The following is a 288,358-nucleotide window of genomic DNA, read 5'->3' on the forward strand; positions in this document are numbered from 1 at the left end:
TAAAATGGAGGAAGGGATTGGATCAGTCCTAATTTACTAATTTTACTCCTACTCCTGGAGAGCATTTTTTTTTAATGCCAAGATTTTGTGCATCTGTCCCAGACCTATACTCCTCCTTCCCCTCCCCTGCCCTTTCCCCAGACCTTCTTTAGCATTATGAGATGAAACCATTAGCTGAGCTGTGCGAGTCCACACTGTTTGTGATGGACCACCACCTGTCTGGAAAGCACAAGCAAATTCAGTGTACAGCAACCTCACGGCTGGAACATAAGGGGTGGCTAAAGGGTGGCTCAAGACAAATAGAGAATCAGGAAAGAGCAGCTGCCCACAAGATCATAGTTTCCGTTGCTCACACTTGGATGCAGCTTTGCTGAGCTTGCTGAGGTATCTGTGGTCATCAAAACCATGCAGGCCCAGCTGCCTTTTTCTGCTGTGGCTTGACTCTTGTAATCATGCACACATGCAGTATGTTGCTCTTTATTTGCATGTAGTATTTGTCCATACCTTTCCTGGCACCATGAATAGCTCTTTTGGTTATTTGATCTGTACTTCATTTTCAAAAACAACAGTCACTTCCCAGAATCCAAGCACAAAAAGGTCACAATTTCTCCTTTGGATTTAAGCAGTCAAAGGGAGGAAAGCCACCTATTTGTCTAGTGGTGAGGCATCTGACTCCGACAAAGTGACAGAAATGAGTTTGCCACATCAGGCTGTTAGTGAGTTCAGTGCAGAGGGAAGTTCTGCTGCCAGTGAGTCTCCAAAATGTAGTTCTGTGATTTCTGCATTTCATTTTGGTAACAGTTAGCAGGCACCTTCAGCACTGAGTTAGCGGTTTCTGCATTATGGGATGGTGTCTGAGGGGGCTACCTTAGCAAAGATTGATAATGCAGAGAATGTTTAGCTGGTTTAGCTGCCTTTCTAGCTCCCTCTGAAATGTAATAACAAAACCATATCTGCTAATACAATTGGAAAGCTCTCTACTGTTGTATTTTGGGAAAGTGATTGGTGGAAGAAAAATTGGGACCAAATTCAGAAAGGGAGTTAGGAACTCAGCTTGCAGGTTGGAAGTCTCATCCCAAAGGCAGGTGCTTATGTTCCCTAAAACCCGAGGTGTGGGAGGCACCTGAGAAGAGAGCTGAGAGCAGCCAGCTTGCTGGCTAGAGGCACAGAAAGGAAGGATGTGTCTGAAATCCTGCATATGCCCTGAGTCTTGGTACCATCCTGCAGGCTTGAGATGGCCACCTGAGGAACTGATAAGTGAAGTGAAGACTCTCTAATAGACAACTATTTTTCTTTTAAAAGATGCATGGGGACAGGAGACCTCTTGTGCATTGTCCAACCAGTGGGTATTTGAATCTGCAGCTCTGGAGAAGGCTGTAGCCAGGCTGGAGCAGGGCCAGGGCAGCCCCTTCCCTGTGCTGTGAAGTGGAGGTGAGCATCATCACTACGGGAGCGAAGGAAGAGAGTTAAATAAGTACCTCCATCCTTGCAGATTACCTGTGTTCCCTGTTCCCTGAGAGGCGACAGGAGTTGTGCAACCGGCTTGTCAGTACCATTAGTGCAGATGCTTATACCCTGCATGGACACAAAGCACATTTGTTGTGTGCTGCTTCAGTTATACAGCAAAATGTTAGTGTTTTGCTGTTTTGCCAGATGGCATGTGGCTGGTTATGTGTCTTCATCCAGGGAAGATGCCAGATAACTCTTTCTCTTGTTAATTACTAAGCAGATAAACCGTAATTTGAAATGGGCTTTATTTTCTGCACCATTTTTGATGTTGTTCCCCAGTGGAAATGGAAAGGATGGCCTGAAGGAAAATTCCACCTCAGACACCCACCAGATGTTGCCTGAGCTAATTGCTCCCTTCCTGTTCCCAGGGCAATGTTGGTCCAGGGTGTGCGGAGCAGCACAAGCTGCTGCACGCTCCCGCTGGGGAGAGGTGCTGCATTGCCGGCCTCCGATAACGCCTGTGCAGCATGTTGTGCAGTACTGGGGCCAGAGGCTGGGCCTTTGCTTGCTTGTTGAATATTAGAGATAACAGGAACAGTGCAGACCTGCTGTAGCCAGCTTTCCTCTTAGAGTACATCTTCATGAAAGAAAAGCAGGGCAGAGTTTTAAAAACTGACTGCCCGAAGTTACTTTCCCCCAACCTTGTTTAATCATTAAAGCTTTAAGAGACTGGCTGGAAGCAGCCATCCTGTGTGGCATCCCCAAATGACTCTAAAGCTATTTATAGACTTATTTTATAACCACAAGCAGTGGTTTAAAACAAGTGCATAAACACTTCCTGGGGCCTCAGAAAACCCAGCACAGGCTGCAGAACGAGGTGACTCTGGTATGAGCGTACTTAGGTCCACGTCCTGCCAGGGCGCAGCGGGCTCACAGCACCGCCTCATTACGTCTGTGTGTCCTGCTGAGCCTGTGGCGTGTTTGCATATGGGGAAAAGGAGATCTCTCCTCAGGAGAGCATATTCCTGCTTTGAGTACCCTTCCCCAGGGTCGCTGTTACCAAGGAAGAACAGCGTAGCCCTACAACTCCTAACTCTCCAAGAAGATGGCTCTTATTCCCCTAATGACAGGGTTCTGCAGTGAGTTTTGGCTCGTCTACACTTCTTTTTCCCCATCATTGGAAAGGTCTCTAGTGCAGTTTTTCTTCTCCTGCACCGGCTGCAGAGCTGCCTGAGCTCTCACCTGGGGTCGGTTGGCCATTTGACTGGGGCACCCCGTGCCACCTCCAGCTTCTAGAGCCTGGACAGACCCCAGGCGCTCTGGGGCTGGGCACTAAGCAGACCATCTGCCTAGCCCACCACGGATGATAGGACCTCAGTCCAGCTTCCTGTCTCCTGTGCTTACCACTGATGATTTGAGTTCACTGTGGCTAAAACAGCCTTTCCTAAAGTTCACCAGGTAAGCTGTGAATCCATTGGTTTGTAGTTTAGCTCTTTGGGAGCTTGCATAGGTGCAAACACATATATGCACACATATAACATGTCATTAGATTTCTGAAAACACCCTTGTTTTTCACTTTACAACTCAAGAATTGCACAGATCTATAAAAATATAACTAATCCTTCCTGCACTTACTGATGTTAGTTCTCTGACTAACCTGCAGCAGCTTTTCAGTCATGTGTGAGCCCACAGTTTGTCCTTCTTGATTTTGGTGGATGGCCTTGCTAAATAATCCAGCCCCTCTTCACTGTGAAATCACACCCATTTACCCTTCCTTACTCAGTCATAAATCTTTTGTGTAACACTTATCTCCTCTTTCCAATATCTTTGCTGACATCTTTTGCTTTGGCAGTTGGCAACTTTCCAAACTCTGGCCCCAGGCTTCTGTCTGGAAATAAAATAAAATGGGTTCTCTTGAGCAAGAAGTGCCTGTCACTGAAACAGTTTTTTTCCTAGTAGATCACTGTACCATCTACCCATCTCCGGTCTTCTCTAGTCTAGTTCCACGTGTTAAAAGACCTGACATACTCAAAAATACAGCAATTCCCTAATTACAAGGCACCAATCAGAATTCAGTCTGATAGAAGAGCTAGAGAACTTGATCAAAACATAATGGAACAGTGAGGGGGGAACATGAGCTAAAGGAGTTTGCTAGCAGACTCCTGGAAGCTGTAGGCTTGAGAGTAGGAGCTGATGGGACACAGGGGATGGTGTTTGACCTGCTCAACAGGTAAGTGCAAGAACAGGACTTATGTGGAGGGAAGGTAAAAAAAAGAATCATAGTAGGGCTCAGGCAAGTAGAAAGATGCATGTGTGTGTCTAGAAAAAAGCAATTCCTGGACAGTGATATACCACAATGTGCATGAAATACCACCCCCACAATTAAGATGGATCACGTAGCCTAAGCTTATCTGGCCAAATACTAGCAGCTTCCAAGCAGGTGTTGGTTAACAGTTTACATAGTGAAAAGCAAAAAGAAAAGCCTTCACTTCATGCAAAGGGCCAGCATGCAGGCTGTCCCAACGCTGTTGTGCACAGACTCCTCAGCCTGAGCACTGTGTGGACCGGGATGTCGTGCTGTGACAAGCACAGTGCAGTACCGTGAAGGTCCAGATAGTGCAGGTAGCTTTCAGGCAAAAGTACCCAGGCACAGGAGCAAACCTTCTCCTTTTTACCTCTCCAGTTTTACAATTTTGTAAGAGCTTCTGAGGTTACCTTTACAGCGCTGCCGCATAGCAACAAAACCTTTCATCAATTTGCATAGTGAAATGAATTTGCTAAGTTAGCACAGTGTCCCATGGTGGCCTGGTTCTGCACTTTTGGTACGCAAATGCCCAGTTTTCCTCCTACACAATCCTAGAGCAAAATGTCCAACAAATTCTGTAGGATGAAGACAGAACTAATACCTATCAATGGTAGTGAAGTAGAGTCCTGAAATGAACTGTTATAGATGTGGTACTATTGTCCATTATTTTGTCAAAAATGAAGTAATTTTCTCACAGTTTTTTGTTATGAAAAGAAAAAAAAACAGAGGGAGAAGGGTAAGACTGTGTCACAACTGCAAAATTCATGAATATAGTCTCTTGAATATTTATTGTAACCGCAAAAGAAAAAAAAACGCCAACAAAAAATAAACAAACAAAAAGCACTTGGTATACAGAAGTCACATACAAACAGAGTATCGAATGGAATACACAGTCTCTACTTCCACATAGAATTAAAACTCTGCACGTGGATAAAACTTGCACTTCACGTTCAGACAAGAGCTCCCATGGATGTATGCAGAAGATTCACAACATTTGTTACCCAGCAGCATTTTAAACTAACATATTTTTTAGAACTACAGTCACTATATTGCAGGAATAGCTGGGGGAGGAGGGATGGATTGAGACTCACCCCCTCACAAATATATTCTAAGCAAGTACTTCAACTTTTCCTCAAGAAATATTCAGCAAGTAAGTTAGCTTGAGGGAGCCAAAACAGCTACGTATTTTCAAGGTAAGCATTTGTTTTTGTTTATGTAATCACATGTCTATGAAGAATAATAAAAATACCAGGTAAAATAATCTGCCAGCCCTTGAACAATTAGGTCACTTAGCAGTAAAAAATCTAGGTAATGCATCCTCAGTCCTTGGCAGCCTGTATATCTCTATTTAAGTTGTGCCTCATATTATGACTGTTATTTTGTCCACTGCTCAGCTGCAAAGACATCCAGATTTTTCTTTTTTTCATTAAGCAATCCTAAATCTCTCAAAATACATTTTAATTTCACTCTGTTCTATTAAATTTTGCAGATGGTTTCACGGCATCATGATATAGAAAAAAAGAAGCATTTTAAGAGCTGCTCAGGCCATAGCAAGTACTGTTGTATTCTCTTTAATGCAATCTCACTTTTTCGCCTGATCAGAGAAATTATTTGATGATATAGCAAAGGAAACTATGCTACTGGTTTCCAGCCAGGAGGCCTTTAATTAACCTGATCAGATTAATTTAAAAAAAAAAAAAAAAGAAAAAAAGAAAGAAAACCTAAGTCAACCTTGTACACTGTCACAAAAAATGTATCAGATCAAACTCAAAATCTATTATTTAGGCACCTTTTAGCATGGTACTAATGAAAACAATTTGTTACGAAAATTTTTCAGCAAAACCAGTTACTCCCTTGGCCCAGATTCAGTGGCATGTCTCCATTTAGAAAATTCCCAGAGCACATGGCTTGTTCCTTTGAAACCAGAGATGCAGCAAGAATTAGCAGAATTAGCTGCTTCTCTGCAGAGTCCCTAGGCACAGCTGGGAACCACTGGCAGTCCAGAGAGTCAACGTTTAAAGTCACAAATGTAGTTGAGGGTTTTGTTGAACAGAGACAGGCTTACTCACATGCTTGAAGAATTATTAGAAGTACGCAAGGTTAACGGGAAAGGAGAAAGAAATGCTTGCATGCCTCCCTTCATTTCAGGGTTGGATTCTGGGCTGTGTTTTGTTCCCATTTGTACTGCAGCTTCACTGCTAGCAAACAGTGGGGTTACTCAACACTGAGAGCTGGGAAACAACTGAGTCAAGAGTCTGGGTCAGTATTTTTAGGAATATATCTTCCACTTTTAGGATCCAAAGAAAGTTAAGAAACTTATCAGATAGAGGAGATATTGATTAAGGTCACCATCCACTGTGCTGGACCATTTTGACTGTGACCTCCAAACTGTTCCCAAAAATGTGAACTCAAGGCATGCACTGAAGCTTGCCAAGTCATCTGCAAGTATGGCTATTCATATTTAACATTTCAGGTATTATGTCTTAACTATATCAGATTAAGGAAAACATGTTCACATGATATTATGCATTACAGACAGAGAGCATATAACCATTTCTTTTAGGAGTAAATAACTCTGTAAGTGCTGAGTGTCAGGAGGGTTCCTTTAATGCTTCTGGAGAACATGCTTTAAAAATCTATGCAGATAGGACAGAAATGGCTACAAGTATCTTCTGGTTGAAAGCACTGCCCCACTACTGTCGATATACCATTATCATTTTCGAAAAGGACACTCACAATTCTAAAAGTAAAATTGACATGCACTTGCAGTAAACATACAGGTAACTTTTACCATTGTCTCACATATGAAAAATAGTTTAAATGACTTAGGAATAGAGTATTCTTACAATACACTGGTAAAGCATTTACTATATAAATTTTACTACAAGACACATACAGCTACTAGAAAACTTTTAAGCCACACAGGCATCATCAACAGCTTATCACACATACATGACACTTCTCCCTTTCACACAAGTTTATATACACTGAGTAAGTCATTAAATATTGCACTTATTGGCCCATGATCCCTCAGTTTTGAGGTATTCAAAAAATAGAAAACATATCTATTTTTATAACATATTTTCATGCAACATTTAAGACATTTCAGCTCCACAAACACTAGTATATAAGCTACACATTCTCACAGTCCAACTGAACCACGACATATCTGACATTATTGACAAAATATTAAAAGAATTACAACACAAACAGATTTCATTTAACACCAGTTGCAGGTACATGTCAGGATTACTCAAGGAACTTTATTACCAAAATACTAAACAATCCCTAGCTTTTATTTCTACTTGTTACTCATGATCCTGATGTTACGGGAAGATTAGGATTTATGCTTCCCTCCCAAAATCGAGGTACCTTGTACTATAAATGACATGCCAGTTATGCCTGCTGGAACTGTGGATGATAATAATCCTACAGTCTGCAAATTTAACCCAGTTGCTTTCTAGTGCTAATGAGACTTTCTGGTTAAATTCCACTATGGTATTTAGGGAAGGCTTCACTGAGCATGAACAAGTAGCAGTGAGAACTGAATGAATCTCAGACATACTGCTGTATATGCATACTATACAGATGTAGTTGCAATTTCTGCTTAAATGAGCATCCATGTATAAAAAAGGTTTAAAAGGGAAGAAAAAGTGGAAAAAAGCTTAAATAACAAGGATGAAATACATTTCCCAACTCATTTAATAAAAAAAAAAAACTGTCAAAAAAAATTCAAATTTTGAAACTGAGTTGCCTCTTGAATTGAGACCTTACGAATGAAGAGCCTTGGAGAATTTGGAGTCAAACTGCACTGAAGAGACTATGTGTACAGAATAAACAGTGCAAATCAACAAAATTCACGTTGTCTGTTGGCGTAAGTGAAGGTACTTTACACCCCCTGAAGGTATGCCTACGAAGATCTACATCCTCATGGTTTTATGCCACAACATCTGAACGAGTCATGCTAAAGAGGAATTTGGCTTGTCTGCTGTATGTCTGCCTATGAAACAGGCCAAGGAGGAAGCTGTCCTAACAGCAGAACAGTTACTTAGTCGATGCTCTTAAAAATGCCAGCAACAAAACCGATCTCTCACAAATGAATGCAGTAAAGAGTAGTTTGGGGGGAGATTGTTTTTTCTGGAGTTTTTGGGGGTCTCTTTTGAAATGCAAGTGCAGCATCATTTGTCTGCTCTTGAAAAAGCAAAGCTATCATCATCAGATACAGAATTTGTACCATCACTTTTTTCCTAAAAAAAGACAATTGAACTCAAAGCATTCTCAAAGTTAGGATCAAATTCCAGCAGACTTTGTGCACCATAAAATAGCACTTCATTCCTAAAATAAAGAAGGTGCAGGCAGTACAGCTGGATATACAGAGCTGGGAAGACTGGGAAGAAAACCTAATTTTTCAGACTGATGCTCTAGAAAGGCCACATAGATGTAGTTGCTCAGGTAGTTTCTCTATGCATACGTTAAGGATAAGCACAAAGGACAGTCCCAGGTAACAGTCACGTACACAGCAGTTCAGAGAGTATTTTTAGGCTAGCTCGTATGTATTTCAAACATCAAACAAACAGGTCTAAATAATCAAACCAACAATAAAGAACTGGTAGAACAACATGTTAATTGTGCTGTAAGGACCAGGATGTTTGTGTACACGAACTCCTACCAGAATTGCCAGCGTGCACGCGCAGCTTCAGCTCTGCAGGGCTTGCTGCCTGGTGGTGGTGGCCTGGCAGCACTGCCGGCGCCCGCTCGGCCGCGCGCCCCAGCGCTCCCCGGGAATTTACTCTGCACTAGCCGGATCATGCAACAAGCAAGACACTGTCAGAGCACGACAAGGCTGCTGTACTAGCCATGCACCGGATTAGCCTGCCACTATTAGTATTTATTTGTCTAGTCTGTAACTCAGAAAATGGGTTGAACGGTATTAGTTCAGCTGGTGCTATGGAGCTCAGGACCCTCCGCCAAGAGGTGTCTTGTTTCTCAGAAATTTGACATGCTCTATGTCTCACCTGCTGTATGCTGAAGCATTTACCTGTGGCTGGCTCCCATGATACTTGGTCCTATTTCTGTGCTGACAGTGACAATAAATTAGTGCAAAGCGTACTGGGTTTTATGATGCGAGTGCTTTTCCACCAGGAATTGTGATGAGGCTGAAAATAGTTTTGAATATTTCATCTCAGGTAGTCAATTTAATGATCCAGCCCTCTTGTATCACTAAAATATGTCTTTCGCTAGTCTGGAACTTGCTCTTGACAGAACTGTGCCACAGCTGTGGTTAGATCAGAGATCTTGCCAAATCCTGCTTCTGTCTTCTCCAATGACCAGCTTATAGTCACTGGTCATTTGATATGTGTGACTGCATGTTTAAATCTTGACCTTAATGAGGTTGGGATGGGATTTCTGAATCCCATTCAGTTCAGTTCTGTTTCATTTAAGAAAATTGCTGTTCTATCAATCACAGGAGTCAGTAGGAACAGAATTAGACTGACACAGACTGCTTTTGGAAATCTCACCCTATCAAACAGGACAAGACATAATTTAAAGTAGAACTGAACATCCCAATCCTGCTAGTTCCCCCAGAATTTACGCTAAAGTTTTAGAATGTTTGGAGAAGCGACAGTAAATTACTTCCAACAAGACTTTGGGTTTTGCGTTCCTCTACAACAGCCAGGTTCCAGCTGAGAAACGAAAGGAATACTGAGGTCATGATGCTTCTTGTCTACATCTGAACAAAATTTATAGCAAAAAACTCAGGACTGCTGTGAAACATGTGGCTGCAAAAGCCAACCTATTCAACCTATTCAACCTGTCTTCTTCTTCTTTTTTTTTTTTTTTTTTTTTTTTCTTTTTCCTGTTGCAGACAGTTTGAGAAATGTCAACCTAGTCCTAAAGCCAGTCTAATAGGAACAATAACACAGTTAATGCTCTCTCAATTATGCCATTTAGTTAAAAAATGTCACTGTGACCCAAATAAAGCAGTATACCACAGGGCACAGATGTAAGAAACTGCTGCTAATTACTAGAGTGAATACTTCTTAGCATTGTGACATATGACTATTTTTAACATTTTATTAAAGAAAGAGATTGTAGACTTTATTCGGCTGTCTTCACAACATTTTGCTGACTTTAAGATTTTATTCAGTCTAACTCCAGAATTGTTGATAATTATTTATTACTCCTAAAACTTTTTAAAACCTTGTGAATTTCTGATTGTCGTGTCAAAAAAAATTATCCTCAGCAAAGTAAAAATGAGGTCAAATTCTAACTCACTGACATCAGTAGCATCTCTATGATGGGCCTGAGGTGAAATATGGGATCTTTACAGTCAGTATAGTGATGGTTCTCAGTGAATGAATGGAAGATGAAATTCCTGAAAGCTTAAATATGTATATTTGACAGCAACACAACATAGTTTTGGGCTATGAATTACCAAGCATATCGGATTTGGCTTTGTCAGGGGTAATAGCAGAACTTTATATTCATTATCTAATGCTGGTAGAATTGAAAAGAGCTAGGCAGCCCTCTGCTGGGGCAGGTCTTGGGAGGTTCTCTCTTATGATGGATTCAGGAATTAAGTCCCAGTTTATAAGGCATGCAGTTTCCAAGAAAATGTAAATATAGTAGCTATTTAAACAGGACGAAGTACATAATATCTCTGAGGATCTGGACTGAATACCCATACTTTGCTGAAAACTCACAGGAGTACTCTTTGCTATAAATCTAGGGGGTTTGGGTCCAGGAAGGCTGGAGGTTTGTCCTTCCTAACTCCTGCAATTTCCAAGCAGCCATGGTGTGTAACATAAGTGAGCCCAGATTTGCCAACGCATTATGCTCCAGAAAGTGTCCCCTGCACAAATGATCTGGACAGAATGAGTGATTAGCTCACTAAAGTAATATTTCTAAATTGATTTTCAGTCAGGAAAAAATATAAGTGGCTTCAGGAAGCTTATTCTGAAATACCTTGGCCACTACCCTAAGAATTCAAGCACATAATTTGAAACTGATGAAGCATGAATCAATTCTAGGCAAATGTGGTCTGAGGACATGGCACCAGCTGAAGTAAGTGTAATGTAAAACAACAGAAAGAAAAGAAAAACTAATAGCCATCGTGCATGCAAAAGGCAGATGCTAGAAAAGGATCATCCTCACAAACTAATAATAACATCTCCATACACATACTTGGCCAGCTGCTGATGTAAAATAAAAGACTTTTCTCCCAAATAAATTAATAGGACAGTATAAATAAAGGCATATAGACCATTCATAAATACTCTGTTGGCAACAGAACAGACGGGAGCTGCCTTTGCTGAGGGCTGCACTAACAGCCACAGTTGGGTTGCTGTGGAGGCGGGGTGTCCTTTAGCCGTGTGTTCTGCTTGCCCGCAGTGATGGTGGGATCTGTCTCCAAACTTTCCGACATTTTGTCACAGATGATATCCACAAGTCGCTCAAATGTCTGCTTGACGTTAATGTTGTCCTTGGCACTCGTTTCAAAAAATTCAAAACCTAATAAAATAAACAACACATTGGTTTGATACATATTCCAGTATCTCCAATAAATACAGACCTTTCCCGGGTCTGTACTCCTGACACGCAGAAGGTAAACACGTAAGAGCACACAAGATACTACAATCATACTGCAAGAGCAGTTAAATTTGTAAAGCAATCAGAGAAACTACATTAGAGTCATTTGCTTTATACTAAGCCAGCTAAAATCATGATTGGTCCCAAAACATTCTCTTTAGCATATTCTACTGTAAAATGGTTTCATCTTAAAATTGACACCAGTTTGAGAGTACTATTGTGTTTGAAATGCCCTGTATGTCCAGCCACTGTGAAGGGACAATTTACTGTTTTCCATCTCTCTTACATTCCGCTGATCATTATTGTGCTGGAAACAGCCGTTTCCTTAGTGTCATTAGCCTCGTGCCAAAATAGAAAATTGCATCTGGAAATAACCAGGTAAGAAAAGCAAACAAGATAAGGGAAGATTTCTGCAATGTGATATCGACTTAGAATAGAGGAAAATCTGTTGGAACAACGGCACACCCCCAAGCCAAAATAATACCCAAATAAATAAATAAGCAAACGTGTGTGTTTTTTTTCTCTTTAGTTGATTTATACAGAAGGACCTTTGGATTTACCCAAGCCCATTGTACTGCCCCAGAGCCTATCTTCAACCCAGACGGGACACTGGAAGCCTGCAGGCAGCAGAGCCAGCTTTCCTAAGCCCCGATTTGTCCCTTGTGTCTCGCATCTCCCGCAGCTGCCGGAGCCAGGCAGGCGGCCTGCAGCCCACCCGCTCGCTGCCAGGGCTTCCCTGTTCTCGCTTCCTTTGCACCTTCTTCGTCCTTTCCTGTTCGTTTGGTTTTCAAGTCTTATCCCACAGTTACCACATTGCTCTCACCAGGGGGTTCCTGGGTAATTTAAGACCTTCTGGTGATCCTGTCTTTCCAGTGCCTAAGGGTTCAATATTAAGACAGTTTACAAAACATCTAATCCACTGGTAATCCAACAGAAGTGGCTGAGCATTTGCAGAACTATTTTGATTCTCTCTGTATAACAATGTACAACTACCACAGCATTTTGTTATGAGGAAAATCCCAGTCAGAAAATACCAGTCACTTTAAACTCCTGGCAGAAGGACAGGGGTTTTTTGTTTGTTTATTTGTCTGTTTTTTCGCACACAGTGTGTGATTTCTAGTGAATGGGCTAATCTTTTATTTCAAAAGGCCACCTGAAAATTAAATGCAACTTATGTAACACTATGCATTCAGTATGCCCTCTAAACAAGACAAAATACGCACATTTAATCCACTAACTGCTTAGCAAAGAGCTTTTGCATGTTTGAATATTAGTGTAGATTTACAGTAGATAATTGTATTTAGCTTGACATGATATCACAGCATGTGCTAATAACCAGTACAAAAACTTACTTCTCTGTTCTGAATATTCCTAATATTTTTGATTTACATAAAGTGCCTTGTGCTGAAATGTCACAAACTGCTAAAATGCTTAAATGCACAGGAGCAAACTACAAACCAAAGTTAGTATTTCAAGTAGTTTAGATAAACTCTTAGAGATACAAATTTTGTAAAGGGATTTATTCATGAAACTTCCACTAATGTTGGTGCGAGGTTAACCCTCCATATACTGACTTGAAAACTTTTCCTTTCTACATGTGTCTGGAAAGCAGGAAAAACATCTAATAAAAGAGCATACAGAAATCATATATTGAGAGATGGCTTAAATTTGTATTTCAAACCAACTGCTTGTTTTAGTTTAGCAGAATTTACACATTCCCTTCTTCATTTTAAAATAGAAGGAGAAAGTGGAAAGAAGGTGTAGCCCCACTTGCTGGTGGTTTTCGGGGTTCCTGTGGAGCTTCATGCCGGAGATGACTGCTCAGACGTGTTGGGGAGCACCTGGGGGAAAGGAGGGCCTTGGCCTTCGCAGCGCTATGTGCTGGAGCTCGACTGCGGCTCTGCAGCGTAGTGGTGCAGCCAGAGCCTTCCATAGCTGTTGGCATCTGCTCAGCAGGAACTGGAGGAGAGTGGCCACTCCAAAGAGGCTAATTTGGTTAGATTTGACTTCAGGATAAGTCTACACTGCAATCCAAAAGAGTGACTGCAGGTCAATATCTAATTTAGACTTTGGAAGCAGTGTGAGCTGCAGCAGTCAGGCTGTCCTCACCCCTCTGGGAAGGTACTGGGCAGCCGTCTGCTTGCGTAAGCTGAAGCCAGACCATTTGGATTGCAGAGAAGATACAACTTCAGTTAGATGGTGCAAAATCAGGAGTCACTCCCTTGTCTGTTGGGAACATCGCTCTGTATTTACTGTACAAGCAAGTCACAACTGTGACAGAACATCATTACTCTCCAGATAACAGCTTTCTAGCCTGACCATAGTCCAGTAACATCACCACCCATGATCCCATTGGTAATAAGAAGCACTAATTCCTTGTTCCCATTCCATATGTGAGCTCTTTTCCTTCTCAAATAAACAAACAGAGATGAAAGCTGATTATGAAATCAAAGGCCCACTGCCTTGAAATCTGCCTAACAGAACAAGGATGTGTCTCTGGTAAATATTGCCTTCTCTGCCAGCTTTAACACCTTGCAAGCAGAAGTGTCTGAGTAGTAGTGATCTGATGTGTGGAAAAGCAATAGCATAAGCACTACTCCCTCACTGCTTAGGGCAATGGAGACAGAATGAGGAGAAGGAGAAAGATGCAAACAAGACTGGAAGGTAGAAGGGCTAAGGGGCAACAAGGGACTGGAGTGAAGTTCAGGACTGGAACACCAAAGCTTGGAAAAAAATAGAAGGAAGAAGAATAAATCTAAAAGATATTTCTGACAGGAGCAGGTTTTACAGATAGGAAGACAGAATAACTGGCACAGGAACAACATAATGAATGGTAGGGGTAAGAAAGGCAGATAAGATGTCTGAACTGAGAAAAGCAGAAGGTGAAAGGACTCACCAGGAAGACAGCAGGCAGATGTCAGGAAAGAATCTAATACAGATGGGAGCAAGAAAACAGATCCTATGGCACATTAAGGAGGTACTGCATAAGAACATTATGAAAACTAAGAAGCTTGCACTTTACCAGCAAAACAGAGGCTTATAGAATTCAAGCAAAAAAACATATTTATTCAAATAAAATAAAAATAGTACAGCTGTGTCAGAATCTATGGAATTTGTGTGTAATTTTGATATAAGAAGGAAATTGTAATCACAGTAGTGATGTAGCTGCGTATCAAGTTGTGCCTGTGTATATACCACGTCCACCGAGTCATTAATTCCCTGGGTGGTCCAGGAACCCTCCCAGATAGTCCCTGCACAGGTGAAACAACGTGCTGGTTCGAGACAATGGACTGACCAGAGAGAAGACAACTGACTGAACCCCTTGCTGCCTTCCTGGGAAAGCATTTGAGTAATTCTTATAGGAGATCTCCACACTGGATTCTTCTGATAGTCCTGAGGATTCCCCTTGTGTACAGGTCAGCTGATAGGCACTATTTTATTTATATGACCAAATACATTGATTAATATCCTGACTGGAGAAGCTGAGCACTCCAGTATATTCCCCCAGGCCCTTCTGCACAGTTCCTGCTGGAGGACAGACTGAACTGTACTCAGAAAAGGTACTTTTAAATGGTCGGTAGAAACTGGTCCTGTAGATGCAGAAATGGTCCTACAGGACAGTCTCATGTACGTAATTACATCAGTTAAGAGTTGTTTTGTGACTAACTCTATCTGTGAATGCCTGTGCAACAGTTTCAAAGAGATAGGGTCCATACTTCCTAGAAGAGTGTCTGGTATAAGTACTTCAGTAGAAAAAGTAGAAAGATGTGCAGACTCCTGAATTCTGGTTGTTTTTTCACTTTGTTACAAATGTTTTATAGAGCTTTTTGCCAGTGACCTCTCCTCTCCTCCTGACTCATCTGGCAAATATTTTATTAATAGTGCTTAGACCCTGAGCTTCCAAAATGCCTGTGTATGAGGGCCTCAGACCTATGCCTTTTAATGCTTTCTTCAGGTTTTTTTCAGTGCTTGCTATTCACTGAAGGAAGATTTTCAATATGAGTATGAGACTGAAATGAGGTGAATCTCCTGCAGTTATCATGACAGCAGAGCTCAAAGAACACCTTGTTCCTACCATGACCTGTACTGCAGATGTGGACGAGACAGGGCAGAGCAGCTTACTGCACAGATATGACAAAGCCCAAGAGGCAAGTGGATAGATAAGGCAGAACAGAGCTGAAACTGAGAAAACTCAAGTTATCAAAGTATTGACTGAGCATGAACATTGTGTATGGAAGCTGCATCAGCCTGTTCTCATTCCTCTCTCCTTTTCGTGCTTCTTTCACTTTTCTTTCTAGTCTTTTTTTCACCTGTCTCTTTCCATATCTACCTTCACCCCTGTAGTGCTGATTCAAATCACAGCAGCTCTGGCTGGTCCTCCAGCATGGTGGTGCTGCTCACATGGTGAGCTACAGCAACAATCTCATGAGATGCCTTGGGACAGGGACCCCTCTCTCCCCTGTATCATTCACCTGCTGAGCCCATGTTCCACATACACTTTCATTCCTATTCAAGAGAAGAACTTCAGTCGCAGTTAGACTTAATTTTCTTCACAAGAATAAGTCAGATTTGGACATAATTCTTATTCTTTCCCTTACCTGGGGAATGAACTCCCCTTCTATCCCACAGCACCTTGAAGTGTGACATGTGAGGAGAAAAAATGGCCAAGGCCTTTCAGCATGTAGGAGATACAGATCAAGGCTCCAGAGCACAAGATAGTCCAGGCTTATGGAACTGATCCAAATGCTATTTTATCTTCTCTGCAACTCACAAGGAAAAAACAGTTTAGATAGCCACCCTGAAACAAATACCCTGAATTACCAACTTCATTCCCTCTCTGTCTTGCTCTTACGCTGGCTCTGCAGATGCTCCTTCATCAATGCTCATTATTACTTGTTTATGCCTGCTTTCAAAAAATAAGGAAGAAAAAAAGCAGGAGAGAGCGCCACATGCAAAGGGAAGAACATTCTGCACCCTCTCATCTTCCAAGAAAATGTGACATCAAAAGGATACAACTTTAACTAATACATTTTAAGAACAATTCCACAGTCAATACAGACAAGAGCTGATCAGGAACACCTTCTGGTTTCAGAGTGTTTGTCCACAACCAAGACAATTTTATTTATCTCCCCTGACTGTTATGCTGTATTTAACAGATGTCCACAAAGCTGTGTTCTCCCAGTAGCTATCTTTCCTTGAAGACAAGCTTGAACTGTGACTGTTAGTACTGCTCTTAACAGTGACCTGTTCAATCTGGTATTTTGAGGAGTAGAAGGAAACTGCAACATCAGATCAAGAAGCAGCTGCAGGAAGCTGTTCTCTTGCAGTGGTATATGAAAGGCAAAGATTAGGAAGCTGTGGGGATAGAATCATTTAATGATGTACCAGTACAAAAAGCAGTGGAGCAAATGGTGCCTATTTTCTTGTATTTGCATCCTGTGGTCAGCTGTGGAGTAGGCACTGACAGGCTCTTGTCTTCTTGCCTGTGGTGAATTCTCTAACATCTAATATGGTTTGTGTTCACATTGTAGGCTTTCTGTCACTCAAGGCAACCACAGCTCCTCTACTGAGCTGCCCACTTCCTCAGAACTTTTAATGTCTTTGAGACCTCTAGACATCTTGCAAAGAGAGCAAAAGATACAGGGACACATGGCAGGATTGCAAAGATCTTCTTTCCTAGGAAGCCAGACTGAAAATAGCCTGGAACCACTGTTTTTCTTGAGGACCTCCTGCACCTGCAGCCATGCTAGAAGATCTGGTTACAATGTGTTCTACTTTTCAGGCTGGCAGCTGTGCTGTCCAGAAGAGGCCAAGTGCTGGACAGTGTTGAGAAAAGTATTAAAGAACATTATGCCCCACACTAACAGGCAGAACTTTGCTGTTATTCTCTCAGCAGAGTGCAATGCTTTAGCATCATCCTAGGCAGAGCTACTATAATCACTATTAATAGAAATACTAAGATATTTATCCTTCCTTTAGGGTGGCCAAATTGAAAGAAAAGAAAGCTGAAGGGGGACTCTCAGTTACGACAGAGCACACAGATTTGAGGTGCAATTACTGGATACAGTCTAGTAAATGCCTTTTCCTCAGTTCTTCAGGACAGAAGTTGTCCATATAAATTCCAGTTGTACTGACTTTGATTGCAGCTTCCAGATACTTTATGAAATATTATTTCAGGAATACATTACATTTACAGCAAAGAAATCTTTTCTTGTTTATTTACAGGAGACGTTTGGCGAGCAAATAACTTGCTTCCCTTTGTCATTAAGTAACTTTCCTGTAATGCAGCTCAGAGTCCATGGAAGTAATGGACAATTCTCTCTCCTAAAAAACATCCTGCGGACAGGTGTTTTTGAGCTTTTAATCACTCTGCCAATACTCTGTGTCTGTTATGACTAAAGCAAAGATTTTGTGTTTGCCAGTGCTGTCAGTCTGGCTCCTTCCTCTGACAGTAACATTTGCCTTTTTACATAAGCTAAAAAATGGCAAAGGGTGGAAATATGAAAAAGGCCTGCTTCTGCACAATCCAATTATTTTCACTTTTAATGCAAAGTTGAATGTAGCCATATGCCAGCGTTCTTGAAGCTGCTGGTGATCCTGCCTTCCTCATGAAGGCCTTCAGCCAGCACGGAGGCAGTGCAGAACTCTGTGTCCTACTGAGCTGTGAGATGAGGTGCCAAGTCCCACTTAATTCTGGATTTAGATATCAAAATTACAGCCCTAAAAATGCCTCTTTGGTTGCTACCTAAACTCACAGATGTCACTATCGCTAGTGTTTACAGTGCTCGTGCCCCAAGGACCTACAGACAAGTCATCACTGAATCCTGTTTCTCTCTGGTGGGTCCTCGGTACTGTTATTATGTGCATGCCCGAGCCAATAATAAAATGAAAATAAAATAAAATAAGCAAGGCTTCCTGATTTTGGTTTGAAGTGAGAAATTTTCTTATTGCTTTTGGTAGGACTGATTTTCAAAGCACTGAGAATCAGGAGAAGGAAAGAAAGAAAGAAAAAGACAAAAAAAAAAAAAAAAAAAAAAAAGGACTTCCAAGGAAGAAATGGTCCAAAGAAAGTGAGAAGAGACAAGGCAGAGGAGAAGAAACCCTCCTCAAAACAAAACCCATGAAAAATGATATGTGCGTTAAAAACTGAGGGATAAAGTGACCACCTTTGTGAGTGACAAGCTGTGGAGGCACACTGAAGGTCAGGACGTTACTGAGGCCAGAGCACCTACTGCGCCCAGCCCTCCAAGGCACCCAGAACCCAGTGCAGAGGTTGACTTCTGCCTCCCCTTGCTCAGGGGGATGTCAGGGCTCTCCCAGAAAGGGCCCATTTTGGTTTGTTTTCTGACGCCAATTGATGGCTGCTGGGAAAGACAGTGTGTGCCAGGATACATTTACAACGCAAGTGAATGTGACTTCAGGCATGCTCAAAAGCAGTTTTCTGGGTGCTTGCAGAAATTTCCTACTGCATGTATAAGACAGGTCAGCCACGAGGTGACCCAGGGCTGCAGAGTGCATGAAATGTGGAGGCACAGCAAATCTAGGGGGAGGTGCACGGTGCTGCCCTGAAAATTGCTAGACAATAAATAAAGCCAGAGATGGATTTCAGTGGGATGTCACACTAGATGTGACAGCAACATTAGAGGCCTGGGTCTTAAAGTTATAATGTACCTTGTTATGACAGAACTTGCAATTGGAAACTAATAAATATTTACGTTTTTCAGCATATGTGTAGAAAATCTGAGTTGTAAAGAAGCACATGAGCAACCAAAAGCAAAAACACAAATAAAATTATGCACATAGTTTTCAGGCATAATAATAGCAAAATGGCGTAAGTAAATTGGGAAACTGTGTATTAAATTACATACGCAACTGCCCATGCGCCTGTGCAGTTACTCACTGTCTACTCAAAATTTGTGCCCACACCTCTGCCTGCTAAGCCTTTGCCAGAATATAGATTGCAATATAGCATACAGACCACAAATGAAAGGAACCAACAAATTCATGTCATCCGTGAGTCACTCTTTATATTTGTTCTGACAAATGACACGAAACTTTTATGAACGTATGAAGCTTTGAACTCGGCTGACAGCTGTGTGTGTAATGTAGGCAGGTAGGTATATATGCATATTTACTTGCAAGAAATTCCCAACCTTTTTTACTAAAATGCTTTACAGCATGTTAGTGTTGACTATGTTGGAGTTGTACTGTTTTTCTAAGCAACAAATACATGTAGACCTCAGAACAAACATTTATGAAGTGACAGAATGGCACATAAACTATGTTCCATACCATATTCTGTAGTGATTAGTGAAAAAAAATTGTTTAAATATGATGACTTGTGATCCTTGTATCAATATTAACATTACATTAATTGGTTCCCCCTGCTGGCAGATTTGTCACATTTCTGTGATTTCTCAGTACGATATCTCTATGAGATAGTTACATGACTCAGCTGCACTTGTTTGATCCACCTGTTTTCATTTTTATGATGCTAATATGTTAAACAAGCATGAACTAATTTCTCCAGAAGAATGTACTATTTACAAAAGTTACTGAACAGGGAGACAAGGAATGCCTAAGATATGAGGTGGCTTTTGTATCTTAAGCAATTTAATAGTCTGGGAACTTTCAGCCTAGAGAAAAAGAAAGGGTGTAACAGAGGTATCTAAAATCAACAGTGTACAGGGCACTGAACAATTGTTCAGTGTTTCTTAGATTATAAACATTGAGAAACACAAAATGAAACCAGCAGGTAGCAGTTTCAAAGCAAAAGCAGATGATAGAGAAACTGTGCACATTTAAAGTTTGTAGTGGATGATTTCAAAGAAATCAGTGGACAAATCCATGAGGAAAAAAAAAAAAGAAATTAAATTAAAAATTATGTTGAATACAAAGATACTACCTTTGGCTTATGAGACCGCTGAACACAATTTGCTGTAGTCTGGGAAAGTATCACTTTATGTTTGTCCTTTTACACCCTTTCCAAGATTCCTGCCTCTGGCCATTATTACAAGTAAGGTAGTGAGCTGCTTGATCCCAGGATCTGCAGTGCTATTGTTATGCTCATTAACAACAAGCTTTAAAAAAAATGTAAAATGAAAATGAGACAAATTCTGTCTTCATAAACATTCTGTAAAAATATGCTCAAGGTTGGATCTGATCAGAAAATTTCTGACAAATAATTTTTAGAAATCTATTTCGTAAACAGTTTCTTATCTCTTTTCTGAACTCCTGACAAGAAGCGACACTTGACTAATTTAGCCAAACTTTAGCAGGTAAGCAGACCTACTGTCAGTTGATCTAAACCACATTTTGGGGGTTATCCTGGATAATAGACCAATATTAATATTAAAAAAAAATGAATACCTCTTCTTAAAAAAATTGAAGGCCACACTTTTCAAAGAGCTCAGCAGCCACAAAAAAAGTCACATTTTCAGATAACTCCGTTCTCAACAAGACACTAATGTTTTCCAGAGGGCTAAATGCTCAATGTTCTTTTTGACCTTTTGAAAATCTGGCCTAAAATATACATACTAATTTTCCAGGTGACTTCAAATAAACCAGGGCTCAAAATAAAACATCATTTAAGAACACAATGTTTCACAGTGTGTTCTTTGTACAGCACTCACACGTATTGTGCTTGCTTATAACTGTGCCTATAATCAACATTACAGACTGTACCATTCAAAGAGCCCACATAGCCTTAAAATGTCTTGCTGGACACAAAAATCTATATTGTTATTTTAAAAACTTGGCTGCAAGAGATTTTAATCAACTCACTTGCAGACAAAGGAAAGACTATCCTAAATATCTGACACAACTCAGTGCCCTTCAAACTGACCCACATGGTCAGAGCACTTACTAAAATTCAAGGAAATTCATTCTTCTGCTTTTTCTGCCATCATCTCCCATGATCTCTGTATAGAGGCAAGAAATTTTGTAGCTGTACAAAAAGCCATACACACATGTGTGTATGTTCACTCTGAATACAGCAAACAGCTTAGTGGATCAGAGCCAGAATACATCCAACATAGTACTCTGTCCTTGAGATGGCCACAGGAGATATATCAGAGAAAGGAAACCCCCAGAGTAGATAATGATAGGAATACAGGATAATCTACTTCCATAAAGATTCAATTCTATATCCCAGGGGTTAGAGTTTACTTTAAATCCTGAAACATGAGTTTTGATATGTATCTCATTACCCTTCTTTGCTATCATTGGTTATTACAGCTGAGGATTCTTGATTGTTTAACATCAGAAGTTTCTTCTCATCTTGCTGAATTCATGACCTTGGGGATTGCTTGTCAACTCACTGCATTAACCTTTCTATAAACAGCTTGGAGATTAGAAATTCAGATCAGTTATGTTACTTAAAAAAATAATTCTTCAAAATGTACATTGCAGACTTAGAAGTGCCAGACATTTTAGTGCATCTTTAAAATTTGGGGTTAGAATATACGATTACAACAATACTTGGATCCCATTTTCCTTCAATACACCTTCCTAACTGCTCCTAAAATGAAAAAAATATTAGAAGTGCTAATAGAGGGAAGAACAGATTATAGTATTATACAGCATAGTATGTATTTCTGCAAAGAAAAGTATCTCCTGTTAAAGTAGCTGCTATAGCAACTATTTTGTTTTATTACAAGCAATTTTAAAAATCCAGTTCTTCACCAATGTTAGCAATTTATCTGGACATAATCTGCTGTCAAGTGTTCTCTGTCACCATTGCCACATCCTGCCCTGTCCTCTTATTGCCTCTCCCCTTCTTTTTTGTTTTTTGCAAAGCAGCACAGATGGGACTCTTAAGAGGAATTATCTCACTATATTAAAATTAATTCCATTTTGATTCTGATTACATGATGAAAAAATAGTAACTACAACACCTTGCCCCAGGCAAACTAGAGCTAGCTGGCTTTTGTTGGCTTATGACATAGATAAGTTGCAGTCAATGGAAGCCAATGGAAGAATGTTTTTCCCCTCAAAATCTAAGTATCTGTTCCAAAAGGCAAGCTAGACTGAAGCCTCCATTTCCGTATTGGCATTTTTATTCTCTCACTTCTAAAGCTTCCCCCCAGATTTTGAGTGAGAAGAAACAGTGTCACTCACCTTTCCTGGTAACTAATCCTTCTCTTAGTGTTTTTTTTTTCCCTCTTTCCCTGGCTAGAACATATCTACATGTGCCTACACCTACATAAACATATTATTTATATCTGCATACATATGTACAATCTTTTGTTGCTTATCACAAAGTCAGTAATGAACTTCCTATCTAAGGAACAGAATAAAGGAGGTTGTATGAGCTATGCCCTTAGTCTAAGCCAGCTTTGAGCTGGTCTTGGGGGCACTTCTAGATGGCACGCCACAGTCCCGCCTAAGGTCATCACCAGACACATGCCCATCCTAATGATGTTATAGTTTAAGTAACACCAGCAAGTGGAGTTTAGACCTCAGCCTGCAGAAACAAAACAGAGGTGTCGTACGGCTGTATTTCCTTACAATGAGTATCATGAACATTTCATTACAAATACTGTAGCAATATGCTGTGCATTGTTACAAACAATAATAAAGCTTTTGTCACTTATTGTCTTACCAAGTTGCTCTGCTAAATGTTTGCCTCTCTCAGTGAAGATTACCCGCTCATCCTCCATGTCACATTTGTTACCGACCAAAATAACCTGGGCATTATCCCAAGAGTATGTTTTGATTTGAGTTGACCTTAAAAGAGAGACAGAGAGAGAAGTCAAAGCAAAGCAAATTTCCTTTAAATCAATGTCAAACAGAACTGTAACAAGACAAACAAAGACAATACTGATTTTGACGTCCAGGCTAACATGATTCTGTTTGAATCTGGATTTCAAATAAAATAAGGATTACCTGTTAGGAATTACCATTACAGGAATAGTATCAACACAGGCCTTACTTTTGCTTGTTAAAACAAGACAGTATTTCCAAGTTTTCTCCTGCCATCAGCATTTCTTTATTTTTAGAAAGAAGCTGGGACACTTTCTCCCAAATAGTAAAGAAAAAATATTTTTACATTTTTGAGCAAACCCTATAATCTAAAACCAGAGCTTTGAAACAAAATCAACAGCTTGTTCATATCTTATCTTTCACCTTTTAAAATTAGGATCTAAATTTATCAGCAAAACTTCAAAGCCATTCTTTTTTCCTTCTGTTGTTTCTCTCCAGCACAATCCACTATAGCTCTTTTATCTAGCAGGATGACAGCAATATTTACATTGTACATTAAGCCATGGTTGGGGCTGAGTTTGAACTTTAGTTTACCTTTCGTTTAAATTATTCAGGCCCTAACCTTGAATACAGCTGAATAGGAGCATCCCAGGTCTTGAAACACTATGAGGACCTCGAGTGCTGCTGGAGAAACAGCTCACCCTACCAAGCTTTCTCTGCAGTTTAAATGGGACGCAGCTCATGCATGGGCAATTTAGGAGCACACTCCTAGCATCTCAGCAACTGACTGCCACCACTCTGCTGATACTTGGACCTACTTTTAGGAAGGAGGGTTCCATGTCCTGGCTCCAGGCTCACGGGGAGTGATGCTGCTAGCTACCACCTTCCAACTGAGAGTAGAACCTGCACTTCAATGTAAATATAACCCTTATTACCTAAAATACTCTGTGTCTTGCAGAAAATGTTGTCACTATCCTTGGCTTTAGGCTCCTGATTTAAGTGCTTGACATGACGTTAATATCTATTCATACCCCATACAATCAATGAGGAGAGAAAGAGATTTTTCCAGAGGTCAGTGATGAGCAGCTCTATCCCTCCTTGGACAAGGTTAACTACACACTTAGGAGAAGGTGCATCGGAAGGGAATCCTGCTGCATATCAGGGCCTTAGATCTGTGTGAGAGAAGATGAAATCTTCTGAATCAACAGCTTCAAAAATCTATTGCACAAGTATTTTGAAAGCTGATCTGTGTGGGTCTGTGGGCAAAAGCTTCTACAGGCAATTTTTGTACCCATAAGACAGTCTCAGGCTTCCTTGGCATAAATCAAATCAGTGTGCTGAAGCTCTCCTTAAAGCTGCATAGGATATGTCTGCAATACAGGTCAGAGGAATATTAAAGGGCATGGTCAGACTGACTTTAGGGCTGCTTTGCTTCACCAGAATGACTAAAAAGAATCTGAAGCAAGCCCGAGGCATTTTATACTGTGGATTCTTCCCCAGCAGGGTCTGCTCTGATTTTTCCTTCAAGAAATGGACAATTTGCTATTCTAAAGCTATTCAAAAAAAACACAGTAATTTGAATAGACTGTCATAAGGTACTATGACCAAAGCAGAGGTTAGAACTCCCTTTACACTTACATTTCACTAAAGATACAATTGCTCAGAAAAGAGGGCACCATGCATGCATTTTGACGGAAATGCATTTTTGGAACCATGTTGAGATCTTATGGAATTTGTGTTAAAGAAAATAGGATTATTATAACTTTTTAACCGGAGCTACAATCGTCACCATAGCAACTTTGCAAATACTAGTAAGTCAAACATAATAGCACGACAATCCATTAGGGACTCTAAAAGATCTCAGTTTTGATCAGTTATGAGCTGGGCTACAATTGGTACAGCTCATGCCAGCAGTTAACTGAAGATGTTTCAAAAGCAAAATATGTAGTAAAAACTACATAGGTTTCACTGAAGGAATTAATTTTACTTCAGCATTTTCTGCAAAACTTAAATCCTGAAGAAATAAAACTTGAAGAACTGTCATCCCACCACCGTAAAGAGGATTCATTCGGCCTTATTTTGCAGCTGTAGGCTCCACAAACCATACTCGAGTTTCTTTGCTTAAGAATATAAAATCTTTCACTTAAATGGAGCAAGCTGCAATTTTCATTCTATAAATTGTGAACCCGTGCATTCAAATGCTTCTCATTCCCAAAGCCAGTTGTGTTATTCTTAGATTTCTAATCTGGTTTGTTTATGTCTCATCTTCTAAGGAGTTTTTAGGGCATCAGGAAAAGAGTTCTTGTTCTTGATAATGATTTCAAAAGCTCACGGTTTGCAAATGACTCTGTTGTGCAAAAATACCTGACTGTGAAAAAACAGTCAAATATATCCCCACCCAATCCTGCATCAGTAGGAGATTGTATTCAAATAATTTAATAGGCTTACCACTGTTGTGTTTTCTTTTTGATACACACTTGCACTAATGGCTTCTATATATTTTTTCCACAGTTCTCCACAAAAGCCAAAACATAAGTCATTAAAAAAACAAATTTTTCCATCTCTTGCATACAAGACCTTTCAGGTGACCAATCTGACTTCTGACTAATCAAAAACACATAACATTGCCCTCAAAAAGAACGCTAGCCTCAGGAAGACTAAAGATATGAAAAGGCAAAGCTGATGTCTGCAGCAGGCTAAATACACTACTTCTTGTTCAGTCCCACTGACCTGGTGTGTGTCAATAGGAATTTACCTTGTAAATCTTTCACTTTCTACTTGTATTGTGGGCAGGCAATCTACAACATGCTTGAATTTTTATCACATATAGATACCAGAGAGGTAGATAATTGCAGCCGTGCAATGATCCATTCATTACTTCTAGTAATCAGTGCAAGACTTGTTCTTCCTCTCTTGCAATTCTGACATATTCCCTATTTGAAGAAAGCATGCTGAATGCCAACTAAAGCAGTGCTATTTTCTCATCTAAAACCGATACTGTATTCTGCAGTAATGGTTCAAAGTACTGCAAAGTTATATCTATGAATTTAGTTTTGGACTGCCAGAACAGAAAACTCTCAAAGATAATATGTAGGTTTATTTCTTTGTTTAATGGAATGAAATCACCTGTGAAGAATGGCTCAAAAGGCAGTTTTGCAATTCTACTTTGTTTGAAATAAACATCTAAAGGAATGGAAACATTAAGCAGTTCACATTGTCATATGTCCATACACGCACTGCTTCAGTACTCACATTCTACATAGTTCTGCCTCTAGGAAATGCCATGTAATACTTGTTAGTTTACAAAATATTCTTCTGAAAATATTGCTTATTACATCAATAGAGTATGACAAGATTTCATATTGCTACTACTTCTAACACTGACATTTACTGAAAGAGAGAATAATACCAATGTTGCCTAGGCAGAGCTACCCACTGTTATCTCATCTTTTATAAGCACGCAGCTTTCAAAGCGAATATTACAATACATGCCAGGAATGCATCATTATAAAGACCAAAGATACCATTACCATGGACTACTCCTCCAAGCCTGCCAAAGAAAAATTAAACTTCAGTTCTAGTTATAACCAAACATGTGAAAAGGATCTTCATGTAAGAGATGAAATAGCAAGTAAAAGGTCTATATTGCAGAATATTGTGTTTCGGGAGAAGATCAGGTAAGAGCCAAAAGGCCTAAGTCTTTTTTCAGAAAAGATTCTACGTGAGGCCTATAAAAGAATCAGCTGAATAAAGAACTTGGCTCTAGAAAGGAAACTGAAACCAATTATTAAAGAACCAACATTTCAAAAAAAGCAGGAGACCTAGCCTACATGCAGCAGTATACCCCCAACCTCTGCAGATGCAACAATTTAAATAATCCAGGTAACTACGAGGTTTGTGGGCATGTGTAGACAGGTTACAGGGAATATCTGCACAGCATGATGGAGTGTGGTTCAGAAATACCCAGCCTGAGCTGGCTGAGGTAGCTGAGATGCTGGAAGACGAGTGAGCTAGCATGGAACAATATGGTAGCGCTGCTGCAGTGCTTAGCTTTGTCCAAACCCCCTTCCTTGTTCACACGTAACTCGAGTATGTACATGTCAATCTCTCAGGAATGTGAATTTTAGCAGCAGTGGTAATCCATGCACTAAAGGTTGGCCCCAGAGCCCTCCAAAGACTGTTACAGTCTCTAACAGGGCTAGTTTCTATGGGAGTTTTAGATACAATAAGTCACATGAACTCACAGCAGAGAATCACCCTAATGAAAGTGTTCCAGCAGAGACCATGTATAATGCTTATTCCAGAAAGTTTAGGGAACATGTTGTACTTCCGATGTTCTGGTTTCAGAAAGGAGTATGCAATTAACTGGAATGCAGCATCTTGCCAGGAAGAAAAATAAAACCAAGCAAACAATCCCCTCCCAATTTAAAACCAAAGCCTTTTAATTTGTCAGAGCTGCTGTGGTGTTGAGCTCACTGGTTGTTCTGAAAAACGCTCTCATCTCTGTGCCCAGCATGATGCTTCAAAAGCTCCTTCATGGACTGTCAGCAGCTGAGGTGGATTCCAGGATTCCACCTACTCCAAAACTTTTTCAGTTATCTGAGTTTTGGGGGAAAAGGGAGGTTCAGATAAGCATTGATGAGTTTGGAGGTTTGTCTGAAAATACGAAGTTGAACTTCCTTCCTTTACTTGCAGTTGAGAGTGCTGAACAGCTGGCTGCCTTGGAGCAAGAAGGTCTGTCTCCAGCATTTTCAAGAGAAACCTTTCTACTTCTGTAATTGAGGCAATGGAGAGTATCTTTCCCCCTTCTCCAAATTCCCTTCCTATGATGTTGGAAGGTTTGGCACAGTTCCCTACACCACACACAGACTGGGATGGTAAGGGAAAGCTCTACTAGTCCTGCCTTTTCAGGGCATGGGATCATGTTAGGAATGCTTTCCTGCTCTGGTCTGGAAGGCGCTTTAGCATGCTTCCCAATTAATCTGCCTCTTCCATGGGGTGGGTCTGACATCCCCCTATTACCAAACGTCTTCTGTACTTCTATGCATATCATATGCCCCCCTTTTTTTCCCCATGCCCTCCTTTACCCCCTCCTAAACTCTTATTATTCCCAATGAGCCCGATAGGTTATACAGAGCCATGTATCTCTCTCTATCCTGCTTACCCTCCACTTGGGGATATGATGGGGATGGGGCCTGTCTAGGATTATTCTGTACAGCACATTAGATCATTGCAATGTTCAGTGTTGGTGGTCATTTGGAAGCTAGCTGTGTACCAGCTGCTCTGCACTTGGCACTCAGACCCTGCAGCAGGGAGGGATGGGGGAGAGGTGGCCTCAGGCCTCCCATCTGTTCTCCAGAATAATCCACTATTAGTGGGAGATGAATCATCCAAAACACATAAATCTACCAACCCACAACCCCAACTCAACTTGCTGATTGAGATTTTGAAAACAGTGCTAGATTTTAAGAATTTGAATTACTCAGAGCCAAAACAAGGCAGATAGGTCCTGGGACAGCCTAAGGCTTTTGGGTACAGATTTGTGTACTAGACTTCTTATGGACTTGCATATTGGTATAGTAGTAATATAGTAGCAATAATTAGTAATAATATTAGTAATAATAAAAAGAAGACTGTAACATTTTTGAGATTTTATTTGAACTTATTAGCAGCTGGGCAAATTCATAGCCCTAAGAAAGAGAATTAGTTTTGAGAAAAAGCTTAGAGTCTTTCCTTCTTCAATTACTGACAAGAAAAGTTTGGATACCTGCCACTTTTAAACACAGGCTATTGCAACACTGATGTCTGATCTTTCTGGCATGCTCCAGGCAAGGGCCAAATAAGCTCAATGAGTATGACTAACACAAATTCTTTGACACTCTGCCTTTGTGAAGTGCTTTAAAATTATTAATGTAATTAGTGAAAACCATGAAAATCAATCAATAAAGAAAATAATTATCGTAATAGAAAGTTAAGGTAGATGAATCTGTGATAGTAATGGGGAATTGGGCAAAGGTATGCTCTGCACTTAGAGGACTGAAGCTAGTACATCTTTACTCTTATTCTGGATAGATGATTGCATATTGAATTTGCTACTGATTTTCAGTGGTGGTACTAGGCCTCTGTTGACTTAATGTGCTTATTGATATATGATAGAGAATAGGCTAAGGTGTCCCAGTCAAAAAATGAGTAATGGACATGGATGAAGGGGGACAAAAAAAGGAAAAAAAAAAAAGAACAGACCTAGACACATGAATAGTGGCCAGGACAGACAGGATTTGGTCTGTCAGGTATTATTTAAACTTCATTACAGTTTCTTTCTGGATTAAAGAGCAAATGAATTGAAAAATGCCTCATGATTTTGAAGTAAATCCGTATTTAAGAAACCAGAAGAATAGCAATGACTCATCACTTCCTTCTGACAGGCTTTATCTTCCCTGTGCAGAATCTAAGCGTGCACAGCTTGCAGTGAAAGGCTGCACACTTAACCCTCCCTTCAAGGAAGATAAATCGATGCTGCAGAAGCTATGTGATGAGTGGCACTAATGAAGTTTGGATTCATTTTCAGCCAGTGGACTAGTCAAAATGAACACTACACCGAACATTAAGAACATTAAGAAAATTTTTAAGGTTTTCCATCTTCCAGTAGAAACTGGGTCCAGTTTAGAGAAAATAAATTTACTTTTGCCAGGGAACAAAGCAGAAAAGCAGTCTTAACAGAAACTCCACTATAAGTTTCTGAGGCCATAACTTTGCTCAGAAAACCACATGCCACATTTCAGCCTTGATAGGACATAATGAGAGTCAAAACGTATTTCCAGTTCTTTTGCTGGGTCAAACTGAGCTAATCTCTTAACCTGCGTATTAGATTTTTATGCAAGAAAATATCACTTCTCATTTTGCAAAAAGTGTAGTTACCCCTCCTTCAAAAAAAAGGACCGGTAAGTATGTAGGACCTGGCACTGTCTGTGTTTTTATGACACTTATTCTTATGGCTGACTTGTCATTGATTGCTAACTATTTAATTCTGTGTAGTGTCTGTGATGGCAGATAGGTATCACAGACCTTGATCAATCAGGATTTTCTTTCCTTCTAATCAACCATTACTATCTATTCCTACCTTCCCCAAAGAAGTGTCTTCCCATCCAGAATCCACTGTTGCGTACTATATTGAATTACATTTCATTTTTAGTGTAATATACACATAATTTTCTTAATAGCCCACAAATCAGCCTCACTGCCTTGTCTGTACAATGCTGTTTGAAATAACAGTCTATTGTTATCAGAAGAAGATTCATTTTTGACACTAAAATGCAAGTTCATTGGATGGATGGTATATGGTAAAAAATGAGCATAGCGTGGGTAAAAGAGATTCATGTTCGAATTGTAATTCTTAGGTATGTTTCTAGTCAAAGTTAGGATGAAGCACTGGAAGCTTGCAGGGCACACTTAATTTGTATAAATAAATCAGATTGCAGATGTCCTTAATTTTTGCATCTTTGGCACAATCTCTGCATCCTGCTTTCTTCCCAGCTGTCATCTACACCTTGAAACTACTTCTGAAAACCAGTGTAGCAGGAGCTCAATTATGCATTTACTACATGATAAGGAAAAAGGCTGTGCTATAAGATAGCACTATACTCTGTATCCCTCCTCCTGTGGAGGCCTGTGCCTGAGCTCTGATGGCCACCTCTTCAGAAGAAAAGCCCACCACGTCTGGTCTTTCCCTGTACCTTGTACGGACAGCACTCCGCAGCTGGCACTTAAACAGCTAATAGTGAAGCAAAGGAGCAGCCATAGTCAACTGAACTTCTTTCCTTTTCTGATTTGTATTTTATATACATATATACATATATATATATATGTATACATATATATTCTTTCCAGGTCTTTTGCTTGGTTAAAGCTTACGCAGATAGTAGCGAAGAGACAATAAGGATGGTGATAGATGTTAAAGGCAGAGAGATCTTTCAACTTACTTTGCATGTTTTGTGTCATGATAAAACTATATAAAATACACTTCAATATTTATATCTTATTCCCAGAAGTACAAAATCCTCTCCTACCACAAGCTTTACTTATAAGTAGACCAACTAACACAGCACATTTTTCACAGTGGGACACAGTAACGATACATGTTAATGAAGAGTTTTTATGTCATATATAATGCCGCAAGCTGTGTCATACTGTGGAAAGTGATTTAGCAACTCGCCATACAGACAAAAGGCTGTACATTTTAATTTTCTCTCCACTGAGAAACCCACCATTAAATTATCATCCTTCAAAGCTCCTACTAGACATGCACAGTGCACACAATCATCAAAGATTAGGGAATAAAAGGAGACAGAAGAAAGTACTTACAAGGAAAATAATATTCATGGAAACAATAAAAGGTAAAATACAGTCTGCACTCGCAGATCTTTTGATTATCCCCATGGTTTCATGTTCCAGATGCTTCCAAATAAATGATCCTGTTAATCACCAATTTATGTTGATTGCACAGACTGTCTTCGGAAGTCTGAGTAATGACCCTAATCAATACAGCTGATCCTAACTCTTCTTTCATATTTGAAAAACATAGCTGTGAATAATATTGAGAAAGGAATACTGGATACATTTACTGAAAGCAACTACAATGCCTGTTTGAGTATACAGTATTTTTAAATAGATGAGCAATTTGTTGTCATTTTAAAATGTGGTTTTGGTTACTATTTTTTATTCATATATATCAGATACAGACACACATGTATGTCCTCTCAAATTTGCTGTTTTTCTTTTGTGCTGTGATGTGCTTTTAATATAAAATGAAATAAAAAAGATATTTAAGTGAGGAAAGTTGAAGCTGAGCAGATCCTCTTGGTCATAAACACTCGGATCCAGCAATGGTCCCCTTAACCTTGGACTGTCCTGTTCTGCTGAAAAGTCCCTCTTGTGCTTGTGGTGGTTCTTTCAGCCTCCTTTCTTCAGCCCCACACAGCACCAGCACAGCACCAGTATTCTGATGATAACAAAGTTTTTACAGGCACAGTGCAGTAAAGTGTGCACTTAGGCAGGTCTCACAGGGTGACTTATTTTTCGTTTGTGCTTTTTCTTTTAAATATCAAATGTGGATTCATATTTCCTATGTATTTTATTCCTCAGAAAATTTCCTCCAGGTCAAGTACCTGGCAACAAGAAGTCCCTATTTTAGGAAACTTCTCATCAAACAGTTCTCCAGAATTCTGTATTGACACTGACTTTTTACTGTCATATCTCATTATAAAATTTGTTTCATATTTGCAGTCATTAATCACTTCCTTCCCAATCTGCCAAGAATGCCTTCCAAGTTTCTCTCATTTCTCAAATACACTGCTTTGGATTTTATTTCCTCTATTGTTTAAGGTTTCATTTTTCAAGTTTAAATGAATTCTGCTATTGCTTCTATCTGATCTTGCTAGATCATTTCGGGTTATCTGTATCAATACTTTGCACAACCTCTTTCATACATAACTCACGCTCAAATGCACACAGAATGTATTCTAAAATGCCTGTGTCAATGTCTTAATGAAGCAGTTAAAAAATTAGACCTAATCTCAATCATTGAAAAAGCTAACTAGGTCATAAATGCCACATGTGATATATTATCACATACTGCCCTTGTTTCATACTGCCTGATTCATCCAGCTTGCAAGCCATGTTGCAGTGCTATCATATAAGCATTTTACTTTTTGTTGCTGAGAAAGACCTTATTGAGTGTTTTACTAAGACACTGAAGTATGTGACTTCTGTAATTGTACATTTTACAGCAGAGTTGGTGTAAATTCTATCATCATTTTGTTTTTAAAGTTGCATATTTTGTTACCCCCTGGAGGCAGAACAAAGGAATCTTTCAAAACAGTACTTGAACCCTGACGGTATAAAAATGTGATTTCATCACTGTGTCCTTGCACTACTACCTGTATAGCTGCAAGTGCAAAAGATCCGAGGTCTGAAATTCTGAGTTAGAACATTTGTGGCCTAGTTTTCATCTGAACACTTGAGCTTCTGCCTTTTTCCACAGATATTGATAACTAATTGACATGAAGGCAACTACCTTAATCCCATTGTTAAATTATATTGATTAATGAGAGGAATGAGAGTTACATAATTACATATATATATCTTTTCTTTGAGATCCTGAAGGTAAGTTATAAGCTACTGGCCACATTTTGCTATTTGGAACAAAATTTATTTTGGAAGGCTTGTCAGGAGCAAGCAACAACAGTATCAAACATCTCACTGTCTACTTACCGCCTGTCACAGGGTGGCAGGATTGTCCTGCTGACTCACCCTCAGAGCAAGTTTGAATTCTCAGGTAAACTGCAAGTACATTTCTGCTAACTCATGGAGGCTGATGGGAGTCAATGGACGCTAGATTTTATTTTGATGATTTGAAATAAAGCAAGAAAAAATCATAAAAATAAAATCTTGCGTAATCATTCAAAATGTACTAGTGATTCACCAGTCACAAGACTTTGTGTCTGCATATGTGTGTACATATATGCATTTATATGTATGTACATTCTGGAGTTCTTAATCCTTAGCTTTCTTATTTTCCAGTTTTGTTCTGCATCACAATTCTTAAAACAAAAGTGTAGTGTGATACCCTGACTCCAGAAGGCAGAACTAAAAAGAAATCCGGAATATGGTAGAAGCTGTCAGCAACATATACAGGCATGAATACAACCCTTTCGCTATGAATTTGGAGATTAGATTGAAAATATTCTAACACTTCCAAAAACTGAACAAAATAATACTTTAATATGACATAGTCTAAGCCTCTCCTAGAGCTCACATTGAACCGCCATAAATTAAAGTATATCTCAAACTGCCTCCATGAGCACTTTAAAGCATGCCCGTTAAACCATATTTTGCTGACATATTTTTAAGGCCATAGCCTCTTTCTGGTGATAAAACCTAAAAGTTTGACATTGTCTTACTGATACTTCACTTTTGCCTTCAGTGAATAGAGAACCTCTCAGGGGACACAGAATCTGCATCAAATAGGTTTTTGGGTAGACAGGAATCTTCAGATAGCTTAGAAGGGCTAGTGTGACAAAATCAGAAGCTCAAAAGTGAAATTGTTCCATATCCCCAGGGGATAACAAGATGTAAAATTCCTGAAGTAGTGTATTGGAAAATTAAGAGGTTAAAATATTTTCCATGCACTCTTCCAGAAAAAGAAAAAAAAAATGGATAAAGAGAAAGAAAGAGTGAGCCTACAATTGCAAACAATTAAGACTGAATGGGTCAGACAGTAGGTCTTTATAAGGCAGGGAGTACAGGAAATGACTGCACTTTACCAGCAAAGTGTCTCCAGTGTGGACATAGCTGTATCAGCAAAACTGTATTTTGCCCTGGGAATGTAATAAGGTATTATGCACTGCCAACCATGATCCTATAGGTAAACAAAGTAAAGCAGTAAAACTTTTGCCAGTATAACTGGATCTCTATTAGAGATTTCTCTTGTCAGAGCTGCACAGGTCAAGAGTCACAACTCTTCACAACTCTGACTTAGATGGCCTGGTAGAAGTCTTTCTGGGACAATTCATCTGGTCTATTCCAGCCAACTGCCTTAGAATGAAACGACAAGCTGGAAGTGCCTGTTTCTTGCCATTGACTAACAGGTAGCCTCACGAGGATATGGGTGACTGCAAGGTAAGAGCTAAATCTATTCTGAGGAGTCTCGCCTACAACTTTGGAGGTTGTCATGCTCCAAGGTTACAGAATTCACTGACTGACTGTAAGATTTGTTTACTGAACAACAGCATCAGATGAAGTTTCTCCATACACCTCTACTTTACAAACATAAACTAACAAACACTAAGTAGACTTATTTCATACCAGAGAAAGATTTTTCCAGAGCTAGTAACACTCCAGAAATAGCCAACTCATTTAAGCTTTGTTGATATGAAGCTTTTCTAGCCAATGTTGATCCCCTAAGGCATGTTCACTTCCTGTAACTGAAAAAGGAAAAAACACAGGATTTTGCTTGCAGCAGTTTTCAGGAACAGTTAAGTCCACCTGTGTGTGTGCTGTGGAACTACAGAAGGCATAGAATCTAGGATTTGGGATTTTTTTTTCCAACCTGGAAATTAGAATGATAGCACTGTATCCTGCCATCAACTTCAGTGTCCACATTCCTCTTAGAGTCCCCACCATCTGGTAGCTTTTTCAGAAGGAGCAGAGGGCATCTCCTCTTTCCTCTCTGCTTTTGACAGAGTATTATTCTCCTCATACTCCTCCATATGGTCTCAGTCTAAACCCAAGAAGGTAGGTGGAGAAAAGAAGCGATGCATTTAATCTTGTTGCCTACTAGGTGACATAGTGGGACAGAACAAGGCAGGGTGATTGGTGATTCTTCCCCTGGACCAGAGCTTGGAGTGGACCTGAAAAGTTCTGAGAAGATTTGGGCACAACAGGGCAGAAGAGAAATTGTCAATGCAGAAAAGAAATTTTCAGTGTGGAAAACTTATGGACATCCTCCTAACCATGGCCCCAGGTGCAGGCTCGGCTTTGCTTTGTCTCCCCATCACAGCTGTGTGGAAACCCCAATGTGGAGCCACAAGGACAGGGGATGTAGGAATCCATATATTCCACAAACCAGGTGGTGGTAGGGACTCTGACTTAACCAAGGAAAATGTCATTCAGTGGATCACTTACAAGCAGTATGACTACCTTGTAAAGATACTAAGTGCTACAGCAATTATCTTTGTATGACTCATTTAACTATTTATGCCCAGAAAGAGCTCTTATATAAGCACTGAGCAGATGCAATTGTAAGCACATGTACTCAAAGAGAAGACAAGCTTTCTGTCTATTTTGCAAACCCAAGAACTAACCCAACTACCACAGAACAGACCAGGAAAATAATAATAATAAAAAAGAAACAGAACATACTGATTTAAGAGGTTAACAGACCTCTTATTTTTTCCCTTGTGTTTAGTTTAACCGTATCAAGAGACTCTGCTCATTGTTTCTGACTCTTCTGTTTGTTTTGCAGAATCTCAGCATTCATTATTTTCTTTAAAAAGGTAAAACTTCATTCAGTTGTTAAAACTCCTGACAGTAAACGGCAAATGCAATGCTATTACTTGCATACACAGGCAGCCACAAGGCCACAAGGCCAAGTGCTAATATCAGTCTTACTCAACTCTGCTGGATGTAACTCAGAAAGATCTATCAGAATCTGTGACAGAAATGAGGATTTTTCTTCTATCCATTCTTCTGTGACTGGCATCACACTGGATGATGGCGCTTGGGGAATACCCATATGTTTTCCTACTTTGATCAACAGAGCTAAGAAAGGCTAGAATGGAGGAGTGATGTATTTGAAATCACTGTAATACCATCAGGTCCCAGAAGAAAGGGATGACACGGTTGCTATTGTTTTTAAAGTGACTGGATTTCTCTGAAACTGCATTCTTATAAAACAGCATTTGAAAGTGAGGTCTCTGCTTTTCACAGCTGAATGAAAGGTTACAGCAAGTCTGTCCTCATTTATATATGCCTTTGTCAGCATCTGGTGATACTAGAGCAAGAAATCTCTCTGGGCATAAAACCTTTAATCTCAGAAACTTCAGACCTTCAGTGGATTTTCTTCCTAGCAATATGTGTTACTCTGAGCTCATTTAATCCTACAGATACAGCAGCACAGGTCTACAGTAAAAGTGGACCTCATCTTGCCAGGCTCAAAGAAATTAAGTTTTCACAACAGGCCATGGCCTGCAGGCTGCACAAAGTCCTTGATGTCATCTGTTTGCCTGCTGCAGTTGCGAGACTCCGTGGCTTTCCTGGCCCAGATCCAGTGGCCAATTTTATATGCATACTATACACCAAAATATGTGTGAATCAGCTTCAGAATGTGTTGTCTCTTGCCCAACCAGGTAGTCAAACATGGATATATAGGGAGGAGGGGAGGGTCCACAGGGCAGGGTGTAGGCAGGGACATATGTAAGTACAGAAACTGAGAGAGGAAGGAGAAAAGGACATGAAAGAGATGAGATGACAGTACAAGCCACAGCACCAGAAGAAAGGAGGCTTTTTAAAATTTTACTGCTCAAAAAACTATTTACTTATGCATATTTTTAAGCTCTTAGATCCATGGCAATGTGATTTTACACAACCCATTCTGCTGTGGGACCTCACATCTCTCCCTGCATGGAACATAAGAGTTGGATACTTTGGGAAGACCCAAGGCAAAAATCTATGTAGAAAGTCCACAAGCAGGAATGTATCCAATCCAAGGTCAACTTGAAGCACAGTTGTGGGAGGTCTTGGGGGGGGGTGGGTTGCAGAACAAACTGGAACATAACTAAACTGCTGTGCTCTCCTCTCCAGGGCAACAGAGTCCCTCGAGACCACGCAGAAGGGCTCCAGAGAAAATAGTCTTGTCCTGTGGAGCAGGACAAGGACAATGTGGACACTGCTTCCATTGCAATCCCATGGCCTACGGGCAAGCTCCAATCTTCCATGCAGAAGTACAGAAGAGAGTTTGGGCAGCAGCGTTTAAATCTATATTGTTCTTTCTGATTCTTCAAAGCAGTGCTAAACAGATCAATCATTTGGTAAACAAATTTTAACTTCTGCCCTATGGGCAGCTGGCAGGGGAAGGACTTAAGAGGCTGAGAAAGAACTACTGAGTTATCTGAAACCAGTCCAGTAATGTGAAGTGGGGTGTGCATGAACAGATGCTGAAGGGTAATCTAATACCCTTCCTAAAATTTTGGCAGATAATCTCTGAATACTGAACTGCCACATTGTCCTTAATCAGTTTAGAGTAGGAAGGTAAATGAGATAGAACACAGAGATCACAGAAGGTGACACAAAAGGTGCTATTAATCAGTTGTAAACTGCATGTTGCATATCTATACATCATACATGAGTGAAAAAGCAGGTCTGTGTGCAGAAAACATCCCTAATCTTACTAAAACCCACAACAAATACGCTGTATTTTTAAATATAATAGAGAAATTACAAAACTTCTCCTCCCTCTTCTCAGTTCTGCCTTGCAGATTTCCCTAAAATTTTTGAACAACATTAGAAAACCCTCATCAGATTCTAAAAAATGGCTGCTTAAAAAGAGAACGGATGAATACCAGTATTTAAACAAAAGGAATATCTAAAGGCAGAAGACACCTACCAATGATGTAAATCCTCAATATAACCAAAACTCAGTTTGCTGATTTACTTCCCACTTATTCATGCAGATAAAAAATAAATATTGAAAATCAAGACAAATTAAAAGCATGCTCTCAGTAGGTGTGAAAAGAACTTGAATATAAACAACTCACCTGAACAGGAGAGATATATAAGGGGGAGGTAGCTGCTATATTACACACCAAAAAGGAGTTGGGCCTATAGCATATACAAGCAACATGCACAAAGCCATCTTTGGCTGTTTTCAGGAGAGAGGCAGGGGTGCTGCAGGAAGATACCACAGAATCCTTATGTGGAAAGAGGACAGTGTGGAGCAGCATGCAAAGCAGGATGAATTAAGGGTGCTGATTAAATGAACAGCTTGCTTTTTGTACTTCAGTTTAGTTCAAAGCTTCCTGGCCAACCACTTTAAGCATACCTAGCAATCAAAAAAAAAAAAAAAAAAAAAAAACCTCATTCAGAGAAAGAGTAGCTAATGCAAAATTGATCTCTCTATATGCCTCTGTCCTTCACCTTTGTTCTGGGCTCGAAAAAGAATACACAATACTTTTAATGACCCTTGACTATCCAGCTGTAGTAAGAAGCTGAGGACAATCCTCTCTATCCTGAACACTGGAAGAGGAGGCAAACGCGACTCCCCCAAATGACACCGCAGGCTTGCTGCAACTCATCGCCTGTGTGCAGGTCTGAGCTAAGGAACAGGCAGCAAAACAGTGTTGCTTGCTCTGTCAAGTGCATGTATCTAAGCAGCAGGACACCTGGGCTCTAATCCTGGTGATATCAGAGTCTTACTGCGAATCTCTGGCAGGTTGGGGTGGCACGGGTGGCCCTGAGGACTCACTGTGGAGACCAGGAGCTCTCCTTCCCATTAGAAGCAGCAAAGAAAAAGCAAACACCCCAGAACTTAAATCTCAGACTAAGAATGAGGATTAGAGGAAAAGAAATATTTTTACTTGCAGTCTGAAATGTTAATACATGAATCACTGACAGATTTTAACCATTAATAATAATAATTAGTATGGGGTTTTATTTTCTTTTTCTTTTTCTTTTTTCTTTTCTTTTTTCTTTTTTTTTGGGGGGGGGGGGGACAACAGCCCTTTAAAACTGATGACAGGATTTTCAGAGAAAGGACATCTAAAATTTGGAGTAACACTATCCTGAGCATTGAATCTAGATGTTGAATTCTAGTAAATTAGGATGATTGTTGAAGTCCCTTACAATGGATTTAGGAGTCTATTTTTAGACGAGCAGTTTAGAACAGTCCCAGAATGGTTAGGGGTCCCTCTTTCTGCACCCACCCCCAAGCCCTGAGAAGAACTGTAAGCCTCTTATTTTCAGTGCTTTCTAGAGGTCCCCAGCATAGTGTGTGGTGCTTGGATGATGTCGAGAGGTGATCTTGAATTATCTCACTGGTTATTTCACTACCAAACCAAACAAATGGAAGAAAGCTGTCTTTTTTTTTTTTTTTTTTTTTTTCCCCTCTGAAATTCCAGATAATTGTTTCTTACTGGAATGCTTCTTTGCAAAATACCTTATGTTTCTCATACTTCATCACACTACTAAACCTCCGCGCTACTTTGCCTCCAACCTAGATGGCTCATCTCTCACATTTTTCTAACATGCACACATTCTCCCAAGCTGTCCCTTGTAAAAACAGCATGATGTTATCCTCCTGTAAACCTCTTCCTGAAGAACAACCTGTGCAGTGATGGTTTTGTGTAATGAGTAACCAGCTGGAGTGCTGTGAATATAGTTATTATAATAATTCTCACCCTTTCACTGGTATCCTATGCTTCTTTGTGTTGCTTTATATCTTTATTTGTTATGTCTCTGCTCATGTTTTACTCAAACTTTTTTCATTAGAAATTTTTTTATATATTCCTATACAGTAATTACTGCAGCAGTGTGTCACATACTCCCTCAGACTCAGACAATAACAAAGAGCACTGCAAACTCTAAGGAAAAGTCCAAGGACTAGGGCAGACTGCGGGCTAGGGCAAGTGACATGGGCTTGCTATCGATTTGTAGCTACCTTGGTGTTGGGGTCAGAATACAGCCAAGAAGGGAAACCAGAAACAGAAATAGATGAAGGAGGAAGACTTGAGAGCTCTATGGGCTGAGCACACATGAAGACCTCTGGCTTCTGTTTGCTTCTGCTGTGCCGGGGAACAGGACTCTGCATATGCATATGCAAATGAAAAAGATTATATTATACGTGAATAATACAATCAGTTTCTCTGTCTCATAGAAATAACTGTGCTGAAAGCTGAATCTCAGCTAACTGTGTGGGCAAAGGGAACAATGGCAACAATATTAAAAGAGCAATGGATTTATATATAAAACTACTTCTAATTATTCCTGTGACAGAATGATGTAGGGCACTTAACAGGCATCATGAAACACCCCACACTTTATAGCCTTCTGAGGTCTTGGCATTAAAATAAAATAGAATAGGAGCTCTTGATGTTTACTGTACTTTAAAAGATATTATGTGTATTTCTACAAAGTCAAAGAGAATAAAATTTCTTCTGCAATAAATTATAAAGTATAAATTGTACTCAGTTCAAACACTCTTTGAAGGAACATTTTCTCTAAAGCTCAAGAATTGTCTTTCTCATGGTTGTGAACCAGATATTTGACATAATTTATTTGGACTGTTTAGAAGTATTTGAAACTCTTTTTAAGAAGCTCTAAAGAAAAACGACAGTTTTGACACCTGAACTGTGCTGAAACTAGCTGTGGTTGTTGGCTGTTCCTTTGCTCTCTCCCTGCTAGAATTTTAGCATAGCAGACCAAGCATAATGTCCTTCATATATTTACTTCCACAGCAAGGATTTGGGCTGTGAGCTGGCTGTTTTGTTCTGCAGAGCTGCATATCCCAGCAGTGATATACAGAGAAAGAGCCATCGGACAGGTGAGGAAGGGAAGTAACATCTCAAGCCAGAGCAGCTGTTCATCCAGTAAATACAAGTAGAAAGCTGAAGTACATGATGAGCATTTAAATGCTATCACAGTTCAGAAACTGGCTAAGAGACAACACAAAGAGTGAAAAGGATCAATAATTAACTCAGTGAAAAAAAGGAGCAGCATTGCCTCCAATTTTTGTGCAACAGCAATAATAATAACATTCTGAAAAAAAATGATAAAATGAGAGGGTAAAATAGGGTAAAATGTCATATGGGCATATAACTTAGGACAGTCAAGATGAAGGATGACTGAAAAATTTCATCTGGAGTTAAGAAATCTAAGTGAATGGACTGGTAAAATTTAGTGATGCTAAATTTAAGACATGCACATTAGAAGGGATAATCTGAACTATTCATCTTTTCTAATGAAGTCTAAATTAACTACAACCACTCAGGAAAAATTTCAAGTGTCATTGCAAGCTGCTTAATGAAAACTGGAGCTCCACGTGCAGCAACAGTTAAATAATCAAGCAAAATGCTGGCTGCATGCATACCATGGCGGAATAGAATACTGAAAAATGTTATTCTTTTCTGCCCAGAGTGTTTGGCCAAATTTTAGGACTTTGTAGGTGAGGCTTTTTGTTTTATTTTGTTTCTTAGTAGAAGATGGTGCCACTTACATCTTTGATGTAATTCCCTTGCATACAAAAATATGCACAATGCTGAGGTCACCATAGAAATTAAATAGGAATCAATTATTTTGCTCATAATCCCCAAATTTTCTAAACCCAGCATATTGCCCAAAGAATGCCTTGCACCTTCTCTGAGGAGCATGCTTCATGTTTTTTTTTCCGTTTGTTTTTGTCTGCTTTTCTGCCTTTAGACACATGGAATAGGCTCCACCTTATCTAACGTGAGGTGTTTGCAGTATAGGTGTCCATGACTGAATTCCTCAAGGCTGACTCCTTCACTGAAGAGAGAAAGGCACTTTTATGATAGGAGACACATCACCCATTTTAGACATCTTTCTGAGGACAAGATGAATTATGTGCTAGAAGTGCCTGCTTCGCTGCTCAGGCTATAAAGTGAGCCTAGAGTAACTAGCACACATTAGATGCTGGCATCTTGTCAGATGAATGCTGACCTAACAGTTCATCAGCAGCTCAGGACCCAAACTCTACCACAGATTGTTTTTTTGAAAGCTACTGTGTGTAACATATATTTTGGGTAGTGAATTTCAAAATTTCAGCTAGATTATTCCAACACAGGAGTTTTCTGGTTATTCCATTTGTTCTTAATGACATAAGGCCATCATAGCAACAGTATAGTTTCACCTTACCATCATTGTAACAAACTAATACTCCAATATATAAATTGTCTGCAGAAGCTTGCTTAGAACATACTGCTGAGTTCTGGTACAGGAATGTACATAGAAAAAAAAAACCCCAAAAAACAGAGGTATAAACAAGACATGAGAAAAAACATACTATATGGTACAGAAATCAGAATTATTTCCTGTGCACAACCAGTGTCCTATGTGATGACTTCATATATATTTATTTTCAGTTCAGACAAATGAATGCATATAGTTTCACTGAAAGAAACGTGTTATTCATTCTGCAAAATTGTTTTGTGATTCCTGAAATTTTTGAAAAAAAAATACTAAAAAGTATTCTGTCCTCTTTGAGTGGACTGAATAGCTAAGTAAATTAGAGCTGAACAGTACTGGATGGAGGCCCATCCTAGGGTTTCAGGAGTCATACAGTTTAGGCCACATGAACACAAGAAGCTGAAAGTCTTCATTCAATTCATTGTAACTGATGGATGGAAATAATAAAAAAGAATCTTTATTTAATATGTAGCAGATGGAAGCCAAACAATATTTTTTTTTCTGAGAAAAGCATATACGAATTACAAATTTCATCTTTAGAAAAAAAGTATTTAAAAATAGTCTTTCCAGACCTCAGCCTTTTTCACAAAATTAATTCTATTCTTCATGCTCAACATCTAATTTTTTCCCATTAAATCTAATAACGATTGCTATACACAAAGTGGAGACGTCTGCTCGGGTACAGACCTAAGTAAATCAAGGCCTTCTGGTAAATATAGATAATAAGGATGCATTTAACCCTTACTTAGCTAAATAGTTTTTACAGAAAACAAAGCACTGAAAGTGCAAGTCTACAAATAATTGTGAGTTAGTGGAAAAGGCTTTTTAAAAATCTTTGCATCCATACATAGCAGAAACCTGACATTCTCTGAGATGTTAGGAGGGAGAGCCTGGACAACTGGTCGTGATAAAAGAGCTAGAAGGCAGGAAGTTAGTCAGTGCCTTTTTCAGGTGCCTCACGTGATGGTCAGATAGCTATGGGAGTCAGAGAAACACAACCTAAAATAAACCCTGCAAGGACTTTTTCAGGGACAACATACTTTTGGGAAAATTTACAGCAAATAAATGGGACAGTGGAAGAGAGTCTTTCCAATTTGAAGTTTATGTAGGTAGACAAGTTATAATTTTTCTTTTGCAGTTCTCTACCTATTTGCTTTATAAATATTTCTTACAATTTTGCCTATTTTAGACACATTTCTTTGCATCCTACCACACACTGGCTTGAATTCAGAATGATTCATTGTAATCCAAAGCCTTGTCTGCCATTTTCAAATATAGTAACTGGCCTAGTTAAAGGTTAATACCTTTACATGTTGATTTCTTCCTACTTAGGTCATCAGACCATCACTGTTAAAACACCACTTGCACCACTCCATATAAGTATTGGAAATTTTGGTTTGTGATTTGTATGTAAAAGTGAAATGTTTGCTCACACCTCCGTGTTTTTCAGTTTTGACACTGCTAGTGATTCTACTAGGGAACAGACATGTGCATAAATAAAATAGATCTGTGGGAGGACTGAGAAAAATTAAAATTGGTATTTTGATGTAACATATATGGTCTTTTTCCAAATTTATTTCTGTTTAGGTTATGGCATTCCTACACAGAGATATTGGGGGAGGTGGAATGGTTAAGTAGGATGAAGGGGGATATATCATCAGCTTCAAGACTGGGATAATAGATATGCAAAAATCTTCAGGCATTTTGGCTGAGCTAGATATCTGGGTTAAACCGGAAATGGATGGAGAGCTGTGCAAACTTACAGATGACTGCTCGGCAGTGTGAGCAAAGTAGATCTGACCACGCACTGCTGCCTTCCTCATGCACACTGTATATCAATATTAAATGATATCCCTTGGCAATAGGCTTTGGAGTTAGTCACGCCGAAGGTTTACCACTGTGCCAAGAATTTGTGTTCAAAGGCTTGCCATTGTGTGTAGTCTCAGTCAAGAACCCGTAGTTACATGCATCTAACTTATACGCATTTTTCTGTGAAGTATGTCTGCTAAGATAAAACTAAAAGTTCAGTGGATAGGAACATTTTACAATAAAGTATGCATATTGGTTCAAATGGTAGAGGAGGTATCTCTCCATCTTTCACAGTTGTTGATTGACCAACCAAGTGCAGTAGAGAGTCCCTGGCTTGCCCAGCTGGCATCTTTGTTTCTGAAATCATGATTTTTTCCTTAATTTATGTAATGAAACATTAAGACTGTCTTTTGGATAAGTCAGCAGTAAATATATTTTGGAAAGAAAAAATAAATCTGCCTGAATCTCTTGAAGGATTTTAAGAAGCCTTGTTGCAACAGTTAGCGTGCTCCACCAGAAAACGATCATCTCTGAGGAATACAATCTAAGGCAGAGAATACATAAGCTAAAAACATTCCTGAGCATGTGTATTAGGAAAACATCTACAGAATGTCAGCAGCACACAGAAAGACTGTCTAAAGAGGTAATATCTTTTATTTAGCCAAGTGATAGAGTTGGGAAAATAGAAGACTTTCAGTCACAGATATCCTTCTTTAAGTCTTCAGGGAAAAGCCTAAAAGCTTTCCTGTTTATTCCAGCTGTATTTCTTGGTCCAATAGAAGCAGATCTTACTTCCATTTAATTGTAACCTAAACTGAGTGAAGATTGATTTGAAAGTGTCTGGTTGACAAGATATTCCTCAAGGAATCTAAAACCTGGGGTCCTGGTGCAGCTTAATGAGTTCTTAGCTCCCCACGTATTTTCTAAAGTACAAAAAAAGTAATAGAATATATCCAAACAGAAAATGCATGTGAGGAAATATCGCAAGTGATTGGTGATAAGCAGAAAGGTGCTCTTACATGGAACAAAGCTGCAAGTGCCTTCCCTTCTGGAGGAATCTAGTTTTCTTAAGGAACAAGGAGCAAGAGTTATATCTCATACAACAACTAGGAGATAAAAAACAACATCAAAACTTAAATAAAAAGTTCTATACATGCATTAGAATTAAGTGGAAGAAAAAGGAAAATACAGATTTGCTGACTGAGTGGAAAAGAATTATGATGGCTTGACAAAGCCCAGGTGTTCAATATCCTGTATTTGATACTTTATTCAGTTAAGAAAAATGTTTTTTTTGTGTACAATGCAAATGTAATAACTGGAGAGGAATGCATGCTAAAATAGCAAAAGAAAATATTAATGATTTTTTAGGCAATTTACACACATTTAACTCAATGGGCCCTGATGAAATACTGTCTCAAGCATTAAGTAATCTCTAAACAATTAGTGATTATTTTTGAGAATAGAGTGTATTTTTTTAAAAAAGGAAACAGAGCTGAGGAATTACAGATCAGTAAGCCCACTTAATGACTGAAAATATTTAAAACTAGAAAGGTTTACTGGCTCCTTAGGTATAACAAGTTCACAAAAGTAGTCACCACAGATTTGTACAGATTTTTGCTATGTCACTAACAAAGAATTGGAAGCCAATCTAATCTCCTTCATTGACAGGCTCTCTCACCTGGCAGATGCAAGGGAGAAAATGAATGTAATTCCTCTTGATTTTGGTAAGGATAATATATAACAGGAATATTCTCTACTCCAACAAGGGAAATATGTGGAAGTGAAAGAGGAACACTTTCACTTTAGTGTTAATTTAGTTTTAATTAACCAAATTAAAATCTGCACTCAGATCAGTAACGAACAATTCACTGTCAAGCTAGACGGGGACTTTGAATGCAGTCTGTCAAAGTATTTCTATTTACTGCTATATTAATGACTTGGATGACAGAACAAGGAGCTTACTGATCAAATCTGAAGACACTAAGCTAGAAGGAAGTATTTGGAAGCACTTCAGAGAATGGGATCAGAATTCTAAAGATGAAGCAATCTGAAATCAATGAGATGAAATTCAATATAGAAAAGTGTAAAGTGCTACCTTCTGGAAAAAAAAGAGCAAATGCATAAATACGAACTTTGAAATAACTGACTAGATAGTCTTCCTAAAGAAACGGAGTCTGGGGCTACAAGGACCAAAACATCAATATGAGTAACAGAGTGACATGACAAATCTAATTCTTCACAATATTAAGAGATATTGCATGGAATAGGGATAACTCATTCTACTCAGCAGTTGCCGTAACCTTTGATCTTTTTGGGGTGCTACACTTATAAGAAATGCACTGACAAATCAAAGAGGGGATAGAGGAGAGAAACAAGAGAGATCAGAGGTTTAGAAAGTATGATTTGTGAACAAATATTACAGGGTTACGAGTTTAATTTAGATAAATAAGTAGTGGGAGAAGAAGAAGCATGATAACTAACACATAAAAATAGGATTTTTTTTTTAAAAAAAGAAATGCTCAACCTTAACTGGAGACAGATCAAGAAACAATTTGCCTATTTGCAATGAAGTAGCTTTTAGCTATCAGAATAAGATTTCAAATGATAAAGGTAGATAAGTGTTGCAACAGAGAGTCCATTTTGGGGCTACAACGGTAAATTATATAACATTAAGTAACTATGGCAAACAGTTCACTAATGGCTTGCAAAAATCAGTTACTTCAGCATACTTAACAGCTGGATGATACAAGTTGCATAATCATGAGAAATTTGGAGCACACAGTAGCTAGTCCACACTAGTCCATTGAGAACGCCTCGCACAGAGCTATGAACTAGACACTCTTCTGGGGTTCCCACAGTCCCCATTGGCAGGGATTTTTGATTTCATGCCACTTTTTTCTCAGTCATGTAGCTGACAAGCTTGGCTTACTATGATTAGATGGTACTGAATGTCATCTTCAAGGGCAAATCAGTTTGCTGTACTTCTTATTAGTCATCCAGGCATACATCAGCATTTATCTTGGTGCTTTGCAAATGTGCTATGTGCATTTTTTATTCTATTCCAGAGAAAATACTTGTGTGTGCACTGCAGTACAACATTGGAAAACATGACAAGTCTGAGAATCCCCCATGTTGTTCAGGGCCAGGGCCCTTTATTATACCATTCTAACAAAAGATAGAGACAAGGTATTTGTCATGAGTTGAGCATCCATGCTCCAACGATGGAATGATGTGCCAAAATGGATGAAACATCCTTCTGCCTTCAGTTCCACCACAATGTCATTGTCTATGAACAAATATTAAATGAAAACACGTTTGCTAGCTGGTTAAACACTGCGCCATGTCATTTTGGTCCTGAATGTCCGCAATAATTTTTGTATTATTTCTTCATGGAACAGTGAGCACTCCTAAGTCCAACGCAGAATACAAAGGCACAACACTGGATTCAGCACATTTAACTTCAGCCTCTGAAAGCCTATTTATCTACTCTGTTAGTTGCTTTGACTCCTTCTACCTTGAAACAAAGACATAGGGCCTGACAGAGGTCACTTCATTCCACTGTATAATAACCATGGTCAAACTTATGAAAGTTTGGTAAATGAATTTCCCCTCAAAGGTTCTTATTTCTATTCTTTGGCTCTAAAGAGAGCCTTGATGACTTGGTTAGACTACTATATAGTTTAAAGTTAGGAGAAATCAATACTGTTATAACTAACTGACTATATAGTTTAGTCTTCTTTCTTTACACAGATCTGAAAGGTCTAAGATAAATGAACACTGACTAATGCGCAACACATGCAGAAATTAAACAGACTTTGGAACTTTGCATTAGGAGGCTGAAGATAGTAGATATGAAGAGATGAGGAAAATTAACTATGGAATAGAACTAAAAAGAGATATCAAAGGTAAAAAAAATTCAATAGTGACCTGAGCAATCACCAAGACAAACATCTACTGACAAGCTACCAAACTCCCCCAAAGCAGAAATTTACTGAACATGAAGTACATGTTCTACAACTTCTGTACAACCTTGATATCAAAAAGTTTTCAAAATAAAACAATTATTAAATTCTCCTCTTGTGATCAAGATGTCAAAAGTTTTTAAACAAGTCCTAAACAGAATAGTGATATATCAACACCTTTAATCAAGGAATATCATACCTTTTAAAATAAATGTACCCTTGTAAAAAGGCTACACTTTGCTTTCCTGATGTTTTATGCAGAAATTGATGTTTTATGCAGAAATGATCTATGATGTTTTTATACTGATTGTTATCAGACATTTTCCAGAAGAAGCAGTTACATCAACACTCACTCAGAACTTTCATAAAAGAAACATGACACCATTTCAATGCTTCTCCTTGAACTGCACACCATCCGTCTGAGTCTGCAGAACTTCCTGTACAGATAGAAATTCTTCTGAAATTCACCCTCTTTAGTATCTCCAGAGCTATCACAAGCATTGAAGTATACTCATGACTGTAGCTTTTTTTCTTCTAATTCTGTGACAATAGAAGACTAATTACAATGCCATCTCAAACTGATCTTTAGGATGATCTTCTTTTTCTTAAGAACTAAATTGAAGGCACGGACATTTGAACAACATTGTATTCACTTGTATATAGTTTAAAAGACTTTCCTGAATGTTATTTGGTGAATTGTCTGTTCCTTTAATTTGGGACAGTGTCTGTTGTAGGTAGCAACTTTTATCAAGCTGATTTATCTAATCAATATAATTGGCCTATTCAAATTTAATTTTCAGAAATGAAACAGAAAGTGTTAATCAGACTGTAGGAAATTATATTGGGAATTACTTAAGCAAGGCAGCTCAGTGTACTTTGGTTAACAGTAGTAAATGATATGATCAATAGGTTACTAGATTTAGCGTATTTCTACTGGATTATTATATGGATGATCGTATGTTACAGCATTTTTAAGTCCTCTATTAAACTGAGCTATAGATTTGATACATACGCTATCTCCTCGGAACAGGTGCAGTTTCTGTGTTGCAAAAATTGCTTTGTTTTATTTTACTCTGAGAGCCATCTAGGAAATTTTGAATTGTCTGTATTATCAATACTTAAATAAAACAAAAGAAAAAATTATAAATGAAACAAGGTTTCTATAAAATAGCTGTCATGTCCATACTTTTTTCCAGATAAAAGAAAATATTTTTGGAAGACTTTTCATTGCCTTTCTCTATTCTGTACTGTTGTGTACTCTCCTGTCATACATTTTGTGCTCCTACCCTCCCAAAGGGTTATTGTCTGAATGGGAAAAATCATTTTAAGAAACAAAATGAATGATCTGTCAAACCCTTTACAGGAAATATTTAAATGTGTGTAGAAGTGTGTGAAATGTGCAAATAGAACTCTCTAAAATAAGTGTTCTGCCTTTATGTGCTATTATCAGATGCGTGGAGCAACCATCTAATGCATCAGAGAAGATGGCAATTTATGCATTAAATGGTATTATTGAACATCATTTGCCTCTATTGACAGATCCTCATTACTCTTGCTAAAACTCAGTGCCCTTCCTAGCCTGTATAGAAAGCAGAGAACAAAGGAAACTACAGTGACCTGAAGACCAGATACCTAGGAATCCATCCAAAATTAATCTGCTTTTCCTGTAAAAGCAATTTGTTTGAGTGCTGTTTGGCACCACTTACAATACCTCTAAAAATGTGCTACTGAGACACCTGCATTAACAGTTTAAATATTAACCACCTCCTATTTACTTTTGTTGTCTCCTTTCTGATGGTGGAGAGAAAGCAGCATGTGGTGTATGCACATGTATGTGTTAAAGTTCAGACTATATCTCAGGAAATGAAAAAAACATTCAGCTTCTTAAAACAGGTGGAAGCACGGCAGAGATTTATAAAGGATGGGATTGGTTACCTTGGAAACAGGTTTGAATTCTTTCATCAAACAACAAGATGCTCAGGGTTGACCTATTTCCAACTGCTGTATATGGATTTAAGGTGGAACTTTTTGCAAAGTTTGTTTATAAAGTTCTTCATGTCTACCTTGAAAAATTTGTGTATTGCTTAAATGCATGATCTCTACACTTCTAAGCCTTTAAAGTGAGGAAGATTTCTAATTCTTTAAAGTGAGGAAGATATTTGAAAATAGCAAAGCTAAGGTGTAGAAGTATAGGATAATTTCCTGGACAATAATTTGTAAGAGTTAACACTTTACATGACATTTTTGCATGAAGCGTAGTACAGCTAGCACTCGGTTCTGATAAGGCCTTTAATGCAATGCATTAACAATAGAAGGCAACTGTATAAATCAAATTACATTTCTCATCAAATCCTATCAAATGTCATGGCATAGAAAGATTAAAAATAGAAAGGATTGTTAACGTAGGGATGGTATATGCAAACATATATACAGAGGGCATGCATACAGCACATGTCACTAATTTAGGGATCCTCCTGGGAAGTCTGGCTATCTAAGCTGTACAAGGCAACGCAGTATCACACAGAGCCATGACAGCAGATCCCTGAACTGGTCAGTGGAGCACGGGGCATACACCAGTTATTACCAATTATCATCTGGTCCAAACTATTTTGGGGATCTTTACCCTCTGTTTCTTGGCATCAGGGAAAGCCCAAGTCAGGGAATGAACAGGAAGAAAGGAAAGTGAAAAACTTATCAAATGGAATTCAACTGAACTTGATGAAGGAAGAAAATAATTGGGGATTGTATAAGGCAATACTGTGCAAACAGGATTAGGGTGCACTCCTAATGTACAGTTAGTTCACATTGTCATACCTAAGTGATAAAGCGATTTTTAGAGCCAATCTCAAGGCTCTAAAGATATCTTAAGGATATCAGCTCTTTTCTGAAGCTTACTACTTCTTAATGATTTCCAGGTAGAACATAAGGATTTGTTTCTGCCCAGGGTACGTTTCTTTTAAGGAAATATATTAAAAAGTTATATGCTTACATCATTCTCAAAGCCAAGATTGTATTTATCTTCTCATATTTATCTTTTCTTCATCTTATCATTTTCTTTCAAATTGCAGCTCATGGGATTGTGTGATTACATTTAATCTTTATTTAAAACAAAAAAAAGGGGATACTATTGCTTCTCATGGTCGTGGATAAATTTCAGAAAACCAAAAAAATCTAAAAAAAAGGAACTCAAATTTCATGCTTTTCAAATCCTAAACCCAGCTGAGGGACCCTTCTCTAAATTATATGATGCTCCTCAGTAGTTATTTTCTATATACTTGTTTTACATAATGTCAGATGAAAAGATATCTCATAATCTCTATGTATTAGAGATAATACTAACTGTGTTGTGGACAAGAGACTTATCTCCACATGTGGTAGTTCTATCCATTCTTAGCTCTGAAAAGCACTTGTATCTGGGGGACTACTTAGGTTTTAGATTCTGTCTGGAAGACCTTTCTTTGGATGGAGAAGGGGTCCTAACAATTTGGAAGGTGATCCTCTTCCATCCTAGCAGGTACTAAACTGCTACTCCAACACTACTACTACTTCTGGAATTAGAAAACATTGAACTCTTTTCAGGAAAAATGTACAGCCACGGTCCTGTTTGTTTGTGGCATTTAGAATCCTATGGGAAATGTCTATGCACATCCTTCCCATACTGAGCAGGAGAAGTTTATTTGTTTGTTTGCCTAAAACAAACCTGAAATGTTGAGTAGTCTAAGTCAGGTTTGTTGAATAACTTTAATTATAAATATGCTTTTCCAAACTGAAGTCAGAAGCCAACAAGAAAGAACACTCACCCCTTTCCTCAGGTGAACATCTGGGGCTACAAGGCCACCAGGCAATAAGGTTTTATTCTCATTGTTAAATTCTCCTAACCCCAAAATATAGCTTGAATATACCTTATTAAAAAAAGATATCAGCTTCTACAGATGATATGAAAATAACCTGCAGAACAGCCTATAGTATGGCACCGCTGAGAACAGCAATGTAGGCTCAAAACTCCTCAAGTAAAAGAGGGAATTAAATCCAGTTCCTTACATGAAGTGCTCTAAACACTTGCCTTTATGGTAAAAAAAAGGGGGAGGGAGGGGATCCCTGCTACATTGCAATTGTCATTTTTGAAGAGTGCCTGATTCCTTCTTTACGTTCCCATTGCAAATTTACAAGTGAAAGCAAAACATAAAATGGAGACCTCTGCAAGCCACACAGTCACTTTCACCACAAAGTCAATGCAGTTCTGCCTCAGTTTCAACAAAAAAAAAATTTCCACGATGAATTTTTTCCCCTAGTTCTTCCTAAAGTAAAAATTTTCTCTTAGAGATAAAAGAGAAAATTCTCAGACTGACTGAAATATTTTTTTTTTTTTTTTCGTTTGGCCATAGAAACGAGTACCTGTTATTTGTACAGCTCAGCGGTGTAACTACCTGCAAGCCTGATAGGATATTTCATTATCTGTATACAGGGCTCTATTTCTCGGCTTTAAAATGCCAGGCATGCATCTAGCAGAGCATAGCTGAAAATGATTATCAAGGCATTTATTTCTAGCACCTTCTTCAGTGTACAGTGTTCAGATCAGATAATTATAGACACTCTTACAAAACAGTTTAAAAATACATCACAAAAATCATTCATATTGACAAAGTGTCAACAATTAGGCAGTTCATAATGCCCCTGAAGTCCAATTGTCTGCTTTCCTGTTATAACTTATATTGATGAAGGAGTATTAGTAATATATTTTACAGCCCTCATTCTCATGTCCTTTTATTATTCTATTTAACTCTGTCTAGTTGAAGGTTAACACCTTCCTTCCTAGGACCTCTGTTAACTGTGCATCATCACAGATTGTGTTTTTCCTAAAGCAAAAATATTTTAAGTTATTACTTTCATGTTTGTGACTCCTTTCTTCTCTGCAATGTTTTTTTTTCTTATAGTTCTACACAGATCAGCAACATGAAAACCAGGTTGAAATATATATAAGAAGATTGATACTAGAAGGCTGTTCATCTACAACATGCTTGCTTGCTTGTTCAAAAAAGAGTTGAATCCCAACTATTTCTTCATTACTGAATCTTTTTAAAATGGTATGGTGCTGGTAGATACTGTAAACACTCCTTCAGCAGTGATACTTATTTGAAAATGATAGTAGAGCACTCTGAATAAACCATTTGTTCGAGGTGTTGCCAAAATATTTTCATGTTAATAATGGTGATTTATAAATGACTTACTTTGAGTCTTAACTTGCTCAAGGTGGCAAAATCCTTTTAATCACCATCAGAAGCAACATGCTAGCCGAGAACAAATGTCTTTGTCTTCTTTAATGTATATAAGACCCTGAACATTGGATGTGCTATATTCAACAAACACCCCTGTGTTTATTATCTTTCTAGTTTATACTATATTTGCTGTCTCCTCATTAAGTCACAGATAAATGATTACGTAGCATTTTGCTTAAATAAACAGATATTATGAATTAGCTGCTTAAATGAATTTATTTACCTAACAAAGCAATAGATGTCTGGAGCAGGAAACAAGCTTAGTTCCAGTGCATTTGATTTTCACTGTCATCTGCCCACGTTGATATATGTCAGGAAGTATACATTCTGACATACTTTTACTGTGAATGTGACATTTTGGCTTACAATATGTCTGGAATTTGTTTAAAACTTGACAGGGTGATTTTCTTGAATGCCATCCTCCTATGGTCTAAAGCGCTGCTGAAAATGTAAAAGAAGCAAATGCTCTAGGAAGCCTGTTCAGCCCTGGTGCATGACCTGTTCCTGGGTCTTCTAAATGCAATAACATGTTCTTGCTTTAGAATACTCCTGCTCTGGGGGCTAAGCACCACCTTTTTTTGCATCACTGTGAGCTTGCTTAAGGTGTGCACAGCTTGTCATAAAGTCCATAAAGAGATGGAGAGCTTTCCATATCAGAAAATGTCTTAAATGACTGAATGCTGCTGACCTGATGAAGTCCTCTCAAAACCACTTTTTTTTTTTCACTTTCCTCAAAAAATCAAAAATTAGATTCCTACCTTTCTTTCCTATACCTTCATGGTATCTTGTTTTTCATATTTTTAACCCCTCTTTCTAATAGGCATTTAACCTGGGCCTTTAAGTTTGCACTTATACTATTTTCCACAATATTATATACACTGCTAAAATTTAAATAAAAACCATGTGTAATATGGCTGCACTTGTGCATTGTTGCACGTGCATATTCTTTCCAGAAAATCTCTCCCTCCTCTCCCTTATTTTCCTACTTTTTGTTTTTGAATGCTGAATTTAAATGATTTCTTAAAAATCATCACAAAGAAATGGCAATCAAAAGGAATATCGTAAATGCTATTTAACTGCTGAATATTAAATAAACAATATTCGAAGCATTCATATTTCTCAGGCCCTTAATTAGGAAGGACTTGTTGATTTCATCCTTGATACCTTAACTATACTTGAAAACAAGAAAGGAGAAAATATTTAAAACTTTTTAATAATGTTGAGGACTTCATCTCTCTCTGACTGCAGTGGGTTCTTATATGTGTAGGATGTTGGCCATGGCTGTAAAAAAAGAAAATATCAAAAAGGAATGCAACTAATCTAATGAATCAATATTTTTCAATTAAGTATAACTAGGAAAGTACCACAGTGCCCTCAGGAAAAACAAAAAAGCCCCCAAAGCAATACAGTAAAAATAAAGGTAATGAAATCTGCATTGACTGATTGACTTAATAATGTTTAAAAGTGAATCCAAACACTTTGTGTTTATAAGCATTTTTTCCCCTAGGAGTCTCATGTAGACTGTACTGAGTTTGTTTTTTTGTTCAAAGCTTAGCATATAGGAAAGGAGTACTAAATTTTCTGGAGTTTTTAATTGATACTTGTAATAGGGGTCTCTAATAAAAACAACTTACATATATTCAAATATAGAAAAAGCTACATAGTTTATGATGTTATTTATTTCCATGTGACTTCTGCTACTAAAAGATCCTGTTTTCAAGGTCCAGATTAGGATCTCGATTTCAAGTCAGTCCAAGTCAAATAAACAGTAGTGTTGGCTCCATTACAGGATGACACTATCAGGGTTAATACATATAGGAAATAGAGAAATAAATTGGATTTGTACATACCTCATGCAATAACACAGTTAATGATTCAGCTATTCTACTAAATAAGAATGAGCCTGTATCATTATTTCCCTCGGCAGGTTTTGCAGCTTATAAAACTTCATTAGTATTCTTATTTTTCAACGTTATTAATAAAAACGAATGCTAGAACCTGGTTTAAATATACTATATTTTGGCAAGATGGTTGCATATCACTGATTACAGAGATAGAAAGCAAAAACCCAGTGTAAGTAAAATCAGAGGGAGTTTTCCATTTTGCTTTTCGTTCAGTCCAAAACAAAACTTGGATAGGGCCAGGATCTGGCCCTACTTAAAGAACTTCCAGATTTTGCTAACAAGAAAAAAAAAAGGGGGGGGGGGGTACAACAGAAGGAGCCAGTAATGCAGAAAAGGTCTGTGTGTCCCACATGAGCTCAGCTATGTAGGCAATATTCCACCATAAACAGGAAAGCAAATGACAATAAATTCAGAAGCATTACTAGAATCTGATGCAGGTATTACTCAAGGTTACCCAGGGATGCAAGAAGATCACTGCTATGGCACTGAATCCAAGCAGGAAACCATATAAGACACTTTCCATTACAAAGACAAAAACTATTTACATATAATAAATCTGTGAAAAGGACCCATGCAATCTGTAGGATTCTACAATGATATTTTAATCCAACATGCTCATAAAGGACAACTTTACACTTTAAAACTCTACTTTGGTTCTGTCTGACAGGTGAGGCACAGACAGAAGCTAGCAAGATCTGTCCACGGCTGGTGGATAAGCTGGCTGGATATGAGACAGCTTTAGTTTGGAAGCCATAAAGGCAAACGTTAGCATTTCCTCTGCAGAAGGTAATAGGGTAGAGGAGCGCAGAGACAGCGTACAGTTCCTGTCCCTTGGCACATCTCATGGAAATGTGAACTGCCTTAGCCTACCCAGTAATTTAAAGTGAGCCTTTCTTTTCAGTACCTTTCTGTCACTCAGGGGATGAACTTTTGCACTTATATTTCTTCCTTAAGAAAACATTGTGGGTTACTGGTCCCATTCAGGGAGAAGAGCTGACCGTGTGTCCTTACAGGAGGGTGCTGCCCATACGCTTGCCCGGGGGCGGGGGGCTGGGAGGGGGTCACCGCACTTCTCCAAGCCATCTCAGGGTTTCTTCTTGCATAGCGCAGCTCATTGCCATCCTTTAAGTTGACTCGAAAGTGTATTCTAGACCTTACTGCTTAGGAAATGATTTTGCAGAGAAAAAGGCTGCCATTATCAGCGTCAGTTTTGTGTTCTGAATATCTCAGGTCAATATTAAAACACTCTTCTTTGGTCTTTTGCTACACTGTTCTCAAGATAACCTTTGCTGTCAGAAAAAGGCAGCTTCAGCTGTTTTTCTTTTTATAAAAAATCAGACTGAAATAGAGGTGAGTTTTTTCAGGCACTTTCTATCAATGTGTGGCAACCAGCAGACTCTGACAGTCCCTAAGTGAAAACAACCGTCCAAAACTTGTTCACATATTTTTTTTTTTAAAAAAATCCTACTACTTTATGCGGTGTTCTCAGCCTCCAGCCTTTTCCTTCCCCATAGCAAAGGTCTTTGCTCTCTTCCTTTTTCATCCCTTCCAGTGAAGCCTTTGGCTGGATAAATGAAGAGTGGATAAACCCATTTTTGGAAGAAGAGTCTCAAGAAGATGCTGGTGTTCTCGATTCAGTAGGTAAGTGAAGAACACCGGGGAAAATGTAAGATGTCAATAGGCTAGAGAGTATGGAAGAAAGCTTAGACATGCAGAGTTGAAGTGATTTTTAAGAGCTGCAGCAGAAAATAGGGAGAGAGATCAGCATGAGTGGGGGTCTAGGGATTAATAAAGATCAATGACATAAATGTTAAATAAAGACAAGTTTCCAGCAGCACTTCCCCAGTGTTTTCAATGCGTGAGCCCTCCTGCTCTATCGCACTCAGTCTGAGAACAGGGATATCCTTGCTGCCTTCTTCCCCCAGCCCTCACTCACTTCCCTCCTCTTAGTGGCATTTTCCGATTCCAGTGGCTCCCAGCGAACTCCTCTCAGCCCTGCAGCTCCGCAGCGAGAGCTGCTGCCCGGCGCTCCTGCAGAAGCTGACTTGAGGAAAGCTCTGGAGGAGGCCTGCTCACCGGCCGCCTTTCTCTACTGGACACCTCTCCGCTCTCCAGCGTAACTAGCGCTCCGGACAAGCACCTTTACTTCTCCTTGTGTGGACCACCTAGAGAACCATTCCCTCGCTTCAGCTTCCTCATTTAAAAGCCTCCCTTCTGTCCATTTGGTGCATCCAAAATGGACATTTGGGTGTCCAGTCATTTTCTGCCTCTCTCTGCGCTCCCTGCCTGCTGCATGGGATAGGGCTTTCAGCGGGAGAGCTGCAGTTTTGTCCTCCCTCGTACACAATTCCCTTCTAGCTTCTGAGATATTTTAAATTCTGCTGGAGGGACAGCTCCGGTAAGCCCTATGAATTCTGACTGGATTTTTCTGCATGACTTTGTAAGGAAAAAGAAATATTTTGGCTTAGAACTGGAATTAGAACAAATTAAGATGTAGATCAGCTTGCAATTTTGAGATACCAAGAGCCCAAAACATGACCACATTTCTCAAAAATATAAGCCATGGAAGGTCTCTCCTGTGGAATATAAAAATAAGACACCTAAATAACTATTCAGTTTTAAAAATTTTCATTAAATGTAAGGAAAAGATTAGTTTTTACTTCCTGAGTAATACACTGCGTTCCATAGATCCACATGACTGACTGCTTTATTGTGCTAGACAGTAAGAAAACCTCAAATAAACCAGACTTCCCCACTAGCAGTAGTATCTGTGCTTTTATTTATATATCTAAGCTTTGATTGCAGTAACTAACCTAGAGAAGTCTCCATGGAGACTAGAAAGTCATTTTAAACACCTACGACTTTTTCAGAATATAGATCGCTTTTAACATGATATTGTATGTTATTCGAACTAGAAGCAACATTTCTTTATCCTCTTTGGATACTTTTGTATTTTCATTAATCTACACACATAAATACACAAAAAGGTATACGCATATTGACAATAAAACTCTGTGAAGGTTATACAAAATGAGTAAGCTCTTGTAGTTAAGACTAGCTACCAATATTGATTTTCCTGTATCTACAAAGGAAATGTCTTTAAATCTAACTGCTGTGTAAATTGTCAAACATTTATGGTTTAAAAGCTCAGAAAAAAAAAAGGAGATTATAAAGACTAAATAAGAAGAGAGTCTAAGATGGCTCATTTTGATTTGTGCATCTAAAAATACACTAGAAAAGAGATATTCATTATGTCTCTCAACTTTTCTGCAGCTTAAATATATGAAATTTTAATCTATAGCTGAATTTTCTTTAATTACAGACACAGGGGTTTTTGTGAGTGAATTGTCAGTGGGTCTTAACAATGTGTTTCCCGATTCTTGCCTAGAAACCAAAAGGGAAGATACTAAATATTACATCAAAGAAGTTTGGCATCCCCATCCTTTTTGTGCAGTTCATGTCTTGTTCTCTCTTTTTCACCCAGAGGCTGTAATACTCAATTTTCATTATCTAGTTGTTTTTAACAAGGGAACTGTAAAATGCAGGTTCCTCTCAATGACAACAGCTGAAACTGCTAGAGAGCCCTATTCCCTCTTCATATGTATTTTGAAAACAGTTCAGTGTATGAATTATTTGTTTTTGCTTTATTTTTGTTTCCTTTAGTGCACTTTGCCTCTGCTAATACATACATATAGCAAAGTGTGAATTTCATGTGTTTAATTAATATGGATTTCCTACAGAGTTTTGCACTCTAGGAGCAAGAGGGAAAACAATTATTTTCCATGACAGATGCTACTTGTGTTGCTTAGTGTACATTTGAAAGGCATAGTTTAAAATGTAGATATGGAAAAATTTGGAATATCATGCAGACTATTTCTTCATCAAACTGGACCTGAAATCAGTTTTGTCAGTGTTATGGATTTTCCAAGGATATGGATTTTCCAAGGGAGCCATTCTGTATCAGTCATATTTTAATTGATATAATACCTTCTTTTCACTTGCTGTGAACAAAGCACTGTAAATAGAGATTTATAGTGCCTGTGGTGACAGTAGGTAATTCAAGATAATATACATCGATTTATTTCCCCCTTGGAGTATCTTGCTCCTGTGATGTGAACTCCTGGCAGGGAGTGGCTGCTTGCAAGCAGGGGAGGAAAGGGTATGAAAGCTTTCCGTGCTGTGAACACTGGGCAGCTACAGCTCTTCTCTTGATTTCATGTGTGAGTTTTGTTTTAGTTGCATTTTTGAACATTCCTAAGGAAGCAAGAATAGGGAAGAACGGAGAGAGGTCCCTATGTCCCAGGTAGAATCAGAGCTGAAATGTAGCAGTGTCTGTTTCTGTATGTTTTTCTGGGTGTTTCCAGGAGGTGCAGACAGACACCGGCCTTTGAATTCTCTCTCCATATCTTCACTGAAATAATAGTTTACAAGCTGTTGCAGAACGACTAACGTATAGAACAAACACTTTGATTCTGTAATTTCTGATCACTGAGCTGTCACTGCCCAACCCCATCTGCCCATTACTTACAAAGAACATATCTAAATGGTTGAGGATATGTATACCGTGTTTTGTCACCCTGTCTACAACCCTATCCTGACTTTGCAGGAAGAATAGATATTTAAAGTCAGTATCTCATGAACTAAGCATTGCACAGTGATATTAAAACTAGGCTGGAGCATATTAACTTAGGTATTGCAAACAGTGTTAGTCCAGAGTCCTGCAAGGGCATCCTAGCTAGCTTGCATAGGCAACTGCATCATTTTCGGCCACTAAACCAGTACTCAGTTGCTGAGTGGCCAGCACAGGGGAGGACACAAGCAGTAGGACATAGTCTCTCCCCCAGGCCCTCTAGGGAATTTTACGAGAGAGTTCAAGAGCCTTGTGAGTGCCGAGGCTCTGTTTTCACTGCCAGTTCTGCAAAGGTATGACATGATGCTTGGAGAAATTACATGCTGTTGAAGAATGTTTTTGCCTAAAGCCCAGTTTATAAGCATAACAAAACTTGGCCTAAAACAGAAGACAGACCCTTCAGAAAGAGAAGGGCTTTAATGTCACTCTCATTCTGGGAAAGAGGAGTGAGCTGTGGATAGAATTATAACCTCTGTAATTAACAAGGTATTTTCCTTTTCTTCTTCCCTAATTTTAAAATAACTTTATATTCATGAACTTAGAAATTCAGAGACTTTTATTTGTCTTTAACATACTTATGATAAAAATAGATTTCCTAATGGAAACTCCTTCTTAAGGCTGGAGCATTGGATTTTTTGTGACTATTAGAGCTATGCAGTGATGCTTTAATGGGTCTGCTAGATTTGCACAAATCATAACCTATCCAGAAAATATCTGCATCCTGAGCTTCCTTAGAAGCTGAAATATACAGTACTTCCAGTATTGTGTAATCTGCTCTGGACAGCAGCTAGACTCTATCACCATAATAGTTTTAAGGTTTGAGTCACTGTTCATAATTCCCCTGAAGCTGAAAATTTTAAAAGTCACAATTTACTACATGTCACTGTTCATAACATGGTGTTCTTTGTGTGGATTTGGCAGTAGCGCAGACACGAAATGGGACTGATGACACTACATACTTTTTAAAATTAAAAACATTCATTATTAAACATTCTCTGCGAATGCTTTTGTTCAATGTTCAGAGTCTTGCAATGTTGTAATGAGAGGCACTCTGGAGGTTGCTTCATTTGCAGGCCAGACCAAAATAAAATTAAGTTGTGCTTTGAAAATAATCACAACTATTGGGTTACATTGCTACATTACCTTACAGTTTCGGTTTCAATTTAGCTACAGTGATAGCTCTTGCCCTTGTTTTAAAACTGCCAGTACTTGACACTTTAAACAATCTGTGTAGAAATCAGAAGCAGAGGGAAGTAGGAATCAAAAGCAGAGAAGCTAGCAGGAGAAAGGAAGCAACCTGAAGGGGATCAGAGGTGAGAAAGCTAATGGGGAGAGGATATTCTGTTGAATTTCCTTCATACTGCCCTCAGGGCTATACACTGCTTTGCTGTTGACTCACACTTTTTTTAACTTTGTTGGGTTTTTAAAGAGAGAACCTCCAGGTTACATGAATGAAAGTGCAGCACTTAGTGCTGTTGTACATATCCCAGTCCACAGAGGATAACTGCAAACGTGAAATGCCCAATAGGAAAAGCTTCTTCAGCGAAGCTCCAGGTTTCAGTTAGCTACTCTTTAGAAGCTATGTGAGATCACAAAATTCCTCTCAAGTTAAAAATAACAGAGTTAAGAGTATGGAAAAAAGTAAAATTTCTGCAACTTGAGCTGGCAGTGGGAACTGTTACTGATAAGACTCCTATGTTATTTGCTGGGGCAGAGTATTCATTTGGGAATGCTGAGCAACTGTGTTGCTGTGTCAACATGCACAGTTACAAGGAGATAAAAAGAGTATATTAGTTACTGTTCAGCCATAAAAACTGCCATCATTGCCACAAAACATTATGACATTTATTACCCTCAAAAATAAATATTGTGACTGGATGATAAAATGCCAGTTTTTATTTCTTTTGCCACCTGGCTGTGACTGTCTATAATAGAATGAGGCAGTCTAGACTAAATATCTGAATCAACATTTCGTATACTTTATTTAGCATATGATTGTATTACCTTGCTTAATTTTGTTTATCCTTCTGATAAACTGGGCAGCTTACCATTAGCCTTTCAGAGGCATTTTCCATCTAAACTTTGGGGGAAGAAAAGCATATCATTTAGTCTAAAAAAACCCAGGCAAAACTGCAAATCTCTTTAGGAGTATCATAGCATAGTTTAATTGATGAATATCAATTTAGCATGGCAGCATTAAGATGTTAATCTGATCCTCTGGTTTGCTTTCATCTACCCCAGTGTAACTGTCGGTGACTACAGATGAAGAAGAACAAGATGTGGTACAGAATGAAAGACCCTTCATCTTTATTTAACAATAGTTTTGCAGCTGAGTATCTATATTGCCTCATCAGCAATGCAATGAAAATACACTGTGAAAATTCTAGTCCAACAAAGAAAGTTTATTCTCAGGCTGTCACAGCTGCAAGATTATTATCAATTATTGATGCTCAGTTCACTTACCAGCTGAGACACAGCAGGCTACAAAACAGGTATGTTGTGCTTCCTGTTGTGTGATCATAAAGAGCAATGGGCAGAAACTCATGAACTAGAGGAAAATTCTGCTGCATATGCTCTTGAGAATTAAAACTGAAAAATGGGAACAGTTATATCTCAAGCCAGACCTCTCTTCTTGTCAGATAGAATCCGGTCATGATTGCTATTTTGTCATGTTTTCCCAAATCAAAGATTTTGGTGCTTTCATATCAGACAGAACTGCCAAGTTTTTTCTGCATGAGGAAAAAGGGACTAGGAAAGGAGCAATGCAGCCTTCCTTACTAAACAGGTCTGACAAGAAAAGAAGAAATTCATCTCAAAAACTGCAGCCCTTATCTGAAGGGATGGGGGCTGTAGAAGAGGTGCAGCCATGCTCATGACGTAGTTACTGATCTATAGGGGCTACAGACCATTCTCCTCCCGTCTGACCTGCTGCCCTCCACTGAATCATGTCTAGCTATGGCCGGTAACAGCCCTAATGAACTACTGTCTAAAACTGAAAAACTCCCTAACCTCTCATTCAAGGCACTCACGGGGCCAGTTAGGTCCACTGGAATTCAAGACTGACTTAGGTTTCCTGGCAATTTCTTGAAGCGTATCACTGAGATTATCCCCACTGTGGAGCTCCACTCAGTCGCCTGTGACTGAGCGGGATCTGGGTGAACGACCATCAACACCTTCACGACTATCCTGCCCTATCTCAGATTTGGGGGAAAAGGAAGACATGGAGCAGCCTGAGAGAATTTAGTCCAGGCAGTAGTTGCTTCCCCTTCTTAGTCTCCCTGCTGACATTATTAATATGACTTGATGCAGCATGGCACAGAGGGGCAGGCACATTGGTACCAGGAAGTATGGCACCCTGGTACCAAAGAAGATGGCGCATCTGTAGTGAAGGTGACCTTCTGCAGATGATCTTAATTCCACAGCAATACGAATGAAGGGCAAACAAGATAAAGAACCAAGTATGGATAATTTCAGACCCCTAAGTACGTTTTCTCTATGATTTAAGAACATAAAAATAGAAAAGTATGAAAACTTGCATGAAAATTTAACAGCTGTCTTTCTTAACTAACTGCTACAATGCTTGAATCTCTTTTTTTGAGTGTAAATCTATTGAAAACTTTTACTATTATATTCAAACTTTTAAATCAAAGGTTTAATATTTTCAAGACAAAAACAGTTGGATAAGGATTTGCATAAATTCCCATCTGTAATACGCATATTTAAATTCAGAACTTAGCAGAAAGAAAAAGATCATCAAATTACATTCATCAAAGCAACATTGTCCAGGCTATATTGCTACTTAAGCCTAATATCAGATATGTTATCAGGAAGAGCCTTTAAAAATACAACAGGCATATGTTCTTCTTCATCACTGAGAGTTGTTTTCCAGGCAGACCTAAAGCCCTGTATTTGGCAATGTCAGTGATAACAGAAGGCAATACATTACCTTCCGGCACATCAAAAGTTTCAAGCAACAAAGAGTATTGTTGATCCTGAATATTGCTTGTTTGTCTGTCATAAGTGTTAAGAATAATCTGTTGAAAATTACAGAAACTTGTAATTAAAAATGGAAAACCACCTACTCGTGAAATTTTCCTTTCAGCTAACTTTTCTTTTAGAGAGAGTCAGTTGCACTACTCATACACTGCTCCTCAAATCTCTGGGGATGATCCACACAATGACTTTCAAATTTGGGGATACTCCTTTTTTGGATATCATATCAGAAACACTGTGGCAGACTTTGGAGTTGAAGATACACTTTTGAGGGAAAAGGTAATACATCACCCCAAGAACTAAGTTATCCATATTCAACTTACAACATCAGATATTCCATCCCAAATAATGGGTGAAAAGCTGTGAAGCAAACTGACTTGGAATATAAAATTTTGTTTTAATATTTTAAGGCATATTCACTCTACCAAGAATTACTTTGTAAAAATGCCTTGATATTATCTGTAGTCAGAGAAAATATTTTGGTTTTGAGGCATATCTAATTTGCCACTGAACTTAATTCTTACAGAAATAAGAAGCGAAAGAAAAAAGTAAAATGAAGCAAGTATTCACAGCTTATGAAGAAGCAAAGAATTTTAGTGTTATTCTGTGCATAACAAAAGTCCGTTTGAAATAGTGAACATTACAAGTCAAAAGCGGAAGTTTCATGTAATTCCAGCCACTAATATGATTTTAAATTATAAAAGACAAACTTCCTATGTAATACCAATCTCCTTATGTTTAATATCTATTGTGCAAAAGAAAGACACAAATGAAAAAATAAACCAAATTTTGGTTTAAAGTTCACCCTCTTCTTTTTGCAAGATACCACTTAATCACTATTAGTGTTTTATTCTTTTGGTTTAAGTAGGAGAATGACATGGAACTATCTACCAATGTGCAAATTATTAACACCTGCTTGGCTGAAAAACATAACTATGTCAAATAACCAAGGCGTCGGCTTAAATCCTTTTGTCTGTATCAAGGCCCAGTTAATATGCTTGATATCAGAGCGCTCCATCAGAATATTCTTTCAAACGGCTCTGCGGCTGCACTGCTCTTGGGAGGTTGCTGTCAGCTGCAGGGCAGACTCGCAGGTTGCATGTGGATTGCTGGTGGACATGATGCAGCTCGTGTCCGGACAGAGCCCCACAGGACAGAACTGCTCAGGGCACAGACGGGCAATGGGAAGTACGGCTTGCGTCAGCTGCAGGACTGCACAAATTGTGCTGCATGTCGGGTCATACATTTCGGCAAAGGGAGATGGAGGTTAAATTTGCCTAGAAGTGCTTTCCAGATCTGTTTGCTGATACACAACAAATAATGGATTTTTCCTAAATGATAGAACCAAGCTCAATATTGAGAGGTAAAAGAAAAATAGCTTGTCAGTAGTTCAAGTATGGACCAAGCATAAATATTAGACTGAAAATTGAGAGTCAGAAGTGAAAAGAATGTATCCTTTAGAACATATGCCCTTTAAAGTGCATGTAACAGTACAGACATTAACTTAATGGGCTAAATTTGCTTTGAGGACTTTTTACATTCCTCCACTAACATGCTAGTGTATTTTCTAATTTTATTCTTTCTCTTAATGACAATTCAAAAAGTGTCAGTATATATTTTATTAAAACAGAAGCAGGGCAAAACACAAAAAATCCAGAGTGTAGCAGCCTCAGCTTCTTATCTTCTAGTTCACTTGAAGTGTGAAATGGAAAAGAAAAAGCTAATTGTTTAAAGAAATTGAGTATTTTTTTTCCCAGAATGCTGTCCAGAATGACTACTGGTATTGGCATATTCAGTAAATCCAGCTGTCAAATGCCATCTTGCACTGAATGTTCATATTTTTTGAGTTTTAATTCAAAATATTATCTTGTGATGATAGTAGCATAGTCACTCATCTAAAGGGCCGTTTTAAAACTTTCTCCAATGATGCCTTAAAAAATTTAATTCAAGTCATATATACTACAAAAAAAATCAATTTTTAGAAATTGTTTTAGTAGCTACACTCATAATAATAAACTCATTGCACAGCTCAAAATCTACTCTGGTCCCACATGACGACAATGTTCTCATTTCTATTGCCTTTGCCAAGACTCAGTTCCCAATAACCATCTCTCATGAATTATGGGCACAGATGAAACAGAATTTAATTCTGTTGGCATGAATTTGAAATTCAGATAATTTTCGTATTCCACAAATATTGCTTAGTACTAAATTATGCACCAAGTTCCTGTGAAAACACACAAGCAGGTGCAACACAGGAGAGCTCTAACACCAGAATTCACCTGCTTTTGTCCTCAGCTTCTGTTTCCTTCATAAAATAGGAATCTTATCTATCTTCTGCCAGATGACCCCTTCCCAAAACTGATGACCATGAGCAGATAGAAGACGGGGATCCATTTAAATGATGCCAGACAAAAAAAGGAAGAGAGAAAAAAGAAAGAAACATTTTCCATAGAAGACCCTCTGAACTTCTTTCCTTAGGAAGAGATGTAGCCATAGTCCTTTAAAACAGGGGCATTAAAATTGTCCATCTCATCAGTTTTAAGAAAAACTTTATTTTCTAAAGAGTATGGGGGTTCTTCCCAGGGTGCTGTGCTCATCAATCCTTAAACCTCGGACAGAAAGCAGGACAAACCAGTTCTACACACCTTGACAGACTCAAGAAAGCAGAGATCTTCTGACAACTTTAATAATTCTGAGCCTTTCAGGCTCCTTCAACCTTGTGTGTCTCTTGAGGAGGCATCCCTGAATCTCTGACTTCAGCAATGTGGAATTCTTCAATTTTGAATTCCTGCACAACCTAGGAAGCCAGCACCCCACAACAGTGCTTTCAGACGTTATCTGGTCACCATATAGTTATAATGATATTGCCAGACAAGCACGTGAGGTTTGGACAACATTCTCATGTACAGAGAAGCAACTTACAAGTGAGTGTAAAACACACTACACAGTGTGCTCTTGTCCCTGTCTAGATTCTGGACCACAGAATCACAGAAAACGAGAATGGTTGAGGTTGGAAGGGACCTCTGGAGATCATCTAGTCCAACCCCCCTGCTCAAGCAGGGTCACCTAGAGCACATTGCACGGGATAGCTCCAAAGAAGGAGACTCCACAACCTCTCTGGGCAACCTGTTCCTGTGTTCATGTCAAGCCAGCTAGATTTCAACCTTGAACATAAAACTGGAGTCTTTTAGAACATATTTTATTTTTTACTCCTGCTGTTTCTGACTCAGCTGGGGACACTGCATGAAAAATATCATGGGTATGAAAAACTCTCCCTCCTCCAAACCAATCAGTAGAAGTCTAGAAGAGTAGCATTTATAAAAAACAGCTTTAACTTCAACTCAGGAACAGTTATTATCCTGGCACTTCTATAGAAATCAGTAGTCAGATCTGAGAGCATTTGCAAAGACAGAATAAAGCCTTCACCTTCTCCTCTCTGTCATAAGGATCCACTTCCACAAAGCTAACACTTTACGCAGCCTGAACAGTTACAAGGAAGGGAAACATAAAACCCTGAAACTGAAACATAATGACAAAAAAAAAAAAAAAAAAAAAAAAAAGTCTAAAAGAGGGATATGCTATAGGTGGAATGAATGCAACCACTGTGACATTTTAACTGAACTTGTAAAATGTGCATTGAAGTGGCATGGAACCATTCCCAACATTCACGGATTTCCAACTCAGATTTAACAAGAAGGAATGTGTTAAAGGAAACCAAATTCCACTAAACTAATTACTTGACACTTGTGGATGCTGTATAAAGAACTCAGCTAAATGGCATGATTTGGTTATTCCCTGTTTCTAATTCAGGCTCTAGTCCTTGGCCAGGCAGGACTAGATGAACACCAGCAGGTTCCTATTCATAGGAATAAATCCATTCCTAAAAATCTGCATCCTTTCAGGCAGCATGACTACTATGCCCCAAAGCCCTGCGAGTTTGACACCTTGCGCTTGCCCAGTTAGCTGCACTTCTGAAGGGAATAACATCCTGCAAAAGGCAGCTTCAAAATCTGAAGCTCCATCAGATCTGCTGAGTCAAAGTACGTTTGCTTTGCTGTTTCCACTAGCAGCCAGTTTTCAGCACGCACCCACTCTTACTGAATAAAAGCAGAAACTGTTGGTCCCTGAGAATTTCTGAAAATCTGTAACTATAAAGGAGAATATTGTTCAGTGCTGTGACTACTGCCACTGGTATTTTCTTTAAAGGAAATGCATTCTGAGACTGACTTAGCACTGCTTCCTAGCCAGCAGTACTGCTTGCTTAGGCTGTCTGGGGAAAGGGACAGAACACAGGTTGCACATCTAGCCAGCTGCCAGTGGAACAAGTCAAAGCCCAGTGGAAAAAAACACCTTCTCTCTGAATCATATGTTTACTCTTAATAATAATCCTTCCTACCAGAGAAAGACATTTCCTTCCACATTTTGTCAACTTGATATTATTAATCTGATAGTTCAATATTGTAAATAATACACTCAAACTCATTTCCATCATGAAAAAAGGCTATGCAGGAACTGAGTGTTTCTTCCATCTTGGGGCATGAACTACTCTGAATATTTCGCAAAAACCTCAAAAACTATTACTACATAATTCAGATTCAAAATGCTTCTGAAATCTAAAGCAGGAAAATACTTTGCCTCCGTTACTTTATTGTTTTCATTTTAGTTTAGCACTCTCTAAAGAACTGAAAATATATACTTAAAAATACAGTCTGATTAGAGAAGAACGCTAGCAGAATACTAGCAGTGATACAAGTGGGTGACTGATTCATCTTCTTCAGAACTAGTTAGAAGACTAGTAATACTCCCTAAAATTAACACACAGATACATACTGGTCTCTATGTTCTTGGAAAAATACACTTCAATCAGTTTATCAATGTCTTTAACAAAGATTTAGAACAATAGCTGATAAAGTCTATATATGATGCAAAAAGGTCTAAATGATAAAAATTATTAATGATCAATCAGTTATATAGGACAATCTAAACTGGCTGGCAAACTAGGCTCATTTAGCCAGTATCTGTTTTAGAATATGTAAAACTATACAGAGAACGTAGCTACATGGAGAACACAGATAAGGTAAGGGACAGTCCCTAGAAAGCAGCAATTCTGAAATGACCGAGCAGTTATGGTACACTGCCCTGGCAGTTTATTCTTTGCATGATCTTCTGGAAGAGACTGAAGGCAATAAATCAGCAGGCGTACATAATACATAAGAATTATTAGAAGATAGTAACTCCCGATCTCTCACATAAAAAGTTTCTGAATCTCAAAGAAGATCTCTACATAGGTTACAACTTTTGTTATTACTGTTGTTTATAATCTCCAAGTACCTCTGTTTGGTTTTACTTAGAGAAGAAGATGTGATATGAATGTTTCTTGAAGCATCTGTTGTCCAGCTGAAATTTATTGTGCCTCCAAGTCATTTAGGCAAACTCAAACCAAACACTTTCCCAGTCTTTCAGGTTGGAGAATGTGTGGCTACTATATTGTTTCATATACCAGTAGTAATAGCTTTAAATGAAAATACAAATACTGAACTGATTTTTTGTATGTAAAATGTTAACAGTCACATTAGATATAGCATCTCTCACAGCTGAATAGATTCATGCTGACCTAGGCACTGCATATTTGGAAATAAGATTATCCATCTGTTGTCAGAAAAGAGAAGTTTCAGACTTCATTTTAAAATAGCACTTTCATTCAAATGAAAAAATGCCTTTCAGTGTGAGTACCAGAGCTTTGAACAAATTGCTTTTAAAGAATCATCCCAACATACATTTTAAACTGAAATCCCTTATCCAAATCTAAAAGGCACTTGTAGATTCATTACCTTGACTGTACTGTCATTTCTAAATCAAGCCTTGAGATTGATGAGATTTGCATGTGAATTTGGCCCACAGCGCACAGGAACGAAATGGCACTGCTGCCTTCAGAGACATATTTATCAAAATGAAAAGCATTTCAAGCTGGAAAGCCTTAACAGCTCTTGCTCCCCCGTTCCCATCTTGCATATCTTTCACAAACACATAGACAGACAAACACACAGACATACTTAGTCTTCTGTGGCATTTGTTATTGGGAATTTTCTTTAACTTCTCTCATACTCAGAAGTAAACTGTAGTTTTGTGATTACTACCAAAACTGGAACATGGGCTAATCAAAATTAACTATCAGCTGTGACATGTGAGGAATAAAATAGAGATGAAGGGGCAGGGCAGCAACTGGGTTCATGAAAACATAAATGAAAATAAAATCAAATCCCTGTCTCATCTTGACAAGTGAGGCACTCTGCTTATCTGTCACCCCTTTCATCATGCAGATCACTGATCAGTAGCTCTAGGCATATAATCATGCAATCCCCCAAGTCCACCAAATGTCTACAATACTGCCAACTATTTGTACAGCTATTAGTGAAAAATGATGGAAAAATCATATTTCACAAACCTATTTAAAAACCTGTTCCAGAGCTTTAACTATTTTTTGGTTTCATTTTACACCATTTTTTTTCTTATTATGAAGCCTAGTTATTTTTTATCATCGAGAAAGAGTGACAACCACACCAGATTCAGGAAGCTGCAAAGCAAACAAGTGGGGAAATTAATAATAAGCACTCATATTTACACTTGCTATAAAGAGACCTTTGTATCAGGAGAAGCCGGATTATTCATGATATGCTATATATTTTGCCCAGGAGTGGGGCAAAGAGATTATAGCTGTCCCTAGGCAGCCATTATTGCCCATTTAACCCAGTGCTTGAATGGAATCAGCCCATGGGCAAAAGACAGCAGAGCCAAAGCAAAAGAGAGCTTCAGCTGGCAGGCTGGTGCTGCAGACACCATTGCTGGGTCACCTGGGAGGCTGGGGGTGCTGCTTGACTCCCTAGTTATGCTAAACTTTCACACTCTAGCATCCATGAATAACATTTTCCACTATCTGCTGTTAGGCAGGAGATTCTGTCTAATGCTGTTGAACAGAGCTGCACTCTCAACTGTTTAACAGCAATCTTTCAGCACGTTACCTCCTGCTTGTGTAAGATGGGCAGATAATCTCCTTGGTATAACAAGTTACAGTTAGCAAACTTGTCTTCCATTTTGTGTACTAAGCAGAGACTCCTCTCAGATAAATTCAGTTGTCCAAAAGCTAGATGTCTGGTCTACACTAATCATTTAAGCTTATTGATTCTCTAGTAGATGGAAAAAGATGAATGCTTTATAAGAGCAATTCACTGCAGAGTCACACAGGTGTCTCAGATAGGTGTGGAGGAGACACTCTGGAGTTGTCCCTTTCCATTGGTGGAGCATGTATAAGCACATCCCTAACATTTAAGCAGGCAGTGCTAGGCAACCCAAGTTCCAGTCTATTTCTTCTACAACAAAATCAAATTCATGTTCAAAATTCTTATTTTCAGAAGTGCTGAATGACCAGGCTCAGCATATCTAGATCAAAAAAACCCTTTAGATGAAGAGAAGGAAGCTGCTCTGTGGGTTCAGTGGAACACCTACCATAAGAATAAGTAGAAGAGTGTAAAAGAAAGAGAGCTTTTTCTTGGGGAGTCTGAGTTTGGGCAGCAATTACCTTTAGAAACAAAGAACTATCACAACATCACTGTCTTTTACTTCAAGTGTAAACCATGGTTCTGACCTTGCCTGCCCTGAAAAAAGCACACGCTACTGTATAAATTAAAATAAAAAATTGTCCCCTAAAATACCAACTTCCAAACACAATCCTCTTTCAAACACAATTCTTCCATGGGAACGGATTGCAAGAGAGCATACGGAGCACACAAGACAAACGGTATTCACATCACTCAGTGTACTGCTAGGAAATTATCAGATACTAACATAACTCATAAAAGGCAAGATGATAGCACTGAGATTAACTGTAGTTTTCCTTTTGGGTCATCTTTATTTAAAAAAGCTTTGACCTATTTAGGTCCTGATCTCCCATGTCTGATTTGAATGACACACTTATGCAGCTATCTTGACAGTCACAAGATATATTGCAACATAACTACCAGTAATTTTGGGTTCTGCTACTATGATGAAGTCTACTCATCACCTTTACACTTGAGGCACAAGACTGAAACAATAACGCCTAGCCAGATAAGATTAAAAGCAATATGATGAAAAAGTAAATCAAAAGAAACTCCCCCCAAAAGGTATCTCATTTTTTCTGTGAACTTTCAAACTATGGAAAATCCTTCTGTTATCTTTGTAGTCACTCTCCATATTAGGAGATTCCTGGATTGTGGTATAAATAACCCTTATTGACTGAAACCATGGGAAACACAATGCTTGTGATGAATTATATGCAACACATTTTAATGTATTGCCTTTTCTCAGAAAACAAGCAAACTAGCATTTGAGCTAGGCAATTTGCTAGCATTTGCTTAGACAATCTATTTGGAAATAAATTTTCCAAAATAATTTACACTGTCACAGCAAGTGAGTGATATCATATATTCTGTATGGTATTTAAAATGAATTCCAAATCTAACTTACCAGTCCTGCACAGCATTGAAGGATTCTTCATTCGTGATGTCATACATTAAAATGAACCCCATTGCACCTCGGTAATAGGCCGTCGTAATTGTTCTATATCTCTCCTGACCTGCTGTGTCCTGAAACAATAACAAACATTTTTTTCTGGTTACAAATAAATAAAGATTTTTTCTTAAAAGTCAGAAGAAAACTCTGACAGTCATCATTGCACAGCTCGGCAATCCAAGAGGGGGAGGAAAACGACCTGGGAGTGCTGGTGGATGACAAGTTGACCATGAGCCAGCAATGTGCCCTTGTGGCCAAGAAGGCCAATGGTCTCCTGGGGTGCATTAGGAAGAGTGTTGCCAGCAGGTCGAGTGAGGTGATCCTGCCCCTCTACTCAGCCCTGGGGAGGTCTCATCTCAAGTACTGTGTCCAGTTCTGGGCTCCCCAGTACAAGAGAGACACGGAGCTACTGGAGAGAGTCCAGCGTAGGGCTATGAGGATGATCAGAGGGCTGGAGCACCTGCCCTACGAGGAATGGCTGCTGGCTGCAAGAGCTGGGCCTGTTCAGCCTGGGGAAGAGAAGACTGAGGGGGGATCTTATCAATGTGTACAAGTACCTGAAGGGAGGGTGTCAAGGGGACAGGGACAAACTCTTTTCAGTTGTCCCGTGTGACAGGACAAGAGGCAATGGGCAGAAATTGAAGCACAGGCAGTTCCGCCTGAACGTGAGGGGGAATTTCTTCCCTGTGAGAGTGACGGAGCACTGGGGCAGGTTGCCCAGAGAGGTTGTGGAGTCTCCTTCTCTGGAGATACTCAAGGCCCGCCTAGATGCAACCCTGTTTAACATGCTCTAGGTGACCCTGCTGATTGGGGAGGTTGGACTAGATGATCTCCAGAGGTCCCTTCCAACCTTACTGATTCTGTGAGTCTATCAAATCTGCTTTGGCTCGTAATACAAAGGACATGTCCACTGTCATGTGGTGGGAGTGGAGAGAAGCAGGAAGGCATGGCCCTACATCCGGTGATATGACAGGTGTCATGCTTTGAGTCATGTTACACAATGACAACATGAGAATCTTGTCTCCTCTTCCTGCCTTGGACCTTCCCAGTTTGAGAGTGGGGACAGGTAAAATCCCATTTCCAAATTCCAGGTAAAAAGCTAGGATAAAATAGCATCCTTAAGACCTTCACTGTAAGATCAGGACAATTCATGAAGTTCAGGAATATCCTGATCAAAAAAAAGTTATGTCTCATCATCCTGTTCTTGTGACTGTAAACTATTGGTGATTATGTCAACTTTGCTGCCAATAGAGATTTGGGCTGACAAAATAAAAATAGCATTTGGGGTGCAGTGGTCTTTAAAATAAGGATGGTACCTGACACCAAGAGAGTTTGCTAGCTGGCCCTTACCTCAAACCAGTTTTCTCCCTCACATTCTCTGTACCTTTATGCCTTTAACTGAGAAATGTAAGACTTTCTTCTACTGCTTACTTTATTTATTTCCATTATAAAATCTTCAGAGCAGGGACTCTCTATTACTACATTTATATACAATGTCTAGCATAAACCACCACTATCTCTAGTAAGCTTGTGAGACACTAACAATACCTCAAATATAGGAAATACATAACTTATTTTCAGTTTCAGTTTACCTATTTAAGATTTTAAACCATAAAAACATTAATAGATGAAACATAACATCTCAGTGAAATCCGGTAACTATCTAATAGATCATCCATGCAAATTTGATTTTAACAGATATTGAAAGTTACTTTTGTTATTTCAGATTTTTGTGAGTGGATAAAAAATAGCTTACTTTAAAATATGGACAAACTTATTTAATTTGTCTTCCTAGAGAGAAAAAAAATAACCACTAACAGACACTATTTGGATGGTTTTCTCAAATGGTGCCTATGATATTGTCTTGTGAATACAAGAAAAATAGATTAAATGAGATTTCTTCTTTACATATGTTCATCTTGTAAACATAAAGTAAAAAAGGTAGATTTTACATGTATCAGAAAGCATTTATAGACTGAGAAACATAACCAAGATAGTTACCAAAAACAAACAAGTTCTTAGGTAAAATATATGGATTCAGTTTATTGTGGATTACAGCTGCTATTGCCTTAATGTAGTTTCAGAGATCTAAGACTGAAAGCTAATATGAAAGTTAGAGCCTAGTAGGTTTCACAGGATGTTAGTATATGATTGTATGGAAAGGCCAGACAGACCTGCACTTCTGTCTGTACTCTGAGCTGGGTTCAACCATGGTCTGGAGCTTGCATTAACAAAACTTGATGACTGAGCTGACCTAGGCATGTTCTAGTGCTCAGAGGTCAGTTCTTTCTGAGTAGGTCAGTGGAAAGTACCATGGAAATGTCAAGTAAAACCATTTATTAGCAGAAGGAATATCATCTGCTATTATTTAAAACCACTTCTTTGCATTTCTTTTACACAATAAGTTTTACTCTCACATGCTTTGATGGCTTCATCTCTTTCACTTGCTATTAGGAAAAAGAGTTGGAAGAGAGAAGGAAAAAATGGCCTATAGCAAGCACTCAGCCTTACTGTACAGAACAGACATGGCTTTCAAACATATTTTGCCGTTACTTCTCCATTTGTCAACTAGAGACACGTATGGCTGGAATTATGTCAGTATGATAAGCATGAGCTCATTGCTACTGAAGCAAATATTATTTTGCTGCAGGTGATTTCTGCTGAAGCCTGCCTGCAGATAAGAGTGAAAAGCCCTAGCCGCAAACCACTTCCTACCCAAGACACCAATAAATTTCTGTGCAGTGCTTAAGAGAGCTAGTGTAGGCTTAGGCATTTTTGATTACAGAGAACAAAAATGAATTTAAAGGAAAAAGAATCAAGATAGAAGTTCTTAAATATTTTTACATAAAGGGAAACCCAGCTGCAGATGAAAATCCAAATGCTGACAGATTGTGGAGCTAGGAGATGCTCTTCTGGACCTCAGTATTCAGTTTGGGTTAGTCAAAGAAAGAAGGAGGTATTTGAGGTTGTTTTTAATGAAGGTTTATAGTAAGTGCCTGTATCTAATGCTACGTTAATGTCATGTTAAAAAAAAGAGATTTTCTAGAGTGGTATTTCAGCATATGGCATAAATAGATGACCACAAATAAAGTGTAATTTTTTTAGTTTCAAATGTCTGTAATCAGGTTGCTATTGGTATTATTTTCAATTCACTTGCAGTAATGAAGTAATAAAAATTTAAACAGGTGTAATGTAGAGTTCTGCAGTAGAGGGCTTAAGATTGTTTAATAAATGAGCCCAAAAATCAGTAATAAAGACTGTTAAAAATTTTGTATTCTCTGCATTCATAAGCATCTCCTTTGTATACTGCCTATTATTATACTCATAAACACCTCAAAGAGGGCTTCATCTGCAGTACTTTTAAGGATTTCAAATATCTTCATTTGTCAGCAGAATTAGCATACTAGAAACATTAAATTTTTAAATATTAAACATTATATTTTATTATTGTGATTTCGTTTATTTGAACTGATACTTCAACGGTGCAAGTGGCTTTTTTCTCTTTTTATTAGGTTTTATTTTTATGGTAGGATTGAGCAGAAAAGAACTAATTTCTATATTTCATCATATTTATATCTTTAATTCTCTTTGATTTTTTCCTTAGGTACTGGCTTCAACATATACTTGAATAAAAACTTGTCCAATTCAGCTATGATTACTGGCTGCTGCTGTTTTATCATAGGCATTTTAGTGAGATCATGGAATTGATCTGATGATCATCTTTTTAGGTTTAAGTTATGAAACATGATGTCTGTATTATACACTGGTGTCTATTTTTAAGGGAAACTAAATAAAAAAAGTCTGAGGAAGAATAAATTGGACCTAATATTCACTGGCAGTTTGTTTCCATCTCTGAAGGGCAGAAAACAAGATGCATATATTGTCTAGGGGGCTATTCATTCATGTAGGCAATGTCTGATAAGGACAACTGTTCATCAAAGAAGTGGAGTGGAAAAACAGCAGGGAATGAAGGACAGTGAGGGAATTCTTTATGAAAAGCAAAAGTTCAATGTAAGAAAGACAAAAAGGGGTATTTTATATATCTTGAACAAAACAATAGAAGTAATGTATTTTCAGTCATTCTCATGCTCCACACCCTGATATGTACCATTGCCTATTAAAATAATCATTGTTTTTTGCCAGAAATTTTATAGCCAAAAGAACCACTAAAGCATTCCCATCAATAAGGATCTTGAATAGGGCATGCATATGTGTAGGTAGCAGAGAAGAATGGTAGAGACATAGACCGAGTGTGAAATACTTGTTTCTGCAATAGGGTAAAGATTGCAGCCTGGTAAATACTTGTCCAACAGTCCTTCCTCATATACACATCAGATTAACGTTAGCTAGATAATTTTAGATTACCTTGCCTGTTCATTTGAGTTAGTCTGAAAGTTGTGAATCTGATATTACAATAAAGCTTAAAGGAAAGATGCATTAGCTATTTTTACAGTAAGCACATAAACTAGATTTTCATCATGCATCTCTATCTTGAAACCACACTTGAATAATGTTATGGGAAAATTTCTACAGATTTTCATTGTATTATATAACTGTCATACCATTGAAGGCCTCAGTATATGGGGAATGTACTAGTTGCTGACAATAATGCTCCCAGGGAAATGGAGAGTTATTATAAAGTAAAAGCCATCTAGGCAAGCAGAAATATTTAGGAATAGTAGGATAGCTGATGCCTAGAAGAACCTGTATTCCACATGAAGTTTGGAGTTTATGGGACTGGAAAATCTTTAAATACAAAACAGAGAAACCAAAGTACTGACCACATCTTCAAAACATCATTATTTAGAATTACAATGTACATTTGGCTGAGTTAACTAAGCAGAAGTAAATCCCCCTTGCTGCCAAGTCCTACTGAGCTAGACTTCACCTAGAATGCGCTATAGTAGCTCAAATTTCTTAGACTCTACCAACATTTTTGAGCAATGCACTACATTGGGCCCTTGTTAAATTCATTTGCTGAGTGTGTGTGCTCTCCCTCCCACCCTCGCCTAGCACTGCACCATGGACATGAACAATACTTTATGTAAATAACTTCCAAGTAGAGTTGCTCATTATTAATACAGACAGTTTTGAAGGTGAAAGCAACCAGCATTTAGAAGCAAGAACTTTTAATGAGAGTGTCTTTAAGTAATTCAGTCTGCAAAACATAAACTGATTTTGTAGCACACTTGAGTGACTCTGTGCCTCTATATTTCTCCCCTGCAAGCTAAACATAAAAATGTCATTTTAGGTTCATTTCCCACATGATAAGTTTTACTCATATCACAACACAGCTTGTGTTTTGTGCCAGGAAACTGGCAGCAGGGGAGGAGGATTTCTTGGATGCCGTTTATATCTCCGCTGCACATCCACCACATTTTAAGAGAGGCAAACAGAAAGATAAAATTAGAAAACTGAATTGGGTGACTTGTCACTTTACAGGTCAAAATTTTCTGTTAACTTAACCTGAATTGGCACAGCATTCAAGAACTGCATCTCCTTTGTAAGATTTGTATTTCCCTTCTGTTGTTGCTGCTCAAAGGCTATTTATATACTCCATCAAAGAGATAGTATGTTTCTTTAATTTCTCCTACTGATATAGAAAAGAACTTGAGGCAGTAAATGAATGAAAATCTAAACTGGCTTTTTTCAGAGCGGCATGAAAGACACAGATCTGATCATTCCTCAGAGATCTCCAGGATCCCAAGAAAGAAAGGATAAAAAGAAAAGCATGACAAACAAAACCCAGTAAGTTCAGGGAAGGGCAAGGGACAATCACCGCAGAAACTCTTCTGAGGCGGGTAGGTGGACAGTGGCAAATGTATTTGAAGCCTCTGCTAGATACTCAGAACGAGCATCGGCTGGTTTACTGTAGGAGCAACTGAGTGGAACACAAAGAAAGAGGAAAAGGAGGAGAGGTGCCAGGAGCAGAGTACCTGGGAAACACCGTTCCTCAACAAGTAGCCTCGTCAAGCCACAAGGCAACTAGGTGTTAGGCATGTAGAAACACAGATATACGATCTATCAAGCAACTGAAAACACAGTTCAAAACAGTTTCTTAAATAAAAGTACACACAAAAGATGCAACAGAATATATTTTGAGGCACCCGTCTCCTACTGGCAGCTCTTTCCAGACTTCTAATAGCTTTGATTTCCCTAGATTTTGTCCTGTGCGTGTGTGCGTGTGTGCACACACCACACACGTGTGTGAATCTGCATGCATACGTATCTACATGTGTGCTAAAACAACATTTGGAACTTAAAAAGCCAGCTACTCAGCTTGATAGCACATATCTGCTAGAACTGCATACCAGTCCTCAGAACTCACCTCAAAATCACAGCTGACAGTTCATTCATCATACTGGCAGGGCCAACTGGAAATAGTTGGGGCCAGAGCTGAAGGGGGAGGCATTACTCCAAACACAACTAGCAATATGGTCCTGGGAGGGCTGTCCTGGTAGGCAGAACATGGGCAGAGCTTGCCCTACAAGGGCAGTACGGCGCTCAGAAAGACAAAGCTGGGGTTGTAAAAGTACTCCACTGCCAAATTTGCTTCTTCTCATTCCGTTCATGAAGCTCTTGATTCTGCCTGAATTTCATTTCCCTTTAAGTTTTCCATATTTTTCCTTTCTTTCTCTTGAGGATATCTTCTTTATTTTTAAGACTCACATAAAGCTTTCATCTCTGTAAACTACTGCTTCTTCCTAAATCATAAAGCTTAGAAGAGGCATGGTACCACCACCTCCTCGCCAGCTTGATCTCAGGTGCCGTCGATTCCGGATCTGAGTTCTGAGCCCCTCTGACACTCTCCGAGTGTCTCTCCCTTCCCTTGACAGATGCAGCAGCTTTCTCCCCATCCTATATTCACTTTTGGCCTGTCCTGTTCTGGAGGAGATTAGGACCAGTTCTTCCGGTCCATTTTCCCCATTTTTGAACATACTTTGTGAAACATTTGTCAGATCAGTGGGACCTGTCATTCTCCTCAAAAGTAACACTGAATATTTTGATTAAAGTACCACTTTAAATTTAAACAAGGTTCATGTTAGATCTTAAGGATTCCTCTTTCTGAAAAGGTTCAGGTTTTCCTTTCAAGAGATTTTTTTGTTTTATTTAATGAGAAGTATTACAGAATCAAACAGTAAGTACAGCTCCAAGAATAAATAGTGGAAATCATGAATTTATGAAGTATTCTAATTTTTACTTAATGTAATAATGTCAAGTACTTTTTTCTGAGTAAAATTTAAACACAAATTAATATTGCAGACCAGCTTGTAACTGCAGCTAGAGAAAAATCAGTTTTTTGTTTGCATTATTTTTAATTACTTTTAACTTGAACAGACTGTACCAATTTCTTCATACTTTTCTGAAAAAATGAGGCAATGGAGAGTCATCCTGTTAAAAAACTGTTACACACAAAAGAAACCAGTAAAGCTATTTTAAGGAACCATAATCTACAGGCAGATATAACCATATGGGAAGTAGTACTGAAAAAACATGGGATTTTATGTTGTCTTGTCATATTTTATTTTTAAAGCTCTTGCTCCCAGTGTCCTGTAATTGTACAAAAACATCAACTTCTTTTCTCCTTTTTTTAATCATTATGGTTAGAGAACAAACTTTTTTTCTAGTGCATAATGAAAACAACAAAAGGCATTTAATATGGCCCCAAATTGCTCTATTAAGAACAAAACTTCTACTAAAAATAAAATAATATTGGGATAAAGTTTGACTTTAGATTTCAAAATGGTCACATCTGGCATTGGATTCTGGCAAAGTCTGAAAGGATCAGAACAACCTAGGTTTGAGTGAAAGAGATAAAAAGAAATGTTAAATCTACAATAACATTTCATGGAACTCTAATCTTAGAAACTTGACAGTCAAACCCAGTACGAACAATCTTCAAACTTAACAGAAAATCTCCTTATCCTGAGAGTGTACTTGGTTACGCTGAGACTAAACAAACAGTGGTAGTCAAACAGTGGGATTTGGATAAATTGCCACAGAGCCAATCCTAATGATTCATGAGACTTAAGTCTATTAGAAAAATAAGAAGCAGAGCTGCTCCACTGAACAGTCCTTGTCTCACTTGGCTTTGGTGACTGCTAAAGCTATCTGCAACTTGTCAAAGTTTCAAAACTGGTTTTTCCATCCACAAAGCACTTGGTAGCCCCAAAATAGAAGTCTTCTTGCCCTATGATATGTCTTCTTTTGCTATGCTCAAGCTTTTACATCATTTCCTGATCTTCCCTCATTTTTTGTCTTTCATTTAGTAGAGATGTGTGAAAACACAGGCATAAAATAGAAATTCAGAGAGTCAAGCTGGCTATTATCACACGAGAAGAGATCATTCTCCAGGTATATCAGAATACCTCTGTATCTTCTCTCTCTTCACATTTCTGTACTTCGATTACATACTATCATTTTTTTGGGGATGAACTACTTCCCTCTGGAACTTGTTATTCATAAAATATGAGTAATAAGTGTTCAGCTTTATCTCTACCTTGGCATTTTGTCCTCTTCTGCATTTTGAGGACAGCTTTTTTTATTAATATTCATTATTCATATTTAATTAACTTGCCCTTATTATTCAGAATGAGATGAGCTCCTTGGATGGAGAAAAGTTTGACCAGTCGTTTTGATAATAGTTCTATGTTACCTCACTGCACTGCACAAATTTGCATAATGCTGTGTTATCATATCACAATATTATGCAAATCCTTGTCTACTGATTAGCTAACAGTATCTCTCAGCTACTGAGAGCTATGAGCATAACTCTTTCCTCATGACAAAACCAAACTTGGCATATTTGGGGTTTGGGGCTTTTTTAGGAGCAGAGTTCTATAACCCTCCAACTCTAAGAGAAAAGTATGAACTGCTGCTGCAAAAGACCTCTCAGGCCATAGACCAAACAGTCTAGCAAGAAATTAGATCTCCTCACCCCTGTTTTTCCTTGTGATAAATCTGTATGTTTAAATCTACGGTGAAGCTTCTCTCATTTGGAACAAATTGTAGGAATGTTCCTATTAAATATTAATAACCTTCCAAAATTTCCCAAGAGTACGAGAAAGTGTTCTTATGCAGAATATCAAGTTTACAAAATATGTTTAAAAGCTCATCAGAATTACTATCAACTCATGCTGTTTGCATAAAAATATTTTAAAATTCAGATGACCTATAAAAAGGGAAAGAGACATTCTGGAACACAAAACAAGCCACATTTTATCTATTTTAAGCAAGAAGCTATGCATGTAATATTTCTGGAACAGTTCAGCTATGGCTCAAGTTCAATCCCATTCAAAATTTTAATGAGGGCAAATATAGGCCACAGCTTAGTGCTTTAAAAAATCTTATTATAAAAGTAACGGACTACAGTGTGGTCTGTGCTAAAAGAGTTTCCTACCACTTTGCCAACATGACAGTGCTTTCATGCTGGCTTGAAGATTCTTCGTGTGGAAACAGTCTCTTTAACAAAAAAAAAATCCCTTTCTCATCAATAAGATGGTAGCATTATCTATATTAAGGTAGGACTTATCTATTAATTTTCAGAATCTTTAACTTGTATTGAAGTCACTGAGAAAAAAAAATCTCATCAAAACAAGATATAATTCTTAGATAAGTTATAAGCACTGCTATAATCTCTTTGCAAAGAAAAAAAGGTTAAGAGATGCTAAATATAAACAAAACTATAGTCAACTATATGATCTGTTTTATTTTTTTCAGGAAACTGTATTATCTATATTAAATGCCTTGCTTGTCTTAGCTAGTAAAGACCTCTGCAGTACAACTGGTGACATCAAAAGGTTATGGCTCAAACACTCTTCTATGCCCTGTTTTTTAACGAGAGAAATGTAATTTAACAGACTCTTATAGGGAAATATTTATTTATCCCCAAAACACCCCAGCAGCTGACATAGTTTAACACACAGCAATGAAGCATAAACTTCATGTTGTTCCAGTTTAAGACTGTAAATTATTCAAGAGAAAATCGTAAAAAGAAGCTAAAAATACACTAGGTGTGATTAATGTATGAATCTCAAATTTTTTCAAGTATAATGTCTTTATCCTTGCATTCTCTTCTTGGGGAGATCTTGGTTTGAATTTAGTTCTAGGATAAGGTGTCATCAATAAGCCATGTATCGGTTAAATTGCTATATAATTTGGCCCCAATCTCTTTCTTTTTTTAAGCTCAGACTAGTTGAGAGCTATGTATTTAGCATATGTATAATTATATTTAGCAATTCTAATGAACTCTTTGTAATTTTAAATGCAAACTTTCAAGAAGAACGCAGTCTTACCACAAAGCATAATTGCCAGACCTATTAATATTTCTTGTTTTGTTTAACTAATGAAAAATTGAATCTTTCTACATATGCCAGCTGTTTCTGAATCCTCGTCACTGAGCAATAGATTTTGCCACAGTAAACTTGACATGAGCATGATAGCTACTGCAGTTCTTATATGCAGGAGAATTAAAAACACATTATCTCTTATTCTCTAAGAAACAGTCACATTTTGTTCCCATAGGTTTTTCTCCAAGGAAATCCTGAAATAATTAAGAAGTTTTATTTAACAGATAAATTTCCCAATAAAGTAGCCAGTATCATCATGATCTGAATCCTGAACACCCTCACTGGCAATCTGTAAGCATCAATTCACGATCCAGCACGAGAAGAAATTCAGCGATACCTATTTCCTTTATGAGTGAAAAGCTATTTTATGAGTTGGGCCAAATTTTTTACTGTTGCAAGCATTAGCACACCGATATCAGAAAAAGCTATGTAAGTTTTACTACACAAGGATTTGGTTCTGGGTATAAATGCCTCTGATAAAATCAAGAGCCAATATCATGAACACTCTTTTAGAAGATTTCTATTGAAATACAACCATACAAAGCTACTAAATATTTAGAGAAGATTTATTCAATGCACTTTTTATTTTTAAATGCTTGAATATGTGCATACTTAGACCTTAAATTTTGGGACATTTGCTTTTCAACCTCTTGAAGACAATACAACTTCAGCATAATTGACAACTGCCAACTAGGTTGCAGTAGGCTTTCCTGTGCAAACTAATCTTTGTGAGAAAAAAGTAGGTACGTAGGTAGCTGTAAATGTACAAATGCACACGCCTGGACAAATTGGAAAAGAGGCACCATTTAGAGTGTACTTATGTAGAAGTACACCTGTTGAACTTGTCAAGGAAGTCTAGAAATAGCTCTTCAGGACAAACCTTATAACAGCATTGGCAGGCAGATGCACTGGGAAAAAAAAAAAAAAAAAAAAAAAAAAAGGTCTGGATACCAGAAAGTCCCCATGCCCAACCTTCAACAGGAATTCAGAGTGCTGGGTGCTTTGCTGGATGAAGACCAGACTGTCATCACCTTCTGGAATCAAATCTTAAAAGAACAAACATTATGCTAAGGAAATCTGATTTTTTAGACTTAGGTAAAGAAAGAGAGGTGAGAGTTAACATCATTTATAAAACTAATACTTTGACTTTGCAAATTCAGAATAAGGATGTGAAATTGCTGTACTGCTATTTTTAACTGTTATCTTTGAATAACATCTGTAAGTAGTCAGCCAGTTGTTAAGTAATATGACCATATAATTCATAGCAAATTAAAATTTTTATTTACTAAAAATACTCGTGATTTTTGTGTTGAAATAACTGAAGAAATAATAATGCCAATTTGTATTTTTGATGAAAAGTGTATTGCACTAGAAAATGCTGAATTAAACAAAATGAACTTTCGGTGAAGTTCATGTTTCTGTGAAAACGTTCATTGCAGCAGGTACTTGAATCAGTTCAAACCCATGAAGGAATTTCTGGTCAAAACCATAAAATAACTCCCACCACAGGCTGTAGAAATCCATGGAATAACCGCATCTTAAACATTATGTTTTGAAGGGACTGGTGGATCTGACTCCAAAGGGCTCATATTCTCTTCTAGTTCAGGTTTACAAATCTGTAGAGCGCAATACACACAGAAGCATAAGAGGTGCCCCATTGCTATATATCTGAGATTTTCTTCAATTATTTCGAAAATTTCCTTTTACTACCTTATCTAAATACAACAGATCTTTTCATGGTCCAGATAGATAGATTTCTCCACTTTGCTTTCTTCTTAGCAAAGTTTCTGATTTTATAGTATTGAATTTCTTTTGTTTGGCTTTATTTTTAAATCAGCAGGTGAACCAGTGGAACATCGGATTCAATTCCATGGAATTTTCAAGTAGAATATAATTAGAAGAAAAAGATTTCATGCTTCTGTAGCTCTAATATTTACTTCGTATTCAGGCTTGTTTTTCCTTGAAATGCCAAAATATATGTTTTCAAAGGCAGAAATGCTACAAACCAAAACCACATATGCAGATCAAGTAAAATGCTAACACAGCTGAAACCACAATGTCATGACAAGAGTCTAAATCAAGTACCAAAGAAATACAGTATGAAAATAATTTGACCAGGTAAAAGGTCTGACTTAAAAACACTTTTCTTTCCAAGAACACTCTGTAATTCTTATATATATTACCAACCAGAAAGATTGCCATAGGTTATTTTAGAAGAGTTTTGAACGCAAATATTTCAATAAAATAAAGCATACTGGTTATAAATAATTTCTAAAGGTAGGATTTATATCATGTATGATGTACTATAGTGTTATTCTTTAGCTGTGATTTTCAAACTACAGGTATTTTTACAGTAATCAGAGTTATTCTGTCTTAATGCATCATAAAGGAATAGGAGATTACAGTCTGATGGAAGCAGAAAAATGACCAGCTGTGAAATCTGTAGCAAGTATAATTATAATCAGAGCTAGATTAAAACACTAGCTACTACAAAAACAGACATTGGGCTTATGCATAGTCAAAGAACAGTCTAAAAACAAATTGAGTGTAAATGACTTTCAAAGGGCTTCTCTGCCTCCAGTGCAGCACTGTTTTCATTGAAGCAGTAGATGTTTGATGATGATAATACTGTTTTATTTTACATTGTACTGTTTTATCTCTAATTTAAATATTCAGTAAAACTAAGATACTGATTCCTGAAAGTCTCCATGTTCTGCAACAGCATTATCCTCTTTCTTCTCAGGCTTCTAGCTTCCATATAACAATGTTTTTACAGTACTAATAGTGTTCATTAATTTGCAGAAAATATATTTACTCAGCTGCATGTTTTTGTGTGCATACACAAATGTACAATTATAAACATATCTGTAAATATTATGAGTATAAATAAAAAATATAAATCTATACATTCCTATTATGATCAAACAATTTTTTTTAACTTGTCCTAAATACTATGTCTTTATTCCAAGAATAAAGAAAACAAGTTTGTTGCATTGCAGATCTGTGCTTACAGTCCCAGAATTCTTACAGACCTCATCAGAATATCAGGAGAAGAAACTGTTCCCAGTTCTTCCCATATATATTTTATTAAAGATAAACAAAGAAGAAAATTACCTTACAGAAGAGTAAGGAACTCAGGAGTATGAATCAAATATATAATCATACTGGAATATTGTAATTATTTCAGGTACATATAGTATTTATCAAATAAATCAAATATAAAGTTAAATTTAAAGGAAATCCATGCAAACAAATCTTCTGCAATTACACATTAGACTAAATTAATATGTAAAGCCAAATTAAGAAACCCCTTAATAGGGCAGCTACTGAAGTACACAGCAGAGTTAACATAATTCAAGTTCCTTAACTGTCCCTCTCCAGGCCTCATTCCCTGGAGAAGATATCTTTTTGGTGGATGTGTATTTTCTCTGCATTCTGTCTCTTGCTTTGGTTGCTATGCCCTGAACAGGACCCCCAGTAATCTTTTCATTGAATATAACATTGATCAGCATATTAACTGGAAATTGCATTATCTGACACTCAACCAATTTTTTCTTTGATACTAGATAAAATATAAGGATTATTTCTACCCTGATTTGATTAAGCTGTGGGACATGTTCTCTTGTTGTGCAGACATAACCTAATCATCAGCCATCAGCTGACAAAATGCTGTGGTGACTGACAAGAAAGACTGACAATGAAAGAGGAGACTTGAACAAAGAAAGATCAAAATCAGGATACCGTTGCAGAAAGGAGTCTTTTCTAATATATTTTCAGCAGTACCAGAGAAAGAAGAAAAAAAAAAAATCTGATTTCTGGTCATTTCACAGGTAAGCAAACTCAAAGACTGCTGCTCCAGAGTAGTAAGAGGAGGATGTTTATTAGCTAGCTCATAAATTCCCAGGGGTTCATGTTCCAGCCCACAGCACAGAGCTCAAACAGAAGTTGTTGATTTCACTAAATCTACATGCATAACTGGGGGGGAAAAATTGTCCTTTCCAAACATCTGCCAAAACAAACAGCCATTTTAGATGACAGAACTCATAACATGAACCTGGAATTTATATTCAGTCCTAGAAGCACTGAAATGTACTTTGGTTTTCAAAGTGCTCTTTACTGATGATCCAGCGTGGAACATGCAATTTCTCTCCTATTTTTTCCCCTTTAATCTTCTGTAATGACACTCAGTTTTGGCTAAGATAGCGGCACTAAGATGCTTTGTTTTGTACCACTGCTTCTTTTACGCCAAGCACCTGCAGTGTCCCGTAACTTTGGTGGAAGTTACAGATTTTACAAATCTATGAAAACCAAACTTCTCTTCTGTGTCTATACAGGGCACAGAAGTCTAAGAGTACTTCACGTACTCAGACGTGAAAATTGTCAATAAAGACAGCTGCTTTGGCCAGTAACTGTCATCATGTTTAGGAGATCAAGAAGGTTGAGGATGTAATTGACACTAAGCAAATAATAATGACTACTAGGATCTGAAATTAAAAAAGAAAAGGGGGGGGGGAATTCTGCCCTTTGTTACACAACATAATTAAATAAGCACATATAGCTCAATGAAATCCTGGCTGATGCAAACCAAAGTGAAGATCTAACTTCCCAAATGAAAGAATTAAAATTCTGAGTATTCCTACTAACATTGATTGCAACATAACAGTTACCTTTTTATTTAATACACTGTTGTATTCATGTGTTTTTATGTTTTATTTTCAAAGTACTTCCTGAAGAAAGATTATAGTGTAGATTTGTGGCAAATTCCACTCAGTCACATCATATACCTAGGCATGATCTTAATCTCACAATAAAATTTAACTGAAGTTAGAGCAAAATCACTAACCACACAAATGATTCTCTCCTCTCAAATTTTGTATTACTTACCATATGCTTATCTAAAATTGAAAAACTGAATGTCAGAGTGACCCAGTAATTTTTCAGAGCATGCTGTGAATTAAAAAGTCTTTGAAAAGACTGCTGAGAATAGCTTGTTATCCATTCCAGTAATGCTTAGCAGAAAAGTGCATAGCAACAAATTAATTTTTACAACATCATATTTTCATTTGTTCAGAATTATAAATTAAGTCCCTTCATTAAAAAAAATTATAAGTTCAAACTTAAAATTGTCAGTCTCTTTTTACATAGGATAGTTTAGGCTAACTCTTCAAAAACGGAGCAGGAAAGGAATATAGCATCTACAATATGTGGTATACTTTCAATCTATGAGGTCCAAACAAATATCTGTCTTCTCCAGCCATCATCCCAAGGACCTGTGTAGTATGATTAGGGCAACAGAAGTCTGAACTGACATGAGTGATGCATGTGACGCAAGGCATGGACAAGGACATGGTCATGAGGCATCACTGGTAAGAGGTAAAACACAGATCCTGTCTGATGACCTCAGATCATTCGTATTCCATGACAGTGGCTCAGCAAAAATCTCTCTTAATTTAGGAAGTTTATCTCTCTATTTTTTTAATCAGAAAACAGTATAGAAGTTGGAACGCTGAAAACTAAAGCAAGACACATCTTAGCAGAGAGCACGTTCTTTCTTTCTCAATGCTCAACGCGACAGCTCCACTTCTCAGTTTAAAAATGATACACCGTCCTCTCTGTCTTCTCACTACTATTAAAGCACCTTTGTGCAATAATAACCTATTTTCATTACAGTGTGGTGAAACAGATAAGCTGGATAGGTCCCAAGCGAAGTGTTTGAATCATGTGGCACAGAACATTAAATTTCAGACTTATTTTAACCAGGCTAACATTCCTCATCCCTTCCAACTCTATCTCAGCAAGAGAAAAGTAACTGGAGCCCTTGCTGAGAAGAGAGTGACTGAATCCTTAGCACAGAGTTCTTTTGCTTCCAGATCAGGAAAACCTGGGGTATATTATCATCACTTATCTTCCCTGTAATAAAGAGAAGGCAATGGTAACACAATGCTTGACTGCAGAACAAAGATGTCTTCCACTATGACATTATTTACATATACACTTAGAGCTGTGTAATGAGTATTTCTTTGGATTATATTATAGAATTTGTTAGTGATAATTAAAAATAAATAAATAATGTGAAGGATAAGAAATGAATTTTAAGAAAGATACAGTTATAAAATATTTATTTTTGTAGAAACAAGAGTAACCTTTTCCAGTAGGTATCTTGTATTCCTCTGCATTTTATATGTCACTAACCGTACTGAATAATCTCCTAAATTAGTCATATAATTAAATCTATGTCATTAGGAAGCAACACATTATGTATAAAGATAATATACTATGTTATTTGGTATACAAAAACACAGTATATTAATCCAACCTCTTACTTAAAAAGTCTTAGATCAGATGAGATATCTGTGGATTTTCAATTAGTTTGTAAGAATTAATCATGCTGTCCTTGCTTCAGGAAAAATCCATTACACAAATATACATTTTTCTTAAGCAGAGACAGGGATCAGAACTGCTGCACTTTTTTTTGAGAAAAGCCATTACACGGATATACATTTTTCTTAAGCAGAGACAGGGATCAGAACGGATGCATTTTTTTTCCCTGTGGATTCACTACTGGAAATTTAAATGAAAATTCAAAAAATCATCTGCCGAATTTGTAGAAGATGGAAAAGCTCAAAATGAGGATCTTTGCCATCAGAAGATGCATTGGTAACTGCAGTAATGAGGATGTGATGCGAGGTGCACCCTAGTGCGATCAGCAGCAGAGGAATCCGTTATGCCACTTGAGCTGACACTTCGCAGCTAAGCTTCAGAGCGGCATCTCAGGCTTTCAGCGCCGGAGAACTCCCCCCTCCAGTCTCAGTATCTATTGTCCAAGCTGGCAGCCACTACTCAGGCAGGACACACCACCTTTTGCCGTTCGGGTACCGCTGGACGGACACCGCAGCTCCGAGGCGACGCCAGATGCCACTGCACTAAGGGAGGAAGGCTGCGGACTGCACAACACTGGAGCACGACTGGCTTCTGCTTGCCATCATCCACTTGTTCATCCACACTACCATCTTCTCATCTGATTTGCTCCTGTATCTGCTTACCTTGTGCTTGAGGCAGCTCCCTTATCTTGCTCGCCATACCTTTAGCCTTGTTCTACTTAAGCTCCTCCGCTATAGTGCTGTTCTGCTATACTGCTTACAATGATCCATTGATCTCTGCTATCAGCTACTGCAAACTGCCCACTGTTATTCCTCTGCTCAGTATTGAACTCTGAGTTCCTTGGAGCAGGAACTGGGTGAGTGTCAAGAAAACAGGAAACACAGTATGGGCACTGCTGAAAATAAATAGCAATAATATTACTATGATGCAGATGTCTTTTATGCAGAGTTGTGCACAAGTTATCATAAGTAATATGAAGTGGTGTTCTGAAAATTAATTTAATTGTGAATTGTATACCAATCCCAAACCCTGCAGAATGTTCTCAATAGGCAATCCATAGATTACATTAACATAAGTAAGGTCATTTGAACTACACAGCCAATGTATAGTTGAACCCAGAAGAGATGACTTTATTTGAAGAAGATAATTCAGTTTAGATCAAATTTTCCATTCTCCATATTTAATATGGGCTGTGAAAATAGCTAATACCTATTTGGATATCCAAAAACATTTTCCTGTGATTCCTACTAATGTATTTTTTAATACTCAGCATGAATATGATATTGGATATTATCCAGTTTTTGCACAAGCATCACACTCATATATGACTGCAATTTCTCTCTTAAAGCCCAGGAATTGCTAAGCGATCTACTGAATTGTGCCAATCCTGTGTGGTGCTGACCATCTGATCTAGCAAAATACTTAATCTTAAATGCATCCTAAATGCAGTATTTGTAGAATTCTGTGTTAGAAGTTAGCCAGAAGGTTAAAAAAAAATAAATAAAGTCTTAATGTCCTTACTAATGCTTAAAATCATGAATTATGATGGTAAGATTGCAGTTGTCTCATCCATACGGAGTTTTGACTCCTGGAAATGACATGTTTGTGTCAATATTTAGGCATCATTTGACAACTGAAAAAGCGGTAGAAAAGAGTGGTTTAAACTCATTTCTTTTTATCAAGCTAGCACTAATAATTCTTCTTCTGGACTGATTCAAAAGCCCAATGAAGATCAATAACAAACTTTCCCAAAACATACATCATAGATATCAGAAAAATGTTTAAGTGGCTTAGTTTTTTAATAACTGAGATGGGAAAGATTAGAACCTCTCCGAGCCTGAAATAAATTAAAAACTAAAAACTTTGACCAAGGATTCAAACTTTGACCTAGGAATCAAGGGTTTAAATAAGAAAGACTGAACTGCACTCTCAAAGCTTAGTGAACTATTATCGTCTGATGAAGGATCGAGGTGCCAAGTACACAACCCACAGCTTCCCCTCCTGGTTTAGGTCACAAGTGCTAACCTCAACAGTTGTAACCTTCCTGATAACACTGTTACTGTTCACATGTAAAACTTCTCCCATCCCGACTAGGTCAAGGGTCCTCCTGTTATGTCTAAGTATAGCTGGAAACCACGAACTAGGGACCCAGCTACCTAAAGCCTCAAGGCACTTCCCTTGAAGCAGTCCTTGCCACATGCTGACAGTACTGAACTCATCACGAAACACCAGAGCTAGTGCCACTGTTGCTTGTGAATAAAAACATTTCTGGTAGTGGTTATGGTGTCACTGGTCTTTTTTATATAGTAAACTCAGTTATATGGGAAGGAGAAAAAGCCAGGCTCAATGCCCTGCTCACCTCAAGAGTTGAAGGCTATTTCCCATTTCTTAGAAAAGTGTTCCTACCACTTGACTGCCTCACCTAGTGAATGCCCTCTGATGTCTGTGGCCTCAGGAATTTGCATTGCTTCTTCAGGGAGACACAGCTTCAAAGAGACATAGAAAAAGACTTCTCTTCAGCCTGCAGGTTTGAATTACTCTACGAAGATGAGAACAATGCTTTGGTTCTTGGCAGCAATGACACAAATTACTCACATTCTAGGCAAATTCCTTAACCTCCATCAATTCCATCATATTAGGAATAAACTAGTTATTCAATATACAGAGAGAAAATTCTGACCTTAGTGCCAGAGATGATTCCATGCTGACAGTCCTGATACCACAACTAAACCTAATTCAGCATTACAAAATTTCAGACCTGACTCCATTTTCCATGTTTCCTACTCCTGTCTTATAAATCTCAAACCTTCACTCCAGGCACCATTTGGCTGTTTTAAGTTCTTGTCCTAAATGTCCAGCTCTTCTTATGCACTAGGAAATGCAGTCGCCTCACCAAGTATGGGATTTCTACTCTGGGAACTAGGTGTCTAGGAAACGTCTTGTTACACTTAAATTATTTTACACGTTTATGTCTTCATGACTAGGAAAAAGAGAATAAAACCTCAAAACTACAAAGGCTGCTGATCTGTGTTATAAATAAACATTAAAAAATTCAAATATATTCATGTGAAATACATTCATATGAACACAAGCAGTAAACAAAGTAATGATAAACCTCTCTACTGTAAATCCCAATAGCCAATGGCCTGTGACATAATCTATACACTGGATGATAGTCACTGAGCTGTGGGCAGACTTCTTTCATAAACACTATATACAATTAGCAACAACATTTTCCCTACATCCAACTCATAGTGCTGTATCATGGTTATTTAAATTCCGACTAAAAGCAGAATAAGACAATCCCTAATTTAAATCTGCAATAAGGAAAAAAGCAGACGAGAACTTGAATTTTAACAGTGAAGCTGACTTAGACAGAAAAAAAAAAGGTTTAAAAAGAGACCAAGCATTTACTTGTTTGCTAAGACAGAAATTACCAGGCCCCTTGCATTTTTTAACTAGACATTAGAACTGTCAATTCTGTGCAAGCATTTCTTTTTCAAATAGACTGATTTCAGAACTGAACCTCACTGCAAATTAGGGAATATGAGTAGCTCATAAAATACCCATTTGTTTTATATTGCCAGTAAAAGCTTTTTCTCACTGCTCTGCGAAAGGCTGCCCAAACATAAATCTACTAGATGGGAGAGGGCAGGTATGACTTCTGAGAGGTATAAGAAATACAAGGAAGCAGTGTCACGAAGGTGATCAATAGTGGTCTGCAGTTGATCTGAGCACTCCTGCTGCTAAACCTTGCCAAAAGTTATGCCTTTATTTCCTTAGAGAAAAAAAAACATTTCAGCAAATACTCTTTTAAAGCCTTCTTGTCAAGAAACAAAGAAGAAAACGAGGCAGAGATTTAGCAATAAAAAAAATACACACACATTATTTTGTCATGAAAAATATAGCCATAGTTACATGAAATGCAGCTACTATTACTAGGACAGGATTGGTACCAAACTCTTAGCTGACATCCATCTCAATCACCCCTTTTTTTTTGTTTGTTTTTTTTGTTTGTTTTTTTTTGTTTGTTTTTTTTGTTTTGTTTTTCAAATGCCTTTGGCAGATCTGCAGTTTATGCTGCTGCTCTTCCTTCAGGAAATCCTGGCTCTCTGGGCCATTAGCTGCTAAATCATCCCTCTCAGCCTCATTCAAGTATTAGCTTTGTATTACTGGGTGCAAACAAATTAAATATCACGCTGCAAAAAAAACAGAATTTCTCAGACTGATGGACAGTCAAAGAGCAGGCCTCTCCTGTTACTGGAAAAATGAGCTTTGTATAGAGTAGTAGGAAATCCCTCTTTAGTGGAATCCACTGTCTTAACATGATTTGGTTCTCAACAAATGGGAACAGAATGAAGTGCAAATATAGATCTATGAAAATGACTTTGCTTCATACATACTGTTTAAAATAATCAGGGAGCTTGAAAATGTAAAGTTATTATGCAAAATCCACTAGACTCTTCAAGAATAATTTGTAATTTTACTAGGCACTGGACAAAAAAAAGGACTGTGAACTTAAAGGGCAGAGCTAAATATATATATATATTTAATACCGTTAACTGCCTACTGTAGCTGACTTGGTCAATATCAGTGTTTTTAAGGTAAACGCGGATCAGTTAGTTGTATAGTTTAACTCATAATATATTTTTTGTCCTTTGTAGGCCTTTCTATCCTGAGTTATAGTTTTTGGATTTCATCGATTTTGTAATCACAATTGCTATTGGCTAATTTGTCTCATTTAATGTTCTTCTCTCAGAACTTTGAAGTACATAATTTTATAAAACAACATTTTCAAAATTCTCAAAATTCAAAATTTCAAAATTGATTACCTAACCCAGAATTTTCTACCTAGTATGTTCATCTAAAGCAATTTGTACAGAAAGTGGACTTCTAGACTTAAAGTACCTACATGATTTTCTTAGCTACAGCTAATATTTGTTTCACTAACAGGCCAAGTATTATAATGTGAGTTTAGCCTGGGCTAAAGAGGTCTTGAAGTTGTTACTTTACAGAGCCCAATAATCAGCTAAAACAACTTAGTTTTCTTCTTTCCTTAGATATAAAAAACATCTTAAGATAACTAATATGACATATTTATTTGACTTCTTCCTTTCTAAATCATTACAAATATATACTTTTCCAAATTGTGTATTTAGAAAGAGATTTGTCTGAAAAGAAAAAAAAAAAAAAACAAAACTCCACTATTTTATTTATTATGTATTTGTTTCTCTCAATTTGTAATAAGAAATAATTATACATCAAAACTATAATTTAATAATTTTACTATAATTATTAAATGTTTCTGAACTATGTAAACTTGTTTCTTGCTTTGTTCGTGACTCTCCAGGATGCTTTTCTATATTCTAAGTGTGAAGATTTTCACCATTCATATGAAGGTATTTTATTACTTTCCTGTGCAGTTATGAAAGAGACTTGCACATATACTTTAATTTTCCACAGGCTGTAATTCAACTGAGAAGAGGTTTTGCTGATGATGTGAGCTTCTTTCAATCTGAGCTCTACATATCACAGAGCTATCCAAAACAAGCTCTCCTAACATTTACTCAAAGAATTAATTCCCCCATTTAGCCAAAATGTGTAAATATCACAGGTTAAACCATACAACTAACATTTGCCTAAGAAAGCCGGATGCAGACTAGGTCTGCTTCATCTATTAACAATATTTTAAAAAGAACCCTAGCCCTGTCCTTCAAGCTCAGAGTACATTTTTTTCTCTGTGTAGGCCCTTCTATTCTAAGTTAGATTTTTTTTTTGGATTTAGTTGCCTTTGCAAACAAAGCAGTCAGACTAATCTGTCTCACTTACTGTTCATCTCTCACTATATTATTTACTTTTTCTGATGAGATATTGCAATGCTTTATATTTATGCTGATCTCTAAAAAGAATCTCTTCAAGCCTGCTTAAATTGACAGCTCAGTCTCTAAGGGCTGTAAAATTAGGCTCACAGACCTGTGGACTAATGTTAGTTATGACAGATTTAATTAACACCAACTCCTTTGTATTGTTTCATTTTTCTTTTAGGAATTTGGTTTTTTTAGTTCCTTGAAGGCTAGATCAAATGAATGCAAATTCTTGCATAAAGGCACACTCTTCTTTTAATTGGTTTACTTTCCTAATGAAATTTTTTAAAGGAGGAATTTCATGACAGTGATTGTATTACTAAGGTTCAAATATCTATTTTAATTCAACAATAGCAACCTTTATTTACTGCCTGTTGTGTAAATCACTATACAAATCATCTTGACAACAGCCATTTAAAGAAATAGCTTTTCATGTCTTCTATACTAGGATGTCAGAGAAATCAAAGACATTTGTAGCAATATCTCTACTTTATGTATCTTGATAAATGTATCTAGCATAAAAAAAAGAAACCATCTTTACAAGAAAAGATGCATTTTCCTACATTCTGCAACTTGTCCAACCAGAAATAGCACAATCTTTATTGCAACATTTTCTTAATATTAGACTTAAAATTAGGTTAATGTAATCATTTTTTAAGACAGAAGTATTCCTGGCTTTGTTTCAATAATTTTTCAGGGTTAGGAGGGTAAAGGATTGATTTCATGACGCTACAATATTTCTATCCATAGCCTCCTACTACAGGAGGCAAAATGTATTAGTCTTCATTAAACACAAGTGATTTATTCCAATTCAGCAACTTCACAAAAGCTTTCATGTAAAAAATCTAAAAGCTGTTTCAATTTCCACATCAAAATAATTCTCAGTTAAAATATTAATGCTACTCCAGTGAAAAGGTAAGGTTCTTTATTTCTGTGTATATGAAACCTATATCTAAGGAATAATAAGACATGAACATACATCTGCAGCTTCTTTTTTTTAGAAAAAATCCCCAAGGTCATAAGCAATTTGAGTTATACTTCGATATAGAAAGCATCCATCTTCTCTGCATCTATGATTCAAGTCCCAAGGATAGTTACAAATGAATACATTTCTGTTGTTTTCTTCTCTGATCATAAGCCTGCTAAGGTAGTTTTCCACTCTGATATTTATGTAAAGTCTGTTTTACCAAGGTTTGTGGAGTATACACACAGTTATCACAGCAACTGGATTCTGCTACAGTTTTTGGTCATTTCAGACACCATTTAGGAACGTTTGTGTTATTTGCCCACGACATTTATGTCTCCACAGTATGGAAGTTCTATAGCAGTATACTGGAATATATCACACTGTAAATTTGATACAGATCTGAAACAGGCACATTTTTATTGAATTAACCAGATAATATCCTATAGAATTTATTTTGACACTATGCTTGCATGTCATCTACATAATAACAGATATTATCTGTTCAGTCTAAGGTTAGAGTGACTCAAGTAAATATGATATAAAGTTGTCCCATAAAATGGGAACTCAGATATTTATTGAACAAACAAGCATAAGAATTTATACCAGATCACTGCTATGTATATGCAATGCTGAGGCTTCTGTGTTGCAATACAACCAGCTTTAGTTCTTCATCAGTCCACAGTCTATCCTGAGAAAAGAGTCGATTTGGGTAATCTTATCATCTCTTAGCCTAGTGTATTTTCCCACTTCAGCAAAATTAGACTTTACACTACAGTGCTTGTTTTAGACCAACATTCAGTGGACAGACTGTGCCTAAGAGCTCATCCAAATTAAAAGGCTACCATGTTTTCAGGCCCAATAGGGTCTGAAAAATGAGATTATAGAAGAAATATTGAGAACATTTATGGGCATTCATTATGGGCATTGAGAAAGGGTCTGAAGAAGATCTGGACAACACCTAAACAATTCATAGATTTATGCATAGAAAATTTTCTCTCAAATTTGCTCCACTTCCTCCTTATTTTATATTTTAAATACTGATGTATTATTGCATTATTATTATTATTATTATTACATTACTGATGTAAATACTGAGTTCAGTCTTCAGTTACCGTTGGATTTGGGACTTGCTGCCTAAATGAGGACACAAATTAAAACAGGACTTGGGGAGGGAAATCTTCGCATGTCAGTGGGCTACAACTTGGATATAGAAGAAGCAGTAGTCAAGGTGTGGCCAAATCAGAAAGAATAGAAAAGATCAAATGATAAGAGTTTGAGCGAAGGTGCACAAGGAGAGTTGCACATATAATGCAAAGCCAGAATACAGGTTGAAGGCAGGCAAAACATCAGACATACCAAGCAAACAGCAATGCAAGGTCCACAAGAAGCAGACATGACCAGTGAAAGGCTAAGAAAGGTAGTCAGGAAGAAGTATCAGGGTCAATATGACGGAATGAATGTAAGGACGAAGTGGGACTGGGGAATATCGTGCAGAAGCCAAATTACAGATCAGGACTAGAGTAGACAGAAGCCAAGAACAGGAGCAATAAAACTCTGAAGAAAATGTAGTTGAAAAACTGGCTGAACAGCAATGGGAAACCGCTGCTATTCCTTTACACATTAGCAGGGAAAAAAGTCAGGTGTATAAGCCAGTTCGCAGCTGGTAATGGCTTGCTACCAAGCCATTCATTGGTACCTGGAGGTACCAATGGGTGTCTGCTACCAAGAAGGCTAGCTGCAGCTAGCTGCAAGCCTGAATACCTCAGACAGAGCCTGACAGGGATGCTGTTTAAATGGAAGAAAAAATAAAACACAGTTTTCATATTCCACAAAGTGTTGCAGAGTTATTCTTCTGAGAGCTTCCTTTTCATTACTGTAATAAAACAAGGATGATTTAAAAGCAGAACATCCCATTTCATTATTAAATTCACTTCAAAACATAATGCTGTTTCATTTTAAGTCCCATATATTGGCTTCCTTATGGGAAAAAGAATGCCCCACATTAACTACTCATTCAAAAGCAGCGCTGGGTTGCAATATGTAAAAGAGAAAAGGAAACTCCTGTTTTCCTGGGACAGCTGGCAGCAGAAATTCTCTGCTGAGAAATTCTGGCTCCATAGAATCGAGGGCAAAATTTCTGTCTGAAGGGGTACATATATACCTTGGTTATAGATGTTCATTCAGTCTCCGGGAAGAAGTTGCACATGCCATGATGTTATTGTAAAGTGGGTGGGCAGAAAATGTTTAGGTAGTGCTAGCTCTGACTGTTGGATAAAATGATAACTGTGTGCATCTATCCTGCTGTTGATACATATATGAACTGCACCGGGCTCTAAATAATTGCTGTAGTGTGAACTACTTTTCTGCATATTATGTAAATATTTAATGTGAGTAACTTTGCTCCACAGAGCCATGCTAAACATTCCTGAAATTCAAGCAGCACGGCAGACATAATGGATATGCAGTAAATTAGAAGTAATTACCAGACTTTAGCACAGGCAAAAAAATAATATAATCTATAATATGGAAAACAGCCAAGTTGCTGAAGAGTTCATTAAAGAAAGCAAGGAGAAACTGCCACTGCTCGTACGTGATTCCTCCCAGCTAGAAAAGTGCTTCTTGCAGTTAAGCATCAGTTATTAAAAGCAATTGATTGTAATAATTAAGCACTTGTTATTTATGAATCTGTTTTTTCTTGTGCGACCTAAGAGTGAAACACTAAAATTCTCAAATGATAGAAGCATAGAGATGAAAAATGTTTCATGAGAGCTAGGTATTCTCATTGTTCCTATCCTGTAGGACTGTGAGAAGATGAAAATTGTGGTGATACAGGCTGTGGTCAAGTGTTGCAGCCAGGTAATTAATGTAATTTATAGTCAGTTTGATGAATTAACTGGGTTCCATAAGACCTGCAGTTAAACCTCTTGAAACATAATTTAAAGATCATTCTTTTGAAAAATATCTGCTCAGTTCACATGCTGAAGAAATGAGGCAGCTGTTCCTACAAAAATGAATGGATGACCCAAAACATTTTCTTCTAATTAATGCAGCATTGCTAAAACATATTGTTTTTTAGATGGTCTAAGTCAAATTTCTTTATATGCTGGATTAAAAAAAAAGAAAAGAGAGAGAGAGAGAGAAAAAGAGATCAACATAGACATAGAATGAAAGAATCTCTACAGGAAGGTTCTTTAGTAAGGCAAAGCATATCCTTTACTATCTCATGGGCCTCATGGGAACATAGGAGAGTCCAAGACAGAATATATAAATTCTCATAGGAACATGTGGATTGTTAAACCCAGCAGTTCCTGTATGGTGTGAATCAGATTTGCAATCTCTGTAGCAAAGTGAGGGGTTTTTTTCCCCCCAAATATTTTCCTCCTTAATCTACTAGCTGAACCCAGCTGATTCATAATATTCTTATTACTGCATCTTTATTTTTTTTCTTACTGCACAGCGCAGGAAGCTGTTACTGTGAGAGAGAACACTTCCTTCCCTCCACTGTCAAGGAAAGAGGTCTCGGCTCTGAGAACAGCAGAGCCCAAACTGCTCTTCGCTTGAGCAGGAGTAGGACTTCCAGCTCTTGCCCTTCAGGAGTTCTTTCCTTCACATATTTTGCAAAGTACAGCCTTCCCAATACATGATAAGGGAGAGTCACAAGCAGAAATTCATCATCAAGAAAAGGCAAGGGGATGAAAAATGTCAGGGTACACATACCCAGTCAGCGCTAGAAAATCCAAACCACAAACCTGGTAAGTTTTGCTGGTTTGCAAACTAAGGCTAACGAAAAAGCCAGTTGATCCCTGAGACCATTCTCAGGTATCAGAAGCAGTTTCAGGATCTGCTGTTTCCCATTCCTCTTGCCCACACACAGGACATAAATAATTTGTTTTACACCTTCCTCTCTAACAGAACAAGCAACTATTTTCAGTAAGCTCATTGTCCACAGAGACATTTATATTCCTGAGGAGTTATTTTGTATTTTTCCATTGAAACATCCTGGAGATGTCCATGCACAGCCAGTATTCAACCCTGGAATATATACATCTATTAATTAAAAGATAGAGACTTCCTTTGGTTTTTAATTACTTTGGAGAAGATCTGGAACAACAATGAGAACAGTTATTCACAAAAAAGTTTAATTGAAACAAATCGGAACGTAATTGCATCTGTTCTCCTTTTACTGCCACTTTTGCAAATGTCCTCAAACTTTTTTCTTTGGAAAGAAACATCATTAATATGACATTAATTATTAATACTGCTGCAGTAACATATGAATATATGTGAGGTAATCATAGCCAAATAGCACTATGGCAATGCTTGCTCAGCAAGCTGTGTGTCCTCGGGCATGAGGGGCCTCAGTACAAAACAATCATTTGAGAAAGGTAGCACTTTAACCACCACCACTGCCTGGTGATGATGAGCTCATGGAGAGAATATGCACAAAGAATATTGGTTTCAAGCACGAACAGGGGCCAGAACCACAAAGACAGTTATTTAAGAACTCAAATCCATTTTGCCATTATAGACCTGTAAGAGTCAATTTTTCAGTAGTGATGTCTCATGGGATGATGTTTGCCAAATAGAGATTAGAGGTCACCAAGAGAATACCTGAGGTGTTTGAAAAGCAGATAGTATTAGTCACGAGATAAGATTTAGTGAAGTCTACAGCATGTTTCCACTCACAGTGAAATAAGAATATCAGTTCCTCTGTATATTCAGAATGCTTCCCACTTATTTACAATGGGTCCTGCACTGAATATTCTTCTAGCTCAGAAAACCAGATAAGGGTATCACCAGTCTGCATTGCTAGTGTTCCTGGAACAATGGGATGACACCAGAGATCGGTTTTCTGCCCCCAAAATAACGTCTTCTTACGGCAGTTACCAGCAAGAAAGGCTTCTGAATCAACATTAACAATGTTCATCATGTCTCATCCATACTGGTCAATAAAGCCCTATTCAGAATTACTTTTTGTGTTTACTAGCAAGAGGGAAACATTTTAAAAGTTTCCCAAAAATGAAAAACATAAGTTGAAATAATAACAATAATAAATCTAATCTGATAGGAAAAAAAAGAAGAGAGAAACACTGCATATTTTTAATTCAAAAAATTACCTTGTACAGTGGGAAAAAAAAGTAAGAGAAAACCCTTCATTAGTGGCTTTTAAATCAGCTGAAAAGCATCCACGTAGCATCAATACAAAACAGGCCTTTTAATTTTAATGATTATTTTTTCAGGAATTATAATGTCCTTCATTTCTGGGACACTCAAGCAATCAGAGATTTAGAATATAATTTTGTCTGATTACACTGATTGCTGCTTGTGCTACGCATATTGCTGCAGAACAACCTGCTGACACATTGGCATTGGCTTAGGAAACATTTTATACATAAGAACGTTTTTAGCTGTAAAGTTTAAGTAACTGCAACCAGAACAGCAGACAACAGGAATGTCTTTAAAAGTGCCCACCCCTGAAATAAGCCCTCAGATAACCCATGTAAAATGAGGAGGAAAATGCAGATTTTAGCAAAGGAACAGGCCTTCAGCAATTAGAAATATTGGGCAGAAGGGTTAACCTTTACTGTTACTGCCTGCACTCTTATAAAGCTAACACTCCTGATGAATTACAGACTTTTGGAGTGTCTGGGACTTATTTTGTTGCTTTTTTTTTTTTTTGCCCTTTTTTTTCTTTTACACATAAGCAATGGATATACTATAAATAGAGATTAGTGTACACAATAAAACTTGTGATAATCCTTGGTGCACAAGCTCCTTCTCCAAAATGTATCTGGAATTAGTGTAATTCATATAGCCAAGATGGGCAAAGTCCTGATTTAAATGAAGAAAAGAAGATAAAAACTATTACAAGTGTCATGTTAATGTCAGGTGCATCGGCAAGAGTGTCTGGGAGAGCTTGCTGGGGGAAGAGTGTTCCCATATATTCTGCGTTACTGCCAGCGCCTGAACTATTTGCACTATAAATGCTATACACCACATCATTAAATATGCAGGTGTATGCCTACTATGCTAGGAAACTGTTTTGCTTCATATTATGAAACTATTTTATTCAGAAAGCAAGCTACAAAGATCTGGTGAAAAAAACTAACCTTCAAATTTTGAAGAAGGAAGCCAAAATGCCCCCTGGACCAAACACCAAGAGAAATACAAAATCCCATCATTGTTTCACTTTGCCTACAGAATGGACTGTTGATCTCATACGCTTACTGTTTTTCAATGAAATATAAAACTCCAAATCTGATCAGGATTAATTAGAAAAGAAAAAAAAAATGATGCCCTTCTGGAAAGAGGTCTTCTCTACCTGTGTAAGAAGTCAGTTCAAGGTTTGGCTCAAGACCCACTCACTGCAGACTGCACATCAAGCAGAGAACCTAAAGATCCTTCTAAAGGAAAGTGTCCTTAGACTCACGGGAAACGAGCAATAGGGCAGCTACTTGTTTCACAAAACTAGAAACACAACCACATTTCCTGATTGTAACCTTTATTTCACTGCTCTTTATGACTAAACTAACACTTAGTTAATAAGTTCTATTAACTTATTCTGTTATTGCTTACATTAGATACATTTTATTAATATAATGAAATCCTAGTGTTTCAGCTTGAGTAGGGTGGTAGTCTGAGAAGGGACTTAGATAAATCCTTCATTAATTAAATAGATTAATGTTAAATACAGTCAGCTGCTGAGGAGATTAAGTGCCTTTGTGTGACATACGACATCCACGAACATACCTGCTAACTTTACCAATTCTGACAATAACCTCTGACTTCTACTCTGCTCTTCTATGCGGTGGCACATTCCCTTCCTTCTATCTGTTTGCAGCCTGCCACAAGCTGCACCGCTCACCGCTCTTTCTTTCATCCCCTTCAAAACCTGTGCAGGTGCCTCTTGCGTCTGCCTTCTTGTGGTGAGGGTAAGGAAAGGACTCGAACAAGGACTGCTGGTGGAACGCAGCCTGCGCGCTGCAGCACGCGGCAGAGGCTTCCTCAGGACAGCTTGTTTGGAAGCACACTATACCTCTGGATGCCACACTTTACCTTAGGGCAGATGTGCAATGGTTTAGTGGGCAGCTTAGCGCTGGAAGAATAAATCTACCACTTCTGATTTTCATTTATTGGCAAGTAGTTAGAAGGACTCCTGTAATTCTGTATTTCAGAAATGAGTTACAGTTCAAACAGTAGCCATTAAGTCTATACTGTTACAGTCAAGTTCAAGTTCTTCCTCTGCTTGCTATATTTGCTAAATGTTGAGAGCCTGTCTTTTCTGAAAATGTGTTTGTTTGTAAAATGAAGGTGTACACACTTGTTCTTCTAGCACGTTGCCCCACACTAGCACAACAGCCGCAAACACCACATAACGGAGATATTTCTTCCTTTATAATATGCACTTGCTCATCCAGCCAGGCAGCAGAGAGAGTCTCTGTTTTTCATTATGGTGTAAATCAACTTATGAAGTTACATTGGTAATATCGATTTTATTTTATTGTAACAGTTGGCTGGTATTTCTCATTTACACACCCTAAAATGAATCATAAGAATGCATACACTATATTTTCATGGAGCAAAAAACTTCACCCTTACTGTATGTTATGTCAGTGCAAACTACCTTAAATCCATCAGCCATCAAAAGAGAGAGTGCTCACCCTTCCTTACCAATTTCAATCTAACTTGCACACATGTCTACAGCGAGGGATACAGAGCTAAGTTAGTTCCACAGTGCTAAACCTGAGCAAATATATCCTGTCTCTTAACCTCACCACACAGGCATATCCTCAGCCACTTTTCCCCACCATGCTACAGCAACATTACTGCCCTACAGCAGTAAAACACCGTAGCAGAGCACCTTCAAGTGGACTTTGCACAAAACAACCCAAGAGACTTATCTGCCTTATACTCATTTTTTAATCCAAAAGATTCAGACTAACTAGCTAAAAGTACTCTCTATGTAGCATAACTGTAACCAAAATAAGGGTATTGTTATGATATTGATTTTAGCTGAGAGTATGGTAACAATTATTTCCATCTTCGGTCAACAGGAATACATCAGAAAAATTTTATAATTTGTAGTCAAGAAAGAAGTTACTTAGGCATAATACGTACTTCCAGTTTCACTCAAGTTTATTCTAAAAGTCTAAGCTCCACAGGAATTCAAATCCCAGTGTGGCAACTACTTTGCAATAAATCATGACTGCAAAATTATCAGTAGTTTTCTATTGTGGTTAATCATAGGATCAAAGAATATTTGAGGCTGGAATGGACCTTAGGAGCTCATTTATTCCAGCCTCCTGCTCAAATCTCCTATCAGCTATGAGGTCAGACCAGGTTGCTCAGAGCTTTATCCAGCTGGGTCTTGAAAATCCAAAACATTTGTCCTTGTTGAATTGAGCAAGGTTCCTGTTGGTCTGTTCCCTCAACCTGTTTATGTCCCTCTGTCTGGCAGGTAACTTTGACCTACAGAATTTTTTTGCAAGTTTGCCAACAGCACCAAGAGTCTTGTTAGGAAGTTTGTCGCTCTCTCTCTATGCATATATGTTATTTAAGAGTGTACAATGTGTGGGGGTGTACATATATATGCACAAGGGGTACAGATGAATTTGGATTAAGCAGAAGGTAAAACTATGTGAGCTGTTAAAAGGCAAAATAACTTGAAGGTAACCAAGGAACTTGGTTCCACTTGAACCCCCCAAAGCTCTCCTGACCACTGTAAGGCAACCCATACTGGATGAGGTTAATCCAGAATCACACTCAGCAACACCATTCCTTGATTTCTCTCTCTTCACTCTGTGTGCCCTTTATGAGACTGACTCTCTATGAGAAATATCCCCAGCTGTCTTCCTCTTTAGCTGGTAGATTAGTTTGACTTTTCTGCTCACCTCCTCACTAATTTTTCTTGCACTCACTCCTACTTGGTCTTACTGGCAAGGCTGCCTTATAATTAGAAGCTTGGTGTGTCTCAGTTCATGACATTTACTCTTCCTTGTCCTTCTTAGGCAGTTTTACCTGAAAATGTAAGAAATTTCTTTGTTCCATGTATCTTTGAAAGAAGGCTATTCCCAGAAGAATTTTAAGGATCATAAAATTTCTATTTCTAAGATGCAGTGAAGATGCTAGGCTTCAAAAGGCATCAGATGTGCACAACAGCTTATGAATTCTGGCCATTACCAGACAAAAAGATAAAGCAATGATGCAACAGAAATTAGTTTAAGTGTAAGGAATGTATTTTAAATTTGAAATTCCACTAGAAATACATTAGCCAAAGACAAAAAAAAGAAAATATATATATTTCCTGTATAGATTTTAAGTATTTTTTTAATTACTGCATATATTAAGGCTTATTTCAGTCAACAGCATTACACCATTGCTTTTTTTTATGTACATTCTTCTTTTCCAAATTTGTAAATTAATTCAGATACCATTTCAAGTTCTGAAAGATCCCACTGAAAGCACCTGGAAAACTGCAACGTCAGTAGTTCTGAGTTACTTTTAAACAAAAACACAGTAGAAGAAAACTAAGTTGTTAGTTTGATAACTAGTGCTTATGAAATAAATAGTGGTTAGTTTGTTCTTAATGGAGACTCATGCTGGGAAAGACAGGGTTACTATTATTAAGATGTATAATTTGTGGCAAATTAGTCTTGATTCATCTCCTAATACATTTACTAAAACAAAAGAATCTAGAAAAAGAAAATGCCTTCTAACTACTAATTGCTTCAACTGTACCTGTGATGCATGGTGCCAAAGTAATCTCTAATGTAATAATGCAATACATGAAAACATTTGCAAATAAAATACATTCTTTAAAGGTCTTGTTGATGTCCAGCTAGATTCAATGAATTCAGCCAACATAAGCACAAACCAAAACAATCAGACTAGCCCAGCTGTGAGGAAAGCAATTTCCAATTCAACTCCAATTTTGTTCCTTGTGTGAGTTAGCAAAAGTTTGCCAGGAAATTAATAAATTTGAAAGGGAAATCATGAAAAAACTTTTTTTTCTCCTCTCTTCCCATAATCCTCCTCTCTTGCATATACTAATCACTGGAACTAGATCTGATTTTTTTTTCACATTTCATCTAAGAGAAATATCTTAAAAAGCTCCCTGACCACATCAAGATAAAACCAAAACCCTTCAAAGTTTTTAATCAAAAATAGCAGGAGGGAGAAACAGACTCACTTCAGAATAGTCATTGTATCAGTGGTAGCAAGAACACGCATTTAAGATGTGGTAGATCCAACTACCTACTGCCTACTTTGGGTTCTACCTATGCTATGTAGAACTTCAGAGAATTTCCTCAGCAGAGATTTTATCAGAAATTTTCAGTTTCAACAAAACACCACTTTTTAATGGAAACAAACACACTGTCAATAGAATTCCCTTTAAGAAACAAGCCAAGAATGGAAGCAAGAAGAAACATATCAACAGTAATCCCTAGTAATTTGCTATTTTTGAGACATGAAAGGTTGCCTTGAGTTGCATGGGTACACCTCTCATTGACATCAGAAGAATTGCATTCCTTTATCAATGGGAAAAAATGAAGTCTGAATATTTCCCTGCACATTCAACATGGAAACATCATATTTCAGCTTTGAATGGGTCACTAAGACACTGGAAAATGAGAGCTTCCAGAGGTAAGCTGCTGAGATTTGTCTACTGTTCCCTAACAGGGGCAAATTTTAATGAGTCAGATTCTACAAGCAGTGTCAGGATACGGGCAAGGCAATGTCATTCCTTGCTTCCAGTATTAGCCTACTCTTGAGGTAGCACTTGTATCAGCAACTTGTTATCTGTGGCAGTACATACCAGATTACCACAACGGTCAGATACTCTGTTTAGGACCTTCAGCCTTGTGGTTTCAAGGTGGCAGGCGCACAGAATCTGACACTACAGTGTTTTCAGCAGCACTTAACCTGATCAATGAAGGTAGAAGCAAATGCTAAACTGCTCATAAAGCACAGTGCTTTAAATGTATGTAAGAAGTGAGATCTTATTAACATGATAAATTTACCATATCCTTGTTTTCTTAATATTATTTGGACTAACGAGCAACTCAGTTTTTAAGGACAATTTTATGCCTTTTTCTCATGTCTAATAATTATTTCTAAAATAAATTGGCCCTTCAGAAAGTCTATCCAAATCTAAAGCTACCATTTATGTAAATAATACATACTGCTCTATTACAGAGGATTACCAACCTTAGCACTCACAGTTTCTGGGATTATTCAGAGGCAACAAGGAAGAAGGAAGATCATGTTCAAACTCATCAGTTAATTTGTTAATGGGCACTGGACTAGCTCCTATGCTCATGTAGGTCAGGTTAGCTCTATAGAAATCAAAGTAATAACAGACAGAAAGACCTTAAATTCATTTGACAAAACAACGAGTGATGCTCATGCTTCACTGACTGTCCTGAAAGTTTATAAGGTATCTGTGACAGGAACTCTCAGCATGTGTCTTATTTGCTCCATAAAGAAGGGACATTTGTTTATAGCTGCTGGTGGAAATATCTCTTTCCTAGCTGTCAGCAGCTCCACACTGATCTCTGATATTGCTGTCCCAGTCTCACAAACTCCATGTAGATGTCCTGAGGCACAGGTTCCACTGAAGTGCACTATGCTTTCTCTAATTAGCTGCCTCCTTAAAGACAACACACACAAAAATGCACCTGTATTACTTACAGTTCATATGAACCATTGCTCCATTTCCCAGCAATAGATAATGTTTTACAATAAAACAGAACATATGCTTTAAAAGTTTTAGATAAAGCGTTTAGAATTAACAGTTGTAACCTTTTGTCTCTACCAAGTTATTTATTTAAAGGCTAATCAGCATAAGCACAGAGACCAGAAGATCAGAAGAAAAGTGATAGACAAAGGACCCAAGAAGTTAATTAGTGAAAATGGATGAAATCAGCCACTCTCAGAGTCCATTCAAGGGGAATGTCTAGCAATTAGTGCAGTGTCCTTAAAGGAACAGGGAAACTCTCACTGGGTTCCCTTGCAAATAAAGAGGGAGATTGCTTACAGGCACATTTGACTTACTATGGGCTACAGGGGAAGAAGCTTTGAGGACTGAGTAGGGCTTATTACTGAGCAGTTGGCAGCTTGGAGAACCTGACAACCAGCTTTCATGTGTATCCCCCACATCCATCTGCTTCAGCTTTAGATGCACTTTCTCTGTCACACTTCCTGTTACATTAGCTCAAATTTCTTTGGGGATTCAAGCAGTCATTGGACCTCCGGTGATTGCCACTTTCTAGCTATGAACTTTTTGAACGATTCTGGGTCACATATTCCTAATGTGTTGGAACTGTACTGTCAGAGACCTGTAATTCAGCAACATCAAAGGCTGACAGGGTCTGTGAGGAGTAGCGCTTCTTGTCACGTTCATTAGGAAAAAAAAGGGGGGGGGGGAGAATTTTTACAACTAGAGATCTCAGCTATGTTACATTTCTGTAATCTATCTTCAGAGAGTAGTAGAAAAAAAAATATTCCTTCCAATTTTTATGAGATTAAAGGCCAAGTTCAGTCCACAGATAAGTGTGCAGAACTCAAACCAGTAGAACTGCATCTGGTTATAAAACTGCTGAGCTTGGCCTTGTGCATCTGTCCACTACATACTGTTGTCTTCTACTTCACAAATTAATCTGCTCACTATCTCCATAATACAGGCTCCAGAAGACGAAATAAAGGGAAAGCCTCAACACCAGGTATGTCATTGCTTGATCTGCCTATGTCACAAGACAGCAACCCAACATCACTCCAGGTAGATAATTCCAGAACTGAAAATAGAACCAGAAATACCTCTATGTAAAATGTATGTGGTAATGATGTTTAGTAACATTTGGAGATCTTAACATAACATTTGGTTTTAATTTTAAATTTAAGAAGTACATGGAATACTAAAGTAGAAGCATGTAATTGAGTCTCTACTGGATAAAAGACGGCCTTATTCTGCTTGGCAGAGGAGAAATGAAGCTTATGTTTTTATGACAATATTCCTGAACACTAAGTCAAACACATGATCTAGGGACCATTTTACAAGCACTAGTATTGCATACCACTTATATCCTACAAGTAGCATTTATTCTTATACTCTCTATGAGCCACTAAAGTTTACCTGATTCATGCCATTACAGAGTTTGGCCATTAAGAAGAAGAAAAAGAAAACAGGAATAAACATTTTTAGATTACAGTCAGCAACACAAACTAAACTGATTCACTCACCTTAAAGTCTTGAAAGACAAAAGGGAAAGTAACAGAAACACAAAGCAGAACACTTGCACATGGATTGTAGTCTTCTAAAGTAAAAACAGAGTTATTGGGAGAAATCTTCTTGTTTCCTAGTTGTCCTTTTCCTCAAGTATTGGCCAACATGAAAATTTGTCTTTTACTTGAGCACAGTGAAAACAGTTCAGTGACTTTTGACATTCTACATTTAACAAAATCCTCAGGAATTTAGCTAGAAATTCTTTGCTAATTAAATAGCCCCATGTTCTGATATCAGCTGTTATTTTATAATTAAGACTCATATTATAAAGAGCTAATCCAATATCTATGCACTATTTAAGTCTAATTAACATCTATAGTGTCCATTATTTTATCATTAAGATTGTGATAGCTATCATGTTCCCTAAAGCAGCAGCTTAGGGGAAAAAAATTATTTTAAATGAAAATTACCAAACTTCTCTGCTGAAGTATGTACTCCCTGCTCACTAAATTCCCCATTTTCAAATATCATTGGAGAATCTTTCACATTGTAGAGCTATTAAGCTACAGTATTTCACCAAATGCTTGCAGGTAATTAAAAATCAGTAAGGCAAAATCACTTTCAACTGTAATTTTATATTGTAGCTTTTAGTAAGCTCATTAGCAATCGCACAGGAAGTCCATATGCTGATTACTTCACAGATGTTTTGAGAAATTAATGGACATGGGAGGAAACAATGTCAAAGAGCAAAAGGAAAGCTGAGGAATGACAGTTCTACTCGGTAATCCTAGGCAAATGGTGGTAATCTTCTGTGCCTCAGTCTTTCAGTAAATACAGCAAGGAAGATGCCACTGCCTACCTTATTGCTACAGACTTGTTCCCAGCAACTACAAGGATAGTTCAAGAGGCTCGGTGATATTTGGCTGGTCTGTAAGTGCACCCCTCAGCTAGTGTTATTCATCCTACTTCTTTTCTCAAACACTCAGTAGGGAAACCAAAGAACATTAACATACATCACACAGCATATAGAAAAATTTTAGGATAAGTAATAAGAACAAATGAACATGTAAGTTCAGTTAACACATAACATTGAGATTTCAGATATTCTGTCAGTAGATAGGACTTACAAACTAGACACCTCAGAAATATGGGATCTTGGTATAAAAGAGCTTTGCCCATTTCTGAAGTTCCTCGTGCATTCGTTTCCTTCATAGTGCAGAAAGCTTTTTCAAGGTTAATCATTCCTTGTAATTTTTCTCTATGCAAACTCAATTCTGTGCAGAACATGCTAAGCAGGAACTATAACTGATCACAGGTAGCCCTCTATGAAATTAATGAAAGTCTCTAAGTGGTTGTACTGTAATAACATTTCCAGGTCCTCTGCTATAATTAACTACATGTGTTGCAGGCACATGGGTACAGAATGTGATTTGAAAACAGGCAGCTGCCACTAGGAATTAATTATTACTAGGTAGAAATGCATTTAGCCATGACTCAAATGAGACAAGTTGATGGCAAAATTTGAAGCTGAATGATTACAGGTCTTTCAGTGATATATAATGTGGAGCTGGTCTTTTGGTCTTTATTTGCTTGAGTAACCTCTTCACTTGAATAGTCTAATTCATGTGACTGGGGATCACTCATGTAGAGGCTGCAGAACTGAAACCTAAGACTAGAAATTAGGATTTTCTGTTGCGTGTGATGGTACTGCTGAAAGTTCCTGCAGAAGCAAGGAAGGAAGCAGGAGAAAGTAAAAAGACAAAGAACGCAGTTTCTCTTGAACAGATACTTGTGGATGGTAGAAGCAAGTATGTTACTTTCATGCAAGTGAGTAGGTTATTGTCATGCAATGAGTTACAACTTTCCCCTTTGAAAAGCCCCAGCAATTATTTTGAAAAGACACAGAGAAGTGGAGATTTATGCATGGCCTATTAAGGACTGGAAAAGAGAAACTACATGATTAGTCTCACATGCAGCTCATTTACTTAAGACATATGCTGCAAAATCTTGGCTTTCATTCAAGGGAAATGCCTGGCTTTTAGGGAAAAATTCTATTTAAGATTTCTAATGCAGAAGAATATAAGGGACAATTGAATTACAGTCCAGCTAATTAACCGTGAAAAGAATGGCAGCAGGCATTGCATAATGTTCTCTGACAAATATAAACAAATCAGAAAGAAAATGTATTGGTGAGCAGAACTTACTGCTGTGAGAATTAATTACGTATCTTTTTCCTAAGCTGTGGTTATGAAGCACAGATCCCTGCTCACTCACACAGATAACAGCAGAATACTAGGAAACTCTTGCCAGTTCCCTTTAAAGTTCTGTCTTGATCTCAGTTATTGTTCCATGATTCTTCAGGCTGCACGGCTCATGTCCCACTGGAAAACGCTATGTGATCCTTTTCCAAGCATCATAACATATCCATTTGCAGAAGAGGTTGGTAGAAGAAGACAACTATTAGAAGCTATCTTAAAAAATGTCATTTAAAGGGGGGGGAAAAAGGCTCAAGAAACCATATAACCTCCTTAGCAAGTTTTTATGAGGCACTACACCACTGAAGGTAGGAGAAGTAGTTTTTGCTTATGAAAAATTTACTCAGAAATGGTTGATAAAATAGCAAAGTAAGAAAATGCAGGCTCTTTATTCATTAATATTTATTGACGTAGTTGATGGGAAGCATTCATCACAGAGAGCACGAATGGAGATGCTTAGCAGTGTACAGATCTTAAATTTGTCTGCTTGCAACAGGTATTATGAGCAAGCCTCAAAAGACTGTGGAAAATATGATTTCAATCCAAAATGAATTTTATAAGTCCCATTCTCAATTCTCTGCCTTGTTATAAAAATATAGCATCAATAAAATATTCTAGACCATAAATAAAGAGACTTTTTAGAATATTCTGGAATCTGCCACAGCTATTTTTTAAGCTAGACCCACACTTACAAAAAAATTCAGGCGATCATTTTGTCTCTGTCAAGGCATCAGACCAAATTAGAAAGATAACTTTTTTCCATAAAACAGATACCAGCCTCTATCCATACATACTGCGGGAGGAGGAAAAGTTTTGTTGCTTTGCTTAAAAATACTGCCTTGATGGCCACTCTTTTCCCCCCTTCCTCAAAAATTTAGCAAAGCTGAGAAAGTTATCTGTTTGGTCTCTAAGCTTTCCCAGCTAGCAAGTATCAGTACTCATCTCCAGTCCCCTTCTGCAAAATCCTTTTCTTCACCAGAGAGTGAAATTCAGAACAAGGACATAGGCACCTGGTTCTAACAAAAAAAAAAAAAAAAAAAAAAAAAAAAAAAAAAAAAAAAAAGCCTTAATGTTATTAACAGTTGGCATCAGCACACCGTTGGCATTCAAATAAAAAAACTTCTGCATGCATAATACTGTTTCATTGGCTACTATCTGCCTCCTTAATATCATTTAAATTATTCACCACCTGCCCAAAGTGGTCTGGCAGTCATTAATTTACAGCCTACAGATTTTTGCAAAAATTATAAATAACCATGACAAAGACAGGAGTGATCTCTCATGCACTGACTCTTCTTGCTATCCAAGGTTTCCCTTTGTTATCCAGTTCTAAGGGTAGGATTCAGCCATCTAAAATATAAGCATCTAGTTTATGTAACTTAGGCCCACTATATAGTCAGTTTAATAGCACAGACTACTATCCAAAAGGGATATTTTTAAGGGGAATTTTTTTTAGAGATGTATTTTAGCATAGAATGCTATATACTTCTGAAGAATCAGATATCTCTGACCACCATAAGGCCATCACAATCTATTAGCTTAGAGCAGATACCTAGCTCTTACTGACTAAAAGATAAATTAGATGAAGCCCACTTTAAATTTCTGATTCACTTCTTTTCTACATCTTCCCCCTATCACTCTTCAATAGAAAAACTGGTTCTCCATCTTACTTGTAGCTTAGCTCATTTGACTTTAGTGGGACAAAATTGATGTATATTAACTGATGTATATCAACTGACAGTCTGCCTCTAAGTATAAAAGTTACTTAAAATTCCAATGCAGATAAAAAGAGAAGTTGCTGTTGTGTACTTTTCTGAAGCCTTTCTGTCTTGACTGCTGGAGATCAAATATCAGTAGGTTTGGAAGTTCTGTGTGCAAGTTTATTGGATTTAGAAATCAGAGTGGAAATACCATCAGGACCTTTTCTGAAAACATCACTCCATTTAGTTACACAGGAGAGAAGACAATATCTTCTAGCGTAATTGTCAAAGTTTGATCTTGCTACAACAATATACTTGCTGACAGTCACAGCAATTGATGAAACTGAGAGATCTTGAATTTAATAAAGTGTTGCCAAACTCATGTGTTTCATTGCTGTGAAAAATCTAAAATCTTTCCTAAATCCTTATTTTTAGGAAGTTCAGCTATGTTTTTGTGTGGGAGATGCAAATGATGGTGTAACTGCTAAGTTAGATTCACAGGTGATTTAATTCTGGATGGAAGGCTGCTAATGAGATGGATGAAGACCTTCAAGGATGTGACTGGTTGTTAAAATTACTTCTTGCCTCCTTAGCCTATTCAAAACCAGGCTTCAAAATCCCTTCCAGAAACAGAAAGCAGAACCCATTAATCACCAAAAAGTCTGGCAGCCCTGGAGTTATAATTTGGATTACCAAGAGGATGAATCATTCAGCATCAGCTCTTTCATATTTGAAAGAGGTTTGCCATACAGGAGGATCTGTTCTGTTCTGAAAAGTGATATGTGATTAAAAAAAAAAGGCTATGAATCAGTTAGCCAATTTTAAAAGCCTTGTTCAGACACCACTGACCACATCCACAAGGATATCAGAAAAAAAAATCCTACATTAGCTAGGTTTGGAGCTCTATTTAATGAGATAAATCAATGGAAATTATACCTAATGGATTTTTTAGGTGGGTGCTCCTATCCATTTTTTTAAATTGCTAAGATAAAAGGAACTTTCAGCATTTAAATTTATTTCTATATAGGCCATGTTTATAAATATGCTAAACAAGATATCTTTGCGTAGATAGACTATACCTGAGGATTTAACTATATGCTTCCAAAATAAACAGGCCTAGTAAAAGATCAACGTTAATGTTGAAAACCCGAGCTCTTAGAGAAACCAGACACTCATTTTGGTCTGCTGAAAGTTACGCTCGGGCAGAATGTTAACACAGGCATCTTTTTGCATAATCAGAGAGAAACAGCTCTAGGAAGTAAAGTCTTCTGCCCTGCAGAACTGTGCTATTTCCATTCCTAAGAATTTCAGTACATAGGAAAAAAAAAATCAGATTTGTCCTTGCACAAAGCAGAGCTTATCCAGAGTTTGGGTGTAAATTAGGCAAACCTGCTGAGTATTCTTTATGTTCGCACACCACTATACAGAGGTAAATCAGGTTTAAAAAAAAAAAAAAAAAAAAAACTTAAAAGGATTTAGAAGAACATTGACTCTCTTTTTACTATGTGAAAGCTGCCATGCTGTGCTTCTGTGTCATTGCTTTGTGTCTGAAACTCCTTGTGTGGTAACACTGCGTGCTGGAAACTGCGCTTTCTGCAGGGTTTGCACTAAGACGAAAGACGTATTAGATAAGCATATGTCCATCACTGTCAATAGAAACAATCTCTAGTATCTTTCAAGAACATGTGCAAAATGCATCAATTTCCTTACCCAAACCCAGATCAGCCTTCCTTGAAAATCTGTTCCCACTCCTATAAAGAAGGTGTCTGCATTTAATTATTCTTTTATATACAAACATAAGGAAAGCCATACAATTCTATTTCACATCCTAACTGGCCATAAAAAATAGGAAAACACTGAAGAATTAAATCCTAAGGGCTATGCTGTGCTATGACTATTTCATAGCATTCACAAAGAAAGAATATAAAGGTAAATGGGAGCTCAGGGGAATGTCTATTGCAAGCCAAGTAGGAGATAGTAGCGTTCTTATGTTTCCAGATGGAAAACAGGGATTTCTAAATCAAGGTTACCCAATGTCTTTTTCCGAGATGCCTCACAAGAGTTTTTATTTCTAATCAAGTACACATTTTATTTCTAACCAAAAATGTAAACTATTATTCCCCCATTCTCTTTCCTTACTTACATGTGTGAGAATATACTCTATTTGTTAATTTAAAGTGTTTTCACAGACCGCTTCTGGCTGTCCTACAGAACATCATAGGCCCAAAACACAAAAGCTTAAGAATCACTGCGCTGGGAAAAGGCCTAGCATTTCTACAGGAACTCGTAAGGGAATAGACAGATTTCAGGAGCATAAAAATAAGTAAAAAATGAAAACAAACTTAGAAAGCTAGCAAATAACCTATCAAGAACTGCAAGATACCAAATTTAGCTTCTTAATTTAGTCTTCCTTTAAGAATGAGAATCAAAACACCAACATTATTAATGTAATTTTTTTCTGGAATCCACCAAGTTCCCCTGCCTGCATCCTTCTGTCATGCCCAATCTCCAACCTTTTCTGGGATTCTTGTATTTTAATACATGAAGGATCTCATAAAACCCTGTTGTGCAGGTCAGGCAGGTGAAATTCCTATTTTCCTGGATCCTGTTATTTTCTTAGTACTAAGTATTCAAGTATAAGTATTTGAAAGTATTTTTCATCTGTACATGATAGAAGCCTGACTATTAAAATAATTGTGACTAAATTTTCTTGCATTTTTCTAGCTGGGAAATGGAGTTCAGTAAAAGGCAGGGATGATTTTCCACAAAGAAAGGAAGGAAGTGATCTGTTTTAAATGTAAATAAAAGTTTATATAAGATCAGTCCTGCTGAGTTAGACCAAAAATATATCTAGCCAGTATGCTCTATGATAGAGTTGATGAGCAATTGCTCAGGAAAAAATTATAACAGAAAGGTAGACATATGTAATAGTTCTTTTTAATATACTCCTGACTTCCCAACCACCTGCAGCTCAATGATTTCCTGAGCTGGATGTAGCTTCTATGCCTTTAAGTATGAATATCCCTTCCATGGATTTTCCCAAACTTCTTTTAATTCATGCGAATTTTTAACATGTTCAGTGTCCTTTAGCAGGGAGTTCCACAGCTGAACTACATGTATAGGATTGAGAGAATCTTTGGAGAAAGTCCATGTTTAGGCAGACTAGCCCTTATGGGTAGTTTGCCACAGGAAACTTAAGCCTGTTCCTGAGGAAGCAGATTTAGCCTTTCAAATAAAGCAAGAAGAGCTCATGATTTTCGCTCTAAATATACTGGGTTTAATCCCCCGAGCTGATGTCCAGTTAAGGGTGTTACATACAAATGCCATCTTCTGTCGTTGTTTCTTCCATTAACTTTTAAGGCTTCTGTTTCTGTGTGATCATAATGGCACCCATTACCTTCGGCGTAAAGGCATTTCTCCCGGACTGCCTGGCTTTTCTATAATGTCTTTTTATCCTTGAGGCTGTTAATTACTCTCTTGCTTCAGGTCTGACATTCATTTTCACAGGACTCCTCATATGTACTTCAATCACATCACTCTTTTCTCTCTTCCCCTCTAATTAGCGCAATGTTGGGTTTCCCAGCCTTTCCATTTAAAGCAGCTATTACCTCCTTTCCCATTACGCTACCCTTTTAACGTCTCTCTCCCTTTTTAGAAGCTATACTCCCTGCAACATGGCAAACAGACATGTTCACACTCAGCTGCTGGCCACTGACTTTCTTTGTCTGCCAGACTGATCATATCCAATGACCCAACCGATTTCCTGTTGATAGCCCTGGAGTCACACTTCACTTGTGACTCTTTGTATCTGCCACCAGCTCTCTCTTACGGGGTGCAGCCAGCTAATTACACCATTACACCGCCTTATTTCATTAAACTGCCTGAAGTAGACTGCTGTGAATAAAGCATTCTTAGCACCTGCATCGATGGACTTTACAAAAGCAATTTGGCTTAAATTAGTGCAGGAAGAAGGATGGTGGCTTACGAACGTGAAGCAAGACAAATACTTGAATCTCACATACCATAATTAAGACCACTGCCATACTCAAAAACATCATACAAGCATTAGTTTCCACTGTACGTTTGGGGACAGAGCAACTGGAAACATCCAGAACAGCGCATGTGCCATTTATCAGCCCAGCTCCTTGTTTTCTAAGGAAATTCATATTCAGTGTCCACTTCACTAAATGCCTCTGTTTTAAACAGCCTGTCAGTGCATATACTGCTTATTACAGACTTCTTCCTACAGCACATTGATATCATGTAAATAATAGGGTGGCCTACACTTTTTTTTTTCTGTTCAAACTGTTTCTCAGTGGAGAATTAGTTTTTTTTTCCCACAAAATTAAATGTTTTTTTAAAAAAATTACTCGTCAAAAAACTAAGGACTACTCTTTACCTTTGTTTCCTAGAGTAAAAAAGGCTTTTAATGCCTTTCTACTTTCTTCTGTTCCCCTACTCACTACAGTAGTGTTTTTCTGCACCTATTTCGATTAGAGTTCCCCTTTCCAATATGAAGTATCTCTAGTGCACTGGATAATGGTATAGTTCTGTTTCCTCTGGAAGTTATTTACTAGGCACATGCAAGGACCATATTAACTGTTTTTCACCGGACATCAGAAGGATGCCCAATCCTTTTGCTCTGTTGTACACCAATATTGTGCCTTTATTCAGTGGTTGCTAACTGAATAACTTCTAGCTTATAAATTTATCTCTTATTATTGTTCCCAAAGTGCACAATTTGGAACTGTTAAATTAAATACCTTTTTTATTATGCCACCATTGAAAGTCATCATTTTTTTCTGTATGATATTCTGGTCTTCTTCCATACTGTTAATACTTCCTAACTTCCTGTCATTAGCAAATATTATTAGCATGTGCCTACAAACTATTAAAATTGCTAACTTCTTGAGTTCTAAAATATTTCCACAATACAAGTATGATGACCTCTCCTTTCCAGACAGCTTGTCATCTATCAGCCAGCTCCTTATCGAACTTTCTTTCACTACTAAATTCCATCTTGTCCAGGAAATTTCATTGTTTCCTTTTGTTTATACAGTTCAAGAATCTTTCATTTGCATTCAGCCCACTGCGATGCTTCCACATTTCACTCTCTGGCACCTCACAGCTAGTAAAGGAGAAGTCATCTCAGATGTCTCTACATTTCACGTGTGATCATATCCACTAAAATCTAGGAACTCTAATCTCATTCTAGGACTCCATGCCACTAGTCATTGTACAGGGAAGACATGCAGATATTGCTCCGAAGAAAGTAGAGTTCAGATAAATTGCACTTAAAACATCTCTTACAATGACTAGAATTTGAATATCCTTTAGAGAGAGAAGAGGCCAGAAAGAAGGAGTCCCAGAAGGCTCTTCACAAGTCTGCAGGAAATACAACTTGTAATTATAGGCGAATAGAGAATTATAAAACATGACACTTCCAGGGTTATCTAGCTCAGCTCATTCTAGAATGACTCATTAAGCTGAAAAATTATAGGCTTAGCTAGCCAGTTTGACAGACAAGGCCATCTAGGGAAGGAAAAATGGGAATCTCTACAAGGTGTTACTTCATATTCCTTTCTGCAGGGTTGGCTTCATTTCCAAATAAAATAAAACCAAGGCAATAGTATCTAATCTACAAGGGCCAAAAATATCTACCAAATCTTATTCTCACTCTCAGAAAAGAACAACTAATTTCCTATGACAGACCTAAATTCCTATTCTTTTTATAACCACATCTAAATAATAAACATATGGGTATGTAAGTAACAACTCTTCACACTTAAATACCATCCTCATTTAGAGTAAACAAGTTTGCTATATTACACCCTCAACAACTCCCACCTGAGCTGATGACTTAGTTCACTGAGACAGAATTATCTGTATTTCTCAAACTGTGATTAGTGAACAAATAAATCCGTAACAAACTATTCAAAGAATTTGCTTATAGGCAGTGAATAGTAAAATAATCTTACCGGATTAAGTCAGAAAATAGCTAAAATGATTACAGAAAAACAATAGATTTGTTCAGACTGAAGGAAATTAGCCCTCAACTACACTGAAAAGAAAGAAAAGCGAAAAAGCAGTTTCTCTACTGAAAAGAAATGCAACCAACATCCTAACTGATTTTTCTTATCTGACTTTTGGGGAAAATAACAATGTAATACAGATCCATGTCCTCCAGGGATGCCGCTTTGCTTGATGTCTCCATTTCACGTGTAAAAGCTGGCTGCATTGCCCACAATGTGTTAACTGCTACAAGCATTATGCTGAAACAGGACGGAGTCCCTTACAGCTCTGGCTTATTATGACAAGCACTTAAGCTTACTTCCAGAACAGTAATGCAAAGTGGGTAGTGTTAAATAAAAATGAGTTGCTTTTATGCGACCCCCCTCCTCACCTCAGTCACTTGCGTTCCTCTCAACCCAGCATAATTTCAGAATGACTTCAAGCTGTTCTAACATAGCACAGGGAAACAGCTTGCACTGAGCAGCAGGAGAAGGCAAAACTGAGCTTTAAACACTGTTTCTATACTTCCCTCTTTGTGGTATTTACATTATGGCTCCCATCCAAGGCTCTGGTACTCTGATTTCAAAGTGACAACTGCACAGTAAGAGTGCAACACTTTGCTATAATCTACAACCCAAATCTTATTAAAATGCAGTGAATAGCCTGTATGGTCTTGTCTTTTCTCTGCAGATTCACTGCAGCTGTACAGATGTCTTAAATGTGGCATTAAAATGGTTCACAGAAGCTGGCAGCACAGCTAATTTCACTTTAAGGAAAGCTGTCAGCATAAATCTCATTTTAGAAATAGATTTATTCTTGTTTCTTAAAATGATAGCATAAATAAGTCTAAGTTACATCTCACAAATTAGAATATACCGTCAGATATCTTAGCATTTTATTCATCCTGGACAATTAAAATAGCTTCTTTGTTTTTCAATACTAGCCCAAGGTTACTGCTTGTGCTTCAGTAAAATCTTTCCCTCCCCTTTTTTTCCTTCCAATCCTGTTTATTCATTTCAAGCAAAATCAAAGATCTTGCTACTCAGATAGACATATGCTAGTGATAGGCTTTTGTATCTTCTCTTTCTCATCACCAGTTTTTAAGAAGCCTATGCCTGCACATACATATGTGCTGGTTCATGATGGTCCTTTCACTGGTATAAGGTTCCCTTTATAGCAAAAGCTGGGGACTTGTAGATTGTGATAGGGATGGCAAAGGCAGCTGAAAAAATGTTATACCAGAACTGCCCGTTCACAGGTTAGGGAGACCTGCAGTCACTTCAGGTCTGGCAGATTGATGATTTGTTGGCCTATGTGATGGCAGGACACATTTACCAGGAGTCCTATGAATAAATCTGCCTAAGACATGCTATAGCAAAGTGTTCTAGGCAGGGTCTTAAACTAGCTGAGTTTCCCTTGAAGAATCCCTGTGGACATTTCCACTTAAACAGCAAAATGAGCCTTATTTAGAATTCTAATTATGCTAAACGCCACCCTCTCTTTCCAATTAATCTTTGTCTTTGAATACAGATGTATCCTGTTACCAGTAATTGCAGCCTTTGTGAGAGAATATTCAAAGTCCAGCTGTAATATATATATGTATATATAAAGTTATGTAGTTATATATATATATATATATATATATATAAGTTATATATATAATATATAATGGAGATGGTTATGGGGGCCTGTATTGTATGCAGCAAGCACAGTTACACAGCAAAATGGATAAAGCAGGCAATGCTGGGTTTTGCTACAGCACAGAATTGTACTAGATCAAACTACAGGGTGCTCTAGCCTAATACCATGACAGTGACCAAAAGCTGTTGCCTAGGAAGGAATATAAGCGTTCTCGTAACGCTTGTGGCTCAAGAATTTTGACATAGGGAACACTAAGCACATGGTTTAAAAAACAATTTAAAACTAAAAGAACCAGTGGGACAAGACACATTAAGATTGTGCAGAAGTGTTTGCAATATGAGGATTTCAGTTAAATAGAGTAGCTAGAAGAAGCAAGGTGGATACAGGTTAATTAGAAACCAGTCTGAGACTGCTGAACTCATTTCACATACATCAACAAAACATCCATCAGACAAAAACTACTATTGATCAATCCTGACCTGGATTTAAATCACAAGCCTGGAGCTGAGAGGGTCTATGTGTGTTTACCATTTTCAGAAACATATAACTCCTTAGCAGCACAACTTGAATTGGAAAACAGAAAAACAGATGGTTCAGCTGAAAGACAATCAGAAGCCCCAGTATGCATTTACCTAAGTAGAAAGATTCACAAATTAGAAATACAAGTAGCAGGAAGAGAAGGAGCTGAAAAGAAACATGAAAATAACCATACTGTTTACAGATAAGCAGAAATATTAACATTATGTCTTCTTATGGCATTTAGGCAACCAAGTGGCTTTATATGTCTTGAGACTTTACACACCCTATCAGTTCTCTCAGAAATAAGGATATGAATGTATCTTTCAATCCATCAGTGATGCTATGATAGCAAAAATGTTAAGGAAATTTAAAAATCACAGTGAAATGGCAGTTTCAACAGTGAAAGCCAGTATGTCTGATATGCTAGAACATCTCTTCCTTGGAGCTAGGTTTAGAGCAGATGTTTGAAACTCTCAAGATGTGCTTTTTATTCTAATTCCAAAATGTCATGTCACATAGATATTTGAATAGCCAGTGGTACTTTTTAAATACAAACATATCACCTGTCTGTCCTTTGGAAGTGCCATCTCTCACCAGCCTAGTCAGCCGCTCAAAAAACGTACAGCATGTACTGTTTGCACTGAAGTACATGCAAACTGAGCATATCTTTTACTTTGCTGAGGTCTTCTTTGACACTGCAGACTAGGCCCTGGCTCTATATAAGAAATTCATTGCAAGGAGTGGATTGTTTATAATGGATTCGTCTATATTTTACAACCAGAACAAGTCCCAAGGACACACTTCTTGCACAAAGTTCTACGGAGTTCAATTTTGACTTTCCCAGTAAAGAACTGCAGAGTCACATCTGTAATCCCTTTTGCAGTGTGATTTGCAAGGAACCAGGAACCACCACATGTAGAATCTTTAACTGTTCCTGATTTTTTATTTGATTAAGGGTGCGCTCTCTCATAAGCTTTGTCCCATTCTCACTCAGACAGGTGCTTTCTCTCACGTATCTCCATGTCCAAAGAATTCCAGACAAACTTCAAATAGCATCACTCACCCATTATCTGTTCAATCTCTGCTTTCATCTGCTTCTGCTGTGATGCCTATAAACTACCAGGATCTGCTAGAGTTCTAGAGAAATGGCAAGCTGTCTTGTCTGTTTCCCAGGTAAGTGCTTTTCTTTTTCTTATAAATATCTACCTTAGCCATCTCCCTGTCCCACCTGTTCATTCGCATTAGGTTGGCTGACTGTGAGCTATTTGGCCATTTTGGGGATATTTACCTACAACAATTAAACCTGAGTTGACTTGAGTCCATAGCTGCAACTCTAATATAAATAGAAGAACAGGGACAAGAAACAGAGTAAGAAGGGCAAAGAAAATTGAACACCAGGAATCTCTGAATTAATGCAAACACAAGACTTCTGGAAGCAATCGAGGTACCCAAGCTGTACAAGGATGAAGAACTCTCTGGCTGTTTTCTGACTGAGATCTGAACACAATAGGTCTGTCTGTACTATAAGGGGCTTTCCTTCACTGTGTAAATCCTTAGCATCAGATGTTTCAAGTATGTCACAAAAAAATGAAAAAAAGTGATGGAAAAGTATTTCTGAGTAATATTTCTGAGAAATAAAGTATACCAAATACAATTTGCTCATAAATAGGATAGCTCTAGATAAAGACTTAAGAAGTACTGCATGAAAAAGGGATTCTATCCCAAGGTAAGTATCTTCTAGGTAAATATTTTTCATAGATCTTCAAGAATATGTATAGGGTATAAGCAGAGAAATAATGAACTAAGGAGAAGCAGGAGAATATTTTAGGCTAACAGTGTGATAGATCACAGCTCAGATAACACGCTCCTGCTGAAGGGCAGCTTAAACTGTGACAAAAACTGCCCAGAATTACACATTTTTTCAACTGATAGAGGAGGTCCAGAATGAGTTTGTCTTCTGACCATCACAATCATGTTCCTCATTAACAACCTTTGCCCAGAAATGGCTCATTTGAAGCCTTCTGACAGAAAATCAATTGCTAACACTTTGCATTGCTTATCACCACAGACACGGAGCTGACTTGAGCTGTCGCCCTTTCAGGCTAGGGACATTTCTGGGCTATGGAAGTTTCTATACCGTGAAACTGTCAGTATGCTTTCTGACCCAAGCTTACTAGCGCTCTGCCAGACAAGTCCTGGGCAAAGTTCAGGAGTCAGCACAGGCCAGAGACCTCTGTCACCATCCTGTTTCAGAGACTAAAGTTTAGACGCATGGACGCAAGCTATTCTAGGCCAGCTGAACTCAGTGGCAAAGGACAATATGGGTATCTTTAATTTACTAGTACAGATGGATGCAGATTTTAAGAGAAATCTTAAATCCCTGCAGTTTTCAGCCTTCTCTACTGCTATTATCAAATCACTTCCTGCCTGGTGTATTTCTGGACACGTATTTGATTTTCATGCTGAGATGAGGAAATTAAATTTTTAATACTAGATTTACTATTTTCGTCCAAAAAGCCTGCGTATACTAAGCAGCAACATACACGCTGTCACTATTGCCTGAGGAAAAAATCATAAGATAAACTTTGATGGGATTTTCATACCAATTAAAAACATTCAAGTGAGTCAAACGACATAAAATCAGTCCCTAAAATGATAAAACATTTCCAATATATTATTATCTTCTCCCTCACCCTGCTCCCAACTCTGTAACAGAGTTTTTGTTGCTTCAGCTTTCACCACCTTTCGTCTGAACCAGCATATCTAGTCATTACTGTACTGACATCACAGCCTTAGTCACTGTTACAGGATATTTCTGGAATATTGCACTGCCTCCACATTCAAGACTTACTGTAGGATTCCCCTTAAAGACATCAATATCAAGGCAATTTTCATTCACACAACTTCTCCCACAGACCCATCTGAGATAAAAAAAAATTTTGTTCTCAGTTTGAGAAATTTATTCTCATTTTAACTCATTTTCTTACTGCTAGAGCAATGTTAGGGGCCTTGTCAAGCAAAGAACCAGGTGCCTAATGTTTATTGATTTTTTTGAACAAGTACTACAGTTTAAATTATTAAATGATGAAATTGGATTTCCTCATTCAGTTTATTAAACTGAATCCTCACCTGGTCCCTAAGCCAGAGCGTATGATAGCTTATGGAAAGCAGATTATTACAGAAGATGATGACAGCAACATTTTTGGTATCAAAATGAAACTGTCACACACAATTTTGTGAAACAATGGCCAGTGCATCTCAGGTAAAAGCCAACTATGCCACAAAAGGTAACGCAATGTTCTTATTTGTGGTTAGAACATTTTTGTATGACAGACAGATCAGAGTGGGAAAATTTGATGCTTGAGTCCTTAAACAAAATACATACTGAAATCAACCAGAAATCACTGAGCATTCTGAGCAACTAAAATTTAAACCAGGGTTAAAGATGCGACATGGATACACCGTCAATTATATAAAATCTTTGAACTGGTTTTGTAAATTTTCTTCTATTTCACAGGAATCAGTAACTATCCTTGTTTTACTTTTTCCAATTGTAATGACTAATCTTAACAAATGATATCTGATAAATTTTACTGTCCAACTTTTCCTGTATTTTCTCTATAAGCTCCTACTTTCTTTTATTTTCATTGAAGGCTCTACACTGCTTGCAAACATACAGCAAACCTTTATGGTTTCACAGATGCAGATTGTACTGCTTTGTACAGTGAATACAGTAGTAGATTCATAAGGTTAAATTTAATTTTCTTTTCTGATTTGCAGCTCTTTGCACTTTTAAGCTTTTCCTTTAGAGTATATTTTTGTCAGCATTGGTACTTACTAGCCACTTATTTTTTCATTCAAAATAATTTAAATCTAAATGTTGGAAATGGAAAGAATCTGACAGGCTTCCACTGTAGAATGTTCAAAAGCTTTCTCATGGACTTTACCCTATGCGATTATATGCTGCATACAAATAGATTTTTTGCCAAAATTTCTCATAGTTTCTATTGAAAAATCATTTTTTAGATAAAACGTCTTCTTTTTATAGATTTATCTCCTTAAAACGAAAAGAAGAAAACTTCTTAATATTCTATCTTTACACTATCTGTACTATGGCTGCCACATTTATAACTTGCCAAAAGTTTGGAGCCAGCTAGCGGTCCTGTGACAAGGTAATGTGCTACCACTAATGACTACAGCACTTGAACTCTGAACCTCTCTCAGTTCCAGTAAGAAATATTGTAGAAGGAAATTTTTTGGCTCAGAAGGAACAATGTAAACCTTACACTGCTCCCAGCAGGCTCTTTCTAATCATGTGAAAAAGCAATAATGATAAGCAGTAGAGAGAGTCATATCCTAGCTGACTTTAACAAAAGAGCACAGTTCAGTTTGGGTTCTTTGAATGCAAGAATGAAGCACCATTGCCTTACAGGAAAAAACAAAGAAACAAAAAACCTTCAACTCTCAAACAAAGATTAAAAAAAACAGGGCATCCCAGTAAGTAAGACAGCACCTAGAGCAACCTATTACCCTTGCTAGTTCATCTGTAACAATCACACAGTGATTTTTATTAAGAAATAATGATCCTGCTTCCTCAAATGTTCATGTGGGCTTTCAGACAATCTCACACTCTTCACTGGTACCCATCCTAGAATCATATTTGAAGAAAAAAACAATGCTCAAAGCTCCAACATACTTCAAGTTGAACACTAAGTTTCACGCTGAAACAGATGCTAAATATGAAGCTTTTATGTCCATCCTCCTCCTCCCCCCCCCCAAAAAAAAAAAAGAAAAGAAAAAAAAAAGGCAAAAAAAGGCATCGTTACTGAATATATTTTGGATCATCTGTGATGCCAGCTAGGGAATTTGGTGACTCTAACAGCCTCACTATTTACACATTTCTGCGTCTCACTACCATGCTAGGACAGCAGAACAGTGGCTTTCTATGTATTTCTTCAGTACAGTACATGGTAAAGTATTGTAATTTAGATCTCATCATTCACAACACATTTTAAAACTGTATTCAATTTCCAGTTTCTTTTGACCATTCAAACCTATTAGATTTTTCAGAATGCTTTATTTCATATATGTTGAATATCACTTATTATGTGCTGTCACCAAGGACTTAGTCACTGTTTTCAAAGAAAGTGTTACAGGTTCATGGATGTTTCTAGATAGAATTAACATCAAACTCATTCTGATTCACTCAATTTTATATCTTAGGTAATCTAAACTGTCTTTCATATAAACAATTTGAAATGGAAATGCATATTGCACATGTACTGTTCATTTTAGAAAGGCATTTGCATAATAAAAGTCATAAAGTATAATATAGAGAACTGTCACATACACAGATACTGCATATTAAGAATAATACAGCTGTTGATACAGCTTATCTGATGTGGTAATAGTGTCCTATATTTGTTTCAAATTTCACTCACCGTAGTGAGTAGCTTTCTGGGACACTTAACTGACTTTATTTAAGGTCCCAGGGGTGCAACATTCAACAGACTTACTCTAGCAAGCATAACTGTAACACATTATTCCAATGCAGAATACTCCATCCAGAAGTGCAGACAGTAATAGTGAGCTGTGGCAGCTTGAGTTCATTTGGCAATGACAAGGCTTTTTAAGAACTTAAATTAACATTTTAATGGAAACAAATAAGGAGAGGCAGTGCTGGCTGATGCAAAAAGCTTTAACCTAAAAGTAAGAAGACCTGAAGTTCTGTTCTTAACCCTCTCTATGTCCTGGAGGTGACTTTCAGAAGGTCCCTGTCATAATCTGAGTCTCTATTCCCTCTTCCCTGTGGGACACGGAAACCCTGTGTTTCGTTTCACTCACTTTGCAAGCTTTTTCCAGCAGAGACTCTCCTGTGCTATCACGGCAGAGCAAAGGGAGCTCCTTCTCAGAGCAGAGTCTGTATGTCGCTACTGCTGTGCAAGGAGCAACGTGACTGTTTGGACAGAACTGGAAGATTACTCCAGGTGGTGAGGGTACAGCTAACACAATATCCTCTCTGTGCCACAGAGAACACCGGGCACATTTAGATTAATGGACTGCTTTGAGTCAAGCATATATTCATAGTCTGCTATGAAGAAGCATTATTAGAAATATGTTAGTGTCAAACTAATCACATTAATATAATGTTGCAAACAAATGTTGCTGCTTTTTCTAGGAGAGAGATGATGAATTAAATACATTGTAGAAGCCACTTGGTGATTAAAAGAAGAACTGGGTAAATACTATAATGTGAACTAAGTTTTACTGCTCCATTAACAAGAGATAATGAGGTGATGTCAATGTGAATTACCTTGTCATCTCCAACATTACTGTGTTACAGTGAACTACCATGTTAATGCTGTGAAAGCATGCACGACACACAGTTACTTATAATGTAGCACTATCTGTTACACCCATGATGAAAGTAAGACTCTTAAGTTTAAAAAGGTAAGAAGTTGAGAGGGAAGGAGTCTGTGTTCCAGTTCCTAGACGGCACAGAATGACAAATGATTTGAGATCTCAAGGGCTGTATCCTATCTAAAAAGTCAGGAATGAGATATAGCCTGATCTGAGAAATTCACCTTTGGATTTACTTTCCTGATCACAGTCTTCTTGTCAGAAATAGGTTTGCTGGGAAAATGTGCCATATTAAAACCATGCTCAATTTATCTGCTGTTCTAAACATTTCAGATGGTCTGGTCAGGTTTAATCCAAGGTTTCCCCAGATTTAATGGCTGCTCATCATTAAACACATTTTTAAATTTCTTTATGCACATGAAAGGAAAATGCTGGTTACTTGTTAATTTACGTCTGTTTTAATGAAACTTCTTTCCAGGCTAGACAAAGATTCAAAACTTCTTTTAGAGCAGTATGGCTGTTACAAATATCCCGCAAAGGGAATGTGGCTTAAAGTCTTCAAGCACCTCTTGCAAAGTCCTAAAACTTTTACTCTAGGTCCTACGTCGTTAAAATTTATTTTATTATCCATTCTTTAACTGAGTATCACCCAAGAATCAGGAGCTGTGACCATGAGCAACTCCTCATGTTTATGCAGGAGTTATCCTATGAGCATAAGTTTTTGTCTCTCCTTGCTTTCTGAGGAAAGCTTGCAGAAAAGAACTTCTCCCTGGCATCAGGCTTTCCTATGTTTGACATCTCTGAGGTGCAGGTAAGGGTTTTTGTACACTCAAGAAATACAGCTGTTACACTTGCTCTTTCCACTTGTTTGATTCATCAGCAGTGGAAGGAAGAGGCTTCAACTGATCAGGATGACAAGCATAACTGAGAGTACAGAAAATTATCTCTTCTATTATTCCACTATCATAGCTTCTAAATTAATTTATATTTTTTTGTGGGAAAAAGTCAGATCTTACCTGGTATTTCAAGACAGTCCTTAATAATGTAACCTTTTCGACAGACTGTATACAGCACAGTTCATTATACCTGGCTGAACAGATTACCAGTATATGTTATCCTGAAGTATTTCTTAAAGGAAATTAATTTAGAATATACACTTTGCTGAACTTCAATACTTTAAAAAGACTGTCTATTATTCAAGACAGAAGAACGGTGCAGGAAAAAAAATTAACTGCTTTTTCACTGCTATGCCATATATATACAGATTATGATAAAGAATACATACCTACAGTAGCTTAAAACCTACTGTATCAAACTGCTCTACATATCAAACTGCTGTATATATCAAACTGCTATAGCTTGCTTAGTTTACAAAATCATTATTTTTGGCTTACCCAGATCTGTAGCTTAATTCTTTTTTCATTTTTGAAAACTGTTTTTACTTTGAAATCGATCCCAACCGTGCTTACAAACGCAGATGTAAAGGAATCATCAGCATAACGGAACAAAAAGGATGTTTTTCCAACACTGCTGTTGCCAATGATGAGCAGTTTGAACATGTAATCAAAGTTCTGGTCAGATGTATCTTTCTGGCCATATCTGGAATCCTGAGCAGATGCCATCTGTAATAAAAAAATAAAAAGGAATAATTTATTGTCTCTTATACTGCATAAAACTGGAAATATTTATATTTTATTGGAATTTTTGGTAACAGATAAGAATGAATTCAAGAAGTTCATAGAGGTTCACATAGAGGTTCATAGAAGTTCACAAAAAGAATTAACTTTTTGTGATTCTTGTATCCATGCTAATAATTCCCACTGCAAAAGAGAATGGCAAAAGCTACATCCGTAATGAAAGACAGTGTACCAAAGCTAAACTTCCATCCAAAACTCCATGACAATTCTTGAGCATAACATAAAAAAAAAAACTACTTTCAGAAAGTATGGTAGATGAGACAGATCCATACCTTGAAAGTACAGACAGAAACCCTTCTCTTCACATGTATGAGCGGGAAGTAAAAGACTAATGCTGGGTTGTGACGTGTTTAACTTTCAGGGTTGCAGAGAGTAACTTGAAAACCTGGTCAAAATTTTACCTGGGCTCAAAAAGCAGATGGCAAAGATAAAGAATTAGCTCGTGTCTCACCTCATACACTTTTTAAGAAAAATCTCAAGTATCTGGGGAGACTGGCAGGATTTTTTAATTCTTGGAGTTTTGGATTTTTTAATTCTTGGAAGTCCCTAACTTTGTTATGTTCTGCTTCCAAGAACACAAAAACCTTTTCTTTATTTTGACAAAGTTCTTCTCTTTGTGCTCAAATGATTAAGTGGAATATCAATCACACACCACTTTCAGCAAAATAAATGAGGTTTTTTTCTTTGGGATTAAATCTCTCCTTGGCTATTTATTAAAATTAAAGAGAAAATCCACAAGGCTCTTTCCATTAGCATGCTGTATACATTCCTTTTTGCAGAATGAGGCCCGAATCAGATCCTTACACCCAACTGGATTTTAGCACCAAGGGTAGTTTCATGCCACCTCCTAGAGGACACAGGATAGACCTGAGAGCCTGCAGGGAAATCTGAGCTCAAGACAACAATCAAACACTTATTGTCAGGAGCTATCAGACTCCTGCTCTTATCTTAATTAAGTTAGGGAGAAGGTAGGCCCCAACCTTGAATATGGTCAGGAACAAAAAAAATGTCTTTGTATGCTTGCTTACCTTCAGGACATCTTTAAAGTCCTTAAATGAAGATTACTTATGGGCATAGGCAAGTTTAATCACTAAGCAGAGTTTGCTATATTAAGTCCAAACAGTTCTGAAGTCTCACGTTCAGCTGCTCCCTTGCTCCCAAGAGAACAGGGAAAAACAGGACATGGGCTGAAAACAGATGTCTGAAAAAGCATGTGCTTATGTGCCACTCTCATGGCTGTAATGAAGCACTTGACTCTCTTTGGCCTTAGAGGACCTTGTTCTTTGACAGAATTAATTTGAACAGCTTTCTCACTTAAGCAGGGCACAGTGCCATGACCTCCTTGACTGCACATCACTTCAGTTTGCACTTACAAATGCACCCCACTCTGAATGTCTACACAGAATGAATTGCCTCTGATGCAATCAGGTATCAAAGAGGATGCAGAAGGCAAGAAATGATGGCATCAAAAATACTGAGTCTCATTCCTTTGTAATGTTCATAGTTTATTTTCTTCCAAAGATAAAACAATTCTGTTGTAAAGGAGATCAGTAGTAAGCCCAGTAAAAATGTCTTGTTTCTATCTACAGTAAGGATAGACACTTACTGGCTTCTTCAGCTATAGTGATTTACAGTTGTTTCAAAGAGCAAACCACTATTCTATATGTAGTGTAGAAATGCATACATTAACATTGCTTTTTAAGAAGAAACTGATTTTACTCATTATTCTGATAAAAAGACAGTTTCCTGCACAAGTAGCTTTTTGTGAGGTGATCCTTTTGCTTTTTGTCAATTATTATCAGTTAAACTATATTCAGATTAATATAGTTTGACAATGGAAAATAATGGGAAAATTCAATGTCTGTAACTGTTGGACCTGTAGGGAGGATACACTACAGCTGAGTGTCTCTAATGTGCAGATCTAATGTCATCATCTTCAAATTAGTCAAAACATTACCAAGATCCTTAAATATATAAACACCAGTTATTCTACAACAATATGACCCAATCATGATGAAAATAATAATTTTAAGGGTAAAGTACTAGACCAATAATGTAGAGATTGGATTTTATTCCTGACTCTTTCAGGGGTATCCTATGACTTTCCTTCTCCTTTTCCCTATATCTCGGACAAGCTTTCTTACTTTTGGTTCTGCCTGAAAGGATACTTCAGTTGTTCCCCTGCAGACCACAGTCAGTTCTCAAAAATCCTTGTGGATCACCTTTATCAACTATTTTTAACTGACCAATTAGTAAAACTCAACAGAGTTTTGTGGACAATGAACCAACCACTTATTTGGAATTTATGGATCACCAGCAGAGCACAGCTTGTGAACCAATGTATTTGGCAGCATCAGAAGTTTACTTCAAGGTATAATGATATTATAGTCATGAACATGTGTACATACATCAAAACCCAGTCCAAAAGGTATGGTTAGAAATGCAAAGTTTTATTATATAAGCAGCATGCTGAAATGCCAAGCTGTAGAATGCTGAGAAGATGCAGAGAGGTAAGAGTCTCAAATATATTTAAAAACCTCTGCTTGCTTCATATCAGCAGAAATAGCATGAATGTGACCGTAATACTGGCAGATCCTGCTGCCCAGGGGAGCAATTCTGCTGGAGCAAGGTGCAGGAGAGAGTGGTTCTGACATAGTCTGGTGGATGACTTCTGGTGCATCTACTTGTGGAGAATAAGGCATTGCCCCTCTAGCCATCTTTTCTTAACCTAAATTTATCTTCTGCACAGAAAGAACAATTTAAGAAACATATGTCCAGTTCCCACTCTAGGTATTAATGCAAACTCTCCTCCAAATAGCAACAGCAGCAGAGATAACCCAATCATGACTGTGTCTGTTGACAGGGCAGCTGCACCAAGCTGAAAGAAAAAAGTGAGGTACTAATGTTACTGTTCAAGGCATGGGTGAGATGCCATTGGTAACAATTCTGGACAACCATGTTCATGAAAGCTAAATTCCAATTGGAAAGTACAGAGAAAGATTATTAGGAACAGAAGAATGAAAAGCTTATCTCATGAGAGAAATCTAGAAAAGGTCAGTAAAACATAAACTGGTTACTCTAGATTATAATCTGCAGTAGCATTAGAGAATGAGGAGAACTATTTAAACTGATGTATACTGGAGTGAACACTGGACATCAAGAAGAAATGAGCATAAACTAGTCCTGAGTGCCTTTGAGCTGGAGTTTAGATTGTATCTAACCAGCAAAGGAGCGAGCTTCCACAGTACAGTACCCCCTCCCCCCCAAAAAAAGGAGGAGCAGTGACAGAAAGAGGATTACTGACTGCAAATCTGCAAATGCACCTTGGTTAGTGAACAGAGAGAAACTTGTAACTTGCTTTGTGGACTCAGTGGCTTGGCATGCTCATCTGCTCCAGGGCTAAATTGAACCATGAATGAGATATCAAATAATTTTGTTGAGTAACATTGCCATGCTGACTTCTGTGCCTAATAGCTCTGATTTGGCTTTTCTTCATTATAATTTTATAATAAACTCTGGAAAATTTGGAAGAACCCTTTTTCTTTTTTCTATTGCTGCTGCCCTTCTCCATTTTGCTTGGATGCGTCTGTTATAAATGTGTTTGGTTTGGGCATAACTATCACAGTGACAGCGGAATATGGAAAGTTCAGAAGAAAATGTGCTCATTTATTCTCCTGGCAAAGCATCAGAAATGTTCACATTGTCTTTACGGATTCTTTCCCGTTTCCTACTTTTCCCTCACCTTTCTGGCCTCACACACCTTTGAAATGATCTGATACCCTGGTAAATGAAAAGTGCAGTTTGCAGAGGCCTGGCATTTTCTAGACTGACACCATTAATGCCCATAAGTTCTGATAAACCTTAAGACCCAGTTACCAAAACTATACTTTAGCTTTTTGATTTTGCAAGTGCAGGAACATGGAAAATTTGTATGCTGCAATCAGATAAGGAGTGAAACTTGAAGTGAATGAATCAATGTGTGTACCACTGAGAATTTCCCACTGAATTTTTGAGAGTACCACCAAAGCCTAGGGGGAAATTATTAAGAGATACACACAGTATTTTCAACTAATTCAGAAAAGCTCTTAAAAGAACATGCAGAAACCATGTACACTTCTATGTTTCTCAGCAAAAAATATATTTTATTGGAAAATGTGATTAGAAAAGTGAAAAGTAGTCACAGACTCTTACTCAAATGCAATTATTCCCAGCAGATAACCATGGCAAACTTTTGCATCACGTAGTCACTCTCTAAAAGCACTGGTCGGGCTCCCTCTCTGGTAATTTTTGACCCTTCTAATCTACAGAGAAATAGCATAAGCTTGAGATTGGAATAAAGAATTTGCAAACGCAGAAATACAGTAACCTTGGAGAGGCCCTTATTCTCATCCTTCTGTCGCAGTTTAACTTCATAGGTTTTTTTTTCTTAATATTGCTTGGTAGATACGGAAGAATAGTGCTTACACTCTCCTCTGACTTATTTTTGTCGTGATACAAAGATATGTACTTGATCCCTCTTCCTGTTTCTCTACAATTCAGAGAGAGATGTTAGCTCTGTAACAGACTGTTCCATAAATCTGTTGTGTACAAAGAAGCAACTACATTTGTTTCATGTAGGAAATCAGATAACTAAAAGAGATAAATCAAGCAATTACTTCAGCCAGTCTAAACCACATTTGAACAGGGACCAACCGTACTAGCCTAACACTGGAAAAAGTGGACCATTAAGAAGAAGAACCCACAATAGAATATTGTTTTACTTGAAGCTTTAGTAAGATTTAAGTGCACTGGGAGTGGTGTAAGTAGAAGAACGAAAAAAAGCACTCAGAAATTACAAATGAAAATCACATCTAATCTGCCTGACAGCATTTTCGTGTCTTGGAAAAATCGAGTTGCTTGTGATTATAATTTTGGATGAGGTATGCTTAAGAATAGGCATTATTTAACCATTTTGACATCCTTGAAAAAGTGGAATTTATAGATTTTTATAGCTTCTCAGCTGCCCCTTTTTATAGGCTCTGCTTTCTGCTGACTTTTATTCAAGTATGTTTTACGATAATTCCACTATTCTACTAGCAATCACATATAAAAATCAAGAAGCAGTTATTTAACACATCAAGCATACATTTTTCTAGATCTGGACTTTCCTTTCTTTAAATTTTATTTAAATGTTGTATAACCATTTTCTTTCTACAGCTATTTAACAGCCTCAGTGAATTCAACACCTGTCATGTGTCATTAACCCAACAGTAACCAGTCTGTATTTTCCATCTTTTACAAGCAAAATCTGTTTTTTTTTCCAGAAATGCTCTTCAAAGCATTTTCAGCAGCATTCTAATTATTGCTGTTCTCCAATCAGAAAATTGAAACACGTGCTTACTAAAGATTGGTTTATCACACCTCCTTGACAGAAAGTTTTCAGCATGTGACATCAATGCAGTTGGTCTGTGAAAGGTTTATGAGATTATCGTTCTCTGTCCAAAATCAAACAAACCCAACTCCACAGCAGTGTAACTTAGCATTTTAGATTTCTATTAAAGGGAATGTAGATCTTCCCTTTAAGCTGAAACTCTATTACTGCCGGAGCAGACATCCAGCACGGAAAAGATTAGCTAGCAGGACTGTAATTCATAACTTAAGTGACAGCGGACTGCAAAAGTGCTCTTTGCACTGTATAAAATCAACAGGATTGATTGTTTCCAATCCATTGGTAACATGCTCGAGTGTACAGTCTGGGGCCTCCAGAGATCCCGGATGAGATTATAAAACAGGTCCTCATAAATAACTGGTGTACAGTTAGCCATTCAGTGTAAATTGTTCTGAAACCGCTACCTAGAAACTGCTGAAAAGCACGTATAAAAATGGTAGTTGTATCCACACATCATTCAGTTTCCCCAGCGCTAATGAATGTTGTTTTTCCATATAAAGAGGCAGTTGAGAAGGGGCCACCTCTTTGCGACCCCCGGTTCCAGCAATGAGGCACCTTTCCGTGCTGCAGACGGATACCTCCTCCTTGAGCAAACAGGAGCAGGCGTCTCGCCCGCAGCCTGCGGACCCCCATCGGAACTCACTGCAGCTCGCCCCCTAAAAATGCGCGTGGAGCGGAGCGGCAGAGCGCGCTCGGTATCTCCGAAGGACCGCTGGCTCGCCGGTACGAGGCCCCGTGCCTGCCGGGCGGCGCCGCGCCGCGCCGCGCTCCGCCGGCCCGCCGCTCTGCGGGGCCGGGGCGGAGGCACGGGCCGAGCGCTCCCCGCTCTCCCCTACGCGCACACACACACGCACACGCACACGCACACACACTCGTGTGCACGCCGGCCCCCCTCACGCATTCTCACACAGGCACATCGGTCGGCCTCATACACTTGCACGCTCACACGGACACCGGTACTCCTCAGGCGCACGCACACGCGTGTACTGGGCCCCCTCACACACGCACAAACACACGCACACGCGGTGGGCTCCCTCACACACGCACACGCACACACGTACGCATGCACACACGTGCACACACACCGTTCATGCAGGCACACACACGCACACACACGCACGCACTCACGCGCACACTCACCCTCACGCACAGTCACACGCGCGCACACGCACTCGCACCGCGCGGGCCGCTGCCGCGCGCGGCGCTGCGGGCTCTGCCGCCGGCGCGCCCGCCGGCACAGCGCGGAGACGGGCCCCGCCGCGCCGCCCTGCCGCCGCCGCCGCCGCCGGAGCCGGAGCCCGAGCCCGCGCCCGCGCCCGCGCCCGCTCCCGCCGGCGGACACCGACCTGCACCGGCGCCTCGTGCCTCATGGCCAGGCGCGGCCCGCCGCTCGCTCGGTGCCGCCGCCGCCGCCGCCGCCGCCGCCGCCGCCCGGGCTCTGCCGGGCAGCCCGCGCGCGATCAGCACCGGAGCTGTCCGCGCCCCGCCCCCGGCGCCGCCCCGCCGCCCCCCGGGAGCCGTAGTCCGCCCCGCCCCGCGCGCCCCCGCGCGCCGCGGCCGCCCGGCGCCGGCGGACTGCAGCTCCCGGCGTGCTCGGCGGCGGCGGCGGCGGCGCGCGCGGGGCCGCGGGCGGCGGGGCGGCGCGGGCGGCGGTAGTCCGCGCTCCGCCCCGCCCCGCCCCGCGCCGCCGCCGCCGGGGTGCGCGGGCAGCTCCGCGCCGTGTCAAAGGCGGCGGGTCCCGCGGGGCGCCGGCGGCCGGACGGGGCGGGGCGCGCTGCTGCGCCCGCCGCTGCGCCCTCCGCTGCGCCCTCCGCTGCGCCCCGCGCTGCGCCCCGCGCTGCGCCCGCCGCGCTGCGCCCCCCGCTGCGCCCGCCGCGCTGCCCGCGCGGCTCCTGAGCGGCGGCGCTGCTTTCGGACCAGGTCGTCCAGGCCCCGCGCAGGAATACCGGCAGCACAGCGCGCTCCGCGTGCGACCCCGGCGCTGTGCTACTACCCGAGAAAAAGCTCCGGACACCTTTACTGGCGCTTCCCCCCCTCCCCATCGCCGCGCCTCTAGCGCCGAGCCCTTAGTTATCTTCACCCGAACATACAGGTCCTCAGTGGGCAGGGAAACGCACAATTCGTTTCAGAAACTTGCAGATGTTGCACAGCCTGCAGTTCTGCATCCAGATTTAACACCTGATACGCGCTTCTCCCCTGCAAAGCTCAGGACCAAGCGAGCGTGACCAGCGCAGAGAACCAACTCTTGGAGCGTCTGCCTGAGTTTCGAGAGCTGGACGTGGTCTCAGCGGAGAGGGCAGGGAGCGAGAACGCAGGCGCGCTGGCGGAGGCTGCGTGGAAGCAGCGGTTTGTCCGGTGGGCCATCCACTTCTATCGTGCAGCGCTTGTCGAGTAAGATAGATCACCTGCAGGGCTATCACGCAATGCAAATTACTTGTATAAGAGTCATGAATGTGGTAAAGCATAGGTCATAAGAGACTTAATTTTAACATTGGAGCATTCTTTAATTTCATCTACAGCTACTTAATGAGATGAAAATAGGAATTAAGTGTTTCTTTCAAAGACATGAGATATCTCACCATGCATTTTTGCAGTTGATCCTTCCTTCCTAAATGAAACACTTGATGTTCGTCTTTCTGTCGCTGTGAGCATGCAGAAATCATTAATTTGCTCAGTTCTTATATTCTAAACCTTCTCTCTCTCTCTCTCTCTGTGTGTGTGTGTGTGTGTGTGCATGAGCACGTTAAGAGTTAAATTTTTTTATACCTTTTTTATACCTGTGATTTATTTTTCTCTCTCTGTTGATTTTAGGTGAATACAAACCAACAAATCATGACTAACGACACATTTCTCTCTGAAAACAGAGCACATTATATTTATTCTCAATTATGATTAGGGAAAAATAGGGATATTCTTCCTCCTACAAAAATGATGTTTTGCAGAGTTTTGTTTTTAAGAAAAGCCATAAACATATTAAGCTAACTCTACTTTTCCATAAAATAGTTCTCATTTTGGAGTGGTATTTTAAATTTTAGTTGGACAAATGTCTGATAAACTAGATCAGAATATTGAGAGATGTTTTCGATTAGATTAGATTTTTTGAAGCAGATTCTATTAAGCTTTTTTTTAATAGACTTAACAGCAGACACTCTATTGGAAAATTACAAGACTAAAATGATGTTGAGTTTCTAAATTTATTCCAACAAAAAAGATCTTCTGCATCTTATATGATATTTATCTTAGCATTGAAGCCTCCAAGCAATCTCTTACCTAAAACTTCTGTATTGGGAACTATTAAGAGAATATAATGCAAGACTATTTCTTAGATTGTCATATATCCTTATTTAAGGTATTAGGTCATTGATTTTTCTGAATCTGAAAATGTCAAGGTGTACAAAATCTCTGCATAAACAATATTCTTCTGTTTCTTTGTTTAATTAACTTTTCGAAAGATATGAAAATTCAATAAATAGTGCTGAGATTTTGCTTTTGTGTTGGTTGGTAACAGAGAAATATATTTTTTTTTAATTCATCAGATTTTCTTTATTGTTGTCACCTTCTAACTTTGTCCTTTTTTTTCCATCTTCTTCTTCAGGGACTTTTGGAGATGGCATGGGAAAGACATAGTATCAGATTTAAATAATCTAATGATTATTTAATACTAGAATTAAATAATCTAATGCTAGACACAACTAATATTTTGTATTTTGCCTCAGACATCCTGATCCAGTGACATACTGTTCAAAATACTCCTGAATACTCTTGTCCCCAGAGCACTATCATTCTGGAGCTGGAATTTCTGTTGATTATTAATCACTGGTTTACAATATATTAACACTTTTGGAACATGGTGTGCTTGAAGCTCCCTTTTGTACATCATTTTGCATTAACTGCCTGTTTCCACAGGATACTACTATACAAGGCACCCAGTTTAATAAAACATCTGATTTCTTTAACCAGGAGTAGCTCAGCAAAAAAAATACTACAGAAGCAGTTATGAATATCAGTTCAGGTTTGCAGTGGCTGTTTCATTTAATTTTACTACCTCCTTTTCATTTGCTAACACTCAAAAGAGTGGATTTTTGTTCATACTAAATGCTGGGTCCTGGGATTCACAAGGGAAATTTGGTGACTTGGACTACAGGAAAAAAACAGAAATTTTCATATTCCTTGGGTGATAGTGAATAGTCAGCTGAATAGATGGAAGAAGGGAGGAGCTGAGAACACATACCTTGTGAGTTAATGCTGTCAAAATCCTATTTATCTACCTCAGCCTTATTGGCTTGGCACTATTCCTATTCATTGGTGAACAAGAAGTTTACTACCTACCTGCCAAAGAATATATGTCATCAGAAAAGCTTACCTAGAATTAGAATGCCACTACAATATCAACAAAATTTTTTAGTCTTGATAACACAGATTGTTTTTTTCTTTTTCTTTTTTTGTTCAGAACACTAGTTTTACAATACACATAAAATTAAAACAATAACTTTCATGGGTTACATACTAAATATAAGAAATCTCGTGTTAGCAATGACATCATGAGATAGCCAGTTTGTGTGCCACTGAGTTGTTTTGGATGAGCGAATTCTGGAATGATGGACACACTGTTAGACAAAGCCGGTTCTCAATTTCGTGCTTACATAGATGCTTACATCTACGCAAGCATAGGCTTACATAGATGAAAAAAATAAATGTAGTGCTACTTTTATTTCACAGGTTCAATGCATGTGTTAGGAGCAAACATCTTCTGTACTTTTAGAACTTTCCAAGTAAAGGCTATATTACAAAATTAACAAATAAACAATATTCAGAAGTAGAAGAATCCTAGGTTAAAAGAGAGATAAATAAGGGAAAGAAAGTCAGCTAATGATATTATTCCTCTCTGCAATTTATAGATCAAAATACATATCCTTTCAGTTTGTGATTTAAGAAAATAAAGGTTCCTGTTAGGTATAAAATGCCAGCCATTTTGAAGGATCTATGTATCTTGACAATGATTTTGCTCCGGTTCTTTTCCTTAATGTCAAATAGCTTTATTTTTTCCCTTGACCTTTTAGAGCACTGTGTTTCTTTTATTCCTCCTTGCTATTGGATTCATCCTGGGACAGGGTGTGAGAGAAAAGAGAGAGAGGGGAAAAAAAAAAAAAAAAAAGGAGAGAGCGAGTGCTACAGGTCTTTCACTCAGCTATAAAGGTTCTTCACCCTGACTCCGGCTTTCATGTTTGCAAGTGTAGCTTATGCTTGTCAAATGTAAATGACTCTTTTTTTTTTAAGTATGAGATCTTTACATTTGACTAGTTGAACAGGTAATTTAGAGAACAAGAGAACAGTACAACACTACAACAGTAGTTGAAGATCTCAACAATGTTTATTTTTGATGACTGTTTTAATGTTATTTCGATAGGAAAGCAAGCAAAAATTAACCAAACAGTTCTGAAATGATCCTAGAAATTCTGAAGAGAGCAGATAAGGCATTGAAACAAGAAAAAAAATCTGTCTCAAACACAGATCCCCGCAGGCCAGATACACAGCTATTGAGAAGACCTGCAGGGACTTCCAATCTGGGCAAAAGCCAGACAAACTAACCACAGTCTTGTCTTGAGGCAAAAGATGGACGCGGTCCTGTTCGCAACAGGTGAGGGTGCGTCTGTCTCCGCTGCGTAGCGGCTTGGCTTTGCGGCCGCAGCAGGTTCGGCCGGCCCCGAGCCCCGGGCGCCGGGAGTCGCCCGCCAGGCCAGAAGATGTTGTGGGTGTATTCCGCGTTCAGCTGCGCAGACACGGCACGCTGAAACACGGAACGGTGCTTTGCTTCCGTGGGTGAGGCACCGGCGCAGATAGCTGCAGCGGTGCCGCTGATGGCAGCCAGCACTGGGGTAAGCTGTCTTTGCACTGGAGTTGCCATGGCTACTGGGTCACAGCCCTAGAAACGCAGCCACATCTCCTGCATCCTCACATGCCATCTGCAATGGTTTGGCTGGAATCTAGGAAAGGGAAAATTTGCAATGCGTTTTCCGTTCTGTGCTGCCGCCTCGCCCCGGCTCGCGAAGCTCAAACAGGCCTTTCATGCAGGGACCGGCCTCTCCCTCCGATGCACGTCCCGGACAGCAGAGACCAGCCTCCTGCAGCTGACTCCAGCCTCAACCAGACCTGCGCGCTCTCACCACCACGCAGGTGCCCACACGCCCGCTGACGTCGGCAGGCGAGGACATCGGGAAGCAGCGTGCCGCAGGAGCTGCGCGACGAGGTGCTCTAAGTCTTTCAGCATAGTGTTTAGGTCAAAGCGTAACTTGAAAAATGCAATTAACTGAATAGGGAATACTGATATGCTTGTAGCCAAACGTCCGTTTAGCTGTTTCCTGAAGAAGGCTTCAGGCTCTGAGTCTGCGTACCATTCAAGAGGAAGACCAGAGCTGTGTGTCTTACCGTGATGGGCAGACTATTAGGGTTACAAAATTATGGAATTAAGCACCATACTTGGAATTGTGCATATATCTTTAGGGATACTTAGTAGCAGTACATGCTCCAACAAACTAAAAAGTGCGCTTAAATTACAGATTAAGTTTATTGCTTTTGTAACACTTTCAAAATAAGCTATTTATGGCAAAATGGGAGCATCCTAAGCTTTCCATATATCAGAGGAATGGGGTCTTTTACTGTCCATGTATCCTCATACCATTCATCGCACAATCCATCCTAGGGAAGAGGAAGCTCCAACAGGAAAAAAGATGTCTTCATCTCTATTGGTCTTGGAAATTCTAAAACATAGCAAACAAAATGCACTTGTGTTCACCATGACGCACCACGTCACAATTCTGGACAGCCATGAGATGACATTGATGGCTCTCTACTGACAAAAGTTCAGATCAATCAGATGGCCTAGCGAAAGGGGTGCTCAGGCCACTGCTCCGGTAGGAACGTTCACACAGTTCCTCCTGTCAGACCATTTGTGCATCACCAAAATTATTACTAAAGCAGCATCACAGTAAAAGCCATATAATGAATTCAGCTATATTAATTTTTCTGCAGAACAGCCAAGGGAAGCAGCAGCAGTAAATAATGGTTTTAATGCTCTCAGATCAAGCAATGCATTCCTTTTTCTTTTCTTGGTGGAAGGCTGGTTGACTAAAGAATCTTATTGATTTTATCAGATACACACACAGCCAACAGACTCACATAGATGTTGCATTCATTTAGATTTTGCCTCTGACTTAAGTCTATCTTCCCTCAATATTACGTTAGCATAAAGCTTCCAGTAATGAATGGAAGTTACAGTGACAAATATTGCTGCAGTTCGCTTGTTTTTCTGCAGTTCACTAGATTTTTTTATTTTCAACGATCCTTCTACAGCAACGAGACTGAAGTAAGAAGAGGCAGAAAAAAGAAGAAACATTCATTTAGAAGAAGTGCATCTGGTCAGATTGCAGATTTTTCAGCTAAAAATGTAAAAATGATTGAGGAAATAAATGTATTCACATCCAACTCAAATATAATTTAATTTTGCTTGCTTTTTCTCATCTAACAAGCATTTCAAGATAAAAACACAGTTGCTCCTAATGATATCATGGTGATTTTATCAAGTACTTCCCATGAATACTGTGCAGCTGTGTCAGAAGAGGTTGTTGTGGCAGGAAACAACCCAATAGCTATTTTTGAGTCCCTTAGCTATGCATGACTCAGGAAGAAAAAGAATCATTACTCGATTTTCTATTCTGCCAAGGTACTTACAACACCAATCACCAGGCCAATATCAATCCTGTTTCATCAGGGAGATCAAGAATAAGCCCCTGGAGCTCAAAGGCAAGGATGTAATTCTGAGAGATGCTGATCCCCCACAGGTCTTTAGCTTTCAGTGGGAGGTGTCCACCTGTCCTTTTCTCAGGTCTGCGATCTTAGGCTGAAATTCAAACCCATGGGACGAGCTCCAGCTTGGCCTTATATGGCACATCTGCTTCATAAATATAATTTGGAATCTCTGAAAAGAGCCAGTTGTAATTTTTTTTCACACGGTAGAAATGTTGAGTTGTTGGCAGATTCCAAACATGATTAATGATATATCGTTGCCTGTATTTTACTCTATATTTCCAATGTTGGGTCGCCATTATTTTCTATCACAAAAGAGCCTGATAGTCATTTCAGATAAATCATCATTTTGCATCCAGTATTTGCCACTGCTTCTTAAACCTGTGAGGAAAAAGCATTGGGAGTCATGTCCCATGAAAGTCTGTCCATGTTTTGAACGTCTGTTTTCCTCTGTTGTTTGTTTTCATTGTAAAACTGTACATCTTGTCAAAATAAAAACTGAACATGAGCATCTGGACCTAAGGGCAGGTTCAGCCATAGTGACATGATTTAGCACACTTTGCCTGGGAATCCCAGGGGCAGTCTCATCTGGCATGCAGGAAGGAGGCTGCGGAGGAATTAATCAGGAAGTAAATCAGCCTGTTTGTACAGTCTCTGTCCCAGGTGCTCTAGAAGCTAGAAAATATACAGAAAACAAGGCCATAAACACAAGCAGTGAGACATGGGATAAGGTAGATGAATGTTTTGCAGGAAAGATAAGTTCTGCCACCATAACTTTTGCGCAAAGTGGTGAACAAAGTATTGGCAGTCGGCCATGAAGTCCACTACAGGACCACGCGCGCCATTCGAAGACGTCGCGCAGAGCTGGCTGGTTCCCTGCTGGAGCTGGGGACAGGCACTCTCACAAATCACTGCACCGGCTCTCCGTCAGCAGTCGCACCCACTAGCCCGCAGCAGCAATGCGCAATCCACAGACAAGGAGCCCTGAAACTGCCACAGCCAAGTCTGCAGTGAAACTCTGAGCTCAGTCAGCTTCCACGTTCCCCATTTTCAGGGAGCCTAAGCGGTGTCTTATTTGCATAAGCATTTAGTTCTCACAAGCACAATCAAAATGCTAAGCTGCATGTTCTGGAAGAACAAATGCAGTCTGGAAACAACTTTGAAAATAGGTTTTGGTTCTGCCTTTACCACTGATTTCAATGGGAACTTCAAGGAAATCTTTCTCTCTATTTCCTTTTCTGTAAAATGAGATAACAACTCTTTTTTTCGCTTACATCTTAGTTGATGCAGGTTTATGGAGCATTATTACAGTTAGGAGAAAAAAAAACAAAAGAGATCTTGATAAAATTAATAAGAGTATTTTCTTTGAAAATGGTGATTAATATGCTCCACTGAGAGAGATACTTATCAAATAAGGATAAAAATAATAACCAACCAATTCATTCCTGAAGCAGCATCCATCTATATGGTTTGTGAACCTACAGGAATAAATTCTATAATTATTATTCTATACCATGGGAAGCGTATTCCTCAATTATATTTTTAGAACTGTATCAAAAGGCAGAAGAATGAGAATTAATGTTGCACTGGCAACAAATCTTAAACTTACTTTGGATTTCCTAACATTCTGTGGAATAGTTTGGCAGGTAATATGCACACACAGCATTTTACCAGTTTAAATTAGTAATTTCAAGTCAAAATGTTCCTTCATAAAAAAACAAAATTGCAGATAATGTTATGTTGTGTTCTTTAATACTTCTCAAAATATTGCTACTACTTTTGCATAGCAAAAGTCAAAAGTAAAACAAAGGTCTCCACAGTATATACAGATTCAGAATTATGCACTGACATATTCTGGTTTGTTTTCACTTAAATCAGCACTGCCTGATGGTTCGTGTTAAAATTTTCTTCTAGTTTATGAATCGTTCTTTATGTTCTTCGAATAAGAACATTCATAAGAAAGGATTTACTTTAAGCCATATCTGTTTCCTCAGATTTTAGTACATCGTTATTCTCATCTGGATAAAAACACAGAGCAAGGTCATATGGCTCTGGTTTCAAAAATATGAAATGTAGATTTGTAGTTGTTAATCTTATTTGTCACTAGAATTTCCTTCATAATTACTCATCTCTCAGCCTTGTAAAGTAAAAACATATGTGCTGGGGTAATGTCAACCTCTTTGTACTCATCCAGTATCCCAGATCATTCCAGTCCCATCATAGCTACTAAAATATATGATACAAGATTAGTCAACTAAACACTAGTAGTGAACACTAGTTAAGGGGATGTAGGCAAAGCAAGGCATCAGGAGCTCTCCTGTTCAAAGACAGGATGGCTGTAGCTACAGTATCAGGCATCAGCAACGAGGAGAAAATGCAGTTAATGGAGAAATATGTACCGTATCTTTTGTGCATGGATCTTTTTGCTTCAGGCTGCTGAACTTTAATAACTTGCAGGAAGCGAGGACAAAGAGCTTCTTTGAACTGAACTGAAGTCATCTGTTATACCCAGGTGGCCTTTTTTTTTTGGCTACAGGAATATGAGGACAAGCGTGTATGTTTGAATGGTACAGTGTCAAAAAGCCTGCAGTGTGGCTAAGCAGAAAAGTTATACTCCATGTCCTGTGGGAAGTTTTTGATTTCATTTTTTGGGGGGAAAAAGAGAAGGCAGAACCTATTTCTGCCTGAGATGTGCACTCACGCGCATTTGGTCATGGATGCTTCATGAGTTTTACAGCACATCCCCGTCAAATAGGAACAGCTTTACCGCATGAATAATCAGCTTTACATGGGTAGCACAAACATAATGTTGTTTTCTAAAAACAATGCATGAGGAAGTGAAGAAAATAGCCAGCAGGAGCTTTGATTATACAGAGGAACAGCAGATGGGCAGATCAGCACTCTGCGCATGTACCAGCCCCCGAGCGTGCCGTGCCAGGAGGGCACCAGGGAGGCCAGCTTGCCTGGCCTCAGCGTCAGGTTGGCACTCGCTCTTCTTCTTCAGTAGAAACTTGTTGCGTATTCTGTTTGATTTGCAAGAACAGTATTTGCCCAGAGAAAGGCCTGTCATAGGAAGCAATATCAAGAAGCCTGCCTAAGCTGACCTCCCAACACGGGAAAATATACTTGTGCTGTGTCCAGGCTCTGAAAGGAGAGGAGAATGAAAAGCATCACATATTTCAACAACATGAGCGAATGAGGCCCTGGAAAGGCATATGGTTGCGGACACTCAAGGAGACTGATTTTCTCTAATCGCTTTATGCAGAGGTCAAATGTATTTACCTTTGTGTATCATGATGGGGGAAGGAACATCAGTAAAAACATTACTGCCCTGCAGCCAGCGAGTTGTTTGAACTTACAGCCAGATAGCTTACAGACTTTTCATGATCTCAGGATTCTCTTTTAGCAGAGTTTCTGGTGCTTTCTGGAAAACAAGACCATCTGATGCTGAGAATAAACACAGTTTGTAAGTGCCACACATCACAAGGAAAAGCACTCCAGGTTTAACTTGAATATTTACACAAATGTCCTCAATCTCACAATACTTTTCCACAACAGAACAAATCTGGTTACCTGCTATGTACTCTTTTTGCTCCTGTAGGTTTTAGCCATCTGAAGTGGTCTGCTTTTCACAAGTCCTAAGCCCTGCAGTCCAGGGTTTGCTTATATAGTCTACGACGGTATTTCAGGTACTGTAGGTACTCTTGCTGAGTGCGCCTGGTAACTTCCTGGTGCAGCATAACGGGCAAAGGGAAGAAGGAATGAGTACATCCATCCAGTACTTTGATTACTGCTCCAACCAACTGCTCTCTAAGTTTTCCCTCATAATTTTCTCTAGGTCTCCTCTCCCAAATAACCAACTTCCTTTGATTCTTAGTGAATACACAGAGAACAGACAGAATTAAGTTCTGGTGGCATCTTCTGTGCTAATCAGAATTGCATGTAGGTCACACATACATTATTTTGAACGGACACAATGGAGGTTTTCTTTTGCATTCACATTGCGTATTTGTGTATTATCTGCAGATATCAGTTTAAATAAGAGAGGTCAAAGTTGACAGCTCTCTATTATACAATATTAGTAGCTGTGCAGTATTTATTCTGTAATGGATTGTAGCATCCATAATAAAAACAAACATTAAAAACAGCAAATCAAAACATTTAGCTATCATAGTTAATTTTCATGCGTGCAAATAATTTATCTTACACATCCATTACAATCTCAACTACTTGAACAGAAGAAAATCAAACTACTAAGAGTATCAAAACATAGATGTGCACACATAGAAAGTAAGCACTAAAAAAAAGTATTTCAGGAAAATAACTTACATTAATGGTTAGACTGGTTTTAGTAAAATATTAATAAACATTAACATCAAGTTAGCAATATCTGTCAAAGTAAATACATAGGTATCACAAGGTATTTCTTATTTACTGGCTAGTATTTTTGATAAAATGAAGAAATTTTTTTTCTTGATAATATCATTAACTGTATTTTTCTAATTTACATGGATATGAATTTAAGGCAGGCCAGCATTTAATTACTAGGTTTACATGAAAAAGTGTGTCTCCTTTTTAAAATTATTTTGTCTAAGACTATAATAATAGTTATAATAATAATAATATAATTTTAGATCACTAATAAAAGGGCTGTTTATTTTAGGTCAAAATCAAGTCATTACACTGTGACAAATATACAAGTACTATCAATATTATATTTGTATACATGGGTGTTTTGGAACAGGCAGACTGAGAATGATTTAAGCCTCCTGCTGGAAGCAGAAGATGGAATTTCTCTAGGATACTTAAAAATACACTTTATCCACAGCATTCCCTTCTTGTCAGCCGTTTCCCAGAACCTTGCTAAGGGCTGATGTCACATCTAGGCTAACTAATGTCACGATACATCTCTTTAAAGCCATTATACTAGAGCCTGAGACCCTTTCTTCCATATCCTCTTCAATCTCTTTCCATATTTGCTTCCATAAAACATTTGAGTTCCTTTGCTTTCAAATGCATACTGGAAAAGCTAGAAAGCCCCTTCTCAAAGACTTTCTCTGGAAAAACCATGGAAGCAGCAAAGAGCTCCTCACCTACAAAAGAAATTGGAAATGGTCTGGATCACTTGTGCAGCCTCTCTGTAAATGCTGTCACTCGGCAGGAAATGAGGAAGCAGATTAATAGTCACATCCCTGAATCTTTCTTTGCAAAAGTTTGTCTCCTTTACTTAAATCGATCAATGACTTTCTCCTTTTCTTAGTTTAAGCTAACTGGGCCTTTAAAAATAATTTGCACTATCGTCTCACTCCATTTGTTTGCTCTTTAGTCAGCAGCTGGCTCTTCTAGGTACGCAGGCTAGAGACAGCTTTTGGCTGAAATTTGTTAGGATCTTAACAAGGGATGCCAGCTGGCTGTGAAGATGCCTTTACTGTAATTAGTCCCTTGACTTTTGTATGCCACAGGCCCCAGTTCCCTTGATACACTTTTTGTATTGCACAAAGATCACTCCCTTAAAAAGGTGTATTAAAAGCTTATTATGGAATTCTGCAGTTTTCAAGTCAGTGTCTGAACTGGAGGGAGGGTTACTTCAGACAACACAGCTGAAGTATGGGGACCAGCGATGACTTCCAGGTCCATTGAAGTCATGGTTTTCTCTTTGGTTTCCATGAGGCCAGCATTTCTCTGCTACTGAAGAGTATCTCTAGAAATGCACTTGCAGTTTGCTTTTGTTTATTTCTAAACAGCACTGCAAAAGGATTTTACAGAATTAATCAATCTTTTTGCTGTTACGTTATTTGCCCTTAGAAGACACAGGGATCTGTTTCATGAGGGATTCACTCTTCACATCTAACTCCTTCTGTAGCTTCACAGGAGTTAACTACTGCATATAAATCCCTGAGAGCACAGAAAGGGGAGTAACCGCTCCCCATAGCCTCTGATTATTTGGCTCAATCTCATTACCCAACTTGTTTACATTGCTTCAAATTAGGCACCTACTAAACCAAAGCCCAATATCTCCCAAACAATTTAAATGTATTTGCTGCTGTTCATTGTGATTTTAGCCTGAAAGTGTACCCAGAAAATCCTGAGTTCTCGTGACAATGAGGTTATCCCTGCACACTCTGACAATGCGATGAGGAAGGCTAAGGCCCATTCGGAACTGAATCTGGCAAGGGATGTCAAGGACAACAAGAAGGGTTTCTTCAAATACATCAGTAGCATGGGGAAGACTAGGGAAAATGTGGGCCTGCTGCTGTCAGATCCTTTGTAATTTTAAGAGTAAAACTAGTTCTTAGCTTTGTGTGTATTGTCCTGTGACCAAATCTGTAGTACTTCTTAGGTAGCCTTTCTGATCACTACTTTGCTGTAGCTAAAAGGGAACAGAAATCCTAACATTGGCTGTTTCCCAGTCTGTATCAACCTTTTGGATCTGACCTGCCCACAGGACCCATGGGACTCACAAACAGCAATATAGGCTTGAATAGGTCCAAAGTCCGTGGAGGTCTGAGAAAAGAATCTCAGATTACAAAAAAAATCGTTTATGTGAAAAACAACCCAGTCCACTTAACATCACATTAAATTACAAATTGGAAAAATATTTTTGTACATTAGCCAAAACTACACTGGCTGGATTTTCCTTTTTCTTCATTTGCTTTTAACCCCCCCCCCCCCCCCCCGAAACCTAATAGCTAAGTTGCTATCTGCTATCTCTCCTCTTGCAGCCACTCTGGTTCCTAATTTCTGCTTTGTGAGTAATCACTGTCCTCTTGAATCCCTAGTTAGGAGATTGATTTTCACAAATCTATCAGCAAATATTTTCCAAATTTATTAATTTCTTCCTGAAAGTTAAATGTGGGTTAGACTATTACCAATACAGTAATTGCTAAAAATTTACCCCATCTTCTGAATCAATTATGAATAAAGAACTGAAAATCAGCTCAGCAAGACATAGGGTTTTGGAGGAGGGTTGTTTACATGCACCCACGTGCACATACACACTCTCATCCGGGCAGCTCTTCCATCATCAGCATTTCTTTGCAGACATACAGCCAGCTTCTCTTCATCTAACACTATTCTTTTCTGAGTTGTTTTTAATTAAGTTTTCTGTCAATTTTCTTAAAGGCACTGAATTAAGTAACTATTAAAGTCCAGATTGCACTGACCACACTCGTTCCTTCCATTTTTTTAGGACTGATCACATTGATCCAGCATCTCTTCTTTACATACTGATACTGTTTATTATTTTTAGTTCTATTAACTTTGGCAGATCTAATTTTCCCACTATCATGTGTGCCTGATCTCCTGCAGAAGTAATAAATATCCTCTGAATATGAAATAATTTTAGAATTAAACTTGAATATATATTTTATTAATTTTAAAAATCTTTATCTTTCTCCTAACTAGTTGATTAAGTAGCTTCAAAAAATGCACATTCTGCCATCCTACTGAGCCCAAAAGTATGAAATGCAGAAAGAAACTTCTGAATCATTTGACAACAGCTAAGTCCAAGAAATCCATGATATTTAAAGATGGGCAAAAGGGATTAATTCATCCAAACGGACCAAAGAGTAGTATATACACATGGGTATATTAGTTACCTTGAGTGTCCCAGGGAACCTCTCAGATGTGAGGAGGTCTCATATCTACTGAAGAAGGGTTTTCTTTCAGCTCACTGTTCCATTTGGAAAGGTAGTACAGTACTCCTCTTCCTCATTCATGTGCCTTTATTTACTCGAAAACATTCACAATTAATACTCTCTTACTTTAGAGTAGCTTTCCCCCCTTAGACAACTTATTTGAGGGCTGCACTTGGGTTTCAAATCTATCATAACTGGCAGTGTAGACATACGTGCTTATCTTAAACATCCTACTATTGAGCCTTAATCGCCAAGATCTCTCAAGCAGATCAGCAAGAAGTCCAAATCAGGGCTCCAAATAAACTACAAAGTTGTTCTTCTGCTTCTGCCACAAACAGTTTCTCATTTAGCAGTAAAGGCTGCCATTTCTCTGCTGCCTTGCTTTGATAGTTCTCATTTACACCAGTACTTGGAAGCATAACTCATTGCGGTCGGTTTGCACAAGCACGGCCATGTACCGAGATTTTAAAGAAGCACAGACTCTGATCCAGACCCTTGACGGCCTCCCCAAATACCTCTCAATTTATTTAGTTAAATGTAATTATGACAAACATTTTAATTTTGCATATAGCATATTCTCAGAAATACTCAGCAAAAATGGTTCATTACAGCCATCACTTGATAGGACATAAATCATATTTTGACTCAATATAGACTTTGTGGGAAAAGATATGGTTTTCAGCCTAAGAGGTATCTTAAATTTGAGACTTGAGTCTTAAGAATGTCTGTCCCTCCAAAACAATGCTGAGGAAGTCTGCAAACATAAAAAATTTGAAGGGTAACGATGATCAGATCTCCTCCATGTGCCTAATACCATTTTTCCTTATACTGATACAGAAATATTTAATTTAAGACAAGGAATTTGCCCAGAAAACAAAAACACAGACACTTCAGAATGTGTAATTTTAGCAAGCTGAAAAATTTAAACAATTTAAACATGGGCTTCAGAGGTGCTGATATTCATTTTAGCTAAAACAAATTAAAAGCAACCCTTTTCAGGGGTTGCTGAAAACAATCCTGGCAGGATTGTTTTCCAGCATGCATCCTGGCAACAGCAAACACTACTTCATTTACTTAACAGGTATTGTTGATCATTAGGGACTTGGTCCTACTTTTTATTTTTGACTGCTCATTAAATATATTTCTTAAGAGACTGTTCATTTCAACTGATAGTTTTATTGTCAAAGATTAGGTGTAATGTTATTACGACTGAATGCAGAAATAAAGTTGTCTCTTGAGCCATTCTTAGTAATTACTAACTTGTATATGTTCCAGCATTGGGAAAAAGCGTATTAAAGTAATGAAAATTGCTTTTAAAAGAAATATCTTCAAGACAAGACATTCAAAGTTAAAAAGGGTGACATGAGTTACCAGAGTTCAATTTTAGCAGCTGTGGCAATTTCAAGAGATCAAGACTGAAAACTTATAAATAAAACTGTTTCTATTCCTTCTTTCCAGGGAAGCCATAGGTTTCTCAAGTCAAGTCTCAAAACAGAAGGCTAAATCAGTTACCAAGCAAAGTGTCTGGCAGCTTAAGATAAAAGAGGAATCAATTTGTTAAGATCAGACTCCTGAAATTTCTCTTTTTCTTTGCGCTTTTTAAATGGCAAAAGATGAATGAGAGAAGTAAAGATGCTATCCTCACTCTGCATTTATAATAAATGTTCTGCATTTATAATAAAGCAGACTGAAAGCTTTCCCTCAATATTGGCAGATACCCACCACTGTAAGACTGTTGTCAGCAGCTTCTAATTTTTGTGAAATTGTGCTAAAGTTTTCCATCTCTGTAGGCAGAAAAGACTTTAAATAATGTTACACTTTCCTGTTAAAAATGTATTTATGAACTCGGTATGCTCTAGTAACATTTAGATTTTGTCAAAACTGAATGTGACAGGGCTATCCCTTAAAGTAGGGATCCACTTAGCAGTAGCACTGAACCTAGTCAAAACTAAAGTTACAAGAACCAGTCTTTTGCCAGATTTCTTTAAGTCAGATCCAAGAGACCAGAGATTGGCATCAAAAAAGAAAAAAAAAAAAAAGAAAAAAAAATTAGTAAATACCCTCTTATCTAAATCTTTCTCTTATCAACTGTAAATGGGAATGATAAAACCCTATCAGCTGTTTTTTTTTTTTTTTTTTTTGGGGGGGGGGGGAAGTTTATCAGGTGCACATATATCAATGAGAATTATTGAAAACCAAGGAGAAAACTACTAAAGCTGTATTCAGAGCACACTCTGAACGGTAGACAGTAAATATTAAACAGATGCTCATTAACTGAGTGCTGCCTGTCCTATGCAAAGAGAATAGAAAAAATACATTCAAACAGAAATTAAGAAAATTATCATAAATGCAGCTCCACAAGGAGACTGAATTACACTGTACAGACAACCTTAATTTTGGCATTTGGGGGTAACTGCTGTGTTATATCCAGTATCTCTGTAATGGACAACCTGTCTCATCTTAACATATTATGTTGCTAAATGCATATATATTTCCAGGGAAATATTCCCATCTTACATATATATTTCTGAGGAGTACAATAGCTCTTTTCCTAATTCTGCTCAAATAAAAAAGTGGAATCAGGTTTAATCATGATCCTTGATGTTGTTAATATTCCTACTATTATTTATTTTGTACAAACTGATCTGAGAGAGTTACAAAGTCTATGGAAATACTGTATTTCCATATTGGTTTATTGTTCCAGAGAACGGGTCTTAGCCCTGTCCTGTTGGACATGATGATGGTCACATAATGAATATTTCAGGCTCAAGTACTACCCAAGGTACTGGTCACCTCTGTTCTAGGAGGTCTAGTCAGGGCAAAGCCTATGGTCTTCCAGTTCTCCTGCCCAACCCTGACATGCCTTTTTGGTGCTGTCTGTGCAACACCACACTTCTGAGTATTCTGAGTTTGATCTACATGCACTACTTCTGTCCATACCTCAACGTGGGTTGGAAAGCCGTGTCCAAAAGGTAAAGGAGGTTTGACCTTAGACCTCAAACACCCTGTATTCCTTCTTCCCTGGCCTTGACTCACACAGACACATTCAGGACTAGGCCTCAAAAGCCTACACTGAAAAGCATTCAGTTCAAAGAAAAGATTCCCTCAGACTACTTCTGCGTGCTTTCACAGCACAGTAACTGCCACTCAGGATCTACCTGCAGTGGAAAATGCTGTCAGAGAGAAGGCACAGACAAGTTTTGTTATGACACAGGAAGAACGAAATAGTCCACCCCGTCACCTTAGGATCTGAGTTTTCATCAGGCCACATTGATCTGATTTTCTGGAAAAACTCCCCATGGAAGGTCATAACTAGAAAAAGCAAAGAATAAAGGCTGGCTTTGCCTTCATTGTAGTATTAACTCCAGGTCCTCTCTGGGCCTTCCACTGTCTCCTGCCCAGAGGCCAACATTTCTTACCTCGCTTGGCATTTTGCTTGCAGGTCCCGTCTTGTCCAGTAGTTAGAGCCCAGGTGCATCAAATGACCATGTGCTCTGTGCTGACTGCCAGGGCTAAAGCAGACAAGTGCTATTAGTCCTTCATGTTTTTCACACCTTCCCTCCCACTGTGCCCTGTTCACACATGTCTGAGGGTGGGGGGGAAAAAAAAAGAGAGTGGCTCAATCTACTGGAAGTCTCAGGATGTGAAACTTACCTTCCCCCATAAGCCATGATGTGGCTGTGAACTCCTGCTCACTTGCAGGACCATGTAGCGTGCAAAGGGGGATCTGGTTACTGCTGTGCTGGTCTGGTAGGTGCTTGTCCTAGTGCAAGGGACCAAGTTAAGGGCAATAATAACTCACTGTTCACTAATGAATGGCAGAGGAAATGTAGGACCGGAGGGAGCAGATGAATAAAGGTATTTAAGCAGGAGTCTAATCTGAAGCTTTACCTAGGTTAGTCTTCTACTTTTCATTAGATCTTACAAAGATTTTTCCAGTTTTTCTAACCCGAGATTCTTATTCTTACCACTAGAATTGCTGCATGTGGTGGAACACAGGAAAAAAGACTGGATCTAAGGTCCCATCTGAATACAGATAACATTTTTCAAAATACATAGGAACAATTACTCCAGTTTTAAACACCTTTGGTTCCAATGTCATGCCACCCTTCAGTAATGAGGCTTGGCTTTATAACAGTGAAGCCTTTTTTTCAGCTTTTTTGCACAGTTACATCTAGTTACTTGCAGTTTGCTTTCTGTCAAGCCTTTGAGTATTTCTGGACAAGTTATAGTCCATTCTGCTGTTTCTATTTTCTTCCTGCTACAAAAGTAGAAGACATTTTGCCTTCCTTGCAAATCAGCCAGTACCTCCTGTCACATTAACAGGCAAGTAGAAGAAAATGCCCTGGTTAAAATATACTGTTTAAAAAAGTGTAAAGAAGGATTAGAGAACAAATAAAAATGCAAAATGGGCCATTTTCCCCTTACCTCTCCCTTGTGATGATTACTCTGTTCGCAGCTCACTGTCCAACTAGAGCAAACAGAATAGTTTACCAGGTACAACTCTGCAGAGCTCTGTAGAGCATTAGTGAGCAACATTTCTTGTCCTGCTGAGCCTCAATGTCCTTGCTTTGCACTGATTTGCTTTCCTTTGTTGTGTTGCTAGCACACTGAGAAATAACTTCATCCTTGATGTGTTTTACAAAAATTTAACTTCCTTTTGGTCGGCGTGATTAGCTCAAGGACTCCCTCCCAATGTTAGCAGCCTTTCAAAGTTTTGCTGAGCCATTTCAAAGGGTTATTTTGACCCTGCATAACGTATGAGTCATTTGAAAGAACTCTCTCATTGCAGTAACAATACTTGAAATCTAGTTTCCTGTGTGGACCCTTTTTTTAATTGCCATATGAGTGTTTTAACAACACTGATGACCATAACAGTGATAATTAATTGCCCTACGGATAATGCGTAGTAAAAAACAAACAAACAAATAAAAGGCACATGGCAAACATGCAATATGTTTTCCTCATCTGTAAATTTTCTGTGTGTTCTTCACAGTGGGCTGTGACTGCTCAGACAGCCAGGTCTCACTCCTTGTGTTCAGTAACTGGATGTGCAGAATGTACCAGTCTTTTTACAAAGCAAAAGAATCATTTTTCAGTGGCAGCCACTTTTCTCAGTGTATCAGTATATTCCAGCCCCTGCCCTCTAGAGTTGAGAGCTGGACCAGCATCATATGCTCACAATATGTGATTTTGAAAGCACCCAGAACAACAAAATCCTGATTTACTTTGAAGCTTTTGCATAGTAGCAACATTAAGAATAGTAATTCAATGCAAATCCCCTTTCCCAAGAAAATATTAGTTATTGAAAACCTGCCTTCCACTCTGGCAAGTCATCAAATGACTCTCATGCTTCTAGCTAAACACTCACAGTGTTTGGGGGTCTGGGTCCCCATTTTGTGGCAGATCCAACCAAATTTCCTTTGTTCAGGCTATGGAAGGACACACAGCAGTGCTGTGTATGTGCCCTGCTGCTGCTTCTCTCCACACAGATTCCAGGTCCTCCCTGTTCTCTCAGATAAGGTGCCTTGAGCATTGACAGCAGAAATAATGTAAAAGATACCAGATTGCATATTTCAATTTAAACAATTGAGGAAATATGAAAAATGTAGGTATGAGGGAATAACAAGAAAAAAATGTGCCTGATAGAAGGAATTAATATTAAGGATTTTTTTTAATAACATAGCAGCTGAGAAGAGATCAAATCCTGTCAGAGGTACCTGACACAGATACTGTGAATGTTGCTTCTCAGCTCGGTGGTTTATTATTTCAGTATTTCCCCTTTGGGTGCACTAAATCAAATCAGAGGGATAGTCTACAGCCTCTTGGCTCGGCTGGTCTCCTAGACTTGAAGGGCCTCTAGTGGCTGATGGTCTCACTATATTAAAAAATAACTTCTAATTCCTCAGGAATTCAAAGTATTAACATTGGACATTATAAAGTGACACCTTCATTCCATCTCTTCTCATACAGTCTTAAGAAACCTTTAGCAGAAGGATATGAAGATGTAGGATGCTTATATTATTCTACATGTGTTACTGTGATATAGAAGATACAGGAGACTGAGCCACACCATTTCAGGGCTCTGAATGATTTTATAATCACAGGTTCACCCTTGGTACAGTATTCCTGTATACTTAACATCACTCACCTATACTGGAGTTAGAAGGCCTTACTTTTCAGAAATGTCCAAAATATCTTTTTTAGATAGATTACAGATGTCTAACATGTTTAGATTGTGAAAGAGTTATTTGTATTATGTAGAAATGGCTAATGGACAGCTGATACTAGAACATTATTTCAGTATAGCAGAGAAAGCCAAGACATACAAAGTTGGAAGTCGAAGTCAAAAATGCTAAAACTGGAAATAGCATAGAATTAATAGCAACAGTGATTAAGCATTCAGAGGTAACATATATATATATAAAAATCCAAGTGGTGGAAAACACATATCAAAACTAGCTGACTTTCTAAAATAGCTTAAACCTTACAGTTCAACCAAAAACTAGCTGAGCAAAATGAAATATCACTAGGCCAAATTTTCTGATCCATATATCCAGGACAGGATAGATTAAATGACTTTTCCCGGGTTAAAAAATATCTACAGAAATGTTCATGTCATCTCTTCTCTGAGATATAAAGTGAGAATAGTAGTAGGAGGGAAGAAAGAAAATAGGAAAAATGGATTTTAGCAAGACATAAGGGAACTAGGAAAAATACAACAAGCAGATAAGTTTATTTATCCTAGAAAGGCTTCAGTAGGTGAACTGTCTTTGCCAGAGGGTAAATAGTATTATAAGAAGGGACAACAGCATTCACTTCATTTCAAGACAGTCAGTAGGATTCATCATCCCAATATACAGAAGTCAACACATCTGAAGTAAATACCTCGCAAGTTAAACAGTAGAATTAGAGCTCATCCCTAATAATTATGTTTATTAATAGTATAGGAAACAAGTGTAGACTTGAACACATGATGATTCTTAAATGATAACACTATGGGGCAGCATTTGGACAAGTTATCCCAAAAGAGCATGCAAAATAACCACACTCCAAAAGGAAAGAGTAATAGTCTCTGATCTACCAGTCTCTTTCAGGCTAACCTTGTTCTAATTGTGCCCCTAATTGCAAGAGGTCTTTCAGTTAAAAGGTCAAGCTAATTTTAAACATTATTTCCTGTTCCTGACCAAGTGTTTTGGTCAGACTGGGCCAGCCTTGATCTTTTATTTTTGAAGAAAAAAATGCTGTTGAATACACTAATTGTTAATAAAAACCCCAGTATATGCTTAACAGATGAATGAGATATTATGGCAGTTAAGATGTGAAATCCTAAAGATTTCAGTACAATTCTCTTATTCACACGTAGTTCCAAAAACACTACAATCAAAATCTTCCAAAATATATTTATTTGATAAGTCTAAACCTATGGGCACAGACATTTAGGACTCACCTTTCAGTCTGTGCTCACGAAGTGCAAAGTACAAACATGCAGGATAATTTTTCTTGTAATAAATGCTGGTTTTCCACCCAGAAAGTCCTATTTGTCCTGACACTTCTGTCATTTCAGCCCAGATTTTATGTACCATTCTGTGCATGTCTTTGCTGGATTATCAGTGCCCTTTAAGGAAATTAAATTACTATAATGGATCTTAGTGAGAATGACAGTTATTGGCAGAGGATGTGGGATATAATAACCCTCTACCTATTTCTAGGATTTTAAATGGCTAATGGCTGCTAAGTGCACTGTTATAGCAAGTCACTCTGGGCTATTTTAATCACCTGCAAACACAAGGAGAAGTGTGTCCTGTAATAGTCCGCTTGCAGGGGAATTGACGTTGAACCTTCAAATGGCTTTAAGAACAAAGCGGAGAGCTGTCTCCTGCTGTCACGCAGAAGATCACTTTGAGTCCTGGCTAGCGGAAGGTACAAGGTGCCTTTACAAACCAGCCTAAAACGCGTCCTTGCTAAGGAGAAGTTGCCCTGTGGAAGAAGATTCAGTCTTACCTTTCCAAAACCAAGACTTAGGTTACAACTGTTCAGCTTTTCACGGTGGTTAATGGAGAGTCTGAACTGGAGCTGGTGGCTGGTGTAGCGGCACAAAAGCTAGCAAACACCAAAGGGATCTACGGCCACGTCTTTTCTATGGACTAAGGAGGGCCAGGGTACGCCATCACCATCACGCACCTGCTAGCACACCCCGGCACGCACTGGTCCCCAGCATCCTAAGCAGCACCCAGGCACAGCTGGGGCACAGGCAAGGCACCCTGCGCAAAACGCTGTAGGAAGGAGGTCGTGGTGTTCACTGGTGGGGGGATAGAATGGATGAAGGAAAAGTGTTAAGTTCCACACCCTGAAGTAGAAATAATAATGAGCAACAAGTATACAAAATGCAACAACTGACTATGCAGCACTTCTGCAAAATAGTGTCTGTAGCACACAGGGCTTCATATGATTAACATCACCATACAAAAAAGTAATCCTTTGAAAAAGGGGATCAGCTAAAACATGACATCCAGATCACGGCACGTGAGTCATATGACACAGTCCTCCCATTGCGTGCTGCACTTGTGAAGCTTCAGTTGGAATCCCGATGTGGTGACCATGCTTCAGGAAAGATATAGGTAAATTGGAAAGTATCCAGAGGAACTGAGACAACAAACATGGGCAGAGGTCTAGAAACTGTGTGAGAAAGGACAGAAAAAAATTGGATTTATTTTCCCTGGAGAAGACTAACAGGCAATACAACATTCTTCAAGAATCTGAAAAGAAGGAGGAAGTAAGGAATTGTCCTTTGTATCCACCAAAAATGAGATCAAAATGATGGGCTTAATACAGCATCAAAGATGACTTAGGGCACAGGGAAAACTTTCTAACAGAAAGCATAGTTAAGCACTAGCAATATCTATCTCGGGACTGTGAATAGTTTGGACATTAACCTACAGTGAATATTCTTGGTATAACTGATTCATTTTATCATTGCAACTGGTTCAGCTCTACCACAAAGCACAAACTTGAAATAGGCCCCACAGAAGGCAGTATGAATGCATGCACAAGTATGACTGTATTTGCCTCCTTCAACCTTAATTTGACCTTCAGGAGCTATTTACAGCTCTCCATAACTTAAGCCAAGGAAAAGATTTCTCTGTTCCTCAGGCTGATGGGTCATCGGCTGAGGCTGGAAGGGAGGAGAGCGGCGTCAGCACAGTGTCACCACTGTGACAAGGGTACTGTGAAAGGTGGGAGGTAATCGGTCATCCTTTCAGTTCCTGGTCTTCAGGTTAAAATGCCCATTTCAGTGGCATTTCAGTGATTTTTGTGCAACAGATATGTTTGTTAGGAACAGGAAAATGAACCTATGGATGTTTGCTTGATCGGTCTTATTTTGGGATATGAGGCGGAAGGACAATATCATTCTGTGCTTGCTTTTAGTAGTAACAGCTAATTAATTTCCATCACCCTTTTTCTCTTGCTGCTTTATTCCTTAGCATTCTAATCTCTTGCTGAAATAAGTTGTTTTTCTCAGTGCCGTTTGCTTAAGATCTTAGAGCTGAGCTGCTTGGAAAAATAGGCTTATTAAAGTGAGTTTTTATTACTGTCTTTGGAGCTTGAGGAAATTCACTCATTTTTTCCCTTAACTTGAAGAAATGCACACAAAAGGAACAATTGGAGCAGCATAACTGAGATACATGCTCCAAGATGAAGGGAGGTCAAATCATATACTATAATTTGATACAGAATATGAGCAGATCACTCTTGTCATCATTTTGAATCAGAGACACTATTTTGCCTTATTAAAACTGAGCAAAACAAAACACAATTCCAGCAGTCTTCATACGTTCTGTGTCCAGCAGAAGCAAATAAAAGCCCTTTGTCTAATATTTCTTTGTCTTATATTTCCATAAGATGAGGAGATAAAATCTTATTTATGTCTTTCCACAGCACAACAAACGTACCATCTGCGGATGCAAATACAGAGCAGCCTAGGGAATATGCAAACTTCAATTCAGGTTGAATTATCTGAGAGCACATTTTAATGTCACTGCCTGTTTTGTCCATACTGAATAAAACTGAATGGCATACTTGGCAAACTTACCCTGCTCACTATTAGTAAACCTCCTGTAAGGTGTCAAAATCTATTCAAATACCCAGGGTCAGGGCAATGGGCTCATGATCTGCACCAGACGGCTGCAATTATTATTCCAGCTCCCAGGCAACACAGGCAAACCTAAATCTGATGAGGAATCTGGGTCATTGCTGGGCTCAGAGAAAAATCCCTAAAGAAATAACAAAATTGAACACTTCATATTCTCTAATTGTACTTCATCATAGTTGCCAGTGACTTCAAAGTAATCTGAGACTTAGAAACTGCTTTTGAATAAACAGCTGAGCCACTGCAAGCCACAGAGCTCTGCATCTCTACCTTGTAGCTGCAAAGCCATTGATTCTTCAGGGCTCTGAGTTTTCCCCATACAGAGTTTGCCCTTGCAAATAAAGCTCAGACACTGATATTTGAAACAGGAAGCAATATTCTTTAGGAAAATCCTTTTTTATAAGAACTATAGGTTAGCCTGCTAAGGCAGTGTAGCCTGGAGATATAATGTTAGAATGGAGATCTGACTTTTGTACCCTGGGCATTTTAGCAGGAAGGCCAAGAACTGATAATGGCAATCAATTTCCACTGTAAGAAAAGGAACTAGCAGGAGACAGGGCAGTCATGAGAGCACCCAGCTCTCAGGAGGTAACTGAATCACCAGGCACTGCAAAGGACTTAGCTTTCCTTTATAAGCCGATTGGCATTTGTGAAAGCTCTTTGGTGTTATGAAAACGCCTGTGAAAGGTTGATGTTTGGCAAGACCAGGATGTTGAGGAATGTTAGAAATAAGTTAAAAGGGGGGCAGTGAGGCACTAACTTCAACAGAATAACAATATGATAATGAAAGTGAGATTTCCTGTTTTGCTTCTTACTTCCTCCTTCTCTCCCCTGATTTGTTTATTTTGTATGCAGACAGCAAACTTTGCTCTGTACAAATTTAGGTGAGAAAGCCCCCTTTTCTTCCCTCCTGTCTTAGCATGCCACGTCTTTGAAGTAAACATTCGAATGTTCGAGCCAGGTTGACCCTAAAAATCCTGAAGTAATGTTCAACTAAGGTTTAAAGTTTATACTTGCATGACTTTCGCCTACATAGAAAGGTCCAAAACATCATATCTTGATGTAGGCATATATGCAGTCCGAAGCTAGGCATTGGTTATATCTGTTTTTCAGAAGGTGCCCTGGAATTAGGATGTCAGACTGGAGCGCTGCCAGACACGCAAGGTGCTACCCCAGCCATTGCTGCACTGAAGACAAAGATGCTGTTAGAAATGGCATCAAGACCTCCCTCACAATCTGTTCTTGCAGAAGAATTGTAAAATGCAAACAAAAGGCAGACATAAGGCACAGAGCCCTGGCACTGCTGGGCCTGAGAAGACCCAAGGAACAGCACGTAAAGGGTTGCTGCTTCCACTACTCGCTGCCTTTAGGTTCTTGAGTGATCTTTGCACATGTTCAACAGCTCTTCTTGAAGAATAGCCATTACAAACTGAGAATCTTGTCCCTCACATTTGGGCCCCACCAAAGCAGTCCTAAAAGAATTCAGCAACACAATTGTCTTTTTTGTGAAATAGCGCTGAAAACAAACAAAAAAGTCCCACTAACATGAAGTACTACCTCGTAACACTGAGGGAGTGTGAACTCCCATCCATGGGACTTTCAATGTTCATGGATTGTATAAGCCTGCTTGGAGCATGCATCTTATCTGACAACAACAACAAAAAAAGCAAATAATTACTTTTAAATATCCTTTATTGTTAGGCACTCTGACCTTCTTTTGTTCCATATCTTGTAGTTTATGTGCAGCTTCAGAATTCCTCTTTTTCTTAGGTTCTTCTGCTAACTGTTGCCTTGGAGGTTTGCCATTGTTCACAACTCACATAACTACTCCTCTCTGATCTCTGCCTCTTTCATCTGGCAGTATATATATGAAAATCAGTAATCTCCCGGAACAGCTCTGCAAAGAAAAATCACTGTTGCACTCCTCTGTGCCATGAAGAACACAAAACCGGTATCAAATTCTACCTAACTTAGTCCTCCACCCCACAGCTGCTTACCTTTCCTTTCCTATTTCTGTAACAATTTTGAGTGTTTGCAAACAGCTAGTCACAAACAAACAAACAAAAAAAGGTAATTTAATGATCTATATATTCAGGTATCTACTAGGAGGTCTAAAAAAATCTTTCAATGGAATATTCTGTGCTAAAAGTCAAACAAAGTCTAAACCTCTGATCTGAACATTAAGAGGCAAATCTTAATTTTGTAGTCCTTCTAGGAAGCAGTATTTTCTTATATGGACTGCTTAATCTAAGTAACTTGTATCTGGATACAGCATGAGGTATAATTTAGTGCAATTTTGAGTGGTTTTATGATTAAAACCCTGAAGGCTAAATTAGGTTTCATGGGGAGAAAAGTAATTTTGGAGAAGATAATTATCTACTAGATATCTTCTTATAGTCAACTCTGATTTTCAGCTGAAGGACAATATGAGTTGGATCTGATGTTTTTAAGTCTAGTTGCTTAAAAGAGAGGGGGGATCGTTCTGATGATGCCTTTTGGTGAGCAGGAAAAAGAAGAGTTCAAGCCTATCTGAGAAATCTAGGCAAATGGATGCAGATCTCAGACTAGGAGACCATCTTCTGTTGTCAGCTTCTATCAAGTAGAATACAAATGAGCTTATTCAGTTATTTTCATAAATTATATATACATATGCATATAAAGTGTGTGTATATACATACATTTAAAATATATACATGTTACAATACTTTATATAAGTGTGTCTGTATATATAAAAAATATATATAAAAATCTTTGAGCAGATGATCTTTTCAAAATGATTAAAAAACAATCCAGGATATAGAATAACAATATTTGACAACATTTTCCCAATTACCAAACTTCAAATACAAGAAATAAAAACATCCTCCCCACTTCATAATGGTTAACAAGAAAGCTGCACAAAGGGGCTCTCATCACAGTTTGGAGCAAGAGAGTAAGAGAGCCCTGGACGAGGCAAGAGACAGGAAGGGAAGCTGATTCCGGCTGAAACAGATCTCAATATACTACTGTTTCCTCCTGGAAAAGCTGAGCTGATGTAAAGGCTATGAATTGGGGTGTATAGCACAGAGGCACCTTCTGAAGCAGTGAGCAAAACAAGACCGCTTGCTTGAGTGAGTGCTTTCCTGAACAAGACCGGAGCTGGTACTGTGCTCCCTAATATCCTGCTGCAACACATCTTTAACAGAAAGAGGATTGCCCTGGCCGTAGCTTAGGCATCAGCAGCGTTGGATAAGGAACCGTGAACCACCTGAACCATGGCATTGTACAGTGCAGAAGAGGTACAACCTCCACTGCTGTCAGCCGTGCTGAGGAAATGCTCAGAGAGTGTTGCTTGCTGCAAGTAACACGCTGTTTCCCAGGCTGCTGGGTAGGGCTTCTGGCTCTATTTTTTTGGAAACGGTAGTGCATAATCTGATCTTGGGACATGTAACTCTTACTAGGTGCTGCTACTTCTTTCTCTCTGTAGTCATCTTTAGGTTTAAATACTAACAAATGTTTTATCCCTGAAGTCTCTATGAAATGTATTAATTTACTAAAATCTCACTGTGTATTTGAAGCTCTTTTTAGTATCATCAAGTTAATCAAACTACTTCAGTACACTGTAACAAGTTGGTCTTTCTCCATGTGCTTTCCTCGATATGCCTCATCTACACAAGAAATAAAAAGCTTATTTTACCTTGTTTGTTCTCCTGCAGCATGTACCAAGACATCATCCCTCTCTAGAGGCTATGAGTCACCTGTGTTTCAAAAGCAGAAAAAAAAATAGGTGGTGTCAGTCATATATGCTGCGAGAAACACAGTACTTAAAGAGATTATCAGGCAAGAAGATGGATAACACCCTACCTTCAAGATTTCTTTATAACTTCACTTGCTTCTAGGAAGTGATATAATCCTTTTTTCTTCAAAGTTTTCTGCTCAAGTGTAGCTCACCTTATGATGTATTACATGAGACTACATACACAATACACTTTAGGGATATTACCAGAAACTTAGCTGCTGTTACAATTAATCCTCTGTAGGCACCCAGTAAAACCACAACCACCACCCTCAAACTTAGCTGTTGAGCAGCTTCTCTAGCACATAGGCCCACTTTGCAGGTGTAATTAATGTGCTAATGAACATAAATAGCCCTTAATAGTCTAAGTATAGAATTGTTTTGTTGGAGGGGCTGTGGTAGGCTGTTGATAGCTGTGTTTTAATCTTCTCTACAGTTAAATGAGCCTCTATATCTCTTAAAGAGCAAATTTATCATTTTCTTATAGCTTAGAGCTATAATTTTAAATAAGTGTGTCTGTCTCTATTGGTAACTAGCAAAAAATATGGGGAACCTGGGACAGCATCTTCTAGAGCAACATTGTAAAGCCCTTGCTCTGTAGTAACTGAGCAGGTATGCTTGCATGTAGTGTCTTTAACCTGACTGCTCATATTTCCTTTTATTATAAAGGATTGAGTAAAGCTGCTATAGTTGGTTGAGGATTCATTGCTGTAGACAGAGAACTTGGATTAGCTCTGTTGTGTGTACTGTAGTTCTGTGACAATCTAAATTGCTTTTTCTTGCTGCAAGTTACATCAGAAAGGGATTTTTTTTCTTCGTTGGCAAAGCAAGCTGTAATCTTGATTGATAGAAGCTGATGCTGCTTTAATGTGCTTTTTTCCTCACTTCTACGGAATGGAAAAGTGCTGGACATTACAAGCAACTGTGCAATATAGTCGCTGCTACTAATGGGAAGATGGCCCTGCTGCTGCAAAGTGCTCAATGTGCTATTGGGCTTTCATCATTTCCCATTGTAACTAATAGATAAAACTGGGAGGGAAACGGCTGAGTAAACAAGCTGGAGAATGTTATTTTAAATGTGGATATTAAATAATGTAAGGCTCAACAAGGAGCAAACTGCACTGTTCGTATTGTTGTATATATTGCAACAACAGGCTCTTATGTTGGTGTCAGCACCTAAATGATTTTTCTGTCTTAGCTTTCTCACACCGTAAAGGATGACTTCTCTATTTTTCTTTCCTTCTGCCATTGACTTGGCATACGCTATTGCCCTCGCAGGTGTACCTTCGAAAGGGCCCTGTGCTGCCTGGGGTGGGTGTGCGGTGGGAGGGAAGGAGTGGCTGCCCTGGAGACCCTGGTGGGCTCAGCTACCCTGTGCGTGGGCCTCCCCGTGGGAAGTCCTCTCAGCATTACTGCTTGCCAAGGTAATAGCAGCATCTGGGCTGCGAGCTGCAGCTCAGCCCCGCGCTCGCTCTCCTCCCTTCTGCTCAAAGCCTGCTGCTTTTCCCACAGCAATAGTCTGCTGTCATCCCAGCTTAGTAGTGCTGCATATTTCTAAAAAAATCTTCACTCTTCTCTTGCTATAGTCCAGGGGATTTTGGGGGTGTCTTAAGCTAACGCTGATAGTCCTTAATGCTCTCCTTTGAATTGTAGGCAGTGTAAGGAAACAGGCCTGATACTAGCAGGTAGATTGTCTTTTAGAGTCAGTGAAGTATAGAAATATTGCTTTCTGCTTTTAGTGAGCATTTTCTATTTATCAAAAATAGCATGCATTTAAAGAAAAAACTTGAGTACTTTGTGATCTGGAAATGCTGAAAAGAGGAAAGAAACCAATAAATGCACTTATATGTAAAGAAAGCTATATAGCTACTTCTGGACAAAATCACCTCCATAAATCTTGAATGACTGAGTGAATTGAAATCAGAAACTGGTGCAATGTATGCAGTTTGGAACTAATGGTTAGTATACGCATGTAACAGCTTTGTTTTTAAAGCAAGTATATGCATTTAAAACTATGCAACCAGCTGTTTTCTAATAGGGTTATTAGTCTTTTCCATCTCACTTTTGGGATCTGTGTGAATGATTTAAGTGTAAATATTTGGTTTTTGCTAAAAGTACAAAAAACACATTATCATCCACAAATGATGGTTAATGATGCTGCAAGTCAGATATGAGAGTTTAATCAATCCTTTAAGAAAAGTAAGCTTGCATAGAGATACAAAGATTCACTGGTTCCTTATCAGAATGGAAAGGAATAATTGATTAACTGCCAGCTGCTTTGTTTTCTTCCTCTTTAGTTAATATTAGAAGATAACACGATGATATTAGAAGATAACACACTTTTTCAATTCAAAATTAATACTAATCTCTATTAATATTTTAATAAAATTAAAAATTTTAAAACCTACTGGAGCTATAGTTACCTTTACAAAACTGAATGAATGAGTATGGAGATGTAGAAGATGCTGCCCTAAGAAAAACAGAAGAGGGAAAATTAGCTGTTCTATAGCCATCCTTTGTAGTATCTTTTTTTTTTGTTTGTTTGTTTTCCTCTATGAGAAGAGCTATATTTTGGGGATAAGTCATGGGTTGTCAGGGAATGGGATTGAAATCTCTGTCCTACCTACAGGAGGCTGTTGCTTAAAATAAAGGAAAATTACATCCATTAAGGATATCATTACATATAAAGCTAGGAATTGCTGAGGAATTGCTTCATCCTCACAGACTTTCTTACTTAAATATTCTCAGTAACAGGAATATTTTAGACTAAAGCTGATGACCCTTGAAAGCTTGTGTGTCTCCAAATATTGTTTATTTATAAATGTCGGAAAAGCCCAATATATCTGCTACGGGAAGCAGACTGTAGCAGCAGCCGTGTTCCTTGGTAAGGCCGTTTGTAAACAAACGATCACTGATCCAGGGCTGCGTATTCTGACACAAAATCATTATTCTTAATGGGGTTTTATTGCTTAGACCTCTTCCAACAAACATGGGTCTATTTTGAGTGTCATCTGCAGAGAAAAACCTGGTGGTCCTTAGAGTGGGTGATTCCTTTGCCTGAAGGCTTTCTTGCTGAGCACTGTCTGCTCTGAAGATGGCTTAGTATTAACAAACTTTTTCATAAGTAAGTGGAAGTGATAACCTGCAAATACATGGTTTAAAATTGAACTGCAAGTTGCTTTGCTTGTAGTAAAGTATGAGTGTCTCATTAGTCAGGCCTAGGGGACATTTCTGTCCCTTTTTCATAAAGACTATCTCATGAAATAAGCCCATCAGGAAAATTAGCTTACCACCTCTCATAAAAATTATTCTCTAATGTTTGTAGAAGGTGGAATGTGGAAGCATTATTTAGGAGGTGTTATTACTTTGTTTCTAATCTCCAATTGTATTCTCTTCCCTTTTTTGAGCTATGCCAATATCCATCTGTGCAGTGCCTTTTTGTTACCGATGTAGTAGTTTATGCAAATATTATCTGCGGACCTTCAAGTCTCTCATATCTTATTTCCAGAGTATAGCTCAAGCTGTTTGAGAACTATTTGAGCACCGAATATGTTCAGTCAGACAGATATTCAAAATATCTGCACTGAAATTGTTTGTTTTGGAAAGAAAGGTAAGTATGGTTAATTATGAGCTAAAATCATGCATCTAGCAAAGCCAAGATTCTGATTAATACTTATTGTGAAAACTTGCTTTAATATTTCTTCAAGCTTGACACAAACACTACTGGCTAAGAAAAGACAGCAAATCATGGTATAGTGCTTTGGCTTCCATAAGAGTTACAATCCCCATAATTCATGTAATGACAATAAATAACTTCAGGCTGTTTAGAGACATTAAAATAAAGAAATGTCAGACCTATGGGCCCTAGGGCTATTAATTAGCTACATAAGCACAAGCCATTTGTTGAGGATAGGAGTATATCTTCTCACACACCTCCCAGTTAAAAGAAGCAATGTGTTTATTACAGGAACATGCAATGTTCTGCCTCTGAAAACATACTTCTACTTGACTGTAGAGAGGAACAGTCAAAAAAAATGGTAGAGTCCAGGCATTTATTCATGCCTTGAAATGAATTTGAATTCAGTGATTGAGGATGAACAACATGACTGCCACCATAGTGTCTTCCTGAATTTCCAGGGAGACAGAAGTCCCTGCTTCTTTTCCTTAACTGAGTTTTTCATTTGCTTGCATTTCACAAGGAGGAATAACACTGGGGTCTGTTTCAGAGCCGGGAACAAGAAGCTGAAAATATTCAATCCTTTAAGCTGCCTCCCTTCCTTTGCTACTTCCAGGAACTGGAGAGAGAAAGAATGGACTCTGCCTTTCTTGCCTAAAGGAAAATATCAAAAGAAACTCGGCGTTGTTTCCCTGGAAGTGCCTGTACTTTCTGGTAAGCTGGAAAAGGGAAAGGTGGGTTGACATAGATGTGCTTTACAGCTCTTTGGAATAGCTTATGACAAGACAGTTTTTAGGAGAAATTACTAGCAATTCTGTTCTGGCTAGTGATTGCCATAAAGAAGAAAACATGTTCTTCCTACAGATGGGCTTTGGATTACTAAATAAGTTTCTAATATGTTTGCAGTTATGGCATCCATGAAAATACTTAGTTTCTCTAAAACTGAGCACAGCTGAACTTACTGTGCTTGTGTGCATTTGTTCAGGCACAGGGTTTTGTGGGGGAGTTCATAAAAGATTGAGTTGCTAGTTAAGAGTTCACAAGGGTAGTGTTAATGATCACTTTTTTTATAGTGGCAGCTGGATGTATTTACTGAGCTTGTTCAGAATCAGCACTGCCAAACATCATACACCTAGATCTGGAGATGAATCGTCTTATGTTCCTCTTGGAAAATACTTAGAGGACATGGCCACTTAGCTCACTTTAAAGCACTACATCTGCGAAAGGAGACTGATGCTATGAAAGGACCTGCAGAGAAACTGGGAAGCAGTACCCCAAAGGAATGGGGAGGGGTATACATTAGAACTATTCATATCTTTTGATAAGACACATGAAGATTGTCAATCTTGTTTTCTTTCACTTTTAAATCATGCTGTTTCTATGGTTATAGCATTTTCACAATGCTTTAAGAAGGCTCTTGGGAGATGCCTGCTGCAGCCTATTGAACTCTGCCACTGGGTGCATGGGGGATGGAACAGCTGGGAACTGGTCTGACTGGGACAAGCACAGCAATCCCACCGTAGTGTGGTGAAGGCTTCCAGCCATGCTTCTTGAGGATGCAAGGTCTGAGGAAAAGGTCAGAGGTTTAACTCTGGAAATGCAATCCAGTTGCTGGAAAGAACATAGAACTTTAGTCATTCCTCTCTTGTACCATTTAAATTAAGTCCTGTATAATGTTCACAAAAGGTGTTTGAAACACCTAGAAACAAACTCCCTCATGTTCCCTCTGCTGCCCAGTAAATGAATTCAAGAGGCCAATGTTAACTCCAAATAGTCAGAAGAGTTTTGTGGGTAGAGGGTTTTGTTGCCTTGCATCCTCCCTGTCTGGGGAACTGTGTCCCAGTTGGGCATGTTCCCCAGGTCATATGTGTACTTGCTCATTCCGGCCCTGCTGCAACACAACTCAGTTATCCTTGAGAAGAGCCATCTGGCTGCCAGTAGATCCTTGCTGGTGCAAAGCTTCCCTCCAATTTGGGAGGGAAACACTCTGGTTTTAGCCATAAGGCATGCGTAAAACAAAATATAACTATATGCACACCTTATAACTTTCATTCCCAAATCTATCTGCCTCTCCTTTGCAGTCCCTAGGAAAAGAGTTGCTCATCATTTCTCACAAGATTGTAAAGCAGGTGCCAGATTTTACAATCCTCTCTCCTCTGCAACTCTCTGGATATTAATAAATCAAATCTGTTGATACAATTTGCAGATGGATGAGAATCTTCATAACTGCTATCTGGAGTCTCTCGAGTCCTACACGCTCTGCTTGGCTGTTCTGTGAGATGATGTGCATGGGTATCTTGAACAACTGCATAATTAATGTTCAAGCAACAGGGTGGTTTTCCAGTTCCTGAGCATGCTGCTGTCCATTGAAGTGCTCTCTATAATGGACATTCTTTTTTTCTTTCTAAATTGCTTGTTATTTGGTAAATGCTACTTGATGCAGTATCTCAGAAAGACTAATGAATACACTGTTCCGTCCTTCTCAGACAGCAGAGAGGGAGAAAACACTTAGAGATTACTTCAGGCATTACTATCCATTTCCATGAACCTATCTATTTTATTCCAAATGGTTAACCTTGAAGTGTGCCTATTTAGCTCACTGTTTGGACATCAGCTTTCTGGCAAGCAATGAAGTTTTTATACAATCTCTCCCCTGTACTACTTATATTCTTTTGTTCTTTTCAATGAGAACTTTCTACAATAACTTGGTTATTCTCCCTTTCTCTTTCCATAAGTTTAACTTTCTGTACACTTCCACACATTTTCTTGATGTTTCCAAGGTTGTTTTTGAGCTTTTTTTTTTCCAAGGTTGCAGCTGAGTGTGACTTTCTCAAGCTGAAGATGCTTCTCTTCAACTGTTGAAGTAAAGAGAACAGATTGGATTAATGCAAGTAGGAGAGAATCCCAGACAACTACTGAAAGGTGTTTGGCTTGCACAGAAGGGTTTCTAAAAGCCATCTGAGACACCTAAGTGCTTCTCTTCTGTTTTGTGGAAGGTCAGCTTAGTTTAGCCTAAACTAGTGAAGCAGAGGGTATCAGACTGAAAAGAGGGACACAATGACAATGAGAAATTAATGTAGATTAAAAACAGAAGAAAAAGAAAGAACAGCTGCACATAGGGAGCAGGAAAGGTTAAGGATAAAATCATTATTCCCAAAGTTACCTCCCATCAGTCCTAACAGCAGAATCCTAATATCTAAGCATTTTTCTGTCTGTGCCTCTCCTTAACGAATAGGAAAAAATGTATATTAGTCTAATGCAAATCGCAAATGCTTTTTGCCTAGTTTCTTCAGAGGGATCTAATACAGTTTGTTTTATTTTTCCCTTTGATCAGTTCTTTATTCTTATCAGTGAACATGGCTGTGCATCAATTTCATTGTAATGAAAAGTTTCAGTAATTTGAAAGACTGGGAAGAGGGACATACAAGAATATAGTTTCCCTGAATCTGAATTAGACCAGTGCTTGCAAAGCTGATGCAAGTCCTATGACTATGTGCTTAGTAAATATTGCAGGGCATGGGAAGGTCTGTGCAGGACAGGGAATTCTGCAGGCAGATTAATGTGACAAATATTTCCATGCATGAAGTAACACATTGGTAGGCATGGGCCTAACAAAGTCCAGTGAAGTCTGTAGTCCTCAATGCATGTAAACTTCAGTATCTGCACTTACTGAGCAGAGACTGTGTTTTGCAGTTTAGCTGCTCTATTTCTTTTTATACAAAGACATGCACTCAGGGACCAATCTGACCAAACTTGCGATAACGCTAAGTGGGTATGGTGCAGTGCTCTGCAGAGAACTAAAGTGTACTAGAAAATGTTTCATTTTTCAATGGTCATGTATATTTAATATCTCAGTACATATTTTTAAAGCACCCTAAGGTAACTGCAAAGTAACACTCACCACATTGGTTTCCACTTATGTGACCTTTTCCTGCTTTTAGCAAAGCATGTACAAGTGTGAACAGCACCACTTTGACTGCAGAAAGGGCAGGAAATTAGAGTTTCATCACTGTGGACTTCTTTATTGAGCAGCTTACCCTCCTGTCCCTCCAAATCAGTATTACTCTTCTAGAAGCAGCAGTGTTTCCTTAAGCACTATATGTCTAATCAGAAATATCATCACCAAGGTCAAAAGTGTTTTGTTTTTTAAGTAAGTATGTTTTGTGCAAGCGAACATTGCAGGATTTCCTTTATACGTTTCATTCATTGAATGGGTATTAGTTGGAATCCTGCGAGCAATTTCCTGCCGTCACCTGACAGATAACTGAAAGCTGCTGATGTCTGTCATAGTCAGAAGTTTGCTGATTTCATGTTTTTCAAATTTGTCATCTGAGGCTCACAGCAATGAGTTACTTAACTAAGCAAGCTTGAGATATCTTTGCCATTAGACTCTAAAAATATAAGCCAGGCAAGGTTTACAGAAAGAGGTAATATTTTTGATTTATTCAAGTTGATGTAGCTGGAAAAAAGACAGACTTTTCACCACACCATCCTTCCTGGAAATCTAAAATAGAAACAGAAACTTTTAAAGCAGGCACCAACAAGAGAAACCTCGCAGTTCATTGTGGAGGTCACCTTTACTCTTTCACTGAAGGAAGTGTCCTGCTTTGCCTGAAATGAGAGCTAAAATTAGCTCAGCCCCATCTTGAAAGTTCAGTGATCTATTTTCCAGTAAGGTATCATACTCTATTCCTACCTTGTGTCTGCAATTTCACAGATATTTTACTTCCTTTCTGAGGATTTGTTCTTTTTCATAGTTTTCTAGGCATTACAGAGTCACAGTAATTATCTGTGTTCATGTCCTTCCTTTGTAATAAGTTCAGCTGAGCTTAAACTTTTTTGCCTGATCTTGCACTTGCTGTGGGCTAGAACTATGCATGCAGACACCAAAGTGTGATGCGCTTGTTACACAGTAAATTTGCTGTGGTCTAGGCCAATAGTGAATACCCAAAAAGAGATTTTTTGTGCTAAAAATTTTTTTGTGTTCAGAGGGCAACATTTATCCTTCTGGCTTATGGATTTTGTTATTTGGCCAGCAATTTCTCCCTCAGTTGTGTGTGATTTTTTTCGTGCGTGTGCGTGAGTGCGTGCTTGCAAAGTACTTTCTGGAGATTTTTCCTTGTACTGATGAAGAACTTTATAGAGGGCATTGGCTTAACAGATGTCCAGTTAGTGCCCGAGATCTTCAGCCCCTGGTGCAGTGCACAGCTAAGCTCAGGAGGAGGCCAGCACTGCACTGGCCTAACCACTTTTCCTGAGTCACTGCCTCTGATAATAGCTTCAGTCAAAAAAAGGATGCTAAAGTTCAAAGCAAGTTGCTGGAAAAATCTAGTGGGGATCTTCACTTTCACACCTAGCTATTTAGGGCATGCTTTTTGTTCATCTTTTCTTTTATCCATCCTGCCTTAACCACTACCTGCTATCATTTCTGTTCTTAAAGAGCCTAACAGACCTAATTTTATGTATCTGTTTCCTAGATACCTTTTATCAAAGAGTGATTTTTTTCTGTGTGATCTTTTTTAGTTCTGTTGTACACTGAACTGATGTGATGCTTTCAGAGTAAGTGCAACTTCAATAAACTAATATAGTTTTAAATATTTAGAAATATGAAGTACTTTATTACCTGGAAAATCTATAGTGGCCTATGTATAAAATAAAACAGGCACTCTCTTCTTAAAATATTTGGACTACTTGATGAAACTTTGTCAGTAAATGGAAGGCAAGGTTTAGTTCTAGCAATACAACCAAAGTTATATGGTCAATGTTACACTAGATTAAAATGGTTTGTGTTGCTAAGAGCAGTTGTTATGCCTTAATCCATCAGTTGATGGAAGTAAGAAATACTTAGGAAGTGTCTCATGTATGCAAGAGAGAAAGCTCATTGAAAAGGATGATCCTCTGAAGCTCTCTCCGGAGTTTCTGAACGTGTGACTGTCAAGATGCCCCCGATGAACAATTGCTCTGAACAACTCTCCCTCATAACCTTTTGTTTAACCCTGTGGTTTTAATATTAGTGATGGGTAGAAGCCTAGGAAAGGCAAGAAAAATGTTAACTGGATTCAGACTAACCCCATTGGGTGCAAGAGTGCAGGATACCCTTCCTAGCAGATGATGCCATCGGACACTTGCCTCTGAGAATGGCTACTCTCAGTCCACTTTCCCACCCTGTGTAGTCCTTCCCTCCTGCTCGGTTCAAGACTGCTTCTTGCATTTACTCTCTGGAGTATCAGAGCACCGTTGCAGCACCTGGGATGCTGAAAGGAAGCCCTGGCTTGTATCTAATTAGCCAGTAACTCATTTTTCTGTAGTCCAGTAAACTCTTCTACCTCCAACTCTAACTGTCCACAGTTCCTCTAGACCTCAGCATACATAAGACATTCACAACTGTCTGGCTGAATTACAACATTATATGTGATTGAGTGTTAGGAATAATTACTGGTCCTTCTGTCTGTGTGTGTGTTTAGGTGTTTTAACTGTGTTGTTTCGCAAGCATACCTAACTGCAGAAGTAAGGCAACAGATGCATTCAACCTTGTAAACACTTGCTCCCCCCTTTTGTACTTCACATAACATCTAGGAAGTGGCATATGTGTGTCTGGCTGTTGGCAATGTGTACATGGAAAAATATGGTTGCTGACAAAAGTGTCGTGGAGACAGAACCTGCAACATGAGGTATTCATCCTATATACCTCATAACTCTATTTGTGTGTTATCTGAGCACTAGTAACAGTGACTTTTGTCCTGTAGATTCAGGAAACTGCTTTTCTATCCATAGAATGAAAAGTGCAATGTTTATTCCTTAGGAAACTATCCCCTGTCCTGCGTCCTATGGTAGCTAAAAACTGAAATGGGAAGGGAAAAAGGGGAACAGGAAGGGAAACAACCCAACTGAAGCAGTGAACTCTTTGTCCTGTTTAGAGAATTTTGACTACCCTTTGGCATTATTTCCTTTAACAAGGAGGTTTTATGTTTAAAGATACTTGAGCACTGAGAAGGGCTACAAAAAGCAAAAGAATTTAGACAGTTCTTTTAGGGCACAAAACACTGCTCTGATTGTTCTTCAGGTCTGAAGCCAAATACTGGGCATGATGCTTTATTATCACATGGATCTTTGTTCCTTCTGCATTTTACATGATTGATGCAATTGCATAATGGGCCTAGCAGTCTTTTATATGGGATGCAGGCTAATTCTGCACAAAATGGTTGTATCATTGACATGCGGTATCTTAAATCCTAGTCTTTTGAGGTCTCAAGCACCACGAACAACACACTGAAAATCACTAGTAGATTAGCAAGTGCAGTAGCAGCATGCTAGCTGAATAGGTGGCCAGGGTGCCAGGATATCTCATTAAATTGTGGTCAGATTCTTTGGCTAAGTGGGCACTTAGGAGCCTTCACACTGTAGAAAAAAGGCAGAGGGGGCATGAATCCTACAGGGCTGCACATGAGGTATTCTAGTGTGTTTGTAGTCATTAGATGGAACTTTTTATGAATGGATAAACTAGCACTCTTGATTCTACCCAGTGCATCACAAAGTAAGCAAATAAATGGAGACACTAGAAAATTTCTCTGAAGGCAGCAAGGTATCTGGCAGTATTGTCTACGCAAGCATCCTCAACTCTGAACCTTGCATAGTTTAAAAAATAACAAAATTGGTGAACCTTGGTGCTTCAGAGCTTTAACCTTTACAGTACTGATATAACTTTGAGGCTAGTATAATATTTGTTTTTGTCTAAGATGTGCAAGAAAAACAAGTTAGGCTGTAAGAAACAAAATGAGCAAAATACCACAATGTGCAAACATGTGGTCTGGCTTCACACTCAGTGGTGTATATGGAGGTGTTACTGAACTTTCATGAGTGCAAGGACTAGTGCCTGAAGTCATGGTGAGACATCACTCACCCTAAATAGCACAAGGAAAGAACGTGAGAGTATTGAGGGGTAAGGGGAAGATGGAGCTTGCATTGACACTCTCTTAACTGGACACTGACACTTGACTGCAGCTATATTATTTTCAGTTATCATCTTATACTCACTTTCTGCAGAACTGGCCATGCATTCTGACCTTGTGGATTCATTAAAATCCAGGAAATAGGAAGAGTTTTGTTTCTTCCGGGACCTAGTATGGAAATGTATAGCCACTGCAACCACAGCCTGATGGCCCTGGGAATCCACACAGAACCTATGGGATGGGAATAGACCTTGATACCACCCCAGAAAGAGATGAAAGAAGTAGCAGAGCCCATTGGCTGTTGGGCTAGAAACCCTCTTTTCTAGAGGTTTTTCTGGGAAATCATATGCTTGTCTTACACATTGGTATGATTATCCAATATATTGGCAGTCTGCCTGCTTTTTAAAGTCAATCACTTTAAAACTGAAAGAGCTCTAGTTTTTGGGAACTTTGCCAACCTTAAAAAGAAAAGGAAATGAAAGTAAGTAAGAATTATATCAGAAGCAAGTCCTTTGCACCAGCTCTGCAGTGAGTTAGAGTAGATAAGGCATTACAACTGGTACGTTGTCTGTGTATAAGGATAACCTGGCGACAATAAAATCCTGCAAGGCGAATGACATGCTGATAAGCTGCCTGGCAGTATCGGATCAAAAGTTTTGTTTTCTATCTTTGTTCGACTCCAAAGCTTTTATACTTTAGGTGATGGGGCCACCTCTGCTAGACACCCTGCAGACTGAGATGACTACTGCAAGCAAAGCAGCAAGAGAATGGGGAAGGAAGAATGTGGAATATAAAAGCAGAGTCTGTAAAAGCAGGGTGGTGGAAGAAGGCTGGTGTGAAGCTGGATGGCTAGAAAATGTTAAGTTAAACTGGAGGGATGAAATGAAGAGAACAGATTAGGGAAGCAGAAGGCCAGAGGGGAAATGAGCCTAGGTCAGTCAGTAAAATACAGCAAAGTTAGCAATGGTTCCTTCAAATGTAACTACTGCATCCTCCAACACATCACAAAGGATCCTGAAGCACTTCATGAAAGCTGTAATCTTAATAACATACTTTGTAAAGGCTGTTTTAGAAGTAGTGTCTTTTATCATCCATATCTGCCAGCATGTATTCCAGTGAAAATGCTGTTGGGGGGGAGTCACTACAATTGGTACCCCCTTGATGTAGTAAACATTTTCAAACACTGTCATAACCTCATTTTACCAGCTGAGGGCACTCCAAGACAGGCTAAGTGTGTGGGGAGAGGCGGGGGAAAGGAAGAGAAGGCAAAGTCCTGATGAAAGTTAACTTGAAGGAGGAAAACAGTTGTTTTAAGAACAAAAATAAAGCAATGAGACCAGATGGGTAAAGGCAACCTCCCCCTGAGGGAGAAGGCTGACAAAAGCATCAGCTTGACTTGCCACATGAACTCTGTATGGATTGGGGCTATTGATGTAACTGAAGGAGCAGAGCAAATTGATTTAGATGGAATAAAAATAGGCCAGTCTTAAGCCCCAAACTGAAATAAATGGAATACAAAAAACTTTTTGAAAGCTCAGATGGAATTTTTTTTTTTTTTTGTTTTATTCCTTTGATAATAAAAGTTAATTTTCTTTAACTGTCTTACAGCTGTAGAACAGCACCTGCAGACCTGCCAAGGCAGAGCTGAGCAAAGGAAATGGTCTCCGAAAAGGGAGGACCCAGTGCCAAGTGCTGTTTGAACAGAGCAACCAGTTCTTGGAGTTACTTGCCTGTGGGCCCATCAGGTTGGCACTAGCATACTGCAGAAGGAAAAGCATATGTATGGCATCATAGAAAGAAGCTCAGGTGTTAGTCTGGAGGCCACCTACATGGTGTGGCCACCTGATTTCACATAAGGACTTGGGTGCCCCAGGGAATTCATGGCCCTGACAGACACAGTGCAGAGGCTCCATCGTAATACACGAGAAGCTAGAGACCCAGGATTTGCCATATTGCATACTGGAAATTTGAGTCTTAACACATCTTTTCTCAATACCTGAGTCAGAACTTGTGCCCTTGCCAAGAACTTCTGCCTGAAGCATGGCACCCACTGTAACTAGCACCAGGCCTGTAGTCAAGCCACTCGCTGCTCTACTCAGCTTTAAGCATGTGCTTGTGTCTTCTTAGGGTCAATCTTAACAATCTCCCCTTAACTTTCAGCAAACAAAGCCTATTTTTGTTAAATGTGCTGTTTGCCTTGTGCGCTTCCCCTTCTTTCCAGTGGAGGGAAATCTTGTACATCTCTCCTGGCTATTTTTCCCTTTCTATGGTGCCTTTCAGCACAGCGCACAAAAGCAACTTAGGGATATAAAACAAAGCATCAAGAACTCACTTTTACATAAAGTAACTTATTTTGCAGCAACTGATACTAATTTAGAGGAAGTTAATTAGTGTGATGGAAACTATTCACTTGCTGATTCCAGCAAAGAATCAGATTCCTGCAAGGGATCAGATCTGGTATACAACTGAGTGCTCTGTGTCTCCTGATTTCCCCCCACCCCCCACTACCTGTTCTTATCCCCCTTCTTATGCTAATAATACTAACATGAATTGATGAAACTTTGCAGAGAGAGGTAGGAATCCCTACATATACCCCTGTATTTAGGGGTGCATGTCCAGTAAACAGCTAGAGATGGATAAAAGCAAAACATATGCAATCACATATATTTGATACTAAAGCACTGCTATCTTCATAATGCAATACTCATTTAAGGGAAATATTGTTCATTTCTGCACTTGTTGTTGATACAGTCATTTTAAAGCTCTCAATAAAGTTTATTTTACTGTTATTTTAAGATGTGAACGGGGGGATATTCAGAGAATGTCATTAGAATTGTTTATGCAGTTATGTGTTCTCAGATTCCTCTGTATTAAAGCAATTAGACTTTCCTACCAGCAGTGAAAGCGTGCAAATGTACTCCCAATGCTTACCAACATGCAAATAATATTTCAGGACAGTGTAATAAACTGAGGAAGTAATGAATGTCTGCGTTTTTTCATGTTTAGAATGAAAGAAGAAATGCAGAATAGTTTCAGATTCAAAAAAAACTTTTAAAATAGACTTCTTTGACCATCACCTATATTCAAGCAGCTAGGTCAGAGGTGCTGTAAGTCCTAAAACGGGGTCTCTAGATCCCTCAGTGCTCAAGAGGGCTTACTCAGCAAGCAAAAATTTTAATTTCAGATTGCAAAACAGCAAGCTGGGGGTGGGGAGAGCCTGCCGTAGCAGGAGGTGCTGCCCGGGCAGAGCGCTCCCCCGGGGCTGGAACAGCGCGCCCGCGGCGCGGGGCCCTGCTGCAAGCCGCTGCCCCGTGCCCGGGGGAGCCGGGCTGGGGTGCCCGCGGGACCTGCTGCCCCGGGTGTCCCGCGTGGCAAGAGCAAATGCGGCGAGACCCCCCGCTCGCGGCAGCCTGCGCGCTCAGCCTGCGTCGTGCAAGGGGGGTAACAGCGCAACGCAGCACGGCCCTCAGCGACTGCCCCGCGCGGCTGCAGCTGCCCTTTGCCTTTAGAGGCCTTCAAAATGTCCATTAGCTTATTTGGGTGCACGTGGGCTATTTTGGGGGGAAGGGAAAAAACGTAAAAATCTGCTTGCGCTCAGGAAAATAAAGCAGCAGCCGGGAGCGGCCGTCCGCGCCGCGCTGCTCCGCCGGCCCGCGGAGCGCGCCGAGGGGCCTGGGCGGCGCGCGGGGGAGGCGCGTCCCCGCGGGGCCGGGCGGCGGGCGGAGCCGAGCCGAGCCGTGCCGTGCCGGCCCGCCCGCTCGCTATATAGCGGCGAGCCGCGGCGCTGCTCGGCGTTGGGAGCGTCGGAGCGGGCGGGCATGGAGCTGCTGCGGACCATCGCGTACCCGCCGGGCGGCGGCGGCGGCGCCAAGGGCTGCGAGGCGGCGCTGGGCAGAGCCGGCGGCGGCGAGTCCCGCAGGAAGAAGGCGGAGGAGCCGCCGCACCCGCACTCCCACCCCGCCGCCGAGGTCTCTCGGATTATAACCGACCCCACGACGGGGAAGCGCTACTGCCGCGGCAAGGTGCTCGGAAAGGTAACGGCCGGAGCGGCGGCGGGCCGGGGGCCGGGGCCGCCCGCCTCCGCGGGGTGCGGCGCCGGGCCGGGCTCTCGGGGGCCGGGGCCCCGCCGCCGCGGCGGTGCGGAGCCCCGCGCGCAGTGCGCGCAGCGCCCTCCTGCCCCGCTTCGCCGCCGCCCCGAGGTGCGAGCGGCGTCGTGCCTTTTAGCTCGGGCAAGGCCACCGAAGTGGTGACTGAGGGGGCGGGGAGGCAGCGCGACCTCCCGTCTAGGTGGTGAAGCTCAGACCCATCTTTCGCTAAACTACCCTGTGGAGAGGAAGTTACTTGACTAATATATGAGCTGGTGAATGACTAAGTGTGGGACTTCTTTCATACCTGGCATAATTGGCTTTTTTTCTTTTTCGTATGTGTCTCTTTAGGGTGGATTTGCTAAGTGTTATGAGATGACAGATTTGACAACAAATAAAGTTTATGCTGCAAAAATCATTCCTCACAGCAGAGTAGCAAAACCTCATCAAAGGGAAAAGGTGCGTGTGCATGAATGATTTTTTTCCCCTTTCTCCATTTTTTTTTCCTTTCTTCTCCTCAAACTCTTTGTGTGCTGGATTGCCCAGCCCTTTCCCTGAGATCACTATGATAGAGCTGCCTGCTCAGCCTTGTGGACACAAGGCTAACAACACTTTCTCCCCCTTCCCCTTGTCTGTCTTCAGATTGATAAAGAGATTGAGCTGCACAGAATGCTTAATCATAGACATGTCGTGCAGTTTTATCACTACTTTGAAGACAGAGAGAATATTTACATTCTTCTGGAGTACTGCAGTAGAAGGGTGAGCATCAACTGGGAGAAATCCAGTATTTACTTACCTGGAATCTGGAACTAATTTTAATATGTAATGTGTAAAAGGTATTTTTATGGTTTCTTTGGTTATCATTTCTCCATGCATTGATTTACTTTTGCTAAGGTAAATCATGTCTGTGAATATTCACTGATATTTGTGCCTTTTGTTTTCCCCCTGCAGTCAATGGCTCACATCTTAAAAGCAAGGAAGGTATTGACAGAACCAGAAGTGCGTTACTACCTCAGGCAGATTGTGTCAGGGCTAAAGTATCTCCATGAACAGGAAATCTTGCACAGGGACCTCAAACTAGGTAAGTTCTACTCCTTGCTGTCCTCAAAACATACTCTTCTAGCCCTGTCAGCTTTGTACCACTTTATACTTGTATTGTGATAGCTTAATTGGTAGAATCAGCTCAGTTTCTCTTTACAGTGGAAAATTGGAGTGCTTAAGGGATGACATTAAGTATTCCTGCTTATTAAAAAAAATAAATCTGGTTTTGCTCAGTGTGACTCAGCACCTGTGGCAAATGCTTTCTGACCTTACAAGAAAAGGACTAACCAGAATTTTTTTCTACTAGGTAACTTCTTCATTAATGAGAACATGGAACTGAAACTAGGTGACTTTGGCTTGGCAGCTAGGCTGGAACCACTGGAACACAGGAGGAGGTAGGAACATCAAAAACTGGTAAAGGCTAATAGTAAATGAAACCAAATTTGTTCAGAAATGAGAGAGATCCTGTTCCCTAGCAAAAGCAAATTGCTTCTGGGATCAGAATTTCCCCTCCTAGAAAACAGTACTGTGTGCTTTGTGACTTTTGCTTTCCACTGAGCAGCTGGATAATAGCAAACGCCAGAGGCAGGGTATCTGACTGACTAATAGTGCAGCTATGAGTCTGCTGTTGCAGTATCATGAAGTCACCATGAAACATGGCTGCACTATGAACATTCCTAGAGCTCCTCTTCAGGAGAGTATCTAAGCTCTTTTACAAAACTGAGAATAAAATCTGCTTTATGAAAAACAAGTTCTCTCCTCTGAGATACTAATGAACTCTGTGGCCTCTTTGATTTGCAGAACAATATGTGGCACACCAAATTACCTCTCTCCAGAAGTCCTCAACAAACAAGGGCATGGCTGTGAATCTGATATTTGGGCCTTAGGCTGTGTAATGTAAGTACTCTGCTACCTTTGAAATTAAATATTGCTATCACTGGCTTAGGCTTGTAAGTGTTCAAAGGGGATGCAGTACTGCAGCAATTTGCAGTCCTTTAAATACATCTAACCCAACTGCAGAAATTCTCCTTGTTAGGAGATGGACAAAACCTTTTTGGTAGTTAAGTGTTGTGGGTGTGTAAAATCTTTTTTCCTCCCCTTTTAAATAGGTATACAATGCTGTTGGGAAGACCCCCATTTGAGACTACGAATCTTAAAGAAACCTACAGATGTATAAGGGAAGCAAGATACAGTCTGCCTTCATCTCTTCTTGCACCTGCAAAACACTTAATAGCTAGCATGTTATCAAAGAATCCCGAAGACAGGCCCAGTTTAGATGATATCATTCGACATGACTTTTTCTTACAGGTGTGTACTGTCTGATATTCCACCTGGGGAAAAAAGTCTTCTCTAAAAATGCACCCTGTGGTCTAAAAATTGGTCTCTGAATCTCCTTTCTGCAGGGCTTTACACCTGATAGACTTTCTGCTAGCTGTTGTCACACTGTTCCTGATTTCCATTTGTCAAGTCCTGCTAAAAACTTCTTCAAAAAAGCAGCTGCTGCTCTCTTTGGTGGTAAAAAGGATAAAGCAAGATACTTTGACACACACAGTAAGTGGACTATAACTACACTTAAACTTATCCTTATGCCATAATTGTCTTGCTAATGTACAGCTGTGAGACAGCAACAAAGCAGTTGTATTTATAGCTCAGCTGTCTTGAGTTAGTTCAACCTCTTTATCAGTAAATGTAGATAGTAGCCTGCAGCCTACATCAACATGCATAATGAAGCATTTGTGATGGCATACAGACAAGCCATAGTGGCCTTCTGTTAGTCTATTGTGTGTGTGTGGGGGGGGGGATTTTTATATATATATAGATAGATAGATCCCTGTATTTCTGTCCTGGGAGACTATGGCAGGTTTAAAAGAAGATGTTTTGGGGGAGATGATACACTTTGTAGCCAGCTTGCTAGGTTTACTGTAGTGCAAGATGTACAGTGCTTCCAGATGCAGCATTAAGTTTTTTCTTTTTATTACAGATCGACTAGCTAAAGAAGATGAAGAAATTTACAAGCTCAGGCATGATTTAAAGAAGACATCAATAACCCAGCAACCCCACAAACACAGAACAGATGAGGTAAATGCAACTGCAGTTCGATTCAAATCCAATAACACTGGGGTGAGGTAGCTATAATTAAATTATATTTGACTTGGATATGCCAGCTGGGATTGTACACAGCATAATCAAGCTTAAATGATTAGCAGAGTTGCTTTAAGAGGGCTTAACTGAGCTTCAGCAAGGTATGGTAGCTTTTGTAAGGAGACCTATCAATTTTGTCTTTTGAGTAATAGATGATGACAGCTTCTGGGGAGATACTATGTGCAAACTTTCTTGCTAGGTGCTGTTTTTCTGTTCTCCAAATAGGGCTTCAGAGGACTCCAGCTCATGATCAGATAGACTCTTTTCATGAATTAATTGCTGAGATGCAACTCTTATGTGGTGGTCATGCTGTACACAACTGTTCCTTTCCTAGGGAAGGAGAGTGAAAATAAATTAATAGTATTAAGGTGCAAATTGAGGATCTAAAGAATAGAAAGACCTAGCATGCTTCTTTCTAAGCTCAGTCTAATAGCAGCTCTTTATACTTGCTGGGAAACATTGATACCTTTTTTTTTTTAATTTATTATTATTATTATTTAGAATTTATCACTTGTTGATAACTAGGAGAGGCATGCAAAACTTGTGTTATAAGCCTTGGCTTGTATTGTATTTGATACTTAACTATCTGATGTCCCTTCTAGGAGAGCCAGCCTCCTAACACAACAGTAGCCAAGCCAGGAATGTTGTCAGAAACAAAGCAGGCTGGAGATGCTATTCGGATGATCGTCAGAGGAACTTTGGGAAGCTGCAGCAGTAGCAGTGAATGTAAGTGCAGCAAAATATACCATAATATCTCTAATTCTAAACCCCACTTTTACATTCTTTGTGTCTCAGATTTATAAGCCTAAAACATGCAGCTGCTTTTTCATCCTTTTTGATACTCTAACTTCTATAATCAGCATTTTGGAAGAACTGAAACTAGAAAGCCATCAAGGCTAGATTTCTTGAAAGTGCAGTTTAGAGAGAGAAGGCTCTCATTCTAAAACATTGTGGTATGTGGTCTTGTCCATCTAATAGTCCTTCTCTTTCAGGCCTCGAGGACAGTACTATGGGAAGCGTTGCTGATACTGTTGCGAGGGTATTGCGAGGATGTCTAGAGAACATGCCAGAAGCAGACAGCATTCCCAAGGAACAGCTGGCGGCATCCTTCCAGTGGGTTACAAAATGGGTGGACTATTCTAACAAATATGGCTTTGGGTACCAGCTCTCAGATCACACTGTCGGTGTCCTCTTCAACAACGGGGCACACATGAGCCTTCTGCCAGACAAAAAGTAGGTACTTCAGAATGATTACTAAACTGACAATTCCCTAAAGCAGTTCATACTTAAATGCTTGAATCTTCCCTCTAACCTGCTTATTTTCCTTTTTCTCTTACAGGACAGTCCACTACTATGCTGAGCTAGGCCAGTGCTCTGTCTTCTCAGCCACAGATGCTCCTGAACAGTTCATTAGCCAAGTAACAGTTCTGAAGTATTTCTCTCACTATATGGAAGAGAACCTCATGGATGTAAGTACAGCACCTCCTGTGTTTTGAGCTGTAGAAATGGAACTTGAACTAAATGTGAACTGAATGTTAAACACAGCATCTGCCCCTTCTCCTAGGGAGGAGACCTGCCCAGCCTAACAGATGTTCGTAGGCCTAGGCTTTACCTCTTACAGTGGCTTAAATCTGATAAAGCACTAATGATGCTCTTCAATGATGGCACGTTTCAAGTAAGTTCATAGCACATAACCAGAGAAAATATTTCTGAAATCCTGAAATAATGTTGAACAAAATGAGATTGGGGCTCCCCCCACCCCAATCTCTTAAACATAAGCACAAAAAACTGAGAGGAGAAAGTATACAAACAGGAACTCTTCTCTCTTTGCAGGTAAACTTCTATCATGACCATACAAAAATCATAATTTGCAATCAAAGTGAGGAGTACCTCCTTACCTACATCAATGAAGACAGGATATCCACAACGTTTCGTCTGACAACTCTTCTGGTTTCTGGATGCTCATTGGAACTGAAACACAGAATGGAATATGCTCTGAACATGCTGCTGCAGAGATGCAACTGAAGGGACTGACTCTTAAACCAAAAGGACCCTCTTGTTCACTGTGAAAGCTACAGTGGAGATGGTGGAGCAACTAGTATGTTGATGATGGATGTGTGGTGGTACGAAAATGACTGTCATAGTGTGCTGGGCACACTTCTATTAGGCAGAAGCCTAAACCTGCTGTTGGACTAAAGCGGTGTGACAAGGAGTTCTTCAGACTATAGTTTTTTTTCTTGCTTCGTGTGTGTGTTAAAGATATTTTTGACTCAAACTCAGCAGAGTATGACTGCTTGCTCTATAAGGGAGCATTTTTGATGGAGTTAAACTGTGAATACGGATCTGGAAAGGGAGGGAAGGGAGAGCTCCATTGTTGTGGAATAGCTGTAATAAGCAGCTTCTGGCTGCTTAACTGTGAACTATGGCCATACTTTTTTTTTTTTTTTCATTTTTTCAAAAACTACCCACACTTGTGGCTGGAAAAGTGCATTCCTTGTTAATATTTTTTTTATTTATTACAGCCTAAAGTGAAGTATTTATTACACTTTTTTTTTTGACCTTGATATTTTAAATATAAATCTGTTGGCAATAAAGAAAATAGAAAATCTGAAGCAAGAATCTCTACTGTCTTTATAACACACCTTAATATGCCCTGCTTTGTATTACTAAAAAACTCTGAAGGTCTGTGTTATGCCACTGTTTTAAATAATAATAATAATACTAGCCTGCTTCAGGTCAGGATGCAGGTGACTGCTCAATTCTGGAGCCTGTCTGTTCAAGTCTATGTACAGCAGTAGTCACAAGCATTTCTCTACTGTTTCTGATTATTGCATATTTAAACAGATGATGCAAGTTTGCTGCAGTGCAAAGCTGTAGCCTTGACACTTCATTGTTATTACTAATGACTAGCAGTGTAACCAAAAAGGTAAGTATGGATCTCCCAAAGACACTTCATGCCAGAATTGATACTGACGTTTTATAGTAACTGAAAACCACTCCTTATGCCTGGATGATAATTAGTGGAAAATAACTGTGTTAACTGGAGCTGTGTAACCTTCCTCCTGCTATTCCTTATAGTGAATTAAGAGCAATGCTTCTAAGCAATCAAATTATCCCCAAAATTCAACACTAAATTGAATTTGTCATACAAATCACCTGGTGCTTAGGCACATTGCCTTTCTATTGTGCTTTAACCAAGAGCAGGCAGACATGTACAATAAAGGGCAACCCTAGCACAGTAAAACAAAACAGAATATTAAAGTTGATTTAGTATCAACTTTTTAGGGGGTTACTTGATCAAGTTGGTAACATTAGACAACTACCAATTTTTTCTAAGTCCAAATTTTTTATGGAGCTAGCTCTCTCTTAAGTAGCTGAAAACATCTGAGGACAGCTGACAGGTGGTTTGCCCCTGAGAGCAATTGCTAATGAGAATACCTAATTATAAGTCCTAATTGAAGACAATGCTATTTGTCTAACCTATGAAAATAGAGGGAATTACTGAGAATTTATCACTCAGTACAGGAAAGGAATGTCTACTTGTATCCTGGGTTTATTTGTTCTCTTTGGTGCCTCCACATTACATAGCACCTGAACCTATATAAACACATGCTAGTCTTCAAGCAATAACCTGTTGCTTGCTGATGCTGCAGCAAGCAGTAGTTCAATTGTTTAATTGGATTAATCCTCGTATAACTGAGCCAGGTTTGTGCTGGAAGACAGAACTCCATTGCCATCAGTGTTTCAATCAAAGTAGCTGAATGCAAGGAGCATGTAGTCAATACAATAAAGCTCAGACTAAACAAAGTGCAGATGTCAAGCCAAAATAGTGAATAGAGGAGGGATCGCTGACTTGCTACATCTTGCAGCAAGTGTGTATAAATGTGGTTGTTTTCCTTTTATCGATTGCCATGCATTAGGTAATATTTATTTCTCAAGTCTAGACAAGAAGACCTGAATTCTTCAGATAGATTCATTAATGTAACTCTAGGCAGTCTAGTGAAGTTAAATATATGCTTTCTATAGTGAGTAGAATTCAGCTCTCCTGCTATCTATTTTCTTCAAGGGAGAATGACTGATTTTATTCCCTGGAGCAATGACTTGCCTCATTCTGTTGCACATACACCATCATTGTTGACCCCTTTTCTCTTACAAAGTAAGACCTCACTTTTAATGACACCAGCAAGCACAGTTTCTGTGTATTTGAAACAAAAATTCTTTGAGCTATAGAACTGAATTTCTTCGAAAAACAATTCTTTGTTTGAATGTCTATGTGCTGAAGAAAGTATGAACCTTTACTTCAGCTGCTACAATTTCTTTGAGTATCAAATCATAATTCTATGGCTGAAATTCAGGCTGGTGTAAGCCAGTACTCTCTCTGACTTCAAGTTTAAGATGTTTAGAAGTGGATGTTAGGCCCTAAAACCTATTGTAGGATGCTAACTGGCTGCAGACAGCTGTAATGCACCTCATTCAAAAATGATTAAGTGGTTCAAGTTTATCTGTATACAGTGTGTGTGTGTGATACCCAGATGCTTGATGCTTTCTAAAGCCTTCTGCATCTTTCTGGTTAGTGCACTGTATCCTCACCTCAATTTTTATTTTTTATTGTAAAATATGAGAGGCTGTTCAATAGAGTTAAGGAGAAATACCCATTTCAAAGTAAACTACCTTAGCCCTGGTCTTTCATCCCAAAGAGGGAAAGCTGCTTTAGAACTTGCAATAATAGAACTTTTATCTAGAACAAGGGTTCTCAAATTCTTCCCCAGAGTGGACCCTGTCATAAATAAGACACTTTACAGTGCACTAATTGACCTGCTTTACCCAATTATGTATCACCTCTGTAGCAATTCTGTGCGTAAAAAGATCAGATTAGAAGAGTACTCATACACTCTTCTGTATACTTTCTCTTACAAGAAGGTTGTATGTTCTGGATTTTATTTTCTGCTTGTCAGGCAAGGATTTTTTTTTCTACTTAAAACAAGAGAGCAAATACAGCATAACTAAGTAGCTTAGGAGCATCTATTCTTGAATGAAAATGTGGGAATTAAAGACTAGGTGAAAGTTGGCACATAAGGTTTCTCAGGTAGGAGTGGTGGACCTGTGAAATGACATTGTCAAGAAAAGAATTAGTATTGTTGTGAATAAAGGGTCAAAACACCCTTTATCAAATCTTTAAATACATTTTGGTACATGTACATGCATAGCACAGTACCGTAACCTGCTAGTAGGAATAAGTCAATGAAATAATTCAAATAGGTTGTCTTTTAATGTTAATGTAATGCATTACCCAGTGATGCCACTAGCTGCTCAGTGCTCCAGGACATTCTGTAATTCACTTAAGGTGGTCTGAAATTATTCTATTTCATGAAATCAATTCAAATACAATATATAAGAAAAAGAATTGGATAGCTTGGGTTACACGCTCTTCTACAATGTTGAACAAATTCCCTTCATCGACCAGGGTACTTAGAAATGGAAACTAAAAAAAGATTTTAAAGTATTTCCTGAGTCCTGAAAATAATGGGTTCAAAGAACGATCCTTTATGTGCCCATTTATAACTGAGAATTTTCTGCCTGATTAGTTGGAGTCTAAATGCAAGTGTGAATTTGCAATTATAAAAAGAGGTATTGGTTTTTATAGGTAATTGTGAACCTCAAACAAAATAAATACTTAAGGAATCATCCAGAATCGTGCATGGTATAGGCCACAGATTTTTTTTTGTCTGTTTTCAGACTCTTTATGCCTTATTAACTTCAGTAGCGGCAGACACTGAATTGTCACAATTCAATTAGACAAATACATTCAAACTAAGATGTTGAAATCCATTTAAATGTAAAGTATTGGAAATTAATATTGTGGTTCATCAGTGTTTGGAATTTGGTACAATAGAATATAAAGATCCATGTAACTTAGCTTCAGGATGAAAACGATACTGATTTGAAAGATTCTGGCATATTCACATAGAATTAAGCCAAGTTTGGAAATGTTGCAGGTATTCTTCTCTGACATGAAATCATGGGAAAAAATATTTTACATATTATCACGTGGAGGTGAGCTGAACAAAATTATCTAGATTGACTATTACTGCTCTTTTTCCTACTTTTTATTTAAACAAAACATCTTAAATGGGTATGGAGGGGGCATAAAAATGTTTTAAAAAATCCACAATATTTTACACAAAGAGAAATTAGTTCAAGAGTAGTCCTGATCAAGAGTTACTAAAAGCTGTTTCTTCAGGTTTAAAAAGCAAAGAGGAACTTAAAGTTACTTCCACAAAGGATTTTGGCTGCAGGAATTGAATGAACTTCCTAGCACTGTGCCAGAATTTAGGACCGGTTTCTCTTGCAGTAGGCCAAAAATAAAGATTTCTTCATGCTCTCTTTCCCTTGATTATCTAGAATGCTTCATGAAAGTGACTGCTTGTTTTCCATCCATAATTTCAAAAGCCAAATAAAGGAGATGGTGGAACAACTGTGCTCTGTGTGTGTGCGCGCCTCTCCACACTTAGGGTCTTAGGCAGAGGTGGACACAAAGAGCAGAGGGCGCTGGTAGCCCCGTCCCTCCTGATCCACAGCCCCACACATGTAAAGGGCTGCCCTTTTCCTCACTAAGCCTTCTCAATGACTTCAGCACAATCTATGTAGTCCTCCCACCAGAGAACAATCCCCATCTTTCTCCTGATCTGTTAGATTTGGTTCAGAGAAATACGTATATTCTGACTGTGGTTATTCAATGGGTTGTCCAGATACATTTTTTTTTAATTCGATCACTTTTGTTTTAAAAATAAAAAGCTATAGCCTTGCTCTACAGCATATTTAGTGCCTTATAACTATCATTTCTAGAGATCTCAGCTAATCCTTTTTCCCATCCTGGAGATCTCATTTCTAACATCCCTCTGACTTTGTTTCTCTTTTCTCACTCTGGGGAATAAACATTAGGGTCTTTTAATTATTTACCTGAATTTAAGATCTTTGGGGCTGATAACCTATAGCACAGTTAGGTCTTCCTTCCTAGACAAAGAAGATTCTGAAGAGCCATAGTAATTCAAATAACCCCGTTTAGAACCTGAACATTTTGGACATTGTTCCTTTGGACCATTCTTTTGAAGGACTCAGATCACAGTATTTCAATCCAAATGACCTACTCGAGGCCAACACTGTTAACAAGATGAACAAAAGGAGCTTTGCGGTCACCTTTTCGGTCTTACTGTAGACTCAGGAAGACTGCACTTGCTACAACCACTTCTATCGCTTTTAAATACTTGTTTTACAGAAACAAGCATTAGAATCAAATTCATGGATAATCTATGACTATTTTAAACATTGGCAGTACAATAAAATTCTGCACATATGGACTTTTCTGGTCTTAAAAGTAGCCTCTAATTTATGACTTATGGTCATAAATAGTTCTTATTTCTTTTCATTTATGGAGAGGAGAAGGAGGCAGGGCTTATATAGTGGTACTGGCAGGTCTGTTGGTGCTGCTGGCACTTCTTTTTCTTATCTCTTGAAAACTAAAAGATTTGTGTAATTATGAAATTACTGGGAGCTGAATACTTGAAAGAGAAATAGAGTTGAGAAAGACCACTTAAACTCTACATTTTTCTCTTTTTTTCTTTTGACACCTCTGCAGTGCACACCATTAACAGATTTGGGGAAGAAAAGCAGTTTCTGCAAATTCTTCTTCATCCCCCCAACACACACAAAAACATAGGTCTCAAACTGAGGAGTAAGAAAACTGCTAGTCCTTGTCTCTCAGGAGAGTACCTGCAGAACCACAGCTGCTCAGATTTGACATTGCTGTTATTTCAAAGAGAAAAAATGAAGTAGAAAATAAACCTTTCAGCCTCTTCCCCCCAGCCCCTTAATTCTTTCAGGCATTTCTATTCTGACATAATAAAGAAGAAAAACTAGACAGAAAAAAACACACATATGTATATATACATGTGCATATATGCATGTGCGTGCTCCCCCCTCCCATCCTGCTCCTTTATAGGTCACCTTTTACTGCAGTGTATGTAATGTATGGTTAGAACTGTAATTGAAAAAAATGCAATGTGTGGACCTAGACGTAAGCATTTTGGCTCTAATGGATGAAGACTACTCCTTGTGAGGGGAGGGGAAGGGGGGAGTGTAGTGCTTGATGAAGTATGTCTCTGGCAGAGGAGCACAGTCAATGTGAACAGAAGAAAGGAAGCAAGGTTATGCTATCAAAGCAAGTTTCAACTTCTAAAGAAAAAAAAATTCTTACCATCTTCAAGGCCAGCTTTTCATAGCTGCCGTCACATGAAGACATGCACAGCCACAGTGAAGAAGGCATGAGAGGTACAATAAATGAATATAACTGGAAAGGCTGGACTTTTTAGTACCAGAGAATCTGAGGCGGTTGAGACAAGCTCACACTAATTTAAATGCCTTTTATCATATATTAGCAAAGGCTGACACAATTCTGTATGACGTTTTACACAGAAAAAAAGCTAGCCAGATTTTCAGTTAAAATTGACCTCTGTAAGTGCTGAGTGCCTATGAAAATGCAGCGAATGGTCTCTGCTTACAGTCTAGGTTAGATATCTCCTAATAGGATATAGGGCGAGACAGAGTCACACAGGGGTTATGGAAAAGGGAATGTACACAAAGTGATTATAGGATTATTCAATAGTGTATGATGTTGCTTCTGTCTCTCTAAGCATTTACACTGAGCTTCTCCTCCTCACACCTGATCATCTCCGTGTCATGTCAGTCCGTTGTTACTGTTAATTATAAATAATTAGAAGGTTAGCTCTGGAATGTGCGTCATGGCACAACAGGGAATGTGGGAACACGCTGGTTTTCAGAGGGGTCCTGGAAGAGGCATTAGAGCTGGTAGCTCAGGGGATTAAGGGAAGGTGCTGAGCAGCCATGAGCTGGGGAGGGAGCAACAAGAGGGACCTGCAGGGGAAGGGCAGGCGCGAGAGGCTGTCGCACTGGCGGGAGGACAGCCGAAGGAGCCTGCAGGGCATGGGCACGCATCTTCAGCCCTTCTCCAGCGTAAACATGTTGTGGAGGAAGTAGAGAGCTGAGGAGGCTGGGAGGAAGGAGGTGGCCAGAGAGGGGAAGGAGGAGGTGCTTGGCCAGGCCGCGGGGGCAGCCCCAGGGAGATGTGGGCGGCAGAGCTGGGGTGACCCTCGTGGCAGCCCCAAGGGGACCCTGTTTGCAACAAGAAGATGACAGAAAAGGCAGCAGGAGTGCAGCATTGGTGGTGAATGGCTTCCTGTTCTGACGTGCTTCCGGGTAATGATGTTTTTGCAAAATGGTGGCACCTTTCTTTTTAGTGGGAGAGGACTTTCTGCTCTGGTTTAGCTCAGTTGGTTAGAGCATGGTGCTAATAATGCCAAGGTCGTGGGTTAAATCCCTGTGTGGGCTACGCTGAGGGTTGGACTAGATGATCTCCAGAGGTCCCTTCCAACCTTACCGATTCTGTGATTCCATGAAAGCAGGCACGAAGCAGAGTTGAGATACTGAGGGGAGAAAATGATATGCTGGAAGAAGAGATAGTGAAAGGATCAAGAAAACAGGAAGGCAGTGAGTCCAGTGCTGAAGTTCAAAATCCCGGAAAAGTTAGAGCCTGAACACATTAAATGGAGGTGGGACCTGAGGGAAGCCACTTGAACTTACTTATCCGTAGCCTTTATGCAGCTGGTGCCAGGAGAGCTGAGTGAGCAATATAAAGTAGGTCAAGCAGGGGATTAGCAGTGGGAAAGGGAAGACAGTAGGTGCAGGCAATCTGCAGGATGAGGCAGGGACTGAGGCGGCAGAGGAAACCAGGAGGGCACATGAGGCGAGTGAGCTCCCACCTCCAAGAGAGAGCGTGCAGAGTGGGAGCCCCAGAGCATTTGCTGCATGCAGTATGCATCTCTGAGGAAATTACAGCAAGTGCTTAGAAAATCTCTACATTTTCAGTAAAGCACAGCATTAACAATGATCCAGTTACAATAAAGGTGCTGGTTTTGGGGACCAGTGTTGCAAGACCGTGAATTACTGGTTTCTTTCTTGCATGGGCCTTTATTAACTGCAAGGCTTTACCTCCTGCTGGCTGCCTATGGACCATGTGAAATGGCTTGGTGGCTCATTCCTGTTCATACGGAGCAGGTATCCACATTACAGAAATCATCACTGTTAATTACAAGCCATTTGCACTAATTGGTATCCTTGCTGGAAATCTTCAGAGGGAAGACTAATGACTAAACAGCAGGCATGGCAGCTAAAATACCCTGTTGCCATGAAGCTCAGCATCTGACTGGTCAGAGTCTGTGTGGGGTGTGTGACTGGGGATATTGCAGTTGTTGCTGGAGGTGTGTCAGATATGGGTGGCCTTTTTAAGGCTGATCATTGATTTTCTGAGCTATATCTTTCAGGAGTAATTGAGACTTGTGATCTTTTTGTGTTGTGCCTGTTCAGTACTGCTACTTACAGTGGAAAGGGCTACTAATCTCTAAATATTTTATCATCTGCTTTCTTTTTGTTGTTGTTGTTGTTACTTTCATTGATGGTATATCATCTGCACAGATGACAAAATAAATAACTTTCTATTTTCTAACTGATCAAAATAAGTGAAATTAATGCCCTATTAAATTGCTACTTCTGTCTCATCTTCCTCTTTTCTTATTTTTGGTGTAGAGGAGTGATAGAAAATCACTGTAACACCTCATGGTTTTATGAGGAAAATAGGATGTGTAGAGGAAGAAACAGTAAATCTCTTGTCCTCTGGTATTGCTAGTCACTGGCTAACTTTGCATCATGCAACATTACTGTGACTGGACAAATAAGGGGAAAAAACATATTAGCTAACCCAAGTAATAGCAACACCAAAGGTACTGTGCAGCAGGAGCCTTTATATTTCCTGTGTGCCTAGATACCGTGTTTGCCGTTTGAAGCTCAGATAGCCTGAAACTTTTGAGATGGACAAGCACAAGAACATTATCTGTAGGGAGGTCTGTGGACTCTGTTCAAACCTAGAAATATAGTTACCTAACAAGTGCACTCAGCAGCACTAAACAGTGGCATTGCTCGAAGTGTGAGTTTGTAGCATCATTGCCTCAGAGACGCACAGCCTGGTTCCACTCCCTGAGCATTATCTGCATCCACTTCGTATCTGGAGCACTGAAGGTCTCCTTGAGGCTGTGTTTAATATTCGGGGGCTTTTCTGCAAGGTTCCCCATTTCATAAATTCTTCCTGGATACTAATGTACTGCTATAAAACAATGCTGTCAGAAATGAGCATTAGTACAGCCATTTTACAAAAGTGCAAGAGTTGGGGGCAGGGGGGAATTCAGTAATCAGTCTGAGAGTCCTTTCTCCAGGCTTCATCATGTGTTCAGAGCTCTTGCTGACATCAATTACTCCTCCACATGCTCAGCATTTCTACTGATCAGGTCCTGAGGCAAACTTGCTTTTAGGGGAAGCAAAATCAAAACCAAAACCAAAACCAGGAAGAGGCCCTATACACAACTGTAGCCTTTTCCACATAATCCTGATTCATTCCTCAGACAAAGTATTTATGCGCTGGACTTACTGAAACCAGGGTCCTGGAAAACCAAATGCTGATCCTGTAATTAAGTGACCCATTAGTGTACAAGTAACTTATGTTCTGACATTTCTCAGGATCTGAGTATTTGGCACCTCAGATGAAGCTGTGTTCAGTGGCAGAGATTACACATGTTGTTCTTTAAACAATTTGGACTCTGCTAAACTAGAAAATGGAGTAAAATGTAACCAGTGTCTTGTCTGCCATTTAAAATACTTGTAGAAATTTCATTAAATTCATCCTCTCTTTGAAAGCCTAAAAAAGAACATTTCATATTTATAATTTCAAGAACACTTATAAAAACTTTGTGAGCTTGCTAGAGAGATCAGTTATTCAATGTTTTCTAGTATTGAACAGATGTAAAACAACCATAGAACAGTAAAGTCCTTTAAATCTCATGATTTCAAGAACGCTTATAAAGGAAGATTATAGTGGGCACAGAGAACAAGCATGATGAATCTGCCTAATATTGTCTAGCAGTTAGTAAATCCAGAACTTGGATATAAGTCAAATTTCGAAGAAACCTTTGTAGCAGTTCAGGTACTGCACACAAAGTTGCAGCACAGATTTGATTTCTTATTCTTTTCTAAAGGGGGGGGGTAAGTTTTTTTAATTTTGGCTGATTTTGACTTACTGACCTCATTTTAAGATGGATTCTCTTTACTTGCCCATGATGAATGCTTCTCAGGAATGAAAGAATGTGAAATCACTACATGATTTAGATGGAATAGACAATCCTCATAGCCTTAAATACTTACGGATAAATCATGCTCACCTTGCTCAAACTAGCAATTCCACTGATATCAGGGGAACTTCTATGTTGAGAAAGGGAAGCTCATCATTTGTCCCTAATGATTTCGTTAGGTAAGGGCCTACAGTAACAGATCTTTTGGAATGTGATTCGTAGGGGTGGCTAAGTGTCTTTCTGAAAAGAACGGACACAGAATCTGCTCTTGTGAGGGAGGGACTCACCAACCCAAGCTATGTATTGTAGTTGTCACCAGCAGCTGCTGTCCTCTGCAAAAACCCTTCTGATTTCAGGAAATCTTCAAAGAGGCCCAGGGGGGCTGAGTTAATATCTCCTGTTGCAGCTCTAGGGACTAATTAGAGCCATTGAATAATTGTTGCATAATATGACAGTGAAGAATGACAGAAGGAACAGCAATAAGATTATGTGGTCACTCAGCAAAGGATGGTGCTCGGTACAGCGCAGTTACGGGGGGGGGTCTTGTTGTTTTGTTGTAATTAGAGTGGATGTCATATTTGGATAATGTTATTAAGGTATTGTGGCAGTGTATCTGGAGGTGGACTGAGGAGAGTTCAGGACAGTGAACTTGCAGAACAGCTCAGGGCAGGCATTCGGTGCAGAGGGCATGGTATGAGGAAAGCACGGGGACCGTTGCTAGACTAAGATACAGATACTGCTGACTTTGACTGAGCAGAGGCCATAGGCTGTTGGGTCACACACCTGGGTAATAGAAAATAGCAAAGTGCCTGATCTAGCATCACTAAGATCAGTGAGCCATTAACCTAAATAAGCCCAGAGACACAACTTGTGAGAAAATGTCTTCACTGGCAGAAGCAGACTGGCCTGAGCTTACTGTTTCTAGCTGTTATCCCTAAAATGGCCAGAAAAGGACAGCTTGGGTATGAAATAGCTACATGACTTGCAGAGGTAGTACTCTTGTATTCAGGCTTCTTGGAATGGGCAGAAGTGATCACATCTACAGTGCCTATCTGTGTAAACATACCCTGAATATACCTCTATTTCTAAAAACTTCGGTTCTGGATCTAGAGTATTTTCAGGCAGTGTTCAGGTTTGCATAAAATTGTATGTAGTTCTAAATATGTCCTCTGAAATGTGAATTTCCATTCACACATTCCACCTGGGAGCATGCTTCAAAGAATTCCCCCAGTTAGCCTGGCTTCAGTATGCAATGGGTGGGCTCCAGAGCAAATATTCCAGGCTTGCACGTGAAACGCTAGTTTCTGAGCATGGTACTTGTGGTTGGAACCGTGTCTCTCAGGAGAACTGCTACAAAATCTACCATCTCCTGTGAAGCCTGAGACTTGCCTTTTTCTGAGCTGCAGAAAGTACTGACAGCTGCTTGTACTTGATTCTTCTTACAAATATTCCCAGCTTTTACTAATCTCCTAATTTTGGGCTCTTTTTTTTTCAGAATGAAAAGCTGATGCGGCAGGCTTTCCAATTCACACAGAACATAGTTATCCAAAATACTTGGTAAGAAGTTTTATCCGGTAATACAAGTTTGTACTGAGAAGGTTGTAACCTGTCTAATCCTTAAGGATTGGACCATACCTTAAGGATCTCCTTAAGGCCAGTCAGTGCTGGTTCCTGTGCTAGAGCTTCTGATTCTCTCTTCAAAGTGTTCTGGGGTATTTTACTCTTTCCAACATCAAGGCACAAAGTAGATGGAAGTTAATCTATCTAAACACGGCTCAATTTTCTTTTTCTTCAGAAGGAACATTATCTTATTAAGAGAAATTGAGAAATCTCATTTAAAGAGAGATAAATTACCTATTTTTTTGTATCAGAGCTGCTAAACATTTACAAGTGTTGAGATGTGAGACAGTATGAACAAACATACTACACTACACACACACACAGCAAGTTGGATTCTTTGCATGGGAATTATAGTTACTCTGCATCATCGTGCTCTGTATTTTTCATGAAAATGTGGGATGCCAAACACTGGGAAAAGTAGCTAGTTACTAAAAAATGTGAGAAAAGTGCCCTCTCTCATGTGGTTTTTTTTTATAGGTGAAGTGGGACCTAATCATGTAATAGAGGATATCCTGTTACCATATAGGACAACCTTGCCAGCACGGCACCTTTCTGTGCTTCTTTGTCAGCTCTGTTTTCCTTGCTGTCCTAACTCTTGCCTTAGTGTTTGTCCTTTCGTCTCTGTAGTTTGCTTACAAAAAAAGTTGCGTGCGGTAGTTCTGATGCCTTTGGTTTCCTCTTTATCTGACCTTGCTGGAACTCCTTAGAAAACATTGGATTTGTTTGCCCATCACACAGTCTTATTATTTTCTGATTTGCTGGTATTAGAAGTGGAACTGCATCAGTGTTAATGTAGAATGCAACTTACACAATGCTATTTATATGCCACTATGTGTGGCAAAGTATATAGTTACAATGAGACAACTAAAATCTCATTTATTACAGGAAGAAGGGATCCCATTCAAACCAGTGACAAATTTTAGTACTCTTGAAAGAAAGCAGTTCAAGATTTATCCAGGTTAAAAGGAAGATAGGTTTTTCAGAGAGTGGATCCACAGTTCTAATTCCCTTAAGAAACCTCACTAAGCAAATAAAATTGAGACACCCTAATTTGTTATTCTCATCTGAAAATATGAGACTGTTGTTATTATGCTACGAAATAATTTAACACTTCTTATAACACATTGTTCTGTTTATCTGCAGTTGCTCAGCTAGAAGACTCATCAGCTTTTACATGTTAAATATTTCCCATTTGCCTTTTGTGGTTTACGCTTCTACTCTATTTTCTAAATTAATTTTGTATTGAAATTGACTATGCTAAAATCCACTTAAACAATTTCTTTATCTCAGCTTTTATTCTCTCTCACAGATTGTAACATAATTTATTTTATTTATTTATTTTAATAATTTATTAAATAATTTATTTTATTTACCCCATGAAAGAGCAGGAAGAATTATGCTACACTCAAAAATTCTTAAATATTCTATTTACCTTCTATTTGTGTGAATCTGAAAAAATAGATTATTTCTAAAAAAACAATAAATAATTCCCTGATATGCTATGACTTAGTAATACAATGCATTAAATTCTGCCATCTTTCTCTGCTTCAGATAGGTTGATTTTGTTTAGGAATGCATGGCCAGTCCCTACATGGTGGAGGTCAGAATGATTTCTATGACCATTCTGTACTTCTTGTAGGTAATTCTGAGGACCGAATTTAGAGGAATATCTGGAAGATCTCTTTCAGAATAAATAAATTACCTTGAACAGAACAGTCTCTGGTGGGAGCACAATGCCATCACTTTTCCTTCAACCTGTTTATACAGCATCTCCCAAATAAAACCTGGGTGAGCACTTGGGAGGTCAGCACAATCCTTCTATACACACAAAGTCACAGATTAAATTGAAGTTTAGACTCTACTCCTCAGCAGTGGAGCCACTTTGCATGAGGAACCAACCATAGCAGTGTAATGGTGAAGAAACCTGTTGGGGCATTTTAAAAGTAATTAATGAAACTGTGGCACATGTTGAATAGATTTCAGTAACAGGCTTTAAAGGAACGTAGTGTTTACAGATTCCCCTTGTGAGGCTATGGAGGTAAAGCATGAGGGTGTTCCCTTGCACAGCCATGTCTTACAGCTTTGCTTCCCAGCCCCTTTGTGGCAATTTTTTGAGATCTTTGACCAGCTGTGCAGGTACTCTGAGGACATGGGAAGGATTTGCTGGTGAATGCTTGTAGGAGCATCATATTAACTCTCACTTGGCTCACTGGAGAGGGTTTGTCCCACTGGAAATAGATTCTTAAATATTCTCGTTGGGCATAAAAGCTACCACAGAGTTTTGTGGGTTTTTTTTTTTTTTTTTTTTTTTTTTTCCAGATAGGAAGGTAATTGTTGGAGCACTCCAAATTCTTTCCCAGCATGGGCAAACATATGTTATTAGCAGTGTAAAGAAACGTTGTTAGGTGTGAGGTTTGCTTAAGTCTCTTTATCTGGAAAAGGAAGTTCTAATACAAAATTTATTCTTCTACTGGCTTAAAAATACCAAGGGGATTTTAGCAGGTATTCAGTAAACATCACCAGTTCACCTCTCAACAGTTTTATGGGACTTTATCTTTAGATCACTCATAAGCTGTTCTTGTGACATTCAGAGTCTTCAGCAATATCCTTCAAATTCACACACAAAGACACTGGCCATATTAGACCTGTTAAAATTACTAACTGCTCTGAAGTTAGGACAATGTCCTTGTCCTTGCACTGGCCTACTATTACAAATTGGTTCACATAATGTTGTCAAGTTGCCTTTCTTAAGTCATACTCGTGAGCAGGCTCCTTAAAATGAGCATTTGTGGGACTTCTTGAAGTCCTTTCAAACTAGGAACATAAATAAATCTTTTTGCTGTTTAAGTGCCGATCTTAGATTCCTGGGTGGAAAAGTAAAACTTTTCTGCAACTTTCCACATTCCATTATCAAAACAATGTTGTGAACCACCAGGTGCTATTCTAGTCTGTATAAATACTTCGATGAAGTCTAGGGTGCCAGAACAATGTACAGTTTTTATGTATTTATTTTTATAGAGCAAATTTACTTTTATAGGGCTAGTCTCAAGATATCTCTCTCCTGTTACCCACCCACAAATGACTATTTTTCCAAGTATGTGAATTCAAGTATGTGGATTACCTTTTTGTTGGAGAGTATTTTTTTTTTTATTGTAGAAGGGTCACAGATTTACAGATTCTTTGAGAGCTACCTGCAGTTTGCAAGGTGAAAACTCCTTACCTAAACTGGGATTTCACTTGCTTGTGATCACTGCCTCTTGTCATTTTGCTGTGCACATCTGAGAAGGGTCTGGCTCTGTCTTCTCTATAACCACTTCAGGTAGTGGAAGACTGCACTTAAATTTTATTTTAGCCTTTTCTCCTCCAGGCTGAATGAACCACATTCCCCAGCCTCTCCTCATGCATCTTATGCTCCAGCCCCTAAACCGTCTTATGGACTCCTCTCCCCACCCCCCAACCCGAGGACTCTGTCCCATTTGTTAATCTCTCTCTTTTTTTTTTTTTTTTTTTTTTTTTTTTTTTTTTTGCTGAGGGGCCAAAAATTTGACACAATGGGAATAGTCACTTCCTTTGACTGGCTGGCATGTTCTTGCTAAAGCAGGCCGATTAGCCTTCTTCACTGCTATATGCTGACTCATATTTAGTTTGTCCACCAGGATCATCTAGGACCTTTTCTTCAGCGCTGCAGTGCTGCTCCACAGCCAGTCAGTCCCCAGCCTGGTCTGGCAACTGGGATTATTCTATTCCAGGTGCATCTGTATTTGCATTTATCTTTGTTGAACTTCATGAGGTTTATGTTGGCCCATTCCACCAACATATTGAGATCCCTCTGAACAGCAACCCTTTCTTCCTGTGTTCTGGGTTCGGCCCCAGCCTGGTGTCATCCATGAACCCGCAGAGGATGCAGCTCATCCCATTGTCCCAGTACTTGATGAAGATTTTAAACAGTATTGGTCCCAACTGACTGTCAGTTGTACTTTCAGTGTTAAATTGATGATTTTCAACCATGCTGATCAGGCAGTTCTTCACCTACCTTGCAGTCCACCTATCCATAACTCATTTCTTCATTTTTGCTACAAGTGTGCAGTGGAAGACCACATGAAAGCCTTGCCAAATCTATGCTAGTTATTCCAAGTATGTTGAACATGAACATTATCCCACACTGAATTGTAAAGGTATCTACTGGGAGACATACATAAGAATTTCTCGTCACTGGCAGCCATGTTTTCCTCCCTTTTCTGTCAGCCAAGTAACCCACCATGCATACTGTTCATTTAACAGACAGAAAAGAAAGTCTTCATTCTCTGGCATGCCTCTTCGGCCTTCCCTAGCCACAGACTGCTCAAGAATCCTGCCAGGATTTTTGGATGTGGAGAATTATACACAAACCTTGCTGCTGGACGCCACTCCTCAGAGCTACGGTGTGATAACGAAGAGGTTTAGCTAGTTTGTAGATGTAACAGCTTATGCCAGCTATGCTATTAGCTGACAGTCCTTTCTGCTAGTGAAGGATAAAATGCTTCTCAGAAGGAGGAGGGTCCCCTTCAGTGGGGACAGAATTAGCTGACATAGTCAGAAGAGAAACTTTGGATAAATTTAAGCTTGTTAAATATCTGGTGTTTAACACTGAGACTGGTCTTTCTTGGGTCCTTGAGTGACTGGCATGGAGGAGGGAAGCTGCTGACTGTGTTGGGGAGAAAGGCTGCTGCAGGCACCTTCCTTCAACTGAGGTTCAGACCACTTATCTTTAAAAAGCAGCATCAGTTCTTTACAGATTGTCCGAGTCCTTCAGAAGTGTAAAGTTTAGCACCCGTCCTCTTCCCTGATGTTTCCTGTTGGTGAGTTTGGCATGGTCCTCTGTGGCTTTGGCAGTGCCCTTTGTAGATGTGTTGTATGCACACTCACTCCAGGACAGTCGATTCCACTTGTGGCAAACAACTAAGAGTAAAACATTAAGAGCTCAATACTTTAACACTTAAACTGTTTCATAGTTCTTGTGAAAGACTTCTCCTTTGGGCCTTTTTTGCTGATTGGACTTTTTTTGATACATTTGAAAAAATGCCTTTCACTTTTGTAGTTTTAGTGGGACAAGCTTGAGGTAAACAGTCCCATTTGTTGTATGATCAGAATATTAATTTAATCTGTCTCGTTGCAACTTACTTTTAAACCTCTTGCTATAGAACAAGGCTTGATTTTCATTTTAGTGGGTAGTTAGCAATAATAAAATTAGGAATTTCAGTGTCTTTTAATAAGCATTGTTGTGAGTTTTATAAAAATCACTGTATGCACAAACCAAGGACGTTGCTTCATTTCCAAGGTCAAATTAACATCATGTTAACAAATTAACATTTTATCTGAAAATACAGCTGCGTTTGATGTCCTGTCTGGTACATGCATCTGTTATTTAACAGCCTGGATCTTCTGGAATTACCGTGCTGTATAAATTGACATTCTCAAGCAGAAATGCTACAAACACTTTGATTGTTTTCTTCCTTAAAATGTATTTTTTTCTACTGAAATACAGTTATTCATTAGGAAGCTGTAAGCCATCTCATGTTTTACCCCAGAGCAGATTATATGTTTGACAATTCACCTGTGCCAAAGTGACACTAGCATGAATAATGAAGAGTGTCACACTAAAGTAATCCTCCCCAGCAGCAAAACCAACGCTGTACTTCTCCACCTTCCCTGACCCATTTACCACTGTTTTCTCCTGCATCTTTCTATAGCCATAGTTGCAATCTAAATGAACATTGTATGTCATTGAATGTGAAGCCATTTATGATTTCTTGCTTTACAGAGGTTAAACCACTTCAGTTCTGACATAAGTGCTGCAAATAGAGTGAAAGGAGCATTTATTTCTGTTTGTCATACTTGATACTGCAATTATTTCAATGCAAAGAGGAAAACAGTTAAAGAATGGGCAATGGAAGGGCTACTATTACTTTAATATTATATTGCTGGATCTAATATGCCTGGCCTGAAGGTATTCTCTACTGACATTAGTCCAAATTGTGAAACCTTTCTCTGTTTCAGTCAATGTTTCTTCAGCCATACTCAGCTAGTGAAGCCCACAGCAAATACAGAGTGTATTACATTTAGTAAATGTAAATGGTCAGAGTTTCAATGCGAATTTGATATGATAAGGGAGATTTAGTAAGAAAGATTCCTGCTCTTGAGAAGATTGGAGGTTGAATCTGTGCCTAGTGCAATCTAGTTTTCTTTAAATTACACTTGTTACTTGAGATGTGGAGATTACTGAGATGCTTGAGATCAAGAGAAAACCAAATTCATCCATATTTCATTTTAAAGCATCCCATCTATCAGTGATGCCATATACATAATAAATTATAACAGCAGATATTTGAAAAGTAAGACTAACATCCTTTTTCACTTTGCAGATACATGATGTCAGTCTCAGGATAGATTTTGCTTCTAAAAATATTTTTAAATACTATAATTACTTTGTTTCCCTTAATTGTAAGCTCATACATGAATACTCACCCATGTACAGACAGAACAGTAGAATTTTTAAAGTGAAACTATGCTATTCTGAATAGATTATAAATCACTGAGGAAAAAAAGATATTGATTTTAGTGAATACCTAATATTTTCAGGAATTGGTATTGGAGGAAAGCAAAGGCAGTACCTAGCTGGCTGGCAATGGAATGTAGCCTACTTTCATCTTATTTGCTGGGATGAAAAGATGATAGCAGGGGTAAATGGAGAAGTAAATACTAACTACTTTGAAAATATAGTTACTTTTTTTGCAGAGGCAGTGAGAAAACACCAATTTACATGTGCATTTAATCTCAACAGAGCACTATGGCAAAGGGTTTTGGTAGAGGTGGCAAGGTCCTGTGTTTGAAAATTGCCTGTGAGGATTTGATTTCATGTACATTCTCTTATTCATGCTTAATGAGTATTCAATCTTATTTTAAAGTATAATGATAGATATGCTAATACACTTTTTGTTCTCTCCAAAAATAATTGAACATCTCATTGCTGTGCTCCGGACTAACAAAATGTGAATGTCTTATGCAGGAGTTCATGCACTCTTTTATTTAAACAACACAGCCTGGACACAACCTATTTGGAATGAAACCAGGCCTGGCACCCGTCAGACCTTTGATCTTCCTACTGCTACACTGGGCACCGTTCCTGGCTGGCTACACTGCGATGGCAATCCCTTTGTACCATAAAACAGCAGGCAAAGCCTCTGTGAAATAACTCCAATGAGATTACTGTCTAAAAGCTACCGAACAGCTGGGGCAATTCTAAGCCAGCTCATCTACCAGCTGCTAATAAAGGAAGCATCTTGCAAGTGGCCAAAGAGGCTGTGGTTTAGACTGGGGGCTGTTACACTCCATTTGTGTGCTGTTGCTCCCAGTTTGTTGGATGCTGTGGGGACAGACCGTGAAGAGCAGCCTTGGAGCTGCTCTGCATGACACTGCCGACCGACCAAGCTCCAAACCAGTTCCCAGAGTACAGAAGGCACCAAACCACTTTCATGGGTTGATCTCTCTATTTCTTTTTTCTTCTTTAATTCTGTAATAGTAGATGTCTCTAATTTCAGGTAATTTGAGAATGGTGCTAAAGAGGGAGGAAAGTCCAAGTGCCTTGTCTGTTACCAAGACTGGAAGATTATTTCACCTGGCTACTACAACCTTTCCTCAGGATTAGCAGTCCCTAGCCTATTTTTCAGATATTTTTCTCTATTGCTGAAATTACAACGAATCTGCAGTTGTATAAATATATTTCTTTATCCGATATATCTGAAGTATAAATTTGCTGCACTGCATGAAGAACTGGGCAATTAAGTTGTATAGATTTTTAAATTGACACTTGACAATTATCTCTGAAAAAATCCTTCTGGAAGAAACACTTAAATCCTTATGTGATTTACTCTTAATGCACACATGGTTTCTCAGCTACCTATTTCAAGCACACTATGGGACTGGACACATTTTCTTTAACCTTTGTTCTCCATATTTTCTGTGGCTTTTTTTCCTCATTGTATTGAACTGTCTAAAAATATCCTTCAGTATTTTTTCCTCTGATTGCATTATTCTCTTATACTCTTAGCACTGTATTCCTCAGCCAACTGATTTGACGGTTCGTGAAAACTAACAAGCTCCTGGTATTTCACTGAATTTTATAGCAGAACAATGTGAAAAGGATGACCCACTTTTCCCTCTCCCTAGGATTAAGGGCCAATACGTCAAGAATCCAGAAACTATGACTAATTGGCAGAGATTTCTGTAGGCCGGAGATGCTTCTATTTGTATATTCCATCCTTAACAGTTATCTGTCTTTTCAATAAATACTTCCCTATGTAGCTATCTAAGATGAATTTTTGACAGAGAAATATGATTGAAAGGAAACACGAACACAGTCATTTTTATAGAAGTACTGCAAGTTACTAACACAGTCAATTTGTTTTCAGTGATCCAGATGGAGGTTTGCCCTTTGGCTGACAAGATCAGAGCACCATCAGTAGCACTTCTTGATGCAGCATGCGGGTTACCACATCTGTACAAACCCTCTTCCCCTCCTATTCACCCATAACATCATCCATAAAGTCAAAGACAGTGTTTCCATCAGTGATTCCTGTGTCTCAAAGGAGTTTTGTAGGCCATGCTAAGTGGTTGATAGTATTGCACTGTTTTCCCTGTGAATTTTGATAGTAATGGTACCTAATAGCCTACAGAAAATTTTGATCATTGATAATATGAGCAGTTCAGGAATTAGTTTATGAGGCTGTTGTTGTTGTTGTAGCCTCTCTTGCAGATTTACCCAAACTGGTGTACACTGCCTGGCTCTGATGTCAGTAACACAAAGCCCAGCATGGGCTGCAAAACCCAGTTGAGTGTTGGGTAAATTCTTCAGCAATTAGTCAGCTGGAGCTCCTTACTGCTGGCAGCACCTAATCAGGATAAGTGTACATATTAGAGCAGCAGTCATAGCAGTGCTTGTAGCCTAAGCATACTCCAGAATATCCCTCAGTTTCACCCTAGAATGCATGTCTAATGAGACCTGTTTAAAGTACTTATCTATAAAGGATGAAATAAGACCTTCATGAATCTCTTTACTCCTGGAGTTAAGGACTTAAGTTAATGAGTTCTATGCCTTTTCAAGAGGAACATGTATGTGAAGCCTGTAAGGAAGATAGCATTAGCTTTGTACTTACAATGATCTCATGAACAATGTGGAGCAGGACAAAAGGTGTTATGGCTTTTGTATTACTATGAAGTTTGGAGAAATTTTATGATATATAGAGTTAACTGGAATGAAAGCACACTGATCCCTATTCATATATAGTATGTTGATTTTATTTGGCCTCATAACCATGCATATCCTCCACACCAAACTGTTGCATGGGGAAATAGGTGAAACAGATGAAAATCTGTAGCCCTCAATCTAGATGCGTAAATATCTATTTTAAAACAGCCAGGCTGGTGTGATGAATCATATAATCTCCAAACATTCTACATCTCTGTATCATTAAACCTCCCACTACTTTAGATTTCAAATCAACAGCTCATCTCAGCTTAAACAATAAAAAACACCCAAACCCTTTTAAATATAGAAAGTTGCAGTTTTCTTCTATGAAATCATCTTGTACCTTCCGTTTTGATATACTTGTCACCATTAAACTTTTAGTGGTAGTTTGGAGGTTTTGGTACCTCATGTCTGCAAAAACACAAACAAAACATGACCAAGTTGTCTTAACTATGGAAAGTTTGAAATCTGTAAATACGTGTCCCTGAAACAAAAAGAGACCCCTACTAAGGAGCCTCTAGATCCTTTAAATGTGGATTTGTTCCCTGTGCTAGAATGTAAGCCTTTTTGTATATTAAACCAAGTTCTCTGTATGACTGTGCTCACTGATGCTGATGTGAGCTCTTCCACAAGCCTCATTTTGTTAGAATTTAAAGAGGTGTTTGTTCCCCCTCATCAGCAACATTAGGGAAGTGCATTAATTTTTATCATGTCATTATGCTCCTATTTTGTGCTGAATAGCAGGATTTTTTCCTAGCATATATTCTTCATTGCTTCAGGTATACTTTTTTAACTATAAGGTCTGCCTCTTCAGACAGTTACAGAGGTGTAGATTCATACTCATAGCTATAGGGCCTAAATAGGGGTGATACCAACCACAACATGTTCTTGAGAGTCTATATCTCCCTGAGTCTACATCTTTCTTTTGTTATTGCTCCCTGTCTAGGAGCATATCATGCTAACATCCCTGGTCATACACTCTCTGGACATTTATGACTACATTTTGAGATTCTTATGCTATTATACTCTTAAAGTGAAGTAGAAGATGAAAGGAAATAAACTGGCATTTAGGAGCTTCTCTACTTGGAGAAATAATCCAAAATGGCTATTCAAAGAGGCACTTGCATTATAAAGTAAGAAAGTAACAGCGCAATTGTTTGTGTGTTTGAGACTATGTCTCTGTTTCATCAATCCCTGTCATATCCAAGCAGGGTTTACAGCCTTGCAACTCTCTCCCTGTAATCAATCCTGCAGAGAAGAAAAGGAAAAATATCAAGACTAACATCTTGGGTTGTTTTTGTTCTGAGGCGAAGACTATCATTGTAATTTGTTTAAAAAAGATTCTTTCCATCTCGCTTTGAGATTCAGAACATGAAGATAGACATTGCATTAAGTGTGCTCATAGACAGAGGCAACGTATTCTGTTGTCTAATGATTGATCTTTGCTAGTTTCTCTTAATTTTTGTTGACTGTTCATTATTATTATTATTTCTTCCAATTATTGTTAACAGATGAAGTGAACGTGATTCTTCTAAAGAGACATTTCTTTTAACTTCAGTGGAAATTTCCTAGGATATTAAAAAAAAAAAAAAATCCAAAAGCTCTTGACATAAACCTTGAGCATTTTCTAAATTATTTCAAATGTAGAGACATTCACACAGATGGTGATTATTTTCAAATCTTCTTGATGCAGAGCTGCAGGGAGTATGTGACATATTCTATCAAGTATGTATTATTGAAATTGCTTCCTTATGGAGTTTGGAAAAAGATAGCAACACTTAGGCAAGAAAATAATAAGAGGGAAATAGTAGAGATAGGAATAGTTTAGTGAAAGTAAACTGTGTGGTCCTATTTTCCAATCAAATAACATGGTGTGAGGAGAGAATCCAATGATTGAAGTTAAAAATACATACATTAAAAAGAGAAAAAGAACTCAGCCTGGGAAACTTACTTGCCAAAAGATGCAGTGAGGCCAAGATTTGGAAAGGTTTCAGAAGCCACTAGGCACTTGTACAAACAAAATCACCCACAATAACGTAAAAGATGGTAAGTTTTTTAGGGGAGATATAAAGATTGTTGCTTTAGAGTCAGTCAATAATTACCTGAGAGTAGGAAGAAACTTCCATGGGAGTAGTTATTCTTCTATTGTCTTTAATGGGGTTTCTTGTACCTCTTTCTGGCAACATCTAGTGTTGGCAATTGTCAAAGATGAGGCACACAAATGCGTAACTCAGGTCAACTTTTCTATAAATGTTTAGGCCTGTAGGAGCTCTGGGATGATCAGTGAGGTATTTATACAAACATTGTTGGATGACACTGGCAAAAAGCCTTTTAAATAGTTCAGCTAGATGCCCGTACTGTTAACTGCGTACTGCTGGGTAAAGTACAGCTATCAGAAGTGCTTAACACTGTCCACAGGACTGCTGTCCACTGTGCCACTCCAGTGTGGTTGCAGAACACATAAATGGGCAGACTCTCTGTAGAGCGTCTGCTCTCATCTGGAATCTAAGATGCTTAATGTAAACTACTGCAGAAGGACTTTTCCTCTCTCTCCTGCTAGGAAAAACAGGGTGTAGCAGTTGCTACTCTGCATTTAGAGAAGGCTGTGTGTAGAGAAAGGATGTGCAGTATGTTATGGACCCAGTCATTCCACAGTGTTTTTGCAGTTCCCTTCTAAATAGTGTGTGGTGTTTGGGACTAGACACGGAGGTATCTACAAAGCAGAAATTCACGATGCTTTTAAAGAGCAGTTTGATTAGCAGTTTCATGCTGAACTGCAGAGCTCAGTTCAGATTTCTCAAGACTGCTAAACAACAAGGGTAAATACACCTGTCCAGAGAGCCATGTTCTCACTGTTAAATTGTTGGGCTGCATCTATGCCATTAAATTGAAAAATGCTAGAGAGCATTCCTGGCACTGGAACTCAGTTGTTTATACTGTTGGATCATTAGACTTGGGCACACTGTTAACCTGAGCCAGCTACCTCTGGGTCAAACAATTCCTGGACGTGGCAAGGGAATTAGCATGGTTTGAGAAGCATTCCCAAGAGGCAGCTGGGATGTGCTTATCCTGTTTGGGGCAGCAAGGTAGTCTGAGAGTCTAGAAATGGGCCAATTTTTGCCAGTGTCTTAGCTTTGACAGTGACCTCAAGTTTACAGAACTTAATAGTATAGAGGCAACCTTATTTGCTTATGGATTGACTTGTTTAATGCTGGCTTCAGTCTACCTACCCGTGTCGTACTGTAATCATTGCTGCAGCTGCAGAGCGGATAAACTTAGGATATAAACTCACTATGCTGAGAGACGCCTGAAGAATAGGAAAAAGCTGTCTTGGAGATAAGACTGTGGAGAGAGATTTCACAGCAAAATGATCAACTTTAGACTCTGACCATCTTCAGGAGAAAGTCTTCCTATGTGACATTCAGGGATGCAAACCTCTGTGTTTCACAAAATCCACCAGAAAACGAATCCAGGAAGACATTTGATACATACCAGAGATTCCATGAAGTCTGCTAGAGATTTTGTCACTTCTATTGGGATTTATACGTAAAACCCACATTTGTATGTCTGCCTTCATGATGGACATCTGCATCAAACAGCTTTAGTTCTGGAGTTTAGAGAGAAAGGTATTCCAGTCTCAGTAATACTATAACTTCATTTTAAGAAATAATACTGGTTTTCTTTCTCTTTTGAAAGTACTCCCAGCACACTTTCTCTCAGGCTACATGTCCCATCCTCCTGTAAAAGGTTTTACTATCTTAGCCACTGAACTACCTGCAAGGTGCCTATAACAAATGGTCCTCTCAGAATGAAGGAATGCTGAAAAGAACTGTGAGTCTCAGGAACTACAATTATGTAAAGTCAGCAAACTAGATGTATTTATTTTAAAGTAAGATAGGCTGTATTTAACAGGATGCTCCCTTCACCCAGCAAACTACCAGCTGTTCCTCCTATTAGATGAATTCCATTCTAAACAAAAAGAAAAATATTTACAGTTGTGTGACAGTATTAAGAAACAGGTAAAGATGTCCTAAGGAAACCTCAAAGCTGATATTAGGAATCAAGAGCTATTCCAGGAATGCAATGTGGCAGGTAAAGAGGGTTTATGTTCTTGTTTTTTTCTTTAACATGGTATGAATTTTGCCCCTTAGGAGATCTGCTGTGGACCGATTAGAGATGATGTAAACTTTGGGTTCACTGGGTTTCCTTATGGAAGGATACTGTGTGAAAAGAAATGCCTTGTAAATTCCAAGGAGATGTGAATGACGTCTTTCTTCCACCTTCTTTTATTTTCTTTAATATTAGAAGAGTATTGTTGGATATATCCAAGCCAGTTGTGCTAACACCATGGAGGAGGGTGTGAATCTGGTTTGTGATAGTTTATTCCATCTACCTAGGTCTTTTTTTCAGTATTTTTGAGGGACGAAAAACCCTTAAAAGGGGAAGGGTGAAGATTGACTTGCATCGGAATTTAAGCATGTGCTAAGAGCTTTGCTGGATTAGACCTTAAGAGCAGCATAAAGCAGAATATTATTGAATTCTCGAGAAGTGATTTTGTGGGTTGCACACCCTGCAGTTCACTGATAGACAGATATCCAAGCTAACTCCAGAACTGGATGCGAATTGCTATATCAGCGCAGTGCTACACCCTAATTAATTGGCATTGGGGAGTTAGGTGAATTAGCTCAGGTAGCTCCATACAACTGCAGCTCTGCTTCTTCTGGGCCACATGGTAACCAAGCTGTGTCAGATCAGGTAGACACTGAAGCTTTATCAGAACCTGGTCCTAGACTGCAAGATGTACTATGTCTATAGGAATCCCCCTGACTTTGGAAAAGTAGCCTAGTTTTGCAATCAGACTTTTCCTAAGACAATGTAGAAGACTTTAGAAGTAGAAATCTTTTGCAATGGAAATAAATAGAAAAATACATATACATATTTTCTTTTTTGTAAGCACCAAATAACCTGAAACAAAATTCAGAAACTATGTTTGCATCACAACCTCTACATTTGTGTGTTTCCAGTACAGACATTGCCCAATTCTATTCACTCCCAATCTACAATAGAGCGACAGTTCTTCATTTGGTCAAATTGTGCTGAATGTAGCCAGAAGAAAGCCCCTTTTGTTTATTATGAATAAACAGACTCTTCTCCAATAGACTGAAGTAGAGATTAAGCAAATCCTCACTAATCTGGCTGGATGGTGGCAGCTTTTGATTGTGTAATGGGAGGAAAAAAAAGGTTTCAAAGGACCCTGGCTATTTTAAACACTTTTAAGTCCTTTAAAACAGAAAACTTTAGATGGAGGTTCAAATTTTCCATTCTGCACAATAAGATGTGCTGGGACGTACTCTACAGCTAAACTGTTTTTGATTTTTTATCAAAATATACACTGGCACACTTGAGTCTCCCATAGGTAGGCATAATACACAAATGGCCTTGTACAGCAGTTTCAGTCATGGAGATTTATGTCTTTGGTGGTCCTTGCAGCACCATTGTGAGATGAAGTCCTCAATTACTTTGACTGTCTTAAATTGCAGTTTAAATATTTCTTGAAAACTACTTCTTCTTCCTCAAATTTAGTTTCTAGTTGAGGGAGGTACCTTGAAATTATCTGGCCACAGAGAAAAATTACAAAGTTTTTAATGTTATATAGTTTTCTAGCCTGAATTCCTGAAGAAATGGAATGTATGTAATCAGAGTCCATATGCTCGTATTGTTCAATTGTGTTGGCTATTTGATCTATGTTTTTCAGTGGCATTGAGGGTTTAGAGATACTATATTCCCCTCTGTTTCATGAAATGAAACATAAGGAACATCAGAGGATCTACATGGCAGGTAGATATTTTGAATGCAGGAAAAGCCCCAGTCAGAGCTTGCATTTACTTGGGAAGAGCTAACTACAGGAGAGAAAGTCAAGGGAAAACACTTTTCATCCATGCCACTGCTTATGGAACTTCCTTTCTGAAGCTGTATTTCTTAGGTATAGACTTATGAATGCAATAATGTAATCACCAGATAATCAAGTGTTTAAGTTATGACACTTGGCAGTCCCTTATGACTTTACCTATAGCTTTGTGACTGACACCTCTGGAGTGAATCAATCATTTCATAGGAAGTTTTGATTTCTGGCTGTTGAAGTATTGTTCACAGAACTGCAAAGTGAAGATAAGGAGCTTGATAACACATTATGATGACAGAATATCCTCAGGCGTTCACAGTCTAGTGAAGCAGAGAGTTATGTAAAAAAGAGGCCCAGCCACTTGCTAAAATTCTGCGAGTGTTTGCATATTTTGTCCAGTTTCTATTAGTCAAATTAGCCGTACTCATTTTTCTAAAGCTGTATTCTTTGCTCTTATTAAATTGCTCTGATTAAATTCCAGTAGCAAACAGATCCTTACAGTCACTTGTGCTAGTGCAGATTGGGAAGAAATGTTTGTGGCTCACCCCCTCTCTATTTCCTATTGACATTTCAATATTTCTGTACAGGTTCTGTTTATCCTGTGTCTGCCAAGGTTACTACAATGTGATTAAAATGAAAAATTATTCTGTCCTGCACTGTTTAAAATGATAAGAGCAATTCTTAACTGTAGCTTGAGACAAAAGGGATAGACAGAAATGTGGTGAATCCAATAAACATAACCTTTGTCAAACAGATCTCAGAAAGAAAAGGCTGCAGAGCCTCAGGAAACAAGTCACTGAACAAGGTAGCCAAGTACCAGCTCTCATCTTTTCCAGCACATAAGATGGTACGATCACCTTTCCCCAGTAAGGCTTTGTGTATATATGCTGCGTTTACGTGTTGTACCTGTTGTCATGTAGTAGGGGCAAGCCCTACAGCCAGTTAAATGATGTTTTGGCACTGAACTGCAGCTAGGGAAGATGCCCCAAAGCAGAGCTCCTCTGAGCATTGGACACAACTCAGCACTATGGCTTCTCTCCTCTCCCGGTCCTCGAGGCGAACAATCCCAGAATCACCAACATTTGCTGACTAGATGTGTCTGGTACAGGGGATGATGGAGGGAGAAAGAGACCACAGTGCTGTGCTGCACCAGTGCAGGAGGTGACTTATCACTGTGTGCACGACAACTCTCAGTAATGCAAGACACCTGCTGTGTTTCCATCATGCCATCCTGGACATGTAAGCAAAGCCACTTTACACTCCCAGGGGTAATTCGAAAGTCAGCTGGTCAGAGCAAACATTGGGAAAAAGGCTTATTAAAACAAATGTTTGCATAATGATGAGCATCCTTGTACTTTCCTTTGAGCTACTGGATAGTGATTCAGGCATCTCAAAACCAAAACACGTGATACCCATGAACTAGTGATCTGAGCAGATGCGACAATCATTAACAAAGCTCTGCCCAGTCAAGAGTTAACACAGCCAGCTTTTGATGGCATCAGTTATACAGCTTTCCTCACATATCACCATTTAGCTCCCTTCCCCATGACATTGTCACAATAAATTAAAGCCCCCATCATGCAAGCGCTTCATGCATGTGGGCAGTCAGAGTTAATCACATGCCTGAGTGTTTGCAGGGTTGCAGCCTGACAGATTAAAATCTAGAAAAGCAACCACATAAAATGACCTATTTTGAGTGGGAGGAGAAAGCTCTCAGCAGAAGTTCTCTCTGCTTGGATGTAACATTGATGAAGATGTTATCTGTTATGTTTTTGCCAACACATCTTTCTCTCCTACACCGTGTATACCTAAACATGTAACAGCAAAGGCTCAAATGTGAAACTGGCACTGTGCCAGCACTCTGAAACTGTTATGTGGCCAGACACAGGAACAGCTGCCTGGCACAGGAGAGTCGTAGACTTGTCTGTTGAATAAGTTCTCGAGTAACATTTGTCAGTTTTGAAGATTAGAAGTAGCAATTATGGGATAGTAGGATAATGAAAAATAAAACAAAGGTAGCAAAACAAAGGGAGATACTGTTACTCACTGCTTGTCATGCACTCCGCAGTGTCAGCAGCCCAGTTAGCACCTGCCTCATTAATAGGTTTTAGGAAGAAAGCTGTTACAGGACCCTTCTTTGTGGCAGCTGTTAGTCTGCAAATCAGTTCTAATGGATGAAAAGAGTGATGTTTATCCTGCTTTCCTTTGAAGGGGAAACGCTAAACAAATATATCTTTTAAAATTTTAATTTCTCTCTTTATACATATATAAATAAATACACACACACACACACACATATATATAACTAAATACACATAACTGAATCAATATCATGGTACTTTGTGGCCTGCCATTGCATTGCCTACATGTTGCTAAATATGTTACATTATGTTGCCAGACAGAACATAATGTGGAAGGAAAGAAATCTGGAATTTTTTCAAGCAATTGCCAAACTAGTTTTTTTCCCCTGTGCTTCATCCGTTTTGGAATAAAGCTTCATTTTCAATAATACTTTTGGACTTACTTGCTTTGACATCTTTAAATCTCATCGCTTGACACTGATGTAGATTTGGAAGTGTAACACTAGTTATGAACAGTTAATTATGAAGGCTAATACAAATTCAACTTTCTTTCCCACCTCTTTCTTTTTTCCAACAAAAGCCCAAACCCAGAGTAATTCTCTATCTGATGAGGCACTGCAGGGAAATGGAATTCATATCCTTGTCTAAATTTATATGTTTTAAAAATAATCACAAACTTTTTGTTCAGGTTGTGCAAAGGTTTGGGGTTTCTGGATCCACAGGAATGCTACCAGATGTGTTTTAGCTCAGAAAAATTCAGTGTTCAGAGTCAAATATAAATTTAACCTCTTTGGATAGTCCTTCAGTCACCCCCATTCTCAGCTGTGGCAGATAAGTGAGCTTTGTATGAAGTCACCTCTGCTTGCCCAGCCTTTGTCCTGGAGGGTGAAAGCGAGTCACCCAGGAGATGCAGTCAGGAGTTATAATGCCCTAATGATAAGCAGGTGAGTAGAGTTGCTTAACAGTAGTTTTTTTCTCAAGCCACCTTGGGCTAAACTTTCTGTCCTGTGTCTCTGAAGTCATGCAGCAAGAAGTATGCATCTTTACTGTTCAGCCACAGGAACATATTGATAAAAGTACCTGAGTATGGCAGAAATTTGTGTTACAAGCAAAAATAGGACGTAAGTAGACATGTATTTTCTGTGTTAATGAAGTCTGGAAAAAAGAAAGGGAAACAATTCCTGTAAATTGTATAAATAAAACATATTCAGTGATTTCATTAGGGCAGTGAGCTCCCTTTAAATGTTGTGATTGTTTTATTTGTTATTATACAACAATACAGCAGGGTAGTTTGTTAGGCAGATTTTTTTTTTTTCATACCGCAAGAATAATTCTCATTAATGCAAATCTGTATTGCATTTGCACATCACAAGGAAAGTCTATTCTTAAATGGTCATAGAGATTTATTTTTTCCATTTTTTACATGAGTAGGCAGTGATACATTCTCTGAAAGCAGCTATCATTTGGATGACCTAATAATAATTTCATCCAGTCAAAATACAATTATGATTTCATTCTTTAGACTAAACGCACGATACAGGAAGACTTCTGATGCCCCTTGTTATGTTTCATGGACAGATATTGAAGATAACCACACTAAAAAAAATTATAATCATGGCCAACTGCTGTCATCTTTGATGCTGGTGCAGTTGCAGGTGTGTTAGATGTTTATATGTACGTTTTTATTATATGATCACTCTCTATTTACAGAAAAAGTAGCAGTTCCTCCAAGAAATTCTTAAGTGCCAGTAGCATCTCACTTGCTGGAGGTAGGAGTACAAATCTTTAGCTGTAACATAAAAGATTGCTTGGATAGCCCTAGGGACATTTTTTAAAAACTTGCTGCACTAGGCAAATTTTAATTGCAATTCATGAGCTCTGTATGAAAGATTTAATTTATTTAAAAACCCAGAATGTAAGCCATTTTGTAAATTAAATGACAAATCCTCCCTGCCCCCTCCCAAGCATTCGTTCAAGTACCAGTTGGAGTTTTAGTCTCTCTGTAAGCTCATTTCCACCCCACAGGTAGCAGTGCACAAGAATGGAGGCGTTATTTGAAAAGCCATTGGTATGATGGAGTGAAATACACTGCAGACATGTCCTGCAGGAGAGCTGAGGTGCAATGCTCGAAGGGCTGCATGCAGCAGTAAATTGCTGATCCCCAAAGACTCTGTTCTCAGCCCTTTATTTTTCCTCTCCATCCTCTCACAATGACAGTATGACCAGCTTGGTTGTCATTTGCTCATTGGTTTTTGACATGATCTCTCTGTTTAATTAGTGATGTGTCATTAGAAAGTGCCTAAGGATGTGGAGGTGAGGAATTGCTTTATAGATGAGAGGAAAGCAAAGATGAGATTGCCACTTAGACACACTTACCCCAGGACTGCCAGAGTGCTCTTCTTGTCTGTGCTGTTTAGCATGAAGGAACCCTGGAGTGTGTGTGCAATAGAAATTAGAATAAATAAGAAGATGAAGGAAGTATGTCTTGTTTCATCCCCTTGTACCAGTCAGACACTGCAAAAGAAATAGATCCTATCCAGTTGGGAAGGCTTGCATGGTGGAGTCCATGGTGGATACTGTGCTGGTGTAGCCACCGCCTCTTCCTTTCCCTACAGGTTCCACCACAAGGATGGACAAGAAAAGCATATGGAAATGCCACTTCACAGCAGATTACTCTGGGGGAATATTAAGGGTCAATGCAAGTTACAGCTATTTCTCCTCTGTACTTCTCCAGGTCTGGGAAAAACATAAATACCAGTGAATTTGATAGCAGATCTACTTACTACTATGATCTGCTACTAGATCTAGTTTACTGTTATGTCTAGTAAAATGAGAAGTTTGGCAGCTCCCTACATTTAATAGCTTAACTACCTTAACTGGGAAGGAAACTGAACAGTAAAGATCAGCTAGACTTTCACAGATGCAAACAGAGAGGTGGAGCCCAACCCCTGGCCCTTTTCAGCCTTGGTGTGTGTACACAGTGAGGCACCGTTTGTACAGGAAGATGGTCCTTTGTAGGAAATTACTGCAATACCTGAGTGCTAGATGTGGCATTCAACACATGTGAATCCTCGTTTCTTACTGATCCTGCCTTTGCCTTTCTGAACACTGTGCAACGTTTTAATACATTGGTAGTCTTTGAGTTCTCCTTTTTTAAGGTGTTATTTTAATTTTTGGTTTAAGTGTGAAGGCGATAGCTCTGCTGAGGCTGAAACTTTCTGCCAAATGCTAGACTTCAGTGAATTTTTATGGCTGAGCTGTAAAGCAGTGAAAATAGAGATTTATAGGGGAAGCTTGACAGACTGTTAATGAAAGCAAAGCTAGAGAGTGGTTACAGATTAGAAATATATCCCTATTGATATGTATTTCTGTAAAGTACCAGAACAGCTTTGTTCTGCATGTTCCCTCCTGTCTCCAGGAAGGGCCTAGGCTCTTCAATGTGAAAGAGGAATTCTCACTATTTTAAAAAGTGTTCAGACATGTCCTGCACCTTCTGTTAGGAAATCATATAGTCAAGTGATTACTAATACACAGTGACTAACCTTCCTTTGAGCTCAGTGTGACACAAGTTTTGTGTCAAAGCTTTCACTGTGCAAGCATGACCTATCATTGTCATGAATTCCTGCTATGAACTTTATTCTTTCTTTATTACTGACTATACATAATTATTTCTGACCTTATTTAAATGAAGCAGTTTCCCTTTCTGATATGAATGTTCCTTTTTAGAGTATAATTATTCCAACGCTTAGCATGCATTGACTGACCTATATAGAGCTGAGTGTCTACCAAATAGATAAAGAACCAAACAAGTTACAGAAGAGTTCATATTGGCCTGAAACTCTCCTCGTGTCTTAGCAGATGTACTCTTATTCCAAACTGTTCCTTGGGCTAGAAAGGTATAGTAGCTAATACTGTGTCAAAAGTTCACTGAAACGTTGCAGCTGCAGAATTTTTCTGTCTCATTTCTTCCTGATGGTGACAGCTTTAGATTTGTCCTGGTTTTAACTAAATCCATTATATCCTGCAAGCCTGCAGCAGTGCTGTTCCGGAAGAACCTACCTACCATTTTGCAGATTTGGATATCAGAATTCAAGCCTTTCAAAAATTTTCTATAGCTCATGGAAGTAAAGATAAGCATAGTTACACCTTCACTTTTCTAGAGGTATTTTGGTCCAAAAGGTACTATAAAGTAGTAGGCTCATACAGAGATGATGATGAAGACAGAAGCCCTGATTAACAAAGAGGCTGAGGTGGCCGCAGTTTTCAGCACTGCCGCATTTAGCTTTTCATGCCTGACCCCACAGGGGAATCTAGAGCGTTACCTATATTCTCAATTAGTGGAGGTGGAGGGCTAAATTTCTTGGGACGCAATTCTGCTTAGGGCAGCACTGTACAACGTCCTTGCAGTACTCCCATGTGAAACAGTGATCCCAGTGAAATCTCGTCCATCCCTGAGGCTTTTTCACCTTAGCCAGTGCTATTTGGCATCTCTCCACCCACCAGGCATTCAGATAACCTGGAGCAAGGTTCATCTAAGCCTATTGTTCCAAAAATGCAGTGTCATGTTCCAGTCTGTAGGTAGGGCAGAGATGGAAAGTCATGAGTCCCAGGCCTGCCCTAAGGACAGTGCGTATTTTGTGTTAAACAGTCACTGGGTAAAATGCAGTTCTTCGACGTTCTTTGGAACACAAGGAAGGCACAGTTCACCTCTGCCAGGGAGAGCTGCAGCCTCCTTCTGCGCAAGGGAGTTGGCTCCTTCTCTCACCCAAAGAATCTCAAACTCGGTGCAGCGGTAGAGTTTCAGTCAGAGTGGGGACTACCCTTTTCTCCCAGAATAGCTAACAGTTGTTGTAGTACAACTTCTTTATTCTCAAAATAAATTGCCTATACGTTTAGGATTTTAGAAGTGAACTTAGCAATAGCTGCTCATTAAGTTAATGCTTAGGCAGTGAGTTTGCCTTCCCTCCCCCCCCCCATCTAAGATTTCTGTCCTTCTTGATGTCCAAAGCAGAGTTTGTGCTCAGTATGATATGCTACATGACATAGACTCTGGTGCTATCTGACGTCAGATAGCATACATAACCAATTAAAAAATCTGAGATCAGTAAAAAGAAGTAAAATTAAATTACTGCTCTGATTTTGTTGTTCATTTCCACATTTACTGCAATAAAGGCCTCACATCTTGTAACTCTTCTTAAACTATCAGTTGTTGCTAGTTTGCAGAAAGAGTGACAAGGAAATAATTGGCTTACTATAGAGTGCATGGCAAGATTTCTGAGGGAATTGTGGGACATAGGATACAGGAAGGTGAGGAGTCACATGAAGTGTGAGTTTTCCCACTTAAATGTAACGCATACAATTTTCCATGTGAAAAAGCTGATAGACTTTTGGTGGGTGGATACAGAGATACATATAACAGCATCATAAAATCAGTGAAAAAGCATAGGCTGGAGATCAGCTAGTCCAGATTCACACTCAGGGCTCCCAGGTTGCTCAGGGCTTTGCCCACTCATGTGCTCAATATCTCTAAGGCTAGAGCCCCCACCAGCCTCTCTGGGCAACCTGCTGTGGTGCCTTCCCACCCTCAGAGTGAAGAATTTGTTGTAAGTTGGGAGTGTTGCCTCTTGTCCTTTCGCTGTACAGCTCTGACGTCAAAGAGCCCCATGTTGCCTTCTTTCTAATTTCTCTTTAGTTCAGAGAAGGCTGCTGTTAGATTCCCCTTCTCTAAGGGGCAGGCTAAACAACCTCTGTGCCTTCAGGCTCCTGCATCGTACGTTGCAGCATCCTAACCATCGTGCTGGCTGGCCCTCTGATGGACTCTGTTCCATTTGTCTCTGTCCACTTTACTGGGAGGTCCAAAGCTAGGCATAACACTTAAGATAAAATCTGGAATTTATGAATAAAGGGAAATAATCACTTCCCTTGTTCTGTTGGCTGCACTCTTCCTCATGCAGCCAAGTATGTGGTTAGCCTTTATTGCTTCAGGGCTTAATCACATAGGAATCCAAAGTTTCATTTCTTTGGCTTTGAAAATGAATATTCTATCTAGTTCCCCCTGTCACACTAGAAGAAGCAGTATGCTAATACAGCAATGCATGTATCAGTTAAATATTTACATGCAAGAAATAGTACCTGTTGTGCTAAGAGCCTCTTCTATGTTTAATCTTTATTTAATCTTTATTCCTGGTTCAGGAACAATCAATCCGATTCTGCAAAGTTTCTTCAGCCGTCCTGAAAGTAGAAATAACAGAACTATTATTTGAAGCCATTACTCTTGGGGTAAGACCAGGATGGAAGGAAAAGGCAATTCAAATCCTGTTTTTAGATGAAGAATTTAAATGGAAATATGGGATATTTCTTAATATGATCTTGGACTCATCCCACCTCCAATACCATATTGTATAGTGTATGTGTCTAGGCAGTACTAAAACTTTCCAAAACTTCTTGATTCTGTCTGAAAGCCTGTTTAACTGTGTTTGTTTACTGTTAGATAAAAAAAATTACAAGATCTATGAAATAATATAAACTGATACCTCTAAAATGTTCTTGTAAGAAGAAAACATTTTATCAGATCATTACATTGCTTTTTATTTTAATGACTTTCTTGAGGAACTGAACAATTGATTGGCATCCTTGTTGGAAGTTGTGGTTCTCTCACTAGTTCCCACTGAGTACTTTAGTATTCTAACCAATTATAAATTATCAGACAAATACCTATATAAAAATAAGATTACTAGATCAAAGAGATTATTCTAATAAATAAATAAGTTTATCACATACCTCAAGCTTAGTTTTCCACCAAAATAAAATTTGGGATATTTTTTAGGAAACAGATTTTGTATGAGTATTAGCTGAGCATTTGGATTTTTAAGATTCCTCTAAGTATTATGAATAGGAGTCTATGTACACTTGTGGTTAAAATGAGTAATTATTTAGGAATAAGCTGTTGCTGAAGAGCTGTTTGAAGAGTGCTGACATGCCTCAAACTTGGACAGACTCTTCAGTTCCAGGAAACCTGGCAACCCCAGGGTGCCTGGGAGTTCTGCGAGACAAAGTGAGCAGTGAGCTATAAGGGCACTGTGAGACGCTGTGACCTTAGGAAGAACCCCAGGAAAATTATTAGGCACTTAGCTTCCAAGGGGAATTTCACAAAGCTATCTGAATATGACTAGATTTCTCTAATGTATTTCTCTCTTATTTCATGTTAAAGTGAATCTCTGGCTCCACCAGCATAAATATTAGTTTGCAGAGTTTTTTTCTGCCTCACATTTTTGTAGTAGCTGGTCTTTTATTTGGTTTGTGGATTTCCCATATTGTCCCCAGTGCGACTAGTTTACCAGATTTTAATGAGAGATTTTCAAACCAGACTTAATTAGTCCTGTTGAGGAAACATATTTCTCTCATAAACTTGTAAATATATGAGTTTAAACTTACAGTGCTCAACCTAATTTGCAGGAAGCACAAATGAAACTCTGCATGCATGAATCTGGCACTGGATCATGCTCTGACGCAGGTACATCTCACAGGTCCTATCCTGTTGGAGCACGTTACTTTGAGAGAGCTGTCTAGAAGCCCTAAAGTTTGTGACGTATAATTTCTCAGACATCAAAGAATTCAAAAATATGGTGAAAAAGTGTGACAATCCTTTGACCATGGCATAGCATGTACAAGTAATATCATAAATAAAACTTGGAGTGGTGCATGGGGTTATTCCACCCTATTCTTCCTGCACTAGCCATGGTTGAACTTCATGAGGTTCCTCTCCGCCCAGCTCTCCAGCCTGTCCAGGTCTCTCTGAATGGCAGCACAGCCCTCAGGTCTATCAGCCACTCCTCCCAGCTTGGTATCATCAGCAAACATGCTGAGGAGGCACTCTGTCCCTTCATCCAGGTCACTGATGAATAAGTTGAACAAAAGTGGACCTGTTACTGACCTCTGGGGGCACACCGCTAGCTACAGGCCTTCATCTGGACTCTGTGCCACAGATCACAACCCTCTGAGCTCCATCTTTCAGCCACTTCTCCATCCACTTTACCATCCACTCATCCAACCCACACTTCCTGAGCTTACCTATGAGGATGTTACAAGAGACAGTGTTGAGAGCCTTGCTGAAGTCAAGGTAGACAACATCCACTTCTCTCCCCTCTTCTACCCAGCCAGTTGTGCCATCATCGGAGGCTATCTGATTGGTTAAGCATGTGCAGTCTTGATGTGAATGGATGGAGAGCAGCTTGCAGCATAAGGTATCACACCTCCTTGTGGACCCCTGTAAAACTTGTGTCTGTAGAGGGTATCTCTCTGGTAATTAAGTTAGTTAGAGGCTGCAGGCCCTTAGGACTATTTTTGATTGTTTGGTGGTCCATGTGAAAGGTGGGTGAAGTTCGTCCATTTTCACAGTGATCTTAGAGGTATAAGGGAAGCTTTGGCTTTGGTGGAGTCTTCTCTCCCAGTTTGTGTGCTTCTCTGTGTTGTTAGCTTGCTGTCTGTCCCAGCCGTGCTGTGGGAGAACATGCCCTCAAACTGTTAGCCTGTCTGCCCGTTCGTCACTGAAGTCTGTCTGTGTCAATCACATGGGAGGCAGGGAGCACAGCCAGGACTGTTTTGCTGGCTGGTGTTCAACTCCCTGCTGTGTTTCATCAGTGAATGAAGTAGAATGGTGGATTAGTGGTGTGTTGCACTGATCCCTTGCCAGCAGATCAATTGCTGTCACACAGCGTTGTTGTTTGGGGGAACAAATAATTGTGAACTTTGACAAAGAATGGGCTGGGGAATACAGCATCTGAAGTTAGACAGCAAGTGAGGGCAGGTTCTGATTTAGCAAAATGATTAGTACTGAACAGATCCTGGTTTCAGCTTAACAACTTGAGAGTCAAACCTTCATCACAGACCTGCCCTTTATGTTTGCATTCAGATGCCCTAACCTTTGGGAAGTTTGGCTTTCATATCCATGTGACAGGGCCTGTCTCTCTCTCTCTTGTTTTCGACCAGATTGCAGTTTACAGCAACAATTTGGAAAATTCACACAGATCAGCCATTATGCTGTTACAGTTTTATGCTAATGTTGGGTGAAATGTATGTCACAATAGTTTGAGGTTTATAGTGCTTTTTTCTGTAAAATTCTAAGTTACTCTTTGTAAGACTGTGCAAACAAGAAGTAGCTTTTTTTTTTTTTTTTTTTTTTTTGCCAAGGGCAAGACTTATGACCTAAACAAGAGTTACAACAAGGCTTCTTGCAGTGTGTGTGCTGAGTGAGCTTTCTTTCCTTATTCTGCAAAGAATGGCTTCTATACCTGTACAGTCAAACCTGAAGACTCCTTGCTGTTTAATTGCTTTTGGTTCCATCTGGTCTTTCTGAGGAAAAAAAAAATTGTTTTTCAGTTAAATAATTCAAACAGTCAAAATAAGAGCTTGATTCAACTGATATGTGATGACAGATTTTTTTACCTTCAGTGGCAACTTGGCCTACTCAAGATTGCTTCCTCAAAGATGACCCATAAAAAGAGTTTAAAAGTTTAATGGTTTTTTTCCTGTCTTTGTTTCAATCAGTTAATCAATCACTGAGACACCTGTTGTGTTCCAATTGTACATGAAAGACAAAACAATCTTAAAAGAACTGCATCACCACCAAAGAAAGGGATGCAGTCTCATGTTATCCTGTTGTCAGCAGCAGTTCAGAGCTGGTTTTGTGCTTCCATACACTACCAGCTGAGTTACTTATTTAGGTATTTATTTACAGACATTTATTCTGACATCCAGATGAGTCCATATTGTTTCCATTTGTTTTCAGGCTGGGGCCGTGGGAGTCATGAGAAAGAAAGGGTATAATTTTCAAACATGCCGAAGCAACTAAGTTCAGAATATCAAAGATTTGGCCACTTAGAGACAGAAATTTGAGAAGGGAGAGATTAGTTACTTTGGCAAGTTTGACAAAGCATACACACCAAAAAAACATTCAAACATATTCTGAAGATTTGAAACAGAAGTGACTCAAATTTCAGTGACTAATTGCTTGCTTTGTAAGAAGATGGTGTCTTTCTAGCCTTCCAATGACTTTTTTTCTGAATATTTTCTATATTTTCTAATATTTCAGTCTCATAAAATAGAGCCAACCATCCTAACACAGTGCTCTAGTAATGTTTTTCTGGTGCTCTACAGAAATGTAAAATTATTTTCTTCAACTTGGTTCCTCGTTTGTCCCCTTTTTATGTCAAAGGAGTGTAGTAGCTCATTTGCCATATCATTGCCCTTCAAGCTCCAATTGAAATGCTTTCCTGTTGGGTTCCCTACATCCTTTTCATGAATAACTTTCCAAGGTACAGTCACTCATTCTGTGCGTGTGGTGTGTGTTTACTGTTCTTAAGAACTGTGAGGGATTTTACTTTCAACTATATTAAAATATATTTTAATGGATCAGCTTGTTTAGCATTCCAGAGCACAGTGAGGAATTGCCTCAAATTGAAGTGGTGTAGATGAGGTTCTAAAATAAATCAATATAATGAACACTGACTAATTGCTAAAAACAGATGGTATTCTCTCTGGAGTTCTTAAAAAACACAAATATGAAATTGCTGAACCACTAACTGTAATATATAATCTCTATGTTGAGTGCCATGGTACCAGAGGGTTGGAAGTTGGCTAACCTATTGCCAATTTTAAAATGATTTCAAGTGTAATTCAAGAAACTGCAGACCATGATGGCAAAACTTATAGAAATCATGAAGAATGAAATCAGTTAACATATGATGGTGAAAAAGCAACACTTGCTTTTTACACAGTTCTGTCAGAGGTCCTTGAAAAAATCATTGATGATGTGGATTAGCTGGTAAAAATGGTAACACTTATTTGGATTTCCAAAATCCTTTTGGCAAAGTTTCTCTCCAAAAGTTTTTAAGGAAACCACATTGTTATGGAATGAGATCTTTTAGTGGCCTATGACAGATTCAGGTCAGGAATTAAAAGGTAAAAATAAACTGTGAGGTTTCAGAATGGAAAAAGCTTCTCGGTAGAATCCATAAAAATCTATGATGAACCCTCTACTGTTTAACGTAGTTATGAATAATTCGAGAGCAGGGTGAACATTACTGTGTTTGTTGATCCACAGAGTTGCAGGAAAGTCCCCTAAGGAGTGACTACATTATAAAATGGCAGATGAAATTAAATGCTGAGAAATGGAATGTAATGCACAGAGGGAAATAGTCTTAACTGTCTCTATATAACAATAGTCTCTCAGTTAATTAATTCACTTGGAAAAATGATTTTGAGGCCACTGTGGACAGTTTTCTGAAAACTTCCACTTTGTATTAATGGCAGTCAGAAAAACTAAATATAATGTTTTAATTATTATAAAAGGAAGAATGAGCAACACAGAAAACATCATTATGTACTGTAAAAATCCATGATAGACCCATACCTTGAATACAACATGTATTTCCACTTACTCCACATACACAAAGAAGGGAAAAGATAAAAATAATGTAGAGAATAGCCAGAAAGCTAAGTAATGAATTATGTACCTTTATTATCTAGCACTGTTCTACTTGGGAAGAGGACATTTAAGGGAAGATCTATGGATGATTATAAAATCATGATGGACACGGAGAAGGCAAACAGGAAAGAGTCTTAAGAACTAGGAGGCATCACAAGGAACTGTCAGATGATACTTTTAAAACAAAAAAGGCAGATACTTGTCCACATAATCTACTTAATATGTGGAACTCCTTGCTGCAAGATGTTGTGAATGTTAAAAAATTGCATGCTTTCAGAAGCCAATTAGACAAAACAGAGAAGAAGTCCATCCGGCGTTATTGACCACAAACGCCTCTGCCCCGGGACTGGAGGCTATACCGTGTGAAGCATCACAGCACGCTTGCCATGTCCTTGTTGTTTTTGCAGGCATCCACTCTGGGCCACTGAAGGAAATAAGATACTAGGCAAGGTAGACGTTTGCCTCACCCGGTACAGCTGCTCTTCTGTTACATTCGTAATTAAATCTGAATATTGAATGCTCAGTTCAGATGTATATCTTTATGCGTTTTGCAGTTATGCATAGAGATGCCCCCAAGCAGCACCTCCCCGGAGTTATCCCGGAGGTGTATGGCCGTATAGCAGCACCCCATGCCCCGTGGAGTTCAGTTCCTCGGACTTCACGGGGTAGGTGCTCCTCTCCTGCGTCGCTTAGCTGGGACGCGCTGAGCCGCCAGCGGCCTTTGGCGGGAGAGCTCTCCTGTTACAGCCTCCTTCACAGCTGCCTGCCTAGGGCAGCAGGGGAGCTTAGACTATCATCAGAGAGCAGGAGCTGGAAACAAGCCAGCGCAGGAGGGAAAAATCTGGGATAATGATGATGTTCCTATCATACAAATACGTGGCTGGGAAGCTGCATGCCACCCAAATATTACAGTTCAGCTGACCCTTTTCATCAGCCTAGGACCTCAGCTGTGGCCTCAACTCTGGAAAAAAAAATAAAACTCTTGAACTATCCATTTAATGCTGAGTATTTCTAAATAATGATTGATAGGAGTCTGATATATTTTAAGCTTATATGGGAACGCAATTTATTTAGAAAACTATTGTGTTGCATTTGTAGCTGTTCCATACATTTTGATAGTCAGGAATAATCCCTGAGAAATCAGTCAAGTCTGTCTTAGAATGCCTAGGAAATTTAATTATCTTTATTTCCATTTGTAAATTCTGTCTGTAAATTCTATTTGTTGTAAAAGCTATTTTCCAGACAGAAAAATAGCAATTAAGTCGGTTATGTACATGGACGCTAACTTTTTTTTCATATCCTCTATCTTTTCAACTCTGAAAGAGCCTCAAGAAACTGTCTGAGCTTTTCTTTTACTTTCACCTGTATGGCATTATGATACTGCATTTGAGATTAGGGAAGGCTAAAACTGCAAAGCAAAGTGTGTTAGTGCTTGTTGTTAAACCACTTCATTGAGAACAAAAAAAAAAAAAAAAAAAAAAAAAAGAGAGAGAGAGAGAGAGAGAGAGATGTAGACAGGTCTCGTGCTTAATTACAGCAATAAACCAGGCCAGGGTGTGCAGGCCTGAGGCATCTATATATACTTCGGGTGTGTTATGAGACAAAGGATTAATCTGGTAAATTTTTAAATTTTTATTTGTAATTTAGATTCTATAGGACAAACCTAACTTTTTTTAATTAATGCTGAAAGACAAGGACAGATACCTGAATTTACAGGGAGATTCATAGCATGGCATTTCTGCCTGTGTATTTGAAGTGATCCCAAATAGTAGCTGGACTAGCTGCTTCTAACATACTGGGTGTATTAAAAGCAAAGAAATTAAAAAATCTCTTAGCAAACTTGTAGTACTGGTTTTACGTAGGAATCTATAAATATCTTAACGAGCTAGCTCAGTGTGCTCCATAGCTAAAACAGCAGTGACTGGAACTAGGGTGGGTAAGTTTAAAAATGGATCTTTCTGCACTAAGAATCTCTAAACGGATCTTACACTGAAATCTGAAAATATTCACAGCCTGGTCAGATATTACTTATTCTGTGATGTTCCTCTGTCGAGCATGAAGATTGAAACCAGCATACTAAATATATGTGTAGTTCCAATCATTTTTCCCTTTTGGATGGTGCCCAAAGGGAGCTCCTTGGCATAGAGTCGCGGTGCCCTCCTGACCAGCTCATGGTCTAAGGCTAGAGAGCATCTATTTAGGAAGTAAAATGTGTGAAAAGTGCCAGTGTGCTTAACTGCTCAGCTCTCAATTTCCTAACTTGGAGAGACTGAATTAAATTAGAATCAAAGAGAGCAAGCAATAAGGAATTAGCAGTTTGCAACCTTGATAAAAGTTCCTAATTTATTAAAACATGAGCATCTAAATCACTAAATGCTAGGGAAAAAAGATCTCTTAGCATTAGAGGCTGATGGCTGGCATTCATTGTTTACTGACTATTTCTTCTTTCTCTTTTCAGTCAGACTTTTACATCAGATATAAAGAAAATCTTGAGAGAGCCATAAAGCAGGATTTACTAATACAAAGAGGGTGGAATATGATATGGTAGTCAATGTCATTTGGCATGCTGGAAGAAGGAAAGGAGAGAGAATGACAATACAAGAGAGTTCTCCCAGCACTCAGTTTTCCTCGTATAGGTCTGCCTTATGGAAAATGGCTAAACGTTTTGCTAATAATTTAAAGTGCAAGTGACTGCCCTACTTTTCTCATCAACAAAGATAAGAAACTGTCTTCTGTCTTACAGAAGCAAGTCTGTAAAATTTCAGCTTATTCTTTTGGACCATCATTATCTCAGGCAGCAGTTCCACGTGTTTTCTGCTGACTCTTTCAGGCTGCACTCTGAATTTCACAGATCTGATTCTAGTTTCAAGTCATATGCTTTGTGATTGCATTTCTGCTAGACTCTATGATCCTTTTGGAAAGAGACAGTAACTCCTAGTTCAGACAAGAACAAAAACCAGAATTAAGTGCAAGGCAATAACTTCCATATGAGATGAGGACACATCCATATAGCAAGGTGCCAAAGTCATGTATCCAAATCGCATTCTCTATTTGGAGTTAAATGATTGGGATGTATCCATACAAGGAGCCTCTGTCTTCTGTTTTCTTCATGGACCCTGAAAACGAGAGCATTTCCATGATTTTGGGTTATGACGGGGGGGACAGAACATGCTGGGATCTGGAAAAAAAAGGCCTATGGAACAATTATTTCTAATAGAAGGAATGAGGAGGGGATGATGCTTGTTAGAAATTTAACTTCCAGGCATATGTCTGGTATTCCATGACACATAACCACCTGTCCACACTAGGAAAGATTTTCCCATAGAACATGAATGTATGCAGGGCTGTAGGCGGGTTTATGCAGCTTGAACCCATAGGATCTTGTTTTCTGACTTTATTCCTTTGAGGCAATAGGATTTGCACTATTATAGCTTCAAGATAACATTCCTGCCTTTGGAGACGTATTCTTCTGCTCCAGATTTAATTTTGGAGTGGTTAAGTGCCTCATCCCATTCATTGTTTCCTTTAAAGCTAATGTGAGACTCTGATCTGGGTGAGGAAAAGCTGTGTCAGTGACATTTTCAGAAGGAAGGGAATTGCAGAAACATTTACAGCAAGACATTGTATGCAGGTCATAAAATTCTGACTTAGATCTCTGACTTAAACATTTGCCCTCCCTCAAACTATAGTAGGTCTTTTTTGTAACAGACATCTGATATACTTTCAAATAAGCTCATGAATTTATCAAAGATGCAGGTGTGTTGAATGAGAGCCTGAGCAGTCCCATGTCTTATTAATATATGTTAAGAGCTACCTTGAAATAATACATGTGCATTACAGTATCTGGCAAAAAAAAGAAGTGCTGTTTCATGAGAATTACACCATAATTTCACCCTCTACTGATTTACAGCCTTCAGAATACAAGTTAATGCAATTCCCACCCTGAACTCTTTTTAAGAGCAAAGAATACAGGCAGCAACCACTGACTTCTTTCTTTCTAATTATGGTTTCATTTAATGCATTCCTTGGAGATGTTCCCATCAGCTAATTTAACTGCACATGCAAACACAGTCCTGCTTGGATAAGAAAGCTGGTAGAGAGTGCTGAAACCAGAATAATTCCCAATATACAATTTGAACTCTACATAACTCTATAACATAACCATCAGTCTTTCCAAAAACATTTTTCAAGGCATTTTCCATCGTTGAGGACTACCTGTTTGCCAGAATATTACTCTTACTCAAAGTTCCTTGAGCAGTACAGAAAGGTATTATTATATGTAATTTTTTTTTTCCTTCAGCTTCCTCTGATTCAAAGGGCATTTAGACATAGTCTCTTTGCTGAAATTCTGAGGCAGAATGACAGCTCTGGGCAATATCTGGCTCAGGGCAATTATAGCCAAACAATTTCAGGAAGCTATGAGTAATTCGAGATAATTTTTTTAATGGAAAAACTGGCACAATCTTTGTCTTGGCCTGCGTTTAAATCTGATACCCCAACTGACACAGCAGAAATCCTAAGACAGGCACACATATAATCAATAAAGAAAAAGACCTTTTACCATCAAAACTTTTCATTCAAGAAATGAGCTCTTCTGCCAGTAGACTTGTGTAGACCAGGAGAGATCATGAGAACAACTGCATAGTGGGGGCAACTTTGCAGAGAAAAGAAGAGAGGTTTATTCAAGCAGCATAGGTTTATAAAATCTCATATCTGAAGCTGCATCACATATTAAAACAGTATTTAAAGTCAAATGTGCTTTGTATACCCTCCAATTTCTTTAATGTAAATTGACAGCTTTTACGGTGTAACAGGTTCAGCACTTTTAGGTCAACATTTTCTGATGTCCATGTGAAAAATCTCTATTTGAAGATGCATATATGATCCATTTTAACTTTTTAAAATGAAAAACAAAATTGGAATGTTTTTCAAATATAGATTTGAAAATCTGTGTGAAAATCTCTCTTTGTTCCCAAGATCACTTTGTGTTTTGCAGTGTGCTCATTTGTGTAACTGAGAAGATAGGGACAAGGTGTGCTGGGTTAGTGCAGTTAGCCTAGGATACATTCCTTGTTTCTTGTCTTGTGGTCTTACATCTATAAGAAAGTTTTATATGTTATTGAACCAGGCCTCAAAGACCTGTACTGTCAATTTGCTGTGATTTTCTGTATGAAAAGTACAGTCAGTGAAGAGTAAAAGGACTCTCAGAAAGCAGATAGTTTCTAAACCTTCTTGTTTGTATGATATATTCTTCAAAGCTTGTTCTTCACTTGAGGGCATTGGGATTCTGCATGTTGGCTAGACAGAGGGTATAATGACTTCCTTCAGTCCTCAAAGCAATTTAGTGGCAGAACAAGTAATAAAACTTGTCTCCTTTGACCTTTAGGTCAATGTGCTAATGCACTGAACCACGTTGCTTCTTAACAAAAAGTATTTTTAAATAGCGACCTAAGCAAGCACATATATTTTGCCTTAACTGAGATCTCAGTTTTCCATTCTGCCTTAAAATGCCTAGATTGAAAAAGCAACGAAGCAAATAATAAAATCTAACCTAATACCAAGAAATCTTGCCCCTGCTTTTATTGTACTAATTGAAAGCATTGCCCTTGATTTCAGTAGGGCACAGCATTTTCCCTGCTCTCTGACATAATCCGCAAAGTGATATAGTAGAAGAATGGAAGAATGGTGGAAGCAGAGTATTTGCCTCTGAACTGCCCAGTCCATTTTCACTTTCATGTATCACAAGCTGCTGGCTAAGCCAGGAAGCGGAGTAGCAAGATCTTGCTGTGGCTAGTTTGGACTAAGCTGTTAAGTGCAGCTTCCTTTTATCATGACATAATATATGATAACTGTTATCAAAACAACAGCACTTCAGAACTAGATGCATGGGTCTAATTTAACCTTCTCAAAACAAGGATGTTAAGGAATAAGAGAACATTTGACCAAAAGGCACAAATTGAATATTGAGTCCTTTTCTTTTTTTATCACCTACAATGGATCTCAGATTTGAAATTATTTAAGGTTCTTCCCCTGCAACTTCTAATGAAAAAAGAAAAAAGGTTCTCTTCCCAACAGGAATAAGGCATTAAATTTAGCAGGGAGGTAAAATTAGTGTCTTTGAAGCTGTTATAGAATTTGGAGCATAGATAGGATCAATAAGTAAATTAACTGATGTTTGTGCATTTTTGACAGCTTCTGATTTTTTTTTTCAAATTCCTGTATATGATTATGGCCTTAAGGATGAAGGGTTCCATTGGGGTAGGCATCCTACACAGTGAAAGAACTTTATGTCTCAGGAATTGAATGTCTGTATGGAGAGTTTACAATAGTGTCACTAACAGCTATGGGAAATAGTTCAACTTAAAAGCAAATTCTGTGCTGCAAGCTGTATTTCATTTTTAACTTCCATTCCAAGTTAATACCAAGGCAGATACACCCTAGAGTTGCACCAGTACTGAGAAAGCAGAATTTGTCCTACTGACTTCTTTTCCATAATATGTTCTCACTTTTGCCAATATTGTCAAATAACTGTTCTGACCACTAAGAGTGAAGGAATTATCAATCCCAAAACAAAGTTGCTTTAGCAAAACTAGAGCGTACAGACAGCTCTATTTTGGTTTCCTCAATAAGTGGACAGTCGCATTTTTCTAATATTTGAAATTTCGCCTCAACACATATAATTTCTGTTTATATTTAAGGTCTGAATCCTCACATTTGAAAACTCAGCTGTCTACTGGAGATACCAGCATTTGTACTAGCAAAGTTGGGTAGATATATTGGGAATGTTTGTCAGGAAGGCTATGGGTGGGGGACTGCATGTTGAGATACAAAGTCTTCAGGTGTGGGACAACGCTTTCTCAGTGGTGAGCCCTCTACAACCCTACATGTGAGAAGTGGGACCAGAAGCTTGACTGAGCTTTTATGCCTTGTAAGAATGGATGACAACCAGTACATGTTTGTGCTGGTCTTCTCAAACTGCAACTACAGAGCCACCTAGGTGGTTACCACACAGGACATTTCCTTTTTCTTAGGAATTTTTTATAATAAAAGGACTCATCATAGGTGTTTCTACTGTATGACTCAGCTCTTCAAATAGGTGTCTAAAACAGATCAAATGAATTGTACCTTAAAACACCAGAAGGCACTCCACTCCATGGACTATAAAGGAAGTTTACTAGTTTGGAGATAAGCATCTGCACTGTGGACATGAAAAGCATGGGGAGACGACAGCACTGCCCATGTCTGCAGATTCAGCAGTAAGGTAGCATACATAGACAAGCTCAGAGCTGTGAAATGTTCAAGGGCACTGCGAAAATGTATTTCTCCTAAAGCCAGAGATACACAAACATTTGAAAACATTATTGTTTGGTGTTTTAAATATACATAGTTATACCAGTAAGGTCCTCAGGATAACTGCAGTTTTCCTTGTATAAAAATGCCTTATTTCAATATATGATTATTGTTTCCCTTCTTTGTCTGGATTAAAAAACATGCATTCTTTATTTTGAGATAATTGCAAAAATACAGAGCTGATTATGTTGCTTTAGCTACACTTGCCTAGCTGAAGGAGTACAACTCTTACAAGTAGACAAGGGTACGATGGTTTCCAAACAGTTTGCACAAGATTTCATCATGTTATCTGCATTTAAACTCCTTGTCAAAAAACATTTACAAATTAATAAACTTCAGAACCACTTGTAAACTTGACGCCAGTAATGAGTAAAAAAGACGATAGCAAACATTCAGTGTTGTAATAATAGATAGGTGGGATGCAGCTCATCTTCAGAAGTCTAAAATGTAGATGTCTTTGGCTTTTCTAGCAAACGAAGAAGAATAAATGCATGCAGAGAGTGATTCACTTCATTTAAAGGAAGATACCTAAAATAAGCAAGATTTACTGCATTTTGCAAGTGCCTGTTTCTTTCCACCCACTGCACAGGGAGTCCAGATGACTAGCTCTGATGTAGGTGGTTACACTGTAGACGTTTATAGTTGGGAAAATTAATCCTGCTATATATTTCTGAAAGGGGTAGCCAAAAAGGGGTAACCAAATAAGGGATAGGATGCTGTCAGAGCTGTTCTTCATGTAATCGTGGAGTTCTTCCAAAGTAACATAAACCTTTTCCTCTTAGCAAACAAGAAACCAGGTCTGGAAGAAAAGGTCAGGACAGGTTTGTTATTTGTTAGTCCTGGGGGCTAAACAAGGACAAGACTCAGTATTTTAAATTAAGCAGTTCATTAACATTTTATATATATTTTTTATATATATATATATATATATTTATGTATGTGTGTGTATATATATATTATATAAGGGTGTGTGTGCTTATGTGTTAGAGGGAATGGTTAAATAGAGAGCTGGTTTTCCCACGCTGGTGTGTGAGAAGAGGACTGTGAAATGGTTCTTCTGTTCTGCTCCATGGGCATTAAAATAAAGAAAACTGTCTCCAGGAACACCCCTTATGTAAAGGGTTATGTGTAGAGCAGCCAAAACTGCTTTTTAGTGCTAAAACTTCAGCTGCAGGCAGAGGGCAGATACTGAGAATGTGTCTAGTGCCTCTCACTTCTTCTTCACTGTCCATGCAATACTTCATGCAGCTCAGAGCAGGCCCCAAACTGTTGTAGCAGGTACTAGGAGACCCCTGAATACAACATACACACGTGGCTAACAAGGAGGCTGTTTAATAAGAGGGCAGAAATGAAGAAATGTTTTAAAAGATTTTTTAATAAAGATGTTTTCCCTTTTTTCACCAGCAACATCAAGGAAGAGAAAATGGCACTGCACTTCAACACTTCACATTACTTTTCACTTCTGAAGCCTTGTTAGATAATCACGGTTCCTATCTAATCCCTACAGAACTTCTTTTAAAAATGAAAACTCCCAAACAGATGAATGAAGCTGGTTGATATCTGCATCATGTAACACCCTGAACTGATAACTTGGTCTTTATGTAGAGATTTACTATTTATATAATCCAAAAAGTTGGAATCAGCACAGTACTAAGATGGGAAGGTTTGTGTCTGATAGATGGTGGTACTTCAAGACACTGTTGCTTCTTCTCTGTCAAATGATCTAAAGAGTACAGCAGGCAGTGCTAATGGGTGGGAGGCTTCATCCTGGGCTTCCAGCCCCACATCTCAGACCTGCCCCAATGTATCTTCTCTGGTTCAAGAGAATGTAGTATCCACTAAAATTCCTCCTTCTCTCTCTTCCTTCCTTCCTTTCTTCCTAATTGCAAGCTCCTTGAGCAGCTGAACTAATACAGGAACTGGAGCTTGAGTTGTGTGTCACATCTGCACATTCTGAAGACTAGTTTTCCTTTAGTAGCTGTATCTCTTGTTGCTGGGCTGGGTAATCTGACTGACCCTGTGTAACACTTTAGGCTTACATACCAATGATCCTAATTTTCTTTCCTGGTATAGATAATTCCACATTTTTTGGGTCCTCTCCATTCTCAAGGGGAATAAATATTTATTTACTTACTGTGTTCTGTGGGGACAGCACATTACCATAGTGATCTTAAAGCTGTTTCTGGGAAAGATTTCTCTTCTCAGTTATGTACTGCAGTACATGCAGAGCTCATCTAATACTGCAGAATTGTCATGTTGTACATGGCATACATGACTAAAAATTTAATTTGTTAATTAATAGGGTTATTATAGAAATATTTTACATCTCTCAACCCTGATGGACTTTCTTTCATCATGGACTCTATGCTTGTGATAGCTCTTATGGATATCTGTTAAGTCTCAAAAGAATGATATCCACATTTTGCATGCATTTGGTACTTTATAATAGGAACTCAATTTTAATATTTTCTCTTTTGAAATTTTCATTCGTCAGCTGAGTGGGCAGTCTTTGATAAGTTTCTGCAGTTTTTGATAACTCAGTTTGCCCATCTGTAACGTACAGGTTGTGATATGTAGTTTGTAAAGAGATGAGTTCTACAGCTGAAATATCCTCTAAAAGTTTTGGCTTTAATTGTTGGGGCAAGAGAGTGAACTTTGTTTCCTATTCCTAATTGCCTAAAGTGTTCAGGCTACAGAGATGTGGAGAGATGTGAACAAAAAGCAAAAAGGGGAAGGGTTCCAGTGGCTAACAGGAGCAGAGTCATCGTTGGGTCACCACAACAGCAGAAATGTGAAATTCAAAGGCATTTCTCTGTGACGTTCAACTCAAAACTGGCCAACTGGCCTTATAGGGCAAGTAAGATCCAGGGGGAACATTTTATGTGCGAAGATCTGAGACTATTTGACAAGCAAGGAAGCATGGAGTCTCAGGCTGTAGTGGGTCTCCCAGTATACGTGTCCTCAGACCCAGGTCACCCCAACAATCTTGTCTAGGAAAAAAATTGTGTGGATGCTGTGAGGAATGAAGAAACTGAAAGGGCTATAAAGGGTTAAACTGGCAAAGCTCCTTTCAGTGTGGGAGCCTATGTATGCTATTGAATTTAATTTATTTTATTGCTGCCTTATACATTTTATAGGGTGCAGCTTGCTCTTCCTCGGGCACGGCTGTCCAGGTTGATGGGAGATGAAACATGGCCCTGTCTCTTCCTTCTCATCTTCTCCCTCATTTCCTTTCTTGCTGCAGAACACAGGGGCTGTTTTTGTGCCTCGTACTGAGGACAGTTTTGTAATGCACCAAGGATGCTGTAGATGTGCTCATGAAAGAGGCAGAGTCTGGCCTATTCGCGGGTCATGAAGACAGCTCTTTCTGCTGACTCACTAATGAAAACAACATATGGGACTGGAGGCAACTTAATCAAAACTTAAATGAGCCACAGGAGAGAATCATAGTCATTTGTTTTGACCATAAAACTACTCAGTTAATCATTCCCACTAGATCTACTTTCTCTGAACTTCATGGATAATTGAAGCCCCTACATCATTCTAGTTCTTACTGCCAAAAGAGCTTTCCTAAAACATTTTAATAGAATGAATGGGTTGTTGTAAGGGTTTTAACCTTAGTTTTGGAGGTAATTATCGCTGGGAGAAAATGTTACATAGTTTTCTGGTCTAGCTAAATGTTAAAGTTCTTTTTATTTTTTTCCACATTTTTCTTCTATCTCATTTTTGTAGTGGCTTCATTTTAAGTTCTGGAATACAATGAAAACTATCCCAAAATTCAAATCAACAGAGTTTGGTTTAGTGCAGAAAGAGAAAATTTTCAATTCAGGTTTTGGCAAACATAAATTCCTGATTCAAGTGAAACACTGAAAACTCCAAAAGACCAGTTTACTCCAAAATACCATTCACATACCTAAACAAAGTGTTTGAATATAGATTAAGGTTTGTTTTATTGAATTTTGGATCAGACTTCTTTAGGAACTCCTGTCTTTACTTGCTGTACATTGCTTGTGATAAATTATGGAGGATGAGGTCTGTGCTATGTTTCTATCTGTGCCTCAAGTGGAGATATGTAACAGTACTATGTTATTACAATTGCAATTAAAATAATTTATAATTACTCCTTTGGAGATGCATCTTTTTAATTCCTAAACTATTCCTTATGTTCCATTTTCTCTTTGCAACATATATACGAGGAACTGGCCACTTGTATTAGGAAGATTTCTTACATCCAAGACTTCCAGTAATCTTTGTTAGAAGAACGTTTCTAGGGTACTGGTTTCTTGCACTGACAAATATGTGTTTTCCAAGTGTTCTTTGTCAGTATATGTTCAGGAGATTTCTTAGAGATCCAGGTTTCCTTGACTTTCCACTGCCTTCAAATTTGCTTATAATATTACTTGCCTCTGGCATGAAACTTAAAGAGAAAATTAGTATTGTGCTTTTGTAGCAGGACTTTAACTCTCTTCTTTGCATATGCTCGCAGTGAAAAGCTAAAATGTGAATGAACAAAAAGATCAGGCCTCAGGAAGAGGCAATTAACACCGAGTTTCATTTCATGCCAACTAATTCAGTTTAGGGAATGGAATAACAACTTTCTTCTTCTCCCAGCACCATCCCTCTTTCTATGGCAAACTGTTCCTGGAAAAGCAGAAGCTGTGCAGGTTTAAGTTATGTATGGTCAGAAATGACAGGGATCTTCAAAATTCTGAAAGTTCCTGCCCCATCAGTACATTACCCCACCTTGTGTCATTTTTAACAACAATTCTTGAAATAGATACAGGAAGTTGTCAACTGAATCAAAACTTGTAACCACATATTTCCCTGCTGTTCATGGTCCCGCTATACATAACTCCTTTCAAGTAAACTTTTCTCAAGGGGCATAATGCTTTCTTGTATGAAAACTTTTCCACCTCATTGGTACTTTAAAGCATTGTTTTCGCTCTCGGCTGGTTTCCAGTGTAATGCCTAAAGCTTAGCAGAACCAGGTAATATTATTGTAATTCCTCCTGTGCTGGGTAACAGAGTGTGAGTCCCTTGGACAACAAGCACTCAAGTCAATGAATGGGAGCTCCTGTTGTCAGGTGAAGGAGATCTTTTAGATATCTAATAAAAGGTGGAAACTAAAACAAAGCCCTGAAGAAACAGAAATAACAAAAAAAGATGTATAGCAGATATCAAGGATTTGGAAAGTGATGGAAAAAGATGAAATTCAGACAAGATAAGATTCCAGTATTGTGGTTGTGAAGGATTTTCCCCACTCTCTTCCTTCTTACTGGCAACCAGTTACAAGTGCAATACCTCAGAAAATGATACTGGGGCTGATACCATTTAACATCTTCATCAGTAAGCTGGATAATGGGACAAAATTAACTCCCTACAAGTTTGTGGGTGATACCAAAGTGGGAGGAGCAATTGCTATATGGGAAGGCAGTGCTGCTATTTAGAGGGATATAGACAAGCTATAGAAATGAGCTGACAGGAACCTCAGAAAGTTTAACAGAAATGAGTGCAGAGTCTTGCATCTAGGTGGAATAACTATGCAGCAGTACTGACCAGAGACTGCCTGGCTGGGTAGCAGCTCTGTGGAAGAGACCTGGGAGCTCCTGGTGCACAAGCTGAGCATGGGTCAGCAGTGAAAGCTAACCAGGTACTTGGCTGCATGAGGAAAAGTGCTGCCAGTCGGTTGCTACTCAGAGCTCATATGTCTGTGCCTGGATTACTAGGGCCCCCCATAGAGCACACAGACAAATGGAAGAGAGTCCATCAGAGGGCCAGCCAGCACGATGGTTAGGAGGCTGCAGTGTATGAATCAGGAGGAGCCTGAAGGCGTGGAGGTTGTTTTTAGCCTGCAAAAGAGAAGGGGCATCTAACAGCAGCCTCCTCTGAAGCAAAGGGAGATTAGAAGTAAGGCAACATGAGGCTCTTGTCAGAGTGCACAGCAAAAGGACAAGAACCAACACTCACAATTTACAAGAAGAGGATCTCATGTTGGACATAAGGGAAAAAACTCTTCACTGTGAGGGTGGTAAAGCACTGGAACAGACTGCCCAGAGAGGCTAGTGGGGGATCTTGGCTTGGAAATGTTGAACTTTTGAGTGGGAAAAGCCATGAGCAACTTGGACGGACCTTGAATTAGTTCTGTTTGGAGTGGAAGTTTGGACTAGCTGATCTCCAGAGGTCTCTGCCAGTCCAAATTTTTTCCTTGAATCTTTGTTTTCTAGGGCTGCATTGAAGTAGTACCCTCTTCCTCATGCCAGTAAGGAGGAGATTAAGCAGTAGGTTTACTCTCTTGCTGTAGAAGTTAGGAGTGTTTCTTATAAAGTCCTGTCCCTGAGCATTCACCTCCCTTCACTGTTTGGCTGCTTGCTCCACTCCCCTCAGCTTCAGCCTCGCTGAGATTCACTTCACTGGTTGACCTCACTTTGCTTACCAATTATGTTCTACTTTTGCCCAGTTACCTCTGTTATCTTTTCCCCCTTCCTCTGTCTTTCTGGTTAGTTCAGCCATGGTTAGCTGAACCATTTCATGTGCAAATTTGTAAAAGAGGAAAGCAGTCTATGGCAGTAGTAGATCACTTGCAAATTGGCATATTTTATGTTACTTACATGACCCATGCCTTTCTGCTTACACAATTTTCCCTCATTTCATTAGTTTGGCACTCCAAGGCTGATGTGTACAGACCTGTGCAACTTCAAGAAATATACTCAATAATGTTGTGAAGAGGACTCTCAGGAGAAAGGCTCCTGTGTATAGCACTTTGTTAAGTAGCCACAGGTTGTCTTTACTCTGTCTCTGATTTATAACCAAAACTTAATACATGCTTTCTTCTCTTGCTTTTTTTTGCTGGTTTTTATTTTTCCCCATTTCAGTAGGATTTTACATATACCCTATGTATTAGATTTCCTTCAATAACGAAATATACTTTATATGTGCAGATTGATTTTAATAAGTTAATTATTAAACAAACTATTCTAAGAAGTCTTAAAGAACTAAAGGCCAAATTCCTTGTTGTCTTCAGTCTTTAGATTTCCATATTAAAATGCGTGATTAAGATGTTCTATTGTACTGACCTTTAAATGCTGCTTAAAAAAAAAATCTTCTCAGGCTTCTTACAACTGAACATAAAAAGTTCAGGTTGGGGTGAAAATGAACTGAAATACAGAAAAGCTCGCAACAACATGCAGCATTCAGAGCTGCAGAAACACATCTGCACCCACATGCCTTAACTAATTACTGCATGACTTACTTAGAAATTATTCCTTCTAAGGCAAGTTCAGACAAAAAATGGAAATGTTTCGTCTGTGCCAGCTTTGTAAAGCACTCACTCCACAAAGGGACTTCACTGTACTATATTGTATAGTCCTTGTATGGTCTTCGCTCTGGAGAATTCTTATACTGTGTTGCAAGAATTCTTCTATGCAGTAAATACTGTTGGTGCTAATGTACAAGAAGTGTCTGCAGCACAGGGCCCTATGTGGTAAAGATATTCTTGTTAGGAAAAATGTTGTTCAGAGAATATAGAAGGGAAAGCCTTAGCTTAAACTACTTTTTTTAGCCTTAGATTTTTAATCTTGATTATTCCGACGTCTACTGTGGCAGTCTGCAAAGAGGAGTCTGGTGACATCTTTGATGTCTAAAGGTATCCTAAACATCTGCACAGGGCTGGCAGATATGACACAGGGCTATTGCGAGACTGATGGCGCAGGAGGTTTGCTACTCCCCGAGTAACAGCTGAAGGCTGGGCAGGGTACCCCAGGACATCTAAAAGGCACTGTGCTAACTTATGCACATGTGAAGTGACCCTAGAGATTGGGCAGAAGGTAATAATGGCTTTATAGTAGTGGGACAAATAATCATGCAGGATTTTTTGATTTCTACCATCTGTGTTTATTAGAAGAAAGAAGAAGATGACAAATTCACTTGTAAAGAAGATTGCTTAGAATTCTATAGCAGACAGTCATTTTTTAAAAAATTAATTAAATTAATTAATTAAAAAATCTTTCTGATTTGGTTTGGAGAGAAATAATTTAATCCAGTTTGTTTGTGCACTAGCCATGGCCATGAGCTTGTTTGAAATTTTGCTCCATTAAAGGTACAAAACATATTTCAGACATTGTTTTTGAATATTCTATATTTCAGATTTGGGCTGTTGTGATTGATTCCACATCTTTATCTCCAGCATGTATGATAAAAGCTAATGTGAAATATGATTTTTGTGAATATATTGTCACTTAAATTTACTATTCTAGTCAATATTCATGATGGAATATTGATTTTCTCCGTGTCTGTTGGAAAGTAAGAACAACAGGGATGCAGAAGTAATGCCAGGGACTTCATTTAGTTGCTTTGATAAATATTTGCAGGGTTTTCTGTTTTTTTTTGCATATTTTACTTGGCTCCTCAACAAGATATGGCACAAGCAAGTGGGGTCACGATTTACTTGCCTAAAATTACTGTCTTTAATATACTGGTAAAATAAGGAAAAGTCAGGTTTTTAAATGTCATGAGAGTAATCCCAATAGTAATAGAGAAACATTTTGATTTTACTATGAAAAACATCCACCTCTGTTTGCTAGAGTAAGCCAGGAATAGGAAAAAATATAAAGCTGTCTAACTCCTAACCTTGGAATATCTTGGGAGCAACACCTCACATATTACTAGCTTTTCTTGTATTTTTATTCATTGCTTTGCCTTTACTGGAGATCTAAATTTAATGCTGATCCTCCAACACTGAAATTATCCCAGTGGGTTGGCCTAATTCTGCAGTGATATTCTAGAGCCTGAGCAGTCAGTTTGGCTCATTAAAAAGAAAGGGATAATTTGCACTTCCATGTGATAAGACAGAAATTAGTCTTTTATGTCTTAACTTTTTGTGTGCAGCCGGCAGCTGCCAACAACAATCTCCTTTTAAAAACCCAGAACCAATAATGCAGGCTAAATGTGATTCAAAAGCCATTGTGTTTGTGTTTTAATTAACAGTTTAGAGGAATAAATTATTGTCTCCTCCTGAAAGCTGAACAGTTCCTTTCCTCTGAATGTAGCCTGTATGACCAGCCAAACAGTTTGTCTCTTACATCATTGCAATTAGAGAGACCCTGCATCCCCTCCAAGTCACATGTCATTCAAAAATGCCAGACCACATCTCAGACTTTGATATCTAGGAAAAATGTATACATATCTATATATACATACATATATTTACAGGAAGAATCTTTTTTTTTTTTTTTGTATTGATCCTGCTGCTTTAAGTGAAGAGAAAGATAAACTACATCAAATAGTAAAAAGGAAATTAAAATCTTTGTGATCTCTGTTTGTACTGAAATGGAGGATGAGCCAGCACATGATGTGTTGTCCTTTATAGGTAAAGTGAGATGAAAAATAAATAAAACAGTTTCAGGAGAAATGAACATTTTTCATTCTATTAGAAAACAAACAACCCCAAATGAAATAACTTTTACATGGAAATTTTAACGGAGAATATTGCTATAGTTACAGACATTTTTCAATAGAAGCCGATAGCTACCGAAAGCAGTTCTCTTTCCATATCTATTGAGTGGATCACTGCAGTGATAGTCCAGTCCTCAGTGAAGGTAACGGAGTGCACTTTGTTGTATCCATGAGGCTATCCTCCCTCCCTGAGACTGGGCAGCAGTGCTAAAGGATGCCGTCAGCTTCTGCTGCCTTCTGAGAAGACCCTCCTGGTATAATGGAAACCTGCCCTGGAAGAGCAAACCAAAGAGGTTTGTCTGGGTATGTTTAATGCTGTATCTATACTACCCCTAAAAGAAGAGATGTTTTGTTCTAGCTCCTCCTCAAGAGGTACAGTTATATAGTTGAAGGAGAGAAGACGAAGCCACATAATCTGATGGAGTGAATGTATGATACACCTCTGTAGGCTTGTCAGTCTCAGTAACTAACCTGACAGATACCTAGTGTTTCTCAGCATTACATAATTCTGCACTTGTATTTCTGCCTTTCAAGTCATATACTTCAGCCCTGGATCTCCAGAAAAAAGGGTATAATTCGGCTTCGAGGTGTACAAATGGCACCAAGAAGTTGCATGACAGTAACAAATTCCAGTTTTCATGCTATCAATTGCGAGACAGAATTTAGGCACAGGTCTCCTAGGGTAAAAGGCTTCTAAATATTCCTTGTACTTCTACGTCTTGAATATCCATAGTAAGTTTATTACAGCTTCCTAAATAGCTGTAAAATTAGTGCGAGGGCTTTATGAATTGATGTATAACATTGCAAAGGAAAGTATATTTTATTTAAAATGGCTTCAGTCACTAGAACATTTCTTTTGCTAATTCTGGAAAATAAACACAAAACAGTATTCAGCCTAATCCATTTACCAAGAAATAGCAATGGAAAAGAGTACAAGCAGAATTACATCAGTACTGAAAGTGGAAATGGAAATTCAATTCAGAAAATATAATCTAGCTGAATCACAAATGGCAAAAGTCGGATAATGGGATTGCTCAGACAAAATGGGATTCTTGGCATGATGCCTTGTGATATCATAATTAAGACTTCACTTCAAACATAAGAAAATAGTCAACAGGAGACTGTGACAATATTTTGTAGTGTTGTTCAGCTTGCCTTCCAGTCTTAAGATCAAATTTAGAACTTTAATTTTCTGGAGTATCTATCCCAGAAAGCAGTGAAGGAGGGAACTGTGACTGGCTGGGCCGGCTCACTCACTAAAGACACAGCTGTCCCTGTCTACATCCGCTGGGTTTCTGTGCTGAATGCGCTGGGAAACAGTACAGTAAGAATGACAGAAAAGAAGAATGTGCCAGTTGGGAGTTTCCAAGATTTAGAAAAGAGTGTCTTAGTGCCTCATTATTTCAAGATGCACCTTATTCTATGACTGTTTCAAGAAAATGATACAGACTCCACAAGTTGCTCTTTTCACCTGCACTGGAGAATAAATGCTGGTGAGCTTTCTTTCCGGAGGGCTAATCATTTAGAAAACATTGCTCAAATAACTGATGCCTTAGGTTGTTAATGTGCTGAATATAAAAGATTCAAGCCATTCAGCAGTATGGAAATTATAATTTTATCCCATCTAGTACTTATTCCAACCATATACTGTAAGAGATTGACTCAAATTTGCACTGTCATATGGCAACATTGAGCAAATAAAGGTCTGGATTCCTATGGCTGGGGTAGGTAAACCTAGGCAGCTCAAAATACTATAGACTGACTAAAGAAAGTGGGAAAACCTGAAAACTATGGGTGCAAAGACTGCAGCTGCAACAGGTTGAACTGAATTCCTTAAAATATGTCTTTTTTGAAATCTCAGTAGAACAGTATATCCAGCTCTGAGAAACACTGACTGCCAGAATTTATATAGTATGATGTGTCCATAGATTGAAATTTGGAATGATTTGCATGTTTCAGACAGCTGTCACAGAGAGAGACTGACTGCTGTACTAATATGAATTGCTTGAATGTGCAAGGTTTGCTCCTCAAACACGTTCTACAGAAGCTGAAAGTCATTTAATTTTAAAGCAAACACAAAAACATACACATAACATATACATAAACATAAAAATAACACAATCCTCTTTTTATTTGTGAACTGCAAAAGTGGATGTTATTCCATCCCAGAGACGATATTCCGTCTCAAAAGGAAAATCTCTCCCAGAGTTTTCTGACATTTAACTGCAATTGAGGTATTTTCTGGATTGTTATACAGAACAGCAAAAAGGCCCTCTAATCAGTCTCTTCTCTATGCATTTCATAACTTCAAAGGCAACATTCAGTTAGAGTTTTCCTTTAGGGACTTCAGCTAAGGAAGAGCATAAGAGAATTATAAATCAGTATGAAATACGTTTTAGCCATAGGACATAATGACAGTTTCTCTTCCGTTTCTTGAGTATTGTCTCTAATTCACTGCTGTCTTGATGAATTTGCTTCACCTCAGAATGACCCTCTATTATAAAATAAAAAAGTTTAGAGCTTTCTTTGTGGTCGCCTTCTTCTGGGAGAACTATTTTTCCTTTAATATCTCTTCTTAATATTACTTTTAATAACCTTTTGCTTTTTAATAAGAAGTAAAGATACATTTTGAATATTATTTACAAGCATATTTCTAATAGTTAGGCTGTGCCACATAAGAGCAAAAAGGAATGTACTAGCTTTTGTATTCATTGTACTTTGCAGAAGTCAGGGGTGTTGCGTTATTGACTGAGTAATATGATAGGATGCAACAACAAGACCAGCAGGAAGAGAAGGTCCTTCAAAATATAATTCTTAAAGAGGCTGAGGGGAATTCAACAGACTGTGTGGTGCTGAGCCAGACATGTTTTTAACAGGAACACATGAAAGTGCAGCAGCAGTCACTGTAAAAAAAGGTACATTAAAAGAAAATACAGTTTGTTCTTCTCTTCAGTTGCTCTTCTTGGAGCAGTTCCACTTTATATAAAATATTAAATACGCATTGGACCAGAGGAAAATAGTGAGAGGAGGAACTGTACCACCTCACAGTTAGAGTACTCATCTGGGAAGAAAGAGGTTCAAATCTCTGCTCCAAAAACCACTCAATTATTTATATAATCAGAAGAACTCCACAAGATAACTTCAGTCAGGACCTGTCAGATCAGCTTAGAAGTTAGAGCAGTCACTGGGGAGATAAGGAACCAGAGAGTCCTTCCTCTAAATAATGCATATCAAGGGCTTAAAGCTGGGTCTTTTGCATCTCAAATCAGATCCCTCATCATTAGGCTGCTCTGAATTACTCTGTATATCTTACTCATTTTTTCACTAAATATTTTCATCTGCATCTTTCATATCATTTTCAAACATCTTCATTTTATCCTGATGTGGAATGGGAAAAGAATTGTATCATGAACATTTTTACAGAAAACAAACAAACTTTCCTATCATAAGTTAACTATTTGCTATTCTAGTGTCTTTCTATTTCTGTTTCTCTCATTCTCTCTCTCCTTTCTCTCCCAGAGATTCTTTTTTCATCAGGAAATTCATTGACCATGAGAAACCTTCTTGACGTAGAGTGAATCAGAATGATGAATAGACATCTTTGGAAAAAAATATACATTTATGTATCAAAAAATTCCCAACTCATTTTAGTTTGGAAGCAGATGACACATGAACATAATTCTTAAGCAGGCAATTGCTTTTCAACATAATAGTAGTCTGTAGGGATCCATCATGTTAAAAAAAAAAACAGAAAATAAAAAAACAAGAACAGCTTCCTGCAATCAGTGGAGTGCCTCATCCCAAATCCTAGCTTCATTTCCATTAAAACAACTTTGTCTCTTCCTAGTTAATGTAGAGTCGATTACAATTTTTAATGCCAAAGAAAAGTCAGGGGGTCAGACTCATTCTTGTATTTGCCACGGTAGTAACTCTGTCTGTTAATACTGGGAGGATATGAAACAAATGAGAAATGTCCTAATCAGAGATTAGCAAAGGGTGCTCTTCAGAACAGGTGGTTGTTACTGTATAGGAGTGTGAGTAGAGCCTGGAGTGAGGGAGCATGATATTGAAACAGTGGATTAAATAGAACATACGTAAATAATGAATATTTTTTCAGTTTACTAGATGTATTTTTAACCAATGCATCCTAATGGTTACCAGTACAATGAATATCAAATGACTTCATATGTTTTCAGGGGAACTAATTTATTTCTTATGTCACAGTTGTCCTTTACTATTCTTCCCCTGAGGAGTCTTCTGTCAGGAAGGGAATGTCCTGGCAGTAGAAATTTATAGAACAGCATGTATTATATTACAGAAAAATACATTAAACAAACATTTTTTCACCTTCTGTGCTTCAAATATGACACTGCCTGTTATTTCAGTGATTTCAGGTTATCTTTGCAATTTGTTGTAAAGCATTCTAATCGTTTTTATTTGTGGTCCTTTCCTCCAGAGTCTCAGAAGTCTTCCTGAATCCCATCCATATTCTCTCGCTGAATCCAAACACAAGCATTGTAACCCCAGTTTTGTAATACTGATGATGTTGGTAAAGGCAGCTTTGCTGGTCCTAATGCATACCTACGGTGTTAATTAATAATAAAAAAGAATATCTAATATTTTTATAGAGGAGTATATCTATTTTAAAACTGTTGAAACCACAGGAAAAAATATGGTTTGAGAAAAAGGAGGAAAGTCAATGTGAACTGAAAGTTTGGCATTACTCTTCTGAATCTAATGTTTGGACATCTAATTTTAATGTACTAGTGGCCATATACAATGTGAAATGTCATTCAAAATCTTTATGTGAGAACAATTACAATTTTTGAGTTTCATAATAGAAAATGTTTGTTCATAAATACAACTACTTCCAAAGAGGCTTTCACAAATATCAGTTGTCTTTTTGTGACTGTAGCTCCCTGACAGTCAAGCAAACATTCTCTGTTTATATTCTCTTCCCAGAACATTCTGCCAAAAAATGGCCCACTATATATATTTATAAATATATACACACACATATATATATGTTTGTATGTATAATGTATTTATCTGTTTATAAATCTCTGAATCATTGATTAAACAATTTTTATGCTTCTTAGTCCGGTCTTTAGGAATAATTCTCGTATTCCCTGAAAAGCAATTGGCAAATCTGAACATGGAAAGAATATAACCACTGATAACTTTTTCTTTTTGCCTCCTCAGGGTTTAGTGTCACCTGCATATGTTACGAGCATACTACTGGTTTCTATTAACCAAGTCAGTAATGGAAATATTGAATAGACCTAAGCCTAGTGCAATCCTTATGTGCCCAGCTTAGGGTATGGGGCCTTAGTTGGACAAGGAATAACTGATCATCTTTGAGTATCATTTTTCCACCTAGTGCTTATAGACTGTGTTTATAGACTGTTTAACAATTTTTGTGAAGTTAGCTTAGTGTATATTCAGCCCTTTTTTCCATCTTTTAAAGAGAGATTTTGTCTTCTGAAATGTACGCTGATCCTCAAGAATCCTCAAAGATAGATAATCATTAATGATTCAGAAATCACGCTGGCTAGTTCCTTAAGCAAAGTAGGGTGAAGTCTAGCAGACCTTGCTAAAATGAATACATCTATCTCATCAACATATTCTGTAACTTCTGTCCATTTCGTGGGTCTGTTTTTGACTGCTCAAACTATTTCTCTCCGTGGACACAGTATGTGGGATAATTGACTGCAAGGACCATTTCCAAAAGACAATAAGGATAAGATGACCCAGGGTCATCTAAGGGACCCCACCTTGCACCAACGCTATCCCAGGTGGCCTTGCTATCTCAAACACTGTGACATGATCCCATGTGACATTAGGGCAAGCAAAACATATCTTCTGTTTCCTACCAGAAGAACACCCCTTTAGTGGTCTGTGGACATCCTCTATGTGTCAGACTTCCAAATGAAAAAAAACCCAGAAATGATAACTACATCTTAGGGCTGCAGAGGCACCTCCTAGATTCCAGAAGGCTGATGGCCCAGTGCTCTACAGTATGAGTGAATCCAGCCTACTCTAGAGGACGCAAACCTGAGCAGTGAAGACATGAGCCAATCTGTACCATTCCATGTTGGAGCCAGAGATCACCTATCCACCTTTTGTTTTATATAATTAATGCACACAGAATATCCTCAAATATGAGGACTGGAGCAGAAAGTACTTCGTCTGTCATTATGTGTTTTCAGCGTGTTCTAACTCTCTTTGCATGCTTTCATTTCTATTATCTTTGTGGAACTACTACTTGTTATTTTTTAGTCTCCTTCCAGTTGAAAGTTAGATGCTGGTAGAATTTCTTATTTTTACATCATGTGCTTGGGTGGCTTTGTTTGCCACTTCAGCTATGGGCCTGCTTTGAACATTATTATTTCTTAAACTACAGCTGGTGCTCCCATAATCCTTGGGCTATCTTTCAAGAAATACTACCTATCAATTTCCAGAGTCTACTGAAATCTGCTTTTCTGTAGAACATTATGCTAGTTTTTAGGTTTCCATTTCTTAGAACAGTGTATAATTTCTCAGTAAACTTGTGCAAATTATGTTCCACCTTTAGATACTTACTCAATACTTACTTACCCTAACAATCAGAACCAAATCCTAAGCACTGGTTCCCTGAAAAGCTTCCTCAGCTGCTGACACAAAAAGTTGTTCCAGTATATGCCAAGAATTTGATAGCCTTCTTGCATCTTGTTATACTGGTTTCCTTCTACATGTACAAAGAGTTCTCCCATTTACAAACAAATTTTGTCTGTTGGATGTCTTGACTAGTTGCTCTTAAAAAGCCTCATCTACTTCTTTGTTGTGGATGAGATTTTGTTTTGATTTGACTGCTTGATGGTTTTCTAGAGGAATGTCCAAAAGTATCTACAAGTCTATAAGGGAGACTAATTCTTTTTTAAGTATTGACTTTATTGAAAGTTACATCTCAAGATCTGGAAAATCAAGTTTGACAGATGAGAAGCCTAAAACTCCTGAAGGTCCAGTTTACTTAGAGGAGGCACTGGGGAGGCTAGATTCCACTGGTGGTAAAAATAGCTAAGGATGAATCCAATTTACTATTTTATAAGACTACTGAAAGAAAAGTACCTCTAAGTAAATTAATTACATAAAGATGTGTATGCAAAACTTGCCCTTATAACCCTTTAAATCTATATGAAAGCTGCAAAAGGCTTCTAGTGAATTGCAAGGATAAAGTAGTTTTAATTCCAGTGGAACAACACTGATTTGTGACAGAGGTGGCCTTCCATTTTCTGTTGCTAATTGACAGGAAAGTACCTAAGAGTTCAACTCAGAAAGGGAAACTGAATTTTTGTCAGACTTTTTGCCTACTTTCTGTTAATGTAGTAAGTGGTAAGCTACTTTTTTTGCAGTTTTTTTTCCAGTCTCTCTTCTGAGTAAATTATAACCATCTCTAGCTTGAAGCACATTCCTGATTTTCTGCTGCAATGTATTTTATACTTTTTTATACTGTATTTTATGCTTTAATAAATGTGATGGTTATGGAGTCAGTAGATCATGAGTTTGTTTAGAGTCATGCTTTTTGACCACCTCTAAAGTCTTTAGTCGACTGTGAACATGCAACAGAATCCTAATATCCTTAATTTTCTTTTAGTATTGATTAATAAATTAACCATTTAAAGTCCTTATATACTAAACTGTAACACAGAGATAATGCATTTCATTCCTGTTACAGTTCAGGAACTAGATTCTGTGCTAGGTTCACAGAGCAGCAGGCGACATACCTTTTTAAGTGTGCTATATTACACTGAGAATCAATACATCACTTCAGAAAAACTTAAGGCAAAATTGACAAGGCACAATGTTAGCAGCACTCTAAACCTATTTTTTTATTCAGTCACTTAACCATGTGCTGTAGAAGATCATTTTATTCTAGTCAAAAATATTAACTTTTTTAGTTCATAGTTTCCTTACTATTATAATGAAAGCATGTAACATGTAAAATACTATATACTGAAAAATACTGATTTTCTGAGACCACTAACCACCCCCCATCTGAATTTATATTTCCACTAGCATACTGTATGGTCTTAGGTAAAATAAGGGTGGACATAAATCTATTTTCATTGTGTGCCATGGAAGTCTCACTTTTTCACAGAATAACCAAAGATTTGAAGATATTGTGTAAAATCTCACTGCATATAAATATTTGTATTCTGGAAAACGTGCATTGCTTTTTACCTCAGTAGCAATACATAACTTTTTCTTCTTCTTTCAACATGATTGTACCAGACTTTCTTTTTCTGTAGTGACTCAGCACAGATATTTCCATTATATGTGGCAAAGAAACTAGATGTCCTTTTAAGGTACTATGCTACTGTTACACATAACATGAAGTGGGATTTCTTAGGTTAATTTTGGTCAAATATTTGGAATAGAATTTGGTCTTTTTCAAAACAGTTATCTTCCAGAAAGACTATTATGCCTGAGGAAATGGTAAACAAGAATATTAGTGTGTTTTATTGGTCTCCACAGGTTTCAGCATGAGATTGAGAGCATTTTACATATGTTAACGACTTGAGCTTCACACCACTCCACTGGGAAAAGACAGCATTATCCTCATTTAGCCGTGCAGGAAATGAAGGAACATGTGTGAGTTATTTAAAGGTATCAGGTGTCAATCTACATGATGAAGTGCTGAAATACTTGGGAAAAAATTTGATTCACGGAGCCTTGATGATTTAGTCAAGCACAGGCAGGAAATCTGTGGCCTTGCCAGGAACCCAGAACCCCTAAACGCCAGGGCTCCGGCCAGAATCCTCCCTTCTAGCACTTATCAGTGCAGTATGCGTCCAGTTTGAGTAGGGAACCCCTGGCCTTTTTCAGTATCTATATCCAGCAGAGCAAGGGTTGGAAGGAAAGTCTGGGTTGATAACCATGTTCTTGCCTTAGCCATGTCACTGGACCTGGCTTCAGAGAATATAACATCCATTTTGTTTCTAATGACGGGATGAGAGTCTTGTTCCTATCTGTGGTGCTTTTAAAAGATGGATAAAATCTATCTTTTATAAGAGAAGGAGGAAGAAAGACAGACAGACATATCCTACTAGCATTTTAAACTCCCTTGCATGAAACTGCTAACTACGATTTCACATTTTGCGGGCCTCTGAAGGCTAGCTGATTCAAATGTAATACAGCTGCTTTAAAATTTTCTAAACTTAGGGATATTCTTCATTTTAAAAAAGCTTTATTTTTTCATATTTCTTGGGGGAAAAATAAAAAGAAAAATTAGCTAGATGAAAACAGCCACTTTAAACAATTACAGAGATTTATGTAAAGTAATAATGACAAAGTAAACCTCCTTAAATATTTATCAAGCCAACCTGGAAGTCAAGCTATGTAAGCTTAAGGGCTTGTGCAAACCTTTTTTTTACTTGAAAATTTAAATAAATCCTCGTATTTACTTGCAAGTGTACCTGATGACGAGAATAAAAATGATATCAAAGTGCATTCTCTTCTTACAGTATTAAGCTCTGCACCTCACTAACTCAGCATGAGTGAGGTCCGGGCAGGGCTGTCCACAGTTGGATCTGCAGAATAATTGTTTAAATCATAAGTTTGTGCTGAACAGCAGATGTATAACCCCCCTAGAGCTCGTATTGGTTTGCTAGCTGGGGTTACTAGCCCATACTAAAGCCCTGATGAAACACTAAGGCTGTCACTATCTTTTGCAGCTGTGAGTCCCAGCCAGCTGGAGACTCCCAGAGCACAGGCCTTTCACATGCGTCAGTCAAGAGCAAGAAGACTGAGATTCTGGGGGCGCGCATGCGTTCATGCGTCTTTTACGCGGCAACTTGGTGACTGGAGTACGGTGATGGATATAAAAGGCTGAGATTCGAAGCTGTACCCTATCTAATAAGAGGTAGGGACATGAATCTAGGTTTTCGTATATGCTAATCTGCAAATTGTTGGCTGTTCTTGAGAGGGTTTTTCTCAATCTTATCTTTGGAGCTGTTCTACTTTATAAATAATTAAATGTTCAGTGGAGCAAAAACTGGAATCTCTTGTTCCCACCTCAGTGCCCTAACCACTGAGCCCAAAAGTCCTTGTCTCCTTCTTTCTGGCCCAATGAATACTTAATTATTATCCCAGGTGGAGCAATGCCAACAGATTAAGATGGCTTTTCTGTGATACCCAATGGTCTGGTGGGTGGGACACCCTCTGGGATGTTTCCTGTGTCTGTTCCACTCCGCAGCTTGGAAAACAAATTTCTGACCTGCCAAAGGATTACCTGATGGTAGAGTAGCTCCCTCCATCTCTTTATTTTGCTTAAGCTTAAATATTTGACTCAGGAAGAGTATCTCTGAAGTCAAAATGAAACATGTCTGTAAATGTTTTGTGTTGAGGGCTTCAACGGATATTTTAATTAGTAATGCAGAAATTGAAGTCGATATTACTCATTTTCAGATTGCATGAGATTAGGTAGGACTGTGACTATAAATAAGCAAGAAACACCACAACACAAAACACCTTTATATACACTGTAAAAAAAAATTTTTTTTTTTTGCAAGAGATAAGTAATGAAGGTGAAGCCCAAGACTGATCTTGTGGAAAGGTGGTAGGAACTACATTTGGCAACGAGTGCAGCCTGTGGCTGTTTAAGAGGACAGAAGATCCTGAAGATCAATTCTGAAAAAGCGCAGGGGAATAATGAGGGATAGCAAGCTAGACGGGAAGTTGCGGTACAGAAGGCACTGGAGGAGGCACCCTTGGGAGATGCCATGGCCTCGACACACCCCGCAGGAAACACAGCGGAGGGGTCTGCTGCCTCTCCCCGCAGCTCCGGGGAGGCCTGTGGTGGCCGGTGTCCCCCCAGTCGGCAGGCCCTGCAGTGGGGTCGTCAGCAAGCGTGGGGGCCTAATTAGCTCCCTCCATGCACCCAGGGGGGCTGACTGGGGGAAAGCAGGATGTGTAACACCTCCACGGTCCAAGCTCAGCCCTCCGTGGTGACCAAGGCAGCTCGCACAGCACAGCGGTTTGGCTTTTAGTTTATTCCTCTGCTATGAGCAAAGGGAAGCGAAAGCGCAGTGCCGGGATTTCCCTGCGCCTGTGCTGAGCGATGGAGGCAGAGGGACCAGCCCCAGAGTCGCAAACCAAACTCCAGAGTCCTATTTGAATGACCACAGGCTTTTTGTCACCCAGATTGAAGAGCTACCTTACTTTGCTCCATACAGAATAAAATAATGTTTTCACTATACCTATGGGGAAAAAAATGGACCCCACATTATTATTTTAGTGATAGGATGGGTATTAAGACAGGAGTGAGACTTGGATTTTAAATCTCCCCATGTTGAGATTAATTCTCCAAGTAGTGTTTTGGCTGTTTAATCAGAGGAGTATGAACAGCCTTCCTCCTTGCCTGTTTGCACAGGAAGTGCTGCTGGACATTGCGTTTCTTTTCCCAGTATTGCTGTCTTCGGGGATTACTGTGGGATAGCAGCCAACAAGAAAGCTCTCCTGCATGGAAATGTCAGGTAGAATCACTGCTTGTGGTTTAGTGAAACTCAAAGTTACTATGTTGCAGGATTTTTATTACAGATGACAATGATATGTTACAATCAAAGCATTAATGTTGCAAATTGTAAGATCTCAGATGCCTAAAGCATAGGGGAAATGTTTGAGATATCAGCAAGGTCCCTAGAGCTGCTTTTAACTTGTGTGGATTGTTTCATGCCCCTTTCCCGCAGTGAAAATTACTTCTTTTGGAAGACAAGGCATTAGGTTTCTACCTTTAAAAGTAAAATGAAGTGGATAGTTGACGCTTTCCTGGATTAGATTCAATATCAGACTGTATAGACCAGCATTTCTACCTGAGAGTAAAATGCACTAGAAACCTCTCACTGGATATCATTATAGAGATACAAGTGGAAGCTGTTGCTGAACTAGATCTTGTGTTAATTTCAACTAAATTCAGGACTGGGCAAGGGAAAAAATGTTCTTGAATGGATAATGAAAATTAGGTAAAGTAGGGAAAGTACAAGAATGAGAAATATTAATTACCCGACGATTTTCTTTTCATCAGTGTTTGCAGCCCCCCCCCCCCCCCGACCATTGTAATCTGACAATGTGTAGGCATGCTTAGTTTTCTCAGTTTCTTTTTCAGCCATTTTCTTCACACATATTAAATATACCAACTTTTAAAAATCTACACTTGTTAAGCTAATACGAGTGTAACTTAGTAAAAAATAAGTTGCCCAGACTCTTATGCTTTGCCTGGTCTTGTCTTTATCATGAAATGTCCTCTTTTGCTCTTTTATTTTGGTTCTCATTATTTATTGTCAGCTTCCTTTAGCTAAATACTTTTAGCTATTGCTTGTTTCTAGTAACCTAGACAATACTGTATGCTTTTTACATCTGTGCATGTGCCTGAGATCTGATGTTACAAGAAAGTTGCTTCGTAATGTGCACTAGCACGGAAGAAGAAAATCACATGAAAAATACTTGCATAGGCATTTGCACGTTCACCCAAGCCCATTAGTTTTTGTCTTCTCCAGATTGCTCAAGGCAAGTGGCAGTAAGAATAACAGTAGCAACTCTGATTAGTCTGAGGGCAGGGTGATCTTAACAATAAATATTTGGGGCAAAACACTCTCAATAATTCCTAGAAGTTTACATTTGGCAGGAAGATGTTAGCTGTATCATGAGGAATTAGACATGTCTCATAAACAACAAAATCTGGTTGGGTTGTACCAATTTAGGCTTCTGAAATGCCAGCAAAACAGCTCAGGCCTTTGTATCTTTTAACTACTGGTGACCAGGACTGCATTACACCCAAAGAACAAGAAGGCAGTTTTATGTTCTGTCCTGTAACTTCCCAAGCGGTTTGGCACAAATAAGCAGAGTCTAGCTGACCATCCTGCCAGCATAGAAATAAATACTGAAACCAACTTGTCTTTCTTCTCTACGTGCCCTTAAAGGAATGAAAAAAAACAAACAAACAATAAAAGTAGGTATTAACATTACTTGTGACTGAAAACTAGTAAAGGAAGATATACTATACTTGGAGATAAGATGAAAGCTTGTTTATACAAGATAAATTTGCTTTCCTGGTACCTGTAGCTACTCTGCTTACTTTTCCTCTCTCAGGGGTGAGGTAGGAACTAAAAATTCCAACCACAGAGAAATTATGTGGGGAAGAAGTGTCCATCCTGTTTTATATTTAGTTTCAAGGTTTCTGTTCCCAAACAGAACATCTGGGAAGCATGAAGTGTTTCAAGGAGAATAGGGATACACTGCCTTATTATTATATAGGGAAAAGAGATGAACAGGAGAAAAATAATTCAAAGCAAACTGTTAACTGTCTTGGATTATGGAGTGTTACAATGAAAACATAATTTGTAGAATTGATATATGTGTACGTATTTTTTATAGATAAAATATCTACTTTGTTTCCTCCTGGATATTATTAACAAGTGAAATAGAAGGATAGTTTAATGTTTTTAATGCAAATATGGACACAGTCAACTGAAGCTCTGCTTTGCAATCATTGTTCAGAAACTATAATGGAGATGCACAAATAAAACAGCACAGCATCTGTGAACTGGTGATAAACACTTTGATCCTATATACCTGTAATTATATTCAGAACAAGTTCAATTGCACTCATAAATGTATAATGTCAAACTTTCTAATATAGGCAGGGCCTACTGCATCCTAGCAGGTATGAGCTATAGTAATAAATAACTTCCTTCACTGCTATACATCTAATGTGACTGATTACTCCATTTACAGCCAGTTAAGCTCCTCTCTTCTGAGTACTTTCTAATTTGCTTTCATTTACCAATTACCGGCTATATGGCTTAACTCTCTAAAACCTCGTCGTGTAAGCTCCATTAATACTACTAATTAAATGTAAAGTTTTCTGCTGAGTTCTACTTTCAGGAAGTATGATGCAGCGTATCAGCCTAAACACAGAAGAATGCTTTGCTTCAAACATCTCGTTTTTGCTAAGGATACATTAGGTGGATTAGTTATACTTGTAATTTAATATTAGATTGTAACAGAAAATGTTTTCTTATGCAGCTTTCAATTAGAGGCCTGCTAACACTGAAGCATAAACTTGTCTATGGTGGAAAATAGTATCTGCTTGGATGACTCATTCTTCTTCCTTCCTCTAGCAAATAGAATGTGTAGCATTTAAGTACTTGAATTGCCTTAGGGTTTGGCTAACAGAAGTTTTCCAAATGAAAGTGCACTGTAATCTATCTCATTTTATAGCATTATAATAAGCTGGTTTTCTGTTTATTTTAGGGAGTACACAAGTCTTGACAATCAGAAATAATCACTGTTTGACATCAGAGCATTTCATTTATCTACACGCTTAAATCTTGCAGGATTTGTGACGTTATTTATACAGGTAGCTCATATCAGCAAACTCAGAGTAGAGAAGACTGGATCTCCTGAGCCTGAGACTTTGAAATTAATGTTCTTCTTTTATCTTATTACCACTGTCTGATGTTAGAGTAAGATAGTAGCAATAAAACATTTTACTAGTTTTATGATAAGTGAACATCCATTTGGCAATTCCACTGAAATTCTGCCCTTATCTACTTCCCAGGCAGTCCTACAGGCCATGAAATATGAATTGTTATGATAATGCAGCAGTTGTCTCTTTGGCCATAAGACATAGGCCTGGAAGCGTATTCCTGGAACTGCAGTTAACCATGAAATAGATACTTTGTCCACAAAGATGAACTTCACGCTTGAATTGCTGACTAGTCACAACCTGCCTACCTCTGAAACACTTTATAACAAATGTAAAATGTTGTACAAGCCGTGTGTGCAGAATTGTTTGCATATCTTTGTATATCCAATGCATATATGCTGTGCTACCAGTGAGAAGCAGCCTGATCTCAAAACAGAAGGTCTCGAAGGAGCCAGCTGTTAAATTTAAGATACGTGCTTTACATCCCAGAGTAGGAGCAGAGCTATGGCTCTGTGCACTCCTTATTAAAATTCCTTGTTGAAAACAGAGAGGTAAGGGGATTTCCCTCCTTCTAAAGGAGTGGGTACTCTGCTTTATGCATATCAGCAACAGTTCACCCCAAGGGCTCAGGAGAAGAGGATTTTTTACTTTAGTTTCTATGTTACATCTAAAGCGAGCGTCTTTGAAAAGTTCAGAATGAATCTAACTGGGAGTTCCCAACAAACTCTTCCTTCCCCTTTCTCTGATTTGTCTAAAACACTAGATTGAATGCAGATCTGTAATATGCTAATCAATGTCAGTATATTTTTTTAAAGGAAAAGCCTGCAGTTGCTGAGGATCTGCTTCCCATTACAGCTGTTTCTGATGATCGGGTGTCTGACTGAAGAACATAGGGTTTGGCTTCAGACTGGTAATATTACTGCCATCAGGCTGCCTGTTTGGGTCCCGCATGATAGACCTGTGTGACCTGAATGATGTGTGACCATTCAGCATTGCGATCCAGCTGCCAGCCCCCAGGCCAGGGTCACCGTGCCCGGAGAGCACACCTTTATGCAGAAGCCCAGCCTTGTGAGCGCTGCTCCGGCTCATTTCTCAGCCTCAGTGACAAATGAAAGTCAGAGAGGAGTGAGCGGAGCAGCTCCCCTAGCTCTGAGGGGAAGCTTTTAGAAACTTCTCAGTCAGCATGAGAAGCATTTCTCTGCAACGTGCCCTCTGGCTGATACACAGACTGCTCAGGGGAGGCCTGTGTCACATGAGAAGTCACACTAGATGATCACAGCGGCTTCCTCTGTCACAGTGGAACACATCGAGATTTTTCTGCACATGCTGAAATTAGTTAACTCTCTCTCTTTGCAGCTATATAATAAAGCACCTAAGGATGTTTTCCTTACATTGAAGACTGTTTTAGGGGTTATATCCAAACCTTTTAAGAAATTCAGAACACCCTCTGAACCTTCAGCCTCTACCTCCTTCAGTAAGGTTTTGACTTCCTTGATTAATCCCTTAATTTAAAACATTCTTCTATTATATTCTTTTGCTGCTCTTCATCACCTGCTGTTTCTGCAATGTCACTTGAAGTCCACTGCTTTTTGTGGGGCTTTTTTGCTTTTCTTTTATTCAGGGACTGCTAGTCTTTAACTGCTGGTTCTAATCATGGGTGAATGTACTTATTCCACCTCCTCCTTTATTTTATGCAAGGTGCACAACACAGAATACAGTAAAAAGGCAGTAATATACATATAGGTTTCTAACTCAAACATGCAGGTGTTCCTTTATGCCATAAAATACTGAATAAATTAACATTTTCTTTTCAGTACTTAAGTGGTCTTTTCCTAGCCTGATATTTAAAGTCTAACTACCAATGTCATCTGTAGTTAAGGTTACCTAACAGCGTTCTTCGTAAGCCTTTGATTTCTGATATATCTGTAAACTCCCTCCAGTAATGCCATGTCTCTTGTACTACTTCTATAGTTGTATCTCATTAAAGATTAACTTAATGCACATTAGAGTTTTGAAAGCTTCATTTGTATGATGAAACATAAATAGGAAACTTCAGGAAGATGGGTAAATTAAGTCTTGTCTTAGGCAAATTCAAGATTCTAAAACTTATAAGAAATATTCTACAGTTCCAGGGATGAAATGCCATACAAGCAGCTCAGATTTGTCCCTATATTAAATAGAGAATGACCAGGAAATATATTGCAAAATAAAGTTTAAGATCTATATCACTAAGACCCATCAGCCTATTTAGCATAGTGGGATTTAATTTTAAACAAAGCTGGTAAGAAGATTATTTTCTCTGTGGTGCTGTCACAAATGTGAGCTTCTGCAGGCCAAAAGGAGCACAAAACGTGTTTGGCTGGCTTCTGCAGCTTGTTTAGTATTTGCTCTCAAAAATGCCAAGTATTGAAACTGCATGAATGGAAATGGATGAACAGTAACTTCGGATTTCACATTGGTGACGATGCACTATTGTTAGTGTTTCACGGTTTTGATTTTCCTTATTTGCTTATCTAATCTTTTCTGGGAGTTTCAGCTATCCAGAGGGGAGAATTAGCATCCGGATTTTTAACTACCTTAGGATGCCAAAGGGTCTACCTGGTGGAAAGCTATTCTGAATAACTAAACCACTGACAGAGCTGTACCCAGAGCTTCAACTTTCTAGAAATCAGTTTAGCAAAGTAATGTAAGACCATGTACAGTCTGATCTCCTTAAGTTTGAATCTCACTAAGCTTTATTTCTGTGTCTGCTTCTATGTTCTCTCTTCATAGCTGTAGATTGCCTTCCTCCTTTTCTTTTCATGTTTATGCTCATTAATTTTATGTTCTATGTATAAGCTATCAGGATGAAAGCAGAGAATTCTGAATTTCTAAAGTAAATTGTTTCTTCTTATTAAGAAGTTCTAAAGTTGCAGTTGGTATTCAAGTCATGCGCAAGCAGACGAACTTCCTCATACCACCTTGATCTGTTTCTTGCCTGAAATTCTGTGCTCTTCATTTCAGATTATAGGCATGTTGACACTTCATTTTTCCCAGCTTTCATCTTTAAAGCTGATCATCTTCAAAACTCCTTCCATTATGCCCAGTATTACTTCTCACCTTTTATTCCTGATAAAACCCAGTGGATTACAAATTCTCCAAGGTCCATTTCTCTTGTTTCTGAGGAAGAATGTATTGTCAGAGTGACCCACAGTTGAATTAGAGATAAAACATCTTAAAAAAAAATCTATCTGTCATACTCTTAAAGTCATGTGAACGATAGTCAATCAGGACTTCAAAATGTTTCCTTGATTGATAAACTTAAATCATTATAAAAATTCTCTGATAGAGTAATCTCCACAGATTAAAAGCTTTTCCCCCATGAAATTTATCTGTGGAGGTGTGAAAAATAAAGTACACCAAGCTCACTGGAGTGAAAAGCATCTGAACTATCTGAAGGTCAGTCAGTAATGGCTGACTGACTTTCTCTAATGTTACAGAAAGTAGTTTGCTATCAAAAGAGAAGATGCAGGTTTATTAAGATAGGAAAAGACTATGAATTTGTAAGACTTGTTGGGTTTTTTTTGGGGGAGGCGTAGTTCGAGATAGGATTGATGTTGCCTGGTACCTTAGTAAGACAAGGGCAAATGTTAAAATACGTTAAAGCCAAAACAGACTACTAAATTTTTGGGTTTTTTTCTAATCCTGTTTTGAAGGGACAAAAATTATACCAGTAAAATTGTAGGTGAATATGAACTGGTACAGATAGCTTACTTGCTATGTTTGTGCAAAGCTTTGTATCACAGATTTGTATCTTACTCTTTGCATTATTAGTGAACAAATACATCAGAGAAAAATCACCTTTTGCAAAAGGAGCATAGGTTCCATCCTGTAAGATTCTGAGATTCTTAAATTCCAGATTGTTTTCATAATGACCCCTTCAAAGCTGTATGCTTTGAGGTTGACTCATGTGCATTGATGTGTATAGTTAAGATTGCCATCCATTCACTGAGGCTACTTAAAACTTGCTTTACTGTGACACAGAGCAAAGTCTCATGCGCTGCTTCTGGTGATGATCCTGTAGCAAATCAAATTTTACTTATGATTTACTGATGCATGTGAATGCATATCTAAGATTTAGTGACATAACGCTTCATTCATCCTTATATCACTTTTTGATTTTTAGGTTGTTTTGTTCATTAATCAAGTTTTCGCATTATAGGAATACATATGTTCAAGTTGTTTGGTTTATAAACACATTTTGTTATGAATTTTTGCTCTAAGTTCACAGAGCGTTTGGCTTGAAGATAAATCAAATGATTGTATATACCACTGAAACTGTTCAGGGAAAGGGAAAGTTAATGATGCCTGATGAGTATTTCATGAAAATTTTGTTCAGAATATTAAATGGAGAAAATCTGCTATGCAAGAAACGTTCATGTTGCTGTTGAATCAGAAACTTGTTTTAATATTTTGGGTATATCATTTTAATGTATGACTGTTATTCCAAAATATCTCATAAATTCATCCTGACTTTAAACCTACTGTCACCTTTGTTTTAAGGAATTCTCCATTTTCATCTCAAGTAAAATGAGATTTATGATGTCTAGGGATGCATGCTGGGGAAACTTAAGCAATCAGTGTCCCTAGCTGTCCAACTTACATTTCTTGCAGTTACTGTCCTCATAGTAGGATGGAAGAACTGATAAGCTTCTCAGTCTTAGTTCATTCTGGTGTATTACTGTAAAATAAAGTTAATGATTTCATTAATGACCATCTAAGTTATGTATGAGACTGTAACACATGATAGCTGAGGGCTACCTGTGACCGCTGCATGACTGAATCAAGCTGCTGAAATTAGCATCTGCTAACATCTTAGACTGCTAATGCTACACCTGCTAGAAATGGAGTTGGAGCCCCATGTGTTGCTGTATACAGTTTGTCTCACACAGTGACCAAGCTGGGCACTTTTACAATAAATAATAATAATAAAAAAACCTTAAAGATTTAAACCAACTTCTCAAGCAAAGATCTGAGATGTGGCCAGCACAGAAGAGGTCCTGCAATCACTGACAGGTGGGTTGTATCAGTTTTTATACTTACTTTAACGTGAGTCACTGTAGGCTATGTTATTCCCCTCTGAGCTCTGCTCAAAACTGAGAGATTTTGCATGGCTAACTGATACATGACACGGAGACAGACCATCCCAATAATTGCAACAGGATTATTGCAGTCCCCTATAGTTCCAGTCATGAAATTGAAATACCTGTGAAACTCCCACCCAGGCAAAGTCCCAGGGACTCACTATTCCACCTAAATTCATCTCTTTTCAAGAAGAATCCCTGAAGGGTGAGTGACACTGTCTTTCCCTGTGAGAAGAAAGACTGGAAGGTCTTTAATCTTCCACATGAAAAATCATAGTAACCATTGGCGCAGCAGTGGCTGGCCACCAAATCTTATTGCAGTTCTTGCCCTGAGATCGTGTCAGCAATGTACTGCATCAATACTTTTCATCCTCACAGCCGTATATGATGTAGGAATCCTGTTTGTCTGGTTTTGTTCTCTCCTAAAGAGACAGTGTATTCTGTCTTACTTTCTGAATTATTTCAGGCTCTATATTTTCTCTTTCAGTTTTCTGTTGTTTTTTCTTTTCTTTTTTTTCTTTTTTTTTTTCTTTTTTTTTCCAGTCAGAAATGCAAGCTGTAATGATGAAGGTGAAGAGCTGATTCCAGTTCAAGGATTCAGCTGGAGGAGTTATATGCTCTCTGTTTATAAAGTTGTGTTATATTTAAGTTTGGTCTGCAAATTTGCTTCCTCATGACATGGAATGACAGCAATCAGTGCAAGGCCTCACTGAATGTAATCTAACGTGAGATGTCGTGCGGGCTCAGCCTGCAGTTTTGCACACAGTTACCGGTGATGGTACTCATGACGAGATTGTCCAAACCATGGAGTTAGCAGCTTGAAAACTGTCCAGATGCTGTGGAAAGATGCTAGTGAGAGATGATTTCCATTAAAGAATCATCCCCGAAAGTGGCAGCAGTTGGTGCCGAGCAGTGTTCCTGATTCTAACCTGTTTGAACAGCATCCGTAATGAGGCTGGAGGGCAAAAGGGAACCAGTGGGGGGTGCGGCTGAGCGATGGAGAGCTATATGCATGGGAGGAAGATAGTTTGTCTTTGATTTAATACTCATTATGTTAGCATTAGTTCTCCTGTTAGCCTTTGCTATCTGTAAATAGATTCTGTTTACCATCTAGTCCTATTTCTTCTTCCCCCCCCCCCTTTTTCTCTATAAGACTCATATTGCCTCAATTTTTCTGCATCTTTAAAACAAGTCACACATGAAAACAAGCCCTATTTACTCTGGTTCTGGCTTCTGAAATTGAGAAGCAGAAAGCTGAGCTCATTTCTAAAAATCTGTCAGAGTTTAGCTGTGCTGTGTCTTCAAACTACCTCTTTTTTTTCCCTCCAGCAAATTATTTCACCAAAGAAAGCAAAACTAGAAATTAATTAAAACAACTCATTGCTTCTTAACCAGTCCCTTCCCACACAAACAAACTCTATGATAGCTGAAGACTGCAGAGCCAGCTCATCCATCTAGCTGTTTCTTTTCTCACTTTATTTCTTTAATTTCCCACACTTTGTTACTGAGGATTGAGCACAGCCAGGTGAGCCTACTGAGGAAGTATCAGGGAAAGGCTACTCAGTTTTTCAGTGTGTGCCGCCGAGATCCTCAAGGCTGCCAAACTCAGCTACAGCCTAGACTCCTCCTCAGAGCCCCAGAGAACGTATGCAATTTGCTCAAGGTACAGAGTGAGTGTGAGATGTACATCTTCCTTTCACAGGTATCCTTAAGTGTGGCCTGTAACATAAAGGTGACCCCTTTATTCTGTGAGTATGTATGTGCCTGGTGTAAGAAGCTTATCTCAGGAGAACAGGAGGTGAAAGACCTTTTCTCTTAGTTGAGGTTGGAAGGGACCTCTGGAAATCACTTAGTCCAACCGCCCTGCTGCACAGAGTTGCATCCAGGTGGGTTTTGAATATTTCCAGAGAAGGAGACTCCACAGCCTCTCTGGGCAACCTGTGCCAGTGCTCTGTCACCCTCACAGTAGAGAAGTTTTTCCTCATGATCAGACAGAACTTCCTGTGTTTCAGTTTGTGCCCGTTGCCTCTTGTCCTGTCTCTCTGGGCACCACTGAAAAGAGTCTGGCCCCATCCTCTTGACACCCTCCCTTCAGGTACTTATACACATTGATAAGATCCCCCCTCAGTCTTCTCTTCTCCAGGCTAGACAGGCCCAGCTCTCGCAGCCGTTCCTCATAGGGCAGATGCTGCTGTCCCCTAATCATCTTTGCAGCCCTACACTGGATTCTCTCCAGTAGCTCCATTTCTCTCTTTTACTGAGGAGCCCAGAATTGGACACAGTGCTCCAGATATGCCCTCACTAGGGCTGAGAAAAGCAGGTCGCTTGACCTGCCGGCAACACTCTTCCTAACGTAGCCCAGGATATCATTGGCTTTCTTGGCCACACGGGCACATTGCTGGCTCATGGTCATCTTGTCATCCACCAGCACTCCCAGGTCCTTCTCTGCAGAGCTGCTTACCAGCAGTCCCCAGCCTGTACTGGTGCATGAGGTTATTCCTCCCTAGGTGCAGGACCCTGCACTTGCTGTGGTTGAACTTCATGAGGTTCCTCTCTGCCAGCTCTCCAGCAGGTCCAGGTCTCTCTGAATAGCAGCACAGCCCTCAGGAGTATCAACCACTCCTCCCAGTTTGGTATCATCATCAAACATGCTGAGGAGGCACTCTGTCCCTTCATCCAAGTCACTGATGAATAAGTTGAACAAGACTGGATCCACTACTGATCCCTGGAGGTCACTGCTAGTTACAGGCCTCCAACTAGACTCTGCACCACTGATCACAGCCCTCCAAACTCTGTCTTTCAGCCAGCTGTCCATCCACCTCATTGTCCACTCATCTAACCCACGCTTCCTGAGCTTGCCTAGGAATAAGTTACCGCGGATGGTGTTGAAAACCTTGCTGAAGTCAAGGTAGACAACATACACTGCTCTCCCCTCATCTACCCAGCCAGTCATTCCACCAGAGAAGGCTATCAGATTGGTTAAGTATGATTTTCCCTTGGTGAATCCATGTTGACTACTCCTGATCACCTTCTTTTCCTCCATATGCTCACAGATGATATCCAGGATGAGCTGTTCCAACATCGGGCCCGCCTGGATGCAACTGTGTCTAACATGCTCTAGATGACCCTACTGAGCAGGGAGGTTGGACTAGAGGATCTCCAGAGGTCCCTTCCAACCTTACTGATTCTATGATTCTATGATCTTTCGAGGGATGGAGGTGAGGCTGAAGGAAACTTATCTCTGGACAACGGGAAGTGGAAGCCCTTTTCTGTGCTGTATGTAAAAGACCTTGTCTTGATGAAGCTATGGCATCATTTTTCTGAGCAATGAGAAGTAGAACATGTGATGGGAGTTCCCCATACGGTGTTTTTATGTCCCGTGTCCAGGACTGGCTCCTAATATATGCACACCCATGCCCAGGTATTTTGCAGCCTGCTCCTGTTCCAGGTGCATAGTCAGAGCTAACTAGTAGTTTCCTTCTGCATGCCTGGAAATCAGGTCACTAACTTCTTTTGGATACATTTAATTGTTCAGTAGCAGAGTTACAATCAAAAACATGTTATACAAATACAATAAAAGTAAAAAACATGTAAGTTAAAATTAGTGCAATATATGGGTATAAAATGCAAAACTCTCTAATCTGGAAGTTATTTTGAAACCTGTTTTAAAGTCAGGATGAATGACACATTGCTGGAACAAGCATGGTATCTTGCCTGCTATGTAATTATAGTTATGTAAGTTCTACACTGTGGAAATGCAGTGAGGTGTTTATATACTTAGACAGATCTGTGCTATCAGTGCCACTGACCCAACTCCCACTGACTGTGTGGTTAGGACAACATTTGAGATGCACAGCATTCAACCTAATGTAAATACACAGTCCAGTCCCCTCTATTCTTCCTCATATTCTAAGCTCATTAACTATTTCCACAAGCCTCCAAATTTGCATGTAAATTCAATACTCACCGTGGAAAATCACAGATGAATCACCCTGAATATATTTGTGTTTGGGGACAAACGTTTTTGAAATCCTCCACCGAAAAAATAGTGCTGAAGCCGTGCATTAATTCAGTAGCTACCATGCATCTGGGAGTGCAAAGGAGTAGGAATGTCCTCCTGAGAAAATGAGCCTGAATGCTTTTCCAGATATTATTTACAGGTGAGCAGATTGGAAAAAATTGTAAGAAAAATAACTCATATTGTAAAATAGTTTTAATCAATTTCAATGTGAAATTTTAGACAGCCTCCTAGATAAAGTCTTATCTTTGTACATCCCTATTTCTCATGCAGCCCTGTTGTAACCAAATTTATTTTTTAATATCTCTGTCCTAGATGTCAAGTGATATTTCAGTCTGGTTTTCTAGCTGATCTATAATGTTATGCTAAGGCTCTTGAATGAAAGCTGCTTCAGGTATTTAAGGTGTGCAAACAGAATCTGTGGGCAGGGCTGTGATTTCCTGCATCTGTAAAGCAAACAAGAGAGTCTATAAGGAGACTGAGGTGGACCCAGCTGGAAAGTCACTCTTGAAAAGCAATAGCAGTAAATGTCCTAATCTTGGCATCTCCATCTCAAAGAAAATAATATATTGCTGTCTACCTTTCAAAGGGTTCATAATGGAAGTAACCAAATAGATTTGGTTTGTTTTTAAAAATGGTGAAAATCTAAATTGATGGAAGCCAGTAGGCACACTTGCAAGTTTGTTGGTGGCACTGAAAAATCTATTGTATAACAATACAATTCAAATATATATACCTTTCATCACAAAGTTCATTTCAAGTATTGCACTGGTAGAGCAAGTACTTGAAGTCCCACATTTCTAATTTAAAACTCTTTGAGATTCAAATTTCAGTCTAATGTGCTTACACCACCTGTTGTAAATAGCAACAGATCTCCACTTACAGATACACAATTTAAGAATATCACTCAGAGTATGATAGTTTCTCTGAATAATTTTGCCAATTCAGATTTTGCTGATATTTGTTAGATATAGCAATTAGGAGGAGATTTAGAAATATAAAACTATTTTGTTCTCTGACTCCTGATATGCTAATGTTTTGATGAAAGAGTAACAATAATTAGAAGAGAAGAAAAAGAATCAAGAACATACTAGAAATGTTAATTAAATAAATTATATTTTCAACTGATTTTTTCTATATAGGTACATACAGGATGAGGAGTTTATATACTTCTTATCCAGGTTTCCAGTTTTAGCTGAACTGTATGAATATACCAAGTAGAAAAAAATATTGCGCTGAAGAACTTAGCTAAACAGACAAAATAATTAAGGTCCACACTCTACAGACAAAGCAGAAACACACAGATTTTTGTCTGGAAGTTAAACAGCTGAATTGATATAGGATTGTGCTCAAGCCTGTAAGTCCTACCTCTCAGCAGTTTTTGAAATACTTTCATATTCAGAAATGATGCTTTAGCATGGAAGATTTGGTTTAAATATTAGGGAAAGTATGATAATGACGGTACAAGATAGAATATTGGGGGAGTCTCCCCCTCTGCAAGTGTTTGGCCTGGTCAGAGATTAAATAGGTTTCATAGCATTATCATGATGTGACTGAGGATGCACTGACCGCCCCCCACGCGCCAGTGGATCCGCTACACCTGGGCAGTGGGCTACGCGTGGGGACTATTCAAACGCCTCGGGGCCAAAGCAATGAGCGGGCTGAGCAGCGACAGCCAAGGCAGAGGCGACAGGGAAGGTTCCTTATCGCATGGCAACAGATACTTTGATAAAGTTACACAGAGGTCAGAAGTGAACAAAAAAGGAACGATGGGTTAGAGAACCGAAATTTTTTCTTGCTGTGGGGAATAGTATTGCTGGGGCTGAGCGGAGGAACGACAGATGAGATGTCAAACAAGGCATTAAGGCAGCGTGCTGTGAGAAAGCAGCCAAAAAGCCTGAGGCCTCTCTGGTCCTACTGATAGGTAGTTGCACAAAGCAATGACAGAAAGCGATCATTGGCATTGCAGTGGGACACCTGTATGTCTAGAATAAAGGCAGCAGTCTATTAAATTGATCATATGGGTTTGACCACTTACTACCAAGGTCAGAAAAGGAGAAAGTGAAGAGAATGGGTGCAGCGGAAGCCTGAGAAAACCTGTCCTAAAAGGATCTAAAGAAACAAAGTATAACAATAATTTAGAGAATGGAGATGAGGTAATTCAATGAACAAAAGGTGAAGCTAGTTGGAAACAAGTGATAAAGGCTTTGAGAAATACCTGGAAGGCAGTCTGTGTTGCATGCTGCTAACCTGGATGACATGAGCTCTGGGAGAGACATCAGCAGGGGCAGTGAGCAAAACTTGCTGGGGGCACTCTTCTGATAAAATCACTGAGAGATTATAAAGTAACCAAATATAAGGAATGGTGGATAAATCTTTGCTTTCTGTAGAGCATAGTGTGTTGTAGTTTGATCAAGGAGGCTATACCAGACGAACTGTTTCTGCCATAGATCTGCCTCAGGTTACTAAACTGCGTAAGATACACAAAGCGCTTAGCTCAAAGGAAAGCTATGAGGATTAATCTATGTTTACATAGTGCTTTGGACATAAGGTAAATGCTTTCTAAAGGGAAAGATTGTGAAATAACCCAAATAGAGGACATTAGAATAGGAGCTGACAGATTCAAACCACTGGTCTAAATTTAGACATAGGATAATAAACCAAAAGCAGGAATATTCTGTGACTGGCTGAAGCAATGACAGGATTAAGAAATGATAGGGAAACCCTCAGATTTAGGAAATGCAAACACTATGCAGTAATAACAGCAGGTGCCTTTTAGCTTTTTCTCTTTTAACGATAGCTTAGAAAGGCTGAAATAAGGGGAACTAAATAAGTCTATGCCTATATACATTAAAACTCTAAAAGCTAATAAAGGATAAAAGATCCAGATTGGTGGATCTGCTTCCCCCTCATTTGAGTTCCCTGGGAGAGATGCTGATGTGTTTTTCCCCCACCACTGATTTTGTTTGTTTCCACTATGCTTTTTTTTTCCTCTACTGAAAACAGAGAGAGGGAATTTCTCTTCCCTTGACAGAAGAGAGCAGCTTGCCTTTGCTTTCAAAAATCTGCCTGGCATATAGGCAAACTGAAATGGGTATAATCAAGAGAGAATGCCACCACTGTGAAAGCTCCCGGTTTCATTATGGTCTTCAGTTTAGCTGCTGGATTCCTCCTTTACCCAGCAAAACTCCCTTCATCTATAGTGTTCGACAGACAAGGTCTGTAGTAATGAAGTCTCTCTGCATAAGGCAATCCTACTTGTGTCTTAGGTTATGGAGCAGCCTCCTTACACTAGAGAAGAGGAGGAATCTAAGAACGTGATAATTCAAATACCAGTCAAAAATAACATAGAGGAAGATACTGTTGATAAAAACAAACCTGTGGATACTGGAAACTTTAAAACAACCTATGTGAGATGAATTTCTAGTTACCCGGAATTTCTAGTAAGATGAATTTTAGATTCAGATGCCCAAAACTCTTTAACTTCTTTGTAAAATCCTAACCTAAGCTACTTGCAGATCTAATTTAATGAATCTGAAACCTCTTTATTTTACCTTCTACATCTCTTTTTCTGCCCTCAGGTACTTCTCTGTCTCTATAGTCTCCACAGGGGCTGTGATTCTGCATACTGAAACCTGGTGCTGGGCCTGCACTTAGTTAATGGGACTGTAGGACATGATGCAATCTACCTGTGTTAAATGTGCTGAGTTGGCATGCATGCTAAGCATCTTTCTTTTAAAGTTGCTTAGTAGATGATTTAGGTATAAAGGGGGTGGTTAAGTTGCATTCTGCTTTCTAAGGGAGCCAAAGCTGGCATGTGAAGGCAGCACATACTATAAGCTATATACTCACAAAAGAGAAATAAGGAAAAGATAAGATAATGGGCACATTTTCTGGTGAAGAAAACAGAGCACAGCTGAAATAATTCACTTAGGGTATCTTTGGAGTCCTCTGTGTTTCTTGCCTCACTGAAAGGGACCTAGTCTTCTGCAGCAAAGCTGTCTCCAGGCTCTTGCTATTTGAACAACAAATGGCCCATGTGCCTTTGTTTTAGATTTCACTCAATTCAAGCAAGACATGAGGGAAGAAGAATTAGGAAACTGCCAGCCTCAAGGATCAGGGTAAGGCTGTTCTAGAATTGTGAAGCTGTGACACATTCAGGCTTGACTTCAGTTCTGGACAGTATAACCAGGAGCTGGGGTTTATGAAGGGAATAGAACAGGAAATGAGAGATAAACTTTAGCCATAGTTAACTCAGGTCAGGGAAATTCTCAGGACAGTTTAATAATCTGTAACCTGACCAAGCACTGAAGGATGTCTGGCAACATCAAATGTTATGAGGCATTCTTAGCTTCCTAAAATGGTTATGTTATTCCTTTGCTGCTCTGTCTCTTATTGCCTGTACTGGAGTAACCAGGCACACAATTCCATAAGCATGCATGAATGACCAACAGTTAAATACTATTCCCTAAATTATTTTTATTGTTGTGGAAGAAGCTGAGTTCACAGTCAAAGATACTGAGAAATTTCTCTTCCATTTCTGATACTTATACTGTTGAGCTGTGCTTATCCTTTATTACAATAATAAATAGAGTTTTACTTTGGTCACGGACTGTCATCCAAGGTGATATATGCACTGTGCAAATGCAGAGCAGAAGAATGGATGCAGTCACATATTACGAACAGTATGTGTATCTCATCTGATGAAATGACTATAATTCATGTCAACAAAGGTCATTAAGTGGGACAAAGAACACACAAAATCCCAGCTTGTTAGTTGAGTTAAGCAGGATTCTTTTAATGAATATGATAGTTACTACAGCCTAAATTAAAATGCTTAATGTTTTTCAGTTGTAGGCAAATAAATGTGGGGACAAAAACTGCTCTCCTTTATCAGCTACGTAATAAAAAGTTTATTCAAAAACATAAATATTCAGAGGGCTCTATGGGCTCCATTATTCTTTTTCTGAGAGGGATATAAATGACTCAGCAATCTGCTTGTGAAAGAAAAAAAGCAGTTTGGTAATGTGATCCGTTTATCTCAGATACTTGATATCTGACTTGTAAGCATTTGCAGATGAACTACTTAATCAGAAATGACCAGAAACATAGAAAACTTTGAGATAAAGTTGAATAAGGTTTTATTTCCAACTTTGTGGCAAAGTGAGGTGTGTTGATAGTCAAAGCGGTCATTGGTGCTCTCTGAAGTGCTGTGCAGTCTCTTGCAAAATCAGTAGGCAGTCAGCCTTTGTGATACTGGAGCTTGCTTTGGCGGCAGACGGGAAAGTTCCAACGTGATAATGAAGAGCAAAGTTCACTTTCTGGATTGTTTGTTGTTAAGTAATGTGCTGAAAACATTGCAAGGTGAAAGATGGTAGAGGACATTTTGGAGACAGCTTCCACTGTGTGTGTATTTCCCCCCCCCCCCCCCCCCATAGCTGTTTGTAGAAAAGTAGATGGAATTTAAGAGGCTGCAGGGCTGAGAGCTGAGTACCAGCAGAAATGTAGCTGATAAGTGTGTACTTCCATGGTGCCTGTGAGTGTGGTAGTACAAATCAGTGAAGTAGGGATCTTCCTGTGGAAGATTTGGAATGCACACAAATATATTTTATAGTCAGTCTAGTCAGGCTATAAACATAGTCTTAGCTCTGAAAGATTAGAAGTACCTGTATTAAGGTACCTATGTACCAGAATAGCTTTTTTCTCCTTTCTATTGCATTTCAGCAGCAGGTATTCTTATGTACCAGCTTGGAAGAAAAGTGAATGTCAAACAGAAATAATTTGATATGACGTAGACCAAGGTCCATCTAGCCTCCTAATTTGTCTCTGAAAGTGGTCACTAACTGGGGCCGACAGAGATACCTAACAACGGGGAAACTGCATAATAACTCTTTCTGTGAATAGTCTTCTAGGCTCAAGCAATTTATGATGAAGGATTTCCTTAGCAGAAAAGAACATCATTTATGTGAGTGAAGGCTGCTAAGCATCATTTTTCTTCCATGAAGTTATCCAACTTCTGGTACCTATAATGTCCTATGTCAAGGGGCTATGTTGTTTACCAGTGTTACTGAAGAAATCTCTCTATGTTTATTTTGGGTCTACCATCTTCAATTTTCATTTCATACGCCTATGTTTAGTATTAAACGAGGTAAGAAACAATCATTCTCTCTCTCTCTGTCTTCTCCCTTCTGCTCATAATGTTATAGATCTATATTATATCCTCTCTTTGACCTCCCTTCCCACACCCACCATCTCTTTTCTTGTCTAGGGAATCTAGTTTCCTTAATCATTCCATATCAGAAGCTGTTAGAGCTTTCTAGTTGTCCTTGTTGCTTTTACAGGATCAGAATTGTTTTGTTGTCAAGTTATTGGCACATCATAGGTTTATAATGAGGCACACTGTTCTATCCCTTTCCTCATAATTCTTGAAATGTGATTTGTTCATTTGACAGAGCATTGACCAAACACTTTCAAAGAACAACTTATGGTCCTCAAAGACTTTGTTCCTGACTGGTAACAAATAAAATATCAGGACATCAAATTAGGAGGTGTAATTTACTAATGTGAAATAGATTACAATTCAGCAGGCTTGGCCATTCTAAGAGGGGAAGGAAGGAAGGAGAACTGGAGAGGATAATTCTTTCACCCATCACCAGTTGTCACTGGAGTCAAAAGTAGGCAGTGGGATGCCTCCCTCCTTTTTGATGTGGCATCAGATCTCTGTGTTTTCCCCTTGCCAGGTGAGCTTGGGGCAAAAAGGCTCTTGGAAGCAGTCAGTGAGCACAGACACAGCAAGGGCAGAGGTGAGTAGCTTCATATGCTGCTGATGTTACCACTGCCCAGAGGCAGTTCAGCAATATTTTATTTTGGATGCTTTCTTCACTCCTATATAGAGCAGACTGTAATGGAAATTTCCCATGATTTTTTATTGGAAATGTCGCTTTTGCATAATGCAGACATATGCAAGGCATATGTTTTAAATATTTGAAAAATATAATATTCTGTCCAGAAAATAGAAAAGCTGGTCCCCTAGTGCCCACCTGGAGACTCCCATCAGTTTTATTTTCAGTCTATTAAAAAGTAAATCTGAGCAGACATTTATACAGGCTATTGGGAAGCAGAAAGTATCAGTCTGATTCTGTTCTTGCTTTGAAACACATGAATCATAATGACATTTCAATTTAAATATATGTGTATTAATTTTAACATCTGTCTTTTTCTGCCTATTTTTCTGCCCTTCTGTTCCTTACCTCCACAATTTTGCTGCATAGTGCTATTTAGATTTTGATTTATCATGGATTCTTTTTTATTTTTATATTCTCTTTATATTTATATATCCCAAAACCTATCCCTATGTTTTGGGATAGGTCCCCAAAATAGATATCAATTCAGATGATCTCCTAATATTGTTATTGTTAAATAGCGTTACGTTAGAAGATATTAGTGGATATCATTATGGGAGTTTTTGATGCAGAGATGCCCACAGGTTGTGGTATATCCATTCCTCATTTCCTCCAGTTTGCAAGAAGTCCATGAAAGCTCTTATTTTAGCTGAGACTGTGGCAAAAGAAGGTTTTTTTATGCAAATGCTATGGGAGCTAGTGTGCTAAGTAGCAGAAAGTTTGCAAAAGCAGAAACTAAAAGATTATCTCTTCAGCCTGTGTGAATTAGAAGTAAAAAAGCCTGGAGGAATATCTGTGAGCCTGACCCATGGAAGATTCTTAGCAACTTTGCTTTCTTTCTGCAAAAAGAGAAAGAACTCAAAAACTTAAACAAATTCTCACTGAAAGCAATTAGAGATCAATTCATTGTCTTTGGTTTAAAATATTTTTTCCCGTACTCATCAGTATAATTTCTAAAATATCTAGACAAACAACCTAAGTCTAGAAATCTCTCCATGGATATAATACAAGTTTTATGAAGATGGTCTACATGAGATCATCTGGCAAAAGATGTATTCCAACCAAAGCAGCCTAAGAAAATGGCTTCCCTGGTAATCCCAACAAGTGAAATAATTTGTGGTTTGGAAGACCCATTTTAATGACATGGGCTCCTGTTCTGACCTGAAGAAGCACAATCCCTCTGAAGCATTTAGGACTTAGTGAATATAATATAGTGAACATTAAAATTTGAATGTATGGATCTGAATACTGTACCCTTTCTGCATTTGTGTATTAACTCTCTATCTGTGACATGGGATTGCACTGTACTTCCCAGTGTTACAGAAACTGTTAAAAGACATATTGTAGCCTGTGAACCAATTACATACTTGTGGTACTTTTTCTTTTATTACTAGTGTGAATCTTGATTCCGTTTTGTCTAAGTGAGGTTTTCCTGTGGAAGGGAAATAAATTTGACTTTACCTTGAAGAGTTCCTCAATGTGAATGTTGTTAATCTCTTAACATTCAATAATAGAAGTGACAATATCTCACTGAAAGGTATTCACACAGCCTGAATTTATGTTGGACTCCCTGAATGGTTGGGGAGGGGAGAGAGGTCTCACTTCAGCTCTTCCCAGGAGTGATTCTCTGGTGCCTTCCACTGTCTATATAGGAATCCTTGAATATCAGCTTTAACAGTTGTTTGGTGCCTGGTGTTGCACGGAGCAAACATCTTTCATCAAATCTTTCCTTGTGAATAACAGTACCAGACAGAGTCATACTGTAATGAATTGAAAAGTCAGGTTTGCTTATGCGAAAGTGGCTTGGAGTAGTGGGAGGGGGGAGGTAGGCAGGCAGGAGAAGGCTCTGTTAGGATAGGAGGATTCAGATCGTGAAATGCAACAGCTTGGTGTGGACACACACCTTCACCCTTTAACTGTGCTCTTGGCTCCCCTATAGAGCTATAAGCATTTTTATTTCTCTAACAATGAAGATTGTTTTGCAGCTGGCACAGAGAAAAGAGGGACAAGGTTGTAGCTAAGTAAAGCAACTCTGCTCTTTGCAGCACTGACATACTTTTCAGTAGTCATAAAAATAAGCTGTACTATTGCAGAGGAATGGATAATCACTCCATATTGCTTGTGTGACAGAGGATGGGAGAGAAAAGAAAATAGCAAGAACAGCATTATGGAGCTGACAAACCTCAACTACTTCTTTCTTAATTACTAGAGGAGGAGTCCAATGCTGACTGGTTCTTGACTTCAGCTGCAGCTCAATGAGGTGAAGGTCTGGCCATCTTCAGTGTTAAATACTTCTGCCTTCCAATACAGTAATATGAATGTCGCTTTCAGGGTGGAAAGAGTATATAGGACTATTAATTGTTTTTTTATAATGGTTCCCATTCTGCCTTCTTGTCTTCTGGAATGATCTAAGAAATAAACATATAGAGTTAATCTTCTGTACATGATGTTTCTGTAGATCCAGGAACATCTTTGGAAGTCCCGAATGGAAGGTTTGCAGTGCTGTTCACATGTATGTTGTTGTTATTTTAGTGGGCAGATCCTTTCTACACTTTTTATAGTTAATGTTTTATTACATTTAGCAGAGCAATATGCTGTTCTGGGCACTGCATTAGAAAAGCAACAATGGAAACAATAACTGTAATCAGGTGTAACTATAGACAGCCTTTGGAAAAAGTTTGAAAGCAAATAGTAATAACACAGTCAAACAGGATAGAATTATGACTAATGAATGCTAAATCTCCACCAGCAGCAAAGCACGTGGGATTTTTATTTCTGTTTTAATTCTGCAGCATTGTTCTTTACTTGCTGCCCAAATCTAGTAAAAAACATTTGGAAGTGAGAAAGTATTTTCTTAAGGTGGTTATGGGTGGAAAGTTTGCTGGAATAACCCAGGTGGCATGGATTTGACAATCAGAGTTTGACCCTCCCATGCTATAACTCAGCTGCACTTTGAAAAAAAGTGGCATTAACTCACTTTGGTAGCTCTGATTCCTTGTGCAAGCTCAAGTCTCTGGAACATTTTACAGTCTAAAGAGAGTTGCAAAGGAGTCTCTAAGAACTGGAGATGCTTTAACTGTGTCCTCTTTGCCTCAGAAGCTCCCTTTCTACCAGTGTGAAATGTTCAAACAGCACAGGTATCGCTTTCATGACTGCAGTTTACTTGAATCTCCCCTTACTTAAAGGAAATTCTTAAGAAGCTCAATAAACCGGATGAAAGGTGCTTTGTTTTGCAAAGCAGTTACAGTTACATTGAAGAATTTGGACCTTTGAGACATTGAGCACTTAAAGGTAAATGGGGGTGAGCGTTGTTCGAAAGCAAACTAAGGTAAGTCCTGTTCACAGACCTGTTACCTCTTCTTTCATCTAAAATGCTATTTACTGGAACATGTAACATGGCCTCCCCTTTTTTATCTTGTAATGGTAAAATGAGGAGAGTAGCTATACTGTGTGCACTGTTAGGTATGACAATGTGTAGTTTATACATGGAGAGTCCCTAGGCTGCCTGCCTGTATCTTCGGCAATAAAACTGGTCTCATGAGGTTGTAACTAGAGAATGTTTGCTATTTGTATGATAGCATATATAGTGTCTTAGCATGCAATCCATCCATAAATAGGCTTCTACTCTACTTTTCAAAAGCTGCGTTGGTTACTTATTTACGCTTGGGATCATTGTAGTTCATATTGCCATGAGTTTTGCATAATTGTGTAAAAGTTAAAAGGTCTTAGCAATGTCAACGACAGGAAAAAAAATTTGTTTAGTTAATTTCCCAGGTAACAAGCACACTAATTTTTACTCGTTCAAATGTGGAAATCAAGAGCAGAGTTTTTACAGCAAGTCACTATGACACAGAGTGGCAGCTATTGTTTTTCAGATATATTGCTGCACTCTGTGAAGTCCTGACTGACTGCTGTTATCTTCCTCCTGAGCAGTGAGGAAAGTAATTGAAGGAAAAAAAGCCTCCAGACAGACTGAAGTTTATACTGTTGCAGCGTGGATATCACATAAAAGCTAATTACAAAGGAATATAATTTCTGAAAAAATCATGTAGAAAGTCTTTTTAATGTAATTTCCCAGAAGGGAATACATCAGATGGCATATTAATTGCCATAATTTTTCTTCTTTCTCTTTATCATTTGTACTAATCCCCACTGTTTCAAACATATCATCAATCTTTTAACCAATTTATGGTGGTGTTTATCACCAGTGTTAACCAACTTTTGACTCTCTAGTGGAGCACATATTTGCAAGCTGACTTAATCTGTAATTCCTGCCATCATATTTTTACTTTAAAAAGTATACAAACATCACTTCATTGTAACCACATTTATATTCAGATGTGATATCTGTGATCTTTATTCCTTTGCTCTTCTTTACCTCGAGAGATTTCTCCCTGAGATCTTAAGCACCTTTGTATGGATGAATTTTCTCTTGAATATATGCCTTGTGGATGCAAACACCAGCCAGCCGTATTTCAGAGAACGCTATTTTGTCTAGGCCAAACCATGCTAAGGACTGTTTTAACAATATGCATGGTCAAGTGTTGGTGCTTGGGAACATTCTTTGCTACTATTTAATTTGCTCTTTCAGAGGAAGTAAATTCCCCCCCCCCACACACACTCAAACATATCATTCCCTCCTATGGGAAAATTTAGCCCACAGAATTCACAAATGTTTTGATCCTGTGAATATTCCATATGGGCATCTGCATCTCAGCCTTGACTCCAGGTACCTTGACCTGATACAGCAAACAATCTTATTTCCATTTGTGAAGCCTCCTACAGAGCTATTAGATGGTAACATGTACTGCTCAGTGTCTGGGCTGAACTTAACCAATGGCTGGCCAGGAGCTACCTAATACTGCACGTTTCTGTGAAAAATCATTAGCGTTGATGAACATTGAGTGGCATGTATTTTATAGCCCTGAAAAACTTTGACGACTATTAAGAAATGACGGAATACACTGAAAAATCCTCAGGAAGTTACAGAAGGTTGTGAACGGGAGGGTGGGGTTTTGATGCTGTGAAAGAAGTTTTCAGAAGTTTGTCTTTTCTTATAGTGTAAACAATCTTTTAATTGTTTATTCGTTCCCTATTCTTCAGACAACGTAACATCCTCTGCATTAATGCATTAGTCACCAGGCATGGGCAGTCCTAAACCTAAACCATCTGGCTTTCTTATAGAAGATAAGAAAGAGTAGTGTGGGAGCTAAAGAAAACAGGAAGATCCCGTGTAGAGAATATAAAAAGCCATTGGATCACACTGTCCATTACAAAGTGCAAATATTTTATAACTAATCCTTGACTATGTCATCTCTGAAAGCTTCAAAGAATAGCTATTCTTTTTTCCTTTTTTGAATGTTATCACTCTGAAAGAGGAGCATTGGTTTGTTAGCTGAGTGGGTGAGTATTCATTGATGAAACAAGCTGATAAATGCAACAGCTTTACACACAACAAATCACACAAATGGGAACATCAGAAAAGGTTTCTCAATAATTTAACTTACGATTCTTATACAAAGGGAAAGAAACCTAACTTTGTGTGTAACCCCTCAACAGCAATTATTTCTCTCCTAGCTAATGTTTTATAATAAATAGATATGATTGATAAGTTCCAAAATATACTTGGCACATTTCTCCTCTCATCCCACTTTATTCTGTTTGCTGAGCTAATCTGTTTTGTTTTTTGTCAGCCACTGTTTATCAAGCACTCTGCTTTTTCAATAAATCTCAAATGAGATAAAAATGTGTTTAGTGTTGTTGACATCAGACCCCTGAAACCAGCTGCAGAGCTGCTATTGTTTGGTTTCAATGCTCACTAAAATGAATTTCCTTTCTGTTGAGTCTGAGGGATATGATGAGTGACAGGCCCCTTTTATTTTTTTTTTAATCAAACTGATCTGTGTGTTCCTCTAGATGCCCTGATAAGCAGTGCGTATGTGTGTGAAAGGAAGGGAAACAGGAATTCCTATCGGAAGGGTGACAACCTTAGCAAACCTGAAGTGAGTTCAAGGCAGATGTTCCTGGCAGAAATCAACTGAAAACTTGTATCTAAAAACTTGAACAGCTGCCAGAAAATAGCTTACATTTATTTTGGCTCTTTTTCCAAACATTGATCTTGTTTAAGAAAAAAAAAAAAATCAAACAAAAGCTCTGTGAAGAGCTAGTTTTGTGCCAAGTACGTAGCACGCTGAAATGTTGCTCCATAAAGAAACAGGACTTGGCAAGGTAATTCTGACAAAATGTCATCCCAGCAGCCATGTTACTATTCTTATGTTTAAGATGGAAACATTAAGATAGAAACATATTAGAGAGTACCCTAGAGGCAAAACATAGCATTTAATTAAGTATTTGCCAGTATTGAATTAAAGTAGTGGAAGTAAGATAGATAGCCTTCCTCCCAGAAAAAAAAAAAAGGTTGTCTGATAGTCCATGTACACCATCAGTATGAAGCCTTTTCTCGTTCATGCGTGCCAGGAAGCACGCCACCGTCTCCACTGCTGCCCCCTCACCTCCTGTTGTACGTCGTTCCTGGTGCAAGCTTTCATCCGTGATTCTGTTCAGCAGCAGGCCTTGGGGTTTCCTTGTGCCTCTCCTTGTCCTGTGCTCCTGTCATGCAAAGCACTACTGTTGCCTTATTTTAAGACCTCAAGAGGCAATAATTTAGAGCAGTTCTTGATGTCCCAGAACTAAGAGGGAGTAGTTGTGAATAAGCAAGTTTGATGAGGCAAGAAGCGATGTGCTTTGGAGTTGCATGTGGGAGGAGACCCTTCCTGCAGGCTGCTGCAAGTCTCACAAAATGTCACTGAAGTTTTCAGAGCTACTCTGAAATCACAGCAGTTTAACTGATTGAAGAAGCTGTATTTCTGAGAAAAGATGGATTTAGGGAATACTAGATCAGATGATCTAGCAATTAAATGAAGCTAAGCTTTATGGTGGTGGGGTTGCAGAAATGGTGTCACAAAACAGAAGCATCTATTCCTTCAATTCCAACTGCTCTTGAAACTCCATAATAAAGAAAATAAAAGACAAATCCCACTGTACACAAGGAAGGTCACTAAATCTGAGCTCTGATATATCCAAGTGGAAAGCAAGGCTGGAGTCCAAGAGTCCTCACAAAGAGATATCCTGTCTACTGCCTCTGGCTAAAACAGGAACTGTTATCCTAGGAGTATGGGATTATAACATGCTGAAAAAAATAACTGAAACTTGGATTATGACATAGTTTTTCAAAATGGTAAAAATGTCTCCAAAAAGCAGAGAGTAATGACAAGGAGTGTTAAAACCCTGACTGTCTGGAAAGTTAAGGGGTTGAAGAAGTGTGGATGGAGTTAAATCCATTTCCAAGTGGATTTACTTACCAAGTGGCCAAATGGCCACTTATTTTCTTATTTTTCTGTCTCTTAACAATCTCTTCCCTCTTTCATCTCCTCCAGGGGAGAATTGCATTCAAACATATCATATGGTCTTAGCATACTTCTTGAGAATTAACTGCCAACACAACTTCTCTGTGTCATTCTGCAGTAAATTATTCAGACTATCTAAGCTAACCTCTAACAATTTGTTCCAGTGTAGAGTAGAGGAGGATGTAAAGTAAATAGTTCCTTTTGCTGTTCTGCCCTTTCTAACATAATTTTCTGGAACCTAAACCATAGGACAATAACAAACAGTCTTCTGTACAGTGTGTTTCTCCCATGGCTCTCTTCCAAGGATCCCTTCTACTCTCTGAAATAGCCAAGAGCTCTGAGACGTACGTGGTAGGAGACTGGATATTTTAAGAATTGAAGGAAGGTATGTGCTGACCCCCTTGAGACACTCCATAAAGTTTTGCTCACAAGGCAGCCGTATGTAAGGAATCCCGGACCAGTGTGAAGCTCGCACTGAGTAATTCAGGCTAATATCTGCAGTGCAGCGCTCAATTACTAAAAAGTCTGTTAGAGGAGTATTTCCTGCTTGATTCCAGAGGCCCCTAGTGTGTGTCTTCTGGAAGAGCAAATTCCCACCTATTCCCCCCTCCTTCCAAAGGAAATGGCCTAATCAAATTCAGTTTGGACCATTGCAGAGCAGTGGTGCTCGACATACAAAGAGTATTTGCTATACTCTTTCTCTGTGACTTGAAGTGTACTTGAAACTATGTATATTTTATAGAGTTTGAACAATAGTTGACAGCAAATTATATCAGGGCTAATATATGTAATTGTTATCCTAGCAGTACCACTTCATTAGTGCCAGGGTTTGTTTAGGTTAGCTCTTTGGGGGGGGGGGGGGGGGTTGCATAGTTTTGACCCCTTCCTGCTCTAATTCTTGTTTTCCCCCTTTCCCACTGTGCCCACCAATATTTTAGTGCAGGATGTATTCAACACTTGGGTTGCTTTAGGCAAATTATAGATCATTTGTTGACAGATTAATAAATTTCCTCTTTGTTCTTTATATCCTGTAAGTATTTGTATTTGTTAATGATTAAATAACATTATTTTATCTTCAAGACTGAATAACATTAGTTACAGAATTGTGCTAAGACCCATTTTCAATTGAACTGTTTTCTTCTTTGAGCCACAAGACAGTAGGCTGGACATGTTTCTAGGAGGGATGTGATGCAATCACTATTTAGAATCACTTTGGATAGCAGTCAGTCAAAATTTTAGTGTTTGGTTCTTGATTTTTTTGTCTTTTCCATTTTTCAAGCATGGATCTCAGATTCTAAAATAACTTTTTACAGTACCAAATCCCGAAATATGAGCAACAAAGTAGATTTATAATTACATAAAATACAGAAAACAGTGGTTTTTACAAAACTGCAAATGTCACAGTTTTAGTATCTTTTTACTCTGCTTCTGCCCTTTCAGACCTATCAGTTGTCATCTTGATCCACTTTGGGTTCAGTACGTTTGAGCATTGCTATCTTTTCAAAAAAACAGGAATGAATGTTGAATGCAATCCTTTCTGCTTATAGTCACCAATGGATCTTTCACAGTACATCAAATAGGTATTATTATTCATAGTCAATCTACGTACATCAAATAGGTATTATTATTCATAGTCAATCTACCCAGCTGCTTCAGCTAAACTTCTAACTGTGAATAGAACTTCCAACATACAGATCTATGCTGAAATTGCAGTCCTTGGAACATAACCCAAATGATGATCTTTTTTTGTGGCTCCTCTTCACAATGGCAACAAATCCAAAAGGTCCATCTAATACAGGCCAGTATTTCATTAATCCACACAGTATTTTACCAACTTGTCAGTGACTGAAGCAGCTTCCTCAAAAGCTCTATTTGATGAGAGAGACCTGACACTCTTCCCTAGCAGGGAATAAATGTTGTCCTGTTGTTAATGTACCATTCTAGGAGGTACTATCAGCTTTAAGAGTGGAATCAAGAGTCGCTTGCATTTAATTAGTATTTCCTGGCTTTTCAAGTATTTGTTAGCCATTTTTCTGAAATTTATGAAATACTAGAGTATTTCCAGCGTTTGTTCCAGTAGGTGCAAGCAGTACCTATCTGCACTGTAGACTTCTATATCAGGGCAAGTTAGCCTGACTTTTTATAGCCCATGGATAAAAGTATGTACTTTGAGAATATAATACCTCTTGTTTCTAGTTTGGAATGAGATGAACCATGTGCTAGAATAACCTGCTTTCTCCACTGAGTATAAACAGCAGTTACTAGAATGAGTAACTTAGATGTGCATGATTTAAGGTAGATGTCCCATGTTAGGCAGCCTCTTTTCTGCCTGAACTCAACTTTCACTGATGGCATTGCAGTGCTGTGTTTTCAAGTTCCTTACTCTTTGCCTGCTCTCTAGGCTTGGTGGTTATACTGGCATAAAGGTAAAAGTTGATATCTTCACCCATTTCTAAAGCTAAATATCCACTGAAATCAAGGAACTTTTGGGGACATTAGTTTTAGGGACGCTGTTTTAAATGTGGACTCTTGGGATGGGGGTGGGAGAAATGAGGGAAGGACAGTCTGTGTCTGCGGTTCCAGGCTTTAGACTGGGTTGCTCTTTAGAAATGAGAGGGAAAGAAAGAATATATTGGTTATTTCTGACACTCTAGCATTGTTTTGATGAGTAGCAATTGTATCCATATCATCAAGATCCATGTGGTGACAGGATAATGACTGGGGAAGATGATATTTGCGTTACAGTGGACAACCAGCCGTGTGTGAGAGAGGGTTGTCCCTTTGTGATTGTAGAGGAGAGTGTGTGGGTCACTGAAGTGTGGAGACTGCTGACAGATTCAACATATTTGCTGTCCTTTCCCTGAGGAGGAAATGCTAGGTCACTCTGCACGTTTATTAAATGGATGGATGGGTGGGTGGATGGTTAGGAGGGGACAATTTCTTATGACACACACGCATCCACATGAAAAGGAGGTCTGCCAAGTTCCTGTAGAGGCCAAAGTGACCAGGAAACAGGCTGCAAGAGTGACGTAGAGGAAACTTGGTGGAGTTGTACAAGCTTAGCAAGGAACAGCAAAATGTCAAAGTTAGCAGGCAGGAGGCTCTTCTGTGTGCCTGGGCGGCAGTTTATTTCTCTTTAGCAAATTCACAGTGATGATAGTAGTAGACAATATGATTTACTTCTGCATCTCCTTAAGATAACAAAAGTGTATTGCTGGTTTACAACTGGTTATCCTTATCCTGTTTTAAGAAACACAGTCTGTTTCCTTTTTCTCATCCAGTCCCTGGCAACCAAGAAGCAGATGAAACTTCAAGCTTCCTTTGCTACCACTGAGTGCGAGCTGTTAGGATTTTATTTTAAAACACATGAAATTGAGCGAAGGTAGAAACCAGACCACACTAACCTTGTGTCAACAGCCACTGTCCTGATGGTGGAGATGTGGCAGAGGGCCATGGCCCTAAACCAGAGTGGTCTGACTCTGCAACGTTCCTGGCAAAGGCTCTGGGAAATGTGGAGCTGAAGGGACACCCATAGTGCACTGTCTGCCCTCAACTTGGAGAGGATGTGCCCCCCCCCCCCCCCCGGCTGCACTGCTTGGAGCAGGACCTGCAGCTAGGGGAAAAGCTAGGGTTTCATACACTTATATTAAAAAGGTCTTTTATTAAGTAATGCAGGAACTTATCCAAAATCTTTGAGATTTACACTGTTTTGAAAACTAATATTTTGTTATAAAGCTTTTTTTCTTTCAAAATTTGCTCTGAGCAGAACACCCTATTTTACTGTGTAACTTTAGTTTTTAAAATGTGTAAGATCTTCCAGTTAGTTGTAGCTCATACAATCACATACATAGCCATACTTCTGGACCTGCTGGTTCATAGCTCTATTACCTGCTCCTGAGGGAGGCACACAAGGCTGATTAAGGAGACTCAGCAGGACTTGCATAAATAGATTGCATTCAGACCTTCATTGTAATGGTGAAGTCTGTCTTGCTTGCAAGATCCCTCCTATTCTTTGGAAAGAGGGTGGGAAATCCTAGTGCTTTTACACGGCATTAGCATTAACTCTGGGACATAAGAGATGAAAAAAATAATGTGGGCCTAGGAATTGTTCGTAAAAGTTTCGTGTTGGCAATAGTGCACTTCTAAACTTCTCAGGGGGCTACTGTTGATCTAGAAATTTAAAGGGTTTTCTATCTCTACTTATATTCTTTTCTTATTTTAAATTGGAATTTCTCCAGAAATGGCTCTGCTGAGCAAGAAGTCACTTCCCCCCCCTTTTTTTTTAACAAATTCCTTTTCCAAACTACATTCACAGCCTTAATACAAAAAGAACATCTCTTCTCAATACTTTTCCCATTACTGTATTTTCCTTTCTTTCCAGTTTCTTAAAATCTAACGTGTGCAACCACGTTAAATGTATCTGGCACCATGGAAATCAATGTTTCAAAAACCCGAACATCAAAAATTGTCCCTTCCTGCTTCATGTCTGGTTTCATCTTTTATTTGGAGTATATAGAAAGGTCAGTTATGTCTGACTGTGTCTATGAAATACAGTTGTACTAAAATATCTTCAGCTGCTCCAACACTGGAAGAGATGCCATAAATATTGTAGTATGCCATGCAAATCATGCAAATTCCAGCAAAAATATTTCTGTGCTGATGACATTCAGCTAAGAGGAAAAAAATAAATTGGTGAATTTTTATGCATTCTATATTCTTGCTTACATGTATAAGTTTATGTATACATACATGCATATATACATATCGCTAATAACCAAAGGGAACTCTGAACCACCTACTCTGTCCTCCTGTCACAGGCACAGTATTATTTTGCATGCCATGGTTTACATTCGTTTTGAGTACTGCTTTCTAACGTGTATCTTCTAGAACTGCCTATACTTTTAATCTGAAGATACAAAATGTAGTGAGACCATCATAGCACTTTAGAATAGTTTGGAGTGGAAGCAAACTTTAGAGGTCATCTGGTCCAACCTGTGGCTGAAAGCAGAGGTAATTTCAAAGTTAGATGGGATTGTTAAGGCCTTTTCCTGTTGATTTTTAGAAATTGCCAAGGATGGGGATTCCTCAGGCTCTCCAGGCAGCCTGTTCCAGTGTTTGACTGCCCTTCCCGTGGGAATTTGTTCTTTCTGTCGAACTAGACTTTATCGATGCAACTTGTCTGTTTCCTCATTTTGCCTAATATGTTTGAAGGGATGATCACCATTGCTGTAAACTTGTTTAGTATTTCTTTTATTTTTTTCCTGTCATTAGGTCTATTTATACCAACCACTGCAGTTTCAATGTTTCCCTCATTAACAAGAACACTATGAAAAGTCAACTCAGTACACTGCGCAGGGAAAAAGAAATGGACTGACCTCTCTGAGGTCTATTAAGTTATAGAGCTCTTCAAGAATGGCTTCCTTCTGCATAATTCTCACATATAGGCAGCCTTATACATGTATCATACTCTTCCTTAGCTTAATTTTTTTAGCTATGTGGAGACGAGCCCTAGGTGTCCCACAGCAGGGCACTTTCTCCAATTGCTCTGGACTTTCCCTTTTCTTTCCTCCCAATATTCATCAAAATTGAAAACGTGAACATGGGACCTACACGTGACATACCATTGTCCACCTGAGAGCAGGTGCTGCTCTGTTCTGCACTTATCATCAATTTATCTTATATTTTCCCTTCTCCCTCTGCATGTGCCCCAATTTTGTAATCTTGCATCTGAGAAACAGTTAAGCAGAAAAAAGTAAACTTAATATTGTTGTCATATTTTTTCATCATCAAAGATTTCCTCATGACATTAAGAGCTGCTCTGAATACTTTGACAACAATTTTTTTGAATCAGAGATGTTTCAGCTTTCAAAAAACAAAAAACCCCCAGATATTTCTCTGTGAATTGTTTTATAACAATGTATTTGAAAATCTCCATGGGAAATTGAAGCTTTTTACCCAGCTTTATCAAGAACATCTCTCCGTCAGAGTTTATTGCATTTGGCTATATAACTTTGGTGAAACCTAGCATGGTAGCGTGCAAAATGGAAAGCAAGCTACATGTTGTGCAAGTGGAATAGTCATCAAAAAATGTTAGGGCTTATTTAAACTTGTCCCTTGCAAAGCCATTTTGTGAAGGTGATGGCATTGGCAATGCAGACACATGCCAGCCATTCCAGAGGAGAGCGTTTAGCTCCATCAGATTTCCTTGTTACCGTGAAGCTATTGTGTGGTGCATCTTAATTTCTTCTTCAGTCAGCTGCAGCAAGTGAGAGCATATGACAATGGCTACACGGTGATAGATATTGAGAAGTACAGTGTACATGCCTGCGCTGTGCAATTAAAACTCTGGAAAATTCTGGGAAGTTATCTGAAGTATCTAGACTTTTTTTAGCCAAGTGTCATAATTGTCCTTGTTTTAGTCCATTCAGAGTACAACTGCATAATGAAATACATAAAAGTTGCTAGGGGGCTTAAATGGGAGCAGTGAATCATTTGAAATGTTTGTTTCCTTTTTTTATGGACCCGTAGTTTCCATGGCAACACAGAAATTAAAGCCTCTGGGTAGCACCTTGACAGGTTTTCAGAACTGAAGTTCACTGAAGCAAGTAGTTATAGACTATATACTATAGTCTATATATATTGCTATAGACTTGATAAATTAAGAGTAAGCCTGTCCAAGGGATAAGGAATAGTAATAAATGAAATCTACGCTTTTTTACTGTAGCGATATGTTTAGTTTAGGAAAAGTCAGAAAGTCACCTGCTTCCTCAGAAAGTCAGAGGATGTTGATTACCTTTTTCAAAAGGTATGTGATAGTCACAGTATGTGACTGACACAAATGTAAATATCACAGATAGTCTTAGGATGGCATACGGTGAGGATATTGTAAGGCTTACTTATTAGCCAAGAGAGGACAGAGATCAAAGGACAGTACACCAAGTGATGTAAAAGGAATTGAGCCGTTTTCTGTTGGATTTTTTTTTCTGTTACAGATTGTGTGCACAGCTTACCTATCATTAAGTTTACATTTCTTTTGCTGAAATTTTTCATGCTTTGTAACCACTTTGGAATGATTATTTTTTTTCTATTTTTGTGGAAATAACCAAGAAATGTTTAGCCTTCTACTGGAATGAGGCTAAGAAGAAAAATATATATACTCGAGTATTATTCCATTTCAGAAAACTTTTAAAATAAAAGCTCTAATACAGTCACATGTCAGAATGAAGTATTTGAAATCTGCCAAGTATAGGATGCAGATATAGTACTGTTCCCCTCATGAAAACTTGGCCAAATTTACCCAACCCACGCTACAATTAGAATATTCTATGCTGCAAACTTTAAGCATTTTGGTCTCTTTGGGATTGTTGATTCTTTTCTGTTTCTGGTTTTAATCTATCCTGATTGTGCTTGATATTTGAACAGCAAAAGTGATTATCTGAAAGTTTCATTTAGGTATTGCATTATACATGATTCAGACTGTCACTGAAAAAACAATAGTGATGTAATGAATTCATAGCACAAGATGTGAAGGTCAAGATGTGTAGTTTGTAAAGTATAACAGAAAACCAATCAGTGGCTGATGTCGGTTGTTATGATGTTGATAAGGCACAAGTAACAAACATGACCTCATGGGTATGAACTCGATATGAAATAATGTAAACACATAGTCTAGGCACATTCCTTTTCTGCAATGTGGTTAGCTGCTGTGAAACACATATTATAAACA

The 288,358-nt window shown here is 38.8% G+C and overlaps 2 protein-coding genes and 1 long non-coding RNA gene across 4 annotated transcripts; 1 reads left to right on the forward strand and 2 right to left on the reverse strand.

Moving 5' to 3' along the window:
* Window positions 1–10,812: 10,812 nt before the first annotated feature.
* RAB3C (RAB3C, member RAS oncogene family) lies at window positions 10,813–136,459 on the reverse strand. Its single transcript, XM_062599784.1, has 5 exons — window positions 136,386–136,459; window positions 129,309–129,536; window positions 72,600–72,718; window positions 22,947–23,071; window positions 10,813–11,266 (listed from the first exon to the last, which is right to left on the reverse strand). The coding sequence occupies exons 1-5, from the start codon at window positions 136,407–136,409 to the stop codon at window positions 11,079–11,081; spliced, it is 684 nt and encodes a 227-aa protein (XP_062455768.1). The 5' UTR covers window positions 136,410–136,459; the 3' UTR covers window positions 10,813–11,078.
* A 43,374-nt stretch (window positions 136,460–179,833) lies between these two features.
* On the forward strand, window positions 179,834–185,914 carry PLK2 (polo like kinase 2). 2 transcript variants are annotated; one of them, XM_062599915.1, is made up of 14 exons: window positions 179,834–180,063; window positions 180,466–180,573; window positions 180,757–180,873; window positions 181,066–181,195; window positions 181,463–181,550; window positions 181,957–182,052; window positions 182,265–182,463; window positions 182,559–182,706; window positions 183,137–183,234; window positions 183,900–184,023; window positions 184,290–184,530; window positions 184,637–184,766; window positions 184,862–184,972; window positions 185,131–185,914. In XM_062599915.1, the coding sequence occupies exons 1-14, from the start codon at window positions 179,848–179,850 to the stop codon at window positions 185,320–185,322; spliced, it is 1,998 nt and encodes a 665-aa protein (XP_062455899.1). In that variant the 5' UTR covers window positions 179,834–179,847; the 3' UTR covers window positions 185,323–185,914. The 2 variants fall into 2 exon arrangements, with proteins under 2 accessions (XP_062455899.1, XP_062455900.1); XM_062599916.1 differs by lacking the exon at window positions 180,757–180,873.
* A 30,230-nt stretch (window positions 185,915–216,144) lies between these two features.
* LOC134153393 (uncharacterized) lies at window positions 216,145–220,639 on the reverse strand. Its single transcript, XR_009961154.1, has 3 exons — window positions 220,567–220,639; window positions 216,811–216,863; window positions 216,145–216,223 (listed from the first exon to the last, which is right to left on the reverse strand). It is a non-coding gene; the product is annotated as an uncharacterized LOC134153393 (long non-coding RNA).
* Between the last annotated feature and the right edge of the window lie 67,719 nt (window positions 220,640–288,358).

Source organism: Rhea pennata, chromosome Z (assembly GCF_028389875.1).
Source record: "Rhea pennata isolate bPtePen1 chromosome Z, bPtePen1.pri, whole genome shotgun sequence".
Lineage (NCBI taxonomy): Eukaryota > Metazoa > Chordata > Aves > Rheiformes > Rheidae > Rhea > Rhea pennata.

Excerpts from the sequence above, each read along its gene's own strand:
- RAB3C (XM_062599784.1), bottom strand. The coding sequence starts at position 136,409 with ATGAGGCACGAGGCGCCGGTGCAG. Across the intron at positions 129,537-136,385 it reads GGCACGAGGCGCCGGTGCAG|ATGGCATCTGCTCAGGATTC; the intron begins GTCGGTGTCCGC and ends TTTTTATTACAG. Across the intron at positions 23,072-72,599 it reads TTCAATGCTGTGCAGGACTG|GTCAACTCAAATCAAAACAT; the intron begins GTAAGTTAGATT and ends CTCTCTTTTAAG.
- PLK2 (XM_062599915.1), top strand. The coding sequence starts at position 179,848 with ATGGAGCTGCTGCGGACCATCGCGTACCCGCCGGGCGGCGGCGGCGGC. Across the intron at positions 182,707-183,136 it reads AAGATACTTTGACACACACA|ATCGACTAGCTAAAGAAGAT; the intron begins GTAAGTGGACTA and ends TTTTTATTACAG. Across the intron at positions 184,531-184,636 it reads AGCCTTCTGCCAGACAAAAA|GACAGTCCACTACTATGCTG; the intron begins GTAGGTACTTCA and ends TTTCTCTTACAG.